Genomic DNA, 278542 nt, shown 5'->3' with positions numbered 1-278542 from the left:
TTTACTAATTAGCTACCTTATGAAAGACCATTTCACAGAAATTAAAGGCATCAGATTAAATTGAGCTCAATGGTTATGTAAACCAGACTTTTCAGATCTTTTAAGTTGTTGCATATGAAACTTTTGTAATGCTCATTATAATCTTGTCTATGCAACTGTGCTTTTAGCCCAGTGCATAAGCACTTAGTCTCATACTGCTCCTTGAGGACTTACAACTTTCAGGAAATGAGCCAAAACATTACATAAACCATTGTAATGGCTCAAGATCTTAAATATGACAGCCTAACATCTGGTAAAGCAGCAGTGTTAGGCCTTCTCAAACACAAGTCTTTAGAAGGGTTTATGGATCTAAATGAATTTGACAAGCTACGAACATTAAAAATGAAGAAATTGTTTCAAGACCACGCAATGTGAACAACAGCCAAGAGAAAGTGCTTTAAACAAAGCCAAATGATACACCAAGTCAAAAGTCAATTACAAGTAAAATAGTCAGTTTTCAATTTCTTTAGTAGTCTGAGGTGGGTTCGTTTCTCTTACAGATTAGAAAGGTGAAAGTTGTAAGCAATTAACTTCTGACTAATTAAAAACGCTCCTGGGTTTGCACTGATCTGTATTAAAAGTTCAGCTTTTGAATATCTTAATGAAGACATTTTAAATTTAGGTATTTTGTCATTCAGCAAAATTAATTTTATCTGATGATGAAATTGTTCAGGTTGGACTGAGGCCAGATTCTTTTGTTCAAGTGAAGCTTTGGGCCAGGAGGAAATAGGGGAAAGGTCTTGAAGTATACCTGACAAGTCTGTATACTTTGTCTGTGTCTCTGTGAGTAAAGTAGTCTTGTGATCAGAAGGTTGTAGGTTCAGTTCCAGCTTCCTTTTGCCACATGTCGATGTGCTACTGGGCAAGGCACTTAACCCCAAGTTGTCTACCAATCTGCGTATCGGTGTATGAATGCGACTCTAGTGTAAAGCGCTTTGAGTGGTCACAAAGACTGGAAAATGCTATACAAGTTCAGTCTATTTACTATTTTAGATGCAATTTACATTTGCAAAGGTCACCTAGAAATATTTGACTGATTTTATACTAAGTCACACTTCTTTTATTACCAATAAAGACCTCATGGTATCCTTAAGGATACAAAGCTCCTTTGATACTTTAGCTTTATGACTGTGGCATTCAGAGGACAAAATAATGAAGCTTAATGTCTTGATTTATTGATTAATTGGCTAAATTGTGCCAACAGTAAAGAAACAACACTAAACTATTACTCATACTTCAAACAATTTGTGTGGTGCTGTGTCCTCCACCACATGTGATCCCAGTTGAAGTCTGTACATATAACAGGAATAGCATCTAAATAATTATCTGCCAACAAAGTTATATCAAATCAGCATCTCAGTTTAACAACATCTCAGAGCTAAATCTGCCCCAAGGGCACAGAAGTTTATGTGGAGTGTTTACTGTCAGAAGAAAGAATTGTCATTCATCCTGAAAAACTTTTACAACTCAACAATGTTTTCACTGAACCCCATGCATTAAACATACAAATGTGCTCTTTGTTTGGGATATTCTTGTTACTCAAATTAGGAATTAACTAGAAAAGGTTTCAGCCTGAACACATCATCTCTAAAGTGACATATTGAGGAGGAAGCATCATGTGGTAGGAGTTTTTTCATCAACAGGGATAGGGGAGCTCATTCAACTTCAGTATATATAGAAAAAATAAACATCACACATGAGAGGGAAGAGACATTTATTGTAGGTTTTTGCTGTCAAACCCATTGAAAGGTAATTATAGTTGTGAACACATTCTCCTGTCCTCAGCACGCCTTGCTTTATTTCAGTAGTATAATACAGATATTTTGTCATCAACTTTTAAAAATCAGCATGGAATGAAACATAGTCACCAGTTACCATACATTTGATCAATTTGTGTTCAGGGTTTACCTCGCCTCCCACTTAATGGCCATTGGCGATAGGCTCCAGATCCCCGCAACTCTGCACACAAACTGGTGTAGCTAAAGGATGGACAATCAATTTTAAAGGGCATACAAAGGATTAGTAAGCCATTGCAAAGTTTGTCAGTTCATTAAACCCTTTAACAACAGAATAATTATTAGTTCTGTTTATATTTTTAAGGAATCATTTGTAATCAAACTAGATGTGTTCAGTGGCATAAAATACTAACAAAGGCACTTTATTTCAATAATGGTTCTTATGGAAATGCTCTCAAAGTGAAGATTTGTCAGTATAATTTACAACTGGACAAATTAGTTCTGACAATGTAATAATTGTTCAACAAGTTCAATTTTCTTTTTAAATGAGACTTAATTTAAAAGTCTTTGTGGATGAATAAGTCTTAGGTTTCAGTTCTCAGTAATTTAAAGAGTTGTATTTTCAGGAATGTGTCTATTTTTACATCAGCTGCTGAGTGCTTGACATGTACATTTTTAACTTAAAAAGAAGGGAGAGTGATAAATTATATGGCACATCTGAGAAGATGCATCATATGAGAAATTATAGTTTCCTTTATGACTTTTTATAGACACAAACTTAATGATTAATAGGCATTAGAGATGCAGATCTTAATCATTTCATTTTAACAGTAGCTTTCTGATGAAAACTGAAAATGCCTGAAATTACTAATACAAACAACATGACAGAATAATTAGTTGCAAGTGGTATTCACCAAATCAGTTCTTGGAAAACCTCTGTTAGCTAAAAGCATGTTGGAGAGCATCTAAGAAGTGTTTTTGCTGTGTTGACACAACCCTGGCCAATATAATCAGTAACAATGCAGCAAGTGGACAGTAATGCTGAAGACAGGAGAGCAAACACTTTTTGCCCAAGAATTTTGAGTGAGATTGGTGTTTATGTGTTTTCATTAAGTGTGTGTGTGTGCGTGTGCGTGTACACGTGAATGACTGAGTGAGACAGAGATGAGGTCAAATCCGAGTCAGCTGGTGCCAAAAACTGGACGGCATGAAGTTTTCCATTTTGTCTGCAAAGAAGCCCAGCGGTGCAAAGAGTGTGCTGAAGAACTGAAAGTAAAGAAAAAGCAACACAAAGCCTTAATTCATCGCACCAAAAAGATCCTCGGATTTTATGTCAAGGAATACCAAAATATATTAAACTTATTATGCATAGATAATCAGGCAAGACTTAGGCTAAAACAGCTCTATTTGTAATGACACTAATGGTCAGACTTCAGAACAGATGAAGTGACAACTACATCTTTATCAACCATTTAAATTCATGCTTCCTGTTCTGTACTTTTAAATAAATAAGTAACGTAACCTAAGTGTTCCTTAACTTTTTTGGTTCTGAAAAAAAAGGCTGAATATGAACAGAGTTAAGGGGTAGGGCCCACATTTTTTAATCAAAGGCAAAGAAATACAAAAAAAAAAAGTCAACATGTGGGGAGCATGTTTCATAATTCAGACTAGGGAAGGGCAAGATAGAAGACCTATATATCATGTTATAATGTCTTTCCCAAGGTATTGTTTTTGACTCATTCATGCATGTTTGAAGAATCCTTGAATCTCCCGTGGCAACCTTTTAGATGTTCCTAAACCCCTGTAAATCCGAGGGGCTCACACAATGTGCTGCCTATTTCCACAGAACTCCACCTTGGAGCTTCAGTCAACAGCTGAGCTTCCACCACACAGAGCACCCCTCCCCAGCACCTCCCCCACTGACTAGTTGGAGCAGCAATTAGCAAACAACTGGTGAAACTGCATCTGCTGAGCTCTTGAGAAAGCTTGCAAAAGGTATCATGGAAAAGCATTGTTGTGATGACGTGTTGAAGGTAGAGTGTCGGAATGCTCTTAAAGAGACAATTTCAAGGCTTCGGATACACCTATGGTGTGAAGTCAAATTTCTAATCAAGTTATGTTTGATATATACACCATTTTCATAGCAGTTGAAGGTAACATATTTGCATGACTGGGCTAAAGAAGGGTACTATGTGTTAAATACATAATAACCCCCTTTAATTCAAAATCCATTCATACTTGTAAAGGGGTCTCTTTATATAAAAGCTGGTTTAGGAATAAAAATGAAAAAGAGAAAAATAAAACTGAGTCCATAAAAGGCCCTGGAAAAGCACTGAACATTTTCTAATAAAATTGCAGTATCTTGAAGAGTTGCTGATGGACGTTGCATTCATGATTAAGCTACGTAAGTTTGATTGATGCGTTTGACACATCAATAATTTAAATAAAACAGTAAATCATCTTGTAAAGCCAATCCAATTTAATAATATAAATTAATTCAACTTATTATGCATGACAGATACCCATAAATAATAAAACCTGCAGACTGTAATACAACTCTGCAGTCATAGCAGCAGCTTTACTAAAATCTGTTTCTCCTCAGAACGCAAAGCTAACCTCTGAATTCCTCAGTTTAACAGTTTCATGCTTTCTAAAAGATCATTACACAAACCAGGCACACTGGGTGTTAAGTAAAACTCTGCCCTCGAGTTTTAACGAAACAAAGCAAAGAGCACGACATGTTCTCTATGGCCTTGTTTCTGTGACGAAGGAAGGCCCAAAGAGTCTATGTAGTCAGACGTAATAAACAAGTCAACCATAAACAAAAGATTACCCCAGGGTACAGAGTGTGGTTAAAAACAGTTAACATTTCTGTAACAAATAACTGTAATAGGAACCCATTCACACATTTATAACCTTTGAAGGTTAGGCTGCCGTGAAGCTTATGGTACTGGCAGACATTGAAGACAGAAGCTGAAAGTCATGTATTTTCAACAAAAAGCCCATAAATTAGCAAAAGATAACTGACTAACTTCTAAATAATTAATTTAAAACATTTAAAATCAATATCAATAGATGTTCGTAATATGACAGAGTTATGCAGTGACAATACTTACTGCTTTGGCAAAAACACCCATGAGCTCAGGAAACTGATGTGTGAGCATGGCCAGCATGGCAGTGAAAGAGCAAAGACCTGCTGTGAAGAGTATGAAGAAGGGAAGCTCTTTCTTTGGGTATACAGACACCTCATGAAAAGCTGGAACAAAAATAAGAGAAAAAGACACCCAGAAAGTTGTTATAAAGGGAAGATAAACCCTTTTAGACCAGGCTGAAGCTGCTGAAACGTACAGGGGAGCAGTTCTCTATCTGCTGTTTCTGTGCATCCTGGGTAGGGGTAAAATAGGTGGCCCTTTTCCAAGGGGTATGGAATTATCCGGAAGGCTGAAATGACAGACACTGGTTATAACAAAGATTTATCCAAGACATTAGGAAAATATGAAAAAAATGTGACAAAGAAAAAAGGACATATTTCATAGAATTAGATAGCAGTAAAACAAGAATACAAAACGTGATACATACTGCCCTCCCAGGTGCAGTGTAGCAGGTTTAAGGCTCCTTCTGCTCTCTTCCAGTGTTGAAGGTGGAAGAAAGCGTATGCTACTGCCTCACTGTCCCCCCTCTTTAAGATGTGCTCTGGAGGCAGAATCAGGCTCTTCATCTCTAACAAGTACTATAAATGGGGAAATAAAAAAAATTATGATAATGTTAAATGTTTGTCTTGCATGGTCTCCAATTCGTTTTGGGGTTTGAGCACAAGTCAGAGTCATATGATGCTTTGCAAAAAAACAATACCTATTGAACATTGCCACATTTTGTCCAAAGCACCAATGTACCTTATTTGTATTTTATGAGATAGACCAACAAAAAGTAATGTGAAGTGGAAATATGAAGTGGAAGGAAAACTATACATCATTTTAAGAAGTTTTACAAGTAAGGAGCTGAAAAGTGTGGCGTATATTTGTATTTGGCCTTTTGTTTTGAGTGCTTCTGGGGAACATCTCTACTAAATTTTAACATATTAAGACTTGAAACTCTGTAAGTTTGTTTTGGTAAAACTGCTTAAGGTCAGTCAGATTGGATACATAATGTCTGTAAATATTAATTCTTAAGAATTGTGACAGATTCATAATTGGATTTAAATCTGTACTTTAACTAGGCTGTCTAAGCAAAATAATATGCTTTGATCTATCCATCGTATTGCAACTCTGGCCATACCTTTGACACAGCCTTAAATCTTTTCCAGCTAACAAAAGATTTAGGTTTTTTTTACCCCATAAGTCTATTTAGCTAAATCCATCTTCTCACTAATTCTACCAATTTTCTCAGAGAAAAAGCCTTCCTACAGCATGATGCCACAATCACCATACATCAAAACATAGACATTTGTTTCAAGAAAACAAAACTGATATAAAAAGGCAGGAGAAAGATAAAGCATTTGGAAACATCACCTATGTATTTTATGTGAACACAGGAAGTGCATGTTTCAACCCAATTGTAAATTAAAGTTGTACAATCTTGTTTTCAAATGAATGCATCAATTTATTTGATGTGGTGTAATATTGTATCTATTTAAAGGGCTTAAACATTTTAAAAATCTGAAATACTTTTGATGTAGTTTCAGTAGTTTATTTTTATTCCACTAATAGTTTCTCAGTCAGTACTTGCCTGAATCAAATTGAGCAACTTGTCCCGCTAAACTCCCTGCAGACTGAAAATATATTTTCATCATGTGAAGTATTTGTGAGGTATTTTTGAGAGCCTTGTTTTGCAATTGTAGAGAGGGGAGAGGTTGGGGTGTTCCCAAGCTCTCTGTTATTGTTTATTTTATGAATGTGTAACATGCCCAGATCAGCCCCCTATTCTTTACCAACTGCAAGTTTGTTCAGTGACTTAGTTTTGAACACTGAGTTGATAACAGCTGACAAAACAGGCAGTCTGCCTGAAATAACAGATGACAAGCTTCTTGAAATACAAGTAAAGGTGTTTTGTTTAATGTTTTTTTTATGTTTTTCTGTCATATATATTAGTTAAATTATGCAATGTTAAGGAAGTCACTATTAGCTGCACAATGATGAACCTGCCACTCTATAATTTACCTCTGTGGTGCCAAGTGTAGCAAGGGAGTCTGCAGAACAAAACCCCTGTGCAAGGCTGGGGGCCCCCTGGGCTGGATTCCCAGGCGGCCAGCATCACAGAGCTCTGGATCTCAGACTGACACTTTGGGAAGGTTGGCCCAGAGTTAATCCTGTCTAATCCCCTCCATGGTCAGAGGCTCAGCCAACCAGCCTGACCATGCTGCTTCACCCTTCGCCCCCTGGATCGCAGCCTGCCCAGTCAGACCAGGCTCATCCTCCTCTTTCTACAACTTCTCTTTTCATTTCTCTCAGTTTGACAGTCACACAAGGTATACAACCTCTCGTGTTCTCTATGCTGTTTTAGTCTTTCACATGGATTTGAAAGAATCAATAAGAATGTGTAGCATGAACATAAGACAGTTTTCAAACATTGCTATGAAATGTTTTTTTGTTGTCTTCATTAAAGCACCGGAAACAAATATGCTCTCCCTCTATTATACATCTGTTTTGTGTTTCAATGACAAATAAAAAAAACCATGGCTTTAAGTAATAATGTTCAAGCATTGCCTAGCATTTGACATGGCAAGCATATACAATTTGAATTACAGCAAAGCCAGACTGCCAAAAAACTATTTGGACTTGCCAAAATATTCCATGACATCAGCATAGCAACTATGCTGATGTCATAAATATCATACATGCCATAAAATCCCATAAATATCATAGAAACAATCTGGGGAAAAAAAATTACCCAAGTACCAAAATTTCACAACAATATCCCATTTATGACATGACCTCATCCTATGTGAATCTTATGCAGGCATTCAGTCTGCACTGACTGTGCATGTTTCTCTGCATGCTGAACTCTTGAACTAATGTCAACCTGGTCTACATTTTGATTCAATCAACTGATTGTACCTTTATCCTAGATAATTAGTTAATCATAAAAGGTGAGTTATTTAGGTGGGTTTGTAAGTAGGATTGGGCGAATCTGGCTTAAATGTAAAGAGCTTTGATCAACATAAACAGAAAAGTGTTGCCTACATTAAATCCATATCTCATTTACAAACATAATACACATACTTAAAATATGAGAAACCCCATAAAAGTCATTAAATTTTCTGAAACTTTGACCCAAATAGCATGTAGTTTTAATTCACCAATAAACATGGTAAGACAGGAAATTGTGTTAAGGCAGATTTTGAAATCTCTTCAATATGAGGAGTTGCTATTCATAAAAAATCGTTCATCAGAAATGTAGGCTGCATTCATCCATTGACAAAAGGTCAAAAAGCATAAAGAAAAATCAATTTAAAAATAAAAATCTATTTTGCATATTTGTGTCTTAAATAACCACTACAAAATAAATTTTGAAACCCACAGACAGAAACAACCCTTTAGAGGAAGGAAGGAGAGGTCAACAAATGCAAAATCTTTCTGTAACATAATCTACTTGAAAAAGAGAAGCAAGTTTTGTTCCCAGCTTTACTTCTGTCTTTATCCATACTGAAGTGTTGTTGATAACAAGCGGAGAGTATACAGCAGACACACAGACCTGCCTCTTCTGTGTTTTAAGATTAACCATTTAGAGAGCCGCTCAGCTGTTCTTCCTCACATGCCATTAGACTTGGTGACACCTTAGTCACACACCCCACCACCACCACCCTGTTCTGAGGTCTGGCTCTTTAGTCCCAGCCGCCTCTTTGATGAAGAGATTGAGTTTCATGTGTTCTCCTTTTATCCTGGGGCACTCATAAGCCCAGAACATGACCCATAAGCCTCTGTCTGATTTTCTTCTGTGGCTCTTTTTGCCTCTGACATACAAGCAACAACGACACCAGCTTTGTAGTTGCTGTATGATTGATGGGCATGCATTTTTGAAACTTGAAATAAAAAAAAAGTAAAACTCATTAGCATACAGCTTTAGCCAATTTTACTACAGGAAGGTAAAATACCAGAAACCTTGTAGATAAATCTGAAACTACATGGCAATATCTATAGCTGCTCCATTTTTGCTGTCAAAATCAAACCTCTTGCATCTTTGTTTCAAACTAACTTAATCCTGTTTCTGTGTCTCAATTTACAAACTGAATAGCCTATTTTGGTGGCAACATGAAAAGTCCATATTTCTAGCTCTGACAAGCAATCTAGATCAGAGAACATTGACCAAAATATAGTGCGATGAAAAACTGCTGTTGAAGTAAACTAGCAAAAAAAAAAAAAAAAAAAAAAAAAAAGGGGGGGGGCGGGGGATTGGATAACCCTGCAAGCTTAAAAATGAATGTGGATTCCCAAATGGAGTTGTAAATGTAAATGTAAAGCAGATCAAGGTAGCAGGGACATGTAGTTGGCTCTGCAACCATTTACAAAACTGTCGAGTTTCCGAAATACCAGTTCATACATTGGCTAAATAGAATCGGCACACAGATGGAAAAAAGAAATGAAGATTAATAGAAGACGACAAGAGGAGGAGAACAAAATAGAAACCGACAAGGGAGAACTTGAGGCAAGATAGAAAACCTGAGAAGAAAAAGGGAAAGCAACTGTGCACGAGGATGACAGCGTTTAGCCACACACCGAATTGTATGTGGCTAAAGATTACGTGTGTGAACTTTTTACTGGCTTTGACACGCCTGAACGAACTCAAACACACTCATCATATATAAACCACTTTGTCCTTCATGAATTTATTCACCACAAGACCTCTTTAAAAACATCTAGTTAGGGCACCAAGCTGATTCTAACCACCAGACGTGTCAACAATCACAACTACAGATGGGCTCTTGGCCAATTTTTTTATCTTTTAGGATACTCTCAAAGGTGAATTTCTTTTTAAGAAATATAATCCAAAAAGAAGTAATGGAATTAAAAATATTTGTTTCTAGTAATCCTGCCATCAGTTGTAATGTATTATATTAGTGTACACCATGCTATACCTAATCAATGAGAACACAGTTATTTAAAAAGATAAAACTTCTATGATGCTTATTAAAAATTTGCATCATTAGGTTTACTAAAACAGCTGTCTTAATTTCCCAGGTCTCTTTAGAAAGGCTGAAAATTAATTAATTTTGTTTCATTGTGAAATCATAAGCACCGTTTGACACCTGGTTACATAAATTCACACCTGGAAATCTATCCAGTATAAACATACTGATGTGTTGAGCAGCCCCACTTGACCATATGAGTGTTGATGCTGTAGCTGGGGGCTGTGCATATCCAACTGCTGGAAATAGGGGAAAGGCATTTACCAGTTTCTTTTCCTTTCAGACATACGGTACATGTGCATGCAAAATGTACCTTTCTTTTCATTTTTGAAAAAAAAAAAGAGAAAAGCCCCTCTAATTTGTTTGCTTTACTTCACAGCAGCTCTGATATTGAAACCAGACCAGGTTGTTATTAAGTCACCTGTGATGCATCCTAAATGGCCACAAAGCTTTTGTAAGCAGTGTTTCCCTGTAAATTAGATCTGAACAGTAAGGACACAAAAATACACTTTGATCAAAATAACAAATGCTAAACTGAAATCATATAAGGCTTTTCTGCTCATACAGTTCACTTGCTTCACATTAGGGCCAGATTCATCTATTCACATGCCGATAAGCAAATTATTAGACAACTTTGAGTTAAGTGTCTTGTACAGGGACACATCAAGAAATCTGAATTCATACCCACAATTTTCAGATTGTGAGATGACTATCATCCCCTCTGAGCCACAGTTGCCACAACAAAAAGGACCCATTCTTTGGTAAATTAGGGCTTTACTCCTACTGTTGGAAAAAAAAAAAAAAACATCAATATCCGTTTATTTGTTAATATAGTTGTTTTAAGTTTAATATAAATTATTTTTGTGGATTATTTTACGCAAGACATGTAATTACGACAAAACAAATGTATTTACATTTGCGTGAGTTTTTCAAGACTCATTGATTTTTAAATCAATTTCAAATGAGTTTTCTAGAAGTGACTAATGTGTGATTAGAGTGTTTTGGATCAGAAACTGAAAGGGGACTACATGTCAGACAGAATAGTTACAAGGCATCTTTTGTAGCTCAAGAGATGAGAACATTTCTACAAAGGGCAGAGTTACAGGTGCACTCATCCATCAGACGTTGCAGACAGCTCAAAACAACACCCTGCCCCCACTTTTCAGTGTTTGCATTTTCATACCATACATTCTTATATGAGAGAGAGGGACCCAGAATTCCGGGTCAAAAAGTAAATGTTGAATGCTCAAATATATCATGATGAAAAGTGTGCTCAGTTTTGGATGAAGATGGGGCAAGGGAAGATAGGAAGATAAGAAAGCAAAATGAGGGTATGTGTTGAGAGGAGAGATGGTGACTCCCACCATCTCTCCTCATCCTCCTTCCCAGGACAGGGGAGGAAGATGAGGATTCTCACTTTAAAACGAAAGTGATGTGAAACACAGGAAGAGTAGCCATTGGATCTCCAAATAAACAAACACAAAGCATGGATCCAAATTATCGTTGTTGTCACTAAGATTCATACAAACTAACACACAGATTCTCTCTCGCTCCTCTTTAGAACACGAGGATGTGTGACTGTGAATGTTTCTGTGATATTTAATCAAAAACATGTAACTGATGTAAGATTTAAAAGAGGCTTTCAGGTAGAATTTCGTGATCCTTCGGTTCAATGTAAAGCCAGCAAAACTAACTACTCTCTTCTGTTATCCTATGATATTTTTTAAACAGTACACTTAAGAAAAGAAAACCATACACCGTTTCAAAGCATTGTTAAGCAAGCATGAAAAAAAAAAAAAAATGAAGAACAGATATGCCAAAGAGTTCAACAAGGCTTGTCTGAACTGAGAATATGCTGAGATTTTAGGTACAATGACCCACACTGACATCTGCTGGTGAGTCAGCAGTATGTCAACATTGTTATCTGCAAACAGTGATCTTGATTGCTTCACTTATTGTTCCATCTGATGATTAAAAAAAATAAATATTGTTATTGAAAATGTTTCAGGTATTTCAAAATATAAAATTGTCAGGGGGTACTTCTTTTTATTTAGGGTTTATAAGTAGGATGAGTTACTAAACTATTAAGTCCAAACCATTATTTTATAGTTAAATATCACATATTACATTGATGTAAAGCTTTCATGAGGTCCATCTTATACTTATTACTGACCTTTGGCACATGTGGATTGAACTCAACAGCTCTGTGTATCGCCTCCACAGCATTCATCTCTGCTGTACTCAGCCCTCGTCTTGATGCTGCTTCTGGAGAAAACCTGAAAAAAAGTCACAGACAGTAGGTTTAAATGATATGGACAGTAGATGATTTACAAGATTAGCAACTACTTAGTTAAGACAAATAGGAACATACTTATCTGAAACTGCCCGTGCTTTCAGCAGTGCAGATGTGTAGCAGATAGTGGCAGATTTTGGCAAACTAATATCTAAAATAAAGCAGAAATAGTTTTGTGGATGTTGTACAATTATTGCGACATCTGAGCTACTTTCTACGACTACTTGCAAAATTTTCAACATTCCGTTTAGTCTTACCATCATATTTTGCGAGGACTGCTTGGACATCAGCGTACGCCTGAAGCTCCAATAGTGCCTCCAAGAGATTTTCATGTATATTTAGCATTCCCAACAATGGGAACTCTTTCATTAACTGAAATGAGATTTTAAATCATATTAGCACTACATATTCTGAAATTTATTTTGTATATATATAAAAAAAATTGGACAGATATGAGTTTGTTTGAGAGAAACTCACATCTCTCATCATTTTTACTGCTTCTTTAATCCGGCCCAGTTTGCGTGCACACATGGCCAGTCTGCGTTTAATGTAAACCAGTAGATTGATATCTTTCCCAGCTGTAGGTTGCAAAGAAGATATATGTAGTATTAAAGAAGTGTTAAAAAATTCGGAACACAAGTAGGATATGTATCAAGTAAACGGAACGAATATAGAAGAAGCTGCTAATTAGCAGAGATCTAAGTTACAGCAATATATAACGGCACAACTCTTTACAGAAATAACGAACCAACTGCAGATTAAAGTCAATACTTTACACATTTGAGATCTGGTGTTGTAAAAGAGCATGCAGAATTTTACATTACACTTAACTACATCCATTACCATATACAATTAGTTTGCTGAGTATCTTCACCAACTTTGTGGACTTGCATTTTAATTGATCAGCTTTTGGATTTCAGGAATCACTGTTCAGTCGTGCCCATCCTTACCAAAACTCAGTGCTTTTCTAAAGAGGCGTTCAGCTTCTGTGATGGTTGTGGCTTCCTCTTCTGCTAGTAGCACGTATGCAGCGGCACATCTGCACATGCACAAAAATGAACAAAAAACACCCAAAACTTTTGAATTTGACAACTAGAAACTACTGTTTTTTGCAGATGTAATCAATGTAAAATGGCATAATTTATAAGAAGGGAAAAAAAAACATATATTAAAGATGATTCATCAGACATGCAAACAAGCTCCTATGACACATCTGTGTGTCTCACAACAACCTTGTACTGTTATTAGTGATAGGTTATCACCAATCAAGTGTTTAAAATGTACACATTTTCTCTTCCATAGCTTTGACAGGTGATTCACAGGTCAAATACTAATGTAAATCCCTAAAAAGTATGGATTTATGTAGTGGTTTTTGAAGTTTAAGTAGCATGATCTGGGACATGATTGGCAGATGTGTAAAAGTAGAACTTACTCATGGTTCATTTCTATGGCCTGGTAAGCAGCTCTGATCCTGGCCTGAGGATTTCTCTCTCTCCATGCCTTCTGCATCACTATGGGGATATAATGAGCTAAGGTTTATTCTCATGGCCCTGAGACCTGCTTTAGAATTATTATTTTTTATAATTTGAGCAGAGAGGGTTATTTAACAATGAGTTAGAAGTAAAGTCTAACAAACCTGCATCCTCTGGCCTTAACTGTTGAGTATCTCCAGTAAAAAAGGTCTGATGATCTTGAGCAGAAAGGTTCATATCGTAGTAGGTCAAAGGTTCCTTCCCTGTCACCCAGGTGTACCTGTAGTATGTATATATTTCATCAGAAATGTAACAAAATAAGTACAATTTCTCACACATTAATAATATATTTAATAAAATGTGGTTTCTGTCATGAATTATATATTTTTAGAAAAATTTTAAAACAGCAGCTAGTTATTGTCATACATACCTGTTGTATTCTGCTCCTCTGAAAAGGTTTAAAGGATTTCTCCAGACCTTGCAATCTACCAAAAGCAGGACAACATGTCAGCACATGGAGTACTAAGATTCCTACTGCTTTTAAATACATGAAGCTCGTATTTACTTACCAGAAACACTGGGTCTGGAATCTGCCTCTCCATTAACTGATGAGAAGAGACCAGTCGATGAGCTGCTCTCCACCCCACCCAGCAGAGGACGCAGGTGGCTCACAGATACTTGCTCAATAAATGACGTGCCATATTTGCGAAAATACCACCACTCAAAAATCTATTCCAAGTAAAAAAAACATTGACGAGAAACAATTACAAAGCAATAGTTATTATAATCGTATGCCATTATAAATGCTAACATTAGAGAGCATGCCAATAATTCTAAATCTTAACAAAGCAAAACAATCAATTAAAAATACTTATGTTTAAATAAATTCAAAAAGACACAAGTAGAAGTTGGTAGATGAGGGGTTAAAGAGAAATAGCAATGTACCAAAATATGTGATAAGAAATTGAACATTTGTGAGTCATTATGTTGACCCGAAAACAAAACTTCATTTTTGGCTTTTCTTAAATAGAGCTTTTTAAACAATTAGAAAATTGTTTAAAAAAATATTGACAAGTGTTTAAAGAGTTAAATTCAGACAGAATAAAATACTTTTATAATTGTTTTGACTAAATGAAACTATCCTAGAACTTTCATTAAGGAATCATGTTTTGAAATTGGAATTTGATTACAGACATGCATCCACAGTAGTTATTAAAAGTCTTGGTCAAGTTAAAAAAAAAGTCGTAAAAATTTAAATGTGGTTCTGTAGATGGGCACACACTCCTTTGTTCACAATTAACCATAACATTCAACACCTGCCAGGATGCAGAAATTTACCATCATTTAAAGTGTTTATGGTCAACCCTAAATAAAGTTCACCTGCTCGGTTTGGTTTTTCTTGATATTTTCTGAAGTTGCATTTTAAAGTCAAAGTCAAGGTCCACTGACAGCTCCCAAAGCACCGCCAGAGTCAATTTGCCCAAAGGTGTCATTGATAAGATATGCACAAAATTATTTTCAAGCTATTAGCACTTTCCACCTGACAAAGGAAGGTGGAAAGACAGTGTGTTCCAGAAAAAAACAAAGTCTTAATCTCTTTAATAGGGTTGTTTCTTTTTATACCCACTAAAGATGTGCAGAACAAAAGCCCTTAGGTTGGCGATGGTGTATCCTTCAGTGAGTGAAAAGTTAGTACCGAGATAGCATAAGTAAAAAGCTTTAATAGTCGAGTTGGAAACTTACAAGGATAAGTCCAGAGATAAGGGAAGAAGTTCCGGTGAGAGCCACGTAGAATTTAGGAGTGAGAGTGTTCAGAAACACTGAAGCTGAAAGACAAACATGAAGTAGAGCAGTCAGATTTGTGCAACCTAAACCACATAAATGTGGTGTTCCGTGCCGTTTCTCAATATGACAATAAATGAAAGTTCAAACATAACTACTTTTTTGCATTTATATGACAATAAAATATCCGCTGTCGCATTTGACGCTATTTAGCTAATTTAACCGACTAATGTAAAGAGCATAATCATAAAATAATGAAATATCCATTAAGAATGGGAAAAATGTTAACTATCACATGATATAATGCAACTAAACAGACAAATTCCGCACAAAAGACCATCTTTGTTCGTGTACAGACCACACAAACAACGAGCTGTCAAAATAACGGCTGCTGAGATAAAAGCTACAAACCCGAAGGCTAACAGCAGCTAGCATCAAACTGCAATAATTTACCTGAAGTAAGAGTTTCCTGCAGTTTCAGCGGACTCCACACGACATATACCATAATCAGCACCATGCCGAACCAAACGAAGCATACGTAAGTCCATGACCAGGAGAGCCAAGACTTCAATTTCTCTAAAAATCCGAGAGATGGGGGATTACTGCCAATGGTGTCCTCCATGTTTCTCCGGATGTCTGTAAACAGTGGCGTCACGTGACCATCGAAGCCAAACTGCTTTTATTTTGTAGTTGCAAAATCAATTTCCGGAAATAAAATAAAATTCTGTAAAACATTTTCAAGTCAATGCCTCTTGTGTGAAGAATTTAATTGAACAAGTTAAAGGGTCATCCAGAAGTTTTGATACACCATGATGGTCATGAATGTAATATCCATTTTGGGCTTCGTGTTTCTTTGTTTTTTTTTAATGAGTTGGAATGATTATAGAACAACCAACTTAAACAAATTTTAAAAACAAGAAATTTGTCACAGAAGTTGGAAATTTCTGTTGATTTTCTTTAATCCACACAATTAAATAACCCCTCTAATATCTGGATAAACTTTGCAGAGGAATCAATGCTTCTGTAGCCATCAACACGATTCTGGAATAAATCTGGATTGATATTTTACCAAGCCAGAATTAGGGCAAAATCTGAAAGTTTTTCTGTAATTTACTGATAAACAGTGAACCAAATATTAATGAGTTTGAATGTATAATTTTACCCTCAGAGAAAACCAACTTCAATGTCTAATTGTCCTCACAATTCTTTTTTTCAGTTCATTGACATTGCTTATTATATGATCACACCAACCCAAAAATGAGGATTTTTTTTTTTATCAAATGATTAATATACTAAAAAAATAAACTAGAAATATTATCACAACTATGGTTGGTTTCACAGATGACATTTACATCATTAGCCTAGTGTTTTTAGACAACTTTTGTAACAACATGAAGCAAAATAACATGTAACTAAAACATTACCTTCTTTTAAACAACCATATATTATCTTTGGTAAAGCCTGAATAATATATTTATAGAAATATATTTACATAATACATTAAATGGAGGAAAGAGTTCATTTTTATTGTATAGAAGAGTCTCTTTTAAAATCAGTTACTTTTTATAGTAAGAACTGACTTACAAAGTATATTATTAACATAGAGTCTGATTTGTAATTTAACTTTATATCAATGCAATATTTAATCATTACACTTTAGTGACTGTTTGAAAGCCAGAAGTTTTAAGAGTAATTCTCAAACCTGATATTCGCTGGACAGTAATCCCTAATACTTGTTGACAACAGTTGTTCATTGTGACTTGCTATACAACTAAAGTCCACAAAGGGGAGCAATTGGACTATGAAACCATTAAACTATAGCGTCTTCAACTGTCTGCAGGTGGAGACAATTCAGTGGTGAATCAATGTTGGTTTTATGCAAGTACTTTAGAAAATAATGTCTACATAAGTGAAAGCTGATTTGTTAATTTCCAAAAATATCTACAATACAATTTGTAAGTTAGTCACACAAAAAGTTTACTAGAAACACAATCTTCATGGATTCATCTTTATTATAAGCCTGAAGCAGCTGTATCTTCTAGTTCCAGAATTTACATAATCAAACATGCATACACTCTTCAGACAAATTGCTACTCTCATTTAGAGATGTGTTGTTGATATCGCATAGTAGCAGTTCTCAACTTAAAGATAGATAGATAGATATACTCACATCACCGAAACATTCAAGAATAAATGTGATTTGTAGGAGTGCATTCTAGTTGGAGGTTACAGTCAGTGAATGACAGAGAACCAGATTTGGTCCTGCTCACTCGTGCCCTTGGGTGTTTTCTGCCTGATGCTGATGGACAAGAACATGCAGGGTTAAAGGCCTGTCATATAAATCAGGTACAATCACTTTAGAGGTGAAAACATGCATGATGCTACTGACAGGGAAGGAATAGTGGGGCAGGAAAAAAAGACGATTCAGAGAGGAAAGGAAAAGGGAGCAAGACGGGTCTGCAAAAGTTATAGCTTGCAATGTCTCGGTGAAAGTATTTTTATGTGAAATCATATTCCTAAATGACTTCTGCTTTGTAACCCAGCCCAGAAATGTAGCTTCAAATTGCATTATATTTTCAGATTTGCACTGCATCACTCATATTGATAAATATCAACACAGGTCCATTACCAGCAGCCTTTAGATGACTGCACATCGAGTTACAAAATTCCTCCCTATAATTTGATCATACTGTACATAACCCTTGAAAAATGTTTATCCATAACCCTTTGTCAAATAGGCCTTTGGTTAACTATTAAATAAATGAAACTGCAAAAGTAATGCATAGTTAACATTGTTATAAACCTGCATACAAGAGCTACTACCTTAGCATATACTGTGGTAGACCCTGTGCACGGTCAGCTAGTGTCCAGCCATGCAGAAGCAATATCCCTCATCATTCTGCACTCACCTGTATACTTAAGGTTCATTTACAATTTCACATCTGGTATCCATCCAGCCATTCTGGACTTCATGTTCTGTTTATGTAGTTTCTTTCTCTTCACTCTCAAAGCTTTTAAGAGTCCTCTAATCATTCATAATTAAACAGGGTTTTCACTTAAATGCACTGCATTTCTTTCTCTCATTATAACTTGAGAGGATGTTTTTTTCCAAGACTTGAAAATACCTGCTTTTCTCTGAATAAAACTGGCCAAAAAATATGTGTTTATGCAGATAGTGCTTATTTTTCAAATGTATTTTATAGTATTTAGGAATACTGACAATGCTTCACATTAGTTCTGCTAAATATCAGTGAAGCATTTTAATGTAACCTAAACAGAAATGTGGATACAATGTGGTTTGAATGACTTGTAAAGTTCAGTTTGAGTTATCTGGTGCGCTGAACAAGTGCATGATTTTTGACTGGCCGTTTGTCAACTGTGCATTTGGTGGTCTCTGCTGATGGAAAAAGTCAAACTTTATGAAACTGCTCCCTGTCTCCCACACTACTTTCTCTCACTGAGTTTATATTACTTGTCTCCATTAAGGGACTCTCCCTCCACAAGTCATTTCTCTCAAAACACTTCATTTTCAGAAAAGGCGTGTTCTTTTTTTTGCATGCTGTTTGACCACATCAGAAGGCAAGCATGCCGCAGAAAAATGACTTCCTTCTTGACAGACTCAGAGTCTAATAAGTAGCATTTCAACATTTTTCTTAATAAATCTATGAGGACAAGCAGATCCCCAGCACTAAAACAAGAACTTAAAAAATCAGCTTAGGTATTATATAGAACCTCTTCTGCTATGCTAAAGCATAAAGACTTTAACACATTTTGTGAAAAATGTAATATATTTCAGACAAGACACTATGGCAGACACCAAACACTGCACATCATCAGAAACACACTCTCCTGGACTTTTGACCAGGAGATAGCAGGATACTGCAAAAGATTTCACTTTTTCAGTGTCCTGTTGTGAGAATGCTTCTCACCAACAGCCCCTGGAAGGCTTATAAGGTAGGAAGGTCAAATGAATGCAGCAAAATATAGGGAAATCCTGCAGGACAAGTAATTTCCATCTTTAGCTGAATCAGGGCTATAGATAACATTTGTTTTCCAGCAAGACAAACACCCGAAGCATCCCGCTAAAGCCTCACTGAAATGGTTTGAAGACAAGTAGTGGCCTAGTCGAACCCCAGGCCTCAATTCAAGAGAAATTTTGCGAATGTCTTGAACAGGGCTGTCCATAGCTGATCCCCAAGCAACCCAACATCAGTAATCAGTTTTCACTTTGATATTAAATAAGAGTTTTAGGGATTTTTTTTCCTTTGTAAAAAAAAGGTTACATTTTGTTGATCATTATTCACTTGTAAAAGGAAATAAAATATGAAAACAGACTGACCCTGTAGAAAATATGAAAACAGACTGACCCTGTAGACCCTGTAAATTTTCTGCTTACATTCAGGTTTAAAATAAACTGTATTTGTTTGGTTTGCATGTGTAGTGAAAGGGCAATACCAAAGATTTCTCATATGAATTTGTGTACAACCAATAACAGGATATAAGAAAGGGAATGCTCTCAATATGTGATAAATGTCACACGGAGGTGTCCGCCATGAGTTGGGGAACGGAGCTCTGGGACCAGTTGGAGAATCTGGACAAACACACTCAGTGGGGGATTGACTTCCTTGAGCGCTATGCAAAGTTTGTTAAGGAGAGGCTGGACATAGAGCAGAACTATGCCAAGCAGCTACGGATCGTCAAGATGGCGGATATCTCGTCAAGATGGCGCTGGTGCAGCTGGCTGCCTGCAGACGCAGCTCCCGTCGTGTGTGTTTGTCTGTGTATATTTGCTGTAACCGATTAAGGATCCGTGCTTGAAGAACCCATGGATCATCAGTTGGGCTTTCCACAATGGCTGGATGTGGTTCTGTCGATGTTCTCCGCGTTCTTCTGCTACTTTTTATACTCTTGGTTGCGGAGAACCTCGCCGAGCGGAGTAGCGGCATTGTTTGCTCGCGTGAACAGCTGATTGCGCTGTGTGGGCCTCTGCTGCTGCCCGGAGATGGGCCTGTGGTTCCGGAGGAGTTACGGAGGAGACGACGGGGCTGCGGGTCTGGAGTTAAATGGAGGTAGAAGAGGAGACGGCGCAGGCCAGCGACACCGGCGATTATCGTGGGGAACGTGAGGTCTTTGGGAAATAGGACAGACGAACTCACGGCGCTGGTTAGGACCCAGAAGGAGTACTGGGAGTGCAGTATATCTGCTTCACGGAAACCTGGCTGCACTCGCTTATGGGGACAGGGACTATTCCAAGAGTCGGAAGAAGAGGGGCAGCGGGATTGCACTTTATGAGAGTGAGAGGTGGTGTAATCCCGGTCATGTTAACGTGAAGGAACAGATTTGTAGCCCGGACATTGAACTTCTGGCTGTGGGAATGAGGCCGTGTTATTTACCGAGGGAGTTTACGTCCGCCATTTTGATCTCTGTTTACATTCCCCCATCAGCTGATGCAGCGGTGGCCTGTGACGTCATCAGCTTTGCCACAGCCAAACTCCAGACTCAACACCCAGATGTTGTTATTGTGTCTTGTCTCTTGTCTTGTCTTGTCTCTATGCTGTAACTGCGAAGTAATTTCCCTGCTGGGATGAATAAAGTACTTCTATTCTATTGTATTCTATTGTATTCTATTGTATTCTATTCTATTCTATTCTATTCTATTCTAAATATCAGTTTGACTGTCACTACAGTATGCACAGCAGCTGTAAAGGCATAGAATTCCAAACGTAGATCTTACTTATCTTATAATTTTGTTTCTAGGTTAAAATTTGTTTGGGATCTAGATTAGTCATAATTGGACTCAAAGACTAGGATGTCTGACAAGTGATTTTTTGTAGCATTATCAAAAAGGTCGAGGAACAAGGAAGTAAACTGAATTTAGCATTTTCTAAACCATAAAGACCAATGCACATTTCGAGAGAAAGTCAATTAGATCATTTTGAACATCTATTTCTTAGCTGGCCACAATGACTTTTAACTGACACACTTAGTTGTAGCTCTCCTCTAATAGGATAAATGTCTTTGTGAAGTTATAAACCTCACAACAGTAACACTAGTTGCTGAATGTAGCGGTGTAGTGATGTGGTAACCCTCATTTTAAAACTATTAATATCTTAATGAATGTATCATTCACAAAGTTTATTAAACTAGAAGGTGAAAGAACACAACGACACTTATGTCTCTGTGGTTTGAGTCCGCCATCATATTCAACACGACTGATTACAGTTAGTGCTGTTGAGAATCACCCAACCTTTATGGGATGGTTTCAAAGATGAGTCACAAACAAACTAATTTTAGAGAGCTTGAAGCTCAAGCTCAACACTGATTATGATATGTGAAAAAAGGTGACACAGATAGAGAAAAAAGCAGAGTCAACTGCTGTCTGCAGTGATTGTTGGATTTTCAGTTTACATGGAAGAAAGAATAACCTTAAATTTAAATGCGAGTCGTGAAAATTTGGAAACTGTGACATGATTTGTACTATTGAGTTGTTATTGAATTTAATATATACAATCACTATATAGTGTGAACTAAAACTAAATCTCTTTTGTCTGATAGTAACACAAAATCTCCAACACAGCACATTTGGGTTTAAAATAAAACCAAACAGTTTTCCTTAATAATTGCTGTAATGTTCATTTAAAACCCACGATAGTGGCATAAGGCCTCGCAAAATGGTTCAGTCAAAATCAAAGGAAGTTCACTAGTTACGTTTTGCTGTGCTTTTATTATCTTGGAACCTACTATCTCTTACATTTACCGTATTTGTGTAAAAGTGGGTCTTTGTCCAAGTTTTTGGACTAAGTGACATTTGTTGCTTGAATTTTAAGTCTGTCTTGTGTTTCATATGTATAGTCAAATAAAATATCATAGAGCTTGATATCAGTATACTCTAAAACTGAAGGGGATTTTTATCCAATTGTTTTGTTTAAGCTGTGACCCAGTTTCTAGGGTTAGTGAAGAGACTAGGGAGCTTCTCCATTCCTCACAGTTAGACATTTGGAACCATTTGACAACCTAATCAGACGTCTCTAAACCTTTCACATATGAAATGGTAAGATAGTTAACTTGTGTACCATGGTATATTTCAAGTAGTTGTTTTAATTGGGTTACATGTGAGAATGAGTTTATTTAGTAAGGTTATTAATAGCCTTTTAGCCTGCTAAACACTCAGCACAAGCTACTTGCAGTTATATTCTACATCTGCAATTTCATGAAAGAAATAGTGAGAAAGTCATTAAGATATTTCATACAGCGTTACAGTTAGGCTCAAAATTATTCAAACACAAGATTTGAAATTACAAAGGTATCTTGCAAGAGGTAATAACAAAAAAAATCTGTCTTTAATTACATTTGAACAAAAAAAAAAAAACTGTTCCCCAGATCCTGACATCACTGTAAATCAACATTCACTGGCCATTGGTGTTTGTACTGGTCAAAAATCGAATCAGATTTTAGAGGGAAAAACACAAATTCAAATTGACAGCAGAAGTGAGGGAGGTTAGCACTCATAATTGTGGGAGTCCTTAAACATGAAACTAAAATCTGGGGCAACCCAAAGATCACGCTCTTCAAGACTTGAGATAAAATCTATGTGAAGAGACTCTGAGCTAATCGAGTTTTCCTTTGCTTGCTCTAATGAAATATTATTGCTATCTTTTCAAAGCCTCTTGCAAGATGATTTAAAATGTGAGCAGCATTTTGAAAAGTTTCCCATTAAATGAGACTGCTTAGGATGTAATATAAATTAATTTCTGTAATTTTTGTAAGAACTGCATATATACCTTTATATATACAAGCACACAACATCCACAATTTTTTGTAACCCATCTTGGCAATAAAACGTATACGTTTTCTTCAAGCACCAAAACAGAGGCTATGCAATGAGAAGCCATTGCCAGTCATCTGTGAAGTAATACATATCTTCCTCAAGCTGACCTTCCAAAAATCTAAAGATAATAAACAGCATGACTGTTCTGGAAGGCTTCAGGAACATGAAAACATATCATGAAGCTGTGACCATGTGGTTTAAAGATTAATAACAATAATGATCTGCCCCATTTAAGCTGCACAAAGCTGTAGCCCATTAAAAAAGTGTTAGAGAGCAGAGCAGAGCATGAAAAAAAAACAGTAAAGAGTATAAAGTCTTTGAAGTGGCTTTTTTTCTTCTCCTGCACATTTTGAGAATCATAGAGGATGTGCATTTCCAAATTCCTTGCCATCTGTGTAAATGTGATACCTCTTCTAAGTACAATGAACTGAAAATGAAAACTGTGTTTCATATAATCCCCAAATCCATCCAACTCTCACATCCTATCATGCAAATTTGGTGCAGTTTGAAGAGAATCCAGTCTCCCAACCACATGCCTGAGCCATGTAAAAGATACAACTATTTATTATGCATGCATTGCAGCAAGCTTATGGTAATGAGGTATTAAATTAGTGCTGGACATTATTGCTGTTCTATATCATTTCTGCTGAAAGAAATTTTACAAAAGTTACAAAAACTGAAAAGGAATCAGAATGTTTTCAATGATTTGTGAGTGAGCTGTACCTGTATTTCTCTTTGATTAGAATAAGTTGCTTATGCTATGGGATCTGTGTGCCACGAGTAGATTTACAAATAGACTGGGAGATGTTCAAAAGCAGTTATTTGCCACATTTTCCCAAAGCATTTTGCTGCTCTATTTGAACAAAGAAATGGATTTCGTACAATTTTGTAATGCTTAAACATTTGTGCAAGTTTTTCATCATAAAATGTAGAAAGAGCAATGACAACATGCATCATTAGGTCTATATTGTCACCCACCAATATTATGCCAATTCATTCTCAACAACAGCCAAATCTGAGTACATTTTGGCCTGTTTAAGATAAACTGATTCGTTTTCAGAGTTCAGCACTTAAAAATTCTGAACTAAGATTCTGAGCTAAGAACTTGTTTATATATTATGTTTTGTCTAGTCAAATGCATATGTTGAAAATAATATAATTCACCAGTTAGCATATTGATTTTGTTATTGTTTGGCCTCTGTTAATGTTTATAAATTCAATTCAAAAATACTTTATTGATCCCAAAGGGAAATGATATGTTGTAACTCTTATTATTCAAGGTTCTTCAAAGAGTTGTAGACGTTGAAGACTGTGGGCATGAAGGACCTACTCCAGCGGTCTGTATTGCAACGAATCTGCTGAAGCCTCTACAACAACACTGTTGTTGTATGACAGTGTCATGAAGAGGATGCTCAAGGTTGTCCACAATTTTCTTGACTTAATTAAAACATTTTATTTGCACCATAACCTTTAGAGGTTCCAGAGTAACCCAAAGAACTGAACATGCCTTCTTTATCAAGTTGTTTAGCTGTTTTAAATCACTGGTTCTGATGCTGTTAACTCACCAAATGATGGAAGAAAAGATCACACTCTCAACAACAGACTTATAGAAGATCTGCAATATTTTGCTGAAGGACCTACCCTTCAACAAGATGTACTGTACAGCCTGTTTGTCCCTTTGTGTACACCATGTTCCAAATTATTATGCAAGTGATATTTTCTCAGATTTTCTTAAATAGTCAATGCAAATGATGGTCAGTCATGAACTATTACAGTATAAATCAAGTTTTACTGAACAAAGATCCCCATGAGAACAATAATTTTTTCAAAAATAAAAAACTCAAAATGAACTGTTCCAAATTATTATGCACAGCAGATTTTCTAAGCATTTTATGGATTATAAAGAACTGCAAACAGTCATTCTTTGAATGGTCAGCATTAAATGGTCACATATATTAAATTCAAAAGCTATTTCAATCAAAAACATCTTAACAGACCAAGTTACATGTTAACATAGGACCCCTTCTTTGATATCACCTGCACAATTCTTCCATCCATTGAACTTGTGAGTTTCTGGATAGTTTCTGCTTGAATTTCTTTGCAGGATGTCAGAATACCTTCCCAAAGCTGCTGTTTTGATATGAACTGCATTTTACCCTCAGATCTTCTGCTTGAGGAAACTCCAAAGGTTCTCAATAGGGTTGAGGTCAGAGGAGGATGATGACCACACCATGAGTTTCTCCCCTTTAATGCCCATAGCAGCAAATGATACAGTGGTATTCCTTGCAGCATGAGATGGTGCATTGTCATGCATGAAGATGATTTTGCTACAGAAGGTACGGCTCTTCCTTTTGAACTATGAAAGAAAGTGATCAGTCAGAAAGTCCATATACTTTGCTGAGGTCATTTTTACACCTTTAGGGACTCTGAAGGGGCCGACCAATGATTCTCTCCCCATGATTTTGGCCCAAAAAATGACTCCACCACCTCCTTGCTGACATCACAACCGTGTTGGGATGTGGTGGCCATCCACCACCAATCCACTACTGCGTCCATCTGGACCATCCAGGGTTGCACAACAGTCATCAGTGGACAAATCTGTTTGAAAATTAATCTTCATGTACGACTGGGCCCACTGCGACCGTTTCTGCTTGTGACCTCTGGTTAGGGGTGGCCGAATAGTAGGTTCATGCACCGGAAGCCTCTGGAGGATCCTCCACCTTGAGGTTCCAGAGGCAACAGCAGCTTCAAATAACTGTTTGCTGCTTTGTAAGGGAATTTTAACAGCTGCTCTCTTAATCCGATTAATTTGTCTAACAGAAACCTTCCTGATTATGCCTTTATCTGTACAAACCCATCTTTGTTCTGAATCTGCCACAAATCTCTTCACAGTACAATACCACTTCAGTTTTCATTAAATATCTAATGTTTTCATACCTCGTCATACGGCACTACACTATCTGATGAGTTTCGTCAGCAGAAAGATCCTTTCTCTTTCCCATATTGCTTGAAACCTGTGGCCTGCTTAATAATGTGGAACATCCTTCTTAAGTAGATTTCCTTTAATTGAGCTCACCAGACAAACTAATCAACCCAGCTCTCTGAAATTAATTATAGTGATTCAAAGAGCCCTGAAACACAATACCATCTATACATTTAATAGCACAACAAAAAATTTAATCTTTATGACACTTAAATCCAATTTACATATGGCTTAGCTGTTGAGTCTCCAGTCCGGTCTCTTGTCCAAATGAACACCGAGGTATTTGTGTTCCTCAACCACTGCTGCTTCTTTTCCTGTGATGAAAATAGGATTTGCCCTAACCCTGTTTCTTTTGAAATCTACAATCATCTTGTTTATTTTGTTCACATTCAAGATAAGATGATTAATAACAACATCACAAAATAACAAATTTGGGCTGAAGAAAGAAACATTTCCAAATTAATTTTTTTTATAATGTAAAGCTTTTGAACCCAATACTTAAGGTAAGTATTGTGTCAGAACAAAGAAAGTACTTTGAACTACATATTTACTTGACTCTGCAGGCTCAGCAGATAGAAAATAACATTAGAACAATGGATCTTGAATACAAACAAAAAATCTCTTTCATAAATTGTACCTCAGTCTGTTTTGTACACTTGTGGTGCTCTTCTTCTCTAAACAAGTAAGAGCATTACTTCAAAATGACATTGATCAAGCAGAAGAAAAAATCCCATGCAACTACTCCTTAAAGTATGTTTCAAAAATATGTACTATATATACTCAAATGAATGCTAGTAAACAAATGCTAGTGGCTAACTTTAGCTAGTTACTACCCATATTTGGTAACTGAATATGAATTTGTCCATATAATTGGATAGTGCTTGATTTCTATTAACTGGTTAAATTAGTCTTGAAAGGTATTTTGATATTTTTGTTGTGAAATGGTGTTATACAATTAAACTAAATTATGCTGAGTAAAATAATAATGTGCTGTATTGAATTTTCTCCCTGGAAAGTTTTCTTACAATGTTGTGAATGGTTTAGTTTTCTTTCATTCCCTTCATTTCAACACTCACCAGACTTTTGCTTGAAAACCAGTTTGGTTGAGAATCAATCAGTCTGCTTTTCCACAAGCCTACAAAATCTAAACATGGAATGTTTAGATTGAAAAATGGAAGCAAACAGAAAAGCAGGCAATTTTTGGGAAGCTTCATAGTGTCGAACTGGGACTTTACACTTGTAGTAGTACAGTGGACATTTTAGAACTCAGGTCTCATGACACCATTGTCACACATTAGAACAAATGGCCTCAGATGAGTTTAAAACTGTTTTTTACCAGGCTAGCAGTATCCATAAAGAAGCAAAAATCTTATTACCTTTTCAAACTACAATACTCTAACAACAAACGACCTTTTTTTTTTCTGTTAAGCAGTGTTTCTGTCTCACACTACTGTCAACATGCAAACCAATTTTCTTCTAAATATGCTTGTGGTGCATTTTCCTATATAGTAGGGCAAGCAGTAACAAACAGATCAACATATAGGAAAGGTTTATGGGTAAAAACCATCTAACTTTTCTATTGATAAAACTGTTACCTTCTTAGACTGTTATGTGAAAAAACACTGATGTGTGATTTCTGCAAGTTTCATGTTTCACCTCCACTTTTTTATGAGACATGCATGCCAAGGGCGTGTTCTTTGGAACAAAGCAACAAAACTTTAGCTCTTTATTTTGTCAATAAGGAGATTGATAACAAAGATCTAAAGTTTTTTCCTTGCCAAAATAAGATATGTAATTTGCAATGCTTTCATCTGCACTCACCTTTTTGTGGCTAATTATTGTGCTTTATGGATCCAGATTTTGCTCAGCATGAAACCACTCCTAGTGTTATTTTACTGCATGATTCTACAAAATGTGAGAAAACACCCACATGCTCTTTAGTGCTGTAACACACTCTTTTTTTTCCCTTTTTATCACCAGTGCAATCAACTACCCTGAAAGATGCAGTTTCCCACATTGCTCACATAATGCAAATCAGTGCAATGCAATATTTTAATTACTAGTGCAGCGCAGCAGAAGTAAAAATGCTGTCACAGCTAATTCACCATAAGATTCTGGTGCAGGTATTGTTGATGTTGTTTTGTTATTTTAAATTATGAAAAGTATAATTTAAAGGAATTCATTTGTATATGATTTGTATGATTTTAGCTCATCAATAAGGAAAATAATATTTGAGTTACAGCTCCATTTATGAGGAAGAATGATAAGGAAGGGTGTTTTCTAACTGCGAAGTACAGCAGTGTAAGTGGATATAGCACATTGTAAGTGGTGACAGTCATTACTCCCTCTGCAGCCAAGATGATTAGGAATGCTACACATAACTAATTTGTCCCAGTAATCTCATTGTATTCTGTTAGATTAAATTTGGAGACTAATAAACATTTTTATGACTAATTAATCTTTAACACCTCGCTAACTCCTCTTTTTCTGATTCTAATTGGTCAAAATAATCATGCAAGAGCAAATTAGCATAGTTAGATGTGCTGTAAAGCCACCACGGGCCTGTGAGGAGATTCAAAAAGCTTTTGTTTTTGATTCAAACACAAAATTAGTCAAGGGGTGGTGAGCGCGTGATGCTGAAGCAAAGTGAAACACAATGCAAAGGAGTGTGTTCTTTTGTTATGGTATTTACAAGGCTGACAGCCATATTCATTCAAAAAGCAAATGTGCACCGCAAGTGTATGAATATAGTTGACTGTGGCTGCCAGACTGTGGCTGCAATGTTCTGAAGATATAAAGTAAAAATGCCATCCACCAACACCCAGAAACAAAATGGCACATGGAAAAGGTGCCATGTTGGAAAAGCTTCCAAAGCAAATCAAGTTTTAGGTTTAAACAGACATATATTGTTTGAGATTTTCTCTTTGAATGCTTATTGGTCAAGGTGAAAAATAAAAATAACTTATAAAGGCTCCATGTCTTCACCTAGCACAGCCTGTCATGAATGCTCAAGGTAGTTGGCATGGCCACTGATGATAGCGGATATCACATTTTGAGCACGAGATTGCTAGACAGTGCTAAGAAACTCCTCCTGGCTCTGATTGGTTGTCTTTAGTCAGGAGCTGTGCATTTTTCAGACTCCAATAGTAGTTCTGAAAGGAGGAGGAAAATATCAGTCTTTTCACAGATTGTGTCATAACATACACAACATGGTGACAGTTTTAACAAATGTATAAAAATGATATTTTATATAAAAGTTCTGTACTCCCCTTTTAAGTATCTTCATATTCACACTAAAAATATACAAACAAGATATTAAATTGTTTTAAAATTTGGAAGACAAAATCACGAGTATCCATTTTTTTCCTTATCTCCAGCGTTTTTCCTCAAATTCCTCAATTTCCACAGGCTCCCCTCAGGGCTGCGTCCTGAGCCCTCTACTGTTCACTCTGATGACACACGACTGCGTCCCCAGGTTCGCCACCAATCACATCGTGAAGTTCGCGGACGACACAATGGTGGGGGGCCTCATCAGAGACGACAACGACCCGGACTACAGAGAGGAGGTGGAGCAGCGGGTGGACTGGTGCAGAGACAACAGCCTGATCCTGAACGTTGACAAGACGAAGGAGATGATCGTCGACTTCAGGAAGAACCGGCCCAGCCACGCTCCACTGCTCATCAACAGCTCGGCTGTGGAGGTGATCAGCAGCACCAAATTCCTGGGGGTGCACATCACAAACGACCTCACCTGGACTGTGAACACCACGTCTCTGGTCAAGAGGGCACAGAAACGCTTGTATTTCCTGCGGAGGATGAGAAGAGCACACCTGCCCCGCCCATCCTCAAGACGTTCTACAGAAGCACCATAGAGAGCATTCTGACCAGCTGCCTCTCTGTGTGGTGTGGAGGCTGCAGCGCCTCCGACTGGAAGAACGTGAGGAGAGTGGTGCGGACAGCAGAGAGGATCATCGGGGCCCCCCTTCCCTCCATTCAGGACATTTCATCCCAGCGCTGCGTGTCCCGAGGCCGAAACATGGTCAGTGACCCCTCACACCCCCACCATGGACTGTTCTCCCTGCTGCCCTCTGGAAAGAAGTTCCGCAGCATCCGGTGGAGGTCCACCAGGTTCCGAAACAGCTTTTTCCCACTTGCCATCAGACTGCTGAACTCTTAACTGGACTGCACTCATAAACTGGTCTCCACTTCATACCTTGCACATATACATAGCTAAGTAACTTCCATTTTACTGTCAGTCCTACACTTTATATTTTATATTCATATTTATATTCATATTTTATACTGTATTTTATTTTATTCTGGAGTAACCTCACAACATTGGAAGCTCAAAACACTGTCCTGAGCCATATGCAACGAAATTTTGTTCTGTATACACCCTGTGCATGCAAAATGACAATAAAGTCAGTCTAAGTCTATGTCTATTATCACATCCGTAAGAAAGAAAAATACAATAATTCAGCAGATGTGTCAGCAAAAAATTTGGCTGACTAATTTTGCTTCACAAGTTCAAGCTACAGATAACATAATTACAGTGAGTGGAACACCACCCTGGTAATTTACTGAGTTTTCTACTATTGCTCATTTCAATGGCCACCTCTGGGGTCATGATCTCTAGGACTGACTTGTCTTTGCTTAGGCCCCTGATGTCTTGATTCTTTATAGGCTTTTGCGTGTCAGTGCAACAGCACTAGAGAGACCTGTTGGAAGGAAATGAAGCAACCACAAAGACGTGTAAGAGCGGATTGAAAACACTAACAGTGTGGTTCGCTGACCTCAGAGGAAGGAAAGAGAAAAAGACACCGAGTGGTAGATGCAGAAGCAAAGACAAAGAAAGAAAGTGACTGTTTTGTAGGTGGTCAGAGGGTCTAAATGTCAAAGGGTGGCAGTTTGGAGCATGAATGTCAAACTGGAGCTGAGACTATAGTTTCTTGCACAAATACAGTTGTGTCTCTCATGCATGCTCAAAGTGCAACACTGAGTGAGAAAACATTATAAAAACACTTGAAAACAGGTAAAATAAAGTTAGACAGTTATGTGATGTGAGTCTAAACCTAACAGTAAAAATCTAACAGCTGCTGCCAAAACATTTGATTCTAAGTAAATCAGATTAGTAGCTTTAAAACAGTTTTGGTAAATGGAGGTTTATCTGTGAGTCAGGGCCATTAGCAGCCCTAGTTTGAGTTGCCTTGGGCTCTGTAATTAACTTCGCTCAAGCGCAGCTAAACATTTTTGACATTTTTCCTTGTCCAAAATTAACTGTCACAGCAGAGGGAGAAAGTAACCATCTTGTCACATTGCGTTTGTTGGTGGGTTGTGGAACGTCGTCCTCCTCAGTTTTGTTCTCTTTCTCATGTTCGCCCCTTCTCTGTCCCAGTAACACAAATGCAAACCCTCTCACAGCTTGCATCTTGTTTCAAGTAACATTTTATGACGAAGAAGATGATGGAAAATTTGAGTGTACATATCAACAGTATTCTTTGGTTTTTGCCTTTCTGTCTGACGTTAGATCACAGCAGCATATTTAATCTACAAATTGAGAAAATCCGACCTTTGTTATAAAACTATTTTTTTTTATTACTGGTGATACACTCAATATGATCTGTAAGAGGTTTTGTGTTAATTAAAAGTTAAGAAGTCATATTTTGAAAATTTAAAATGACCTTTTTGAAGACATTCGGTGTTGAGGAATGGCGTCATGATCTGTTGTATTTTCTAATATTCTGCTAGTTCTATATCCCTCTAGTTCCTTGACTTGAATAATTGAGGGATATTCAAGTCAAGTCCTTGAGAGCTTTTGTGTCAACATTTTGGTGTATCCTGTCTTCAGGACATCAGCATCAATTGACTGGATTGCTATCAGGCTTAAAGCAATCAGGGAATTGCATATGAGGACATTAAGCCATTTGATGCAGATGCTTTTGGAGATGGGAAAGGTACAAGCTAGCAACTCTCAAGGGTTGAACTTGAGTACCCCAGCTCTTAATTTTTCTTTTGCCCCTTTTTTGTCCTCAGTTATTTTGCCCCAGCTTGCTTAGTGTTGCTTCTATCCTGGTTGCATCCTTGCAGTATCCTCTACAAGCAAAAAACACACACCGTATATATTTCTTTGCATTGACTTCCATTTATTTTGCCCCATAAAGAGCAGTCGGTCCAGTATAAGGAAAATGGTCCTTACACTGTATCAGATACACATACACATACACCTCCATGCACGCCAACACGCCTACACACTTAAATTTTACAAAGAAGCATATTTTTCTTATTGGTTAAACAAGGAAACTGAGAAATGAGAGGGTTGATGTGTTTGGAAAGGCCCAGGGTATGGTAAGTATGTTGCCTGCAAAGTGTCAGCTTCCATGCCATCCGGAAACTGCCAGGTATACAGCAAATAATTATTTTTGTATCTGCATAAACACACACTTACTATTTAATGTGCAATATGTCATGAAGAAGTAACTGTAGTTTCAAAATAAATTAGCCAGATGATGCCAAGAAAGAAGTGTTAGAATGTGTGCATTTATGGGAGATAAAAGTAATAATAACCTGAAGTGATACGTTTTAACCCCAATAACAACCCACAGCCTATGTTTTAAAAATAAAAGATCAAAATAGAAATTAAAATTAAGACTATATTAATTTAACATGCATGATGATTATCATTATGAGTTATGTGTGCTATCATTTGTTGTGATTCTTTAAATTAGTTTTCCTTCATTAAAATTGCAGCTTGTAATATGGAGCATAACATTTCTGAGAATGACAGTTAGCAATGTTACTTGCACATCTCTCTTGTTGAGTCTTTAATGTTTGAAGTAGGACACAATAGAAAAAAAATCTGTCACATCTCTTGTCAAGCAGATGGTGAAATGAAAGCAGCCAACAAACTGCAAAGGAAAAAGCAGTTTCTATTTAACCGGCTCAATTGCATAAGAGGGTTTCCAGACTGTTCAAAAGCCCTTTAATGATGGTAGAGTTTAACTTAGACATCACCCACACAAATTACTCATAATTGACTATTTCTGCTAAGTTTCATTTATTGGGAAGGCCAGGTTTTCAGTCATTTCACCTTGTTGGATGGTCACAATGAGTCGGGAGGTTTTGAAAACCACACAACTTAATGTCTGACAAGCACAACTGACATACCACCCAAGGAAAGTCACGTGTCAATACGGTGCAAATTCCCCCGTGATGAACATGCATCAAACCCATCACCACATGTTAGCATTTCAGTCGTTCACAGGCCATTACCCAACTGGTGTAATTATACCACATATTCCATATATTACTTTTAATGAAAGAACGCCAATTATAATCTTTCACTCTGCCTTTCTCTGTGTTAGCTGATGCCTCCATAAAAGTCTGTGATTAAATTAGTCAGGGGAAAGTGCTTAGATTTTATATGACAACCCCTGATGCATCGCTCAGCAACAAATTCCCCGACCAACAGTAAATCTTCTAACAGGCTCTGACTGTGGACAGGTGCGTCTAAATGGCTAAGAAAGACAGGAAGACAAGTCCAGTTCTAAAATTTATGTTCTAACACTTTGTCCATTCCTATTGATAGAAAGCCTGCTTCTCTCCACTATCTGACAGAGTCTTTAAGATGACCATTACTTTCTTTTTGAACCATTTTTCTCTTTATTTTAAACTGTCAAGTTTTAAGAAAAGCAGGACTTGACATGCTGAAACATAACTGCACTCGTCAATATATGACGAGTTGGGAGTGAGAATGTGTTGCTTAATTTATGCCTGCAAAGCTTGCATTGCACGTGAACACATCAGATTTGACATTTTATCTCATCTCTTTTCCTCCGTTTTCCTACAAAATATCTTTGGCAGAGCCTTTGTCAAGTCAACGTAACTCATTACTTCAGAATACGAAGGATTTTATTACCTTTTATGTTTCATCTGTTTGTGTGGCCAATAGGATAACAAAACTTTGTAAAAGGGGGAGAAAGCAACTCGGAAACCCAAAGAAAAAGCTCACCGCAATGTTAAAATGAATACAAAATTTTAATAAAAACATAAACATCATAATACCCCATAACTCAAGCACACAGTTTAAAACATGTTAAAATAATCATAAATCAAGATGTTAATCCTTAAATGTTTTCAAAATTTCAAGTAAAAGTAGGATACCAAGATGTTTCAAAAACATCTTGGTATCCTGAGGAATTTACAGAGGGAAACAAAAACTAAAGAAGTTCAAAACACGGTATAAACAAATTATGCAAAATAAATGGATTAAATATATAACATTCCCAGTGTAACATTTACTCTTATTTTATTAATTTTATTTTAGAAATTCAGGAATTTTTGAAATACAGAGCGCTTGTATTAGGTCACTGAAGGGGGCCAGTGCAGCAATAGGAAGACAGCCCAGCTTTAAACGTGGCAGAATCATTGCTATTATTTTGTACTTTATTTATCAGAAACTAAGGAGTTATACAGTGAACTTTAAGTACACATATTCTGCACACAGAGTATATACCAAATTTTCTAATTTGCTACTCCAGTTCCTGATGGGGGAATCTAGCCATAAAAACATAAAAACAGTATAACATTAGGAAACTTTTAGCAGTAAAGGACCAATATCACATGAATAATTCAATGTGCACATGCACACCAGTGCATTCATCTGAGCCTGAAAAATCTGACTTCATTAAAAGAGGCATAAGTGTTAAAGGTGGGTCAAATCTTGCTCAATTATAGCCAATGCTTTAGAGGTAAAGGTTTCATAGTCTCTAATGAGTTTTATTTCACTGGGCATATTTTGAATGATGGTTCCTATAATGGAGAATGTTGACTGTTTAAATGCAATTCTGCAGTGGAGTATTTTCTAGCTTAAGTATTTAAAGAATAAAATAAACAGAAATCAGTTAAACTTTCAAAATTCGGGCGTGCCGTGGTGGCGTAGGGGTTAGCGCGACCCATATTTGGAGGCCTTGAGTCCTCGACGTGGCCGTCGCGGGTTCGACTCCCAGACCCGACGATATTTGCCGCATGTCTTCTCCTTCCCCCTTTCCTGTCAGCCTGCTGTCATATAAGGGACACTAGAGCCCACAAAAGACCCCCTGGAGGGCTAAAATAAAAAAGAGAGATAAAAAAAAAAAAAAAACTTTCAAAATTCAATTATATTTTTTTCAGACATGAAAAGGACTCGAATAAATTGACTTCTTAACCACAATTTGTAAGACCTTGATCATATTATGGATGCATATTTTATTTGAAAAGCATGTGCCCATACTGTCAGAAGGTATTAGATGTGACTAAAAATTATAGCGATTTTATAAAGTGAAGCTGGTATTGGAGGAAGTCAGTTCCTCTAAGAGCAGGTTACATTTGAGGTTACAGTTGACTTTTTTAACATTTTATAAATATTGTAGTTAATTTTAAGTTCTGTTACTAGAAAAATTCCCAGAGTCACCGTACAAATGTTATTAATATATGCTAACTTTTTCCATTGTTGCTTAATAGGTTTCTTATTTCAAAAACACGTGGAGAAAGCCTTTTTAGAATTTGGAAACATGATTTGAATGAGCCACTTTTACATGTAACCCAAAAATGCAGATGGGGCAACAGCAGTCCGCTTCAGCGTCTCAGCAACTGACAGATTGCAGCTGAGCAGTTTCATGTCAGGCCAATAATGAAAAAATGAGGAACAAGCAACCAAGTATTGACTATTTTAGAATGTCTGTATCAAGTTTTAGGAAATACATTGTTAGTAGATACATATATACTTACATAGGTAGACAGAACATGTTGTTCTCTAATATGGAGATTAGGCATGAATTACTCAATTAAGAACTTCAAAGATGTTAGTTTGGAAAAAAGTAGGATAGAATTTATTCTGAAATAGCAGGGTTTCTTTCATAAAGGTAACAAGGAAGACAATTACATCCAGGATACCACAAGGACAGGCCAGATGTTTTATGGTAGATGCTAAATAAATGTTAATTTGGAGAAGTAGAAAGATGTTGTTTTGGTCTTTTTTGAAATAGAGATGGCAAAACAGGTAGGAAGATCATACAAAGTTCAAATTGACTTCTGAAGGATTCTTCAACTGATTTATGTATTAAGCTGTTAAAATAATTGGTTTAGAACCTTCATTTAATGTTGCTTAATCTGACTTCAAAACAAAGTGCTGTGCATGTGATTGTAGGGGCTCTCCAAAGAAAATCATAACTGAACAGAGCTGGTTAAAACTTTTTGTTTGAAGTAGTTTTGATATCACCAGCATTCATTCTCTGCTGAATACAGTTAAAGGCTTAAAATAAATGTACAGTAAGTACACACTCCTACATATCTTACTAAGGCTGAAAATTCCCTCATTTAAGCTGAGTGACTGCTACAGACTGCACTGACGCAGACCGGACATGGTCACGGTGAAATAAGCCTTGTGTCAAGGCCATTACAGAAATGGCAAAGGAAGAGAATAACACATTACTGATAGTTTATTTATGAATTTTCTCCCACATTTCATGAACAATAGTCATTTTAGACAGCCGGTGTGAATTGTTGGGCTCTCGAAGTTTTACTTGTATTTCACAGCAGAAGGAATTCAGAAGTTGTTCAAGTCATGCTACAGTGTGAATGGTGAGCGCTAGGAAGAAAAAGGTGAGGCAGAAAGAGAGGTCCTTCTGACAAGGGAGGAAACCTTCACTTGTCAATCAAGCCACTTCTCTCTCAATAACTGTTTAATCCTGTGCTGAAAGCTGCTAGGCGCTGGATCCAGAAGCAGACGGGAGGGTAAAGGTTAGGTGAATGAAGAAACCTCCCCCTTGCTCCTAAAGACTTTTTCCATTACTGGTGCATATCTGGCTGAAAGGTAAGGTTTCTAATCATCTCATTGTTTTTTATGAAACCAGACATCTGAGCTTTTAATATCAAAGCTGTAGCTCAGCAAGTCACAGTGATACAGATGAAAGTGATACCGAAGGGGAAATGCAGACGACCGTTATCAACTTTTGCAGATGGCATAAAATGTCTCTGCCTGAGAGCAGATACTTAATACCTTGCTAACCATTTTGAAAACAATACAATGCTTTCTGCTGTGCATGTCTGAAAAAGACAGGCAAAAAAATCAATTTACATTTAAACTATGTGGGTATAAACATGAAATAATGAAATGAGCACAAAGAAGACAATACACTTGTTTTGTACATAAATACATTTGAGCTTATGTAAGCCTTGTCATCTCCATGACAACAGCTTTACTGGTAACATGGAGACAAGTTATTTGTGTACAGCCACGGCAGGATCTTCCAATTGAATTAGGCTGCACCTGTGCACATTATGGATAGGAATAATAGACTGAAAGCAACTGTTACAGTGAGCCTTTTGAAGGCGAGATATGAGCATGAGTTTGATTTTGAGTTGCTTTGTTCACCACTGAGAAAATGCTTTTGCTCATGAGAAGTGATTTAGCAATGTTTTGGGAGTGAAACTTTTATTTTATAATTGATCATCTTAGAACCTTTTTGTCATTGTTAGTTTACAATGTTATGGAAGTTTCTTCCATCACATTTTGTGGTTTAAAAATGTGGTGGCCTACTTATTATTTTAATCAGGTTTATCCTGATTGTCTTGGATCCTTTATGTCAGTGAATTAATTATCATATATATTTTAATTATGCCCATATTCTTATGTTAGCAATCTGCTATTACAAATGCATGAAATTAATAGAGTATGTACTCAAGTTTGCAAAAAATCTGAAAAGTAGCAAATACTATCATGATGCGCATTTAATAGTGAGTTTGTGAAGATAGTTCAATATATAGTGCATCATTATGAGTGCAAATTGCATTGAAAATATTGACACATCTATGGTGTTTAAATTAATATTTTATTATATTTGCCAAGAAATATCCTTAAAAAGTATATATATATATATATATATATATATATATATATATATATATATATATATATATATATATATATACTATATATGCATTATAAAGCTTTATGTATGTATTATAAAGCTTTAGGGACCTAGACATTTATTATAGACACAGTTTAAAACTTTAAGATATATACAGTGGATGAATAGGTATGATCTGATATTAAATCAGATGAATCATTTCTTATTTTAGGTCAATCACTATTGACCTAAAATAGAAAATATTTAGCTCAAACTAAATTCAATAAAGACAAACTGAGTTAACACAAAAAGCAGTTTTCAAATAATAATTTATTGATTAAGAGGAAAAACAATAGCTATTCAAACTGTTTTGACCCTCTGGGAAGAGGCAATTGAGATTATTTTGGTATGAGTTATGTATGTCAGTCCAAGAACACACACAAAAGACTTTGTGACAATCATGCCAATGGACTGAAATGCCTCTACAGTCTGGCTGAAAGAGCAAGATGAAAATGTTAATTTTTGACCCAATCTTCCCTTTTTGGCAATATTAAGGATGCTCTGATTATCATGATGCCTCTATAAATAATCTCATGAGATTTTTCTGCTGTATGTGGTGTGTTAAAGAGTGATCTAGTCGTCTCAAATGGACGTCGGATTTTAAGCATTGTCTTGACCTGATATCAGAGAGTGTGGAGTGTTCTCCGAGGAGAAAAAAGCACACAGCCTGTTCAGTGTGTTGACAATCAGAAAGTGAGGTTATGGAAAAACGGAGGGGAATCAAAAACACAGAAGACAAAACAACTGTAATGGCCAGTGGACAAACTATCGCCATTGCTTCTTTCTCATCAGTCAATTTTATTTATTCTGAACTCATGTTTCATTATGAGATTTCTTTGCTGACATCTGAATTGTTTTTGAGTGAAATCTATTCACTCAGAAGCAAAGTGAAAAGATAATTCAAGTAAACAAATTCAGTCCTGAGGAGTGGACCAAAAATTCCAAGAAAATATTTCAAAAAGCTTGTCACCCAACTCATACAGATTTGTAGGTAATTTTATCAAACAGTATGAAAATAAATGTAAAATTGTGCATTCAAAGTAGTAAAAAAATTCCAAATAAATCTCTTTCATTCTAGTAATTATCTAGTCTGAATTCTTTTGAAATCCTAAAGTATGTAAGGCATTAAAACTGAACATTAACATTTAGTTTTAACTGTATGTCTACATATGTCATTTCCCACTCACAGGAATGTTTACACCACCTTACAAAAACTGGGCAAGGTTGCAAGATAACAAAACCTAAGACTTCAAAAACATTCAAATTTCCATATGTGGGTTTTAAACTTAACCAAGGTCATTTAACAAAAAATTATCAGAAGTTTTCAAAGTGAAATTCTAGTCTTTTCTTGGCCTATCCACCCACCCTCTGTACTTCCCCTCTAGCAAACAATGTGGTATCACAACACTTTCAAAACCAAATGTGATACTGACACAAACAAAACAGCATCTATTGATTTCTCTCCAGAGACAGTTTAGTTATTTTTGGGTGGGGTGTCTATAAAAAAGGTGTTTGGTGAAACTGTCACAACAAAATGTTCTTGACACATAAAGCAAAAAAAAAACAAAAAAAAAGTCAGACTTTGGAGATCAGAGAGGTGTGGCAGTAAAAACTGCGCAACTTAACTGAAAGGGAAAGGAGAGAAGCAAAAATCCGCTTCTAAACTGTGATGTTTTAAAGTAGTTTATTTGAGACCATCTTGATTTACCTTGTATTTCTCATACCAGTCAGTCTTGTGCAATTTAAAGTAAACAATCAACCTAAGAGTGACGCTTTTGGACTGTGGGAGGAAGTCAGGAAACTCCGAAGGAACCCATACGTGCACGGGGAGAAACTCCAAGCAAATTTCATACAGAAAGACTGAAACCCTGGATGTGAACCCAAGACTTTCTTGCTGCATGGTGACAGTGCTACCAACTGTGCTATTGTGCATTTTGTAAAAATATGCTGTTGATTTGATTCCGTTGTCTTCGGTTTTACTTTTCCATGAACTTTGATGGAAAAATAAAATCTCAAACACTGCACAGCAATACAAATGAAAATGAGGTTAAAACAAATTAGACATGCTTGTAAATACTGTAACAATAAAGGCGGACAAAACACTTTTGACTGTGGAGATGAGAAAAACACTTCCTTTTTGTAGATGCCAATCATGCTGAAGGAGGAAAATGAGATCCATGAATTTATGTGACTGAACCGAGTAAGATAAGAGCAAAACCATGTAATGCACTGTGGCAATAGGCTCACATCAGGCCAGGGAAAAGAAATGGTAAAATTGTGCATCTAATAAAAAAGCCATGCTTTTTGTCAAATATTAATGAGTCTATGAAAGGGTTTACTCATAGCAGGCACTGCTCTGAATTTATAAGGGGCCGCAGTACCATGGAACTGTGATAAATAACTTCTGCCTCTCACGACCACACCCTCTGTAACCCTCTGCTTTTAATAGATGGGTACACAGCAAAGGCAGTGATATCTGTGTCCCTCTTTTATGCTCAGGGCATTGTCTGTATGTGTCCCAATGCACATGCACGCTTTGTGTTGGTTCAGCTCTGACTTATTTTTCACTTTTCCCTTTAACTTCCTGTGAGTCACCAGCAGTAGGGGGGTGAGGGAGAATACTTTACAGCTGTAGCTTTATTTTTATGTGAAAACACTGCTTAATGCACACAGAGAACAAAACCAGGAATCTGGTACAATGTTTTGCTTCACTTGTAAATTCCTGTGCTCGTACCTAACTTGCTTTGCAACTCAATTGTAAAGTGCAGTTATAGAGCTGTTACATAACCTTGCTTATTTAAGTATGTCATGAGCCTAGAGTGGCTTATGTAACTTTACAAGATGGTATACATCTGTAGATCCTCTCCTCTTTCCACTTATCTAAAATCCAAGATACATCTTTTGTGCTGTTGGGAACAGCTTTCAGAAAATCAGTGAGAAAGTGCCCTTGATTATATTGCATGAGATTAGTATTGCTAAGGCGCTGGTTTCTCCACAATTAAAGTGATGTGCTGCAGTTGCAAATGCTTCCTGTCACAAGTGAGATTCAGAGAGATGAAAATCAAGATTATTCAGGTTCTTCAGATGTTCATAATTAATGTTTTCAATTCCACAAAGGCAGCAAAAAAAGTATTTTATCTATAGAGAATCATTTTTGACTAATGGAACCGCAAGATGAGATTTAATGAACAGAACAAAAGTAACTTGTAGATGTGTCAAAACACATTAAAATTAAACTTCTGTATAACTTTGCCTCATAAAATTGAGTTTTGTAAAAATAACGTTGGAAAGCTTGAGAAACGGTGATTAGAATGTGTGGTTATATCCACCTTGTATTATCAAAGGACATTCAACATTTGGTAAGAAGTGTCATTGATCTTCCCAAATCAATATTTATTTTAGGAAATAAGTTTTCTATCCCTATAATAGTTAAAAAAAAAAAAACTTGTTGATTTCAACACTAGTGATATTATTCTGTTGATTCTGCAGCTGAGACCACTCAATCAACTTGAAGACATAAGGACTAGAGATGGAGATTAGCCCTGGCTACAATCTTGCATATTTATATTCTGTTCATTAATATGTATTGTCCATTTACAAAAATAAAAAAATAAAAAAATACAAATGGATAGGTTTTATATTACTCTGCTATACAATTTCTTCTGTCACTCTTAAATTATTTTATTTTATTCATTTAGAAGTTTAAAAAGCCTTGAAAACAATTCCAAAAATAACTGCTACATAAAATACGGGTTTTTTTATATTAAAGCTGTTAAACTATAAATATGACTGCTGTGTTTCATTCAATGGAAAAATCAAAATAACACTTGTACAGGAACACAGCCTCATTCATGAAAGAACACCACTATACACTGAAATATGAAAATAGTTGAACCAACGTAATTGAATTGCTTAAGCTGGTATTTGAGAGCATTTAAACAGGAAAGTGGGTGGAGGAAGACATGCTGCAAATGTTATCAGGCCAAACATTTTACCTGCAATGGCCGTGTCAAGGACTAAGGCCTCCATATGTTGGTTGTGCTCTACCCCTACCAGCACAGCACCTCAGTCAGTACAGGATATGTCACTACTGAAGCTTGCATCGTGACATCAGACCTAGGATACTTAATTATTTCAAATAAAGTCAAAGTAAAAAGTTCCTTTAAGTTAAAAATTAATTCAACATAAAAAGTAAGTTGATATTACTAAACAAAAAGAATTTAGTGTGATTAATGTCAAATAGTCCATAACATGAACTACTGCCTAAATACACTTTTTAGAGTATAGCAATACATTTTGAAACAAATTTGGTATACTTCAGAAAAAGCATCCATTAATTTATTATCTTGTTTAGCTAATATGACAGCTGTCATGCTAATTAAAGTCCATTACTGATTGGATGATCAAACTCCCTGTTATGTTTCTTCTCAAGGACTCCCAGCTACTAACAGGAGGGCTGAATGCAGGAAAATTTCTAGAAAAACACATCAAGAAACCTTGCCCAACTAAGTTAATATTGGCCAATTCAGTTAGTCAACAGATGGTTAGCTCCATTATGTGAACAATCAATGTGAAAAGAAAAAGAAATACTTAACACATCTGAAAAATTTTATCCCAAAAAGAAAAGGAAAAAATATATACTTTCACTTGACAGGCCATGATGTCTAATGGCTACTATGTGAATTCAATGTTTCCACAACTGGACTCATGTAAAATCCATTTTTGGATACTGGAGCAAATGTGGCTTGAGGTGTAGCATCAGATTTAATTTTACTCACTGCAGCACATAACATAACAACAGCAAATAAAATTTCTTCAAAAGATCTGAACTATCCTTTTCTTGTAAAGTTTAACCATAATGCTCCAGTAATGGTAGTAATAGAGGAACACTTGATTCAGAATTGACACTTCTACTCCATCTCTATCTCTCTTGTTTTATCCATAATTTAAACACATTATTTTGTGACAATTTTTCCCTTTCAATCTGTGTCTAATTTTTTACTTCCAAAAAGCTTTCAAATGCTGTTCGTCAAATCAGGACACAGTATGGTATTTTAAATATCATGTTATATCAAACTGGCTCGCTGCCTGAGTCACAGGTCGGCTAGGCAACAAATCTAAACTCTCCAGATGGCCGATAGATTTTTGAGCATGAGCTAACAAACCTTTCTGATCATCACTGAATACCAAAATAATTATTTGTAAAGTCTGTCTATTCTTTCTCCTACCCAGATCTTTCTTATCTTTTCAAATTCTTGGCAAAATTAAATTTGAATCAAAGTCTGACAAATTAAAAGTTGGAACTAATTGGGTTATTTGCTTGTTGTAGACAATTATAGACAATCACAATACCAGTTCCAGAACATCATTTGTCCTTGACTTATGAATATGCCTCTAAAAAGAAATCATATCTGATGGTTTTTATAACTCAAAGATATTAGAAAATATGTAACACTCTGTTCTATTGCAAAACCCACATGAAACCAGTTTGTGGTTTAGTGATTAAATGTTGTTTATCAAGTTTCGATGATGTGTATGTGATTTATGTTAAAATTGTGATTATACTGTCATGAGAACAGACACAAAAAAAGCACTTTTGAATCACCTAACTTCTCAAAAGTAGGCATATGCTATGAAAAGCAGCTTTAACAGGATGAGCTGATACCCATTAGCAACAGTTTATAGTTTGTTATGTGAAGTATTTGACAGTTATTAGTGTTATTGGGAAGCATAACCACCTCTTCAAACTTCTTGAAACTTTTCACTTTGCAACTATTCCAAAATAAGCTTCACAATATTCACAACTCTGTACTGACAAAAACAACCTAAAAGCAGTCAATTTAGCATTTGTAATAAATTATTTTCATTTACAGGGTAGGTTTAATCTGACCTTAAGAAACTAGGTCACAGCAGAAGGGGTTCCACAGAGTAACTGAACTGCTTTGATCTTTTTTTGGAGCTATGCATTTAGCATTTCCTTTCAGTAGACCATGTTCAGTATTTACAGCACCTTGCAAAATATTCACACACCATTACATTTTCACATTTTGTCAAAATGTATTATTTATTTTATTACAAAAACATGATGTAACTGTAAAATGAAAAGAAGAAATACATGATCTCAAAATGTGAATACATTTTTTAATGTGTGGTAGGCATTTGCATTCTCTGATTCTATACTTTGTCAAGCCACCTTGCATTTTGCAAGGCATTTTATGGTTAAGTACCTTTCCACATGTAATTAGCTGAAGTGTTATTCTGTGCCAATATATTGTGTCAATAATATTACCCATTTTATTACATTCAAAATGTACTATTCATCTCAAGTGATGGACATAAACCATAAGTCACGCTAAATTGCACAACTGGAAGCATATCTGTATTTACCCCTGTGTGTAAATTTCAAGGTGTTTTTATACTCCTCTCTCTCTTATTGAACAAATTTTCTGGATTTGGATCAGAGCCCTTGTAGTGAAACCAGTGTTTTTAAAACAGATGCTAAATCTAAATTAAGGAAAACGTAACTTGACTGATTTACATCTAAATATACATTCTCTATGTGCTATCCATTTTAAATACTACATTGATGAGGACACAGATGTCTCCCTCTTGTAAATGACTTTAATTCTGATTGAAAAGGCATCTACAATCATAAAAAAGTGATAATTTTGTTTTGTTTTGTTTTGCATTCCAACATTGAATGGAGGGATTGGCAGTTAAATAGCCGACTCTCTTTTCAGAGGACTGAATTATATGACAGGGCGTTAATTACAGTGAATGGAAATCATTTTTATGGCCATTATTGCAGAGGTTGCATTTTACGGTTAACAAATAACCACAAATTATATTAAATTACAATATTTCTGACTCCAAAAGTGGAACAGATGTTAGCACAGGCATGCAAGAAGAGTGGAGGGATTATTAAGGGTTTATGAAAATAGCCAGTCTACTGTATTGCAGTGCGGAGTGCAGATCTCAAATTCAAGAGCAGACAAGAAACATTGCTGAAGTGTGTTTCTCTGACTTCTGTTTTTGCCTTTTTCCCTTCACATTCAAATGACCTCTGAAGGAAACCACTGGGATTTGCCTGGTAGATATTACAGTATTTTGTCTGTGTCTGCTCAGTGCAAGACTCCACTGCTACCCTCCCCCACAATCTGAGCTGACCTTTCATATTTAATATACCATGTTGGGGAAAGGTCACTACTGTTTTGGCTTCTCTCCGCTGGTTTTGTTTTGTGACTGGAAAACGCTCACAGGCTCAACGATATCTAAATATTTTCATGCTGCTGTCAGAAACATGTAAAAAGGGCAGGTAATCACATTACATTTTCAGTGAGAAAATTCAGAGAATTTTGTTCTCACCAGGTTGATCAGGTTGTAACTGCGTGTGCACAACTCCATAATTTTAGGTGACTGTGAATTCCCATGAATTTCCATGAATTCTGTTTCACTGCAATCATCTTTCTGTTCCTCCAACCTCAGGTCATAAGTAGAAAAAGCTTAAAATTGGCATAGGTCTGTGTCATTAAGCGGAAAATGTGATACTTTTTCCTTATCAGGAAGTGCATCACCTCTTCAAAACATTAAATTATCAAGTTATGAATATGAACAGAAATTCTAGATGGTAGATTTTCTTAAATTTATTTTTTAAATCCAGTAATTGCCTGTATGCCATGAGAGGAGCTGAAACACACAGCATTTTTGTGAAACCACATGCATCATTTGCCACAATGAATGAGTTATTTAATTACAAAAAGATCATGTTGTATGGTGGTTCAAACATGACACTCTTCCTCTATGTTGAGAATACTCTTGTGGCAATTTTGACCTTCAACATATTTTACTCATGCACTGGAATTTTAGACTTTATTTCATCACTTTGTCTTTCATTCTGTCATCGTCTGTCTTTGTGTTGGTTCTGTTTTAAGACTTTAGATTGTGAAAGGCTCCAGTTAAGTCGCCTTCCCCTCCCCTTCATTTTGCAATGAGATGGAAACATTAATCAATTAGGTTGGCCCTTAAAGGATCTGAAGGAGATGAAGCTCCCCTCTCTCTGAAAATGAAATGCCACAGACTTTTTAAATCCAGTCAAAGGGCATTTTTCCCCAATCTTGCTCTCTTCTCTTTTTCCCCTCCAACTCCCTTTCATTCCCCACTCTCTGTTTCATTCATCTTCATCCCCATCCCCCCTCTTATTTCTCATGTGCAACATAAGTAGAAGGTCGGGGAATGAGAGGATGATAAAGAGGAGGGTTTATTCAAGAGAGGTATGGAAAAAAGAAGGCGTAATGGATTTGAAAAACATGAGTTAAAATGACCATTTCTGTAATTAAAAGTACTCTAAAACAGGAGAAGTTGGATTGTTTTGTAACAGTAAAACAGAAAATGTCCACTGCTTTATATTTGGTTGCGTTAGAGTGTTAGATTCAAATTACAAAGAGTGGGATTTTGTTGAAATACATGTCACATAAGCAATATATACCATAAAACACAACGTTTATATTTAGCAGGATCATTGGCAACATATGCTTTATAGTCTAAGAAAAATACATTCAAAATCAACAATAAATAATGAATGTGGTTGGTTTTCATTTAGAGAAAATCAACTTCAGCTAATCACAAATATGGAAAAGGGTCATGCAGAGGGTGGAACATAGTCCATGAATGACATTTGTTTCAATGGACGATTGTCCAAAGGAACAAGAGACAACATAGTCTCATTATTGAATGTCAGTTGCCAGAAAAGGTTAGCAAAGGTTCAACAGTAAAAAGCCCTTTGTGGTGTGCCTGCCACAGCCTCACAGACTCTTTCACACACAATTTATTCACACAGGGTTTAATACAAGACTAAACTGGGCTTTAATGAACAGAACTGCAAATTCTGCAAAGTGTTTTTAATTACACAATTGTTGTTATTTTGGAACAACCATAAAGTTTATTTTTGCACCTGTCTGGTAACTCTCTTATTGTTAGCCATTTGAAGTGTTACTCATACAGTTCATGACAGAAGCATGCATACATCGAATTATCCACAGTAATTTCATACTACATTTTGTTCCTTTCAGTGTAGACCATTGAAACAACATGTAGCTCAAATAGCTTTTATATAAATAATGTAGGGCATAAGTTTGAATTTTGCTATAGATTTTCCCAAATCTACATGATAAATGTCCTACGCCCCCCAAAAACTTGCACCTTAGATACCTGCTTTGGTAGACTTCAACAGGATTTTGTCAATATACTGTATTTATACCAGTCAGAGTTTGTTGAAATTAGTTGATTTTCTGGCAAGCACTCAACTTTAGCCATGGTCACTTCATTTTCAAAACAGTTGAAACTGCTTTGTGTCCTTGTGTTGTAACACTTCCAGTCAAGCAGTAGATTTGAAGTGAAACTGAATCATGATCAAGTTCAAGAAGAGTTAACTGCCTTCTTCACTGTTCCATCCACTTGTACAATGAATAACCGCCACTGACTCCCAAAAAAACTCTCAACATGATTTTACCACTGCCTTGCATGACAGCTAGTACAGTGTTCTTAACTTTAAAAGCCTTTCCTTAATACTGTAGTACATAACTTTTACAGAAAATATGTTTTTTACATCTTGATTAAAACTGTTGACATGTTGTGACAGTATGGCATGCAACAGATAATCTGTAAAAAAAAAAAAAAGAAAAAACTCAAGCTCCTCTGTCTCCTCTTTGTGGTCCTACTGTCATCTGTCATTCTGTTTGGTCAGAACCAATCGGAGGAGGGTCTTAGCGCTGTTGATCATGCTTGTGTACACACTGCTCACACGGTACCCATTGCTCTCTGCTAGTCTACAGATAGTTCCCCAAAATGGAGTCTGCCATGAATGCTCAGGTTAGTAAGCATGGCCACCAATGACGACAGTTTTTCTGAAATGGTAAGTTGTTTCTCCGCCATTAGAACATTGAGCAGAGCATACATGAGCATTACTGACAGTGCTAAGACCTACCTCCTGGCTCTGATTGGTTGTTTTTGACTGGGAGCAATGTATTTCTGCAGATAGCAATAGGAGCACTGCGAGGAGGTGGAGGACCTCAATCTTTTCACAAATAATCTGTCTCATATTATCGAGTCACGACACAGAGACATTGTAAAAGTTACATATTGCAGCTTTTTCATCTCCAAACATCGCTTTAGTTTCTGAACCCAAATAAGTCAACCTTTTACTCATCTAACCATGAAGCCTTTCTTCAGAAAGCATTACTTTTGTTCATGTCGGCATCTGCAGATTTCAGACAAGCATCAAGAATGATTTTGAAGCAGTTTTTTTTTTCTTGGTAAATACTAAACTGCTTCACTGTTGACTGTGGTACTGTTGTTTCAGGATCTTTAAGACTATGACAACTGTGTCTGTATATTCCAGTCACACATTGATTCCAAATCCAGATCAAAGCCAGTTTTGGAAGGTTTTATTAAAGCTGCTCTGAAAGCCTTAACCTCAACCTTAGGAAAAAATGTGAATGATGGTCAAAGGCCAGGTCTCTGCTAGGAAACCAAAAAATAAACTCCACACATTCTAACAAGAAGACAGGCCATGTGTGCATTTAGAAGTGTGGAGTCAAGGTACAACTTTCTCAGCATCATTTATTTAAATGATTTTGGGGTAGGATGTATATGTTTGAGCATTTACGATTAATTTTTTTCTTGTGTGGATTATACAAATTCACAATAAATGTTGTAATTGTTACTTCTTGAAGCAATCTATCAATCTCCCCTGTGAAAAGAACCACTTTAATCCATTACTAGTAGACCCAATTTAATTCCTATCAATAATTAGAGTATGTACACATCTGACCAGAACTCTACCTGACTTTTGAAATTAAGAAAATACAGAAATGTCACTTTGCACAACTGTCTTTTAGTTTTATCTATGATGAAAAGCAAGGAAGATTGAAACAACACAAATGTACTGAGACGTAGGTGGTCGAATCTGGAGCAATAATGGTACCTTGATACCCAGAATACTATCTCACTAGCCCCTCATGTCATCATTTGTGTTGTTTTTCCTGACAGTTGTGGCCTATTTAAATTAATTTTGCCATCCTCTGTTTATGATCGTACCTGCGTAGTTTGGAAAAGATAAACAGACATCATTTTACGTACATGGTTATGGAGAAAAAAGCCAAATTACCGACCTGGATGGGCTTATATTCATGTTGCTGGAGCTGAGTGGAAATGTGAAAGTGGAAAATTAATCACCTCTGCACCACTCTGATGCAGCCTAAATTGGTATAAAGTGAAATTCATTGTATGAGAGGCAAAGTCAAAGGCAAAGTCATCCATAGAGGCATTTAAAAAGCCTGTTCACAGGCTTCTCTTTAACAAAGTGATCCACAGAACACAAATGACACAAATCAAAGCAGGGTGAATCTTATTTTAGCATAAACTGTTTCCGAGTGTTTTATTATTTTTATTATTTTTCCTACAAACAGGTTTCTTCTGTGTAACATGAAAAACACGGTGTGCTTTTTTTGTTTAAATTCAGGTCATTAATGAGTCATCTCTCTGCTCAAGTGGACCTATTGAACTATTTCCTGTTTACCATCAGTTCTATGTTTGCAGTGCTCAGGACAGCCTTATATGGAATAACTATCTGTGGATCAAAGCAATGTAGTTGCATTACCAAAGAGAATGCTAAACAAAATAAAGAAATACGCCTTAAAATTTATATTCCAAAAAGTATAACACAAAAATAGACAATACTGACCTTGTTTGAAAAGAGAGAAGTTGATTCATGAAAGTCCTGGTGGGATTTTATAAAACTGAGAGCTTTGAGTTTTTTTTAAACATTAATATTTTATTTAAAGTGCTCAACAACAAACATCTTGTATTTTTGACAAAACCACACCTTGACAGCTTCACTTCCCATAACTAGCAGGGAACTGAAGCTCTTATTATAGTGACATTAAATAGCACTTGCATAACTCATTTGTTGCTTGTTTGTTACAGATGAGAGAGCAACCTAATGTGCTCTTCTTCATACAAAAAACCTCTGAAGTATGGATGAATTCAGTTTATAGTAGAAAGCTTCGCTGATATGGATGCATCTCTTTTTCTTTTTCATATTTTTGATCATTTTGAAGAAGAATTTTTTCTGAAATACTTTGAGTTACCAACTGTCCTAGCTAGTATAGATGCTGCACAGATGGTTCATCCAATCACCTGCCAAGAATTTTTCTAAAAATCTCTTCATTTTTTAAGCTGTTTCTGCAGATGACTTCCCAGATGGTTTGGTGTGTCAAACGATCTGGTTTTTCAGGTTAGTCGCAATCCCAAAAACAGCACAACTATTAGAATGAGAGTGGGGTGGGCTAATGGGTTCACAGCACACTGAACCTGTGCTTCCTGTTTTAAACAGATTATCACTTTGTTTCTTTTTCGATTATTGTTCCAGTACCTTTCCTGCAATTTTATTGCTGGTGACAAATAGGTCCCCTTTTCCCTGTTAATGACTACTCCCAGACTAAGCTCTATTTGTTCCCTGAGATATTGTAGATCATAAATTAACCAAGGTTCTTTATGTTTGTAATTTTACTGAGTTTATATGGAAAATCAGTCATCACTGAGGTACGTTGCTAACTTAGTGAGACCAGAAGGGAGAGCTTGTTGGGGACTTTCATATTTTGCAAAGTCACAACTTTAAACTTCAGTGTAACTTATTGGGATATATTAATATTTATCTATTCTTACAAATAAAACCCTAAAATACCCTATGGATCTGTATTCAGCTCCCTGAGTTAATTCTTTGTAGAAGCTGCTTTTGTTGCAATTAAACCTGAAAGTCTTTTTGGATGTCTTGCTTTGCACATCTAGAGACAAAAATTCCCATGTCAGATTCCTATTCAGATTTAGTTCTGGATTTTAACAGGGGGATATTTAGAAGCTTTTTTTAAGTTCCAAGTGGCCTTTATTGAGCAGTAAATGGACAGAAACTAGTGAGGATAGCGAAAGGGAAGACCAGCAGCAAATGGCCCAAGATCGGAATTAAGCCCTGGACAACAGCATCAAGCACTGCAGCCTCTGTACATGATGCACACACTCTAGCCAACCAGTGCCTCAACTGGGCTATCCTAACATATGCTGTGACTTTAGGGTCAGTATGCTGTAGGATAATTTCTCAGTACATAGCTCCATATCTCTTTCTATTATCTCAGACCAACATCCCACTATCTACAGAAAAACATAAAGCATCTCCCTAACATGATGCAGCCTACTTGTTTTGTAATGGGGATGATGTCTTTCAGTTGATTTTTTAATTTTTTCACCACACAGTATTTCTCATGTGAGCAGAAAACTTTGCAGCGTTCCCTCTATGGTTTCTGGCAAACTGTAAACATCACTTCTTGACACTTTCTTTCATCAATATTTTTCCTAGCTTTCTTGCTACTCTTCCACACAGCTGCCTGATTTAGCACGGCCTCTTGGCTGCTTTTCTGATTATTGCTTTCAATCCCTATTTTAGATGGAGGCCATGGTTTGTTAGCTTTGCTATACTCTTTTCATTTTTGGAATATGGATTGAGTAGCATTCCCTGAGATGTTCAAAGCTTGGGATCATTTTATGACCTAAATCTGCTTTAAACTTTGCCCCTGGCCTGTCTGATGTGTTTCTTGGTCTTCATAATACTTTTTGTTTACTAATGTTTTCCAACAAATTGTTGGGGGATTCACAGAACAACCTAAATTACACACAGTTGGACTCAATTTACTAATTGGGTAACTGGCAATTGTGAATTTTATTTAGAGGTATCAGAATAAAGGGGAATACCAATGCCACTTATTTTCACTTCACATGCAAAACTTTGTGTTGTTTTATCCCAAGGAACCTAGTCAAATCAATTTAAATTTGTGGTTGCAGCAAGATGAAAAGTGAAAACGTTCAAAGGAATATTTGAAAATATTTATATGCTATTGTATATTGATGATACCTTTTAAACTTAAATGACAGGAGCTCCTCAAGGGCAACTCTGTGAAAACGGAAACAATCAAAAAAACCCTGGTCAGAAGGATTTGTTTGCTGTAATGTCAATTAAGATATTTCAAATAAAAACTTATAACTGTATAAATATATTTTTACAAGATAGTTTTTTTTTCAATAATCAGATTGTTCAAGTTTTATATCACTTTATTATCTTTGACAGATTTATATTCCATAGCCTTTCAACAACAGAATTTCTGGTTTAAAAAAATATAAATTTAAGTCTGTGAGGGGAATATTAACACATTTGTGCTGTAATGACAGAACAGGAAACAGGAACGCTTGTACTTGGTGTATGAGTAAATGTAAGGTTTGTTGAAGACACACAATCTTGAATTCAAAGAGTGGTTGCTTCTCAAAAGAATAATTTGCTTTTGTAAAAATAAATATGCTTTTATCTATTCTTACTCTGTGTGCAATTCCCATTAATCATAATTTCTCTACACATGAAAATCATATTTCAGGGTAAAGTAATATAAAGTTTCTTATAAAGTCAGCTCTTGCTGGCATCATCTAATTAGTGGCAGAGTAATAACAGTTAACAGGAAATAATGCTGCATAGTTTCCATTTCTTTTCTAATGACATAGCAGAGACGCTTTCCATTACAATAAAAACAGTTTTTCCTCTAATAACTTTGAACAGATGATAGTATTCATTGAGAGAACTCTAAATAATATAACTTGCATAAGACATTGGAAAATGTTCTATAGACTTATAGACTATAGACTCTGCCTGTCATATTCCTTCTATAGCCATGATAACTGTATTGTTGTCTAATAAGTCATTGCATCTGTGTATCATCTTCTTGCTGCTGACTGTATCTTTTTCCCTGTAACTAGGGCTCTTTTATTTGCAAGTTTTTGATCCACAATTTTCTTTCGACATGGCACAATTTCTTCTGTCACTGGCCAGTGTTCAAAACTCCACAAAACTAAACACATTCCTTTCCAATGAAGCCACAAGTCTACATGTGCCAAATACCCCTGTGTACTGTGTCTTCTGCAGTAACACAGAAGGAGAAAGAGGAAGAGAGGGAGGTTGGTTGGACAAGTGATACTGTGACAGAAAGTGACAGACAGTAAAGAGTCACTCAAACAGCGAATCATAGGCAAAAGAAGAGAGAGAAGAAATCAGTGTCCTTGTGATGGTTAACCTTATGAGCTTGGAGGTACGATAGCCTGAACTGGCAGCTGATGGTGGACCACAACAGCAAGCCCATGGTGCAACCCATCTGTGCTTTGCATTAAAGCAGGTTCACATCCCAAGGCCAAAGCCACCACGCCGTGTAATAGCAACATCCACCGAGGCTGAGTCCTGAGGGGGCCAACGAGTCACCCACTGAGATGACAATGGCAGTTTGGTTAACACATACACACTATCACACAGAGCCAAAGCCAAAGCATGGACCAAAAGCAGAGGAAGAGAAAAACGCACACCCCTACAAACCCGCATGCACACCCACATGCACATGCCCACGCCCACCGCCACACACACAAATTTTGTTATGAGTGTGTAACTAACATGTAGCTCTGCTGTGCAAAAACACTTTAAAGACAAAAATGACTGAGTAAATAACACCAACCTATTCTTAAACCCAGTGTGAGACACTTTTCTCTGGGAGTGAGGTTATATTTTTCCTTTCAATACCTTTCTGCAACTCTGGTTGGACATTGTTCTGTGTGCACTTCCTGTTGTGCTGGCCGCTGTGTGAGTGTGTTTTGTAATCATCCAGGTGTGTAAATGTGATTGTGTGCGCAAGGGTCAAAATTGAAGCAGAGTTGCAAAGCATATTATCTAAGCTATCGCGTCTCTTCTCAGCATGCATTCTGCTGCCTGCTGTCATACATACATACAACAAAAGAACAAGCATAAGGAACATTTACAAAATAGCTGTAAGGCAAAAATGTTTAAAACAATGTATCAAACAGAACTTTGCAAGAGCCTCGTGTTCTCTATTTGTGGTAAACAAAATATGAACATGTAACATAATAGTAGATTTTGATACGACTGCATAACACGTTTTAATATTTTGGTTTGGAAATATACATAATGTTTTTCTTTTGGGATTTTTTTTCTATTTTTAAAGGGTCATGCTTTTTAATAAATATGTAATTTTATTGTTATGAATGTCTATTTAAGCTTACCTTTGTAATATATATATTCAAAAATACATGATTGGTCCTTTTGGTGTACGTCACTACACATGTTTGTATCACAGCTGGTTTGATTTAAAATGCAACATTTGGTCCTTTGTGTCTTTACTTGCATTCTGCAGCACTCGTGGTTTAAACAGAGACATTTTGGAAACATGAGGTTCATCTTGGGTTGAGATGAATTTCAATAATTTGAAATTCTTGGCCTATATGTAAAAGACTATCTTTTGCTGTAAACTAACACTGAACTTACTTGAACACATCTGTATGGTGAAACATGGTAGTGGCAGTGGCATGGGGGTGTACTTTTCTTTAGAAGGGAAGATGGCCACAGATGATGACTAAATTTGTTTCACGTAATTATAATGCACAACACTATGTTGGTATATTGCATAAGAACCTAATAAAATACACTGACAATTGGGTTTAAAAAGTCAGAATGTGAAAGGGGTGTGAATTCTTTTGCATGGCAAAAAGAAAAACAAGCCCAAGTAAAGCTATTGTAAGATTGCAATTTTTAAACTGCTGGATACTGGGTACACATTAAAGTAGAAATATTCAGCTTCATAACATTAGCTTCATCAAAGCACATTTTCATTGTTTGCCTTTTAGATTTAAGTAATTATTGGAGTACAGGTGATAAAGACATTTTAGAGTAAATTATTCAGCATGAAAGAAGCTGAGTAAAAGTCTTTAAATCAGTCTGTTTAGACTGAGACCAGCTATAAATTACATTAAGATAGCTTTTTCCAGGACTTAGCAAACATTGTCCCATCCTAGAAATTGAAAGCCAATTTTTTTGTCCATCCTAAACATTCAATCAATCCGCTCATGCTCATTATGTTTCTTCCCCCCTCTGACCGATAGAGGTCGCAGCCGAGTAGCAGTTGAGTGGAAGGGAACGCATGGATGCGTAAAGAGCATTAGAGCGCTCCCACATGACGAAGCTTCAGAGCGTCTGGAAAGCTGGAAGGGAGAACGGGCGCTTTGGGAGCGACCGCTGACAATTTCATTCCTGCATCTGTACCTGCAGCACCACCCGGCTCGGTTCGGCTCCAACAACTTCACTAACTGTCCTGCTTCTTAGTTTCTGAGACCACTGTGGCGGCGAAGCTCCCATCAATTCCTCCGTCTCCCTAAGTGAACTTTATAGGGATGTTAGATATCGTGCAGCATCATTGTGCTGAATGTCCATATAGTGCTGAAGTATCTGTAGAACGGATATAGAAACTGAACGTCTGGAGAGAATCCTTTTTCTTCCACTTGTCGTACTTTTTGTCCGGTTTGACACAACACAGAAGGGTGAGAGACGGCGTGTGTGTGCGCGTGTGTTTGAGAGTGTGCAGGAGAGAGAGACATTGCACAGTTTTTTTTCCTTTGGAGCTACGCTTTCATGCCGTCAGTTTTGCGCTCTTTGAGATGGACGTAAGATTTTATCCAGCTCCCCCTTCCAGCGTGGGTTCATGTACGTTACCGACTGACTCCGGGCTGGACTATTATCATTCCAACAAGGTAAACAATTAACTCTACTAAAGTCGACTGAGATGTGTCAATTTCAAGTGCAAGCGCGCAAACGTGCATTGGTTACACATGGCTGTGTAATAAGGCACTGGGCATTGAGGTTGGGCTTGCGCTGCACTTTTGTTTCCCTGGGGATAAACATGCCATGAATCCGCAGCTGCAGCAAGCTTTTATTAAACTTTTTTTTTTCCATTTCATATTTGCTGTCATTGAGACCTGCTCTGAGATCGCGCTCATGCATTTTTCTTCATCTGGAGTTTGTTTTAATGTCGTCTTTAGTATATCACTGTTGTGCCATGGAAGCAGAGTTGGAGCGCACCGCTCTCTTTCGGGCACTGCTTCTCTGATGAAACTGAACAAAACATTGAATGTGTGTGAGATTGCGTTTTAACGGATATTATTTAGCTTGAAAACTTCCCTGAATGATTATAAATTATCTCACTCAGTTGCGTAAATTATACTCATATCTGCCACAAACGAGTTCGCAGATGGCAATGATTTGCGCACAGTAATAAACAGTTACCAACATTTCGAAACGTGGTATTTTTTTTGCATCTGAGCCGTATAAAAAGACCCAAGGTTACAGCTGCACGGCTTTTTTAAGCTGAAATCTATTAGCACATTCTTGCATATGATTATTAGAACTTTAGCAGAAAAACAAAAGAGCAGTGGTTAATTTTTTTAAAGAGACGACCCAATTTAAGCGGCCAACACTGAGATTTTTACATCAATATTTTCCTTTTAAATCAAGCTTTTGTATTTATGTTGTCAATAATTTCAAAACGTCTCAAAATAAACAGATTTTACACAAGATATTCAACTTAAGCTCAAGAAAAAAGATTTTTTTTCCTCTATTAATTAAAAAGTTACATAAATTTTTCCTAGGTCCTTTTCTGAATTTTTCTGATTGTAGTTTGTGAAACTAAATAATTTGCTAAGTATTATCCATACGAAAAACAAACATACATGCACACCAAACCCAGAAGTAAAAGTCACCTAAAGGCTCCTTCAATTTTGTGGTCAAGGTAAAACTTGTGCAAACAGCTATTAAAATGTATTCTGGGGAGAGATACCATAGCCATTCATAAGAATGTGCTTGCCCTAGGACCTGTGGGGAAGTCAGCAGGCCGTTAACATTTGCTGACGACAAGGTGATACATGTGAAACATTATAGCACAGTGCAATATTTGGATTGTTAATCCCCCCTGTTCATACACATGGTCACCTGCCTGGATACATACAGTTGCATTCTGTCATCCACACACAAACACTCATGGTGAAGAGGTTTTTGATTACTTTACAAACTATTATGAGCGGATTACTGACACTTCCTTACCATCTATAATGCCAGCCTCAGTCATTAAATAGCAATATAAACCTACCCTTCACTGGGATAAAACATCAAAAATTTATTTTAATACTTGTTACCTGAATGAACGTTTGACTTATTTTTAAATTTCAACATTCAGGCAGGTTTATCCGAGTAAATGTGGAAGACATGCTCTTAAAGTGGTTATGCAAAGTCTAGCAGTAGTTATACAGTGACTTGCAAAGTGTCAATACTTGTGGAACCATTTCACGTTTTGTGACATAGCAACTAGAAAAGTGTATTTTATTGGAATTGTATGTGATAGACCACCATATTATAGTCTACACTCATGAGGGAATGAAAATTATATGTATAATTTTCAGTTTAAAAAAAAAAAAAAAAGAAAAAATCTGAAAAGTGTGGCCTGTTTTTGTATTTACTTTGCGAATATTAGTCTTCAAGCTTTGGCATGAATTCTGTTTTAGATTTGGATCTAGGCCAGGCTATTGAGGGACTGACTGCATGTTTAAGGTCCTGGTCCTGCTCAAAGATAAAACTATGACCCACTCACAGGAAAATCTGTGTCATATAACAGGTTTTCCTCCTGGATTGACTTTTACTTGGCTTTATTTACCTTTCCATCAACTCTCACTAGCTTTCTTGTCCCTGCTGGAGAAAAGCACCTCAAAGTGTGATGTTGTCATCCAACTTGTGTGACAGGGTGGATAGTATGTTCAGGGTGATAATCCATATAAGTTCTTCTTCAAAAACTGAGTTTTCCATTAAAAAAAAGCTTTTTGCTATATATAAACTCATTTGTATATAGCAAATTATTATTAATATTATTGTTTTTAGAAAATGGTCTGTCAGATACATTGCATTTATCGAATTACAGAAGTGAAAAAGTTTGACTTTTAACAATTTGACAGTCTTGTCACTCATCCATAGTGGCTGAATTTGATAGATAGTTCACCTGTGAACAAATTCTCCTTTCTGAGCTTGTTGATCTCTCCAACTCCTCCTGAGTCACCATTGTCTGATTATTGCTCTCCTTGCACTGCCTGCCAATATGATCTATGTTTTGATAGGTTTCAGCTATGCTTTACTCATTCCATGTTTTGGTTGTGTGATTTTTAGAAGCTCAAAGCTTGGAATATTGTTTTATAATCCAAATGTCATTTGCATTTCCTGACATTTCTTATATGTTCACAAAATTTGAAAAACAGTGTATAATTTCCCTTCCAGTTTGTGGTCTAATGCAACAAAATTTACTGCAACATATATTAAAGTTTGTGTTTATAACTTGTGGAACGTTATTAATAGGTGTTCATTATTTTGCCAGATACTGTATATTTATGTTTTCAGTGAAGCCTGGTGCTATGTAAGAAGATTTATACTTTTAACATAGTGAACTGTCCTGGTTGTTATTATACAGCAAGAACAGAGCCCACAGAAAGACATATAGCACTGTCATGACTAAGGCAACACCTGTGACTAAGATGTAAAGTAGCACATTATTGCAACTGTACTCTTGTTATTACACATAACTTATAAAATGATGCAGGAACTTTTTTTTCACTTATGTGGTGAATTTATTTTTAGAGCTACTCTCTTGTTAAGCGTACCTCAGCTACAAGCAGGCTTGTGATGGTTATAAAAATGTGTTTTCATTGTATGTTTTGCTACATTACAACTATTTGTTCACTGATGGATCATATTTTACATCTTCATGGAAGGTGTAAAAACCAATAATAGCCCAGTATGTCAAGGCACAAATCAGGAAGTGTGCATTGTACTAACTGAAATAATCCATGTATCAAAACACAGTCACTTCCTGTTTCTTGTTGCATAAAATCATTTTGTGGAAGACTTGAGTTGTTTGCTGCATAGAAGTACAGTATATATATATATACATTCATGTACTGTTTTTGAGTGTTGAAGGAGTTAATAGGGAACCAATGTAAAGAAAGCTGAAACCAGTTTGAGCTGATTGGCCGCATTCAAGCTGATGGTTGATTGATGTGTGCCAGGAGTATGGATCACTCTGACATAATGATTGAGCACCACAAATGCAAAATGTGCAGTGAATTTTGAATAAGGCTCTGCTCACAATTGGACGTTAAACAATCACAAAAATGAAACCACCCATTAAAAATCACAGTCATGCAATACATTTTACTTCCATCAAAGGTATCATGTTGAGTTGCAGTAAGTGGATTGTTCTTTCAGTTGGTTAACCTAGTTTCTTCAAATAAATAAGGATGGAGAAAATAGGCAACTATATTCTGTGCTAAAAATGTTGAATTGGCAGATGTTTTTTTAAGGTTTTTTTGTTTTGCCTGAGCTGCTTATACCAATATTAATAATAATATAAGAACTACAACATAGAAAATAGGAAAAGTGCTGCAGTTCCCTCAGAGAGGTAGTAGTTTTGAATTCAATAGAAAATTAAGGAACTGAAATATGTTCCTCATTTATCCATCAGAGTATTTATGTACCTAATCTTTATGCTCCTGGTTGATGTCACGCCCTGAGGCGATGACAGTGCTTTGCTTTGTTACCATTCAAATTAGTGAAATAGAACTTTATTAAGAAAAAATGGCTTATTTCAGCCTTTGTGCAATTAATTGGTGTATCTCTGATGTCAGTTAATTTTATATCTGAAATTGTTGCAGGGAAAGAAAGTAATACTTTGTCAATATACAAGTATTTATATAAAAAGATAATACAATCATGGAGAGATCAAGTCTTTTCTCTTCTCATACAAACAACCTATGCATTCACTGTTCAAAGCAATGCAAAAAAAAGACACATGAGAAGAGAATCGATTTGTGTATGGCTAGGAGCCCAACGGCTCTGTTGCTCTTCTCAACTCCATCCTGCTCGCATTGTCCTGCACTTGCACAATCAACCATGAGTCATCTTTACTTTTCACCCAAGATTTCTCCTAATCTTTTTGAAGCCTCTCTGTATCTTTTCCCTCACTGAGTGGGAGGCTTGTTTGCTCAGCACACACTCAGCTGTGTATACCAGCGCTGAAGGCCACTTCTTCGCAAATGCCTGTTTTTAGCGGGAGACTATTTGTCAAATGCATTATGACTTGTGCATACCCTCGGGCAGAATCACTCTGGTGAAATGAAGTTAGATAGATTGCTGTAGATGTTCCACTTTCTCCTCGTCCCTCTCCACTCTAATTGCACAGTGCCCAAGAGAGAGCCTCTCATGTAATTACACTGTAGTTATTCTGTAGGTTTATAATCCAATGGGTTGCAGATGTTTTTCTTTGCATAGCAGCCATCTGTTCCAACTTACTTTATGTTATTTATATACCTTTGCTTGAGTTTTTATTTGAAGGACCACATCAGTGTGTTTATTTTCAGCACTGCACATCATTGCTGAAATGCAGCAAATGAGTTTTAACACTCATCTATAGATTTAACATTTTGCTTTTTCATCAGAACAGAAACAATCTGCTGATGTGTGTCCATTCAAAAGCAGCGCACGTAAAACCCCTTCCAAAGTGGTTTGTTCCATTTCAAATGCTGTCCAAATCATTGTATTAGTCATGGGATACTTCAAAGTATGGCCAGGCAAAAAAATAAGAAAAAAAAATCCATATTAAATTCTGAGAATGTGATTTTTTCTCTCTCTCTCAGAAACATGATCGTAATAGACACAGAAAAAATAAGTTATTTCTGTAGTACCTCATTCTGTACACAGAGAGGAGTTAATTACATGGAGGCAAGCATTCTTGGGTCGACAACATGGACTTTGGGTTTTTTTTTCATTGTGCCCATTCATAACATTCTGCTGACTGGCCAGTCCGAGCTGCAGTATCCCCGCTGTTCTCACTCTGGAAATGTTAACCCATGCATGCCTCCACTGCACACCAAATGCAACCCAAGTGGCTGGAACTGGGGACTCTCTGAGTTTATTGTTCTTATCCAGTTCCAGACAGTTAACTCAGAACAAATAACCTAGAGTGGAGACATGAAATAGACATTTTCTCTTCGTAAAAATAACTATACCAGTGTAACAATCATCTTATTTTTGTTCTCTTACTTTTTTTCATCATACCACTTTCTGGCACAACTCATAATCAAGTCTCCTCACTTCATCCCCTCTCAGTGTCTAACTTCTTTCTCACATTTACCTTCCCAGCAGCAATGTCAAAAGGTTATGCAGGGAAGCTGGATCGCCCAGGGCTGATTGTGTCTCTGAGTTAATGATAAGTAGCTACAGTGCTGTTCTCTGGTGCAGTGGAGCTTGTGGGGTTTTTGTTACAAACCATTACAGTAAAAGTGGTCAAATTTTTTTGAGTTGAAATTTATTCTTAAATACATAATGGAGTTAAAGATGTCAGAGATTATTTACTGAAATCATGCAAAACATGCCTTTTAGTTTATGTTTCTTGCACTACATTGTTACATATAGAAATAATTCCAAATGTTGCCACATCTGTTTTCATTTTGCAGCTGCAACAAGGCGTAGGCCAGTTAGTAGTACATTAAAGTTTTTAAAAGTTGCAGTTTTATTACTGCTAAACTCTTCTGACATTCTTCCTATACTATCCAGTCCTTCTAATGAGATTCTAGAGAAAGCGGGAGTTTTCTTTGGATGTATAGAGCAGAGTAATTCAGGCATGCCCCTCCCCCATTTCTTGCTGCATACTGCTGGACAGCTGGCTAAAAAAGAGGCTAATAATACTCATAGATTAATTTGCTGATTTTTCTGAGGAATGTAACTCCAAATCATTCATGGAAAATTTCACTATTCAGGGATTTTTTTTAAACATTTATGGAAAATGTATCTCGGGAAGCTAAAATACCTAGGTACAATGCTACCTGTCACATTATTAGCTGGTGTTGCAAAAGAACCAACCCAGGAGTGCCATTTATCTTTCTTGGTGCTGAGTGGCTGTATGCCCAAGAGCAGAAATAAGGAGGATTGTCTATGTTTGCTTTTACAGTAGTAGTAATATTAAGGTTTATTTGGTCTGTGAAATAACCTAATATATTAAAATTGGCAGTAATAATCATTTTTAGAGGTGGTCTCAAGGTTTCAACTATTTGCCGGAGACTATGTTCATAAATGTTCGTCAATACCTGCGTATAAAAATAGACCAAATGTTGCCATTTCCATCTGCAGCTGTGACATTTTGCTGACAAATATCAGCTTAGAGAAAAAATAGTGATTAATTCTGTTGTTCATAACAAGAATTAATGGCCGTGGACTTGAGTTTACCATGCAGTTTACAGTGAAAGTAACAAGCTATGCTCTGCTGCAGTCCCATTACTTTGCTCTGCACCTTACTATCGAGACCAGACTCAATGGCTCAGAGCTGGTAAAGGTGGAGGGTCATAAGTCACAAAATGACTGACAATAGAGTCTATGGTTTACCCTCCTTGGTTTGCAATTTAATCACCAAAGTCCTTAGAGACAATTTATTTTTGTTGATGTCTTGTTAAATGAGATACCAAGAATTAAATTATGACAATACATTTTTAAAACTGTTTCTAGCAGAGAGGGTGTGATGTATTGCAGCTGTGACAGTCATCTCTGTTTTCACACTATAATCTGTCACGTGACTGTTATTTACCAGAAATTGCCAGTCTTTTTTTAGACTGAAAATTATTGCAGGTTCCCAGGCTTTGCAGAGAGCACAGCAAACTGTAAGCCACAGTAGAGCATCACCACATCACAAGGTGTCAGAGTAATTCCAAATTTGACATTGATCAAGAGTTGAAGCAGTCCAACCTCGGCCCGGCTCACGCCCCTCATTAAATCACATTAACCCTAATTTTCATCACAGCTCCTTGAAGCCCAAATGTTACTATCGGCTTTTGGCTCCTGGCTGCTCAGCTGGATGTTGGGTGTGTGTTTCACACACTTGTGATTTGTGTGAGGTCAAGTCCAGCGAGCCAAGGCTGTTTAAACTGTCCTCACCTCAGGAGGCCAGTGGTTCCTCAGCAGCATTCGCCTTGACTTGCCGCCTTCTCTCTCCTGTCTGTCTGCCTTCTCCTCTACCACCTCCCTCATGCAGCCCAGTTTCCTTGTGCTGTTTTATATTCACTTCTTGATTGGTTGGGGGATGGGCCGGGGGAATAGTGTTTGAGAGGTTAGTTGGTTAGAGCCGAGAGGGGGAAGTAGATCTGGTGTGTGCATTAAGATAGCGAGAAAAAGAAGGCAAAGGGGTAGACGCCAGAGGGAAACTAAAAAAAAAAAAAAAAAAGAAAAAAAGATTTTTAGGGGTACTTTATTTTTCATTCTGCCATTGAGTCTGTAATGTCATACAGCAATGTGGAAACCAAAATGAGCATTGCCACCAGATGTGTTCCAGTCCAGATAGCAACTTGAAAGACAGGCGTTTATTGTTTTAGTGCATTTGGTGTGGTTCAAACCCAAACTGCATGAAATGCTGATTGATGGATTTCACTGAAGAATGTGTGTGTATGTGTATGAGAGCAAGGGAGAGAAAAAAAGCGAGAGAGCAAGAGATGGAGAGAGAGAGAAATATCTGCTTTATCTGATTTATTTAACCATTTTTCTGCACTGCTCTGCACTGTGTCTGCTGATGAAAAGGGAATACTGACTGTATTTTTTCTCACTGCTACAGTAGCGTTTCAGAGCAGATTCGTCTGCTTTCCATCACTACTGAAATATGAAAAAATACAAGCATTGATTCACTTCTTGTCGACCTGATGGCTTGTCAGATAAACAAATATTTTGTTATGCACAGAGGGTTAATATTATTATTTCTATCGCGCATGTGAACAAAATATAATAGTCCAGCATGCATCTTATGAAATCAGCATGTTCAACATGCAAAGATTTATTGGTAATTGTCTCAGTTTTCACAAGTAGTCAATGTTGTTGTTAATTTTCAAACTATTTTTATGTTGTGTTGTGTAGCTTTATATATTGTTGTTGCTGACATTTAGCTGCATCCACGTGCGTGTGGTTTAGTCTGTAGGTCAGGAAGTGCGCACTTCACTCTTTTTGCAACAGTTTTAGAAGCCTAACTGTTAACTGCATGTTCCTAATCATCATACAGTAACATTTTATTGCTACTGTTATTTTATAATTAAGGTATCAACATGCCAACATGGAGGCAGCAAAGACAAACCATTTTCAGCTGCAGTCCCCAAGCAAGAAAGAAAACTGATCTTCATCAGAATAATTGCTTGGTGTCATTCATAAACAAGTAGACCACAAAGTGATTGTGCTTGATGCTGGAGATTATGAATGCTGTTATTGGCCTTGGTAGATCTGTGTGTAAAGCCAGCTTTGCTACATAAATTAACAGAACCAGTGCATGAGAAAACTAAATTAACATTTCAAATAAGCACAGATGGAGCTTATCTTTTTACACTTCAATAGTTTGTATTTGTGCAAAGAGGAAACACTTTATCCAACATTTTTTCCTTGGTTCATCTCCTTGAGAAACGTATGGGTGATATTTTACGTGTCTGGACTACTTTGTTTTTTTATTTTGTTATTTTTTGAGTAGAGGTTCAATCTAGAACAAGCTTTGGCAAAGAAAAAAATCAGTGGAAGAGAGGCGTTTCTAAAGGGATTTTTGAAAACCTTGACAGGTCAGGTTGTTGACAGGTTGTGCTCTTAAGAAATTAGCTTTTGACGGCATGTAAGAGACAGGATTTGTGAGAACATTAGCAAGGCCTGGTTAAGGACTCAACTATCTGAAAATGATTTATATATAATGATGCACAAACATTAGAACTGTAGAATATACTCTCATTGCCTTGAAAAAGTTTTAATACACTTTGAACTTTTTTACAACACAAACCTCCATGTATTTATTTAGGATTTTGCTCAATTTGAATGAATTAAAGATAAATAAACATTAATTTAACACGTGTCACAGAATCTAAAGTTTGAATTGAGTAACATTTTTTTCTTATAAGACATTGTGAATTTGTTTTCACACAGCATATGCGTGTAGGTCAAAAGGTTAAAATTTATTTAATCCTCTGACCAAAGTACCTTCGTTCACATGTGCCCAGTGTCCCCTACATCACTCAAACAAGCCTTTTGGTTTTCTTTCAGTGATTCAGATTCTGCCACTAATTCATCAGTGTTATAATTTATGAAGTGCTCTCATAATAGTAAATTATATAATAATTTTGATCTTGTCTCCAGATTCTTTGACGTGAGGTGCAGATCTCTGCAGCACCTCCAAAGTTAACATTCGCTTTTTCTCTAATTAAGACTTTGCTCTTCTGGCCTTTATGTTTGGATGGACCATCATGTCTGCAAATTAGCTCTATTCTCTAAGTGTCTTTTAAAGACAGTTCGTAATTGTTACATTGCAGCAAGAAGTGTCTTTGTTCAAATCTCACCTATCGGTATTTCAGCATGGAGTTTGCATCACTTGTACCAGTGATATCTTTCTATATAGTCTGCCTTACCACCACAGTCCAAACACAATGTTACCTTCAGTTTGTGTGTGTGTAAGTGATTGTTTGTCCAGCATGTCTCTGTGTGACATGTCTAGCCTGCACCCCACCTGCTTCCCATTGACCACTGGAACCAGGCAGCAATATTGAAGGATTAAATGGGAGTAGAAAATTGATGGATGATTGCACCGGGTTTTTATTTAGGGGTAAATGAATCAAAAGGGTTAACTCCATAAACATGACAGACTTTCCACATTTTTTGTCATGAACAAATGTGTAAACCTTGTAGCTTTTTTCAGTTTGCAATTTTGCATTCCCATCTATTGGTCAATGAGCAAAAGTTCCCAAGAATGGGTCGAAGTTTGCGGTTGTAATGTGACAACATGGGAAAAACAGAGATATAGATACTTCTGCAAGGCAGTACTGGAGCTGCAACGTTGCAACCTGTTAATTTGTGAGCACATTAATCCTTCTGTTAGGCATGCCGAAAAAGCTGTAATTTAAAACAGGTTGCAGAGGAAACATTTACAAAAGCAATGTTAAAGATTGCAGCTGTTGAGTGTATTATGGAAGGCCCGCAAGCCAGGGCAAACATGAGCAGTTGTCTTAACTTCCTGAGGCATGTCCTGTGCAAACAGCTCTAGAGACGGCTGGTTCAGATCCACATTCAAAGACTGCAGGACCACTGAGTTTATACTCTCCAATGCACATGCCCCCTCGCAGGTAGACACACACACTGTTTTGCATGCAGATGCAAACATGCCTGCACTACTTTACCATAAATAAACACAAGTGCACATGTGAGCACATAGACCACAGAAATGTTATCGTGTTGTGCAGCAGCAACAGCGCAGCCCACAGATTACTGTACCTTAAAGTTTGATGTTCAGTAATTACCCTTTCATTGAAAGTGTAATTGATTAATTCGGAATCACTTTTGGGCTTTAAGGTTTCGTCAGACTGCTTTTAAGAAAAGAGAGCAGTTTTCTTCCGATTTATCTCTGTTTTATGTTTTTTTTCTTCTTTTTTGCGTAAGCTTGGCTTTTTCTCCACATGTTTTTCTTGTAAATATGCCATAACTGAGTTAGTTCAAGGTTGTACAGGGAGTGAAGTTTGCTGGTTGGGTCACCACGGATTGGTGCTCTGTTGTTTGTTTCTGTGCCCTTAGCAAAGTGTGTGTGCATGTGTGTAAGTGTGTATGTGAGACTCCCCTCCCTATCACTACAAACCCACAGTCCCCTTAGGCCCCTCTTTGCCTCAGTCTTGTAAACTACCTCTGGCACATTTGGGCTTTGTTCGCAATATCCTCACTGTAGCTGAGTTTTACTTTCCAAGAATTCTATTCCCATGTAAGTGATGACAAGAAGAAGTGCCTCTATGCATTTAACTGCACTTTGGTTTTTTTAATTTTAATTTTTTATTTATTTATTTGCATATTATTGATATTACACTTGATATTGCAAATATTCATACCACAGTAGCTGTCTTTCTAGGCCTTTGGTATGCTGACTGGTATGTGATATATGGGTGCAGCTGAATTTGAGCGGCTTCACTGTGCAAACACAGCATTGCTGGCACTCCTGGTTTCACTTAATCTTCCACACAAAGGCATTGGCATGTGGCACGGCTCTCAGACTGTTTCAGTGACAGTGAAAGAGAGCAGAGCTGAGCAGCAGGCCGTGTAAGAGCATATGAACAGTGATAGATATTTATGTTTTAAGCCATTTTATGTTTATTATCTCCTAAACTGGATGTTGATTTGCCTTTTCTTAATTTTCTTCAGGTTTTGGAACATCAAAGATATTTATTAGACCTCTGTGAGGCAAACATAAGATCATATGATAGATTTGAACTTTTGCTTGGAATTTTTGTCATGTCAGAACTTTCATTCTGGGCTGAACTGTAAACAGACATCCAAACATACTGTCAGTCATGGATAGGTAATTTATTTTCCCATCCATACCATAATTACCCAGCGGGTAAATGGGAGGGCTCCTCTGAGATTGCAAAGTGTTTTTGCATCAAAAAAAAGAAAAAAAGGTTGTAAAAAGCATCTTTTTATGTTTCATTTTAAACTGGGATATAAATTGCACATTGAAAAAATATTTAATAAAAATTTTAAATAGAATTATTTATGAATGTTTTTTTTTTTAATTTAAATGTTATGTGGAGTTATGTTTTCATGGTAAATTTGAACCTTCTTTGCAACACAAACATCTTTGCAATGTTTCATATCTTTCAAGTGCAGATGCATTGCAGTTTGTTTGTGGTGAATTAATTAGTTTTTCTTTGCAGAAGGAAGGATGAATTTGAAGAAGAAAGTGGTAACCTTTCTAACAGCTTTGCTCATTTTAGTGGTAGCTAATCAGTGGTGGTTTCTTTTTTCAGAGAAAACTTGCCTTTCCAGGTACACATCATCTAATAGTATTTTAATTGACTTTAGAGAAACTGAATCAAGATATGCTGATGAAGTTACAAACTGCCTTAAGCCTCTAACTGTGATTGCCAGATCTCCTTGTTCCTTCTTTTTTGTTTTTGTTTTTTTTTTGTACTTTCTGCTGCTCTGCATAATGACAAGGGTGGAAGAGTGGAAGATTCCAATTACTCAGAGAAAGTCAAGGGGGGCTGTTGAAGTTTGAGAAATACAAGAGGAGCTGGTTGCTGTGCGAAGATTGCGTGCCCATTTGGAATGTAATTAAATTGCTTTGGCTGCTTGCCAGTTAAAAAAAAAACATTTTTTCCCTCTCATCTCAAATGAAAATGTATAGTGTTTTGCTAAAAAATACCTGCGGGGAATAGTAGACTGTTGAATATTTGTAATACAGCTTGCATTGTGCAGCTGAAATGAGTTTTGAGATGAGTTATCCGCTGTGGTTTCCCCTCTGACATTTCAAAGGTATGTAGCTTTTGAACCATGGATTTACTGTAATCTATTTTTTCTATTATCGATGTGTGGTTGAGTTATAAACTGTAGATTGGCTTCTCTGTCATTTTGCTGGATTTGCCATATTACAAACTAAGAGACTGTGCTGGTGGATTCTGACTGTATAATAATATTTATATGCAGTCACATGCAAACCTCCAGTTGTTCCACCCTTTTTGTGTATTAAACTGCAGCAGGAGTTATAGTCATCTTATAGTGTGTATCTTTTTAAAATCTGCTCTGTTGCATCTCACAGTAACCAGTTTATACAGGAAAAAAGAACACATGTACCCAAGTATTGTTACTAACAGGGCAGAGTCAATGTTCTGACAAAAATTACAACCGAGCTTTAAATGAAACACACTAGATTTATTTAAGAATACTATTTGTTTTTCAACAAGGAATTTTATACCAATACAAACTTTTGACTAGTACTAATAATGCAAAAATATTTTTTTTACTTTTGTAAAACTGCTCTTAGTTATGTAGCTATATGTTTTGGCATATTGAAGAAAATGTGAATGTCTTAACACTAGAAAATTTGGCATGTAGGTCACAGCTTTAAATAGTGTCAATGTATTGGAATAAAGAATGTGAAATTCGTGCATGGATTATAGATGTTACTTTTGACTTGACACCGTCTAGTTCAATTTTTTTTTCAGACATTCTAAGACTCAAATGACGATGAAAGTTCAGCGTTTCATAGCGTTCCTATTATGAGCTAATTTTTTCCAGAAAGTCGGTTATGTTGTTCGTCTCTTGTCTAGTTTTAAGTATCCGCCTTTTTGAGGTAAGCGAGTCTTCGCCAGCACAGGCAGAGGATTTACGTAGTGTTATACGAGGTTAAGTAATGGTATAGATGGGTTATTACTATTGCATCCAATCAGTTGTTGCATTGGTTCTTAGGCATAAGAATGCATGCTGTATGATATTTTTGGACATATGAAGAATATTCAAGGAGCCTGGTTTGTCTGGTGATTAAATCATGTATGTGACAGTTGATATTGTGACAGGAGGATAATGATCAACAGAAACAAACTTTTGAGGGTTTCAAGCAAAATTCTTTTAGAACTTCTTGAAACTTTTCAAAAAAACATCCTGAAAAATTTAAGTATTCTGTTTAAGTTTCCACTAAATTGTTTTGTGGCTTTTGCATTGAATTCAGCTCCGTTTTGCTTGACCTATGTACAGTAAGTGAGTCTCAAAAATCAAATAACAAGGGAGACTAAGGAACTGACAGATCTAAAAAGCCCCATAAATGTTATGTTTGTTTTGTGTTTCCTGGGTGGTATCAGACCAATCCAGCTGCCTCTATTCTATCATTGCTGGACCTGCAAATGGATCGAGCTGTCCAGTGGCACCATGCTTACTATAGTTAACCGGTGTTTCCTGGCGTCATAATAGCTTTTTCTTGTACGTGTCCTGTCAAATCAACTCTTATGGGGCTGTTTTAGGGGTACTCAAGCAATCGATATAAGAAACGGCAAATTTTGTGTTTCACCACCTCTTCCTCCTAAGACTCAGTTGAAATATGCCTGCAAGTCCAGTCTCATAATGTTTAACTGTGTTATGACTCTTTAGGAAATCTTTGAAACCAGATCCATGAGGCGAGGCAGAGAGGTGCTGAGATGATGATGAGCTAATTAGTTGGGTCTACAACTGCAGTGCTAATGACTGTTTGTGGGTTTGCGGTCGCTCCAGCCTGCATGTGTGTTCTCATGTTGTACAGATGACTGGTAGAGGCTTAATCCAGTGTATTAGTGCAAACAAGCCTTCTTATTGGGCCTACATTGACAGAAGCAAGAACCACAAAAATGTGAGGTGGCACCATAAGTTATTAATTAGTAAATTCAAATAAGCATTCAAATTATGATGTCTTTAAATGCTGTTTTCCAGTCCACCTTTTAGGTGTTAATCCATACTCAGGAGATTCACGGTTAAGCATTCAAACAATGTGTGTTTTCAGTTGCAGCTCTGTAATTGTGCAAGCAGCTACAAAAATGCAAGAGAGTGTCAAAAGGGAAGAGGAGGTGAAGAGATAGCGTGATAAATCTTTGTCAGAAAGAAAGACTGAAAGATAGAAATTGAGCAATTCTGCAAACCTTAAAGTAGAGATAAAAGCAAATAAAGTTGATGTATACCACAATTTGCACATGCGGATAAACACCCTTGACAAGCATGCACGTGCTGTCATGTTACCAGCTCTCACTTTCATTTGTAGTCATGCACCTGCTGGCAATTACTGTTATCGTCACTAGATTAAAGGGAACATTGTCCCGAAGTGACACCAAAGTTAATTTCTTGATCACACAATAAATAACATATTTCTTTTTGTCAAGATAGATCATTATAAGCCGCTTAGTCATCTAAGCTGGTTATGCAGTTAGGTATATGCTATTATCATTAAGAGATCTGCAACTGAAATAGTTTGTGTGCTTTACTGAATGCTTATATTAACAACCTGGCTAAAGTTTGGAGAAAAGAGGGAGGTCACCCGTGATTTATGCCTAAAAATAAATGTCTTATGTAACTACAGGGGGAACTAAACTAAAGATAGACACCAAAATAACTGGGTGTAGCAAAAGGGAAGAGGAAGATTGGATGATCACCAACAGTTTATAAGCCAGAGTCAAATCAAGGTGAGGTGATGTTTCACCAACTGGACTCCAGCTAATTAATCAATAAAACTTGTGCTGTCATCAGTTAAGATAAATGATTAAACGTTTTCTACTCATGTCAAACAATAGTTAAAGGTAATATGCTTCATTAAGCATGTCAGATATAAAGTTTTTCTTGTTTCATATAGTCTTAATTGTTAAATTTATCAGAATCATCTGATTAAGTATTAGAAAAGGGCAAGAAATATACGTTTAATTTCCTAATCATATCACCCTGTACAACATCATCATAACTACATTATTTTCCACAATTAAATGTGTTACAAAGATACTTTCTAGAAGAGTAGCAAGAAGAAAGTTATTATGGAGGAAAAAAAGGGACAAAGTCTCATTTGTAGGTTGTGACAAGTGAAGTAGAAACCAACTGTGTAGAAGAAATGACTCTGGGCAGATGAGACCAAAATTGAAACTTGTGTAGAATGGAATGTTAGGGGGAACACTAACACTGCTCATCTTTAAATGCACTGCCCCCATGAAACCTGTTATTACAGCATCATGCTATGGGGAGGCTTATATTCAGCAGGGAGAAGTAACTGGTCGGGGTTAATGTGAAGATTGATGGAGCTAAATAAATGGCAAATATGTTCTAGGCAGGGAGACTTGAGTTTTGGGTAAAGAGACACCTTTCTGTTGAACAACTGTTAGAATGGGAGAGTCAAAGTTCATGTGTATGTAATAAAATTTGTTAGCTGTTCACATCTACTCACAATCCTGTCTTGACTAAATTTGAGCTATTCTGCAACTATGAATGCCCAGAGAAATTTGGTTTCTTTATATGCAAAACTGGTAGAGGCATAAAGCACTTAAGCAAGACTTGGAGCTGCGTTTGTAGCCAATAATGTTTAACAAACTATTGACTCAAAACACATCTACCACCATACTTTTCTGATTTTAATTAGCACAAAAATCAACTAAAAATAACATTAAGTTGTTTAGTAATTCATTAATTACATGTCAGTGTGTGTTGACACATTCAAGCTTGTGGTTGTAACATGAATTCTGAATGTTTTTGTAAGGAACTGTTCCTGTGAGAAACTCGGTGTATTTGACCTGATCATCGGATAAAATCAGCAGCATCAAGTCCAGCATGCAGTGGAGATTAATATCATTTATAGTTACATGTTGATAAATGCTTAATGTATACTGCACTCTGTTAAATGACCTAAAAATAGTCGATGTTTTGGATGACTCAGGAACTTCTTAATTAAAAGAGCGGTGTGGTTAAAATGTAGACTGGAGAACATAAACAGTAAACCATCGTTCTGCCCAACTTTAAAGCAAGTCCAGTTTTCCACACTTTATAGTTGCTGTTTTTTTCTCGTTTTGCTCTCACTTACAGGACTCCGCTTCTTCCTGCTCTGGTTTACCACTTTATAAACTGGCTTTAAAATGTGGAGATGTTTGCACTTTAATTGCATTTTGCTGTACTTATCCTTGTTTCTTGAAATCCTGTATAATTAAATGAGATTTTCTGTAGTTACTCAGACTTGTTTTGTGTCCCTGACAACAGTCATCGCTAAGCTGCACAAACAAAGCAGAGCAACAAAGCAACACAAGGGGTAAGCAGGTCTCATGTATGACAGAGGTGATGGATGAGCTAATTGGGGATTAACTGTTATTAGCTGGAAGAGGGGAGACAAGTGCCAAGCCCCCACCTCTTTCTGTGCCAAACATGGTTCAGTTATGTCTTCCTTCCTGCCTCAGCTAAGCCATGTTTTTCACCTGGCATGCTTTTGTTTCCATCTCCATGGGTTCTCCTCCTCTCTGACTCGCTTTCCTTCTTTCCTCCCTTTCTCTGACACTTTCACTCGCTCATTGTGATTCTCATCAGCCTGTATTAGTCGCAAATGCAGAACTAAGTAGCTGTGACAACATTCTCAGATGCTCCAGCTGCCTCAGATTTATTGAGTTATTAAAGTAATGTACTGTGATTAAAAATGCTAATTTTCCCTAAATCACATGCCAGCTTGCATTGTGTTTTTTCAATAGCTGATTTAATTACATGGAAAATGAAACAAGGGCTGATGATTCAATCTTTGCTGCCAAAAGCCTCTTGATACGAGAATGAATTACCTCCAGATACAGAATTATTGTCTGAGCTGCAAAAAGTCTTTCAGTATTGTGCAAGCTGTAGTGAATACAAAGGCTTAAATTTAGCCATCGTTTTGTTCATATCTGATTTCAGGTCACACATTCACAGATTTTGTCTTGGTGCATGCTCACGTGCGAGCTTGAAATGTCCTAAACAGAACAGGAAAGCAGATTTGCTGTTAAATTACTTCAGGCCATGATATGAAAGCAAGGCTTTGAGTTTAAAATCCCCATTTTCTCTTTAAAGCATGCTTTCTTGGTGTAGAGTTGTTATGATTTTGCAGTCAAAGCAAGGATTTTATATTATAAAAAAGGGAAAAAAGTTTTCGTTCCAAATATTATTATGAGTTGTGTCCTCGTCTACTCTAAATAATTTCCTCTCCCTTGAGGGATTTGCTCAGTGTGCTTTGCTTGGCTCATTTTGGCCTCTGATTATGCATTCATGTATTCCTTATACAGTGTGCAAACCTGCAGCTACATTGGACACATCTCTAAGTCGCTTTTGACACCATTGTGCACAATAAACAGCATTTCTTCTTTTTTTTTTTTTTTTTTCTTCTTTTACCTCAAGCGGTTGGTTTCTCCTACTTCAGTTATTTTGCAAAACATGCAGACTCTCCTTTTGAACATTGCAAGGCATGGTTGTTTTTTGCAGCTACTTAGAAAGAAATTGCACTTTAAACAATGAGATGAAACAATTTAATCTCAATAAAAATCTCTTGCTACACATTTTGTTGCTGAGCTGATTCCTGTCCTTTAAATTCTGCTCAAGATGACCAGAAGAGCTTTAGATAACGCTTGGATCATTTCCAAATTACTCACCGTGCACTGTAACAGATCCTCAGCAGTATCAGTGCCACTTTACAGCCCTTTCCTCTAAATAGGACTTATAGGTGAGTGTGCGAAACATCCATGACCATGTCAGGTGCTTTTTTCCCCCCTCTCTCTGGATTTCAGTAGGCTGAGCTTCACTGGTCTTCCAGATGTCCTGGGCATAACAGTTGCATGTCAGCTCTGTAGCAGGGCTCTAAATGGGTCACTCTACTTGATATCACACAGCTACTTCACAATGACACCACTGTTCTCTCGATATTATAGCACACCAGGTGGCTCACTATGAAAGTCTTAGTCCTGGCAAATATGGACTGCCTGTCATTGTGAGTACTGGACAAAAGCAAATAGACATTGCTCTGTTCTTTTAGATTTCTTGTTTGGCTCCAGTAAAAACATTGATCTGAAAATTATTTAAAAAAATAAATAAATACAATCTAATTAGCTCCTGAATATAAAATGCCTCAATATGAATATGTATCTATTACGAGTAGGTAAATTGGTGACACATTCAGATCATGAAATGAGACAATACATAATATTGTCATCCCCAAAATAAAACAAATCAAAAGTGATTAAATGTTTCATGAATTACAATGTGTTTTAATCTGTAATTGGTGTGAGATATTCTAATCCAGGAGCGTCTAACGTTTTTTAGGTTTGACTCTTTGCTTTTGTGAATTTGATTAAATAAAATGCAAAGAAATGCACTATTGTTAGCTTATTTTGCTAACTGAGTTATTGTATATGGCTTTTAGCATATCCCACTGGTTTTCTCACCAGCTACAAGAACATCTTTAAGTTGAGTATGATGTTATTTCCTGATCTGTGTTTTTAATTTAAACAGTCGCTAACACTTTTTGGTACCCTGTTAACTGCTTCAATTTAAAGTTAGAGTCTTAAAATACTCTCCAATAATTTTTGAGTAGTTCCTGTTTAAAGTCAAACTCCTGTTTTGCTTAAGCTAATCATTTGGCTTGTTTATGACAGAGGCTTGTTGGTCCTATATCACAGTTCAATATGTATTTTTTTATTTACCATGTATATATTTTAACATCAAATTTCTTCTAACTGCGGGTCAAAGCAATCCGAGTATCAACAATTATAGTTTTGCCACTGTTTGAGAACCTTCTGTCTATAGAAATCTGTGTTGATGTATCACTAAGGCTATCAGGGATGGTAAGCAATAAGACAAGCCAACCAAAGGGAGAAGTGGGTTGTAACCCCAGTGATTTATGATTTATGGTTTGATTACAGTTCTTGCATCCTGCCGAAGTCTGGCTGCATCAGTCTGCATATTGTGAACTTTTTTTCTCTTCTTCATGGCTTTGGTCACGCAGCAAGCTCCAACTCGATCTGCTTCTCGTCAAAATGAAGCCCACGTTTGCTCGTACAGGGACACACACGGCCGCAGGACGGCGTTCAGGCACACACTCACACAAGTACACTGATTGAGAGATAAAATGGAGAATAGCTCTTTTAGTCAACTGAGCAGTCTCTCTCTTCCTGCAGCCTGGCAACTATTCAATGCAATTTACCCCCTACAGGAAAATAATATTGATATTCACAAACGTACTCAGTAATAGGACAAAAAAAAAAACTAAAGCAGTACACCATGAAGTGTGAAGCAAGCGCAGGTGTCCATCGTCTCATATTCATGATATCACACTCAGCAGAATGAAAATCAGCATATTTATTACTGTACATATGAATGAGAATTCAATGTGTTTTCATCTTGAAAGTCAATATCACTTTTTTGTTGAGAAGCAGCCTTGGAAATTAGACAATGTACCTTTTTTTCTCCTCTGTAGCAGCCTGAATGTTTTCTATTGAGAGCTGAACTCCATTCAAAGGCGAATTCAGACCTTGATGAGAAAGAAACTCTGTAGCTAAGTGTGTTCACTTTATGTGCCATTTGTGGTTTTTACCAAGCATTGATCCATCTGTCTTTGACCATGTTGGAGTATGAATAGGATGAAAGCTCCTGTAAGAGCCTGTCACCGATATTATGTCTTCCTTTGCATTCTCTGAGCTTACATTTGCTCTTCTTATCTAAATTCTCTGACTTCACAATCTGAAATAACTTAAATGGATCATGTGAGCTTATTTAGTTTCTTAAGTTGCTTACAGTTTATTTGACTTGATTTTATAGCTTTCACAATCTAAATCAGCCTGTAAGGATTGTGGTGATGCCAAATGTTAGAGTACCTTTATAAGGTATTCATACCTTTTGGAAGGTTTCACATTTTGTCACCTTACAACCACAGACTGTAGTGTATTTGAATGATGTTACATTGTGAAGCAAAAGAAGATCAGCTGTCACCATTTTTGCTAACATGGATATTATTTTCAGGCTTATAAAAATGTATGGTGAAAAAGTTAAGTTTTGGCTTCATCTGATCAGAAGAACTTCTTCAAAGTTTGTTTGCTGTTTGCTCTAAAGGGGTTGTGATCAATTGCAACATGCTTTCTTCTTACTTTTCTTCACAAATGTTCTCTAGCAAACATCCAAGGCTTTCACAGAACACATGTTTTTATCACTGGAATAAATTACTCACAGGTTAATTTTTCTTTGTTTAGGTAATTTCTGAAGACAACTTGTTGCACTCTTTGTGCTTAGGGTTATGGGAGTAAATGGGGATGAAACTACAACAGTTTTAGGATTAATAGACATAAAAACACTTAAAAAACTAATACTTTGAAGTTCAGGGGATGCGAAAACTATTAAAGGCAATGTTCTGTAGAATCAGAACCTTTAAAATTAAAAATAATCCAAAGCAAAGAGAAAGAGCTACGTAATATTCGTCTTCTGCATGAATCATCACATGCTTTAGTTGGCCTGACAGCAACAAAAAGAGTGGAACTGATTGTCTCTGGCAGCTCGCATAGAGATCTGAAATTAACACCTTCTGAAAGCTGATGTTAAAAACCAGTGAACAGGATTTTTTCTTTTAAAAAAAAAGTCCAACCCCAGTGATCTCAGCGCTCTCAGCAGCTCTGGTGTCGGCAGGTACATTTGAATATGAACGGTCCCCGACTGAAAGGTTATGACCCATAAAGAGTGGGGAACGATCTGAGTGAAGCGTGCAGAGGGGCGAAATGTCAGGCTGAGAATGGCAGGAAATATGTTAGTGACAAGGAAAAAGCTGCCCCTGGTATTCTAGAGCCCCAATGAGTAAAAATAGGGCATTGGGCAAGAAGGCAGGAAACCAGCAGAGCGAGGCCTCTAGTAGGAATTTCTTCTGGGGAGGAGAGATAAGGGACTTAACTCCGTCCTGTCTGGGCAACCGACTTCGACATGCGACATGTGATCACAGAACACTTATACAGAGATGGACAGAGGAAGAGGAGATTGAAGAATTTAATAAATAATTGAGGCAATGAGTGATGCGAGCGCCGCTCAGTGTGTGCCTGTGTTTGTGCAAGTTTTGCGATGACTTGTCAGTTATTTAGCATTGACAGGACATTTTAATTAGGTCAGGACTCGTGATGAAATGCAGGGACCACAGCATGCACGAGGGCTTTGTCACGCAGACACACATTTATGCACGCAGACATACACATACACACACACACACACACCCACAAACTTATGCACATGCTGAAGTAATGGCAAAGTAGTGGAAAGTACCGTGTCTGTGAGTGTGAGGTTCTTCAGGTTAGAGAGTGGAAGTTAGACAATAAACAGTGGCCTTATCAGACTGGAGGCAGAGCTTCCAACATGATCGTTCTGATTCTTACAGAAAAATATGGCCCACTTACTCAAATGAATAAGCAAATTCTATAAACAGGGCCCTCAGCAAAAAGTTAAAGTATTGAGAGCTAAACCTGTGCTTCCTCACTGTCACTTTAGCACACTGATCATGCTAATTTATTGAATTTGAACACAGTTGCATGACATCACTGACACAACATTTATCAGGATTTTTTACAAATCAAATTTTCAGGCATGTAGTGGAACGTGAGATTGATGGCGTGAAGGAGGGAAGCTAACAAGATGATTATCATATCATTGATTACAGTAATTTGTACCTGGGGACGCAGTGGTTCATCAGATGTGGCATTCATTGTCAAGTACACAGTTGACAATGTGGCCACTTCTTATAAACTGAGGGCGGGAAGGGAGTTCCTGATGTGTAGGAGGAGAGTCAGCGTTCACCAACCTCTGCTCAAGAAGCTAAGAATAGAGCACAGCTAAATTAATGAAACAGCAAAAAAAAAAAAAACTTTTTCAGATCAGGACCAATCCTAAAACACATATGTTTTATTATAAATGATTAGACAGTCATGTAGTACTTTTTTAGTCATTACTCAAAATATCTATGTTACAAGTCACAGTCACCAATTCATACTTGCGTTCACACTTTGATTTCCATATTCAAACTTCACTGAGTTCCCCAAGGACAATAAACCATCTCTGTTGATTTTTTTTTCTTTTTTATGATAGTTAAAACAAATAGTATCTTGTAAAGATTATTATTTTTTTTTCACATTTGGATCAAGCAGTTATTATTTATGAACAAAACTATTAGCCAGTAGATATTTGGAGAATGTGTTTCACGTGAAACATTCATGGTAGAACATTGTGTGTTAAACATTTCATGCAAAAACAATGCCTGTAAACTAAAATATCAGAGTATGTAGCAGCACTCGATTCATTTTTAGACAAGCATTACTTTTTAAACAAGATGGAATAGTTAAATCATAATGCATTTTACATGGAGCATTATAAGAAATGGACCACCGACTAAAACAACACAGCCTTCTCAGTAAATAATCATCTAATGCAAATTTGATGATAGTTTACCAGTTTATGAAATTAAAATTATATATTAGCTCTTTGTTTAGCTTTCAGATTGACTCTGTAATAAGAACTTATCTCTGTTTCTCCAAATCGAACTTTATAACGTAAGTGTGACACTGACTACTAATAACAACTAGCAGAGACTCCACTTGAGGAAAATCTGAACTATCCCTTTGTACTATGTGAACATTTTATTTTTTTTAAATATATACTTAAAAATATGCTTTACTTTAATCCCAGCTTTGGCAGGTAAAATCTTCAGGGAGAGCCTGAACTAAAACATTAGATAAAAGGAAAAGCTAAAGAAAGACTTTAAGAATTATATTTCTGTGTGGAATATGATCATTTAGAGTAAAAATTTGGATTTTAAAGGCAAACATCATGACAGTAAGTGTCCTTATGTGTCCTTGTTGTGTCACCTTGCTTTCAAATTGAGGACACTGACTCCCTCCAGCATTACTGCTGTGGGAGACAATAACCTAAATACCTGTCAAATTTCTACCATTCTTCCTCTTTGCTTTTCCTTTCCTTTCTCTTTCTTGGCGATCTCATTTCATCCCTACTTTCTCACTCTTCTCCTTTTCTCCTCATGTGCCCCTTTTACCCGCACTCCCCCATGGTCACTCTCTTAAGTGATTGCTACATTTCATCTCATGGTAAATCGGCCGTCAGCCCAGTAAGCTATCATTATGCAAATGATGGGCAATTCAATTTCAGTTGGTCGGAGGGGGAATTTCTAATTAGGGTGAGCCAGAGCTCTCAAGATTGAGAGAAATATGTAAAGGCAGAGGAAGAGAGACAGTAAGGTGGAGAGGGGCTGTGAATGGATAAGCAGAGGTAAACGAAGAAGAAGAAGAAGAAGAAGAGGCCTAGCGAGAAGCAGCTGGATGAGAAGTACTCATCCACAAAATCAACACCTGCATCACAATTTTACTCTTCAGCTGGTTTTGAGTCTCATATCTGCTTCTCTTCTTTCTTTTTTGCTTATCCAGTTTATTTCAGGTATTGTCTGGATTTAGTTTCTTTTTTTTCAGCAATAGGAATATAAAATATTTCTCAAGATTACAGCAAGGCTTATAAAAATGTCTTATATTTCTCCATGGGATCCTGTGAACCTATATTTAAAGATTAATATGATTTCTTCAGCATCACACTTCACCAGATATTGTGGTGAGGAAAGTTCTAAAATTAACAGAAGAAACATTTCATAGGGGAGAAAAGAGGTGAGCTTAATATAAACTATAACTATGAGTCACCTGGCACTGATGTCACAATAGGTTTCTCATACTTTGTCATCAGTGTGACACACCTAAAATCAAAACTTGGGTCATTTTCTGTTACCTGATATATACTTGGACTTTCCTTGTGGTGAAAAGTCTCGAGTTCTGAGTTTGATTGAAGCATCAAGTTCCCTCTTGACATCTTCCAGACAAAACGCCCACTGATCGCTAGTAATCAGCTAAATCTAAACTAGGGGTGATTTAAGGATTGCAGTCTAAAATACAGTATTTACAAATGCAGGAAAAACAGCCATTAGATACATTAAAGATGCTTTAAAAAAATCACAATTTTACTGAAAATCATCAAGATGATTATAATAACAACGCTGATTAATTTCTCTCTACGCTGATTGAAGCAGTCTGATGATTGTGTTTAATTCTGTCTTAAATGTTGTTTTTTCTTGCACTTTTACAGAGCAAAGACTGATCACTTTAACTGTATCAGTCTTTATGTCTTTAAGTTCCAAGCCTTAAAGAAAGCTGTTAAGCGGAATGTTAAGACCAATATTCCAAAGATTTTTTATGTATTTCTTTTTTTCCTTCTATGTTTTGTTTTTAAGATTTAACTGCAAATGCAATTTGTTTTTCTAATTATGTACATTTATAATTAACCAGTATTTTAAAGTCATCATTACAAAGCCAGACAAAAGGCACATAAGTGTTTTTGTTTCATTAGTATTCAAGACCGACCTATGTTTTCACTTGAGATTCCTCTAATGAGCAATGCCATGAGTACCTGTTAAGTCTTAGCAGTGTCCCGTTCGATAGATTGCCAATTTATACTAAGTTTGAATAAAATAATACAACTAATGATAAGTTCTCAGAGCTATTGTTTCCTTTCTTCGGAGCATTTGCAGTTATTGAGTGGCCAGGGTAGTCAAAGACAACATACAGACATTCAGTGGAAAATCAACAAAGTTGAACAGCATAACCGATGGTTTCTAGATCAAGTTAAGGTAAACTGCAGTTGAAGCTAATCTTTCTGTATAAGTCAAAAAGGAACATAAAGTTATATAAATCACTTTGATTTCTAAATGTTTTTTAATCATCTAAAAAAACTAATTTACTTAAACAAATTATTTACTACAGTAATGTGTTATTTATGTTTGAGTAGAGACCTGGGAGTTGGCCATTCTGGGTGCAAATGGCTTGGGGGAATTGCACAAAGGGGATCGCCCAGATCACCATTATGCACCAAATGCCACTGCATAGTGCACATACTACATCCTGACTGCAATAATTTTAAACTAGCAGTACATCAATAAAAACACAAAAAGTAAAAAGGGGAACATATCTGTCTATAAAAACAAATTAAATAGTTATTTATCATGGACACATTACATGTGATGTGTGTCATCATGTAGTTTTCAGTGCTGATGTAGATAAGTATGAAACTTTAAGACCTTTCAGGGTAAGATTTACTTTCCAGGGTGATATCTTATGTGATCTCAAATCATAAATAACACCGAGCAGGCATTTAGCTCTGTGGCTGAGATTTCAAAAGTGGAAAGATAATGAAGACCAGTAGCAAAATATTTTTATGGCCAATAACCATCATAAATCAGCAAAACCCACAGACAATCAAATGAGGTTTTCTGGTTGACCCAATTTACAAATGAGACACTTTTCTTACTTCATAGTATATGAGCACAGCAACACAAACTTACCTTTACATCAACTTACTGTATTGATCATAAATTGACTACTACTTTAAACGGCTATTGCCGCTGTTTCACAAAGCTAAAGAACAAAAACAGATAAAGTGTTAGTGAGTGTGGCCTCCTGTTCTGGTAATTTTATGATTCTTTTAGATTTTGTAAAAACTGTGACAGTAAAATATCAGCAAACCAATCAGTATTCCTTTATGTTTTGTTGCAGTATTTCATGGCCATTTTAATAAGCAATTGCAAGACTGCTAAGATTTCTTCTGTTATTCAAGCATTACATACGTAGCTGATGTCATTGTCTAACATTCAAAAAAACAATGACTAGCATCAGTTTCAAAGAACGCATGTCCAAATCTTCCAGGTGCCAAATTAAGTCTAATTATTATTTTTTTTACAATAATGACAAAATGTAAGGGCAGTTATTTACACTATTACATTTTTCTACATCTGGCTGTTTATGAAATCCTTTTAAAGGAAATAATATGCTCAGAACTTGTCATCATATTTGTCTGCATGTAACAGGTTATGGGGTACAAAAGCACTGGAAAAACATTCACTAAGTGCTTTTTAGTACCATGCACGATCACTTGAATAACAACACTGTGGGATTAAAAAAATGGACGTAGATACAGAAGCACAACAGTGCCATCAATGGCCAATGTGGGAATTACTATTTTATGTATTACCATAGGCATGTATAATACATGTTATAAACCTTTACAGTCCATTGCATTGTGCAGGTTTATTTTTGATAGAGTGTCTCTTTTCCTCCATACACTGTAACAAAGCACCAGGCTTGTTTATTTCTTTTTTATTGTTTATTCAGCAACCCAGAGGGGTAACTTGTTTCCTACAGGGAGAGGAAGACAGACAAAACAGGGAAAACTGCTGGTCAAACTTTTCCATCATGATTTAGTGAACGTGCTACGAAAATCCTTCCTTACATACTGAGGTAATTTGCATCTCTCTGTGAGTTAAACCTTAGCTGATCATTTTTTACATTACCATTAAATTTTCTCGTTGATTGGTTTTCTGTCATACACATGCATCTGGACATGTGCAGGTGTATGGATGTGTAAGCTATGAAGCAGGCACACATGCACACAGTGAGAACAGAGGATTCGGCTGAGATCAGCAGCTCACCCTCGGCTGTCAAATATTCTGTCAGCACAACCCAAGAATCACAATTGGACTCTTTGGGAGGCATTAATTCAAAGCACCGTAACAATGCTCTCTGAAACCAAATCAACTGCCTGTAGTCAGCATATCAACTCTCAACTCTTTCTCTTTATCTCTCTATCTTTTCCTCTTTTCTGGCCTCCTTCTCCTCCATTGCACCCCCTTTCTGTAATGGCTTTTTAGGACTGTATTTCTCCATCTTTCTCACTATGTAGTTGAATCTTTAGTTATGCCTGCAAAGGGGACTTGCTTTGTTTGCTGTAAAGATACTGATTATATCTGGAACCTGCTGTTTATATTTATTAAAATAAGACACATTTGCAATCAGAGAAACAACTGTTTCATAAAATTTGTATTTATTAAGGAAGACCCTTTATTTCTGGGACTTAAAATGTCAAAGATAATTCTGTTTAAAGCAACACATTAAGGTTTCTCTCATTTGCATGTTGTCTGTAAGAATACATGCAAAAACATAATCATGGTGTTTCATTACAATAATAAATAAAAAACGCACCAATACAATTTGTCATGATTTTAAGAAAAACATTAAAGATTTAGGAGTTATAATCGTTATTTCTGCCAGGTTTGCAGTATGAAATAAAATGCTGAGTTCTTGGATAGCCAATCAAAGGAATTGTAAGAATGAAAAACAAACTGAGATATTTAACAATGACCCCACTGATGATAAATCCAAGACTATTTGACCTCTGCCTTTTGATAAAGGCCTGCAACAGTTTCATCAAATCATCATTGTTATCCTGCAATAAATTCAGCTTCTTTTCTCAGATCAATAACAGTTATGTTATAAGAATTTAGTATTATTTTTATTATCATTACACTAACTCCCATAGATTTCCCCTTGCATAAAAACTTAACATCTGTTAGTTTCACTCTCCTCAATGACACTGATTAATTTAGGGGGGGGGGGGGGAGATCCATCTTATTTTTGTGTCCTTGACTTTCCATGTATGGCTAATGACATAAAAAAAGAAACACAAAATCCTCCGTTTTTTCTCTTAGTTAAAGCTTTTCTCAACCATCTGCTTTCAGCTTGTAACAGACTATATCTTGCCAGAACACAAGAGGAGCCTCTGCTTGTCAGCTGTTGGTACAAGTTGTATTGTTCTGCCATATTTGTTTGGTCTTCAGAAAACAAGCTTGTAAAGATGAGGGGCTTAAAATGATAGAGGGAGATAAAAGAAAATGAAAAGTTTCTTCTCCTTCTGTGTGTCGGGCAAACAAGGGCACTGACTGTACCTTATTAATGCACTCCATCTTTCCTGGTTTTGTGTCAAACTTAATGCAAAGGGCAGGTGTGTGTCTGCAAAAGAGAGAAGGTGACTGAACAGAGAGCAAACACATTTCTACCATCAGGAGTTATTTTAATTCATATTATCCTTGCCAAAGGCTGGACTCTAGAGAAAGGTCTTTTGAGTTTTTCTCTTGCGTTCAGCTTTACTGATGTAGATGAAACCAAATTACTTTATTTCCGATTTAAAAAAAAAAAAAGAAAAAAGATGAATAAATTCCTGGCTTTTATTCAGCATTTCTCTGTGGAGATGTAACATATATCCCACTATCTGTGGACCGCATAATATTTTGGTACATTTTAAAAAGCACTGTTGAATTTTCTATCACACCTGCTTTCCACCACACGCAGTCAAGCTTTGCATTGTTGTTCAGGAGATACCGAATCTGTCACCAAGCAGTGCGACTGGAGACATGAATCCAAGTCAGAAAGAAGCATAAGAAAAATTCTTGGACTGAACCAAAAGCAACACAGTGTTATGAAAGTTTGAGAAAAAACACTAAGTCAAAAAGTAAGGACAGCGAATATCATAAAAAGATACAGTACTTTATGTTCAGTATACTCAGCAGTTTCCTTTTAGGTAAAATCGTCCTGCTTTTGTTATCAGATAAACTGCTATTACTAAAATATCAATGTTTTCATGGTTGATGGAAGTGTGGAAAATCTGCAGCTTTGTACCCCCCTGTAACCTGGGATCTGTGTTGACTAATGGAAGAGAAACTATTGGAGAAATGTAAACACAAGATACAGCAACAAGAGGAAGGGTGGAGTTAGGAGGATCAGAGGATCCGAAAATACAAGCAAACAAAAGAAGACAAGAGAAAGGTTTATATAACAGCAGAGCAAAGATGAATACAATTCAATTTCAGATGAAATGGTTATTATATAATTACTTACCAAAAATGTGTGCATGTGTACTGACTTGTCTGCAGGTGGATTAAAGTTGCTGAAATACTACAGTAGATCTTGCTATAAATAGAATGTATAATACTGATGTTTGTTGGATATTTCCAGCAGTATGACCAGTAGTTTAAGTGTCAGTATTGGCCCGAGGCAGGTGGCCCCTGGCTTCATGTTCTGGTTACGCTTGAGCTGCTTTGGCCACAGTTGACATCTCTTTCACGCATAAAGAGATGTGTTTTCCACAGTGCAGCAGTTCTTTGAAGTAAAGCACTTCATTGAATCTGAATGACAGACAACATACTTCATCATTTTTAATACATTTATATGTCCAAAAAGTAGTTGTTGTGATCTTATACATGTTGCTTAAAAATACGAGCATTTTTATATTTCTGTGTTAGAAGCTTGAGTCATAATTTTTCAATAGTTCATTTTTCTGGCATAATTCAAAATATCCCTTTGAAACAAGCAGCATTTTTGCACTTCACATTCTAGAGGCTCTAATCCACAGAGATTAGCAGAGATAGTGTAGGAAAATTAACATCAAACAGTGTGTGTAAATCCCCCCTAACACTCTGTAAAGAAGAGTTGGTTACATAAAACACAGAAGCCTAAAAAGTATCAAAGGACGTTCTACTAGGATTTAGGTGTAAATACAACCTTCTGAATCCTGATGCCTATACATCTTTTGTGGAATATAATTATTCAGTCAAATGTAAATACCCCAGATGCAAAGCATATTAGAATATCATGCATCATTTCTCGTCAGATTAAACTATATCACACTTATTACTAAATATGTAAGGAGTAGTGATTCATCAGAATGCAATATGTAAACCAATGTAGCAGTATGCATCTGCACCCCTTTGATTAAAGCAACTATAAGTTTGTATAGACCACTGAAAAAGTGATTCACAGTCTGTTATTGACTGTCGGACCACACAGCTAGAATATCGACTGATGCATGTTTGTGATGCTGAGCTCATTACTTAATATCTGCAGATCTCTTAGCAAGAGCATGTTTAGAGGCAGTAACAAGTAAAATAACTTTTATTTCTGTGTGTAATATTTAATGTTATTATGCAGGCATTGTACAGTTCAGGTAGAAATACCATTCTTAGAATGTCTACGGTACATACATATTTGGTGTGCATTCACTGTGTGTGGATACATTGAGAGCATCATATGCCACCGATGAGTGCTATATGGTGGTCATAGTGTTTCCCTATAACTCTGTCTGGAACCTGCATTCCTCTCATTGCCAGCGTGTGATGAGTGCAGCCTTTCAGCTAATCTGGGAAGAATGTTGGCCTCAGTCGCACATGTGTTCCATTAAGACCAGATCTGTGTAAATAATATAACATGCAACAGCTAGCATTACAGCAGGTAACTATAACCCCACAGCTGCGCCTTTTGGCTTTACGGTGCCCTAACAGCCCAGCATATAAAAAGGCAGAGCCCATCTTGATTTTTATTGAGAAAATGTATGGCACCACCCTATGTGCTTTTAGCAAGCAGTTGATTCAAGGAAAATTTGCTGTTAAAGTAATTATGGTTTGTTAGAGAAAAGAGCTTTTCTTTTTGGGTGGCTGTATAAATATTTTTTGTGGAAATGTGATGGAATAAAAACATTTTTAAGTTATCCAACACCCACATGAAGATGGACTGATCAAAACTTTGTGTACAATTTCCAGTCTTCAGTTTTTGTAAAGCTGAAGATTTACAAAAACTGCTTATACCAATTTGTGACAATTCCTATTTCCTATTAAGAACAATAACCAATGAACCATGGAAGTGTTCTACAAACTATGTCTTCCTTTAAAATAGTTTCATACATTTCTGTGTTTTCTCTGGCATCATTCTTAAACACTTAACTGAGAATTACATTTGCTAACTTTGAGTCATCTTTACTGTACAGATTTCACACTAAATAGCGTAGTGGTTCCTGCTACTGTAGCTATTTGGTTTGTTGAGTTCACTGATGGGCGAAAGAAAATTTTCACTTTCTAATAAGCTAAAAATAAAATGATTGTAGTTATCAGCTGATTTCTCTGTACATGTCTACATCTAAACAACATACTGTATGTTGCTTGGAAACTTAATATGAAGACAGTTTTACAGTAAAAGTAAAAAAATAAGTAAATACCTGAAAAACCTAAGGCAAACAAAGCCATTATTCACTCATTTATATTGATAGAGTAATGAAAACAATATGTTTGAAATATGGCCACGCAAAATAAACTCTTGGATAAATAATTTATTTGAAATCTTTCATTTTTTTGCATAAACAAATGAAAGATAATTTTTTTATACAAAATTAAAATCTTTCATTCTTTCATCTTTCATTTTGATGAATTATTCTGTGCATCAGAATAATTGCTGTCATGTAAACTTGCTAAGCCATAAAATATTGTCACATGGCTGGGGTCTGGCAGCAATGTGTATCCCTCCCTCCATTGTTAACAGCCTCTGTGTTCAGACAACTCTGATTGGCTCCTTGTGTTTATTGTCTGATTGACTCGGCCTCTGCTGGGTCGGAGGACGATTGTTTGCTTTCACCATCTGCCTGGGGAAGTCCCTCATCGTCTCATACAGGCCCAGTTACAGTATGTAACACAAAGTTCAGAGGATGCCCGCACCTTCCTGGTGTGGTGCTGCATCTTCCTGTCACAGATCACTAATGCTTGTCAGAAAAGCAGGTCAGTTATTTATTCATGTGCAAATTTACTTCTACACTTAGAGCAACAAGTGAACTCTCAGAGCTACTCTATTTTAGTTAGAGCCATACTGGGGGTGCGCTAGCCTAAGAAAAGAAAGAGGGGTTAGACGGAGCATGAAGTCCAGTGAAGATGGCAAACGACTTAGAGCCGCGGTTTGGCAGAATTATTACAGAAGCAGGAAAAAAGTAAGTCAAAAAACTGAAAGAGAGGTGGCACGGGGCGAGAGCCACTGAAGTGAGGCCTCAAAAACAAAAGAAAGCGTCAGAGAACAAGTGTTCCAAACAGTGCTTCTTGCACTTGTGAACTCTAGTGAGCCAGTGAGGAAATGTAAGGGAGTTTGGCCATTGCTGTTCTGGTTGCCAGGACTCCTAATGAGTCTGTCAGGGCCAGTTAGCACAGCCAGGCCTGCTTGTGTCTCCTCCAGGCCACAGACAGCTGTTATTAGCCCTGTAATGCAGCATGCCACAGGGCTAGATTAGGCTGGCACACTGGAAAAATATCAAACATTCACTCACTGTGGCCTCTGTTGGTTAAAGTGGCTATTCTGTGAGGCGTTCATTTAGTCATTTCTGACAAGGTAACTAACAAGGTTCCAAAAAGAAACAGGGAAGCCAAGAGATCGGCTACAATATACCTTGTTCAAAGCTTTAAATGTGCATCAGATACTTTGAATTTTTTAGTTTCAACATAAGACTAATAATACGTTCAGGGAAAACAGCCATTAGTTCAAAAAACAGCTTTACTTACTACCTTTACTTAATTGCTTGTAGGAACCTTGCAGGGTTGTATTTAATAATGCTGTGTCATCATTATGCAACCCATATCACTGCTGCTTACTCATGTGTTTTTCATTTCATAATGAACATAGGAAATCAAAATAGGGCACAATGCATGCCCTGTGTGTTATAACCTACATAGGGCAATGCTGGAGTGAGCCAATAAAGTTTTATTTTTTCAGAATTCAGCTAACGTATAGTCATCACTTAACAAAGGAACTATTACAAAAACATTTTCATTTAAACATAATGAATAAATTCACAAATAAATAATTAGAATTACATTAAATTAAAATTTAAAAAGGCCTGGCCCTAACTATTTCACAAATCTAAAGATACTTAGAAAAAATGTATGCAACTTTTTTTTATTCTAAACTGAAGCCAGTTAACTAATGTGCAGAGAATAGTAATTATGCACTATACATTATAATCTTACTGGCTGTGTTATGAACTTCTTTCATACATGGTGTGTTACCCAACCCTTTACATACATTACTGTGTGGCTTTGTGGTAGTTGTTTTACATTAGACACTTTAGACACTATCTGCAGTACATCTGTGGTTTTTTGTCATTTTACTTTAAAAGCTGTATCCTGTCATACTTTCTTTTGCACAGTAGAGGTGCTTAAGCGTGTCACGTGATTGATCAGAAGTGAAAGGCAAGGTCAAAATAGTCAGCTCAAAGCTGTTTGTCTCACTTAGCTGTTAAAATATGTGAACACGTTTCATTTATTTGAAACATGCAAATGTGTTCAGTTTCTTTTGGTTTTTGTGCCCAAAAACTGGGTGTGTTATGTGAAGTGAGGTGAATCTTTTAAAAAGGGGAGAGCAGAAGTGATGCATGTATGACTTAAAATAAAAATGAAAACATTGTTCTAAATTGATTACCTGTTTTTTGTTTGTGCATATTATTTCCCAACTTGTTTTGATCACCAGCGGAAAACACATTTTCAGTGTTTGTTTTAACCAAGCAGCAAACAGAAGCTAAAACTGTCCCCTGAGAGGAAAAGAAACATCTAATTTTTGTCAATTAACGTACATAAAAGGACACTGATGTACTGCAAATCAGGTGAAAGCAGTTGAGAAGGAGTGAAGATAATGTGAGAATAACAGAATATCAAGGAGTCTCGGAGGTGCAGTGAGGTGCTCATATTTGAGAGGGAAGTGAGGAGCGAGATAATGACAAAGAAACGTGATAAAGGAGGTGAGATTTGAAGTGAATCCTGGGAGGTGCTCACGCTGTGGCTGTGGTCCTCGCTGTCAACCCTGCTGAGCTAACCACATCTTTTCCTAGCAGGAAACATTGTATTTTGTCCTTTTCTATTTTTTTTCTTCAAAATCATTAGCTTTAAAACAAGAGAGGGCCTTTTGCCCCAATTCTTTAGGCTGAGTTTTATGGCAGAAACTCCACATGTGGAAGTGCAGGGAGGAGCCAGGAGAACTAAAACCCCCTTCACTCTAATTATGGGTTGTGAAATATATAGAAAACATAGTGGAGCCCAGCTACCAAAAACACAACAGCTTAGTGAAATTAGTGCCACTGCATGGGCTAAACGTATGCAGTTATTATGTATGGGAGATCGCCATGATCTGAGTGGATTTAGCATATAGCCAACATGGAGGCTTTTGGACTTGGTGAAAATCTAAGAAGCAAACTCTTCATAAACAACTAATAGGACTGAGCTGTGAGATTTCATCATACCTAGTTTGATAAAAAAAAAAGAAGAAAGAAAACTGACTTTGTAAATAAAAATAGTTTAACAATCATTTTTTAGATTCTGCTTAAAAATTCAGAAAATTTACTAAAATTGTTCTTTTTCTGCTTCTACAGAACAGATACGCTGCTGCAGACAGAGGCGTGAGGCTCTACAGTTCCCTGCCCATGCGCCCAAACCCTGATGGCAAGAGGCTGCCCTCTACTGGGGTATGATTCATCTTTCTCACCCCAACCCACCCCTCCATCACACCTCTGCACCCTCTCCACCCATTGGTCTCATGTTAACATAAATATCACCTAATGCAGCACAATGGTCCTAGCAATTTAAAAGGGTGTGCTGGGTTTAAAAAGTATGAATAAAAGTATTGAAAGTTTTAATTTGGAAATATTCCTCTTAGATGGGAAGTGTCTGAATCACCAGTATTTAAATACCAGCCAGGAAAGAGCAAATTATTGCAGCACAGTGGAAAACATCCAAACAGGACTTTGCAAAAACTTTTCATATTTTGCTATGTTACGCGCATAAAATTAAATACTGTATAGTGGAATTTGATGCGAGAGACCAATATAAAGTAGTGCATACTTATGAATTGTAAGGAAAATTATAGATTTTATACACATAAAATTCTCAACTACCCAGAGCCAATACTTTGTAGAACCACCTTTTGCTGCAATTATAGCGACAAGTCTTTACATGTCTCTGACCTCCAGGCATATATAGAGACATACATTTTAGGCCATTCTTCTTTTCTGGATAGCTCTGGCTCACACAGACTGAACAAAAAGCATTTGTGAAGCATCAATTTTCAAGCATTGTCAAACAGGGATTTTCTTTGCTAGAGACAAGAAAGCTGATCAGAGTTGGTGAGAAGATTGAGTGAGCAAAATACATGGAAATCCTGTAATAAAAATGTGAAGGCTAAAAAAAGACCTTTGTGACAGGAGTAGGGATTTACAGGATAATTACCCTAAACATAAAACCAGAGCTACAACTGAATGGTTTAGAACAAAGCCCAAAATGGCACAATCAAAACTTGAATATTGCTGTCTACTCTTAAGTTTTGTTTCTCTTTTCTTTTGCACAAAATAATTGGTTAAAAAAATCAGTCTGGAGAATCTGGAAGAGACATACCCCAAAATGACAGCTGTAATTTAAACAAGATGTGGTTTACAAAGTATTGACTGAGAAGGGCTGGAAATGGAATACATGGCATATTTCTTTTTGCATAAAAAAAACAATTACACAATTATGCACTACTTAGAGTTGGTTTCTCACATAAAGCCCCAAAAAGTTTGTGGTTGGTTAAAAATGTCCAAGGGGAATGACTACTTAAGGTTTTGGATACTTGGATATTCCTTATCTTGCAGCAGGGTAGTCCCTGTTACTATGCTCACATTCCCCCTGAATGGTCTTCTCTGTGTCATGTTACCACTTCATAACTAGTGTCTAATTAATTCCATATATTTTGTAACATAGTTTCCGTACAGTTTGTGTTGTAACATTTCAAAAAAAGACCTTTTTCGGTAGATGATGAATTGCTTTTAATTATCATCATTCACAACGTAAAAGGATGGAAGAGCTTTCTGAATAAATTTCTGTTACCTCAAACCTGTTTGTGGCGCAAATTCTAAGGAGATGTGAATGTAGACAAAGCATAGTTATTTTTTCATAATTTCTGGTGTTTTGCAAAATATTTGTGTTATAACAGCACTATTTGAACATCAACGTCTCATTTTCAATTATTCTAATACATAAGTGTTCACAAGGATACTAGAAAAAATGATTAAGTTTATTGAAGTTGCTGCACTTGCAACTCTTTGACTTTGACAAAGTGCTGCAGTAGTCAGCCTACTTTGTTTGTGAAACCTCTCTTTCACTTCTTTTAAATATGTAAAAAAAAAAAAAATCTTTTAGCGTTGTAAAAAATCATAATTAGAATCTAGCTCGCCTTGCTTTTATGCATTTATGTAACAAAGGAGAGAAAATGAAAGAACAATAGAGCAAAAAGAGAGAATTTAATTTCCTCCGTTTTTTCATGTTTCACTCCATGCAAGTGCTTTTTGAATTATCTCCTGGGTGCTCCAGGGCTCAGCGAGAGGAAGAGTGGGTGAGTCAAGGGGGGAGGGAATATGAGAGAGAGTGAGAGAGAGAGGGAGAGAGAGTGAGAAGACAGGCAAAGTTAAAATAAAGCAATACAATATTGTTGGTGTGCACCTTTAATTACAACCAAGATTATATTGATGTCTCTGGCCACATGTCCTAAATCATTTATCAAGAGAGAGAGAGAGAGAGATTGCTAACAAAGCATTTCTAAGAAAGCCACCCTCTCACAGGGGCTGGAATCATATGTTATCTAAAGTGAATATTGTTAATGCTTTTCAGTGAAGAGACCTACTTACAAATCATGGGAATGAGCTCCTTGTCAGGGCATGCGTGAGGCAGTGAAGATATAAATCTACCCTGGTCTGATACTCTCTTGTGCAAATTATACTGCATCTAAAACTGAATGTAGGAGCTGTTTGTGAAATGAACTTATTGGTTAAGAAAAAACAAAAAACATTTGTGCAAGGCAACAAACACGTCTAAATTGTCTGCTTTACAGTTCAGAACTTAAAGATTACATCTTTTGTGCAGATTTGCAAAAGGAGACAATGTGTGCTATTTTCTTCCACACCCCCCTTTGGTTATCTGTCATTTCCTTTTGTCTGTTATTACCTGTGTGTAAGAGTCTGTACAGTAGCACACTGTAGCTACAGGGCTGTATGGAGAGGAGGAGAATATAAACCACTTAACATGCAGGAGGAAACCAGACGTTTTTCCATTGCACTTATCAGGTGCTGCGGTAAGAGCAAGTGTCAAGGTGCAGTAGGTCCCTGCCCCCCTTCACCCCACACCGCCCTCCTCACCCTTCCTTTTCTTCCTTCTCCCCCCCTGCACACCCCTTTTATTTTCCCTGATTTCTATCTCTGTGCCCCCTCCCCTCACTTCATCTCCACCACTCACTACATTCAGTTCAGTTAAAAGTGGGCTTGGCACTTCCGCAGCAGCTAACTCCCCACTTACCCCCCTCACCACCAACACCACTTCTTCTCTCTCTGTCAAACTAACCTCTAACTCCTGCTTTTCACCTCTGTGTTTCCTGTCAAGGTGCACTGCCCACCTCCATATAACCCAAAACCCCCCAACCTCCGGTTCTGCCCCCGCAACCTTTGCTTTTCTCTCTTTTAACATCTATTACAGCGCTAAGTGTCTATAGTTTACTTTCTAAAATGTTCAGCCCAGAGGCCATGATCTCCACGGCTCTGCTGTGATCCGTGCAGAAAGGGAGTTGTTCTGCTGTATGAGTGGCTTTGGATTAAATTCTTTATCAGAATAGAAACATTTCAGACTAAGTGTGCAATACTTTGTACACAATGTTTACTAGTTATGGGTCAGTTACCACGTATGAAGGTGTTTCAAGACTTTAAAAGTGAAGTTTCTGTCAAACTATTCCTGTTTAAATTTCTTTAAATGAGATCCCAGAGGAAGAGTAAAGGTGTCTGACTGCCGGATCCAGGAGAGCAACTTTGGGTCTGCCCTACCTGCTTCAGTGACTTCTAAACCTTTATTTTGCTTATAAAAAAGATAAAATCCATTGTTTGGACGTATTTACAGTTTCAAAAGCATAATTTTAAAACTACAATTACCAAGTTACCAGCAACATGACTGATAAGAATTCAACTGTGGAGTCTTGACTGTTCAACAAGCCTGTTATAATAGTTTTATTAAGTAAAAAACATCTACTATATTTAGTGATTTTTTGCTCTTTAAACTTTTTCTTAGTCTATGAAATATTGGTATTATAATGCAGAAATCTGTAAGTGTAAGCACAACAGACTAATATTTTTGAAATAATGACATAAATGTTTGCGCATTTTTCTTTGCAAAGTAATTGAAATTTGGGTAGATTTGGATTTTTTTTAGGCCTCATCAAATATTAAGACCTGGACTTTGATTGAGTAATTTTAACAAATAAATGTGTGTGGCTATAAATCCCCCCATTGTATCTCTGGCTGTATGAAATACAGCCAGAGATTAGACAGCCAGTGGTTTAACTTCCTGTTGGAAGTTAAACCACTTCAGCAATCTTAAGTCTTTTGTGGATCTCATTGACTTTGAAAATCTCATTTTGACTTTCCAGTAGAAGTGCATTCCCACAGCATGATGCTGCCTCTGCCATGGTGTGTTCAGGGCATCACTCAGCATTCTTTCTCTTAGGTTTTCATTTGCTAAAAAAAAAGTAAAACACATACTGCATATTTTCCATTACAGTTTGTAATTTTGTTCTACATTGCTTTGAATTGTCATAGTAATTAAATAAATACATTGTGGAAAGTGGTTGCAATTTGTGTAGCTGGTGACACATCAAGGGATGTTCACACTTCTTGGGCACTGTAGATACAGAGCACATTGATTTGAATACAATAAAAACAATCTACTGTTTAAAAGTATTTCAACTCTGCAGAGATAGGAAGGTATCATAGCACCATATATGGTATGTGCAAGTGTTTGGAATCTTTCTTAATCACAGAAACACAAGAGTTTTAAATGGTAAAGTCTGAACACAAAGTTGGTTTAAACTCCAGATGATGCAATGGGGGTCTGAGGTGATGAAACTAATTATTAAACATGCTTGATGGGGGAGGGAGGGTTTTACTTTACCTGATTGTGAATTCTTTGTAGAAAACCAAATTGTTTGAACTGCTTCTCTAGCTGTTCCTGTTGTTTAGTTCTCCTCCCTTGACTGTAGCACAGAAGGGTGAAGGTTCAGAATCTGCTGGAACACAAAGATGACAGCATCGTTTCAGAACTGTTTTTTTTTTTTTTTACATCTCTCTCTCTCTCCATGCTCCTTTGTCTCTCTACATGTCTTTTTCTCTTTCTCCAAGCTGATTTGGAGCCTTGCATAGTCAATTATGTAGGGAGTCAGAGTCAGAGAGGGGGCTTGAGCTTCCATATTTTGGTGTGATATTAATATTGCATGAGCACTATTCTGTAACGATATCTAAGACAGTGCCTATTAAGGCGGCAGCAGGAGAAGAATGTGACAGACACAAACACACACTCACAAAAAGAGCCCGAGAGCAGGGGTGAATCAGTCAGGATCAGGCGCAGGTTGTTCTAATTAGTGTTTTCCTGATTTAATATGGAGGAGTATTAAGAGCGACTAATTTTCTTGTTTAATATGTCATGTTTGTTTATCCTAACATGACTCACATCATTCTGCAGAGCTATTGTGTTTGATGTTAGTGGGAATTGACTGATGTTCACTGCATCTGTGCTAAAACTGGAATATTTTAACCAGCCCACTGGAAAGAAATTTGAGAAGACAACTGTGCATTGTATAAAAATACTATTAATAATTGTAATATTACATGTTTCGGAGCAGGGAGGATCTGACAGCAGCCTATTTATTTCCAGCTGCTGGATGGGTATCAATGATGCATGCAGTATGTGTCAACAGTGACAGGCTGAGAAGGTCCATAGTGATGACTGAGATACTGAGCGTGGACACTTATTTCTTTTTGGCTGTTAAGTGGCAGTGACATGGTGCAGTTTTTGCAATGACATCTCATTTCATGCCACCAAAAGCTGATATACGCATCTGAGTTTTTAGCTGTAATGGATGTAAATTCTGCAGAGAAATCTGACTTTTAGAAAAGATTTATTTGGCTGCAGATTTTAAATGATTACAGAAGATTTAAACTTTGTGTTTGGAAAGATATATTTTCACACTATTGAAAACACAGCAAACAATTCACCAGTAACTAGTGAACTGTAATGGGATCTTTGCAGATATAACATTGTTTTACAAAAAGTGTTTCATTTATCACAAGCTATTTGAACTCTAAATAAATAAAGCCAAGTATTGCCAGACATTATCATAATAATATTATTATTATTATTATCTAGACAATAGCCATCACCCCAGGGATCTGTTTTGATGCAACCGACTTTAATAATGTACCAACTAGCACATTTAAAATTTGTTAAACTCTTCTTTTCTAACTAAAAGCTTGGCTTTATGTGTCTTAGAGTGACACTAATCTTTGCAAAGTGAGAGAAAAAGAGAAGCAAATTATGGAGTGTTAACAAAACAGCACACTGCCATGACAAAAGCACAAACTAGAGGCTCAAAGTGCTACTTTTAATAAACACCATTTTGTGATCATGGCATTGGCTGCATGTTGAAATTTCAAGAATTGCTACACTTTCTTACTACATAATATTTTTTACATAGACAAATTTCAGATTCAGAGTATATATTGCTTGTTTCTAATAAGCTCTATGTAAAATCTGCCAAACTAGGGACATTGTCACCACCTAAACTTTAGAAGGTACCAGTGGGTTTAAGCCATGCAGTCATTGATTATGATTAATCTTGAATCTGTAAATTGGAAATTTGGAATCTTAAAAAGATGGAATACCTAAAGAGACAAGTTCATTTCCATAGTCATTAATGAATAGTTGCTGCATAAAAGCGAGGTAAAGGAGCAGGAGACATGACAGGTTTCACAGGTACCAGCAGAATTTCACAAAACTTTTTGAAGTTTAATAAAATGAGCTAAAGCTCAGGGATTTTCCTTTATGCATAAATCATCATACACTTTGAAGGTTTTTTTGTTAGGTTGTCTCTTGTTTTCCAAATTTAGTTAATTTCATGTTTTTTGGATTCTTTGTTTTTGTTCTGCTCTGTGGTGTTAGATATGTTTGTAAGCTCTTTACCGAGCTACAATCTTCAGTTCCAGTTCTCTCTACACCTAAGTTTATGTTTTATTTTGAACATTTATTTTTACTTGAAGTCTTTGTTCACCTTGTGTTCCTTTTTTGTGATTCTTTGTCACATTTTGAGTTGAATTTGAATTACTTCTTCTGTTTCTGCTTTTCTACTCCCTCAGTTCAGCTCAATTCCCAAGTTCAGCTTCATCGATTTGCCTTTCCTCACAGATGTCCCTGGTTACTAATTAATCACATGTTCCTTGTTTACTAATCATTTCTCTGTCCTAAACCTATCTCAGGTAGTCAGGTCTTGGCCAGATTCTCCTGTTGCTGCCAACATCTTGTGTTCCTGCTGTTATTAATTAATTAATTTATTTCCTGGGCTTAAGTTTTTGATTTTCCTAATTTTTAATTAAAAAATATATTTTCAATAGCCTGCCTGTTGCTTGTTATCTGCACTGGGATATTGCTCTCCACCCCTTGCTTCATAAATGAGCATACATTTTATTTTTCTTTATTGTCTTTCAAATTTAAAACCACTACCTCTCTTTTTGAATCAAACCTCAAATAAAACTAGAAGTTGGTGCCGGCTAAGAAAAGCCTGATTAGAACAGCTTGACAAATGAGGTGCCTGCATCGTCTTTGGTTCACAACTTCATAGTGTTTTCCTGGGTCATAGTCAATTTTTGAAGTATTATAATATAAGAAGTGAAGTCACTCTGTTCGAACTGATGCACATTTAGCTTTTTAGTTTAATGCAAATCCTTTACATTTTTATCTCCAACAATATTGACAAAGTCTTTACTACTTTACTACTACTACTAGAAATACTCAGGCTGAATGTGAACAGTCTGAACCCATGGACAACACTAGTTGCTGTCCTCCCAGCACCTGCTGGAGTTTAAAGAATTATTTTTTTTTAAATCACAGCTTCCACACCGTATTATACCAATGCCCATGCTGCAAAGTGTCTGGATTAGGACCTACACTCTCCTCTCTCTAAAATGCAACAAATATGTGTAAAACATCAGAGCCATAGCCAATGTGGAGGAAACAGTGTGGGGCGCAGTGGTTGGTGCAGAGGGGCGGCAAACAAGTGAGAAGGGAAACTCAACATCTTAACACTTACCAGCACCCCTCCCTGCTTGATGTATGAGTTTAGTTGTCTTTCTCTGAAATTCAAATGGCAAAAGCAGATGAAAAACAAGAAGAAAAACCTCTGACTTTGGAATAGGACGGTGAGGCTGGAGGGTGGAGGGGCTGAGAAAAAGACCTGCCATCTATGTATTAGTGCTCTGTAAATATTACATGAGCTCCACATTCACTCAGTTGTTTGGCATTACTTCCACTGGATGGGTATATTATTTTAGAAACCATGCCTTGTTTATGGAGAGGTATGACCTACTTCCAGACACTCCTCTCTTTCTCTCTGGTATTTTTTTTCTTGCTTCTTTCTCTCACTCCTTTCCTCTCTAACTCTCTTTTTCCAGTCTCAGCCTGCAAAAAATCTCAACTGCTTGTCCCTGCTGAACAATTACAAGGCAGAGAGACCCAAATGGAGATGTTTGTAGAAAACAACATGTGTATAATTAAGGTTTAATGAGCTCTTGTCAGGGTGGAATGTGCAATTAGATTGGTAATAGAAAATTCTGCCTGAACGCTAGTGGCAGAGGCTGGATGTGAAGTCAGCATGGCAGCGAATGAAAGAACAGCAAATTATTTCGAGGCCCACTGACAGACGAAGACAGCGCTTGGTTGCTGCATTTAGATTTAAATACATGTTGAGTTTTCAAATGCAGAAAGGGAGATTCTTTTTTCTATTTCTTCTGGTGAAGAATCGTGTTCTTTCAAATTACTGTACTTATGCTTACCAGGTTGGGTTTTTGTAGTGAAAACAGACCACGAAGCTTGAAAGCTTTCCTTCACTTCAGTAGGATGAACCAAGACAATGATTGAGATTTGAATAGATAAAATCAAGAATGCAATTTAATTTGAAATATTCTGTATTTCTTGAAAAACGTTTTTCATGAAACTTTTTGACAAGATTACTTTAAGAACATTAAAGTGAACTTTATTTTGAGTGAAGACAAAGTGCTGAAGTTTCTGACCCTGACTATTGAACCAGTTCTATGACTTCTGAAAATGCTTCATATATATATATATATGAAGCATATATATATATATACAGTTTTGGCCTATGTCCAATGGGGACTGTCAATCCTCACATTTTGAAAGAATTGGACAATTTCAATTAACCATAAGAAAAAACATTGATGGATGTCTGGTGCTTGGATGTTTTGGTATTTTATTGCAAGTACAATTAAGGAAAATACTTTAGTTCTACTTTATGTATGTGGTGAGTGTGTGTGTGTAACACTAATGACTACTGCTATACAGTTGTAGCAAAGTATCTCTCTATTTCCACCAACAATATTTTGCTCTGTAAAATTATAAATTGTGAGTATGTTGGAGTAGGTACACACACTTACAGAAAAAAAAAGAATGTTTGGCTTTTTATGAATTAGTTTACTTGTCTCTAAAAGAGAGACCTCTTTGTTGGCTTCCTCAGGGACTGCCCTTGAAAGGCTCCTATTGTGCGCTATAAGCACTATGCTATAATGCAAGTGGATTTAATAGATTTAATGGAACGACCAGACAGAGTTTTCAGGCCCACATGTGATGAGAAGTGTGCTGGTTTAAGTAATCAGGAGGGACCACAACCTAAAGAAAAGTCAGGTACGGGACAGATTTCATTTGCTTCTAACGATAAGCTTTATTTAAAATATTCTTACATTTTTTGTCCATTTTGATTTATTAAAAAATGCTTTGCTGTCTTACTTGTCATATGTTATGTGTTGTTTGAATATCCATATCTATGTTCCACTTGAGCTGCGCTGTAAGTCAAGGTTAGGCAGAGTGAGCAGAGTTGAATGTCAGCAATGTGTGAGCTTTGTTTTCATTGTGTTTACAGGGGCACAATGGTGCGATTATGTGGCCATCTGAAATCCTACACCTACCAAGAGCTTTGGGGGTCAGAGGTGGGGGAAGTGTGTGTGCCTTTAGCCCAATGAACCATGCATTAAAAAAAGCAAAATGATAGTCCAGCATCAAATCAAAACAACTCAGAATCACTGAGTCACTCACAGACACAATGTTCTTTCAGCTTGCTGATGTACATTTTTTTAAATATATGTGCATGTTTTCCCTTTTACCTCTCACCCTTCGCTACCATTGTTGCTTTGTAATCTGACATGCATTATTTTAAGGTGCAGTTTGGAAGAGCGGTCTCCCTCTTAAAGTCCCTCAGCATGATTGACAGGACCATAAAGCTGACCAATAAACCCAAGATTAATGTTATATCTAGAACCTGATAGATGCAATTAAGCCCATCATATGCCAGAGAGGGAACATACTTCCTTTGGGACTCATTCCGTTGCGTGGTTTAACATGATCCTCAACTAAACACCTTAATTCATTTCTTCTCATTGTGGATCTTAAAGTCAAGCACAAATTTAGCTTACACACACACACACGTATATATATGTATATATATATATATATGCATATAAAATTCTAGTTCTTTGTCTTCTATGCCCTTTTGTGTCTCTTTCATGTGTCACTATCGTTCTCTTTCTTCCTCGCTCACTCCATTTTGGTACATTTGTCATGGCGATGCAAAAAGAAATCATAGCTGCTCCAATTCATTTTGTGCTCTTTCAGTCGAGAAAGAAGGGCAATTCTGTTTCCCCTCGCTAGTTTCTGTGTTGAGGTTTAAAGGTAATGAAGACCATATTTCATCTGCATGGAGTTATTTGACCGGGCGTGGCAGACTTGGTCTGTTATGGGAAAATAAATATTATGGAAGGTCTAACTTTGTTATCTTTATCACACTGGAATCAGTGCATTGTGTGTGTGTGTGTATGTGAGGGTTATTATTCAGGATACATGACAGAGACACATTGGCCAGAATGAAACATGTACAAATCCAGATCCTTTAACATATTCTCAAGCTGTAGTTATATAGTATGCAAACATGTATGCATATTAGCAACACATAAAGGGAGCAAATTTATGCCCTCATGCAAACCATATCTGCTTTATTGCTAACCATCCCCCACTCTCTCTGTCCTTTGCTTCAGTCTGTTGGCGTGTGTATGTGTGTTTGTCTCTCTCTGTCTGTGTGCCTGTCTATGAGTCATTGAATGCTCTAATGACCACAGTCCTGACACAGGTATTTTGACTGCTGCCTCTTTCCATCGCCACATTGACTGACATGCGATTAGTTACGGTGGGCTGAAAAAGCCGGGGAGGGGTGGGCTGCTACCATGAAAAAGATTTGAGGAGGAGGTTTAAGTCCTCCTCTCCACGCCTCTCCTGCCTCATCTTTCTTTAAATCTGAAACATCCCTAGCCGCTGTGATTTGGTAGTCAGTTCATATAGCAAAAAACAGCTGGATTCACATCAACCTTATGAGAAAATCCTCTTCTCCAAATCAGTACTGTTAGCAGCACTACAGCACAGAATGCAAAGCAAACTTGTGGTCTGTAAGATCATAGATTTGGTCAAAAATTGATATGAATATGACTTTTGAGTCACTTAGGCATTAACCCAACCCATCCAATCTACTCTAGAGAGATGGCATATTCATCCAGGTGAGTTCCAACATTAAGCCTCCACAGATTAAAGAGGAGCAGTGATATCCAAGTAACACCAAGTATTTTCATTTTTTTTTGTATTGGTTCAAAAGACGCATAAAATGAGTTGCATTTTTTTAAATTTTATTTAGTTTCTTGATAAAATGACACATTCATACAAAACAAATTTAGCATGCCAATAAAAAAACATTTCCAGTATAGTTTTATCTGATCAAATTAAGTGGAATTTAGTCAGCACATACACAGAGGTCCTATAGCAAGTTGTCAGGGTACAACATTTTAAGGAAGGAATGTTAAATAATCAAGACAGTCTGTGGGGGTTTAAAATGTTTTGAGTTATGCTCCCATTTTATGTTCATGTCATGGGTTTTTGAATTTAATTGTTTTGGGATTCATTCCAGGCTCATAAATATAGGGAAAATATTTGGTTTTGTAAAGTCAGTGCTTTGAACACACAGTCACAAAAATGCAGAGAACACATAGTACACAACCAAAAAAGAAAAAAAATCCCTAATGTACATGGTTAGTGTTGCTTCTCTTTAAAATTATATACACTGCTCAGCATTATACAATAAAACTTCATTAGACTTAAAAATGGAAGCAAAGGAAGGCCAATTGAACAAACAAGGCAACATATGAAACTAATTGCTTTTTTGTTGGAAAAAGTCTGAGAGTAGTAAAAATATGCCAAAACCAGTTCATCTTTATTTGAAATTAGACATTGAAGATTACAATTGGAGGTCGGGGAGGATTGTGTTTTTTCTAAAGAGTTTTCAACGGTAGAAGTTTAAAATCCACAGCACATGCTTTAGACCATGTGCTGTGGAGGTGTCAAACTCCAGTCCTCAAGGGCCGCTGTCCTGCAGTTTTTAGATGTGCCACAGGTACAAAACACTGGAATGAAATGGCTTAATGACCTCCTCCTTGTGTAGATCAGTTCTCCAAAGCCTTGCTAATGACCCAATTATTCTATTCAGGTGTGGTGCAGCAGAGGCACATCTAAAAGTTGCAGGACTGTGGCCCTCGAGGACTGGAGTTTGACACCCCTGCTTTAGACATTATATAACAACACAAGTATTGCAACTATGCTATGCACAACAACGATGGCCTTATAAGAGGAAAGCCACTGCTGTCCAAAAAGTACTTTTTGGATAGACATGTGAGTACATGGACAAAGTATTGTTTAGTGGACAAGGGTGTCACTCTAACAAAGTTTTAGTTTAATTTAAAAGTGGTTTAGAAATTAAAGGTAGCATTTCATTACAATATGCTTTTTTCAATTAATAAACAGTGGTGATTATATTGGGGTTTGGCTTGCTTCAAGGTTTCCATCAATGATTATAATATAAATGTTGTTTATACAAGCACAACCACTTGTTCATAACCAAGCTGCATTTTTGAATATTACCAAAGACAAGTCATGTGGAACTTTGTCTTTTCAAGCATTAACAGAAAGTACAGGGAAAGATAAAATATTGTTCTCCTGATTCAATGTTGCAACAAACATTACTCACTACAACATCACTCAGACCAGACAATAAGGGTAAAATTGGAAGATAAATAGATCATTACCTTATCTAAAATAGTGACAATATTATTGGCATAATTAGAAGAGCTAATATATAACAATGTTTTATTATTTTATTTTAAATATTAAACTATTGACATAAAAGATGCATGCTACACTTGTATATCCAGGTGACTTACATTAGGAATTTAAACCTATTTCAAATGTTTCCTGTGCACTGAGTAGAAAAAAAATCACCCAGTGGAGCATATTTTGAAAACAAAAGGTCATTTCCAAAATACTTCTCAGATTGGTTTGAGTTCACTGAGAATTTTTCAGTGAATGGATAAAGGCATAATAATCTGAAAGTGTGTGTCTCAGTGAAAGCATGGAGAGCTCTATATATCTGATATGATCTAGTCAACTGTTCTATAACCTCAGTGACTCTGTGTACTTCCTGTATCAAACTGACATTGGCTTGGCTTGACGGAAAGATATTTGTAGCAGTTCTTTGACTTCATTTTGTTGCTCCTGTTCTCCCTTTACCAAATTTCTTCCTCTCTCTATTTGGGCTTTTGCCACACTAAACCTGTCTGGTGTCAACTTCATCAGCTCCTCAGACCTTCTTTCCACCTTTTTGTTTCCAGGCTGCAATCTATTTCAAAACTCCTCACTGTCTTTCACTCTCCTTCATCTCACCCCTTCTCACCTACTCCGCCTCGACGTCCACCAACTTCACCCCTCCCCCATCTCTGTTTTCCTTTGCTCAATTGTTTTGCTGTAGATTTGACCATGATTAATGACCTCAAACCCTCAGGAAGGCAAACATGGAGAGACACAACATGCTTTCTTTTCTCTTATGAACCTTTCTTTTTTATGTCATAGGTCTGCCTAAATACTCACACTGAACACACTGACTTGGGGGTGAAAGAGCTACATATTAACAGAAAATAGACTTTAAATTTTTTACTCTTCCCCTATTTTAACATTTTTTTCTTATTAATGCCCTAAAATGTCTTTCCATCACATATCTCTTTATAATTAGTTATTTCCCATGTTATTAAATGACCCCAACAGGTTTACATGAGAATTCTGGATCAGACGTGAGCAGTATCAGTAATAGATAAAACCATGTAGATATTCAAGAGAAGTATGCCTTGGGACTGTACACTTGAATAAAGTTCATTTATTAAAAAAAAAATCCAGTTTTTGTTTACATAGAATATAAAACTTTAGTGAACCTATTAATCAGCTTCTCTTATAGGTTGAGACAACTAATAATTGTAAAACAGCTGTTTACTGTGTTGGTTTATTTTCCAGCAGATTGCTAGCTAACAAAGAAAGGGTAAAGTAATCAGACTGTGAATAAATAATGCTGAGCAAAAATCAAAATCTATACAAGTTTTATTTTTAATTTTTAAATGCATTCAAATACCAGTTTTTTTTCCAAAACATGAAAAAAAAAAATGTCATTCCGAAAAGAAAAAGATGAACAAGGAATAAATTAGCTGTATAAACATACCGATGATTAAAGATTTACTTTTCCTGTGAATCACCAAGCTAGTCATTTCTGGATAACCACTCGTTCTGAGAACTTCTTCTCATCTGTTTTACATGAAGTTGACTAACTTCATGTCAACATGACGTTGACCGGAAACCTGACAGCAGCTTTTAGATTCCTGATCACTTTAAAGCTGCAGTCTGTCACTTTTATAAATAAAAAGTATTTTTTACGTAACTAATTTGTTTTCCTGTCCAGGACGACTGGACAATATTGCATGATTCTTCTGCTTCTCTTGGTTTTCCCTTACCCTTGTATGTCTTATTCTGGATCAAAGGCTGGGATTTAACTGGCCAGTCTTGTTGTTTGGAGCCAATATGCTGCTTGCTTACAGATGCGCTTGGGATCATTGTCATCATGTAATACCCATTTCAGGGGCATTTAGGCAACATGGTATCTTCAGGTATGTTAATGTATTAAAAGTAGTCAATGATCACTTTATGTAGTAAATACAAGAGTTTAGCAAGAGAAATGTATCCGTACCATGATGCCATCATTCTTCACCTTGTACAGAGGATGGCAAATTGACACCTCTTTTGTCAGTGTTGTCTTAATGATGGGAATTTGTGGGGTCTTCGTGCTGTTCACATACACATCTTTTAACTTTAAATGATCTAACTTTTACTTCCATTTAACTGTAGATGTGCATTTTCTAACATCCTTTAAACTGGATGTTACAAAGAACATAAGATAGCCGTTGTTGTTGTTGCTGTTTTTAATTTTATTGCCGAGTGCTTTTACACGGACACGCCGACCGGTTAAACTGTAAATAGAGTAAAAACAAACATCAATACTTAGTATTGCAATATTCAATAAACACAAACTTAAACATAGATTTAGGAGCTAGGCTTGACTTGACTAACCGGTTAAAAGACAAAGTTTACTCTTAGAACACTTCGTAAAATAATAAACATCAGCAATCAAATATCACAGTGCAGCAAACACAGCTAGCATTTGGCTAATTAGCTTTAGCAAATTCACCAAGTTCACGCTTAGAACAGATAACAAAAACTCATCTCCCCACAGCTTACAGCATTAATAACTCACCACGTTGGGCAACACTCATGAACGCCAGTAGGATGTTATTTTATGGTAGATTCAGCTTGTTAGCTTCAGCTAATGGCAGTCTCAGTGCATTACTGGCCTACCGTAAGTTTCTTCTCTTGTTTCACCTCCCCTCCCGCACCAATGCAAAGCAACTACAGAGCCCCCTAGCGGAATGGGATGAGTGAATCCAACACAGGAGTTGGACAATTAGTCATCCTGCAATACTAACAATAGCCTCTGTTTGATTATATTAACATACCCTATTAGGATCGCTAAAGCTTGTTTTCTATTGTCAGTTTGATAAGGGGCATAATCACAGGGGGCATTCAGCCATCAATCGTCTGTTGCTGGGTTGCAGACACGTGACCTGGATGACGCGCGAAATTCAGATGGAGGTCCGGAAGTGGATTTCTCCGGTTCAAAACAAAGCAAAATTGATCACAATGAGTACGCTAATGCCCTAAATAGGCTGAAACGGATGAGACATTTTGAAGAAAATACTCTTATATTTGGGATATGAGCCGTATTATCTCTGTAAAAAATACTTCTCATATAATCTTGAGGATTTACCGACATAACTATCTATCTGGTGCTACAGACCTCATACTAGAGGATGAGCGAGAAGAAAGTTTTCAAAAGCCTGGAGAATACAATCATTTAGTTTCAGGTTGGGCCAACCATTTAGGATCAAAAGAAGCATTAAATGGCTGTCGACTTGTTTCTACCGGGTGAGTAGTGAGTTGTGCTATTTTAAGTAATTAGTCTATGATACCAATGCTATCGCTAACAACAAAATAACCCATGTTATTTCTATGAGCTTGGATCTCCCGGTAAATAATTTATTTAGCTTCTGTAAACCCAAATTCATGCTGGAGTTGTATGTTAATGTTGAGTCGTTGTAGGAAGCTGGATTCAGGTTCAATGTAGGTCAACCATTAGCAGCGATCTACATAAACCCTCATGTTCTGTCTGGCCACGAATATATTCGTGAACTATTTTTAGTTCATGGCCAGGCATGGGGGGATAGTCACAGCTCACTGTGACTGTATGGCTGGTAGGTTATAATTTATTTACCTTTTTTGTTTTAGCATGGAAGTCCCACATATATAAACTTTATATATTTTGTCTGGGACTCAGCACTGAGTTAGCGGCTGCTAACTACAGCACTCTGAATACAACCAAGCTAAACATAATCTTAACTTATATATAAATGCTTGTCTTTCTAAGTAACTGTCCAATAAAATATCTGAAAATACAATTTAAACGATGCAATCGTTACCTGTTAGAAGGTGGTCGCTGCAAGTTTTCACACCGCCTGTTTTTAGCTGTAGATTGTTGATCCACTTTTCTCCTCTTTTTTCGGTAAGTTTTTTTGTTAAATTAACTCCCTTGTGACCAACTACCTTCGAATCACGAAAATAACGTTTATCTTTCTCTATTAGAACGGTCAAAGGACACAGACGTTAGGCATTTTGATGCTGGATCAACGGAAATAAGTAGGCTGCATTTACTTCCTTCCCTCTACCTGCATTGGGTGACGTTGGTGCTATTTCATCTGAAACCTGCTATCCATCCAGGATAAGCAGGCATGGACGATAAACCTTTGTGCTGCAAGACAACAATGGGAACAACTCTTCCAACTTGCAGCCTACAAGAAATAGTTGTTTACATTTCAAAGTATGATTGATGATTTTAATTGCATCACAATGTTAGTGACATTTACTTCTTCACTTGACAGCTGTCCAGTTATCAAAAAGCAGTATACTGCATGTTTTACTAATTCCTCTTTATGATTGATATGTATTGGTTCTAAAGAATTGAAGAATCAAGGAGACTAAGGAGACAAGTCAGTCATTTGATTCAGATGTGTTGGAATGGGACACATCTAAAGCATGCAGGACATTGGCCCCTAAGGACCAAACTGCCCTCTTCTGCCAAAACTGCACACTGTTAGAGATTTGTTGACCCAAAAAATCTGTGCTGGATTCCATTGTCTCTTTTATCACAATTAAAGTAAATACCATAAAAAATATTGTGATGACATTTTAAGGTTGGTGTTGGCTATCCCTAGCTCAGATCACCTCTTACATCCCCTTCACAGCATGTGCAAAGAACATTTAGATTAATTGAACCTTTTTTGAACCACATATAGGCAGAAAATAATAATTTTTACCTTTCCACTTGATGTAAAAGCTGTTTGTTATTCTAACTAGTCTTCTCCTCTGTGACTCCCTCCCTTTGTGCTGCAGAAGCACCGCTGCAAACCAGATTAAACTTTGACACCCTGTTTAATTGCTTCATGCTTAGCCTATTTTGCCAATCGAGATCTGGTTCACAGGTGTGAAAATAACCTTTTCTAAGACACCAACATATTTTTCAGATTAGGACATTATGTAAAATCATTTGCCAGGAGTCATAAAGACAGTAATTTTCATTCCCATAGAAGAATACAATGATTAGTCTTTCTAGTAACTAATAGTGCTGTTAAAGAGAAATCACTCCCCTCAGAGTAATAGCTCCATCAGAGGTTGAATGACATTGTTGTGCTTTGAAATGCATCATTTTAACAGTAATTGCCATTTTTACTGAAGCTGTTGGGATTGTGTCATTTTCAAAGTAGACATAAAAATGCAAGACAAATTAAGAAATGAAGACAATGCAGAAAAAAATCATATTTTACCCATGAAAATTTTTGCATGTTCATTTATTACATGAAGGTAATTGTACATAAAAGATTTCCTTCCTGTGTTTTCTGTCCATGCACAAAACTTGACAAATGTCTTTCTGAAGGCACATATCTATCCAGTTATTTTACCCTGCAGTAACACCATTCATCTCAGCCTCTACAAGCTGTCTTGAGGTGTGTTTTGTTTTCTCATAAAGGGCTACAACCAAACAGTATCAGAAGGAGAGGCAGAAAAGGTCTCCAAACGTGTGTGTGCGTGTGTGTGCGTTTAAATGGCTGTTTCTTTCAAGCTGCGGTCTCTGGCTCTGACCCCAGTGTTAATCACTCTACAGCTCGAACAACCATAGGCTCTATCGTCACTGCTGCTGTTACAGCCGTTTTCCTCCCCTCCTTGGTTTCTCTTATTCATGATCTCTGCTAACTCTATTATTTGTTCTCTCCCTCCTCATCCCCCCTTATACCTGCACTGTCTTTACCTACTTCACCTCCCACTTAAATAATAGTTCACCATTAAGAATATATTATTGCCTTTCTCAGATTGTCATCTATTATAGGATTCCTAAGTTTGGAATCGCTAAGATTTGAAATAGACAACTACACTGTCTTTTTTTCTCTGACATTTCTCACCTCTTTGAGTCTGCATGGCATCTCATCAGCTGGGTAGCTGTTTGGAATGGCTGGCAGAAGCAACAGTTTGTGCCTAGCTATCATCTGTGTCATGGATTGGATAAATTGATTAATTTCATGTATTATAATTATGGTCACAAGCTGAATAATTTAACAGTTTCCATCCTTAATGAATACATACAGTGAATTTTGGGATTATTCTTAGATTGTCAGATTATTTTAAGACATTTTATGCGTAAGGCCAACATAAAGTAGTGCATAATTATAGTGTGGGATAAAACAATATGTGGGTTTCACGTTTTTTAATAAATTGATGAAAGTTGTGGTGGGTATTTGCATTTAGCAGCCTCCTGAGTCAATACTTTACATAACCACTTCTTACTGCGGTTCTTTAGGGAGACAGCTGTAGATGTTTTGCTTCTGATTCTAACACATAAATATGTTTTATCTAAACCACTCTGCATATTAGTTGTACACTACACTTTGTGTAGTGTACAACTAATATGCATTGGAATATTTTACTTATGTTTGGTTTAAATTTAATACATTTGCAGTACTATGTTACAAATGCAGAATTTTAGGAAAAAATAACCCGCCCTCCTACTGTTCAGAGATTATTTTAAACATTTGTCTAAAAGGAAAAGAAGGTTCCCAGAAGTTCTAGCAGACTGCCTGGTATCACAAACCATCAGTATATGGGTCAACGACCTGACTGACCTTCTTGTCAAATGCTATTTACATACTTTACATAAGCATTGCCCATAAGTCACTCTATGAGTCTGCAGAGTCTGCGGCTGAGGTAGTGCATATCCGGAAGTCCATATAGTAGCAATGATGGTGCAAATATGATGCTGGATGTAAAAAATACAATCTTTACTTCTTACTAGTTTAATTGTCAATAAGCATGTAGGGATACTTATATCTGCTAAATGCTAATATGGCAGCAAAAGAAGCACACCATAAATTTGCATGATTTAATATGGAACTCCCTTACAAGAATAGGTGACCGAGTTTCTGACTCACTGACTCGACATGCTGCAGCAGTGAGCGTTGAGCTTTCACTGTTGTGATTATCACTCCACTGGCCCTTTGTTGCCTTGTGACACCCTGGGAATCACAGCAGTTAGGTGTGCGAGTATTTATGCAGAAATGCACACACTCAAGCTGTGGGCAAGCAGAGACGAAGAGTGTGAGTTACACAAGCGTTGGCAGGGCCTAATTATACATGGCTCTAATGAACTGTAATTATTGACATCCACCAGAGCATTGGGGTCTATAAGCTGAGGACTTGCAGACATTAGGCTGTGGTGTTACAGTGTTTAGTATTTCCAGTGACTGACTGAAATTTATGTTCTTGAACAATTTTTTTCTTTCTCTTTCAGTTTGATGGTGAAAACATGTACATGAATGAAAACAACCACGAGTTCCTCCCTCCAAACCACGTGAGTTTATATTGCTTTACTCCTACTTAACCTGATAATCAATTTGAACAAATTTCCTATTTTGGATCATCTTGTGGTTAAAAAAACCCCACAACTTCATAGTAAGATGAAGTTTTTAGATAAATATTTAGGTACCTTTAAGAACATGTTGGAAAAAACACAACATGGTGTCAAGTAAAAGATGGTCCATCTTCACCAATTAGTAAGTAGGTGGGGAATAACATTTATTGTCTGGCTCTCATATTATAAACATGTAACTAATGCTCCTAAGAATTTTAACTTATCTCATGTCATAGGTCAAATGAAGCAAGGAGTAGCCAAAATTTTGGTTGAAACACATCAATACATATGATTTTGAAGAATGTAAACATTTAGATAAATGCATATATTTTATTGCTTCATACTCATCACTGCTTTTCAAACAAAAGGAACTTTCACAGAGTTCTTACTAAGAAAAAATATAATAATGTAAATTCTCTATTTTTCCTGTCTTTCAATTATCCTGACCCTATTTTTTACTTTGATTCACAAGCCAGCATGGAAATTGTTCTGGCCTCATTGCAGGAGATTTAGTGAGTTGGAATGGAGGGGGAGTGCAACAGGACGTGGCAACATTTCCAGAAATACTGTAGCACAGCTGGTCATGAACAGCTGGGAAACCATATGGTTGTGTTTGGACAGGAGGATTTGTGGAGTTTGGGAGTAAGCCCATCTGACAAACACAGGGAAGCAGAGAATTTGTCCCTGTCAATTGCAATTATTAGAAGTCAACCTGTAGACCACAGTGGTTGTGTTTCTGTTATGCTTCTTCAATTTTTGTGAATGTCTGAATGCTTTTGTTTGGCTCGCAACTCAGAGTGACATACAACAATGCTAATTCTGTCTGGTTTTCTGACTATGAATTCACTTTCATGACTTTAAGAACATGTGTCTGCTAAAATGATTTTCATTTATTTTTGGCCCTTTCCAAGTAGATGACTGACTTTTCTACGAAAGCATGAAAAAGTTACCGCTTACCACCCATTATATTTCATCTCATTAGATTCCTGATTACCTGATTAAAAGTAGCTTTTTATTAATAATGTGGAATGGCCCGAATAGAACATTTGGGAAAACTGCCATTTAATGTTTATAGTGGCAAGAGAGAAAAAGACGGAGAGTGAAACAACAGGAAAGGCTGTGATGGGATGAAAGACGATTTTGTTTTGGTCCGTGTTATACTTTGTTTACTCAAGATCTTCTCGTATTTGACATGTGCCTTGCTCTTTTCTCTGCTTCACCAAGTTTAGCCTCTTCTTCCGTCTGACAGCTCAAATCAGGGAGGCCTTAAGGGTGGATGCACAATCTCTTACAACAAAACCCAGGAAAATACAAAAATAATCACTGAGCTCCTCCTTCTTTGCTATAATGATGTTACCAAAGTAGTTTAAACTTTTCGAACAAAATAAAAACCCTAGGAATGTTTATTTGCATACTGAAAGTGACAGAGAACTAACAAATCCAAATTCCACAACTACTACTCAGTGCTGTTATTCTGTAAATTTTGTTGAAAAAATAAAAAAAAAAATATATTTCTTGTACAGTTACTTGTAAATATTCAATTTGCTGTGGTGTAAGAGAATAGAGTAGTGTTCAACTAGTTTCTGTCCTTAAACCAGAATGTGCCACAGCATGTCTGCAATGTTATGCTTTGCAACATATTTTCATGACACTTATGTCAAAAAGCTTTACTTTGAATTGTCAAATAATGCAAGAAGGAGTAAAAACACAAATGAATATTCTGGAAATCGTCATGAAAGAGAAAAACTTAATAGTGCAAAGCCCAAAGCTAATTTTATTTTGGAGGAGCCCACCCTTCTTTTGCACTCGTATGCCTTCACAAGTTAGAGTCACCACAATATCTTTAATATAATCTGAATTAGAAAGTGAAATAAATATCTAAATCTTGTATGGTGGCCAGGGAATTATTATAGAGACCTAAATAATTTCCAAAGCTTGCTTATGTCACTGGGTAATCCACTCTGTGTTTGCTTCACCCCACTGCAAAGAATTTTTGAGATAATTATGTAAAAATAAATAAAAAATGTGGTCACCTTAAGTAATTGTTCAGTAATGGTACAAAAAATGTACTTGTATGTTGAACAGAATGCCTGATGATTAAGTTTCAATTAGAGAAAAAAATGTCTTCACAGTGTCTTCACCCACCACAATGCAAATTAAAACGCTTTCATATCTTATATTAAATGAAGGACAGGGCAGCCATATGACTGATGTGATTGGTGTCTGTTTCTCTTAATACAAACCTTTCAAGTTGATTGAAAAGTATATTAGGTCAGGTTATCATTTTTAAATGCCTGGGGGTTTGCCAAATCAAAAATATATTAAGAAGTATATGCTCATATTTTTTAGCTAGTTTTGAGATAAAATGTACTTTTGGTGTTGGAGACAAAGAGACACAAATGCTGCGGGGCTGATTTTTATTTCAAAGTGGATTTTTTTTAACAAATCCACACTGTTGCCACATTATTCTCAATATATTCATTCTTGAATGAAAACAAATCATATTGCCTAAAGCTGATTTTTCTCTGCTCACTGCTTTATTATCTCTCTTTACTTTTTTGTATCTTTTTTTCCACCATCATTTCTGACTCCCCCTCTTTGGCTTCTTCCCTCTCTATATCTCCATTTCTTTCTCATACCGCCCATTGCATTTAAATGTATTTGGGTCAGTGGTTCTGCTCTGAAACTTTATGAAAGTGCTTGTCTGTCTGTATCTAGCTTAGGTTGCTACATGCAATTGTTCTCTTTAATGTCACTCACCTGTTATATAGCTCTTTCTATACATAAAATGACTTGATATAGGTTATAAGCTTGGTGCTGTTGGGTGAATTTGCTGAAGAAACCACATGAAATAACGCTTAGATGGGTATGATCTGCTGATGAGTAACAGGAAAATGGGGTCAGTGCTATTGTCATATCGATGTTCCCATGAGCGTCGTTCTATGACTCTGTAGTCCTCTGTATTGTTTCATTTTCTAACCCCCCCACCGCCCCTGCCTTATTAGAGTGACAAAGTGTTACTGATTCAATGACAAGACCGCGAACCCTGTTCTTGGCATCAACAAGCTCTTTGTCTGCCCCTGTGGTAACTGACTAACCAGCCGAAGCAGCATTGCAAAGCTAGTAACCAGCGATTAGAAGGTCTAGTGCCAATTTCCTCTGTTATGATGACATTAAAACAACAGAAAATAGATCAATACCTTACAGATTTCATATATTTTCGCTCTTTTGATCAGATTGTCAAGAAATTTTTAGTACTAGACACAGACAATCTGGGTTAATAAAGCTGATTTTTCCTGTGCACACTTTACTGCCAGACTCAGAATGAAGAAGACACTTAAATTCCACAATGCATGACAAGCAAATTCTTTAACATCCATCTCTCTGGAAAATATTACAAAGCCATTTCTATTGCTTTCAGGCTCAAGAGAACCATTTTGAAATACATTAACCACAAATGGAGAAATTTGGAACAGTGGTAAACTTGTCTATGATGAGGTGAGGTGTCTATTGACACCTCATCCAGTAATTCACAAAAGAACCTAGAGCAACATATAAGTTGTTTCACGTCTCACTTGCCTCAATTAAGGTTAGGGTTCATGATTTAACAGTAAGAAACAGAGCAAAAAAATCTGTGGGTTCATTGTGAGGCTTCTTAAAAGTTATAGAAGTAACATTTTGGGACACAAAAATTACACCTACAGTCAAACGTGGTGATAGCAGTAGTGTGATGATGTGGGGCTGCTTTGCATTTTCATAACTGATGGAACTATGAATTTCACGCTAACAGAAAATTCAGCAGAAAATGCTTAGCTTTTTGTCTGTGACCCTAAGTTCAAGCACACATGGATTGTGCAGCACGACAAACATCAAATGCAAACAAGTTCCCCTTTAAACCAAAAAAAAAAAAAAAAGAAAGAAATATATTTGCTCAGGTTATCTTTGTCTGATTATAAAACTTGTTTGATGATGTGAAACATTTAAGTGTGACAACAAAGCAAATACATTTGTAAGGGAGCAAACACTTTTTGACAGCAATATAAATTCCTGCTGCTGGTTTTAAGCAGAATAGCACACATCGCTACGATCAAAGATGTGCACTGTGGAGATGCCTTCTCATACCTCCACAGTGCAGCAAAAGAAACTTCATCAGCACTTTACCTTGACAATGCTCTCTTTTGATGTCGTTCTCCCTGACTTATGAATTAATTTAGCAGAACTGCTGTTTGAGAGAAATATGCCACAAAAAAAAGAGGGAGAAACGAATGGTGGAAACCAGGAGATGGGGTGGGGGGATGGTAGAGACGGAGAAACTGCACAGGGGAATAATTCGACTAATGGAGTGACTGTTTGGATATTCAGCAGAAGTAGAAACGGAGATTATGATCTCGCAATTAGCGTAACAAGGTTTTATTGATTGGCTGCTGCTTAGTGTCTTTGCTGCCAAGACGCTGCATGTGGTTTTAACATGCACAGTGTGTTTGTGGTGGGTGTGTGAGTGCGTGCAGCCCAGTCAATACAGTCATACTACAACACTTCCAGAGTCAAATCCAGCTCCGCAGGATCATTGGGCCGTGGCCATTTTATGATCATCAAAACTGAAATATTATGGATTGCTCAGTTAAAGCAGCCCGCTGGATGAGAAGTGACAAAGTGGAGTACATTTACATTTTTCTCTCACTTCTGAGATAATGCATTGCTCTTCTATCCCTTTGCATAAAATGATAAAAGGTCCGTATGATGAGGCATTTTCTATCCACCAATTTTAAAAACAATATTTGTGCTTCATCTGGACATTTTTTGGAAGTCGTTTGAAGAAAAGATTATGGCACTTGTGAGTTGTAATTCCATCTGAAAAGGGTTTTTACAGCTTGTGAGAGAAATAGAACAATTGGTGGAAAGTTTTGTTTTTTAAAATGAAGTAAACACCTGATTATAATTAGATTTCTGACTCAAGCTGAAAGACTGGGCTACTGATTCTGTTCATCTTGCCATTACTGACAGATTTAGTAGTGTGAAACCTCTTGCTAGCAGATTTGAACCGATATATCACATTGTTCATGTGCCCACCTTCTTGAAATTCTGTTTTTATGAATTTAATTATGTCCTGCACTCCCTGGCATCTCTCATCTCTCATATGTTTTTGATGAGCTGTTGTAGAACATGATCTCAGAGTCTTTTATGTTTAACCTTTTGACAAATCTATCACCTCCTCCCTCTGTGCTCTGAATTAAAGAGCCATTCCACCTTTCCTGTTTGGATGAGTAATTCTCTCGTTTGGCCACGGCCCAAAGTTCAGCTAGCAGGTTTGGGAGCTCGATGAAGCCTGATTGGTCAGGTTTAGTCGGGTGTGACTGACAGGAAGCCAGCTGATTGGAGGAGACAGTATCTTTTGACTGTTACGCTGATTAAAGCAGAGCGCTGGCATTTTGTAAACTCCTGCCGTTCGAGGGTCCCTGCGCTCACGCCATGGCCCTGCTGGTCTGAATTACAGCTTAGTCACATTAGTCTGATTTACAGCTTCCTTGTGGTGTTTTACATTATAGGAGGTACTGGAATGGTAAACTCCACCCCTATTCCCTTCCACTTGCCCTCTTCATATTCGTCACTCCAAACTTTCAGTCATCCTCCATCCTTTCTTCCACACCTCCCTTTAACCTCTGTTCACAATCTTCCCCCCTCACTTTAATCCTTCCATTTATTTTCCTACATGTTCCTCCAACCTCCATCAACATCCCTTTACCTTCCTCCTCCGTTACCTCGCTCCCCCCTCTTTCCGCCTTCTTTCACTCCCGCACTACATCTTTTGTGAAAATGAAAACAAAGAGCAGCCTGCCAGAATATTTCTATAGCCTGTTCGCTGACGAAGCGTTGAGCAGAGACAAAGCAAAAAGATGTGCTAGCATATTTGTCGCAGCAGCAGAATGATGGAAAGCTCTTTCCACCGTTGCATTTTAACAGCCATTTGGAAACTCTTCATCTTAAATGCTTCTACCCTGTTTAAAAGTGCCCTTATTGGAACACTCCCCCAATAGAGCAGTGTGTAAATAAATGTAGGTATGTATATTTGTGTAAGGTTAGCTTTGCCGTCTCTACCCCTTGTTGCCTGAGGTGAACAGATAAAACTAATGGCCCCTTAATGTGTTTGTGGAAGCTTTTTGACCCTTTCCATAAACTGACGAGAGACCAACCTTTCACTCTTTTCCAGACGGAATGCCAGAGTTTCATAAAAGAGATAAAATATACTGCACACGTTATATTGAGCAAATTCACTGCATCAGATGGTTTCAATTTCTTTGGAAAAGCAAACCCTCCTAGTTTGTCTTGAATAGTTTTTCCTTAATTGCTGTGGAAAAAACAACCTAGAGGGTATTAGAGCATTACACTCGGCCACACAATGTTTATTTAATTTTAATGCAGTATTTTTAAGGTGTGAAAACTACACAGACTTAACAATTCATGTTGATTTATTTTCTCAGTTTTGATCCAATTCAAATTAGGTTATATAAATTCCCCTAATAAAATAGTTGAACAGCATGAAGCAGAGGTGTTGGGGCTTGGAGCCAATGAATTGTACTGTTTTACACATTAAAAAAATATTTAGAACTTGGTATTAAAGCAGCCCACCATGTAGAGAAGGTGAGGTGTGATGTACCTCATAGGAGTTAGACATCTATTTAATTCTACACCTTAGTTAAAGTACCACATGCTCGCATGTTTCCAAGACAGCCAACATTGGCATGGGGGTTTTCTTTGAATGAGAGTGCTAACACATTATGATGTTCCATCTTTTAATGATGACAGCAATGGTGTGCAGATTTTGAATTTAATTATCTATATCAAAGTTTAATTAGTGTGAATACAATGAAAAGATTGAACAATTAAATGCTGAAATATCAGAGTTAAACAATAACTGTCTTAGACTTGCTTCTAGCTTAAATGCAACAGGGGAAGTAAGGCAAATCTTCAGTTATTTTCATTTGCAAAAAGAGAAGTACATGTACATAGTGCATTTTATATAGCCCCTATACCCACTTGTTTGATGTTCATAAAATGGATTATTTTAGTCTTCACTTACAGAATATGCCTACAACTTTGAACATTTAATTTTCTTTCTATTGTAAAGCAAACAACACATAGGATGAAATAACAGAAACCGTTGGTGTGCATAACTGTCCACCCCTCTAATTCAGTACAGTGTAGAACCACTTTTTGCAGCAATTACAGCTGCAAGCCACTTTGGATGAGTTTCTATGATCTTGTCATGTCTTGACACTGAGATTTTGTCCATTTCTCAAGGCAAAATTGTTTCACCTCCTTCAAGTTAAATGGTTTCAGTTGCTGAACAGCAATCTTCAAGTCTAACCACAGATTCTAAATTGGATTGAGGTCTAGGCTTTGACTGGGCCATTCCAGTGTATTTACACATTTCCCCATTTGTACTTTTAAATAACTTTGTCTCTGACTTGTTTGGAGGTTTCCTTGGTCGTCATGGTATTGTTTGGCTAGCGAGTGTGTTGGAGCCTCTGGGGCCTTTCAAAACAGTTGTATAAATACTGACAGATCATGTGATACTTAGATTACACACATTTCACTAAACATGTGACTTCTCAAGGTAATTGATTGCACCAGACTTTCTAGAGGCTTCACTACAAAGAGGTGTGAATACTTCCTCAAGTGACTGTATATCTGTATGTACGTTAAAAAGAATATGGTGGTAGAGAACCTTTGTTTAGTATCTGAACTCTGGATAGAAAAAATATGATGTTCCATCTTTTAATACACTCCTTCTCATGCATTAATATTAAAATGTTCAAAAAAATGCAATAAATCATCTAATAACAAAGAAATTTGTTAGTTCTGTCTGGTAAAAATATACAGAGCAAAATTATAATAAGGATTTGATTTTGTAGCATTTTTGTGCACACTGTTACAAGAATAAAAAAAACATGCCATCTCACACCTGATTGGAAGATTACAACTCGAATGGCCTGAGATTATCATAACACATTTCTTTTATCATACAGACCCAAAACATTTCAATTGCTGTTACTTGAGCAAGTATTTAAACTTATTTCCACCTATTCAGATAGCATCAGGTGATTTTGCAAGTTGGAAAAGTTTGTTTGTTATTATACAATTATCATACAAATCTGCACCAACTGTTTCAGTACTAAATGTTACTAAAACCAAAAGCAAAACAAAAATTATATTGGAAAAAATGCTAGAGATCTTTAAATAAATTTGTCAACATAAATTCCTAAATGACCTAATGAATGTCACTGCATGGTTTGCAAAATAAAAATAAAAACACCTTTATCCAGATATAAATGTTCCACATCTCTGTTCCGAGCTCAGTGTGGAACCTTTATTGTGACACATGAAGTGCAAGTTGCAGCACAGAACCAGTAAGAGACAGGGATGTTCATTGACACTCGAGAGCTGTCTCCTCCGTTCCCCTCCACTCACAACCAGCCTCTTATTAACAATGGCACCAGGAGTGCGAGGGTCCAGATGTTAGTCTCCTGCTCCCACCAGCTGTGCCAGCCACTGATACACAGCCTCATTGACTCTGAAGCAGGCACACAAGAAGAGCTGACATCACAGCCACACACACACACACGCACACACGCACACACACGCATAACACGCACACACACACACACACACACACACACGCCCATACACCCCGATGCACAGACAGGATGCACTATCTTAAAACTGGATTTTATTTGAGAAAAGTAGGTATGAGAGCGAAAACATTGAGAAGTAATTGCACAAAGACACATTCACCATAAATGCACAGACTGGATCCACTTTCTCCATCCACAAGCTCTTTTACACCCTTTTTCTCCTGGGCTAGAGTTATCAGCAGTGTTATTTGAGGGTGACAGGATCCTAACAATTACTAGAATAATGCATGTTTGTTTGGATGACTGCGCCATCAGCACTCCCTTTGTCATTTTGAACATTGTGACAGTCAGTCGGTACTCATCCACCACTCTTTATTCTGCTGTTTTTGTCCATTTACTTCTTCTTATAACAATAATTACTTTTGTCATTCACACACAGTGGCACAATTGTCCACACACTAATGGTAATTTCTAACGGGGGGCACGGACAGACGACAACTGTGCAGTCGAGCTTACCAGCTGCTGTTTGTTGGCCTTGTTGTACTTCTGTCAACTCATAAATCAGCAATATCAGTAGCTGCTATTTAGCATTGCAGAACAGGCATTGAGCAAGGTTTAAAAGGCTTCCCCCCATTAACAAGGCATGGTTGCTCCCAACAGGAAGAGACAGAGGAGAAACAATACTCTATTTTTGCCAAAGCAACACTGTAATTCTAGATTCACCCTGTCAGGCAATAAGTTTGATTATGGTCCTCATTTGAAATGTTGGATATGTCTCTTTCCCCCACTCCCCCCTTATTTTCTGATCTCTCTTCTCCTCTCTCTCTCTCTGCTCACCCCCTCCTCCTCCTCCTCCTCCTCCTCTTCCTCCACCATACTCAGCAGTATCAGCATTGGCATCACTCTGACTCTGGATCACTATTGGGAAACCTGAGCACCCATGTTTTTACCTTTCTCCCCCAACCACATTGGAGGAGATCATGATTGTCACTGATATCGCTGCATCTGCATGTCCTCACAACCACGACAATCTGAAATCTTGTCTGTTGACACGCTGCCTCATTAAATGTCCATACAAACTTTTACATCAGTTTGGTGGAGAGCCTAATCTTGCTCTAAAAACGTGATAGCAGTGCAGTTGTTGCAGCTGACAGAATTAAGTGCGACTGGCGAGAGGGGGTGGAGGAGAGGCAAACGAAAAGACAAAAAGAGCAAAGAGAGCCTATGACATATTTTCAATATACCCAAGTGGAGTAAAAAGAAAAAAAATAGGAATAAAAGGAAGAGTTTTGTCAGTGAAGGCAGCTAATATTTAGTCACTTGCATCAACTTGCAGATTTAGAGAGAAAGCATGCGTGAAGCAGGGAGTAAGAGGGAGGTTGTGTTTATTATTTGATAAAGCCTCCCTTATAACCTCGGCATGTTGTGCAACAGCTCTGGCTCTCCTTCAACTCTACGGTGTGCCACTTCAAATTAGTCGCTCGTGGAGAGGGCCTGCCCTGTCTTTGCAAAATGCATTAGTACACCACTCAGAACCTCGTACAGCCTAGGGTTAAACACAAATTATATCATTTCTGTCATCCAATCAAATCACACTGACCCTTGGACCTGGGAGATGAGTCAAATGCATAATGAAATATGACATCGCACAAAAGCTCTGATTGTAATCTGTTCTGACACGCGATCAGATGGAGATGACCTCTTGACCCCGACTGACAAGTGAGACGAGTACTGGGAATAGGATACACAGGGGAGAACGAGGAAAGGAAACATGAAAGGAAAGGTGGGGTAGGGAGGTACATGCAATTATAAAGGCTGGTTTTAGTTAATGATTATTAGTTAGTAATCAGCTCAGTATCTGGGGGTGAATGAGGCCATTTTCAGCTTTTGACAGCAATTACACACTCTATTCCCTCCATATTTTCACTCCCGCTGGGCTTTATGTTCTTGAATGAGTACATGCCACCAACCTATCTCCCTTTCTGTTTCACCTTTCTCTTTCCCAATCCACATTTTCACAGGACATCCCTTTCACCAGTGCTCTTTTTTTCAAACCGCAAAATAGTGACAGATAAATAATACAATTTGGCTATTTGAGAGTGAGATTTGTTGACAGGAAGGTATGGTGACAGTTGGGTAATCGGGGTCAGGCTAGATGCTGCGCATGGACCAAAACTGGTTTGGATTTAAAGGGGAAAAAACTGGCCAGTGTTAGGCCAGCTGAGAGAAGAGGAAAAAATTGAGGTGTAGGATGGCTGCAACTGGATCCTCGGCATTCTCCCCCTCCCATTTGTTGGGCTCTATGGTGTGTTGATACCCTCTAACTTGGTATTGTAATAGAGGAAGAGCTATGGCTTTAATTAAGCCTGAGATGATGGACAGAAGAGATGGATAGATAAGGAGAGAGATGATGAAGAAAAGGAGTAACAAAAACAAAACGCAAAGAGCTCATGCTGTTTAAATTTGAAGATCTTTGTCGTCAGACAACAACTATTTGTCTTGCAAGCAAGATCTGTTGTAAACAGGATAATTCACAAATGTAAACTGTAGTCTTGCTTGAGAAGAATGAATGAAATGAATAAAAATGATGAAAGCTTTTATAAATCATTCCAAACATAAATCAACAGTTTTCTTTACAATCACATGGGAAGATGAGATAACAGGTCTTTACTCTGAGTGCAGAGGGCTGCATAGTGGAAATGGAAAAGTGTTGGAACGAAGGGTGTCGAAGGTGATGGAAATGGTGGTGTTGTGAGGGAGAGATTTCTGGCATAAATCACCAGTGTGACAAAGCACTCCAATAGGCAGATAAGTGCACATTAGTTGTAAGACAGATCTGTCATCATATTCCTTCTAGTTGTCTTTTCTACCCCTGGGACGACTCTAAGCTCTTTTTCTCTGTAGAAAATAAGAACCAGGTGTGAATATGGAGCTCTTAAACTCTTTTGCTGACTCATTTTCCACTATATAAAAACATTCAGTGTTCCAATCTTGAGTTAAAATACATTGTGTTACAGAAGAATTCATACCCCTTAAACCTTGTCGACATTGTACCAAGTTTTGACATTTTAGTGCAATACAAAGTAATGCATTGTTTTCAAAGATGTTTAAAAAATATAAATATGAAAAAAGGGGTGTAGTTACTCTGGTATCCCCAAATAAATGTCTGTAAAGCTATTCCCCATCCATTCATTAATGAATAGAGTTCACCTTTGTGTCATCTATTTTCACTATATGTACAGTTGCAGTATACCCCAATAAAGGTTTTTAGGGAACATTAGTGAATAAACCATATTGTGAAGTCTACAGAACATAAAATCTCCAGATAGGCCACATCTAATGTTGTGGAAAATTTTAAGGCAGGATTAGGTGATAAAGCAGCTTTGGACATCTCAACAAATCACTTCTCAATCCTTCACAAAATAATTTGAAGAGTCTGCCACAATTGCAAGTCTACAAAAACATTGGTGTCCACCTAAATCGACAGCCTAAAGGAGAAGAGTATTAGAGGAGCCCACGGTATCTCTAAAGGAGTCGTATTCAAGTGGGATGACATATTAACAGGAGAGCTAATTGTCTAAATTCCACTAATCTGGCCTTTATGAAAGAGTATAAAGAAGAGTGCCATTAATGAATGAAACCCCTTTTTTTACAGGTTTTAGATACAGGTCATAGTTTTGTGCCATGAGCCACATAGACAACACTGCAAACATATGGAAGGAGGGCTCAGAAAATTAACTCTGCTGATAAAATGAAAAACATGAAAAATGAGAAGTACAAAAGCAACATGAGAAATTATCTTTCATTCATCCTGTCATATCTGTTCTGCTTCAAAAATGATTTATTTTGAGCAGCGTTAAATTCCATTAATGTAAAATAATGTGCTACTTAATTTGAAGAAGTTCTGGGTGCCCTAAGCATTTGTGGTTAGTGCACCCTAATGGCTAGCAACGACTCTAGTCATTAACTACTTTTGCAAAGGTAAAAACCTAGGTCACTCATTGCAATCTGCTTTACTGTACTATCTTGGCAAGTTATTTTTTTATTATCGAAATCCCCCAAAAGTGAAGAAAAGAGATTTAAATGACTGATCATTTTGTCTTCCGTCAGACTGGTTTATTGCCTCATATTTACAGTTCACAATGCAACAACAGCAGACCAAGATTATGTTTCTTACTTCCATAAAAAGGCATTCATCTTTTTATCATGCAAATTAATTATATTTGACAGTGGAACATTTTTTTAATGGATATACAATTTAATATGAACTGGATGATGTCCTAAATCCTGATTTCTACAGGCACCACAACAATAATCTAATAATAAGAAGAATATAGAGATAATGAGCCATTAGCCACAGTCAATATCATCTCCAGAAGGCCTTGAGTACTCAGGCAGTGTTACAGAGGGAGTTGGAGATCTGTGCCAAGTAAAAGACAAGCTGGAAAGCTCCCCAATCAATGTTTTTTTCCTCTCTCAGTCCCAGACCAACTGTCTATTCATCTGTTTCTCTCGAAATGAAAGGTGTGCTGGTATGCAACACTTACAGTCGAGAGATCTGTGTCTTAATTAAATCGTTGCAGATTGTGTTTCTCTCGCTGTGCAGACAGCATACTGTGCGTTGGAAACAATGTTCCCTATAGTGTCTTGCAAGGAGCAGATGAGGTTAATAAAAGATGTTTCTGTGTTGGATTAAAATCTGTGTAGTGACGCTTTTAGACAAAGTGTTTGCTTTATAATTAAACTCTGAGGAATATCAAAAGAAAGAAAAACATTTGTTTCCAAAAACATGCCATGTGACACACTATTTGAATTGCCTTTGTGTGGATTTGACTTTTAAAGAAGACTAAAGTATACACAAACAAGCTGTACATGTAGTTTTGTGCTTGCAATTTCATTCTGAACAGTGGCATAATGAATAATTTATCTTGCCACAATCCAACTGGGAATGTCCTTGGTATTTACATTTTATCATCAAGGGCACTAGATGAACCGTCACAGCGATGTAACACATGACACATCAACACTCCTCGTCCTGTTTGCACAATGAAATGCAGCAGACAAGAGACCCACTGAAAATATCGTTCCAGACCTCTGCCATTTATTGATAAAGGATGAGGGAAAAACAACAGTTTGATGAACATGCTTTGTGATGACTCAACATGATTTTCCTTTAGATTACCTGGTGCTCTCACACAGCGAACATATGAGTAAACGATGGCTAAAAGGGGGACACACACGAGGGAGTCAATTCACACAATATAAACAGTGTTTACAGCAGACAATTTAGTTTCCTTCCAACAATTATGAGGGGAATTGAATCTCAGGAAATGTTTGTTTTCTTGTCCATTAGGCCACACAATAACAGCATTCCCAAAGGTTTACAGACACATCTGTCTTTAAAGGGCAGTCCAGTAAATTTATAGAAGCTTGCTTTCAGTCTATTTTAGGACCAAGTAAATCAGATTAAGGGAAGAACAATAAATTCTTGATGTTTTTTATTTGTGTGTGTTATGAAACATTTGGGTAAAAACAAAATTCTCTGCATATTTGTTTAACTGGAATTCAATTATTTATTGCCTGCGATTAAAAGCACTCTCTGGGAAGCTGACTTTAATTTCACAAACACTAAACTGAGATCTGTAGAATAGGGATGGGTGAGTTTAGGGAGATTTTTCCACTTAAAAATATAGAATTTTCATTTGAAAACTGAACTTGCATTTACTCAGATGATCTGAAAGTGTGACATACTGCCAACTCAGAAAAAAAATACTTTGTCTTGGTACTGTACATGGAATGAATATCAGAATGCAAAATGCAAAAAAGACAGAGAACAAAACAGGATAAATTAGGACTCAGTTCCGTTTGCATTTCTGGTATGCATGAATGTGTTTATACTTTACCCTTTCCTTATTCTAACCAGGAAGCCTCTTTGCAGTTTTAAAATTTTTTATGCTACTTGCCAAAAAATATGTTTTTCCCCCATTCATTCTGAAACAATATTGAGCGAAACAAGAAAAAATGTACCCTGTATCCTCTCTCCTTTTCCTATCTCTTCATGGTCCTTATTTTCCAAAAGTATCTGTTTGAGAGATAAATGACCACTCTGCTGCCGAGGATGACAGCCTACACAAAGATGATATTGAATTGATTTCAGAAATGTTGCAGAACTGACTGTTTGATGTATACCGCTAGACATGAATCATAAAAATTCTATTAAAAACCCCTTGAATGGCTGACACCAGAATATTATTTGTGATGATTAATTTGACTCAGTCATTACAATGGGAGTCAAGTTGGATCGTCTCAGACAAAATTGCTTTTCATTCCCCGTTGAATTTCCCTGCTATTTTTCTTTTCTTCCTGCTCTGTGCAGGACTCCGATCTGATTGGACTTATAGTGTTTGAGCAGCAGCTAACACATGCATTGGTTTTCTTTATCACCAAGGTCAGGCGCTCCATGTTTGCATCTAAAATTAGATGTTTGATGTTTGGTTGAAAAGATTTGTTTTATTTCTTTTTTTTTTTTCAAGAAACAAAACACTAAATTAAATTTGTAAATTAAAATAATTTAGTATTACGGTACTTGATGTATCACAATATATGTCTTAAGGATATATATTTGTTGTCTTTTCTCTCTTTGAAACAACTACACCACATTTGGTTAAAAACTTATTCTCCACTTTTTACCATGTGGCATATTTTTCTGTTATAGGGATAGCCATCAAATGTTTCAGATGACCATCTCTTGCTTTAGAAAATTTGAAATCTTCTCTTAAGTTTTGTATGACTCTATTTGATCACATGATTGTTTTCTCCTTCTATTTCTTGCTATGTTTATCCATCCTATCAGAGCTACACAGGCCAGACGGGCAGCGGCGGGGGAGGAGGCGGGGGAGGCGGCAGCTCAAGTGGAAACGGGACTGGGGACGAAGACTATGAGATCCCACCAATCACTCCACCCAACCACCCCGAGCCACCTCTTCTTCACCTGATGGAGCATGACTCTACGGGCTACCTCTGTCATTCGTTGCCACACAATGGGCTCATCAACCCATACTCGTACACTGAGCTGCCAACACTCATGATGTCGAACATGTTGGCACAGGACGGCCACCTTGTCTCCAGTCAAATGCCCTCGGTGAGTAAAACTGCCTTGATTTTGCATCCAATAGTGGGCTTTGGTAGGATCCAGTGCAAAGCTGAATAAGAGTATTACCTACAGATGTTTGAGCCTATTTAATAATTTAAAAAAAACCCTCAAATTTTTAATTTCATTAACTTTTATTTGTAAAAAGCAAATTTACTTTAGAATAAAGTAAATTTAAAGTACATTTACTTTATTCTTTGTAATATGAAGTTCACAGAACACCAGCACCTTCAACATTTAAAAGCAAACAAAAACATGTGAAGTTTTGTAATGATTAATGTGTGAATGATATTGATGTTGATGAATGATTTCTATAGTGAAACAGATCATGTTCCAAAAACGTTAATGTAATTTTCAAGACAAGTAGACGTAGGCCAAGTGGAGGGAACAGATGATTGTTCAGGGGCTGCCTTGTCAGCTGTAATGCATGGAGAAAAGGATTGTGGGTAAATCCATCAGCATCATATCTGCCTCGACGGCATGCATCGGTCAATCTGTCAAGCCTTCAAACATGAATACATGCTGATTACTCCCTCAGCTCCAAACACACACACACAAAAATGCTCGTCTGCAAATTAGCATCTCAAAACCGTAATTGCTTTTGTGGGAACTGCTGCAAGAAGCAGGTTTCTATCAGAGCAGTACAACAATCTGTAGAAGGTTTAAGTATGAAATGTAAAGGCACATGCTGCTGTCTTGTCTTTATTCCTATATTGCAGCATTAAATATGTGATTTATGGTTGAATTTGAAGGTGAATTTGAAGTTCAAGTTATTCAGATTATTCTTTTGTTTGTCACTGTGCAGCAAATAGGTAAGAGTTTGACTAAAAATTGTTCCTCTTAAGTTTGACAGTGTCAGATCTGAATACATCCATTTGGAAGCAGAAGGCATTGATGTTTTTTATTGATTGCAGCACTGAGATCCCAAACAAATTACATGGTAAACCATGTTAACATAAAAAAAATATATTCCTCTTATGTGGAGTCTTAAGGTAAAGGAATGCATGCCCTTGTAATTTACTGGATAATGACAGAAATATCATAAACTGGCACAGAAATAGTTTCTGCCAGCTGTGCCTTTTTCGTAATTTTTATAAATTCCTCTAAGCATTTTGGATAATAGCTGTTTCTCATTGGTTTTTATCATTACAATTATCAGAGATTCCCAGAGTGTTTTGTAAGTTTATGAAGCAGATAAGAGTATCTGTTTTATACAGTATACTGTAGACATACACAGATGCATATCAAGGTCAAGTGTGATGTATCATGTTCATCACAAACAGAGGGGAGAGGGGTAAACAGCAGTTGAAATAGATCTTGATAAAGATCTCAAATGCAAACATCTTATGCATTATATATATTGCAGGAATATTCCCCTGATGTATTAGCTTCACTTGTCATCTATCTTTATATTCATTTCACATTTTGGTCATGACCTTTACTGAGGAGACGTTGCTTGATTGGCCAGTCTTTCACTCCACCATCAGTGTGTGTTTGTTTGTGCTAGAAAGAACCACGCATCAGGTTTTTATGGCGCTGAATACAGACGGCTAAACAATAAAAATGCATGAGATTCCAAATGTGCAGCGAGCACAACATATCGAACAGAAATTTGAACAAATAATCTCCAATTGCAAGGGTTATTTCTTGTGAGTACTGTTTTGATAACCCTGGATCATATAAAGATTATTTTTGGAGACAAGACTGAATGCTTTGCCCAGTTTAAATTAGGTTCTGAAAGTGCCACGTTACTCTTCTAAACAGTGTACATTTTTAGATTTGCAAGTACGAAACTAAAGCAAAGCAGCACATACGGTAATTGTTAGGATGAAAGAAAACAGTATATTTATATTTTCATTTGGCCCTTTCTAAGTTCACCTGAAGAAAGGTTTACAAAAATCTGAAATTATATTCAATTTAATAATAAAGAGGCAGACTCACAAATACTAAAAAATGTCTACACTCCAGCTTTTTGTTTATGCATTCATCTTCAGTCAATTTAATAGATGAACTCTCACCTTAATGTGTCATTTATAGCTTTTGTGTTTATGTTAGCGACGGGATTTGACACCTTTGTTTGTCACACACAGAAACGTCTACCAACTACGTGCCGCCATGATGCGCTTCACCACCCATTTGTTGAGACTGGGATGATATTAAATAAAATTTCCGGTTCGTCCGTAAAACTACGCTTAGGTTAATTACCTAATGCACAGCCGCCCGCAGTGTTCAGTCTTTCTGCTCACCTGTTTAAATACACCTTCAACGCTCTTCCTCACTGTTCGCTCTGAACCGCCACCAGGCAGCAGCTTCGGGAGGAGAAAAGACTACCGTACTCCAGGCATCGTGCCAGTCATTTTAAGGATGCTTATTGGTCCCCCGAAAAACGACAAAGACCCGGACATCACCGATCATTAAAATCCTCCCAGGCCGAACTTGAAAATTGGACCTTATGCTGCTAACACTTAGCTTTCATCAACAACTTAGGCGGAAGTGAGAGCGCTGTGCAACGCAAGTAATAACCCGGCTGGAACATGGTGCGCTAAATAATAAAATATAATTTAATGAAGCTTTGAGGCAGATAAATTTTCCCTGAGGAATTTTAAAAATCGAGGTACTCGAATCACCCGAGGAATCGTTTCAGCCCTAAATTATTTGACAGAGATCCTGTATGTAATTTAATCACAGTATAGATGGAGATGGTTGGCAAATTGCTCAGAGATTTGTGAACCAAGGTTGGTGAAAAAAAAAACATTCTCAAAAAGCTTCAGAGTACATCTCACAGAGCACCGTTCAGTTTGTCGTCTGAAATTTGGGAAGTATCCTACTTGCAAACTGACTTCAGAAAAGTAACACATATCACATATCATCCCCAAGGTGACATATAGAGGGGGCACCATTATTATGTGTGGAGGCTTCTATACTCTCCATATATATATATATATATATATATATATATATATATATATATATATATATATATATATATATATATATATATATATATATATATATATATATATATACAGTATATATGTATAAAACATTTTTATGCATTCATAAAGTAAACTTAAAAAAAATCTCTTCATTTCAACTTTCTCTAAAAGAGGCATAGCGATCCTTTTAGTGCCCTGCTTCAACTTAACCCTGAAAAAAGGAGCATATAAAGCAAACTCTCTCTAAATCAAATACTCTGTCTGGCAAAAACTACCAAACCGTAGCGGAGTTTCATTTGTGCTGAGAACCGAGTGTCTATTAAATTGGTGCCTCACCTTGTCACACTCTGTTGAACAGAGTAATTAAGCAAACTCTGCAGTTCAAACATGAGATGGTATCATTATGAATTCCTCACTTGACATGGGCGGATAAATAGTGTTGGTTAATTCAAATTTTTTTTGCCTGTTTAGGTTGCATAAAAGTACACCATGCAAAATATCTGCTTCTTGTGTTGACATTGTACTTTTATGCGAGTGTCCAAGTATGTTTATTTATACATTTCTTTGTCTTCACTATAAACAATATCTCTGCCGTTGAAATGGATCCACTACATCTGGAGGTCAGGCCTTATATTCAATCTTGAGCACATTGAAAAAAAAAAATCCATTAGGGTTCATCTTTCCTGCATCAGCCATTCTATTGTGGTGCTGCAGTGAGATCTGTTTTCATCAAGCAGATTCAATACGTGAGCTGGGCAATGAAAAGAGTGCAATAGAGTTAGATGAGGAGAGGAGAGGTTGGGGGTGACACGGTGGGATTGGGTGGGGGTGGTTGAGATTGTGGCTAGAAAAGCAAGTACAAATTGTAAAGAAGAATAAAAAAAGGTAACTCTTATTCAAAATGAGCATATAGCTCCAATTTTCTGTACCTCCTGGATTTCATTATTAGATATTTTACAGATAATTCAGTTGAGTGAAATGAGGTTATTCGATCTCAACGAAAAGCTGAAAGCTGCTGTTTTTTTTTCTAAATGTGGCTCCATTTGGATTGTAGTATGCAGATATTTGAAAGTACTCCAATACAAGTGCAACAATATAAACATTTAATAAATAGTCTGATTGTATAAACCCAAGGATTCAGACAAAGTAGCATTTTGCAGTGGTTGATCATAATCACAGGGCTTTTGGTAAGAATTGATAAGTGGCTTTGCTTGATTGGTTATTTTTTTGGGTGCTTTGTTACTGGCAGACTGATACAAAGACACAATTTGTTCCCATTAGTTTCGATGCATTTACAAAAACATGGCAAAGATAAACCATATTGACAGAAGTAAAACAGGAATTTTAGAGCTGCAAGATGATTCTGAAACATTTCTAAGCTTGTCAAGGATGAATTGATGGATGGATGATTCATTTTATAACATTATTTTAGGGACTGGTTTTTAGCTCTGTGAAAACCACTCCTTAAATAAAAAAAGACATTGAAAACAGTTAAAAGAAAACCTAGCACAACTAAAGCTACACATTGAGTAGTCATTTACTGGGGAGCAAAAGACTTTTTCTTAAGACATTTTTATTCTTTTTCTCCATACTTTCTTTTTAATTTTATTGTGTGGTTTGATTGAATATGTTAGTCCTGTTAAGTTTAGTAAGCTGAAAGTGAGGTACTTTTAACTAACCATATTTGAGCCTTCTCTGATATAGAGGTAAATAATCTGTGTGGAGACAAATAGCTTCCCTTAGAAGAACTTAAAAACAACAGGTTGTTATCTGTCTTTCAGATCACTCTGTTGGATTCTTCAAATTCACCCACACTGATGCTTTTGTCCACTTATTTGTGATTCACTATCTAGATAGTGGCAGACTGCACTGAAGCACCAACCAATCATCTGTTGCCTCCGGAAGCAAAGTCATTAGACAATAGCAGACAGAATCCCAGACAAGATTATGTCTGCTGAAGGGCTAATGGGGATGTTTAACTGAAATATGGTTTTATGTTGGTCTGTTTCAGATGTGTTGGCATCAGTTCAGTTAAATTTGCAAAACACAATCATCAATCAAGAGCACTATATGTTAAATAAATCAGGCCGGCACCAAACTCAGTTAAATTTTGTAGAGTTGGACAAAGTACAATTTTAATTGCCATGGTTTCCTAAGAAAATGTTATGTTATATATTACCATCAGCAAAGATAGGCTTGTGATGTTGAATTCCCACTGCATGTAATGTTGAATCAGGCAGTTCCTCAGAGTTGGTTATTAATTTCTAAAGTCATCACATACTTGCTCAGAAGAAGGAGTTACTGCTAATTTAAGAACCGATTGCAGTGTGATGGGTTTCTATAGCTAGGCAATTTTTTACCAAGTGGTACAAACTAAGCATTACAGACTTGTTTTATAGCTAAAATCAAAGTAGAATTTATCTACTTATAGATTTTCAACCCACTCTTAGTATTGTAGAAACATCACTGAATTAGCATGCCGCATTTGCAGGTTTTTTTATTTTTTTGATTAGCCTACCACTGTAGAGGTCTTGACGGGTCAAAGCAGGGGCAGGGTCTGGCTTTTTAGCTAAAGATCCAACCTAAAAATGCATTATAGTGCAGGACAAATGGTCCTGCCACCCAAATTCTCTTTAATCATAATTCTTGTCTAAGCCTTATTACCATATAACTATAAATTAATTTTATTTCATCCATCTGTGTTCTGTATTTGCTTGATCCGACTCAGCTTTGCAGAGTGACTCAGTTATCAGTCACACTTCATCTTAGAAACTAACAAGGCTAATAACCTTAGGGCTGAAAGTTGCCAATTAACCTGTCATGTATGTTTTCAATTGTGTAATAAAACTGGAGTGCCTGCAGAAAATGCATGCATGAAAACATGCAAAAGTACAAAAATGTAAAACTGCAACAACTGCAAAGAACTTGTGACACTTGACCCCAGAGTTCAATGCAACATTAAATCCAATTCAGTAGAGTCAAGAAGAGAAAAAGAAGATGGTATGGTATAGTTGCTGTCAATCACTGATGTCCAACAGTTACTCAGACACAATTTATTAAAATATTAAAAAAGGGAAAACCTGAAAATAGTTTATATCAGCAGCAATATCTGCATCAATATAAAATTAAGCTTATTTATTTATTAATTTGTTTATACTTCAAATTAATGCATTAGGTTTCTTCAAAATGTTGGTTTTGTTGGTCACTTCTTTATAAGAACAAGTTGGCTATTGCTATCTTTTAGTTAGTGCACGAAACCATTAGTTAGTCAGATCTATACAAATATTCGACACAATGTTTGCTAAACTGTTCCTCTTGTGCTTGTAGTGTTCATAGGAAAAATAGATTTTCTTGGTTTAATCCACTCATTCATAGAGGACGTTAATTGAAAGTGTTTTTTTCCTCTAGTCACAACATGAAAGACATAATTAACCACTTTCCTAATTGTGTAAGGAGTACATTTTCAGTGCTCATTGTCATTTCTGCTAGTTATTGTGTTGTGGTCTGAAATTGCTCCTGGACTAACTTGATATCTTTGAGAGAGCCCTTTTTCTCTGATGCTCCACTGCACTTGGCAAAGCCTCTCCCTGCTTCTCTCCATTAATGCCCTGACTGTCATAGCATCTACAAGTTCCAAAACACATTAGAAATTTAATAGCCTTGCTCAGGTTCCATTGATCTTATCAATGCAGCCCCAGAACAGATACACATCTCTGTTGCTACCGGTGAATAATTTTTTGGACTTGCGATCAAAGTGGCCACATTGTAGTCACTTTCAAATACACCTGAACTTGCAGAAAGCAAAACTGTTTATACATTGGCTGAAAAACTTTGTTCTATGTGAGCCTCACACCTGTGTGCCTAAAATATATTTAAGATGAAAAGGCCTATATGGTGTTTTAAAATGCTAGCAGCTGGAATAAATTATCTTTGATGAAGTTTTTTGTGCTTCATTCAGAAGGAGCCATCATCAGACTGGCTTGAGTGTGATGTTTTGAATATGTAACAGATGATGAATGTATAATCAGGAAGGTAATGTTATGCATAATAGCAGAGTAAGAGGAGAAAGAGCTATATGCATGAACAACCCTAGCTCCATCAAAAGTATTATCTCATCATCATCTCAAGTTTTTCTTGAATATAAAATGTAAATTTAGCAGAATATTGGTCAGTGTATTGCTGAAGAGCCGCTGGCTGCATTCATATTCAAATCCATTCTCCTAATTTCTTTTGTTACAACATTTTAGAGTAATAATTTCCAAACAAGCTCCCTATCCTCAGCTACTGAGGTTAATTATCAAGTAGTAATCCCACCCCGACTGTCATGTTAACTTGGACGGAAGCCTGTGTTTTTGTCTCATGCTTTTGTTTTTCCTCACAAGGTATTAAGTGCTCCTGGCAGGTGCTCGCTCCCCAAGCCTGTGTGAATGAAATATGAGCTGCAATGTCAACTGAACTTGTCACAGACAAGCTGGGATGCATAAATGATAAGAGAGTAGAGGTGTGTTTTAATGTGTTCGCTCGCCGACGGATGCTCCCAGCTAGCGTATTATCTCCGACTGTACACCTGCTGGTTTTCTGTGTAAACCTGGAACAAAAGGAGATGCTTTAGTAACGATGCTTTCAAGGAAGAAGAAAATCTCTGTAATTCTAACTTGTTTAAAATATGACATTTTGAAAGTCCTGCCGTTAAATGTGTTTACAGTTCTTGCCAATATGAACTTTAAAATAGTCTTTTAAGACTTTCTGCTCTTTGGAGCTTATACTGTAGCCCCCATTCAGATGAAGAAAACCTATTTCTCCTCTGAAAGACCTTCATTTTCAGGCATTTTTAAAAGGGATTAAAGGGGCTGAAAAAAAAAAATAAAACTTGATGGAACGTCTGTCGCTTTTCACCACAGTTCAACAAGCCCAGTGATAGAATGGGACTTGTATTACTTATTCCAATGTTTATTCGGGCGTAGATGATTTTGAATGATCAATGCTTCTAGTGGAACAAAAATCCCTTTTGCTTGTTTGATGGCCTCTTGAAATCATCAGCCAGGAGAGAGGATGGTTTCTCTTTAAACTGGTTTCCTTCCTTTTTTCCCCCTCCACTTTTTATGTGATTGTTTATTTTCAAATTGTCCCTCAGGTTAATGTTCCATTTTGGTATTTCACACCTCCCTCTCCCATAAATGAACCATCAGCGCTATAAATCACTGGACAAACAGAGACTTGTGCAAATCCTGAAAGGTTCAAAGATTTATGTAACACATTCATGTTTTCCACTTTCTCATTTTAGTACTCCACGGGTAAAGCCGAGCTAATAAAAGGTCCTATTAATATTTCCTGTTGCTTGGCAACGGCAGGCAGCAAGTAATAGCATTCTGCAGAAAAATAGATGACCGATAAGGAAAAATTCAATTCTTTTCTCATCTCCTGGGAGAAAGTGCCTTATTTCTCTGGCAATGTGATATGAAACTGTAGTTGTATATTAAGAAATATTTTAAAAGAAGTAGAGGTTACTTTCCAATTTCACCATTTTAAAGGGATTTTTTATTGCATGCTTGAATGACAACTTGTCTATTTTCTCTACCTTGATAAGGTCAATTAACATTAATATTATCAAAGGATAAGGTGACTTAATTTCTGCCTGTTAATTAAAAAATTTTTAAAAAGTGATGTTATTTCATTTCATTCACTCTGGAGGCGTTTTTAAGAGAACCAGTTTTTTTGCAAATAAAATATTTTATTATAATCTCGCTTTTCACCGTGATCAAAATACGAAGAGTAGCATCTCCCAAGTGGCACTTTGTAATCATATTTCTGAAGCAGAAGAGTAAAATATGAGCTATCATTTCTTTTTTTTTTCCTGTGACTTTATCCACAGTAGATGTAATCAACAGTGGTATTCAAGCAGAGAACAGAAGCTAAAGAAAACACAGCTCCAGTCACAGTAGATAGACAGTGTTATGAGAAGCTGATACAAAGATAAGGAATTTTATATTACACTTAGCCACGCACCCCCGCTGAGATTTATCATGGCATGAAATCGTGTCCATATTGCACCGTGCCCCATCTCAGTCATCCATCAGGTTATTCTGCCTCTGGTGGCAGGAGTGTTCAGCCACAGTGGTGGAGGAGAGCTGTGTCTTCTCGCTCTGGGACGCCTCTCCCTCCCCGCCTCACCTCCTGCTGTGCCACCAGCTACCACTTCAAAACAACGCCGCCACTCTGGTTGGTTAACGTGCACAGGAGTGGCTTGAGGCAGGGTGATTAAAAAGACACTTGGTTTATTTGCTTAGAGTGCGGGCTGAATTTGGGGACCACAGATGTTTTATCGCAGAAGAGCACAGAATGTAGTTTAAAGATGTCTTAAGCGTGAGAAACTATGCCAACATTTTCACAAGATTAAAGAGAAAAGTTCCATTATGACTTCATGTCGACTTTTTGTGTTACCAGCAACTATTCTGAGACCTTAGAAAGTGATCTTAGTGTTTCCTGTTGTTATTATAGATATGGAGAAAAAAATAAATCAAGGAAAACCTGTTAAACAAGTCTGTCTTACAGGTTGGTTCTTTTAATGGTCACAGTAGTCAGTGGTTGATTTATTTGGCATTTTGCTGCTACAATAGTTCAAATCTTGATGATAAGGTGAAGATGGCCCCTGTCAGATGTGTGAAATTCTCAGTGAGTGTGTTTTTTACATACACATATTACTTTGACATGACCTTTAATTGCATGGCATATAGAATACTGTGTGCTGTTTCATAAATATGTGTGCTCTTTGTTGTTTTGTGTTCATTACTTCTGCATTTTTCCTGGTGCCCTGAGCACACACACACGCACGCACACCCCGTGTGTTTGACACGGCAGTCAGGAGTCTCATTAGTGGCAGTGGAGGAGCCTTGCCTTCTGCTGTCATGAGTGTGTGTCCCCGCCGCTCCTCACAACCATCTCCTACATGTCATGTCAGCCAAGGCTCTGATTCTCTGACGCTGTGCTTTGTGAGGTGAGCTCAGAGACACACCCGGGCGGAGAGGGAGCAAGATAGTGGGAGAAAAAGGGACCACAAGAGAGAAAAAGAGAGGGGGTGGAACTGAGGAACAAGAAAGAAAACTAGGGGTGATAGTGGAAGGGATTGGAGGGGGCCGGGGGGATAAAAGTAAAGGAGGTTCTATCTCACATTATTGGTAATGAGGAACATGGAGGATGGTGCCAAGGGGGACATCATGACATTACTATCTGCAAATCAACCTCTGCTTTTTTCACTGCCAAAGATTCACTCTGAAAAATGTTTAAGGGGCTCACAGTTCTCACAAAAAATAGCAACTTCTTTCTTCAAATTATTCCTCCTGTGCTATTATAACACTGTCGCCCGTAATTTTGTTTTTAGACTCAATCCTGTGTTTAAACTGGTTAAATTTTCTATCTGATCTATTTGAAATAGATTATTTTATTTTATTTTTGTGTGAGATATATCACTTTTCCGTTTTAGAATAAATCCTGAACAGTAACAATAACAGTCATTTAATCTGAATGGCTAAAATAATATGGAAGAAAATTATTAAATAAATCTAATTCATAAAATAGCTCTTAAGTTTATGTTTTGCAATATAGGAGTTTCCTTATCTTATATAGAGCACGGCATGTTTGACATTTTTAATAAGGCCAAGTACTTCAGTCAGTGCAAGTAAAATATTGGCAAAATTTAATAACGTTGACTCACAGTTGGGATAATAATTCTACTGTTGTTCACCAAACATAAAACAGAGGGATTTTAAAAGATCTACAGATACCTGAATATATTTAAAGATACTCACTAATAACACATATTTGCTATAACTGTTGTAAGAAATATAAAACATTGTTATAAAAAATACTGATGGCTTTTGAGTGGTCTATTTTGTCAATATGACCACAGCTCAGTTAGTTATCTCATTTATTAGCAATACTTGTACTGAACAGTACTCAAGTGCTAGTCTACTTATAGTACACTATGTATATGTTCCAGGTTTTAGATTTATGTGGGTTATCCAACTCTTCTCTGGACAAAAACAGCTTGTTTTCTGTTACAAAAGACGTATTAAACCAAAAGTAGAACGGAACATCTTCATGTTCTGAGACCATTTTGCGTACTGACTTTGGAATCTTATTATTGTGATTATGATATCTGAATAATTTTGTTTTGTGTAATCCTAACCTTTAAAAGTAAAATTTGTACATTTGTGATTTTTACAAATTACAAATCACAAATAATTTGTGATTTCTACAAATTATTATCTTTTAGAGTAGCTTACATTTAAGTTGCTGCTGTTTTCCATGTAGAATAATTTTGTAATCTCATCTGAGCAGAGAAAGTAGAGAAACATGTGGCTTATAAATGTGACTTGGAATATTATATAGAATTGTTACTGAAATGATCAAAGTAATTTGTTTTGACAACACAAAGAGAGCTCTGTTCAAATAAATACTGTACAATAAAAAAAATTTCAGTGCTTTGCTTAAAACAACATCACTTATACACTTATATTTTTCTGTTTGAAACATCAGGCATCCACTGTTCATCATATCTCCTTACTTAGCAGCATCTGTCTGATGTCACAAGAAGGCCGACACAGCGCTTTGCCTTTGCTTTCATACATAAGCAGTGTATGATTCATGAATCCACTCTCTTATTAATTCTCCTCAGCTTGTGTAAATGACCCTCCAGGGCATCCATAAGCTTGATAAACCAAAGACATGCATGATAGGAGAGAGAAAGAGACACAGAAAGGAAGCGAGAAGGAGGAAGGAGAGGTGGGAGGCTTGAAGGCTCTTTGAGGAACAGAGTTGTTAGTGCTTTGCCCTCGGGGTAAATGAGAAGTAGCTTTGAGGGCTGCAAGGAGCCGGGTCTGTTCCCAACCTAAAGGCGTGTTTACCACCTTGTTGCGCACCGGCTGTGCTTTTGAAGGATCAGTCTCGAACGCGCCTCTAATTAAAGCTGTCATGGCCGGGTGCCTGCAGGGATAATGTTCTATTATTATAGTCATTTGTTTCAATTAAACGCTGGCTGATTTTACAATAGCAGCCGTGAACCTGTGTGAGTGAGCCATCACTCCAAACAAGATGGCTCCAGTCAAGCAGTGAGTAGGAGAGGAAGTCTTTGGAGTCACAGAGGCATCGATCACTGTGCAGCTTATTCAAACAGGGCAGGACGGGACAAGGAAATTTCTGATACTGCTGATTAAAAGAGTCAGCAGGTGATTTCTCTTTGAAAACCAAATTAGACAAATATCAAAGAACATCTGAGGACAAAATGCTTCATCATTTTTATATTTTTATTTATAACTTAAAATTCGAAGGTAAATTCTCTTCATATCTTTAAAGCACTCAATAATTTTTTTATATCTATTGTACTAAGATTTACAGAATCAATAGCATAATGGACTAGTTTTGTGATGATGCCAGTGAAATAAATTTGCATACTCTTATCTGCATTGTCAAAGTGATGGTAAATGGATAATAACATTAGTAGGTAAATCCCAGAGTTCAGTTGCTGTGCTCAACTGTGGAGCATAATTCTCCTTCTTTTCTTATAGCTGTGTATAGGACTTTCTTCCTTTCTTCTTACATCTCAGTGCTGGTGGTCAAATCCCTTTAGCTAAATCAAATGGTGCATGCAATTGGAGTGGCCATGAAACTATTTCGAAGGTAGGGTCAGCAGGAGCAGAGGGGGAACAATGCCTTTGTGATATTCCATCTCTCACATATTGTGCTACACATAATTGGAAAGCCTTTGTTATTTGACTCCCATTTGACTATGATGTACAAGATGTGAATACAGACATGACAGGCGTAACGAAGGCAGAGGAACAAGCTCACACCGAGTTTCCTGGCTTTACATCACACTTTGGCTTTTCCTGGCTGCCTGTCACCAAAAGTAAAACCCAATTGTCCCATTTCTGACTTTGGAAAGGCATATATATGCATATGCATATATATATATATATATATATATATATATATATATATATATATATATATATATATATATATATATATATATATATATATATATATAAACATGACATCAATAGCACTATTGCTATTGATATTGAGAGCAATAGAAGTGGCGGGGTACACCCTGGACAGTTCGCCAGTCTGTCGCATACCTTTCTCTACTTTAGGTTTTATTTTTTTTATTGTGTCTGATATTGGCCAGAAGAAAATATCACATTCTTATTGATTCTGATAAATAATATTAAATGAAAATACACATGTTACAATAAATTGTTCTAAGAGCAAATATATCATAATCCTATTGTTAAAAAAAAAAAAAAAATGCAGTGGCCACTAAATGATCAGATCAGTAAATCTAGTGTTCAAAATCTATTCCTGTCTCATGTACTAAGTAGAAAAATTTTAAGTGTCAGTTAAAACACCATGGAGGCACCAGACAATTTTAAAAGAGGTAATATCTATTTTTACAGAAAAATGTAAACAAAATTAAAAGAAATAAACGTAAGTATGAACACCAGCTTGTCTTATCTGGTTTTAAATATTTAAAACAACTCAAACTGAAAATAATTAAATCCACAGCATCCAAGATCATATTTTCTGGTAATAAACGTGTACACTTTCCCACCAGACCACTAGAAAGTTGATACTGTTTCCAACTCACCCTTTTACCTAGAGTTACGTTATTTCAGGCTTCCTGATGTTTGTCTCATCAATTATGACTTATCAGTCTGCCTCATGTACACTAAGATGGATGTAAACTGGGATTTTGTGAATGTCACATGTTTGCAATAACATCAAATATACCCTGTTATTTGGAATAAATTCATTGCTTGTCTTTATTTGCTAACATACACAGCTGGCTGACTGCTAGCACCATCAGCTCTATAACAGGAGAAAATACCAAACTTGAGTTACCTTAAAACCTTATAACAACTTTGTCTGCTTGTCTTCACTTCTAGTGATAAGAATCCAGCATTTTGGATGTTGCCTAGTCAAATAAGTATCATTTTTTTGTTTGCTAAAAATGCTGCAATTTAGAGGTCACAGCTACCCTCCTGTTTTCGATGTAATGTTACCAGCAGTTAATAAAAAGAGCAAAGACGAATTAAATACAGTTGTTCTTTGTGCACTTTTACCTTGCAATTTGAAAGACACCATTAGGAATTAGCATACAGTACCTATGGCAACCGGCAACCTTTATCAGATTCTTTTATAATATTTGCACAGCCGTCTGCAGCCAGTTTTATTTAGCCTAGGTTTGTTGCTACTGTGTGATAACCTCTTGCTTTTTCTTCCTCATACAGGTGAAAGCACCAATTAAAGCACTCAGCTGCAAAAATAACACTGGAATTATTATAAGAAATAAATTATTATGGTGACAGTACTTTGAGCAAGAGGCAAGAATTCAGTAATATGACTTAAAGTTGGTTTTTGACACTACGATATTTTTAAATAGCTATGCAGTTGTGTTGAAATAACTTATTTACTTATTTTTTAGATTACAACGACTTCATGAAATAGGAATCAAAACATGCAAATTTACCACAACTGAAGCCACACACATAAAATCAATGAAAAGTTGTACTTAATGTAAAAGATGAAGTCGTTTATTTAGTTAAAATCATTTCTGATATTGCATCCACAAGAGAAAAATAACAGATTTTTGTCTATTGTGCCATATGTCTTTTATTGTTGTTTTTTATATTTGTATCCAGATACTAATTCTTTCAACATAAAGCATTGCTCTCCTTTTCCTGAACTGCTTTGCATGTCTCTTTCTTGTTTATATTAAACACGGTCTGACTCAGATTAAAGGGTGACAATTTTGCTAGGAGGCTGTTGCTATGGAAATGCATCTGCCACAGCAATGATAGGCCATTCTTGTTTGATTAATTGTTTTTTCTTTTGTTTGTTTGTTTTTTTTTTTCAGTACTTCTTGGGTAGGGAGAATCCTTCCAAGTCCATGGAAATGAAAAATTAATAGATTGTGTTCCTTCTTTTCTATCCATTTCTTTCGTTCTCCTTGGTTTTTAGAACAACTTATTTTGCCATCACTATTTTCTCACATTTTCAGTAGTGTAGTAATGATGTTTTAGATTAGATTGGAAGTCTGAGATTTCCGTGGATGGGGGAGGTTACAGCTTGGTTATTTGAAATGCAAAAGGAATGTCTTTGTTCAGGGCTGGCTTTTGTGAGCAGCTGCTGAGGCAAATGCAGAATCTAATGTAGTGTGAATATTATGAGTTTTCAAAGCAGGCCAGAGAAGTGCACAACATTACTTTGTAGTCCATTTTTATTCTAGCAATCTTCTGGGACCAATTATGATTAGAGAACCAAGCCTTCATCTCTGAACGTCAGCTCGTGTTTATCAAGACCTCATATGCTCAGGCCCTTTCAATTTGATCTTTTTAGCACTGCACTAATGTGTTATGTATTATTTAACTCATAAATGTTTAAAAGATCTAACAAATGCAAGCTCATCACTTTCTGATCTGTAAATTGCCAAACATTCCCATTTATGCCTGCATTAAAAGCATCCTTTGCACAGTGCTCATGTTATGTCCGCATGAATCTTGAAGAAGAGCTTTTGATCTGGTTATTATTGGCGATTAAAGATAGCCAAGACCAGAACTTTGCGAGAACCTGACTCTGTAATTATTGCAGGGTGTTCTTCATGCAGGGCTCTTTCTCCAGCTGTGAGCACCACTTTTGCTTCTATTTGTGATTCGAGTTATTGCGAAAAAGGTGTTGTTTGACGTGTCACTAAGTAATTTTTTCTTACTTCACTGCACACGGTGAGCATAATGTACCTACAGGGGGCTGATAGGGTTGTTGATCAATATCATTGGCTCAGTGATTGCTTCACCAGGTGCTGAAAGCTCTGGCTTCTCAAGAATTCGTTTTCAGCTGCAGGAACTGAAGTCCTTCTTCATAACCAATTAAGTCTGAGAACTGCTGCATTTATTCCCTCAAGAGGTCATCGGAAATAAGCAGGAATGAAAGTTAAAGAGAATGGCTTCAAAAATTACATTTCATTTTAAGGGATACGTCGTCAAATAGAATAACATTCACAATTCGCTTAGGATACAATTCACTGAGTGACTCATTGTGGTGAGAAAAGAAACTGAATAGCTTAAACTAGACATTAAAAGACTGGAAAACCTATATTTTAATATATGCTTCTATTTACTTCCCATTTTTGTAGTTTCAGCATCATTTAACTTTTACTAAAATGTCAGGTGTTTCCACCCAAGTGGTTACGTTATTTAACCAAAGTTGGTACTAAAGCCTGTTCTTTACTGATCCTATTACAGAATGGCTTTTACTTTCCACATCCAAAGACGTAGCTTGGAGCAGCATCATTACATCACAAAGAAAATGTTTTTGACTCTTGGTAGAGGATTGCAGTGTATGCAGATGGTTACTATATATACATATGTAAATCATAATATCTATCTATTATTATTAATATTGTTACTGCGTATTCTGATCCTGATCTTGATTATCAATTACGATTGAGAAAAAAAAATGTTGAAGCTTTTATTATTTTTTCTTCATCACAATGTCCCACCAGTCCTTTTGAGCTTTAATATCTTGGCCAGAAAACAATGTATTTATATCTAGTGTGAGGATTGAGGGCAAGTGAAGTCTACCCAGCAGGTTAGAATATTATTTGCTGGACGAATTAGCATTCATGGCACTTAAAATATGCCCTACCAAATATTTCATCTAAGCAGTCCATTGGGATTAGGAAATGGCATGCATTGTTATTGTGATATTTTTGCAGGTCTGCTTTTTATGATTATTGAAGGTAGATGTTTAAATGTTTTATTGTCATAAATTTTACTAATCAAAAGCAAAAACAGCTCATATTTAAAGTGTGTATTAATCTCCATGAGCCCACCCTGTAAATCGTGCACCTCTCTGAACGTCTATTGTGGCATATATCCTGTGGCATATATCCTGGGATATTTAAAAATGTGTTTTTTTCCTGGACTGGTTTCAAGTTATACTGACATAGAACCAGTAGAACAGAGCCAGTGTTTACAGTAGTTGAAACAGAACTACTGCCAAGAAAGCACTATTGCCAGAGAAGCTAAGTTTGGTGAAACAAAAACTTATAGTAGCACTGAAATATTTCTGTTTACTGTTGAGAAATATTTTCAGTGATGGGATTTGGCTGTTATTATGTCAGTCAACAAGCTAAAGATGCTAACTGCTCAGTTCTTGATCCCTTTAACGCTACAAAAAAAAAAGATTCTTTCAATACAATCTTCTGACATGTTCTAAAACATACTTATTAACTGATTCAAAAAGAGGAGGAATCAGAATAAAACTTAAAGGAACGTAAAGAAGCTCATTCTAAGCAAGATGGCGGTGGTAGGCTTCAGCTGCAAATCATGAACAAATTGCTGCGATATTAAGTGCAAGGAAGTCTTCTTTTCCACCACTAGCAGGATGACCAATGTTTTCTTTACAAAGTGCTAGTTCAGCAGTGGTTCTGCCTCACCACAGGTCTACCTGAAGTGAGTTTCAACCTGTATAATTGTACGGTTTGGAATGGATTTTCTCATGGCTTTTGGCTTGACTTTCTAAGCTGACACTACCTGACTACTTATAAAAAGAGTTCTGACATCTTTCATTGAATGTCATACAACTCAAATTAACAACATTCCTGTGTTAACTGGACCTAATATCAAATTAGATTTAGACCCTTGGTTGACCGCTTTGATATGTTGATGCAAAACACCAAACTTTTGAAGATCAAATGTAGATGCCACAAAAACAGTAAGATAAAGCAATGTGAGGAACCGAAATAATAGAAAACAGGCACAGAAACCAACAAGTCGAGTGAGAAATCAAAAATAAGTTAGTTTTTTTGGTCTAGCAGGAAGCTTCAGCATTAACGGGTGTGTGTGATGCTGTTTCAATAAGAATTTGTTCTATGTGTTTCTTGAAACTAGATAATTGTTTTATAGAGGATAATAGATACTTTGATACTATGTGACTCATTAGTGCATTCTGTTTCATTCAACGACCCATAGAAAATAACATTTCAGACCCTTGGACAGTGCTAGATCATTTTGCCCCCCAAAATAAGGAAACCTTAAGGAAAAGTTTCAAAATTTTAGAATGTGCTAGTACATATTAAAGGGTTCAAGTCTACATTAGTCCCGTGAGCGTTTCTTTTTTTTCCCCCAAACATTATGCAGACTATATCACATCAAAAATGTCATCTCCACCTAAAAATATTTGCACATTTGGCTAATTGGCAACATTTATTGCTCTGAGCAGAGAAGATAGTAAAGCTGGTGTTCTTCTCTCATCCCAGATGCAGGAGATGGCTTTGCACCACCACCAACAGCAACACCATCACCAGCACCCTGACGGCGCTCATTACGATCCTGCCCGTAACCACCCCATGATAAACAGCTCACCTCCGATACTGCCCAACCCCATGAGCGCACTGTCTCAGCTAAACCCTCAGGTCAGCCGGAGCGCACTGCCTCATGGTTCCCCCTCGCCTCCTGGGAGTAAATCAGCCACACCCTCTCCTTCAAGCTCCAATCAGGAGGAGGAGACAGATCCTCATTCAAAGGTACTGATGTGGCTTCTTTAGTAGAGGCAGGGACTTGTCTGATATGGTTTAATGGCCAGCATAGTAGCATTTTGGAGGAATTCAGAATTATTTTTGAGTTTTTGATAATTTTGCTGGTGCTGGAGTTAAAATTATTACACCACTCTAATGTGTGTAATTGCTTGGTAGTTTAGTACTAAGTTCAGTGTCTTGCCACGTTTGGTTGGTTTTTTTTGAATGTTGAAAACACACTCTTTATAAATCAAAAAGGGAGTGCACAAGTTTAACTTTTATAGGAGGTGTGCAACACAGAAACTTTTGCCCTCTAAGGAAAATAAGACCAATTTAAAATTTGCCAGAAAAAAAACAAGCAAAAAAACAAAACAACATCCAAAGTCAAGACTTCTGGAATCATGCTTTTTTGGCGAAATTAGTATAAAATCTACTTATACAGACACCAGAACAAGTTACATGTTTTACATAAGCCAAACACAGAATGCCAGGAAAAGACAGTCACACAAACTGTGAGGCATAGAGGTGGACATGTCATGGTTTGGGAACGGCAGGATCTGGCGATGTCACCATCATACTATTCTACTTTGCATCAAAGGGTGCTTGAGGAAAACTTAAAAACATTCTGTCAGAAAATTCAAGCTGATGTAGAAGTTAGCTGAGAAATAACAAATGGAAAGTCCCTGACTGAGTCAAAGCTGAGATCTTTAGGACAGCTATGTAGGTAGGGTGTTCTAACTTTTTGCTCAGCTAAAAAATATTTTCTGTAAAGAGTAATACAATGCACAATGTGTTGATCATCTGTGAATATATATTTTTTTCAGAGGTAAAATTGATTAAATATCAATGCATAAACATTTCTCTATGAAGAACTGAATACTCAGTGAGGTTTCCTATTTTTTTTGGTATTTGAATAACATTTTTGTCGGAAAATCATACACATCTTAACAGTTCAGATCTCTGCTGCTTCTTTAGTCATGTTCAGGTTTAAAGTCTGACTCTAAATTCTGCTTTTGTTGAAATGTCTTTTAACAACAGCAGATCTTTAGCCTGATCCTGTTTATGCACTGTGGCCACAATCCATTTTTACTGCTCAGTTTTCATCAGGAGGAATGCAGATGAGTATATAACTGACTTTGCCACCTCATCAATGTTTCAGATTCATCTCTTTTTAGCCGGCAGTTCGTAGTGATACAGTATAAGTAAATGGGGGATGCTTTGGTTTAAAAAATATATTTCTAGGCCTATACATCTCTGCCGGGCTTCACAGGGCGCATGTGAATAAAAATGATTACCATCTCTTCTATCAGTAAGTAATTCCATTTGCTCTCTCCAATTCATTCTGAGACCACATCAAAGCCAGAGCAGATACATCAGACGATTTAAAATTCCCTTCAGCCCAGGCATGAAAAGTCTGAATTTATGACTTGCTGAGCAACTGCAAAATAAAGATTTGAAAAGGTCTGATAAATTCAACTAGCACATGATATTTCTGACAAAGTGCTCTAGGAGAGAAGAAAGACAATTTCTGTCAACTTGTGAAAGTGTTTCTGTCAGTGAAACATTGCTGCAATATCCAAATGTTGGTTATTGAACTGAGCAATCAAATTATAGAGTTAATTAAGTTTACACGCTTCACCAGGACCCAGTGTTACAGGCATTCATCACATTTACAATTATTCATTTGGTGAAGTTTTTTTTTTCTTTGTACATGTAAATTCTAAAACCAACTTCAGTATCAATAAGCCGTTTCTGTGTTGTGTGTGCACTGATTGTCTTCCAGATGACGGGTGAGAAACGGCCATCTTCAGAGATGATGAAGCCCAAGCCCAAGCCCCAAAAGAAGAAGAAGAAGAAGGACCCTAATGAGCCGACCAAGCCGGTGTCAGCCTACGCTTTGTTCTTCAGAGACACCCAGGCAGCCATCAAAGGACAGAATCCAAACGCAACCTTTGGAGATGTTTCCAAGATAGTCGCCTCCATGTGGGATGGACTGGGAGAGGAGCAGAAACAGGTAAACAAAAACACGCATGTTCAGTTGAGTAAATTGGATTCAAAGGTACAATGCTTTGGATGTCTTGTTTCACATTTCACACACACGGAATTTCATACTGTGGTGTGTTCAGGCCACATGATGTTCAGTGATAGTTTTCCACCACACACCATCACTCTTCATACACACATCTTGTCTTGGTAGGATTGTAGGAGGGCAATGAATTTTGTGGTTCTCGATCGTTTTTAAAGCTGTTTAATCACTTCAGATTTTTCTTTGTGCAATAAATTTTAATACTTGTATAATTTTTCTTTCACTATACAACAGTTTGTGGTTGTAAGTTGTAAACTGAAAATGTGAAAACTTTAAAGTGAACTTTTAGATATGGTGAAACAAAAACACTGGTTTATCTAGCAGATAAAATTAGATAAACATTGCAGCTTGTTCCCACAAAATATACATTTTTACTTGTTAACCAGTCACTGCTATCACTGAATCAAAGAGATTCGGCTTACGGCTACAAAGCTTACGGTACACTTTCTTTCTTCTTCATAAGCATCCTTATTAACATGTCTTTGAGCTTCTTATTTGTTTGCTGTGTGATAAACTTATGCAAGAAAATGTAGTTTTGAAGTAGTACAAACAAACAGCATTTGTACAGATTAAAAAGATTTTATAGGCTTTGCATTAAAACAGCTTGGATGACAGCGAGATGTGACACATTTATTTATTTACAGTCACGTTTGAAAAGCTTTTAGTTCTTGTTTCATATGTTTACTTTTGGATTACACATTCACAATCAGTACAGAATTAAATGTGATTATTGAAGGAAGTGAAACATTGTTTTTAGCCATCAGCGGTGTAGATGTAATCAGCTAAATTTGGTTTTATTACACCCCGACCTGTGCGTATGAAACCGCCTTAACATTTACTGCAGTTTATTGATTCCCACAATGGAGCACAGTTTCAATTTCATTCAAACATTCCAGACCAACAGAGCTGAATAGGTTTCTGTGTGTTTTGTGGTAACAAATGATAGTGTGAAATGAACGGAAAATGAGACAGTCTGATGATCGTGCGCAGACTCATATTTTTAGAATATCCAGTCAGAGGCACAGCCTATTGGGTGTCAAATAAAAGCACCTGTCTCCATGACAAAGTGCAGCCCATTCTCTGCAGCGCCCCTCTCCAGCATGTGTCTTTTTCTTTCCCGTCCGAACCTGCTTTATACGCCGGACTTTGGAGGCCGGCTGTCCCTTTTATTTGTAGTTAATTTTTGCCACCTTCACCGGGGCTCTTCACCATGAATCTTCATTTCGCCGCTGACACCCTTGAATGTGAATTCCTCATTTCCTGTCCTTTTATTTATATCTGTTGCCTGGTGATTTGATCATGCTGGGAATACAAGATTAGCAATTGCCTCGTCCTTGGTTTTCCCTCAAGGACATCTGCTCCAGAAATGTTATTGTTTGTGCTTCTTAACCCTATGTCTTCTGGCGATTTTTTTCACAGTTTAAATTTTCTGTTTCCCTCTTACACATTTCACATGCATTTGTCCTTCACAGTGGAACCAGGAAAACAGGAACACAACTAACAAACTAGTAGTACAGCAGCAAAATTGTCCCATTTAGTGTGCCACTCTACAGCTAATTTCTTTATTTCTGCATCACGTGTTTAATCAGACATGTCAACTCACAGGACACATAATTAACTTGAGTTAATGATTCATTATTGAATGAAATGTAGCACTCTGTCTGGGCAATAACCCCGTGATTGCTTTAATTAATACAATAGACTACCACTGTCATTTATCTTGACAACTTCATGAAATAGCTCAACACAAAAGCAGCATGTAATTCTGAAGTGGATGGAAAATTATGCTTTCAATGTGTTATTACTTTAAACTTATTTTCAAATAAAAAGGTAAGAAGTAGGTTGAGCATGTTGTCAGCTCCCATGAGCTAAAACGGTTTAACAGCTACATTTCATCACAACTACAGCTCTGCAAAATATCTCAACCTCAGCCCGATTAGATTTTTATCAACGCAGAGAGCTTTTATCTTTGCTGAAGTAAACAATGTGCATGAGGCTGCCACTACCATATTTCACATTGAGATGGTTATGTTCAATGTGTATTGCAGCATTAAAATTTTTGCTTGTAAGCTAAAAGATTCAGGTTTGGTTTCCTATGAGCAGATAGACTTCTTCCATATGTTGCTGTGTATTCCTCATGTCTTGTTGCAACCTGCAAAATGAACTTTTTAACAATGATTTTTTCGGCTCTTTCGTAAACACAACATTTGTGGAGAGCAAAATTAACATATGCCCTGTTGACAGATTGTCACACCTGAGCAGATGAACTCTGCAGCTCCTCGAGAGTTACCATGGGTGTTGAGTGCTTCATTGCCGTCTTTAACGTTTTCAATTATAAAGAAAAGGATCTAGCATTTTCCTTCCAATTTCCAATATAACATTAGTTTGTGTGCATCTACCAAATGAACGCCAAATAATGTACAGAAGTTAATGGTAGCAAAAAATCCCCCCAAAAATTCAAAGGGTATGAATAACACTTAATAAAGTCCTTAAAATGTCTCCTCAAAGGTCCATAACTACAAAAACATATCTTCTTTGCTGTAACTCTCGTAAATTGCATCTGTAAGGAAAGCTGTTCATGCCAATTTCTCATTCCTGAAAACATTTTCAACATACAGCTTCAATTTTATAGTTAACTGTTCCTGATCTGTTTACATACACACCACTATGCTTTTCCTTCCAACATGCGGTCGTCACATCATCACTGTTGAGGTGTATTCTTTAATGTCTTAGTCAGACCCTCTGGAGCCTTGCAGGAACACCAGAATGTAAACACAACCCTTCCCCTACACACAGGTTTGTTTTAACTAGATCAGAGCTCCTGTTTCCAATTATCTATAGCGCTTCTCAAACATACCATGCAGCAAAAATTCACATAAATGCAATAAAGGAAGCACGTTTTAGACCTTTGAGTTGGACAAGATCAACACTTTTTCACTGTTATCATTTGCTTTTTGCTTGTGATCCCATTTGTTGATCTTCATTATGTTTCTTCTACTTCCCCTGTGTTATCCAACAGTACAGCGTAACAAAGACATGTTTATGTTCATTTTTTTTTCTTTTTCATTATATTTTTTTCTAGTTATGCAGGTTCCAATGACCTGTGCTTTAAAGTGTAAGATCAATGGGTTATTTGGGCTGTGTTATTCCTCAAGCTGCCTACATGTTAATGTTGCCCCAGAAACATAAAAGAACACTTTTTTTGTTTTTGTTATTTGAGATTAAGATCAATTTTCAGTTTTTACAACAGTGAAAAGGGGGGTAATGATAATGGATTTGCGTAGGAGTGAGGGGAAACCTTAGCTTTATTTAATTGAGTCCATGTTTTGGATTTGTGTGCTTTTGAAAGGTCAGAGACCAAAAAAAAGCAAAAAAACAAAAACAGACTGTCAATTAATTTAAGCTGCATGTTTGGATATTAAACTCCTTGTTTAGGCTCAGATTTTGTACACTTTTATTATGTTAGTTTTTCTTTCCTCTCCCCTCTTTACACCTCTAACATTTCTCATCCATTACTACTTAGTATGTCTTTCATTTTATCCTTGGTTGCCACCATCCCCACCCTTACTTCTGTTTCTCACCGATTATTTGGTTTTACGTTCGCAGGGTAATCATTCCCATCGGTGTCAGCAGGGCGCAGGGTTATTGTCTCCTGTAATTAACTGGTTATCAAACAAGAACAATTCATTAAGGTACAATTAGGGGGCTAATTCAGATGGGACACCTCTGTGCTGGGATTACGTTGGAGGCATATGCTATCCCTCCTTGCAGCTTTGTTATTTTTAATTCATACTGACCTGCAGCCTTTGACGGCTTCAACCACTAATGAATCCACTCACTTTGGAATAATTAGACATCCTTAGGCATAGTAATTTGCTTGAAAGTATCTGTCGTTGCATAGATCATTAGCTGTGTTAAATTAATTTGAAATTAAGGCTGCTGGGAGTAGTTTGAGTTAATAAAAGCAAAGACTTTTACTCTATAAGATGCAAAGAGTGACTTAAGAAATGATTTTGAAAACTTTAGGAAAATTGACAGTATTTTCCTATGCTTGCTGCATAATGTATAGACATTTATTGCCTTGCAGAATTTTTTTTCACATTGTGCTGCATTACAACACACTTTAATGTATTGCATGAGGATTTTGCTTGATAAAACAGCACAAATTAGTGCATAGCTGTGAAGCGGAAGGAAAATGATACATGGTTTACAGAAGTTTACAGAAAACAGAAGTGTGGTATGAAGTTCCCTCCCCTCCAGGCTCAGTGCTGTGTAAAACCAGTGCAACATGTCTAAGAGAACTTTCACTAGACTCATATCCTTTGGAGCCCATGAATGAGTTTATTCTAAAATTTTCCCTTTTTTATCTTCTAGCTCTTTTCCATTACATCAGCATAATACTGCCACCACCATGTTCATTATTTGATTAATTCTGATAGGCAGTGTTACTTTGCATGATTATTTTGCAGGTAGGCCAAAAGGTTCATTTTTGATCTCCCCTTAGCATCTTTGTCCACTATGGCTTCTACGTGGCTTATTTGCGTATGGCAACTTTAAAAGAACTCGTACAGCTTTCTTTCAACCATGACTTCTTCTTACCACCAAGGCTACAATTGTGAAGCACACAACAAAATATTTTCCCATCAACAGATTCTCTTACCTAAGCTGTGGATCTCTGCAACCCCTCCAGAGTTAGCTTGCGATTCTTGGCTGACTTTTCGATTACTGCCTATAGTTTACGCTTCATTTCTTTACAACTGAACTGTTCTCTGGAAGGTGTTGGTGTAACATGACAAAATGTGAAAACAGGGGAATTAATACTTTTGGATGCTGCTGTATATCAAGATAATAATGATAATATTGTAAATATGGATGAGTGAGAGGATAAACATCAGCTGTTTGAGCAAGAGATTGTATCCGGCTTCATCCCGCTTTGTTTGCTGTCTTGCTTGTTTGCTTGTTTGTTTATTGAGTGCGTGCGTCAGCGGCTGCCAGCCTATGCTCACTTGGCAACCCATGAATGCTTAATGGTTATTCTACCCCACCTCTCTGAGAAGAGATGACCCTGCCCATGTAGCCACTGACAGTATCTCATAGAAGATCAGTAATTACCCGCTGCATTCACTCACGCAAAGAAGAGTGCCCTCCTTCATATTAAAATGCTGAGATCTGAGTCTTTTCTATTGATTTGAGGGTGGACTTTCTGACACTTTCTTTTGCTGCATGAAAAAGGCAGCAGCAGCTGCACACAGACCGTGAGTGACATGTGATGACATTAACTTGAATTCCCTGTCTCAACGCATCATTTGAGGTTCATTCAGACAGTTCAAGATTGCCTTTTTGCTAAAGCTGTTTTGAGTTCTTTTATTTTTTTTCTCTCTCTCTCACATCTGAGTGATTTGCTGCGACATCAGCTCTGATTAAGAGATGAGCAACAGCCTTAATAGAGAAGAACACTGAAAAAGAAGCGCGCAGAGCGACAAACAGGCTTTCGCTCCTCGTTTAACTTCTATTTTCATGTTATTGTGCAGAATCTTTCTTGACATTTCATTTTGAGCTGAATTGGATTTTCAAGAAGCAAATGGTTCGAATGCATCTGCATCATGCAGATGGGCAAAAATCTCCTTGACCTGATAATTGTGCGGCAAATTTATGTGAAATGTTTTTTTGTTTTTTTTTTTCCATCTCAGCCCTGACTCCCCGAATCTCATCCGCATCAGTCAGTGTGAAACGGAGGGTCATTGCAACCTTTAGTATCGGCTTGTAATCAAACATTGTTGTTGTTGTGTTTGTTCCTGCAGAGCTACAAGAGGAAAACAGAGGCTGCTAAGAAGGAGTACCTGAAAGCCCTGGCCGCCTACAGAGCCAGTCTGGTTTCCAAGGTAACAGTGGGGGTCACATGTTTGATATACATGGGTCAGCTGCAATATAAGGGATGATAAATTAGACAGAATTCCTCTCTCATTCCAAAGAAAAGGTCAACTAACAGCAAAGATGGTTTAGTACTTCTTCATGTAGACATACTGTATATATGCATTATGATTGAGTTGAATAACAATGCATGTTTCAATGTTATCATGTCAATATGTAAATGTATTTATGAGTGGAGGTAAAAGAGAAAGGCTGTGTGTGTGCTCCAAAGAAAACAGGGGAAATTAGGCCTGAAACACACCTCAATTTGTAACCTGGGGAGAAATAAAAAGTAATAGTGCACGTCTGCGTGCCTGCTCATCAGCGTGCATGTGTAAGAGCAGGAGTGGACATTACCTGTCATTTGTCGTCCTCCTGGTGCTTGGTTCCTCCCCGGTGGGCTGCTAATGTGTTGGCTGAGGTTTGCTCACATCCACTGCCCTCTCTTTGAAGCAGTTTAAGTCCAGACCATTACCATTTTTTGACTGATCATGTTTGTGCAAAAAGAGAGAGCTCATGTATGAAGCTTAAAAGCAGTTGTAGCACTGTTTCAACTTCATTTCATATTTGTCCCCACATTGTTCTACATATTGAGATCTAAATTACATTAGCATATGCCAAGCTCCTCCTACTCGCCCTCTCTAGCCCTCCTCCCCCGAATGGGACGCCACACTTCCTCTCATGCTCATGTGCAGAAAACAAGCACCTTGATTAAGGCATGAATAGTTAATTCATCAGCCTCTTCACTGTGCCATACTTTCTACTCAAAAGACTATTCTCATCTCTTGTCTCTAGTGCGATTACACATTCAGGGTATCCTATGCAGAGGCTTGATTGATGCCATATGATGGTAGTTTGAGAGTCAAAAGAAAAAAAAATCTGACAGACAAAAATAAACCTGCAAACCTTCGCTCTCTCGTTCAGGAGGAGCCAATCTGAATGCAGGACTGAGCCTCATCCTTCAAAATGACTCTTATTTTTTTTTTTTAATTACGGATGAAGGAGTCTTTTCAGAGTGAATTGGGGTGGGTGGAATTGGAGGTAATTGGAGGATCATTTGAAGGATTTACATCCTGTGTGTGCACCTGTTGCCCTTTTGTTTTGTGACATTTGTCAGTTTATGTAAGAAGAAAAGAACAAAAAGTTTGATTGCACCTCTAAATACCATTGGCCCTTCCCTTGTGTCTGAAAATTAAAATAAAAAAAAAGTTTAAAAGATAAAATGTCTTTTAGCATAAACCATCTCCACTCCATCTACTGTAATACACCCTCTTTGACTATACACTTAAAAATGAGCTCCAACAAATCAAATCCATCATCTCACTCTTCCCTTTCTCCCTTCACCTCATTTCTTCCTTATTTCATTTTCCACTTGACCCCTGCAAATGTTCCTGTCCCCCTGCTTTATCTGCGCCTTCATATCGTTCCATTGATTATTTGAGGGATTTGGCTGGCTGGATGGGAGCCATTACTAAATAACAGACCACCACACATCATTCTAGTAAGTCTGACAGTTAATGAGAAAGAATCCCTGTGCTTCATACATGCATGTGCATCTTCCCCAGGGAAAGAAAGGGAGACTGAGAGACCTGCTGAGTGAATGTTTATAGATGTAGATGAATGCAGTGGTGGGCGGATGGGTGGGTGGAGTTAATGAATAAATAGAAGATGAAGAAATAACAAGAGTGGACACAAGTTAACATACTCCAAGCTCTTTAATTTAAGGTAAAAATGTCATTATGTGATTAATGAAGGACCCAAACGCAAGGACTGATGGTGACTGAAATAGGTAGAGTTTTAATAATGAGATAACAAAAGAACTTACAGGTGGGATCAAAGGCAGAGCAGGAGACGGAGCTTGGGCGGCATAACAGAATGAACCAGCAACAAGTAATGAAAACCAGTGAGCTTATACATAATGAGGCAAGGAGAAGGGTATTGGATACAGGTGAGCTAATCCAGAAATTTGTAACAGCTGTGGAGAGCAAAACACAAAGACTGAGGGAAGGTGAATAACGCAGAGGTAGCTGAACTAAACACAAAGGAAACTCAGTGTTATCCTCTGCTGTTTACATGTTGATATCTCCTTTGCATCTTATGAATAAACTAAAATTAGACTAATTAAATGCCCTTGAATGAAGGGATGCTCCAATCAGTATTGTGTGCCCAATTTCCCATTTTATTTTTTATTAACTGCAAAATTATGATCTTCTGAAACAGATTTTTGCCAGTTTTATTTTCTCATTAAACACTTTAATGAAAAAGATTTAAGAAATCTATGTCAAAAAAAGTACTCCTCTTTTCTTTTCTCAGTTCTCTGCTCTTTTCAAATAAACGATTAACAGTTTAAATTCTTTATGGCTTACAACACTCCTGTTTAAAGATGTTGTGATGTAACACAGTGGTAAACATCCTTATAGAATTAAATCCAGCTTTTTATAAAGGAAATCAAGAATCCCCAGTTTTAGTCATTAATCTGTTTGAAGCTTGGCACAAAGCTGAGCAAATTCTGTTTACATCACAGCTTTTTTGGCATTTGTTTCTGCATCAGCTACACACACACTAATATACATATATAATAGTTTTTGTATCTTAACTTAGCTGCCGCTAAGTTATGATAACAGATTGCAAATATAATGATAGCATCAAAATAGTCAGGGGGATAAACTTTGTAGTTACACATTTGTAAAGCAGTATCCACAGCAAATTATGTTTAATCAAATAAAGTCTGATTAATCTGTGAAATTCTTTTGCAATGAGATTAATTACTGTGTTTTGGTTTGTCCTGTTTTGCTTTTAGACGTATAACGACCCTGGGGAGAATAAAACTGCCCAAACGAGCCAGGCCTCTCCACATATGATGCCAACCAACTCGCTGTACAGTGTGCCACCTCCCCCACAGCCGTCATCGCCATACCTGGGACCCGGGGCCTTCCCTCTAACCGACCTGCAGAGCTATGCAGGCCACGCCCCACGCCACACTCTGTCACAGACCCTCAGCCAATCCCCAATGCTGCCCAGCATTAGTGCCTCCCCACCTTCCTCCTTCCAGATCAGCCCGCCGCTTCACCCCCACCAGCAGCTCTCCCTGCACCAGAGCTCGCTCCTCAACCAGCCCATCCGAATGCAGCAGGTCCAGTCCCAGCCAATCATCTCTCACCAGATGGGGCTACAGGCCTCTCTTCACTCCCCACCACCAGGACAGCAGGTACAGAAATAAACTGAGACAAATCTGATGATGAGTGTAATGAGATCTCTGCTCAGGGGTTTTGCTTAATTTTTTGTGAATTATCTCCTTTAGGGTTTTTCCCACCTCCAGTCAGAGTACCAGAAGAGCATTGGGGGTTCCCAGTCACCAGGAGCCCCTGGCTCTGGGCCCGGTCCTGGAGTGGCTCAGACCCATGAGTGGGATGGAGAATACTGCAATCGGGAGTGCGGCAACCACTGCAGGTCAGTGTATACACAATAATTGATCAAAGTTATAGTCTTACAACGATCCACTTCACGGACATGTTTTATACTATGGCTTAGCATCGTTTATTAGAAATACTTAAGTTGATTCATGTTTTGTGTCAGATTATTGAACTATAGGACAAGTTGTAAAACCAAGTCTGTTAAAAATACAGATACATTGCAACAAAAAAAACTACAAATTATTGAAAATGTAATACAATAATTCAACTCAAAAAATGAAAACTTTCATATTATAATGACTCATAACACAGTGATTTATTTCACTTGTGTATTTCTCTTAATTTCATAACTATTGCTTACAGCGTAATGAAAACATAATGTTTAGTTTTTCAGAAAATTAGAATGTTCCATAAAAGCAAATAAAAGAGACCTCCAACACTTAGAGCTGTATCCGCCTCAAAAACCCGAATCAAATATTTGAGTAATTTGTAGATTGTAGAAGTAGGTAATGTGCTAATTCAGTCTCCAACAACTGATGACTGGAGTTGAACTACACATGCATGGAACTGACTTTACACTCTCCACAAGGAGAATAAGGTGAAATTCTCAAAGAACCTGGAACTTCACAAAGGATGATGAAGAATTTTTTAATAGAAAGAAGAAAAAAGTATTGTAGAAGGAGGTGCAAACAATCAGGGCTAGCCCCAAGCTGAGGATTGTGAAGCAAATCCTATTCAAGGATTTGGACAGCAGTCAGCATTAGCAGCCACCACACAGACACATCCAAGACGCTGGCTACAAGTGTTGTTTCCCTGTGTCTCGTCTTGAAACCTGAGATCTACCAGGAAAAAAAAGATGACTTCCAGCTTTCCTTTTCTAACAAGATTTATGGAGATGATTTTACTTTCCAACAACTCTTAGCCTGTTCTCTAACTGCCAAAAGTACTAGCACCTGTTGAGCTTTCTATCACTGGGTTTATTGATCCTAGCTATCAAACAGTGCATTAAGTTTAGCTCAATTAGTTCAATTAGTTTAAAAAGTTTTCTCTCCAAAGGAAACCCAGCAGATTGCAGTATAAGTGTGACATGTTTCCCTTTTTGAATTGAATTACTGAAATAAATTAATGATATTGTAACTTATTACGATTTACATTAAGCATACAATTTGCAAACATGTTTGAGGTTGGTCTCGGATTTTATTGTATAAGGGCTGAGAGTTGTAAGACCAAGTGAAGATTTTAAGACAAAAGAAAAACTAAAAACTAATATAAAGAGATATTTATAACCTCAACATTTGTATATTGACAGAGATTGAAGCTCCGCTTCTTCATAGCAGATTTAAAATCCATACTTTTTTATGCTCATGAAATCCGATTTTTTATTTAATTCTAAAGCTTAAACTTAAGCTAAAAGTAAAACAACCAAGTCCATGATAACAAGACAAAAAAGTATTTTTACATTCTTTTGATGTTTTATTTTTGTTAATAAAGTTAGCAAATTTTTGTTTGTTTAATTTCTTTTCTTTCTTTTTTGTTCTTGTGTTACAGTGGAAGCATGATAGGCAGGGACAAGCCCCTCTACCTCACCTGAAACTGAAGATTATCCTCTGCTGACAAATGACGACACCGAGGAGTCTATTCTCATCCCACTCTGTTCTCCTCACCCAGCCCCGACCTCCTTCCTCTCACATCATGTGTACACTTTACATACAGCCACACACAAACACATTCAGATTCCTGAAACTGTTATCATCAACCTGTTTATTTTTCATTGTTAATGTAATTATTATTTCTTGCAGTTTCTAGAGTTTGTGACCAGTTTTTTGACTAGATGACTACTGTCTGTACCACTTATTGTATTAACAGTCTTCTTGCTGTTTAAATTTGCCAAGCACTTATAAAATCCCTCCCCCCTTTTCCTTCTCTTCCTCCTCCTCTTCTTCCTCATTCTCCTCCTTCTCGTCCTCCTCCTCCATGCCTCCTCAGTTATATGCCTGAGCCCTCTCTGATCTGGGCTGTGGAGTGCTCCTCTTGTGTGTCACCATCAAAAAGACCCCTTAGGGATCCCATTCAGCTTTAAGTAGAAAAAAATAAGTGTTCCTCCTTTTTTCCACCCTATTTTTGTAGTTTTCTTTGCTTTTGTTGGTGTTTCTGTCTTATTTATTTCTTGCTGGCTATTTTGTTTCTCTCTCTCTTTTTTTGCATTTTTCCTAGTAAGCCCTGTATCATAGAGAAATATTAACTCCTAGTATGTTGAGCATAGGCCTTGATGTTATGGTAGCTGTGCTTACGGGCCAGAAGATTAAAGGCTTGGTGGGGAATGAGACAGAAAAACAAAGCAAATCTTTTTTATTATTAATAAAGACCTGTAGAGGTCTACTGAGCTGTCACAGTGTGATTGTAAATATCACTTTTGTGGAATCAAATTGGGAATTAAAAGTCCAAATAGATTTGTTCCTCTAAAAGTACATGTATGTTAATGTATGTGTGTGAGTACGTCAGGACGTTAGAATGTACCCCATTCATGGCGTGGTATGAGTGTGTGCGACCAGAGGACTAGTAAGTGTGACTCTCTCTGTGTTTGAGTCTTTCCTGTGAATTTAACAATCCCGTGCAGCTGGATTTCGGAGGAGTATTTCACACTTTCACTCTCGCATTAAATCTGTGCTCACTCGTGTGTTGTTGTTTTATTCAGACAAAATTCAGACCGAATATACAATATATGTCCTGCAGACCATTAAACAGAAAGAGCAAGGTGAGAGACAGAGAGCACAGAGATGGAAAAGAAATGCTGTGAGATAAAATGAGATGTAAAGTTTCAGATAGGAAAGTAGGGGGTGGGATTAATGCCTCAAAATAATCACCCCTCCCTTCTTTTGTTTAGCTGTCTGACCAATGTATCCATGTTGTCTCCTCACCACCCAGGAGGGGGGGGGGGGACCTGCAACGTGAACATACACATCACAAGTAATTTTTATAAGTTTCTGGTTCGTGTTTGGTTGTGTTTTTAACTCTTGTGTGATTAACGGAAAATGCATTTTGCTGACAAAGACATCTCGTTTTTATCTCTTTTTGTGTAGCAGAATTTCAGTTCTAGTTGCTGCAACACAATAACATTTTAAGTTGTGTAAAAAAAATACAAAACAAACAAAAAAAAACTGCCAACTGTAGTTATATTATTTGTAAAACAAGTAATGATAAATATTTGAAATGGTTATTCCTACATTGTTCCTTTTTTTGCTAGTTACCCATCAGCTGTTTGACAGGTTTTCTTATTTATAAAAGAAATGAGATCAATTTTGCTTCTTACAATGGAGGTGTATTTTTATTCTTATTTTATTATTCTCTGCTTTGGTTTGATAAATAATGATGATGACGATCACAAGGATGATTATTTAGTTATTTTTTATATATATTTTGGATGCTGCCTTCTTTTTCTTTCCTTGCCAGCAGCATCACTTTCTGTCATAATGCTTCTTTTATTTCAGACCTGCATAATAAAGAAAAAAGTTCAAAAAGTGAGCTTGACACATGTCATTTCATTTCCCCATGGACATATTTTCATCTTCTGTCGTTTTCTCCAATTAGACGATCACACCTTTTGTTGAAGATTTTATAATAGCTATCATAAAAGCAGAGAAACACCCCCAACTCTCTCTTCTGCACTTTATATCCACACTTTAGAGGGGTCACATGTTTTGTTTCCCGTATTTATATTTAGCCCCAGTGGCATTAGCTAATTAACCATGGATGGCTACAGTGAGCACCAGCCAGCATGGATATTGCCAGTAAACTATCTCAACGAACAGAGGAGCAGATGCAAGGAGACGTTTTGCTTTTGCTTGTGAAAGTAGTGCATCGTAGGCGTCTAGTGTGAGATAAAGAGTACGGGAAAAAAAAATCCAATGCGCATACAAACTCAGGCAACCGTCCAAGTGCTCATTTTACCCCAATTGCAAACACATCTTCTTAGAGACTTCATGAAAGAAGTCTAGAAGAGATTGAAATGAAACTGTCACGATCCTCACATTCAATGTTTTATTCATTTAAAGCCTGCCTGCCGTTTCTTCTACGGTGGCATTGAATTGGCAACTAGATCATTATTGGACAATTGGGAAACCTGCCACTTTGTGATATGACACACATTATACGAAAATCACAGTCATACATTCTTAATGCAGTGTCAGATAAGAGGGAGTTTGGGTGCAGCCACACAGTCTTGGCCCTGTGCCTTTTGTGTACATAAATGAATATCATCCTATATGAAACTAAGTGTGTGTTTTCCTTGCGTAGCGTAATCTCTGTTCCTGAGCTTTGCGCTTACAAAAACAGCATTGTGACAATGAGATCTCCCTTATTTTACAAAAATATAAATCGAGCACACTCTTCCATTAGACGTTTACTGTCTATAGTCATTCTGTCATAAATACTACAAAGGGACAGCATCACTTTGATACTCTTGTCAGCACTTTTTATCCTATTCCTCATCCCCAAGTTGAAGTCAGGAGGCCAACGGTAGTGAAAAAGGGGCAATTTATGGTTGTGGTTTTCAATGTGATCCTGTCAAACACTGACCATTTTAGTTTGCATAACTTTATGTAGATTGATTTAGTGGATTACAATAATAAAAACATGTTCTCTGTCTAAAGGTGCAATACTAAATCTAAAGCACATGCAACACATTTCTATCCAAGTCCATACATTTTTTACACACTGGTTTGGATTTATTATAACATTTATGAATGTGTAGAGCAGCGTTAAGAGCCAAAAACATTGTGTCGCTAGTCTTTAATTAATATTGATGGAAAATGTAAGTGTTCAGGGGTGCATAGCTTGTGGGTGCCATGAGCACTTAAAAGCAGTTAAATGTCATCAGCCAGTTTTTCTAAACAGGTTTTCTATTCCTTTTTAACATATCTAGTCAGTGGGTAGTGGGTGCATACTGTGTTGCGCATGTGCATGTCAGTAGGAAAATGCTGACACACACTTTAACTAGCTAATGACACTAAAGTTTGACTCACTTTCAGCTTCCAATTTGGCACTAAAGAACTTTATCACCGTTTTTAAGGTATCTGCACTGCAATTGGTTGTCCCTAGTTTAAACTGTAAAATATCCCCATTAAACCTGAACTGTGTGGTTCAGACTGCACTATGTAACATCTGTACATGGTGCAAAGGTCATTTACGACAATTTGGGATTCATGGAAGCTTTTACTTCTATTTCTGAAAACTGGAAGACTTGCAAAAAGCACCACATTAGCTCGAGTAGGAGAAACACATTATTTAGACTGGTCAAATCTGGACATTTCTATTACAAGTGTAGTTAATGTATGCAATATCTATCCACTGGGCAGTAAAATAAATCCCTAATGGATTTGTATTGTTTTTGACACACCTCAATATTGTAGATCACTTAAGAAAATTTTATATTTTATATGACCAGAGGAAAAAAAATAGAATACTTTCTCAGATATCGTGGGAAAGTAGTTACATATCTAACCCATATTGCCCCTATGTAAAAACACAAGTAGCCATTATATTGATCTTGTTGTTATAACCTTGTTGGCAATAACTGCCATCAAGCAAAAATACTTTTATATCATTAGGAAAGCTATTCCATTATTCTTGAATTGTTTTAAGCCCACCACATTTGAGGATTTTCAAGAATAAGCAGCCTGTTTCTTGAAAACAGGCTGCCAGATCATACGCTTGAGCTTAAGATCACAAACTGACTGTGACCATCAGCGCAATATTTATACAAGAGAAAAAGACATACCCAGCTATTTTCTGTTAGTAGTAGGAGTAGTATTTCTATTATCTGCAAGACTTTATTATTAGCACAGATAAATGTTGATTTTAGGTGATCAGTGTTTAAATTGTTAAACCTAACTCAACTACATGTTGTGAACTCTAAATGCACCGAAGCTGTCGCATTCACCCAAAATCTTCCAGTTGCAACTTTGATGGCGCAACAGAGAAACAAACGGCAGGAAATGTGGGCGGTTTTGACAAGAAACGAGTTTCGCTTTGTCTTCGGAATCAGTTAAGGTTTCTTTTTTCTGCTGACTGTACAGCACATAATTTATCAATTTCTCATCGAATGATCCAGACGCATTCACTCTGATTGCAATTAATACCTTTTTTGTATGGTATTAACAAATTGATCATAATCATTACAGGATTATGAGATAAAAAAAATAAATAATGACAATGAATTGGTGGAAACCCCCTTTTTAAAAGAACAAACAGTAATTAATTATTTATTGGAGTAGTTTTACAGTCCTTGTGCACATTCACCAAATAATGTAGCAAACAAACAGAACACAATAAAATCTATCCGCAGGGCCGTGCCGTGTGGCAAGCAGCACTGTGGTTTCACACTTGTAGATATTGACGTAATCCAAGGTACCTGCAATGTAAACTTTGAAAACCATTATTTGCTACGTGCGGTGGCCAAACAAAACCAATTTCCTGTTTTAGTGATAGAGCTAACAAATAATGTACAAACTTGTTGCTGCACCTTCATGCAACAGTCAGAACGTAGCTCTTTTTCTTCTCTGCTTATAATTCTCCATGTGAATCATTGTGAAACATCGGGTGATGGAGAATTTCTCTCTATGACTCCATTAAACCAAATTTAAATTTCTCAATATCAAACTATCAACAGTGTAAGATGAGTTCAAAGATTGTATAAAGTGTGTGTTTAGAGTCAGATTTCTGATGCAACATGTGCAAAGATTTCTCAGTACAAATATTGTTAGCCAAACATATCCGAGTTTGGCTATTTTTGTGACATATTTTATAGGATGTTTATATACCATGATGTCAGTTTCCTCTGTAGGAAGACCAAGCTGTAAATAATTTCAATGTTTTTGAATTTTTTGTTGATTGCTAGGTTGTGGATCTGGGCATTAAAACAATGGTGACACAAAGATAAACTTCTTAATCAGAAGTTAGTCCCCCCACCCTCGTTCCTCACATGACCCCTCATATTTGCCTGGCGTCTTTATGGGACATGTGTCCTCATCCCCACTGAAAACCTTTTGACTAAGAGCTAAAATAAAGAAGCCACACTTTTTCTCACACCTCAGCAGTTCTTAAATCTTGACATGAAGTGCAGATGAGTCAAAACGAGAACCACACATATAACCATTTTCTCATAACCCCCTTCACTCGTCTGTGAAAGGCCGGTCTCGTTATGCACTGGATCACCTCAGAGTCGAGCCACAGAAACACGACCAGCCATACGTAGTCATTTTAGATGTTTGTTAAACACCACAGCTGCTCTGTTTGAGCAATATCGCCCACACATGCTGCACCTCAGATCCTCTGATAACTGCGTGATGGAGAGAGTTTGTGAAACAAACGGTTATGTTATTGAAATGAGGTTCTGCTCCAGATGTCTGGGATTTAAAAGTTGTTATGAGATAACATTGTAGTTACTTAGGAAGTTAGGTATTCGTCTCTGTCATGCATATGGCATGTAACAGTGTTTGAATTAGCCTGAAGATCAGATTGGGAACAGATTCAACTGAATGTAGTGCAGCATGTTGGCATGTTGTATAATAGACAGTCCTACCATTTGGCTGGCAAAAAAGGTCCTTGTTCTTAAAAATCAGTACCATAGCAACCAAGCTGTGGAACAAGCTTTGCCAATATACAGCAAACATAACATATCAGTCGCACTCACATTACTTTGAATTCAAGAGCCGCTATTTGAAACAGTGCTGATTAGATGTTCTTCAATATTTTTTTTGAAATATAGAAAACACAGAAAAATGTAATCACTGTCCAGTGTGTGAAAGGTCCACACTTCTAGAAAAATATATGAAAAAGAGCTCGCAATTTGATAAAGTACCAAAATGTCTCACTCATAGCAATGAAAAATTATGTTGTCAAGTGTCTGCTGGCAAGAGCCTGACCTCACTTTTAAAAAGGACAGTATCTGTCAATTGTTTGCGTGTAAAAAATACCTTTGTTGTCCCTTTTTTTATTCTCCTGAAAAGCAGGGAAGATTGTCTTTGCTAAAAATGGCCAGAATGGGAAATCAAGGCAAGGACTGCTCCTAACTGGTATAAGACACACGAGACTACTTGAACGTACAATCAGGGTTTTGACCTCTTGGATCGTCTGCAACAATTTCTTGATTACTGAAACTAAAAGACCATCTCCAGCAAATGAACAATATTGGTAAGTCATACATTGAAGATTGTATGACTTCAATACAATCTGGGGAAAGCTTTCCATACATGACGAGTTAGAGATGAGAGAAACATCTTGTTCCACACTAAGTTTACAGTTGATAATTGAAAATCATCATTGTTAGTGTTTATTTTTACCTTTATTTTCATGTATTAAAACATATTATGCACATTAATCATAATGAGTTTTGCCACTGTTAAGCAAATGTGTAAACAGCATAAAATAACTACTGGTAATTAAAAAACGAGAAAAAATATAGCGTTGTTTTTTTTATAAAAGAATTATGCAGTATTCTCACAAGCCAACTCTGATAGACTCCAACTATATTTTTCTCTGAAAATTGTTTCATATTTTGTTATTGCTTTGAAAAATATGACAAAAATAAAATCTTTCATTTCTGATTTAGGTTTGAGCTCTCCCAAAGTTAAAGTGCAAACAAACAAGATTGTCTTGTTTGGTCATTGTGAGCTCCATTGTTTCTGACACATGGTATGTCATGCTCAAGTAGTTTTCCTTCCTCATCAATTACAGTGTTTATGTACCTGCAGAATCCAGAATGCTTGGTGCATGATTGTAATTTTCATATTTCAAATCCAATAAATTGCTTCATCTTTAAAGCCCCTCATCTTCTATTTAGGTCTTCTTTTTTCCTCCCATGGGACATTTATTTTCGTCAGATGCATCTGCATTCATTAGAATCAAATCTACCTGAGTGTTTTCCCTCTCTTTGGTTTAGTTTTATCCCTGTCTGTGTCTCTTCTAAGTAATGATACTTTCTATCACTCCAAAGTGTTTTCAATCAGTCTCACCGGTTTTAGAGAAATTGACTTCAAAGGCATGGAGCGAGTGAAAAATGAGGATTGAATTCTAACTTGGGATTAAATTTGAAGAAGAAAAAAAAAATCATCCTGGTGAAAGTCATTCACGGAGAGCTCCAGGTGCCTCCATACAAATCCTGATGAAGGTTACACTGTGAAAACTAGGTTGCAAGAGCGAATGTGATGAAAGTGTTTTACTTCTGTTTTGTCAACGTTGTAGTGGATCCCCTCAGAATGTGACAGGCTAGGTGATCATTTGCACCAAGAGCAAATGAGAAGATGAATAAGATTTTTCTTGTTTTGTTTTTATTTAACATTTTTCAATCTATTTTGGTTTGGCCAACATCCGAGAAAATTATTTTTGGAAACATTGTTTTGGCCTTGGTCTCAGTTGTGAGGAAAAGGGTAACGAGTTTAGTAAAGTTACAGTTTGTATTGTTTGTTTGAATTTTAACAAGAAACAAGTAATTTTTTTTTATATTTAAATTGAGATGTAAAGCTTGAAGTTAAATCCAAGTCAACATGGATTCCTCTGAATATAGTGTTTTATGGCATATAAAGTAGGTCTACATACTGGTTCCATTTATGCCAGTTATGAAAATAAATAAAATCTTGGCTTTCTTTTTTCAAATTATTTGTAGCACTGCTCTGCTTTTTGATTTGCCTGTATTGACATAGGCATTTGTTGATTTAAATTCTCAAACAATTTAATAAAATATCATTAAGGTTTTGCAAGGTTTTTAAACAATACGCAAAGTTTATTTTGAATACTGAACAAGAAGATTAAGTTATTCTGAGTTTTTATGCAAGAAGAAGAATCTTTCTTCCATTGATCTCTGAGTGACACATTAATTTGCTATAAACCTTACATTTCTTCTTCAATATATTTCTTTTCACATAGCTTGAGCCCTGGTAAATCCAAACCCGCCCACTGAAATGCATACATAACAGGAACATTACACTATGTCTAGTGACGCGAATTGAATTACTTTTATGTGCCTTGTCAAATTATGCACACTAACCAGAACAGACAACAATAACAGTTAGTTTTTTTTCTTAAACCATTACACTGTCTTTTTGTTACTAGAGCAAATCTAATTTGACAAAATACAGATAGAAATTATAGAAAAGACTACTGATTTCAGTCATAATAACAGATATTCTGCTAATAAGTAATTACTACAGAACTGAGCTCACTTATCCATATGGACTGTTTTAATCTGAAACACTAATTCACATTACTGCTCCATTTTAAATCTTCATTAGTAAGTTTAATTACATTTGTTAATTATGAGCCATGTAATGACTTAAATCCCTTTTTCCCCAACATCCACATACATGCAGCCTGCGGCCTCTGCATTCTCTGCTTGTCAGCTTCAGATAAAAATACAGGAGAGTTTTCAGGGGATGGGGTGGAAGCACATTTTTCATCTATTTCTTTTGAAAATGGATTATCAAATTAAAGGAAACTGCTCAATAACCGCTGCAGAGAGGAATGCTTCCCACTTAATTGAATTAGGGTTTTTCATTTCTGTGATTTCTGTGTTTGTTTTTTGGCAGCTGCCATCTGTTTGCCCAGGACCAGCTCTATTAATAAGCTATTCAGATTGAGAAAAGGGCTTTATTCCAGCAACTGTTTCTCACCTCCTCTCTCTCTCTTTTGCTCTCTGTCTCTCTCCCTTTCTCACTTGCTCACTCACTCAAACGATTGTCATGGAAATCATTAGAGGTGCCAAGCCGCAGACAAAAGAAAGAGCTTTGACACACACCTGAGCCAAAAAGAACAGAATTGTAGTCTAATTATGATGGGAACAATTAAGACTGTGCATATTTATTGACAGGGGACTTCACACAGTAGCATATGCTCATGAATACTAAAAAATAAAAAAAAATCAGTCAGGGAGGGGAAGGATGGCTGATGGTACTGAATTTGATTGCCTATTAAAAACTGTATCAGCATTGCTACTTAATAAAGTAAATCTATGTTTAAAACAAAACTACAGCTTACTTACTTAGGACTGTGAAGAGAATTTGACTAAACATAATTGTAGTAAATTGAAGAAAGAGGGAAAAAAATAGGATTAGCCAAATTAGCCAAACTAAACACAATTTCTTCTCTTTATCCTTTCCTGTCTCCTTTCCGATGTTCCAAGAAGAAGAAAGTCCAATGTAGTCTTTGTTCTGTATTCTGATCACACGTCTCTCTCCCCAAGTAATACAAGTCTACTTTAAAATTCATAACTACATTTGGAAAGAATAAAAGGGTACCCTGATGGAATATTTCCAAGGAGCTTACTTGAGAGGAAATACTATTCGCTTTGGAATATTTAATAACCTTAACCTAGTCTTTAAGACATACAGCAGTAATAACATTTTAAAAAAATAGTGGTGACTGGAAAATAAATAAATAAATCAAACTATGGCTTAGCATGAAATGAGCAGCTATAATTCCTGCCTGCAGGCAGACGATGAGAGAAAAAGTGAGAACGAAAGTAGACAAAAGATGGTGAGAATCCTTGTCAAAGTTAGAGAGTCGGCTCAAGTCGACTCTCATTTTCTGCTTTGCTTTTCCTCTCCCCTCTTCTGCCTAGGAGGGAGTTTGAATTGAATCAAACAACCTAGATTGATTAAGCTTGGAAGAATGACTTTCCAATGACACAGGATTCAGCAGCAGCCTCAGCCCATCCCTTCTGTACAGATTTGACATGGTTCTATTGAGAAAGTGATACAGGAGTGATTGCAGTTTGTTCCTGTGGATTTTGTGTGAGTCTGAAATGTTTTCTCATTGTACTAAGTGTTGTCACTATTGTGCAGTTCCTTAAAGGTCCCATTTGATTCATGTTGAATCCTGCTTCGGCTCGAATGCCTCTCCGGAAAAGGAGCACAATGGATGAGTGTGAGAAAATAGATAACATGCTTCTCCAGTTTTAATATGAATTGCTCAGAGAGAGTCTCGGTATTAATCTCTTGTCCGCTTTCCTTTCTCTTGTTCTTTTGTGTTTGTGGAGAGGGTGTTGGGAAGGCGGGGTACAGTTAGGGATATTGTGGGATGTCCTGCTCGGGATTTGGTCAGAACCAATCAATGCTGTAATGTTCTCAGTCTCTTTTCTCTTTTCAACACCACCACTGTCTTTAAAAATATTCATTGTGGAGACACAGAGACCCCTACTGTCTGTAAAACCTAGCAGCAGCACTTTTCCTCCCATACCTGATACTCTACTGCCACCTGCTAGCTATACATATAATGTGATGCACCAGTTCAGCCTATTGTATAGTCATGATGATATAAAGATATGTAAAGTTTATATCAACTGAAGCATTTTATGAATAAGTGTTTATTAAAAATTTACTCTAAATATGAATGTTTTTTCATCGTGAATTAGACGACTAAATGCTTACAAATTGTGTGCTTTTCTATCATAACAAAACAAAAGGCTTTGTTCCCATGATTTTATAGCTTGTGGAACTGCATTTATGGGGACATAACTTAACTTGTCAACTGCCTGAGATTACTCTGTGGATATATTTTATCCCACTCTTCCTAAATTAAGTTTAAATGGTGACGTTTGCAGTTGATCATTTATGCAGTGTTATAAATATCCTGCCTACAAAAGTATTCTGTCAAGTTTGGTGAAATAGTCACATTCTTTTTAGCCATTGACAGATCTTTGTTCGTGTCTTGCATATTTAAACAGTTGAAAAAGGCTACACATTTATATTAGTTATATTTAATTAATTATAAAATGTTAGTAATGAAAATGAACCACTTAACTGTTTTAGCCAAAATTGTAGATGTGGTAAAATTAATGGTTTTAGAGTAAATCGAGTAAAACAACAACAAAACATAAAAAATCATGGATGTTTCAGAGTATTCATATGTAATTTCCAATCTGTAAACATATTAAACATCTGTGTAATTTTGGGTGAAAAACCCAAGTGTCCACATATGTTACCAAAGTACACACAACCTTTATTTTCTTTTCACACTGCACTTCTGATGTTAAATCAATCTAAAAACCTGTCCAGTTTTTAATAAGTTAGGATTATTAAAATTATTTCAAATACCAAATAAGAAAAAAAAATATGTGAAAGCATCTGAGAGATTCTTTTCACTTTATTTTAATTCAAGCTTTGGAAGCAGCACCTCAAAGAAACTGCTGCCTTGTGTGACATCATGGAAAATTCTGGTAAGAAGTCAGCAAAACAGTTGTGGATCTCCTAGGGCTGGATGATATGATATTCATGATTGATAATTATTGATTCATTTTCTAGTTTAAATATACATGTGTATGTGTGATCTTTTTGGTTTTATCCAGTTTTCATTCTATGTCATTGTTTATTTTTAAGAAGTCATGAGAAACGGTGGCGAAACCTGAATCTGCTACTGTGCAAGTTTCTCAAGCGGTTGTTGCTAGGTAACCAAAGAGCGTGTGAGTTAGTTGATGCCACCCACCTCGCTTAGCTCATGTGAGAGTTTGAGCAACTAAAGTCTTTCTGCTGCCTACATCTACCAGAATGCTGCATGGTTCTGGATTGGAGTTCAGCGATCTCCATTGATCATATTCTAAATGTTGAATGTCAAATATTCCATCAGATTTATTATCTATTAATAGTGATCAAATGTCTATCATAATATATATTGTTATTGATTTATTGTCCAACCCTAGGATCTGTGATTAATCCTTGGGAACAATCTTCAAATCACTGAAGCTTCCACAGTTATACCAGGAGACAGTTCTACATCCCGAGACAAACATGTTTTGGTGTGAAATGTGTGCAATAAGCCCAGAAGAAAAGCAAAAGATATGCAAATACAGCACATTGATCAGATTTTCATGAGTTAATGAGATCAAATATATTTTGTTTATAAATATAATACACAACATTTTATAATGAAATTGTCTAATCTGGTCCTGGGAAAACAAAAAGTGAATCTTAGAAGCGTAAGTATGAAAATAGACCATAAGTGTTGACAGCAGTCATAATATTATGAGAACTTTGAGGGGCATATTCTTTTTCTGAGAACTAGAAACAGTCTCAGGTGTTGCCTCAGTCTCTTTTACAGTAGAGTGTACTTTATACTGCTTATTCTATGTACTCTACACTATATTTGCTCATTAATTTCTTGAGATTTTATTTACATTTATTTACATTTTTGAATGTTTTGGTGGTTCTTTTACAGTGATCTGTTTCACACGTTTATGTCTGTATCTGTTTGAGGATATGTTCAATTTAGGTTTAAGACATGGTAACTACACTACATTCACTCATTCACATTTTCACACATATATTTACACTCTGGTGGTGGCAAGCTACTGGATAAGCAAATGTTGTTATTGAACACATTTATGTAACCATAACGTAATGAAGTTAACAATGCATATCTAATCTCAATGACAATTCCATGAAAACAATGTGTCACACTTTGAAACAATAAATGGGTTGAACAATAAGAGGCATTGCAAGGTCATAAAACACATGAATGCTTTACATTATTGATAAATATCAACGATATTATATTCAGCCTATGAACATATTTTTTAAAATTTCTGTCTACATGTGAAGTTTTTTCATGCAGAGGTTTTATTTAAAGTCTGTCATTGCCAATTAGAAAATATGTTGTCAGTCTTAGTTAGAAATATATGACTAGCTTTCCAGAATTCAACAAAAAAAGATCCCAGCATTTGTGCAATTTCATGCAACATCTTTGCTCCTTCTCCCCCAATGAACATCATATTTTGCTATATTTTTCTTCCCTTCATCTCCGTCCAAAGTACCCTTCCACTCCTGTTAATCAAAATATATTCACATTGTCTCCTCCCTTCATACCAAGTGAATCTGAGGGGCTGATTGGCAATTTCAAGAGCAAAACCATAGTTCAGTGAAAAAGAGCTGGATGCCGTGAGGATGAGTGTGCCCTGCTGTTACTATGACAACATTTCAACAAGAGGGTGGGGGAGAAATGAATAGGGGACATGATCAAATATGAACACTGTATTCTGATTTGTTATCCAGCCTGTGCTGTTATTACTATACTACCCTGCTTGTATTTGCTATTGTGGCACACACAAACGGAAACAGGCGTTTGGTTTTTTTTTTAAGTACACACAAAGGCTGACACAGCATCTGCTCCTTACTGATAACACTGCTTAATGGCAATAAAAAGCACATGAGAGCACAGTCTTTGTTTGCTCCTTTTTACACTGGCTAGCAGCAGGTCTAACTGTTCCAATTACCAACCCTGCTGACTTAAGCATCACATAGTCATAGTCATCATTGCTGTGCTCTGTCCATTCTACAGATCTGTCTGGACTTTAGTGAAATGAACAGAGCACCAGGGACTTAAATAAAAACATCAAGATCTGCTGCTTGAAGCACCACCGAAGAACCTGACTGAAATATTTTGATGTAAAAACTCACTTCTATGGTACATTTAAATGTTTTCTTACCCTTCATATATCTTCACATTTTGGCATAATGAAACCACAAAGTTCAGTGTGTTTTAGGGGATTTTATGTGATAATCTCTTTTTGGTCTGAATGGAGAATGCCGTGCATGTTGGAACACCGCATATCACCCTGAAACAACCAACATGGTGGTGGCAGGATCATGGTATGGGCATACCTTTTAGAGTTAATGGTATGACAAATGGAGCAAAAATACAGTACAATTCTGAAAAAAAACCCTGTTTGAAGCTGCAACAGACTTGAGACTTTAGCGGAGAGTTACCTTCTGGCAGAATAATGACCCTAAACATACAGTAAGATCTGCAATGGAAAGGTTCACATCAAGGCATATTGACTGGTTGGAAAGGCCCAGTCATAGTCCAGACTTAAATCTAGGAGAACAGTTATAGGAACATTAGAAAATTGACATTCCTAGAAGATCTCCATCCAATCTGATTAAGCTTGAGTTGCTTTGTAGCAAAAATCTAGCAGAGAATGAGTCAGTTGTTGAAAGTCTTTGGAGACATAAACCCCACCCCCCAAAAAACACACTTTACACCACTTTTCTTCCACTTCACAGTTATGTGTTACTGTGTGATGGTTCGATAAAATCCAAATAAAACACATTTGAAGATTGTTGATGTAATGTGACAAAATACGCGAGCCAGCAAGTAAAAATTATTTTGTAAGTATCTCCAAAAAGAGTAGAGAAGCCTGTAAATTACAAAGGCAAATGCATCAATAAATAAAAGTTAACAAAGTTTATTACATGTTTATATACAAACAACCTTGCAAGGCACACCTTTGTTTAAATAATATACAATACATTAATTTTCTTGAGCAAACAGGTTTTAGAACATATATTACTATATGTGTTTTTAGTGTTTAGATATTTGATATTAGAGAAGGCCCCAAACTACAAAAAAGTTAACGTTGATGAATAAAATAATCACACACTTTAGGATGTAAACACATTTTTATATCTTTAATTCAAACTAATAAAATAAATTTTGAATATGTGACATAAAATCTGTCTTTCCTGAATATAAATAAAAGTTACTGTTGCATTAATATTAGCTTCTTTTTACCACTGGGATTAAAGGTTGCAATCTCTTTTATTTAAAGAAAAGTCATTCGATTTTCAGCTTGTAACATTACAAAGACATGCTTATTTCTTTTTATAGACCATACCACATTGCTAAAAAAGAGAACTAAATCCAATAGGTTGATGAAAAACTTTGAGCAAACAGCATGTCGGTTTAGCTGTTCTCTGTTCAGCACAGGCTATTGATCATGTTACAATCAGCCACGTCAATCTGTCACTCCTCTGATACTGAAAAATGTTTGTCCAACATCAATCAAGATGTTCATGAAGCAGGGATTGAAAGATGAAAAGATGCTTATGACAAAAGCCTGCTGTGACTCATAAAATCAAACTGAAGAAAAAGATGGTTGTGACTGTAAGCTTAAAAACATTAAGAAACTGGCTGTCACATTCTTACAGTTTCCCATCATGAAGTGGCCTGGCCTATTTAGACAGCTTTGACAGATATAGACCCCTTACATGATTGCTGACCTGAAGAATCTGTAAAAACATCTTTTATCTAACTACAATAATAAAAAAAAGTCCATCAGTGTTCCAGTTTTCTCTTCATTTTTTTTTTTTTTTAAAGACGAGAGAGCCTGACCAAAAACGATAAGGCTTAACGGCTGAAAAATGAGCCTATCAGCTTCACTTCCCCGGCTCTTTTGTTGAAGGTCTTCTGGGGCTGGTGTGTGTTTCACTGAATATTCCTATTTTGATGTTATGGATAGTTGGCCTTTATCATGCCAGGAGGCCAAGTCGCTTGACCTTAGCAGAAAGGAAAGAGTGGATGATGAACACTAAGGTCTTTGGGCAGCAGCGAAGGTCCAGTTTCTAAGAGCAGAGAGAGATGAGAATAAATCAGGGTGTTTGTATATTGATAGCCCTTTATAGGACTTCATGAAATACAATGGTTAGGGTAAGGGTTAGGGTTAGGGTTACATTGATCCTTTATCCATCTACTACCAAAAAACTTGGTACCAAAAAACAAAAATATATGTTTAAAGTCACAGCTAAACTTAAACTCTAGAGACAATGGCTGGATGGATGTCTTGATTCAGTTATAGTGTATGTTTTGAATCACTGTCCAACTGACAACCAAGTTTGAGTTCCATACCAAACTTGATAGATGATATCTAAGACTCCCAGGATCTTTGGATGAAAAACAGGTCTACTGCATTACATATACAGTAGTCCACCATACAAACTTTTAGCCATGGAGTGCTATTCCACGTATTTGTCCCTTGTTTTACTCTACACACATCTACAGAGAATTTTGGCCTAATGTTTAATCTAACTCTAAGTCTCATTTGACAAAAGTTCGCCGCATATGTTAAAGATACAGTATGTTTGTGATGGTAGGACAGGAGAGCTGCTTTTCAAGGCCCCTGGATACAGATCAGATCTTATAGTTGTGATGGTGACTTGATGACTCCAACATGCTCTTTGGAGCAGTTTGTTAAGAGTTTGGAGATGTTTTATCTTCTTTACAATCTCTCCTGATTGAGCAAAGACAAACTTTAATCCTTGTAAACAGTTTTAAACTTTTAGTTGTTACTCTGACTGTAGATATTTTTAAACAAGTAACATTTTTCTTCTTATATACAGCCCCCAAATGCTGGTGAATACATTAGTTGGAGAACTTACATATTTTGAACTGACATATTTTTCTGAGTGATTATGATTAATTTCCAGATATATTTTACTAAAAAAATCTGTCTCTTTTTGTATGTTTTTTTTTTATTAACCTTGTTGCTTCCTTGCACACAAAAGGACAATTCCTTTGATATGTGCAACTTTTCCATGTCTGTGCTAATCAATTCACCAGACTGTCCCCAATCACAGTACTGCTTTCATGTTCGACACATTCAATATATCCTCCCACACACAGACATTTTTTTGTTAGTAATTATTTAATACAACCTATAAAGTGTTTCTTACAATTTCAGCCTCCGGGCCTCCAAAGTCGAGAAACATCATACGGACTCCATCATCTGAGGACATTCGGAGGCGCTCAAAAGGCTGCTGGAGGAGAATATTTTTCCTGACACCCATTTCATCTGTGAATAGCGTGAAGCCGTCGTCAATGTGGACTCCCAGCATGCACTCTTTTCCATTCCAACTACAGGCTGCACACACACAAAAAGATAGTTTAAAACCTGACCAAGTTGAGGGAATGTTAATACTGGACAGAGATTTAAATCTTTCCTGTAGTCTTTTTGGACTGTGACGCCTTAATATGCTGACATGACAAAAGAAGCATTCAAGCTTTTTACTCCCATGAAATCAAAATTTCTCTAAATTTTACTTGATGTAAACGTTAATTTACAGATTAATTCAAAATCCATGTCTTTCTGTACCACCTAATATTACCACCAGATGGCAGTGTAATGATACTACTCTATCTGGTGATTGAATGCAATGTGCTGAGTGTGCATTAGGGCACTGTTCAATAAGTCAGTAACATACTTAGACTAGAGCAGTGAAGATGCTTTATGAAACCTTAACAAAGTAAGAAATACAATTTAACTGTGATATGTTAATGTAAGAACCAAATCAATGAATTTCAAACCCACAGCAGTGTTATATTTTTACTTTAGAAGAGATCAGCGACTGCTCTTTACTTAGCAACTATAAAAACAGACATTGATATGGTATTTTGGATCTTTTCACCTGCTGTGACCTCCTTGATGAGTTCTGCAGCATTGTGGCAACCCTCGACCAACAGATGAGTCCACGTGGACAGCTCCTTGGCAGTGTCCACTCTGAACACATGAGTTTCTACGCCCTGCTTGGTGCCTGAACGCAAGCCGAATGACATCTCAGAGTCCAATAGAGAGGAACTTTTTCCAGGACCAGAGTGGACCAGCCTTTGGGGAGAAAGAAGAAAATATCACCAGAATGTGGCTGAAAAGATTGCAATTAGGAATTATAGGATAGACTGTGGCTAAAGATGAAACTGCTACCTATGTGGAAAACAAGGTGCAGAATCCACAGCAGAGAGAGTGATGGAAACATACATGACTCATAGCTCCTATGAGGACTAATGTTTTCCAACTAAAGCTATGGAAGTTATGACACAAACTGTTCAGTGGTTCAGTTATGGAAAGTGTGAGCATGAGGTCACAAACCAGTGGAGAAAAAAAACAAACTGATCAGGGCGAGGCACAAAGTGTATGTATGACAGTTACTTTTAAAAGTGAGGATTTGGTGTGTGCGATGTATGAAGAGAAGGAAATTCTAAGGTTTCTGCCACATGGGTCAAAATCAGCAAGTCAAGGGTACCAACTGGTCACAAAAAAATACATTTTTAAACACAAACATAATTTTTGTGAAGGATTTATACATTTTTATCAGCTCAATGTTAAACTTAACATACAATATAATGAGAAAAGAAGTGAGATTTTTGTTGAAAAGGGGTCAGTAAATTATAGATCTGAAACATAAAAAAACTTTATTCTCTTAAATTGAATGGGATATTGGTCTTAGCTCAGAAATCTCTGCTGTAAAAGCTGCTGGATGTCTGTGGCTCAATTTACTATGTCATTAAAATGAAAGACATGTGGTTAATAAAAGACAAACACTGCGATGGACCTAACATTTTCTATTTAAATATGTGCTTAAATAGAACATTTAAATTTCAAGCTATGTATTAAAAATATGTCTCTATCTCTACCAAACATCTGCATAAGGGCAACAAATTTGAACCAAGAGCCACCACGATGCACTCTGGGCACCTCTGATGTAAAGAAATTAGAATTTTAACCTGGTTGTGATGAGGGTGTGACTCTTGGTGGGGTTCCTCAGGCTCTCTTTGCTCTCAGGAAAGGAGGAATACAGAAGCAGGTCCTTCTCTGTCAACACTGCAAAGAGAGGTTTCTCTGGACCCTGGGACATCTGCACACACAGACAATTATATCAGACTGAAATTAAATGCCTATCACTCTTTCAGGGTACATACAGCAATCCTTAAGTTAAACTGAACACCTTGATGCATAAATGGGTCCTTTTGGACCCGGTGAGGTCATCTTTTTGCAATATCTTTGTAATGAAAAGATCTGCATCTTAACTCGAGTCGAGCAAATCTCAATCTCGTTGTAATCTGTTGATGACAATGACAAAGAAATCTTATCTTATCTTATCTTATGAAAAGTTTTCATCACTTCATATTCCAGGTATTCCTCAACATGTTATTGTTATAACATGTAAACATGTTATTGATATCATGCAATTAAAATGTTAAATTTACCTTTTATACATTTTAAGAAATAGCATGTTTTATATTACTACCCCATTCTTCCGTGAGTGGGTCCAAAAGGAGCCGCATTCATTTTCTATGGAATTTAATGGGAATCTTTGTTTCTTACCAACTGTGACTGTCAGGAAAACATTTTTTTGTGAACCACACACACTGAATCCTAAGTCTCACCCCTGAATAATAATATTTTACAAAGCAAGAACTTTTACATATAATTATTATCTTTATTTTTACCTCACAAAGGGGTGTGTGTGTGTGTGTGTGTCGATCATCAGTGCTGTGACAGTGTTATTGTCACAAATCAACCTATTAGCCTTCTTTGAAGTTAGCTAATACTAGTTATCTAATCAAGGTGGCTAACATTCCTGCCTATATTTTATTGTGCATAAAATATAGTGCCTGTGCTTGTGTCTCTCTGTGTGTGTCTGACACCCTGGATAAGAAAACCAAGAGAAAATGTGTTGAATGGCATGCGAAACCTGTTGATCAATGTGGTCAATGTTCTTTCTTTTATTGTCTCAAAAAATAAAGGCCCCCGGGGAAGACCCAGGACACGCTGGAGGGACTATGTTTCTCAACTGGCCTAGGAACGAGTTGGGTTTACCCCGGAGGAGTTGGAACAAGTGGCTGGGGAGAGCAAACTGTGGGCCTCCCTTCTTAGGGTGCTGACCCCGCAACCTGACCCTGGATAAATGGAAGAAGATGGGTGGATGGATGGGTGGATAAAAAATGCACATACATACACACCCTCGCATGCATTATACACACAGCACAATAGAATACAGACAGTAATGTTAGCTAGCATGGTTAGCTAGCTAGTTTCAAGAAATGTGCTCTTTCTATCCCACACACCTACACACACACACACACACACACACACACACATAATGGACACTGACATTGTTCCAACATTGCTGCCGTAAAATTGCTGTTGTTGTCATTTCGTTTTAAAAATGTTTTACAAATCATCACAAATGTTCTACAATTTCTTCTAAAAATGCTCAAAAAAGCTAAAATGAAAATATTTCAAACATGAAATAATTCTTGTGTGAAATAAAACACAGCAGAAAGTATCATATTAAGCATTATTTTGAATCAAAATGACAAAGGTAGCATAAAAACACATTGATTTAAACACTTAAACACGGGTCCAAAAAGACCCACTCATGGAAGACTGTATAGTCAATATGTCATGCATCAAAGGGTTAAAACCACTTTTACTACCTTCTATTGTTTTTTTTTAAACATCACATAAATTTGTTGCAGATGTTGATCCGTGTGACCTTCTAACTCATGAATCACTGTTTCCAAGTAACACCCAGAAAGGAAAGGTTTAACCCAAGACAGGCATCTGACTATAAAAGGACAAAATATTTTACAGATTTAAGATTTTGCATCTATTTTTAAATTAAAATATTTTCTGCTATTAATTGCTGTAGTAGCAGGCTAATATTGGTTGCAGTAGTGGTAATTCAGTAGTATTTTACTACTAAATTGCTAGTAGTAAATTACTACTAATAGCAAATTACTAGTAAAAACACAGAAAAATATGTTTTTTTAATTTTAAAACACATATTCTGGTAAATTGTGCAGGCAACCCAAAAGATATGTATCTCTGTAAAAAAAAAGCAGTGCATCAAAATTACTTTGATGGCAGATACGGCACTGAGGGTTAAGCTCACAATATTTGGGGACACCAAGTTCTTTTCTATCAGATCTATTTTGATCTGCAGGAGTATGAGGTCGTGGAGGAGCTGTCAGTGAACCAACCACCTCAGTAAACTCTTTAAATGGTAAATGATGCCATCAACAAGCTGTTTTTTGAAGAAAACTGCTAATCTGGTTATGTAACTAGTTTTGTCTTTACCACATGTGAATGGCGATGCAGTATCAGAGTTGAGGAACATTTCATTATTTACATTATTGTGAATAACGTGAAGGAATTTAATTACTGTTAAAAGGCACTGTATTTATGACATTTGATGAAAACATCAAGTTTTTGAAATTTTCAAACTTATCTTAAAGTTTCAGACTTACTGTATCTAAAAATTTAAGATAAGTCTTACTTTTTTTTGCTAGCTTGTCTCAAATGTGGAGAATCTAAGAGTTTTCCACAACCAACAAGTATATTGAGAAAACTGAAACTAGAGAGCAAAAAGGGTAACTGAGTACAAAAAATACAATTAAAAAATTTAGAAAAGAAGAGCAAGTCCTTTGACTCTTTTCCCATGTACCCCAGTATCCTTCCATACCTGCTCTGTAAGCCAGCCCAAATGTTTGACATCCATGCCAGGTTGCATGCTCTTCATCTCCTCCTTCACTTGTGGTAAAAGGCTGGCAGCAGCAGCTTGGATGGCATTGTACCACGACTGAGCCATGGCTGGGTCTTTTGCCCGCAGGAACATTGAGTTCTTTCTGTTGGATGAAATCACCTCGAAATACCTGGCAAGTGTGATTAAAGGAGGCGGGGGAGGGAGGAAAGAAAATGGAAAAAAGGGTCTGTTAAAAAAATAAGAAAAACCTCAAAGAGAGCAAAGCTTCAGGCTGAAGAGGAAGTTTCACATATTAAAGAGAATATCAAAGTAAGACATAAAAAAAAAATCCCTTTTGCGATAATCTTTCAAAGTAATTTTGTAACTTGTCATTCATCCTCAGCTTGGTTCTGAGAAATATATTAACTGAATTAAACATGACATTTAAGTGATAGATGTCTAACATGTAGTACCTGTTCTCTGTGTCTGGGGGGCACTCTTTCCGCGACACCTGGCACATCCTCAGTGGGATGATGCGAGGCTCTTTCACCTCGATGGGGAAGACCTCATTGCTCCTCTGAGGTGTAGATGGGGGAGAATCCCAAGGGAGGTTTGCTCCAGGGGAACCGGCGCTTTTAAAAAATGCAGACATTTCCTTGATGTATTTCACTGTAAAAGAGCCAGGGAGAGGGAGAATTGGGTAGTGAGCAAGATGAAGCACTGCAAAACGAAACGATAAAGATTTTTTTCCAAAATGGATCCTTCAGGTCTGTTACAAACTAAAAAGTACCACACTTAGGAGCTGTTTTAAATAGTCTCTAAGCCCATTTTTGACAACTCATAGCAGACTCATTGCATGTGTAAAAACAACTTAAACATAATGAAAAGTAGATGGTTTTATCTTAATTTTCTCCTTTCTTATAATTCTGGAGGAGGACATTCCTTGAGCACCAGGTGGAAGCATAACGGGTATGCAATTCACTTTAGTTGTACACCAGCACAATGCCATGGGTCACCAACACAGCTGGTTCTTTTGGGGAAGTCATGGACCATAGGGACAGGAGCAATAACAAGGATCTCAACACTCTACACCCAAGATTATTCACTCCAGTGGACAGGTGCCAAAAGGCTGCAGTCACTTTACACCTTTTTAGAGTCAGTTAAGCTAAAATCCATATGGGAAAACCAAAGCAGAGAAAACCATATGCATAGGGGGAAATACAGATCCATGTGCGGTATAAAGACTTTGATGGCTGACAAATGTCTTCTGTTTTTTGGGGATTTTTTGCATTTTGTGGCCTCATTAAATGCTTTAAATCAGGGTATTCAACACCAATCCTCAAGGCATGGTGTTCAGCAACATTTAGATGTGTCCCTGGTCCAACACACCTGAATTAAATGGCTTCACTAACTCCTCAGTATTCAGTCAAGTTCTAATTATTTAATTCAGGTGTGCTGAAGTAAAGACTGGGGTTGAATAATCCTGGTTTAGGTTGACAAATATAGATGTGGAGGAGGTTTTGCCCTACTGCCTCCATAGATTGTTTTCCAATACCCACATTAGGATAATCTCCCTCAGGACTTTCTGCTGGGCGTCGTGAAGCAGCAAAGCAACCCAATACAACCATAACCATATTTGGGTTTTGTTGTGACACACATCTTCCAAAAAAATCCACTGTTGCCTTTTGTATTTACTCAGGTTCTTCTGGTCTATCTACTGGGAAATGTATATAAATGACAGTCAAAACGAAAAGACCCAACAAATTGTGGGTTAATTAAGTCACCCCTGTATTTGGGGAAAGCAGAACAGGGCAGTAAATGCAACCAAGATTACTTAATTGTTTTTTTTTTCCCCAAGTGTAATAATGCTACTCAACTATTCAGATCAGAAGCTGTGCCTGTTGTTGGTTTGAAACTTTATAATTTATATAAAGATATGCAATCTTTTTTATCACTTATTGTGAGAGTTTTCAACCACCATCTGAACCCAAAGGCAAATTTCCACATTTGTGGTCAGTGAAGTTTATTATTATTGTCAATATTAAAATCTGTTTAAAGATATAAAACGCATATTTATGACAAAAAATAAGAAAACTGTAAGCGGGGAATATATTTTCTTAGCAATATATACTTCACACTGCAGGTACCTGCATAGTAGAACACTTTTTAACACCTCACTGTTGGTTTGAGTTTGTTTTGTGATTTTATCTTCTTGCTTGTGTTCCACAGCTGAACAATCAATTACCCTTTGAGAACAGACACAGCTAGTTCATTGACTTAATCTGATTTCACTAGCACGGACCACATCACAACAATATGAGTCCACTGTCTCAACCAAAGAGAAGAGAGGATAAGAGAGGTCTACTGAATAATTGTTTGACACGGTCAGCAAATGACATGGTAAACCCCTCCAGATGGTGCCGCGAAAGACAGAAAAGTATGAATTACAAATAATAAAAACAATGGATATTATAGGGAACAAGACAAAACTATTGAAAGAACTGAGTGTTGTTAAAACAAATTTAATTGTCACTTGTGGTTTGGGTACAAGCAGTAGAAAAGAGGCCATAAAAGAGAGATGTGTAGAATGAATAGGATGAAAAGGTTTGTAAAAATCAATAAATGAGATGGTTGCAATAAAACAGAGCTCTAAAAAAGAAGCAATTTGGTAAAAAAATAAGATGAATATGGATGAATTTCAAGAGGGTGGGATAAAGAACCCCAGCACAAAGTGTGATACATGGGTAAGCCAGCTGTAATAGCTTGCCAAGCGATTAGAGGGGCAGCGCAGGATGAGCTTTGTCCTCAACTTAAATCCCCTTTCAGGTCATCTTGACATTCTGATGATGCAAATAGATTTCACGAGACCACAGGTTTCAATCATGCCTTATACCTAAAAGTTGTTATGGTTTTGTGACAACCTGATCAGAGGCAAATAATGATGAATCCCCATCCCATGTGACCTTTTAGCTGATTCAAGATTTTCACTTAACTATTAGTCAGTCAATTAAGAGATCAATTGACTGACTGATCAGTCAATTGGTGGACGCATGTTGATTAGTCAATGTGAGTAAGTTAATTGATATATTTACATAATATATGACTACACTCATGAGTCAGTTTTTGGATGATAACATAATTTGAAAAATGCTTCAGGTACCTTTAAATTCTTTAATTCGTAGGTATTTTATGTTTCTCGTGAGACTATATCTCATGATCACTAAGTACAAGCAAATTCAGTTTAGGAGCAATTCTATAGACACACTTTGTTACAATTAGTTCAGCCACACACCCATGCAGATACACCTACACACCACCACCACCATAGTGCAGCTCCAGCTCAGCAGGCTGTGGTATGGGTTCAGCAATTGTAGCCTCTGCTTGAGTAAAAATAGCCCAAAGGACATGGCAAGTCAGGAGGCTGAAGGTAAGGCTCTGGTTTCACTAGGGAAGTGTGAAGTGCTCTTCGTGCACAGTACAAGAGGCAAGCAGTCAGAGGGCAAGCAGAGGAGTCACAGCGCTGGACAAGAGCAGACAGAAGGGGCCTTCCTGTGTTAAAATAGTGTGTGACAAGCCAGTTATACATCTATTTGTTAATCAGTGTACTGTATCTTTTTTTTTTTTTATCTCAAACTCAATTTTGTAATCAATTTTTAAAAAGGCCCATCTCTTTGACTTAGACATACTTATGTGGTTATGTTTGATATCACCCTACATTTAGCTATGATTTGTGGTGTTGGCAGATTTGTGGAGTAACAAATTGCAAGTGTTATTATGTTACTTTTGGAATAAGCAGGTATTCAACGTTAAACGACCTGGATCTCTGTTGGGGACAAAAACATTATCAGGAAATCCTTACAAAATAATCAAACAAAAACATGAAGAGGTTGCTGAAAGCTCTTGGGATCACATCCTTAAATCAACAATGCAGGGGAAAAACGGCTTTTTGCATAATCCAAACAGCTTTCATTTCACCTACTGCTGTATGCCAATTAGCCTACCTCAGCAGTTTGGGAGAACAATTGTGTTCATTCTCGGTTTTAGACTTGCATTCATGTAACTCATCGAAGGTATTCTTCCCACTGGCTGCTCAAACAATGTACTGCACAAATAAATGACTGTGAATTACAATGAGATGGAAAAATTGTGGGAAGAGTTGATCAGTGCAACTGAATAAGAATAGGCATGGCTAGTTTTTGCTTTAAGGTTTATGTCACAGTCTCATACCTAACTAAGTCTTTGGTCAGTCAGCTGTGTGCTGTGACTATTATATTGAAAAATACTGTAAACCTCCTCAGTTCCAAAATTATCTATAAAAATGTTGGGTTGTGAGATGTGATTATGAATTGCTCATAATTTCAGAATCTCTTTAAACAACCTTTCTGCTCTGTTTGATTGTGATATTCTGGTTCAATAAATTGAATAATGTTTTTTTTTCTTTAACAGCTCTTTATGTTTTATTGATAATCCGATTACTTTTATTTCATTGTGCTGCAGTTGCTTATATTTCAGTTGTACAGCAACTGTATTTTTAGATCTGCTCTACGAATGAATAAATGAACTAATTATTCAAAATTATTTAATTTGTAACAGTTCACATGAAGTAATAATATATTTTGGCAATTATCTTAAAATAAAGTTTGTAAATGTATATTAATATTCAAGTCTAGTCACATCAACTCATTCTGAATGGAGTGATATATTGACTTAACTACCATAACATGTCAAAAATGACTAAAAGTTTTCTAATCTTAAACTGACAAGTAAGAACTTATCTAAAAATCTTTTTAAAACTGATCATAGGAATTCAGAAACTGCAACTCCTATCTGATGATATAAGGAATAGACTGAGGAGAAAAAAATTGTAACTGACAGTAACTCCTCCTAAGACAATGCTCAGTATCATTGAGTCTGTGACTCTTCTTTTGGAAATCTATTCTTCCTTAATAATAATGTTCTAGATGCTCATTCTGTCGCTGATCTTAGTTTCTGTCTACCCACTCACAGCTGAGAATTATGTTATAAAAAAGGAAGAAGAAAAAAACATTACTTCCACTAAAATGCACAAAGAATTATTGAAAAAGATTACTCCTTTTCCTCCTTTGGTTGTGGAATAATTTCCTGTCTCGCTGATTTTAAAGGATTTTGTTTATCAATGGTCCACTAAAAAACTTAAACATAAAATTCATACAAAATTGTGATTTTTCAATTTTGAAACTAATCCTTTTAGTGTAGGCTTCTCAAAGAATAAAATAGTAAAAGTTAGCAAATCATAATTCTCTCTATGAGTATTTTCCTTGTCATCATTTTGCAGTAAAATAATAATATTTTCTTTTTATTATTATTTTCATTATCTCAAATTTTTCTTAATTATTTACAAGACTCAATTAAACTGAGCAAAATAAACATTGTAAACAGAACAAGACATCTCTAGACAAATTTCTACTAATTAGGCATGTGCAGACTGGGAGCATGTATCAAGCAGTCAGCAACTAATGTCAACACTTCTTGAAGTAGCTGACAACTTGCATACATAATACTTCATGGAAATGAGCTTCTCTCCATTAGTTCCTGTGCCAGCATACTTATATTCGTACCATGAGAAAGGCAACTGCTTCTTGTTTCTGCACTGAGGTCATTCAATATTTATCTACTCAATCTCATTGCACTAGGCAAAAATATGGAAATAAGAATGAAAAAAGAAATTGGATTGCTTAAATCTTTGCCTAAAGTTGAATATATCACAAAAGATCGTCATAATCATCACCACCTATCAGTTTGTGACTGGTGACATCAATCCTACATCCTCAGATCTGATTAAATGAAGATGGAACGTCTTTGGTCATTGAGCAGGGAGAGGTGCATCCTTTTTGCCCATCCATCGCAAGTTAACATAAGACAAACAATAATTCACTCATGCAATTACAACATTTTTTTTACAAATAAAAATCAAAAAAGTGTGCTCTGCATTTGTATTCATCTCCCTATATAGACCAGTGATATCACCAAAAAAGGTCTTAAATTTGAAACTGGGTTTTTCTGCGTGGATTTTGCACCTTCCCCATACGCATGTACAGTATCTGTAAACTTTGTTCACTCACAGTCCAAAAAAATAGTAACTCACTACACTGACCTTTGGAATAAGTCTGAGCATGCAATGTTATTTGTCCTATTTGCATATTGATAAGGCTTCTGAGTGTGGCCTGCCTCTGGCCAATAACAACTACAGCAGTGGACAACATGGAGTGGATAAACTAGATTTTCCATTGTCAGTCTGCAAATGTTATTATAAGATTTTTTTTTTAATGGCCTCTTTAAACAAGATTTTAACAAAAAGCTGATAATTCAACAGTAAAGTTTGTGTTTTTTTTAAAACATAATTGAGGCATTAGCTTCTCAATAAACAACAGGTGCATGAAATAAAGGCAGATTTGTTTCTTTGACAAATCTTCACCCCTCCCCCCCAAAAAAACATGTTTCATAATGTATTTCACAAGCCTCACTTGCACACTTAGTTGTAAGCATTACAACTTAGTGCAACAACTTTTTGCTATGTTTAAAAAGTTTGCAAAATGCATTTACCACAGAGAAATACAAACAATGAAGAAGAATAAAAAACAGAAGAGAAAACTAACACAATAAGAGTTTCCAGAAACCTATGCATTCTAAAAAGAGCACAAACCAGCTGCCATGAAAAGTGGTTTCGGAAAACACTCAATAATTTGGGCAGACCAAGCCCAAGTCCAGACTGTAGCCTAAAATAGCAGCTTAGCTTTGGACCTAAAATAATATATATATACATATACATAAAAATGTATTCTACCTGAAGAGATGGAGCAAAGTTCTATCAAACTTTCAGGGTCAATTTCCAGAAGCATATAGCTAGCTTTTTAACCACCAACAGTGAGGTGAAAGGTCTGTAAATATCTTAGTCTTTGCTGCAAACACATGTAGAAAAATATTTTAATTTATTTTGAGTTGCTGCAAAGAAGAGAAATTAACATCAATCAAGTAGTCTATAAAAACCTTTGCTACAACAAGTTACCCAAAGTTTCCATCCTCATCCACTTGTTTTAATATGAACTGCTTAAACATCTTTGTCAACCAAATTAAAATAATTTTTGACTCAGGTGAACCACAGTTTATCACTCAAACATAGTTTTCAATTTAGCCTAACTTAGGGAACAATTTTTCAGTTTGTAAACTGTCCACTTTGTGTATTAATGCATTAAGATATATTTGGTGTTTGACTTAAGTTTAAGAAGTTAAAGCTTCAAATAATACATATAGCTAAAATATATATTTAGAATAGAAGCTGAGGATTCAGTATTTTCTTTGTAGCTACTACATTTTACAATGAGAGTGGCAGCAAACCTTAAGTGGCAGTACTTAAACTGCAGTAGATCAGTGAATATCTGCAGTGTGTCTTGACAGACAATGGCAGGCAGGTGCAGATGACCAAATTTTCATCAGGCAAACTAGACTCTCGAGAGGCCATTAAAAATGTGAGCTTAAACTGAGTCAGTGGACGCTAAATGGTGTCACAGTTGTCATTAGTTCCTAAATTGATGGTAAAAAACACAGCAGAAGAAACAAGTGAACATGTCCAATATTTGTAAAAGACAAAAGGTGACATGTATTTCTATCAAGTGTTTGGCATTAAACTAAAAAGAAATTCCTTGAGTTGTTGAAATTCTACATGATATGCATTAAGGTCATATTCAAAAACTTTGAGTTAAGACCTACTATACACAAAAAGAAACAGACAAATGTAATGATTCCAAGATTAAGGTAGTGTAATTCACCCCAAAAAAATTAAGACTGAAAAAAAATTATATATATTAAATCAGAATGTGAAAACTAAGATGGAAAAAGCAGGCATGCAGAATACCCAGCCAAACTCAGCCAGAAATGTTGCAGTGAATACCAGTGGTGACACATTCAATACAGAGCTAAAATTAGCTGAGATGGAACTGTTATTACTTAGCTTATCTGGCAGCCAACGAAACTACTTTTGTACTGTGTGAGAGTCAAGGAGTTTCTTGCCTTCCTATGCAAGGTATGTTACTAATCTTTTCCTGCTCGGTTCTCCACTATTACAGTTAACATCAAAAAAACTATAAAGATTTTTTTTTTTAGCAATGTAAGTTTAAAAACAATTCACCAAATTACCAGATTTTTTTTTTTTTTAGCTTGGTTTATTTTAAAAGCCTGGTTTCTGTTGAACAACCAAAAATACATATATTTTTTCTAATGCAACTAAACATATCAAAATCCATAGTGATTTTTTAAATTAGTCCCCAATCTGCAACACCAAGTACCAAATAGATTAAAACCACTAAAGACCTTAAGCTAAAATCCCTAAAACATGTGCATATTCAGTACTATTACAGCCATTACAGCTATGAAACATTTTGCAAACCAAAACAAATCTTTTTCAATCTCAAGGATGCACTGTTCTTCATTGGCTGCATAATTTCTGCAGTCTTTAAACCCTTTGCTCTCTAACCAGAACAACATCAACTTGTTGGACTATTTCTTTTTCCACATTTTTTATTTCAATGGTCAGAAAGAGGTGCTGGCTTCTTGTACAACAGTCAGCACAATAAAGATGAACACCAGCCGTTTCTGCTCCCACCACTGGTTACTGTGGGAGTGGATGGAATTTCAAAGTCCAGCCAACGATCTCAGAAGCATGTTGTTGGCTCTGTAATGTATGTCAGGAACAGAATGACCCAATGTCACATCTCTAAGGCAAGATGTCTGGGGCCAAAACAAGAACATAAATAACTGTACAAAACAAGAGAATACTTGTTATCAACTGAGGTCAGTAGAGAAACAGCATATATATATTAGCTCTGTAAGCCTAGCAATTATAAGCATGTATTTTGATCATTTTTTACTTTGTATTGGACAGATTGAAAGCCAGTAACAAAAGTATTTATGTGTGTAAATATAAATGTTTGTTTGCTGAGAAAGTCTGATGCAACATGGATATTTAATTAATCTGACACCTTCAATATTAACCTACTTTTGTTGCAGCTACTTTTAGCTGCAATCAGAACTGTAATCAGTTCTTGGTTATGTGTGGTTCAAGCACCACACAAAGCAAAGATATTATGGAATAAGGAACAACAGAAAGCCATTTTGATTACTTAAAAACTTTAGCCTATAGTGGTATATGACAATTTTAATCAGCAGAACTCAGTGTAAATGCAAATAGATTCGCCTTTATTAGCAATGCAAGAAATGAAACTATTATTGGTGCTTATTGCACTGTGTTGAAACATCTACGTTGTGTTAAATCAACATAGCCAAACAGCCATGTATTTTGTCATGATGTGTTGTGAGGTGGTGGTGAGGCAGATGCTTGAAGACCCAGGTAAGATGAATAATAAAGGTTTTTAATGAGGAATAATCCAAGAAAACAGAACACAACAATGATCACACAAGTTCAAATCCCTGGCAGCACTGCTGAGCGGAAGCTGAGGCTCAACATAGGTAGCAACAGAGAACACAAATGGACTGACCAGACACACAGCAGAACAGACGCCAAATGAGATGAGGACCCAGGAACACAGGTGGGGTTAAATACACAGGGAGTAATCAAGGAAACGAGACACAACAGCAAGCAATCAAAGGGTAGGACAGGACAGCAGGGAGACTCAGACAGAAACTCAAAATAAATACACAGAAAAACACAGAACATAGCAGATTTACTGGATATTTGTGATGTGGCATTGCAAAACCAGGAACAAGTCACCACAGCATAAATGGAGAGCGAGGATGAATACCGACTAACTTCTGAAAAAATAGTGATTGCTGTTTTTTGGCAAAATACTAGTTGAAGTTATAAAGAAACCAACCCATGCTTTGAATGCCAGTTTGAGAAATTTTAAAACAGTAAACCTTGTATTTGAATTCAGCTTGTTTTCAGATTAAATCTGAGCTGCTTCAGGAAGGTGGGGGAAACTTTTATTGTTTTTAAAACGTGATTAGGACACATACAGTATAACACGGGTACACAGATCTCTGCACTGCTGTGGCTCTAATGATATGATATGAAACAAGACAGAAACTCACACCATTATTGGTAAATGGGACAAATGCTGAAACTTCTAAAAAATGTATATATCTAAAACAAGACAAACCAGGCAAATTGTTGCTTTTATCTGCCAAATTCTCAATCATACCTGCTCACAGTTAATACCGGGGACTGGGGTTAACAACGTCAATGAACAGCCTTTGTTAACATCCCCAGAGAGCTCATCAGGTAAGGGGACAACCTTTGAGGACTGTTTTCACAAAGCTTGTTTGCAGAATGTTAGCATTCAAATAATCATATCTTCTTCATCTTTATTTTTCTATTTGTTTGGCATCATTAGAAAGTTTGGAATTCACACTTTCAGAATCTGTAAATAACTCAATTAATGCTGCTTATCTGAGAAGTTTGGGCGTTTGGGCATATGCCAGCTGTAGGTATCCCCTTTGTTATTCTTATGAATATATATCTCTTTGGGTGTCTTTCTGCCAGTCATCCAGTGGACATTTCCTCTTTTCTGTATGATTTAGATAAGAACATCATACATCAATCCTGCAGCCCAACTAATTAGAATGAGGGATAAATGCCAACCTTTGAGAGGGGATGAGTTGGGGGGCATTGTGGGGGTGTGGTGTGAGAAAGAGAAAGAGGGCAGAGACCAGTGAATTAGACTTTTAGGCTAATTCATATAGTGCCAAAGCAGAGATTTTATTACTTTGCATAGGGTGTCAGGAGAGTTAATTATCCTAATTCAAGAAAGTGAAAATGAAGGAAACTTGGACAGGATATGCAGAGGACAAGAACAGAGCAGAAAAAAAGATTCAGCTTCAGACAGTTTCACTTTTTTTGCAGCATTCTCTTTCCATTTGGTTCCAAAAATGAAGAAAAACTATTCTCCTTTTGTACATTTGTAAGTATTTTTCAGTGGGACCCAAAAGAAGTAATGCTGATTACAAATTAGGAACATAATTTCCATATCAAATTTAAATTGTATAGAAGAAAGGGAGAACAGTTAACCAGTTAAAAAGTAAAGTTTGAAAAAGTTACAGCAAAGGAAAGCTGCCTTCTATCTCCAGTGCATGCACATGCTGCTGCAGAATACTGAGACAGTTGAGTTGAATGTGAGTCAGAGTGGAAGTAAGCGTTGGCCACCAGTTTATCAGAGGCCCAGGATTGGGGCAGAGGGGTTCACTTGGGGCCTCATTAAGATAACTAACAGCCAAACTCTGTAGAATGGCCCGAGGAGAAAATTGTAATTTAATAAGTTGTGGTATTTTATGGGTTAATCGCTCCACATCTGAATGTGAGCACACTGAGTTTGTTGTTCTACAAAAATAAAGAAACGAAGCTTTGTGTGCATAAGGTTGAACATTTTACAGCAGGAATTCCTATAGTTATTGCTCTTGTCACATCAAACTATGTGATAAATAAAAAACATACAAAAGACCATTTAAAAAAGAGTAATACACTCTCAGTATGCTTGAAGCAAAACACGTTCCCCTGACATGATTTTACCAATTTTAACACAACCAACACAGCTTCATATATTTTTTTAAATAATTTGACAAAGAAAAAAGAAGTTTCCACCAAGAAAATGAGTCTAGACTAGACTAGATGGTCATCGTGGCAGGTGGAAATTACTTCTAGGAAATTGTCAGATTGATTTTTAAAAGCACACACCATATTGTATCCAGGCAACAACCACATATTAAAGTCTATAATATGGTTTACCTATACAAAATTAAAGAGATCCGTATACATTAGTAGAAAACAATATATTCAGATGCCAAACATATTGTAGTGAAAATGTGCAGCATCAAATAACCATCACAAGTTTTATATAACACAAGTTTCCCAAAGCTGATAATTTGTAGTTACATTTTTTGTGAGTTTTGATGGTTTTTCCATGCCCACATTACATATCAATAAATTCATAAAAAATGTAATTCATCAAAAGAAATGAAAGCTCATTCTGTTCTTTAAATATAATCATGACAAGTATAGTAAAAATTGGATTGTTCAAAATGAATTCAAGCCAGTTCGTTCAATGGACTGGTCTACAGGCACTTCTCCAAAATAGACTACAAAACACTTTAAATCACACACACACACACACACACACACCCGCCCACCCCCGCACACTTTAATTTCTCTCCTGTTATGTATGTCAGTCAAAGAGCCGAGGAAAGAGCAAAGAGAATGCAAGGAAAATTATCCAATCGTTAGCGGTTCTCAGGAGACGTGGAAGTGAGGACTGAGGAGAGTTTTAAAGGTAATAATTATATTGTCGCAAAAGGAAGAGCCAGAAAGACTAATTATCATATAAAATATATACATGAATCTGGTTCTGCTTTTCCACAGGAAAGCAGTCATACTGTCATTTTAATGCAAAAGGCAGAATTTACACAGAGCAATTATGTAGAAGGTCTTGTTTTCAGCACTGACTGGATTCATACATTACCATTTTGCTTCCTTATCCACAAAGGAAATAATTTAAAAAACATACAATACTCAGTTTTGCTGCATTTATTTACCAATTAGTCCTTCATGACTTTCTAAGGTCCAACCTTAACACTAAAGCTCCTTGTTAAAATTTTTATAACTATTGAACTTTTTCTAATTTATTCACTTTACAACCACAAACTTCAGTCTATTTTATTTGAAGTTTGTGTAATAGACCAATTTAGGTCAGTACAATATTATGAAGAGGGAGCAAAACAATACATTTAAATGTTTAAAAAAAGAACAGTGTGACAGGTGTTTGTGTTCAGCTGCATTTATTCTGATGATGTTAAATATCCAGTATTACCAAAAGCCTTTAAAAGTCACCCGACAGGTAAACATTCAACACCTGCACACCTCCTGCAGAGGTCAGGAATGAATTAAGTTGTTAAGAAGTTTAAGCATCAAGAACCTGTATATTCTTTGCATCTGTAGATGCAAAGAATATGGCACAATTGCAAGCTTGCCAACTCAAACAATGCCATAAAAAAGTAATTGAAAAAAGCTGTAAATCATGTTTGCAGTTTTAAACAAGAAATATAGTGGACACTCTGCTTAGTTGAGACAAATGATTTAGCTTTCACTACCCCTGCAACAAAAGCTGACACTGGAGATTATTCTAAGAACAGCATTCCAACCATACAGTATGATGATGGCCCCATCATGTTATGGGGATGAACTTCTGGAGCAAGAATGGGGATGAACTTCTGGAGCAAGAACGGGGAAGCTGGACAGAGTTGAACAGTTAGTAACAGGAATCCTGGAAAAATAACCTGTTATCAATTTTAAAAGAATGGGGTTTAGGTTCACCTTTCAGCCAGACAAAACTCAATAACAGGCACAGTACTACAAAAAGAAGGGTGTAGATCAAAGTATATCCTTGGCCCAGACAAGGTGAAGATCTAAATCAAGTTGAAATCTGTGACAAGAGTTAAAGATAAATCTCCACAGATGCTCACATTAATGTGACCTTGAGCTATTTTGTAAAGAAAAAAAGGGAAAGAAATTTAATGTGCACAGCAGGCAGACATGCACCTAAAGACTTTCTGCCATGAATGCAGAAAAAGCTGTATCTACAAAGTGTTGATACAGTAAGGTTTTATGCATGCCATACTTTTAAGATGCTTTATTCATTATCAGTCTAGAAAACCAAGCATCATAATCTTTTCACAAAGTGAGAAAATGCTCAAGACGTCTAAATGCTTTTGTAAGCCACTGTATTACATGGTACAGTCTTTCATATAAATTACATTATATCATTATGTGAGCCTCTGTATATGTAGTGCCATTTACTGTTTAGTTTTTTTTTGTTTTGTTTTTGTCAAGCTTTTCTTTTATACGAAGAAATATTTGAAGTTGTTTTACTGTTCTGCAATCAGCTAGCCTCTCCTGCCTGTATCTGGAGTCTTCCAGAACAGTCTTTAACAAGAAAGGCTATCAGACTTGATTAAATCACACATTCTTTTGAAGAAAATGTACAGAAAAAGTTTTGCATTCCTGAACCTACCAGCAGCAAGAGATAAAGAGACTACAGGGAATCTGGGAATATAATTTCAAACATCAGGGCGATGCTGCTTCTACCTCCCCCCACCAGATCAACAGATAAACCAATTTACACAAACACATACGGTACTCTGCAAATCTAAAAAAAAACAACAAAAACAACTACTTGAGAGTTTCCAGTCAAAAACTGTAAATTAAGAAAATCTCACTTGTGCTGTGTTCTGTTTATCTGACCTCTGACAGGTCAGATAAACAAAAATCCTCTGGATTTGAACCACAACGTGAAGCAAAATGTAAGAGTGCAAATGAATGTGCAACCAAATATGCTAACATACATGAGGACAGTCTCTTTTTTTCAGATGATATGTGTGAACAGAGAGCAGGAGTGAGGCATACATTGCTGCTGTAAGAAAATCTGAATTTGTATAAAATGAACTTTTGACAAAAAATGAATACTACAGACTTAGCCAGCAGCATACTGTATGTGTAGCTTCTAACTCGAGTCCCTGAATTCATTATATTCCATAAATCACTCACTTAGCCATATTTGAATCAGTACATGAAGATAGGGTGAGAATATATCTCTCTGCTGGCCTTACTTTAAAAAGACTCTAAAGTATGTATCTTCTTTTTAAGGGCTATATTCACACATGTCCTTAAAGAGCCTGATTTGTAGATAACAAATAGTAGTTCTGGTAAAAAGTAATTCAAACTCTGTCTACACTCTGAATCTGCCAGAAATATTTAATTGTTCTCTTAACAGAAACAAAGATTTATTATTTAAATTTCTGTATGTTTAAATGTTTATTTTTATAGTTCATTTTAAAGTAGGTATAATGGAATCATCATACTGCTTTCTATTTTACTCTGCCAGGATAAACAATCCCTACCTTGATAGAGAAGGCCTTCACTTTTATTAGATAAAGGATCACGAATCAATACCATTGTGCATTTATTCCATTATCGTACACAGCACATTACACAAAATTCCACTTCATCTGTTATAGAGGCACTAGTTTTCATAATAGAGTCAGGTAATGAATTAGATGAAGACATGAAACTCTATGTAAGGCAGAGAGGTAGAATATGCCTTACTGGTTAGCTGACAAAGCATCCCAGACCAACACAAGTGAAACCATTTATATGCAATCTCACTACAGATGGGGAGCGAACATCATGGGTGCCACAGGACATATTTTCAATTAACGCACATCAACTGGTGCCTCTAACACACATTGGACAAGTCAAGCTGAAATGCACCAAGCCAGGACATGATAGTATACTCCAGCCTCGGAGAGGTTTAATAGAAGAGTGAACTCTTCTCAAGGGAAGAAGTTCAAAAAGGATTGCTCAGTGCCTGGTCTTGGTAAGTTGGATGCCAACCAACGGATACAGTGTTTTTTTGTTGTTTTTTTTATAGAAAACTAAAGGGTTGTACATTTCTTAAAGTGTATCTGACAAAACTAATGTGTGTTGTCCTTAAGGCTCCTGAATGGTGCTCTAACTTGTAATAAGTGCTCACAGTTGGTTGGTTTCAACACATTGTTACTATTTTAGGGATGATTGACGATTATATCTAATATGATATTAAATATAAATTCGCATATTTTATGTCAACAGACATTTCATGTAAAGAGATGCATTTTAATAATTCAGTACAGTACAATACAGTTTCCAAATTGATCATGAGAGGACAATTTAAATAGAACATCCGCAGATGACGTGATAGAAGTTGACCCCAACAAAAATCAATCTTTTGGTTACTGGAAAAACTGCTACAGTTGAATCTGTATGGCTAAAAATTGTCAACTGAAAAAAATAACAATCTTTAATATGTTGACTGCATGTTAAAGACTGAAAATTATTGAGATAAGAAACTAGCTTTAAGGCAGAGCTGACCTCAGCCTTGAAATTTGTATCTTTCTTTAAATCGGTGTGTTTTCAAAAGGTTGCATTCATAATTTGGAACAAACCCCTTTTAGACAATTTTACTATTTAAAGGTGACATTGGGGACAATGTCTTACAAATCACTCCCTCCCCAAATATGCTAAGCAAGAGGAACACTGTGGCCAAAGAGTTTCCTTAGCTAAATCTATCTAATCCTTGTGTGTGTATGTACCCTGAGCCTGAACACAAGGAATTTAATGAACATGACAGCATGTACCAGAAAGTCCACAAAGGTCTTGTCAGGGGAAACTTGCTCTTTCTCACAGTTTACCTATTGCTCTCTCTTGTGCAAATCTCATAGTTGTACAGACACACTATGAATTATGTTTCCCCAAAGGTTCATGTAAATTCTTCTGTAAAGAGCATTGAATTTAGGATAATATCTGCACCATGTGCTAATACGATTCTAAACCCAGCAATAACATCGAAGTCAATGTGTGATTTCCAACAAATGCTTTAACCTTTCTTGTATAGACTTGCAAATGATGCAAAATCTGTCTCTCTTCCAAGTTCCTATAGATAGATATCTTATCTATAGGAGTGAACTTTTTCAAAATTTTACTTCAAGGGTAATTTCTTGCATTATATATTCCAAGTTTCTGTGAGAGACTTGCAACATTAGCAAACACCACAAATTTTGCAATTAGAGAACACATGTTTAGACCAGTATATAATTCAGGAGTCAAGTTGTTGAGAAGCTTAAGGCGGTAACAATATGCCAAACGTTAAATATCTAGTGGGCTACTGTTCAAGTCATCATCTGAAAGTGGAAGGAGTATTGGAGATTTGATCATCAACCTAGACATTCAGGCCAGACAAGCAGCACACTAATCAGAGAAGCAGCCAAAAGGGCAATTTTGGGAGAACATGTTGGAATATTACTAGACTACACACTTGGACCTCGACAAATCTCATATTTATGGAAGACTAGCAAGAAGAAACCCATAAAAATTCAAAAAAGGTCATGTTTGGAAAACTAATACTGACCATCACTAGACAAGGCATTTATGTATACAAATTGAACACAATGTGTTCAATTATCAATTATGCACTACTTGTGTATGCAATACACAAAGTGTGCAATTAAGTCAATTTTAACATGGTAAAATGAGAAACATTTCAAGTAATATGAATATCTTTTTCAAAGTGCTACGATCATACTTACGAAAAACTCATTGTTTTCTGCTGACTCAGTTCTAATGCTTTCTTGACTTGATTTCTGACTCAGCACAACAAGTATGGAAAAGGCCAATGATTTAGAGGGGAAAATAAAATTTGGCATGACTTGTCTCATTTTCTTCCTGGCTGTCCTTTTATATTTGTTATAGTAGCTAAGGTCACTTTACTAAGTAGGTGCTTTTCATTTTGTCCATTAATTTGGCGAGAGAATGCTAAATTATTCATGTGCTACAAAATATTGTGTTCCAGAAGGTGGAAGGATGGGACACATGGACATCAATCAAGCACAAACATTAAAGAGTGCATAGAAAAACTCAACTTGGACCCTGATATTCACACTTACTACAGTCTTCCAGTCCTCTTTTTTTAATTGTATATTTCCTTCTTGGGAATGATATTGAAAACATATACTTTTCAATAACATTTTCTCTGATTTGCTTCTTTTGTGTTCATGTTGTAATAGTAGCTAGCAATGCTGATTACTTATAGACACCCACGTCTTTATACTGCAATTACTTAAGACACACTTACTGCAATTAGGTTATGTGTATTTCACTAATTGTGAAGCTACTAGCACAAATTAGCTAGATTTCTAAATCACTTTAAAAAAGCCAAAGTCACAAAATCCAAATTTTGTTGATCATCACTGATTTGTAAAAGCAGCAAAAAGGGTCAAATATACAAGGAGGTGAATATTTCCTATGGGCATTGTACAAGTATCCCAGAGCTCCCTTCTATGCATTTCATGCACACATGGGCACATGCACAGTTTTATTGCTCTGTTACTGTGGATTTAAGTGTGTGCACAAGACAAACAAGTTTTGTCTTGGCTGGCGAACTGATGGAGTGAACTCCTCAAAAGGTTAGATGAAAAATTGTGAGATGTGAAGCTATTCTCCCTATAGTTTTTCTCATTTTTCTTCAACTGAAGAAAAGGTTTAATGAAGACAAAAAGTTGAACTAGAAGCAAAAGCACACATACATAGCATGGACACAGAACATGTGTCCTCACAGTCATATATATCCACACACACACACACCCAACGCCTACGCACACACACACACACACACACACACACACACACACACACACACACACACACACACACACACACACACACACAGAGTAGGGCAGTACACAATTGCTGGGCGGAAATGGAGGCAGCTGTGCTTTTATGGTTTCATTTTGTCTGTTATATTTATCTGACCCTCCCATGTCCCCTCTCTTACACACACATTGATTATTCCATCTCCATTTTGATAGAAGGTGTGACATTAAGGTCAAAAGGGATGCTAGCTGTTGTTCTTTCGAACCAAAAAAAATGTAAATGGTAAAAAAGTTCACAAACATTCGCATTACACCTGAGAGCTGGTCAGTACTGCCCTTTCCTTGCTCTTCTGGCTGCTAAGCAACCACGAGGCACATTGAAATCACATGATTTAGAAAAACTCAATAGCGCACAATGGTTAAACTACTTCCAGCTGTGTCACATATGTGGAGTTGGGAAACCTGAAACCTCACAAAATATCTCCCTGCAATATTTCAAAGTGATGCAAACAGACAACTCAGACCCTATGAATGTAACACAGTGACAGAATGAAACATCTATTAGGAAAAGATCACAATTCATATAATATGAGAGAGACAGAGAGCTCAACTTCTTTCCACTGCATGAATTGCTGTAAAAGTTGAATTAATATATGTTTATTGCATTTTTTGTCTCCTGCCAAAAGCACCAAACCAGCGAGGCTAATTTATCTTCCTGAAAGCACTTATCAGGCATGTTTAAGTGCTACTGTTCACACTTCCCAGATATTTTAATGTGATGGAAGAAGTTTCACCTTCAACTCAGTCAACGTCCGCCTGTGTTCGGAATTTCACATAGCACTGACAATTGCCTGGAGGGCAGCAGTAGTAGTTGTTTGTTGCTGACACATAAAAAAAGATCTGACCTTTAACACTGCTGCGGTGCCAAGAATGAGTTAGATTCTGAAAATCTTGATAAAATGCCAAAGAGCAAAGTAGAACGCTGAACCTGAACTTTTACATATTTTTGTGATTGTCTAGTAGAGATAAAATAGTTACCAAATCTTCAAAGTTGCACTTGGAAAGGTCAAAGGCCTACAAGGTATAAAGCAAAGAATGTTATTTCTCCAATTCTTATACTATGCCAAAAAAAATAAAATCCACCCAAATCTCAGTTTATCGATAGGCATCAGGTAAACCTGTCATCTCCAGGTCAGACAGACATATCAAAACATCAAAAAAGAAGAAAAAAAATGGATCTGGGTTCAAACACTCATACAGCTTGGAGGCCTCAGTTAGCCTCCAAGCTTCTTTTCTCTCTTCACTCCACTATCAGGTCCTCTGAGGGGGAAGGGAAACCCATGAAATGATTCCTGACACTACGGATCAGAGAGCAGTGCCAGCTGAGACGTCTGATATCAACACTTTTCTGACTGTGAACATGTAACGTAGGAGGATTTCTACTGATTTCTGCTGACAGGAGCTCTAACTGTGTCTTGTCTGCACACTAATGCTGGCCCACAATAAAAGTTCACCAACTGAAAACGCTGTGACATGGTAAGCTGATAGCTCTCCATTCTTACATACTGAATTGAACTAGATTGACATCACTACAGTGTAGCACTGTATAAATTGCACATTTATTGCTACCATAATCACCGTATGCAATATGCGTGTTGCGAGGAACTGCTTGGACTGCAATAAATCTTAGCTAATCGTTTAGGTACCATGCATTCAGATTCTGACTGCCACTAATATATTTCTGGAACCTTTCTGCAGATTCTTTAGAAGGTAAAGAGGTGGAGATGGAAAATTCATTAAGAATGATTAATAATGCTCCGGATAAGGGTCGAGACATTTTACATGCAGTGGAAAATCTCTTGTGGCCTTCATTTAGTATAAATCTAGATGACTTGACCCTGCAGGCTGAAGCTATAGGCTATATAAGTTAGGTCAAGACCAAAGTAGACGTCTAGTGTTCTAGTCATGTAGTCAATGCTTTTCGTCAGGTAGTTACTCTGACCAAAAAACTTTTTTGAGAGTGGAGGGGTTTTAAGACCATAGAAGTGTGCTTTGGCCTTTCAATTAAGCAAAGATAATAATATGGGGATCTTTCTAAAAATGACATAAAGAATTGTCTCTGAAAATTCAGTTTTCTGATGGATAAGGCCCTACTCAAAAATGTGTTGCAGTTATTTCAGAGTACTCTTTTGTCTCTTCTCAGTATGCTTCAAAGCAAAAGAAATGGCAAAGCAAAAAAGAAGCTGAGTCAAAGACTTGTTTACGTAATTTTTTTCTGTCTGTGAATGAAAAACATGTTACCTTCAAGGATGACTTCTTTGCCAGTTTTTTTTAGTGCCTGCACAGCCTCGTCGTGCGTGGCCTCTCGTAAGTCAAAACCATTGACAGACAATATGGCATCCCCGACGTAAAGCGCCTCTGTCTGGTCAGCTGCAAGGCCTTTAAAAATTTTTGAAATGAGGATGGGCATTTTGTTTTCCTTTCCACCTGTGTGAGAAAAGAGAGGACGTATCGTTACTTCATTTTTAAAATAATTCAGGAATACTTCGAGTAACTGCACATTAACTTTGGCACAGTGTAACTAATAAAAACTTGAACAGAATTATTATATTGTATTCAAACCCTTTCAAATTACACGATCTAGTTAAAAAAGTGAATGTACAAATTTTAAAATGTCCTTAGCAATTAACAGTGAAGGTGACAAAATGTCAGAGGGCTTAGTTGTTAAGTCACAAAACAAGGATCATGAGTGCCAAGTTAGAAGCTGAAATTCTAAATTAAGCCCCATCCCACAACTGCTATTACTGTGACTGCTGTACTCCTCATATTTAAGCCTCTAAATTAAGGGTATGTACGTGAACTGCGGTTAAAACCACACAAAGACAGACATTTAGTAGCAATTACTCCCAATGTACTAATTTCAGTAGCTTCCTATCGCACCCTCTCCCTCTTTTTCTCTCTGTCGTTAAGCGAAGGTCAGGTAGTACGTCAGTGTATCTACTTGTTGCTGTGGGCTGCCACTCTTCACAAGAAATGTCACTATTAATGTGAGATGGCAGTCCAGCCTTCCAGCTAGTAAAAAATAATCTAAAAAGGGGGATTAGATTCCATAAATTTTTTAATACATCTTGAAGAGGTTGTGTCTTCAGGGTTATTCCTTTCAATTTATTCCACAGACTGCAGTGCAAAACTTTTAAATCATTCCTTCTGTCTATAGATTTTGCTTCAACAAAGACAAGCTTTCATATATAATAGTGTGAAAAAATGTTTTGATGGAATCGTAAATTCTGATACAAAAAAAAACAACTAAATGAGCATGTTCAGCCATTGAGTCATGACATTAAACACTTGGGTTTTTCAATAAAACAATGGTCCAAAGAACACCACCAAATCTGCCTCTGAATGGCTCAAGGAAGCCAAAATAATGGTTTGATGTAGTCCGGACCTTAATCCAACCTTAAACTGGTCATTCAAACACCTTTAGTGTTGCTGAATAAAATCTGCAAGAGTATAGCCAAGATTTCTCCATGTAAAAGACATGGAGAAATGTTATGACACATGCTTTACAGCAGTTACTGCCACCAACAGCAGTTACTGCCACCAACAGTGGCACAACCAGTTATCAGGGCGAGGGGGCAATTACTTTTACCACCTCGGGCAAAGTTGGTTTGGATCACTTTTCTTCTTTTAAAAGTAACCTAATGATTTCAAAACTGCTTTTCATATTTACTGAGGTTATCTTTGATAATCATAACATAATTGACCATCTTAAACTTGTAGTTGTGAAAAGAAACTAAAACAGTAAAATTGCAAAGGGCAAATACTCATAGCACTGTAATCTTAATAGGCTTCCCGCCAAATCTCTTTATGTTTTCTTATTTTTTCTATTTTTCATACTAGTACCTGATCCTTTTTATTGCTTTGTTCAACCACAATACTTGTGGGCAGTTAATAGTTGGGGAGGGCACAGCTCCTTCACACAAGCTCAAAACCACAATGAATCAGAATCAAAATCAAAAGAGAAAATTCATGTTAAAATTAAATATTGCAAAACATAAAAACTTTCACGCACATCAACAGAATAGGCTGAGGTAAATTTCTTGTAATTTGTTTTTTTCTGGATTAAAGCATGAAGCTGTGCTACAAAAACCGGGAGGCACAAACAAAAACCTAGGGACACCAGGACTAGATAGACAGGTTAAGATAATATCAGAACTAAAAAAGACCAACACTAGATTACGACTAGAGGCACATACTGATGCATGCCATAGAACTGTTGTAGGAAACAAGGAAGACTTGCAAGTATGGATTCACATTCCCCCAGAACAGTTCTTCCCTTTGACTGCTACACCCCAACAGCAAAAGTATGAAACAATACTGTTGGACCAGATGGTCCATGTTTAAAAGAAGCACTTCACAGCTGCAGTGTGGGAACATTTTGGGCTAGTGCCAAATGAGAGGGGAGAGTTACACAGTCCTAAGCCAACTAAAAATAAAGATAAAAAAACCTGCTTTCTTATTCTGCTTAAAAGATATTTCATGGCTTGAAAGTGACTGTATCATCATACCACTTGAAAATTGAAATCATAGCAACAAAACAGGTTGAAATTCACAAAAAATAACTGAAAACACAGTAACGGAAACATCTTGCTAGAATGTTTAAATCTTAAATACAACTAAAAGGTAATTTAACAGATTAAACCCACGACTGCAGCACGTACTTTCGTAATGGCAATGGAAATGTTACATGCAAGGCTTTAAAATTTAAATTGCCTGGCACCCACATTTCTGACCTTTCACCCCAATCAAAGCTGTCTCGGCCAACTGAAATATTAAAATTTGAACACGTTCCTTTCATAAGAAGCTTCACTTACCTTGAAATTACCTTTGACCCTTTTTGCACCACCTATCTTTTCTAAATTACAGAGCCCTATAATCTCCTATCATTACATAGAAACATTTGAGTATCAGAGGACTACTACCACTGCACAAAACCGTAAATATGTAGGGAATTTAAAGTTATTAATACTAATATTATTTAATACTAGCATTAGTCTAGTGTAACCCCCATAAACTATGCTGATCTGTCTGTATGTTTAATGTGTTTGTTTGTTAGTTCTTAGAATGTCCTGTAGAGGGCACTAGACCCACATTTCTCCTGTGTCGGTACGAGAAGAAGAGTAAAGAAGAGGGAAGAAGAAAAAAGAAATGGTAGACTATTCAGACTAAGCACATTTCAGCAGAAGTAGAGAAGTTACTACGCATAAGTGCTGCTGTGATATGAAAGAAATCTGTTTATTTTGAACTGGATAATGTACATTCTGTTCTGAGAGTTCTCCGGTGAGTCTGTTGTTTTATTTTCAGCTGCTTACTTACGCAGAATGGCTACCTAGCTGGAGCTAACGTTGCTCAGTTTTTTTCGAACTGGGAAAAAAAAACAACCCGAGTATAAAGTGTCGCTCTGTAAGTAGCATAGCTCTGTGAAATGAGACTGTTTATGATGAAGTGATGTTTATTAAGTAATTTCTTTATTACTGAGCGTTTTTGGTTTACTTTAAACGCTAATTTGATTTTCACTGAGAAGTAATTGAAAGATTTCTATGATTTCCGTATACCTGCATGATCGGTTAACGCTCTGCATGCAGGTTTTTTTTTTTTTTTTTGGGACGACCGATACCTGAACGAGCCAGTGGTTCCAGAAGCAGGAGGGATCCGCCGCCATCTTTGTGACTCGGACTGAAGCCTGGAAAGACGGAGGGCCTGGTGCTGCTGGAGCTGGATGTTTTGCTTGGACAACAGATAAGCTTATTGAACAAAAAGGGGGCCCCCAAATCTTTTTTTTTTTATTCCACAAACTATTTGCTCATGAACATTTTCATAACGGACAACTTATGTGCACATTGACTGAACTGACTGACTGAACTGTTATATTGAAGGACTAACTGGAATATGTAATTTATTTTGTTGAAATAAGCTTTAAAGCTACTGTTTAAAAAAACTACCCTCAAATTTCTATATATTAATTTGATATTTTTATATAAGGGTGGACAATTTAAGTTTTATACCTTAATTTTATTAAGGTAATTAGTGTTACCTGGATTATTATTTTTTTGTGGGGAAAGAAAAATAAACTTGAGTTGTTAAAACTTTTATGCTTATCATCCTCCTGTTTGACCCTAGAACAAAAGTAACACTTGCATGAGCATTGGTTTAATGGAATTTTCTTTCATTGTTCTCATTGTCTTCTGTGAACAAATGTGCTTATGTGACTCACAGTTTGTAAATATTACATACTAGCAAAATGTAACCTAGACATAATTTGATAATCTCTCATATTTTATATTGGTCAACTGGTTAAATAAGAACACTCAAATGGAAAGAGTGTGCTGCAAAATTTGAAGAAAACAAAATACATTTAAATTAACTATGCATGGATTTTGAACTTTTTATAATGTATCTATCTTTTTAATAAATTTAACTATGAAAATAAGTAGGCATAGTTTTGATTTGCTTTTTTCTGGTTCAAAATGGAAGTAAACTTGGATAAAATGGCTAAGTATAAGTGCAAAAAGGGGGTACAAATAGACTAAGGGGCAAACTGACTCAGAAACAGCAGGTGAACTTTGACATTTATTAAAGCTGACATGACTTTGGTCCATCTTATGCCACTAGAGTGCTAATCACAGCACTTTACCAGTTGCACTTCTCCTTCCCTCTCTGGACAAGTAGGAAAACTGAGTCTTGCTCCTTTGAGTCAGCAAGAAGATAACAGTGTAAGAAGTATCAGAGTGACAAGGCAGTGTCATTTGTGTCAAAATAATTTTACAACAGCTGTAAAATGAATGCAGGTTACAATAAAACAGTAGCTAAGGTAAATAAAGGTGAAAGGCAGCATGAGGTAAATTGTTGTAAAGTATTCTCACAAATTTTACTTTGTTTTGGTCAAAAGGTTTAGACTTTCAAAATAATTGTAATATCAGAGACCTGAATTAATACAGAATGCAGATATCAAAAGTAAGTAATTGCCTCTAAATGTAATAACTGGTAGTGCCACCCTTTGGCAGAGAATCATTTTGTGACATCCTTGATAAGTTGTCAGTGTGCTTTTGGAGAAAAGTTGTTAGGCTGACTCATCCTGGAAAGCTTCAACAGTTTTACGTTGTATTTTCGGCATTTTATTCAAAAGCTCTTCCTGTTCTTTGCTATAGTACTAAAACCTTAAAAATGGCAGTGCACTCCTTCAAGCGTATGAAAATCCATTACTTTATTTGACATTAGTCCTTGAATTAAATCAGGCTATGATGAGTAATATTTCCATGCCCACTTCATGTGCATGTGGCTACTGACATTTTACTCATCTGTACAAAACAAAATGTTGTTAATCAGTTATAGTTTTGATTTAAAAAGAGGGTCAACTACTTTTTTGTATATGGTCAGGTGTGATAACTTTTTTCTATTAGAAAATTTTGTTTGACTATCTGAAACATACAAGTGTGCCAAAGAAATCTGTAAAAAATCTTCTGTTTCAATGGCACTGTTTACACTTTAACCTTTTCCCAGCTTTGTCATTCATTTGTATCCTCTTGTCATGTACTTTGATGTTTTTCTCTAGTCTTAAATATAATTTACTGACATGACTGGTGAATAAACAGCTTTGACATATTTCAGTGAAAATAATCATTATTATGAGCACCACATTTATCCACTTTGCATGTTATTGCTTTCCTTTCTATAACTTTTCATATCAAATACTTCAGCGCCTTCTGGCTGGCGACCTGTCAGTCAGCTGACAGGTGGGTGGCAGTTGTGGAGATAAGGTGGAGTTACTGGAGCTACTCATGACAGGTAATTGAACTGTACTGACATGCACAGTACTGACATGGGCCTAATTAGGTAATTTCGTGCTAACAGCGCGCTTGTTGGGAGAGTACTCCTGTCACAACTGTTGCATAGTCAGCACTTTCAACTTTATTGGACAAGTTTCTTACAGTGCTAATGAAAAGCAAAAAAAAAAAAAAACCCATCAAACAATGGGTTTAAGACAGTATTTCCAAATATTATGAAGCAGCCATTGTTTTCTTCAAGGTCACTAAAACAATGACTAGGATAGTTTTTTTTTATGATGTTTATGACTTTGGCTTAGTTTTTATGTTCTGTTGCATCTTATTTTGGGAAACCCCTAGCCCTGAACATGAGAAGCTTACAGCAACAGAAAAAAATCCCTTTAAAGGTCAGCAGAAACATTTTTTCTCACTAAGAAAAGTGGCCTGATCCAGAGACCAGAAGTCTAGCTTCCCAGCCTCCCCTCTTAAATTTAGACATGCGAGTAAAGGTTGCCTCAGTTCTCTTCTGCAAACTGGGGTGGGCTCCCTAAAATTAACACCAGTGGAGTACTCCACTCCCAGCCACATAGCTTTCATCTCAGGCCAATGACAACTGACTGCTGCGGACTGCTCCACTCAGCTGTTCACAATGTGGTGTCAGCTAACCCACAACAACTTCTGCCCTCTTTCATTTGCATTTCCCTGCTTCAGTCTGACACCTTTCCCGATGTTCTTTCTCATTTCACTTCTTTGGCTTATTCCATGCCCCATCTAATCTGCAGCAGGCTCTTTGCGCAACTTTGCTGCACTTTTTTTTCTTCTTTGCGTTGGAGCAGCCAGCATCACAACAATGTCAAGGCAACAGGCTGCCAGCTCTGACTTCATCTTAATAACATGCTGTCTCATTTTCATAACCACCCATTTCTGAAAAGACGGAAATGACATTTATGTCATTAGGGCCCAGCTTTGTTCCGTTGTTGCTGACAAAAGTAGAGGGGAATAAATGAGCATTTTCACAATAATGAACCATTTCTGCAGCACGACAATAGCGCACGTTTACAACAATCCATCAAGCAGACCCTGTGCCTCAACCCACACTCAGCAGTCAAATGATTACCGGTACCTGTGAGCATAAAGTTTGCAAGAGGAAGAAGTAGTAGCTTACTCCAATGCAAGTTTAAACACATACTGTGTACAGTCAAGATAAAAGTAAAACATTTCTTATCACACATTTACTGCATTGTTAGACTACTGCACACACCACTACTTAAAGTTTCCTGGCACAAACAAATCACAGACAAAGACACTGAATATATTAAACTGTTATTTAGTGCAAAATAACAGTTTTGTGCTAAATAGTACAAAGTTGCAATAAACTTGCAATAAAACACATATATTAAACATCTGGTCCTTTTCTTATTCTTATTGTTTTTGAGAGTGTTATATTTATAAGATGCTAACTTCCAGGAAATACAATTCAAATTAGGTCTGTCACAATAAGTGACAGACCATAAAATGGGACAATTTATTGCTGAACAATGAATTGTCATATAAGTTGTTGTGATAAATGATAATATTGTTGCTTAGAAACCATTTTCAAGTAATGCAATGTTAATAGCATAATAATGCAAGAAGAGATTAACAAAGATCAATTAACTTCAAAAACTAATGAATATTTAACACTAGAACTGGAAGACTTCTTAAATATTCAAAATAAATGGAAAATTGTTGAGCTCGTTTTAATTTTTTATGCTCTTAATTGATTTATTTAGTCTATTATTTGACCATTTACATTGTCTTCCAAAGTTCACTCCTTCATTCTTCTTCTCATAGTGATCTTGTCTCAAAGATAATGCAGATCGAAGAAAAAGGATGATTAAAAGGTTTTTATCGGCAGCATGGCACTACAAGAGACAAGAATGCCAGCTTGACTTGCAAGATGTAGAGAGGTCAGTCTTACCTGACAGAAAAGTTAAAGATGCAACATTGATGTAACCATGATGTGCATCAGTAGTCTGTGCAGCTGCTTCTATCTTTTTGTTCATTTAAAGGAAACAATAATCTGCAAAAGGCCAAGAATGGCTGTCCATTTTTTGTGGAGATAGCTGTTTGTGTCATATTGTTAACCAGAATTTAAAAAAGGTGACACATTTATATGTCAATTTTCTACACAGTAAAGTGATGCAAATGGGAAGAAAAGGGAAATCACTGTGTTCTGTTTACAAAATATGAGAAAGCCACAAGACTTTATGGGTTTCCTTTTTTGCATCTGTTTAAGGGAAATTATTTCCATTTTTAGCATTTACAGTTAATCAAGAGAAGACTTTCAAAACATCAATGGCAAAAATAACGGTGTATTGTTCTAGGTTTTTGCACTGGTTTAAAAAATATATCTCCAGCATCCGTGTTGTGGGAAGGGCCAAAATCTGGAATGCTGCTACCAACTTTCTGTTCTCTTATTTTTCCTTTCGACAGAAGATTCACTTGGGCCAGAGACTCTGTGCTTGACTTTGTCTCTTTTTGAACAAAACTCTCAAAGAAGCTACTTCACCCAATAAATAAACATATTATCTAACGTTGAATGGTATTTAATAGTGCTTTTTTAAGAAGAACCTTGTAGCAGGGCCCTATTGTTAACAAATTAGTGCACCATCTTTCTATTTCCCATTAAAAGTACTTCAAGACTAGTGCTTCTTTATTACAAATTAATTTATCTGAAACTGAGTGTGTAATTATGACTGAATTGTGAATTCTGTGTGCTTAGTTGTCATAAAGACAATGTTAACTACAAACCATTACAAATGCAAAGTGTAAACAGCTTCCCAGCATTTCCCTTGAAGTCTTAGCTGAATTTAACTGCCAATGCCTTTTATTTATCCATTTATTTATTTTGATATGAAATGTTACCCAAGACTACAGTAGCTCAAGGGACAAGTAAGCTTAGGAACTTTAAGGCTACCACACAAGCAGAGGACCCCCAAGAACACCACAGTTATCACTGGGATCAGGTTTGCAAAAGTGTATCTCATCAGCACACACTCATATAAAGAAAATTTTCTTTGAAAATGTTCATCATCTCCTTTGCAAGTATAAAATTCTGACATTCAGAAGACCTTTCTTTTGTAAAAGCGACAAAAAATTATTTTAATTTTCTTAAACATTATTTTCATAATTTTCCAAGTGCCATGAGTGAGTTTGAAAGCAGGAAATGTGAAATAACTTGCGAGTCTTTTGCAATATAGGTTCGGGATGAAGTCAAATAATTGATTACTCGTTTTGTTTACTTATCAGTGTATACTTTGCAGGAATTTGCAGGAACCACAGCCGCCCAGGGATAGCCATAATCCTTGAACACTGAAGAGGGCTGGAAGCTGCCTGTTTTTATAGTTCAAATATTAAATACTTCAATATGCATAAATCAAATTTAGATTAGAATACCTTCAACGTTTTACAAATTGCAGACAGAAAAGCAGGGGGGAAACACTGCTCAAGTATTTGAAAAAACTAGCCTGTTGAGGCAACAAAAAGAGTTCAATCAACTCATTCTGAAAAAATAGACACGCAAAGAAGTATGCTTATAAAAAAAAGAATGTTGCTGAGAGGTGTGTTTAGATTTCGTAGCTGACATCAGCAGCTGATAGATCAGCAGGTTAGAACCTGCACATCCATGCATTTGTTTTACCTCAAAGACTAAGTCATTGGAAAATTAGGGTAAACATGCATCCTCAGATTGTATAGGTTGCGGATCCCTGATCCAGCCAGACGTTCCAGGACCTGCTCCCATGTGACTCTGGGATACTGAAATGGTTCCTCTGTCTAGGTGAGTCACGGCTTAAGAAAAATCACTGCTGTCATATTTCTTCGCACACGAATACTTGCAAATATAGCTTAACTTGTAACGCAAAAGAGTAGCTGTGCTTGAAAACTCCTACAAGTGTGACTTGTGTATGTATTTAGAAGTTAAAGTGAGTTTGAAGGCTGGCTGCTGTGTTCGTCGTCGTTACTGAATGCTCTCAAACTCCAAGTCAAACTTACTGACAGTAATTCACCGCCTATTACGAAGTCTTCTCTTAAAATTACCCTACCTTTGATACTAATTCCAAGTCCTCCCACATCTTGTTTGGTCACTCGAACGGTGCGCTTCACGTTGGTGATGGTTTCAGGGACCGGGGACGAGCTGAGGTTCGGAGGGTCTCCGTTGACAGCACCTGCGGGACTCGGGTTGGGCTTCGCGGGCTCCTCGGCTCCCTCACCGGGGTTTACGGTGAGAGTGTCCTCGGAAAGAGTGGCCAGCACACGGATCCAGCGGTCCACGGTCAATCGAAGTTCCAGCAGTCCCGTTTTCTGCGCCTTCATCGCGGCAGCCATGTTCAACGCATTCCTGGAATAACTCTAGACGGGCTGGCAGTCCTGTAAAGAGGGGGTGGGGGGCTGGGGTAGGGGGCATGTAGACACGCACACCCCACCGTAAAGAAGCACTGATTTCACCTCCTCTTTCTCTATTTGTAAGGAGTAATCTCACACTGCTACAATTGCAAAAAGAGTTAACAAAGTTCGAAGAGCTGTTTGGTTTGTTACCCTCAATTAAATGTGAATCCATTCTGTCGTTAATTTATTTGATCTTAGCCCTTTTCACTGTTTTAGTTAAATGTGTGCCATTTGCGCTCAAAGATGTTGGATTCACATAAAGAGTTATTGGCTTATGGCCCATTAACCAGCCATAAGCTGGGTACAGTCTAGAGAGTGCCACAAGTCTTTGAAAAAGACTTTGCGTAAAAGAAATTGTGTAAACAGGTTTATTGCCTATTTGCATGTTCACCCCACTGTGATGCCTAAACTGTAAGCAACTTTGGTTTACAGCTGGATTGTAAACCAACTGTAATTGTTGTTTTACAGTGCAGCTGGCTACTCATGCTGAAGGTAATTTTTGATTTGAAGGTTTTAATTCAGAGCTTAATTAATTGTTGGTGTTTTATCATCACTAGTTTAAAAATCAAATGACATCAACTGATCAAACCTGAATTGGATTATTCTATATTGAACAGATGTTCTTTAACATACTGTCCTAGATTTACTGATTATTATTCCATCCAAGGGTGAATTTATTGGGATTTTATTCCATGGTCAGCAGTGTTTTCAGTTAGAAAAGCTCATATCATAAAATAATAATAGTAATAATCAATACATAGAGTGAACAGTCGTGTTTAATGTGAATCATCAAGTGCTGCATAAATATATATATATATATATATATATATATATATATATATATATATATATATATATATATATATATATATATATAGGTTGCTTTAGCCTTTTGTGTTAGAGTCACTTTTAATGCTTCCATATTCAATGACATTACGCCAACCAACACTCTTTTATTGGTGTTTTGTGAGTAAGAAGCAGAACAGTTGCTGAGCAGTTGTTTAGTGAAAGGTTGTTTGAACTGTGAAGTATAAAGGATTTGATCACAATCAACAAAATGAGTGGAATCCATGTGGGCAACATGTTTAGTGAACAGCAATAAACAGTCAAGAGTCTATTGTGATTGGTTAAAAAAGGCATACTTATGGAAAACATTTATCATTGAAAATTCCTTAGAAGTTCAAAAACTGTCACAAACAAAGGTTTGTTTTGTGGTTAGTTATTCAAAAACAACATGTAATGAACAACCAAAGATAGGATTCTTTTAGATGTTAAAACTCAGTCTTTAATAAGCCATTACCAAGTCAATTGTCCTGGGTTCTAGAGTCCTACTTCACATTGATAAGTCTTGCAACATTACAGTGATTCAGCAGAGGCCCACTTAATTGTGCACAGTTGAAAACAAACATGAGGCACTGATACAAACTGATGAAGCGACCCACCGTTTCAATACTCTTTTGCATCTGCAAGTGATCTCCTAGCACTTCAGCTGAATTTGTGTACATGTGTGGCAGTCTGAGTTGCATCTGCTTCACAGCAGGTGAAACAGCAATAAGGTTCCAGTAACTAATATTAGAAAGCACACTTCTGGGTGGGCCGGTTTGAAGTCAATTGCTCACTAAAAGAAAACAAGTTTGGCTCACTGACTGAAAATTGCTTTAAACATTTGCAGATGGCTTACAGGAGCCCATCTGTTAGAATAATACCTTCACAATCAGGTTGACCTTTACCATTTTTATTTTATTTATTCAAACTGTACTGTTCCTTAAAGATTTTTGAGACAGACCAGGCTGTACACATTTTTCTCAATCTTTTGTCTCCCTCTAGTGGTTAAAGGGCCATATTATTTGTGCACTTAAGTGTTGGCTTGTGGTGCTTTGAATAGTTGGGTTTCTTTATGGCCAAAAGCAAGAACAAAGGTAACATTAGTTAACAGAATGCTAAATTAATTGAATTTTTGTACAATCCAAGATTTTTGTAATACAATATCATTTTGAAACTTAATGAAAGCAACCAGAAGGACCCTACCAGAGAAAACACTTTTTTGCTGAATATAGCAGTCATTCAGATTAAAAGGGACAAAAGTCTCTATATTTGTCCATTACAATAATGACAGACAAATACAGAAATAGTATTATTTATGATTAAGCCTGTAAATAGTCACGTTAATGCAAATGTCAGTGAGATGTATATATATATGTATATATATATAGTTATATATTATTTAAAGGTGATGAAGCTTGTTAGGACTTAAGCAACTCAAAACAGGAGTTAGATTAAGTGGAATTTACAAAAAAAGTAGTACACAAATTGCAAATATATCTTTATAATAATAATTGATAGAAGTATTTTAGAACTTGCGTCTTTGATTAAATCAAGACTTAATCTTGACTATTATTTGCAGTAATAAGAGTATTTAATAATGTGTTCAACATAGGTTAGACTGCTGCTATGCCCTCTAGTGGCAATATAACATTAAATCAAAAAGTTCCAAACATTTGCTATTATTTTCTGCTTTTTATATACACCATTTAATTGTGGGTTTTTTTCATATTTTTTTTCATCATTTGTATGTACCCCCACAAACCTTAAACACACAATAAATAGATCAGTAGCAAATAAAAAAGGCATTGACACCAGAGCTTGACTTTAACACTGCATCTATTTAATGCTGTTTCACATTCGGACAAACGGTTTGACCATTTGAACTGTTGTCTATATATCTGTCAGTCTATTACTTTGTGATGTGAGTGGTTTGTCTTTCACACTGGCTTGGCTTGAAGTGCTTTAAAAACCTTTATGAAGATTTTTTTTTTTAAATTGTGTACATAAAAAAGTTGCCCTAACATTCAGTCATGCTAGAATGTGTTTTATTTTTCTTTTTTCTTTTTGCTAAAAAGATTGGTGGTCCTCTCAAAAGAAAGCATGGTCCCAATTTTAATTGTTATGTTATTTTAGTTATGCTAAACATCACCTGCCTTAAGTCTTAAGTATTGTGCAGGGATTTAGACCTTAAGGGGTTTTCTTTAGGTGTTTGGCAGTGGTAGTGTAAGGTTATTAGATATACTCCTAAGTGCTTAAGTAGAAGACATCTGGAATTCTGTCTTGCTTCTTGAAGACAATCTATTCTACATATTGTGATTATTCTAGTTCTGACTTTTAAATAGGGAATTCCCAGCCCACTATCAGAGCTAAAAAACATTTTGGATGACAGGGGAAAACATATTTAAGGAAGAGATAAGTTATTTGCTCTTAGTTCTTCTAAATAATCACTTGAAAACATTTAAATTAAAACATTTACTACTGAAAATTTTAACTTGACTTTTAACTTGTGCATGTTGCATAGATGCAACATGCACAAAATTATGGAGAACAACAATGGAAATACAATTAACATAGGACTAAGAAAATGTTTTCTTAATCATTTTAATGTACAATGCTTTTTCAGTTTAATGTTTCGACTGTAGATCAGAGAGCCATAAACAGATGGCACGTGGCAACTTTGATTTAATAAAAAAAATAGTTGATATCACCTTAGTCCTTATGGATTTAAAAATTCATTTAATAAATTAATTAATACATTGGTATATAAAACAAATACATTTATTTTATATATATGTTTCTTATGAAGAATCATTAGAGATAATCTTAGACTTTACATATGCTTTAGTTATCTGTTCACATTTTCTAGCTTATTGAGTCTGAAATAATTAAAGAAAGTCTGAAGTACCTATGTTCTGCATTCAATCATAAATACTTATTTGCGAATAAAACAGAAATATAATGTATTTTTGCAACAATACAAGAAATTAGGACAGTCAATCTGAAAGCACTATGGTTCGGTACAACCCCCCACTTGTTTTTTCCACAGTCTCAGTTCAATCAGCCACATGTATGCATGTCTAAGCTCCCCAAAGACAGTGGACAGTTGGAGTGGCCTGCTGATTAGTTTCAACCTCCCCTCCTGCTTCCCTAAGCCATCCTCCAAACATCTCTGCTCCATCCATCCTTCCCTTATCTGTGAAGGCAACAAGCTCCAGAGGTCTACCATATGGGCTAGTGTCTGAGCGGCTGACTGCCCGCCACCCGTCCTCCCTTTCCCCCTTCCTTCCTCTCCATAGCTTGCTTGCACGCGCGTGTGTGTATGTCAAGCCTGTCCTGACTGTTTAGCTTGCCCCACCTGTTCTTCTGTAACAACAGACCAGACCTCTCATCCTCAAGCCTGCTGGCTAGATGGATGAGCTGATAACGAATAAAAGGAATACAGACTAGTGGAGATGTGATAGCAAGTTTCCGCAAAACTTCAGTCAAAGTTTGACTTTTTTATTCATTTCAAATGAAAGAAATCTATGAAAAAGGAATAAAAGTGACGGCTAGAGGCTGAAGTTTCAAAATGTTGATGTAATTGTAAATCATGTTGAGGGTAATCATTTGAAGCAATAACTGGATGAAACAATTGCAGAATTAATTCTAAAAATATGAATGACAGTGTTCAGCGAACAGACTGCCTCCCGGACACTCGGGGATACTGGACAATAATGAAGGGGAATTTGAAGGGTGATAATGAGAGGTCAAACTGACGAATCAGTCTCAGACGTGTACACCTGTGGCCCACCTTCTGCCATCCAAATCGCCCTGTGACCACGTTTTTAACCGCAGCAGTCTTCGGTTACTCATTATATCCTTCTGAATAATGTAAAGGTAGATATGCATGAGAGATCCAAGCGGCGGAGAGGGGACAGGGATGAGGGTGGAAGGATCTACATAATAGGGCAATCTCTCTCTCCATCTGCTCATGTCTTCATAATCTTCCCCTCCTCCTACTTTATGCTGATCTATCTGCTTGACACAGACGTCCCATCCTCCAACAATTTAGTCCTCTCTAATAATATCGCTCCTGATCTGCAGTCCCACTTGAGGAAAACTGGGCATATGTGTTGACGCGATTGCAGGCGGGTTCATCTTTATCTGTACAATTTCAGTGTCCGTTTGCATGAGCTGACGTGAGCGTTTGCAGCCCCAGGAGAATTAACCAGGCGTCTGCCACCTGACCCCGTTGACTCTGACCGTCCTGCGCTCAGCTGATACGCGTGCCTTGTGGCCCTGACATGAGAAAGACAAAAAAGCATGAGGAGTGGGAGGAGTACAGGGACAGAAAGAACAGCAGGCAATGAATGATTATGATGACTAGGGCCATCTTGCTGGCCTCAGTATTGAACCCCCCCCCATCCTCCACCCTGGCCTTGGCCCTGGCTCTGGCTCCCACATGGACGAGTGATCTGGCTCAGGTCGGAGTGTGTCAGTGTGGGTGAAGTGTCACCACCAGGCAGGGTCTGGTCTGTCAGCTGTCGGGGATGACTGAGAGAGAGAACAGTACGGAAAAGGAGAGATGTGGAGGGGATGGAGGATAGGAGTATCTAATTGAGAAATTTCAGAAATGTGAAAGCTGTAAAAGTAGACAGACAATGAAAAGATGATTGTTGAGAACCTGGAAACTTTCAAAAAACAACAGAAGGGACAGTAAGGAAGGTGCATAGAGAAAAGGGATAATATTAGAAAGAAAGAAACAATGGCTAAAAAGAAACAGGTTTTGCGGAGGTGTCATATCTGCCAGGCCTTATGCAACCTACAGAGCAAACGCAGATGGCATGACTGCTGGGAAAGTAGGGTAAACAGTCCTGGCTAATGACTTGCCCTCTCTTGACTTTGTACGTCGAAGTGAAAGAATAAACAATTGGAGAAAGCATTCCCACATGGGGATTTAAAATCTGTCAGGTCATCCAGTGTGCAGCGATGATGTGAGCACCGTCGTGCAACATAAATGAGTGACACTGGTTCATTTATTCATGGTTTCTTTGCAAGGTATTGTTTGCACTGTCAATGCACACTAAGGCAGTTTTTGCTAAAGGTGAGTTTTACATGTGTGGGGTTAATGTTGGAGCTTTTTCTCTACAGTGTGTCTAAATCAGGGGTCTCAAACTCCAGTCCTCAAGTGCCGCTGTCCTACAGTTTTTAGATGTGCCACAGGTACAAAACACTGGAATGAAATGGCTTAATTCCCTCCTTCTTGTGTAGATCAGTTCTCCCAGCCTTGCTAATGATGTAATTATTCTATTCAGGTATGGTGCAGCAGAGGCACATCTAAAAGTTGGAGGACTGTGACCCTCGAGGACTGGAGTTTGAGACCCCTGGTCTAAATGGTTGAGAAAACATCAAATGATTTGACTCTAGATGCAAATCAATTTAACAAAAAAATCCTTCTCACATTGTGTATTCCCACGCATCTTTCTCAGCTAATATCTAACTTGTTATTAAACAACTGTTACACTCAACCACTGGAATTTGCATTCAAAGAGGCTTTAATTCCTCATGACATAAATTCAACAAGATGTCAGAAACAAGTCACACAGATTTTAGTTGTGAATTGCTCTTAACCACCAAAAAAACAAAGAAAAAAAACGAACCTAAGCCATCCATGGGTTGCTGACTGACACTTAGATGATGCCTTGTGCTCTTGTATCCAGTGAATGAACACTTGGGGTTCTTATGATGACAGAGCATTTATTGATCTTGCACTCTACAACACAATGAGATTTTTAACGTTGCACACCTACAGACTCGAATTGCAGTACAACCACAAGACTCATCAAGTTGTAGCAACAATTGTGGCAATAATCAAAAACAAACAACCATTTAATTCACTTGTTGATTGATTTCATTTATTTGCATGTATCACCCATACTGAAATACTTTCAGGTATTATTTTCCATCCATCCATACATTCTCTGTGCAGGGCCACAAGGGAGTTGGTGCCTATCTCCAGGTGTCATTTGGTTAGAGGCTGCGAACACGCTGAACATGTCGCCAGGCTCTCAGGTCAGTTCATCACACACTCACATGTAATGGCAATTGAGAAAAAACAGTTAACCAAAAGTCATTTTTGAACTTTGAGTATCCAGAGAGAACCCATGCATGCATGGATGGTGAGATTATGCCAACTCCATTCAGAAAGACTGTAATTAAAAATCAAAGAATTAGAATTCATCAAGGCTTCTAATTATTTGATTAGATATTCCTTCAGGACAGGCCTGTAGTCTAATTAACAGATTGTATTGGTCAGGATTTAAGGATAAATATTGCTGAGGTTCATTAGCATAACATTGCATCCCACTGTTCAATACTTTCACTAAGTGAAGCATTTTTATAGTATACAATGATGTGTATTTTCTATTTGGTCCATTACATTAAATGCTTACCTTATTATCAGAATGTTAAAGCCAAATTTGAGACTCATCAAACCAGACATGTTAACAATATTTTTTGGCCAATTTTGTTGGGCCTGTGTGCTCTGAAGACTCAGTTTCCTGTTCTTAGTTGACAGGAGGAACATCCAATGTGATCTTTATAGTCGGTATCCCATCTGCTTCAAGGTTTGACATGTGTGTTCAGAGATAGCATTCCACATACTTTGGTTGTATTTTGTGGTTATTTGAGTTACAGTTGGTCTTCTGTCATCTCAAACCAGTTTGCCCATTCCTGTTTGACTTCAAATACAAACAAGGCATTTTCCTTGAAAAAACTGCCTTGAAACAGAATCTTTTCACTTTTTCATTCAGTCTCTATCAACCAAAGAGATGGCTGTTCATGAAAATCGCAGTAAACAACAGTTACCAACATATTCAAACCAGATTATCTGGTTTTATGTCACTTAAATCACTATTATTTATTATTCCTCTGTTTTGGACTTCAACAAGCCATCCTCATCGCACTTAGATACCCAAATGTCTCCTATGTGATTGACAAAATCAATATTTGTGTCTACCAGCAATAGAACCGGACCTCATAAAGAGGTCTGCAGGTATAGAAAGGTAAATGATAAATGACCTGTACAAGTATAGTGCTTTATCTAGTTCAGAGGACCAGAAAGTGTTTTACACTACATTCAGTCATTAACTCATTCATGCACACATTCACACTGATTATGATAAGCGACTATATTGTAGCCACATCTGCATCAAGAATCAAGAAGTTTCCAAAGTGTCTTGATCTCTTTAGAAGTCTCAAAAACAATTTTCTTACAGACATGCAGGTTGAAAAACCACAATATGGAGAATGAAAGAAGCTGGTAAAGCTTTGACATGGTTAAGGTCTTACACATGAAAAGCTACTTGAGGAGTGATTCCAGCTAATAGTTGAAATTATTAGGTGAAAGAGAATTGGTTTGGTACACATAAGAAATTTTGTGACACCTTGGTGGATTACACATTTTGATTGTCATTCAATCATCTCGTAGGTCAGGTCAGCTTATTTGCTATGTAACAGCCCTGCTGGTGTGATTAAAGAGACTGTGACAAAGACGCTGAAAGGCAACAAAGGGGGGCAATGGCCAGCTGTCACACAGAGGGACCATAATGGCCACTGAAAATCCCACCATCATCTGAGCCTGTTACTTCGTTGACTTTAGCCTCCTGCTAACTGACAAGTCATTTCTTTGTTAACCTGTCAAAGAGCTACTTGACAAAAGGAGTTATGTTGTTACAAATAATTTTTCCAATAAATTACTTAGTATGTTTGCCTATACTTCATTCTTCGTGCTGTTAAGTTAAATTAGAAAAGTCATAGGAACTAAAAAGCAAAACTACATATTTTTTAAAGATTTCCAGTAAAACATTATCAGGGTGAAATGTCTTAACAAAAATATTGCCTGTGTAAGTTATTCACAATTATTTACATGAAAGATGGTTGTCTTCTTTTTGTATTATCTGAAATTTTCTGTAATCCTCCATTAAAAGGACGCACCTGCTAGTTGACATCTCATTGGACACAATCCCTAGTTCCACTTCCTCTGGAAACATACAGTAGTCAAAATGTAAAAATGTCAACCTGATCAATAAAGAAAGTTTAATATATTTCTTAGTATGTAGTTAACATTCCTAAAACAAGGAAACTACTTTTTTTAAACTGACACTGTTTGGGGTATTTTAACAAGAACATGACAACACAAACAATGGCAACAATTGCTTCTTTATCTATTTTATTCAACAATATTTAACTCTTGTGAGCACCATAATAAAAACAGCCATATTAAATGAAGTTTAATTTGTTGAGATAATCTCAGGACCCCCAACTTGGTGTCTGATGACCCACAGTGGGAATTTTAACTCTAGGAAATGACTGGCCAAAGTTAAGCAACCTGGACCTATTAAATGTTACAATCTTTAAAACATTTTTTGACAATCTCTTTAAACATACTTTAGAAACAATTATTTTGAAAGTGCTTGTCATTCTCTGCAAGAACTACAACTTCCACAAGGGTAACTTACAGTATCTTCAATGTATGCTGTAACTTTGTAATTTTTGAATACAGAGTCATCTAAAGCAGGGGTGTCAAACTCTAGGCCTCAAGGGCCAGTGTCCTGCAACTTTTAGATGTGCCTCTGCTGCACCACACTTGAATAGAATAATTAGGTCATTAGCAAGGCTCTGGAGAACTTATCTACACAAGAAGGAGGTAATTAATCCATTTCATTCCAGTGTTTTGTACCTGTGGCACATCTAAAAACTGCAGGACACCGGCCCTTGAGGACTGGAGTTTGACATCTGTGATCTAAAGGGATGAAATGTATGTTTAAGAGTAATGAAGAGAAGAAATATACATGCCAATTGCATACACTCATATTGACTGACACATCTCATTGAACTCTGGATGATTTTCGGGAGGGAGACATACAAAGGCGGTAGCTGATAGCTCCTCATTTCTTCCCTTGCAGGAGTGTTAGGTAATGACTTCTGCCTGCCACGGTGGACCTTAATTTGTTATTGTAGCAGAGCAGCTGTGCGGCATGCTGCAGATAGCAGGTGGCAGCCTGGCAGGAGTGGAGGATGGGGGGAGCTGGAGGGAAGAGGAGGAGGGGGAGGACAGGAGCATGTGGCATATGTGGGTGGCTGTAGGAGGGGAGGATGGAGAGATAGCACTGTGGACGGGTGTTTGTGTGCTTGTGTATCTTGGGTGCTACAGCTCACAGTGTTCTTTGCCAGCATCCAAATATTATGCTTGTAAAGAAGAATAACACGTGAGACTCTGGATGGAATCCAGATCCAGTCCAACTGTGTGGGCTTTAGGGTTCTGGCTCATTGTCAACAGCAACAGATGATACACCACTTTTTTTCTCTTTTGGTTAAACTTAATTATTAAGCAGTTAACAATTTAAAGTGGTAACACAGATTTTTCTGTATGGGTTTGACAACTTTTAAATCATATACAACAATTGCAGTAAAATGGACAGTTTGTTGAGGAATTTTTAGTTATAGTTTTAGACCATGAATATTAAAATCAATATAACAACAAGTTAAGGTTATAAATGACTTTGCTGAAGGCAGTCTGATGAGAGGATTATTGAGTTGCTGCCACGCTGAGGGAATCATGGCAGACACATCATTGGTCTGCTGTATAAGGGCATTATAAGCTCTCATCAAAACCGGTTACAGTTAATTTTTGACCACACAAATATTATCTTTTGCTTTTGAAAATTTTTTTTTATCTACATCTAAAACCTAATCATTAATAGAACTAAAATGTCTCTGTTAGACTGGGGTGGGGCTCTATCTGTTACTTTAAAGAAAAAGTGCATCAGGGACTGTTTATGCCAGGGCAGCCCAGCCAAAGAGAGAAAGCGAGAAGAGAAAAAGCACTGAACAAGAGCTTCACAAACAAACAAAGGCATGGTTGGAATGCAGAGCGCTACAACTTGTGAGTAACGGTTCATTATTTTCTTTGATTTAGAACAAATTGAAGCATTTAGATGACCATTTAATAATTATTTGCTACAGATTTGATGTGTAGAATTTCAATCAATGATTTATGTTCTTAGTCTCAATATTTCCAGGAATCAGGAGCCACCATCTGTGTTTAAGAGATACATTTTCCAGCTTGGTAATGAAAATATAGCACAATTAGAATACATTTCACATTGTGTTCGGAAAGGTCTATTATTTTCAGAAATATCTCCCACAGGGAAATCTATCAAAAAAGAAACAAAAACGTTTAAAATGTTGCATTCATCTCATAACAAGTGAGTATAATGGGCAAAAAAAACTTGATATCCCTTTGTCTGCAAAGATCTTACGCTCATTACGACCTATTAAGTACCAAGAATAAACTATGCATAACACATACTCTATTATAAGTATTATCCCTTATATAGCCCTCACACTACAGCTATTGTGTTCCTATTTGACTGAATAGCAGCTTGTGGTCTATGTGTCTTTTCAATTGAGGATTTGGAGCCCTTAATCCACCAGGCTAAGTTTTTTTTTTCCTTTCCACCATCTGGAGTTTACAGCCTTTCAAGACAAAAACACCAGGCGGTGTGAAACCAGGCTGGAGCTGATGCTCGATGCCAGGGGAATGTTTTTTTTTCTCAGTGTTTGCCTGTTTTCCATCAGGGGTCAATAGTACAGTCCTGGGACACAAGTGAGGTCAGCGAGGCCTGGGGGCTTGAAGTTGGTGTGAGCACATTATTGTCAGCTAAATGTAAGTGTTGATGGGCTAAATATGTTTAGCAAAAATAGATTTTTGGTGTGTACAAATGGGAAGTGCAGCAAAATGTTACAGTCTTTGTTTAACCAGCAATAGGGGATAAATTCAGAATTTAAAAAGTTGTGAATTTTTCAGTTCTAGTGGGGTCAAAGCCTTAAGTGGCCATTGCTGCAGATGAAACCGCTTACTGAACCACTGCTTTACCTTTAGAGAGATGATGATGATGATGATGATGATGATGATGATGACGATGCAATGGCCAGCAGAAAGCAGCAATGTGAGCTGCAATCTAGAACTATAAAGACCAACTCCAGTCTTTGGAAACATTGTTTCCAACTATGAATCACAACAGATCAAATATGCGTATTCTTCTCTTTTACTATAATTTTGATTTCGTCTGAGTAATTCAACGCAGAAAGCCGAATAGACTGCTGGGAAGCATGAATCCTCTGCGCTCACTAGGAGAAAATGTGTTAGAGGGCCTCGCAGCCTCAACATTACTACACAAGTCAATCAGTTCCATTCCCCCTTGATTCAATTAGCTGTACTCAAAAACATGTGGACAATTTGGAAGCCCCAATAATTTTTCCTTTTGCCTTCTTCTTTTCTTTGGGGTGGGTTGTAGACTCGGATTCCAATCTGCTGACATTAAATGGGGAAATAAACGACAAAAGGGCCCCTGCAGGTTTGCATTAGAGTCTTAATTGGTTTTGGCTTGAGAGGGCTGCTATCGTTGCCAGACGTGGGCCTTTTTGTGTTTTGCCATGTGGAAGAATTTCCCCATCAGATGTAGAGAGGTGTTTCAGATCTATTCTGAGTCACTGTTGCACTGTTTTTTGTTTTCACCGGCTGTTTGTAAGGAGGAGTATGTGTTTGTATGCATGTGGACAATGTGCAGATAAGTTGAATTTGTTTTCCCTGTTCGCCTTTATGTATGGCTATGTGTCATGCATGAGTTTGGCCATGTTTTCATAAAATGTGTGCCTTTGGCTGTGAGTTTGTGCGTGTCAGGCTGGGAGCCCAGTCTCCTTCTCACTCCCTCTGGTCTATGCGTGGGTCTTTTCCACCATCACTACCACCTGTTAGTGTTTTACTCAAGCCCCAGGGCTACAATGACTGCAGAACCTTCCAGATTTGCTCATCAAGCTCATCAGATCGGCTCCTCTACCTAAAATCTGGGTCCCATTTTCTACTGTGGGATTGATTTGAGACGAATTTCATTCTGCAGTCTAGCTGAGTCAAGAGTAAGTGTGGATGGACAAGTTGAAGCATATATTTTTATTGAGAACTCAAGTAAAGTTTTGTTCAGTGTGCTGAATGGCTGGATCGGGCTTAGGTTTTGTATATTACGGTTTTAGTTAAAAGTTTTTAAGTCCTTATTTAGACATTCATGTTGTTGTTTGTTCCTTTGTGATTCCAGTAATGCCTTTTGCATTATCAAGTGTAGGAGTGGGGCTATAAAATGAAACTTGCCCTGCCTAAAGCGCAGAGGTGTGACCAAGTCACTGTGTTGCAAGTCTCAAGTAAGTCTCAAGTCTTTTTCCTCAAGTCCGAGTCAAGTCTCAAGTAAAGACAGGCAAAAGTCGAGTCAAGTCTCAAGTCAGGAACCTTTAATTTCAAGTCATTTCGAGTCGTTTTTATTTTATTTATTTTTTTATAATTTGCAATTATACATAAAATTCAAATAATAGACCATTTGTTCGTTTTAAAATATGTATTTATCTCAAATGATAGAACATGTGTAGCTGAACACAAAGTATAAAAAACATTTTTAAATTGGACCACTTTATTGCCCAGTTCTGTTAAACTTGATATTCAATTAAAAAAGACGAAAATGCTGACATTTCCACAGCACAATACAAAGAACCATAACAGCAGTTTTTTCCTCTTTTCTCTGACCTGTCAAAACAATATATTGTCAATATAATTTCCCAACGTAGATGTCTTCAAATACACCAACCATCCTTCGATGATACTAGACCCGGCTCATCATCATGATGGGACAGAGAGACTCTGTTCCCTGTGTTCAGGTCCAGAATCTGCTTTCTGTTCCGGAGCCCCGCTCCCTATCCACCGGCTTCCTGAGCTAACACGGTGCACATTATTTGTGGAGGCATTTGAAGGACCGGATTTATGGTAAATAATCACCAATTTAACCCGGAGTACACATGCTAACACGAAGTTAGCTAAAGTCAACTATCTTACAGCAAAAGAAAAGCGCCACCTACCGATCTTTGTGAAGCTTCAAATGCCGGACAAAGTTGGACGTCGTGGCATCTCCATCCGATATTCTCTTCTTGCATGTTTTACAAGTTGCAGTTCGTTTTTTAGTCGAAAGTTCATAACCTACGTAGTGTTGTTGCGCAACACCCCCCCCCTCCTTTCTGTCTCTACTCTCTCACTCTCGTACTTCCTCTTCTGAGAGGGGAGATGTGCTACCAGCTCTCCATCTAACGGGTTAATTGAGTTTCCTAAATCTGCCGGGATTTACCCTGTCCAGAACTGAAGTAAACTCTGTTTAAGCTGGTTTCGAGAAACGATTCACCTGATTTTTAACGGCCTACATCCAGGTGTCTCACCCTTCTTCCCTCTGTGAATTAGCCAGACTGAGCAGCCTACAGCCAACTAGTTTCACAGAGCACACCTGTTAACGGTCGCTCGTTCTCTTATTTTACAACTTGCATTTGTTATTGAACCAGGTAGGTTTTAGTGACTCGGGCGAGTCCCAAGGATGACGTTTTAAATTTGGGCTACCAGCAACTTAAAAACATTTTAAACTTTTTCCTCTCCAGAATCAAACATCACAGCTATTTTACAACCATCAAAGAACTTTAAGGTGACTCATTAACTGAATGTCCACAACATCTTTTAGATTTTCTTTATGCTAAATATTTTATTAGTAAGGCATTTTTGCAAGGGTCAGTACAGCTTAATTCAGTAGCAGAAATAATCAAATAAGTAAAATCAATCATCTAGTCTGTCTTTCCCTACTGCTGACACTGAAAACTAAAAAAAGGGAACCTTTGAGAGAGACGGACGGAGCCTGGCGCCTCGAACCCCAGACCTGGCACGACGACGAAGAAGGTGCTGCAGCAGGAGGAAGACGCCGATCGATGAAGGCCAGGATCTCCGCAGGTCTGATGATGAAGAAGGTGTTGCAGCAGGAGGAAGATGTTGATCAGCGAAGGCAGGAATCTCTGTAGGTCTGATGAGCCTCCTCTCCGCATGGATGGTGAGGTCACACAGGACTTGGTGCTGGCAGGAAGGAAGGCACCAGTTCTTCTTCTTTGTCTTTGCCTTTGTCTTCATCTTTGTCTTTGGGGTCTGAACCCAGCCGATGAGAGAAGTGCGATTTGAAGCCACAGGTTGTGGGGCTGACGGGTTGGTCCCCATGGCCGGACAGTCTTCGGCTCCGTGGCCCCGGCTCTTCTTCAGCTGCAGAGTTCTTTGTCCATCTCTTGGCTCGAAGCTGCCCGGAGGATCCAACGAACGGTTCCTCTTTTGCACTCACCTTTTATAGGGTTTCTGACTGCTTAGACAGATGATCTCATATCCATCACTGTCTTACAGACATTTCCTGATGTCTGTGCTAATGTCTCAGGGTTGCTCAACCTCCTATGTCCATTGCCTGCACAACCTTTCACCTACTCTCTAAATAAGGCGTTGATCATCTCTGCTCTCCTGTTAGTTCCTTGCCTTTCACCTTTCACCTACTCTCTACCTCCAACATATCAGTGATGTTTAATTGCAGTTACACCTTTTACACCATTTCAAGTTCAATGTCAAAATCACATTTATATCACATTTATTTTCTTTAGCTTCTTTGATTTAGCATTCATTTATAATTTTATAACCATAACTTATATCACATTTATTTTCTTCAGCTTCTCTGATTTATCATTCATTTATGATTTTATAACCATAACTTATTAATTATACTTATTATAATCTTAATGTGAGTTATTACAGATGTTTTTCTGAAAAGAAACCAAGAATAATACATGATTCTAATTATTTGATGCCAAAGTTACAGTTACTTGTTTTTCTTGTAACTGTTCCCACAAATGTTCGTGTAAATATTATTACAAGTAAACCAATATTAATATAAGTATTTTACTTTGAATCTTATCAAATTACCAAAATGTTTAGATTTCATTCTTTAAACTTTCATGATTTAAAATAAGGAATAGTCTCAGCTATTTTTTATAAATCTGCAGGCTGGAACTTACTTCCTCTTTTTCCAGGAAACCTGCTTTTCCTGTTTAATGACTCTTTCTGACTGACTATGATTTCTTATGATTAGATAGAAAAAAGTAGAATTAAAGCAAAGTTTGCATGAGACAAAAACAACACACACAACTAGATTTATTTTATTGACACTTAAGTCTACTGTTGGGCCTAGATGTCACTTGAGTGATTCATTTTAAAGATAACTTTATTTATTATTACTGTTAAACTAACTTTATTGACACTTAAGTCTACTGCTGGGCCCTGATGTCACTTGAGTGATTCATTTTAAAGATAACTTTATTTATTATTACTGTTAAACTAAAATCTCCAGCATGGGGAAGTGGGATGAGCTCGGATTTTCTTGACACCCCCTCCACGAGGTCAGACCTTTCACATGCTGGGAGTCCATCACCCTCCTGCAGTTCGCCGTCCTCATCCCCTGGAAAGAGAAGAGGTTCGTCTGGGATGTGAAGATGCAGATTCTTCATCCTCAGTTGTCACAGAGGGCTCAGTGTAGTCATCAAAACTCCACTTCTCTTGACACCCCCTCCTTGGAGTTTTGATTTCCCCCATGAGGTGATGAATGTCAAAGAAAACTTGGATCGTTCTGATTCTTCTACAGGAACTTTCGCTGGATGAACTGTCGGTTCTTCAGGATGTGGGATGATTCTTTAGGGAAGGGAAGATGGGCTGAGACAGAAGGCCTCAAAAAAAAAAAAAATTCTGACTGTTCAGCAGAGCAAAGCAAAAAGCATAAGCATCATGACACTTTATCCGTAATCATGATCCTTTGCCATTTTAATCCATCAGGTTGTGACAGGAGTTCTTCTTTAGCATAGTCCAATTTCTTCACGGCCCTCCCAGTCCAAAGCCTTGAAGTTGTTCTTTGAACGGCAACCTTCCTGTAATAGTGGCCAGTCTACTGTAGGATGGCATGGTGCTTGATTCTCTGGCCATCGTCTCGTAATGTTCTGGTTCGCTGTAGCTAAGAACTGGCTTGAGCACTGCTTCCTCATGGACCCCTTTCTTCATCAGTAGTACTGTGTTGAAGTTCAGTACTTGCTTTACAAAAACTCGGGCGTTGAATCTCAGCTTGATCCCCGTAGCTGCAGGCCGATCTTGAGCTTTAATCCAAACTCTCTGCCCTGTTTTCAGTGACACTTTGAGCTGCAACTTCCCTTTTTCTTCTCTGAGCAAAAAGGAGAAGTGTCTTCGCCTCCCTGCTTTCTGTGACGTGAACGGAGTTCCTCTGCAGGGGAAGACCTGCTCTTCTAGCAGTTGTCACTGTGTTCATCAGCACCAAGAGGTACTTCTCACCTCTCTTTCCTGTTGTCCCCATTGGTTCTGCTACATCCATGCAGACTGAACCCCATGGGACTGTGCTCTTGATGAACAAACCTTCCATCCGCTGTCCTGGGTGCCCTGGGTAGCTGTGCAGAAAGTTGATGCAGTTCTGTTGAGGTCTCCTCCTTTTCCAAACGATCTGGACGGCCGGCTTCCTCCGGTTTCTTCCCCAGATTTTCCTCCTCGAAGTGATCATCCATCACTCCGTCTCTCCGTCGGTTCGAGTTGTCTATCCCCCAAAGCCTCTCTTTGCGCTCTTGAGCAGGGATGGGTCTAGACTATGTTGGCTACTAGCTTCACTGTCTGGATCCGGTCATTCTATCCTCAGTAGAAGCTTTCCCTCACCTGTACGCTATACAGTTACTGCGAGGGTTGTGACTGATGGCCTTATCAGTCACCACTAACTCTTTTCCCTAAGAGTTAGTAACCCAAGTGAGCTATTCAGAGTCTCACATCTGTTTTCACTGACTTGGCATAGGGCCCTCCTACTTCGTTAGTCGTGCCCCACGTTGGGCGCCACTTGTTGTTGCGCAACACCCCCCCCCTCCTTTCTGTCTCTACTCTCTCACTCTCGTACTTCCTCTTCTGAGAGGGGAGATGTGCTACCAGCTCTCCATCTAACGGGTTAATTGAGTTTCCTAAATCTGCCGGGATTTACCCTGTCCAGAACTGAAGTAAACTCTGTTTAAGCTGGTTTCGAGAAACGATTCACCTGATTTTTAACGGCCTACATCCAGGTGTCTCACCCTTCTTCCCTCTGTGAATTAGCCAGACTGAGCAGCCTACAGCCAACTAGTTTCACAGAGCACACCTGTTAACGGTCGCTCGTTCTCTTATTTTACAACTTGCATTTGTTATTGAACCAGGTAGGTTTTAGTGACTCGGGCGAGTCCCAAGGATGACGTTTTAAATTTGGGCTACCAGCAACTTAAAAACATTTTAAACTTTTTCCTCTCCAGAATCAAACATCACAGCTATTTTACAACCATCAAAGAACTTTAAGGTGACTCATTAACTGAATGTCCACAACATCTTTTAGATTTTCTTTATGCTAAATATTTTATTAGTAAGGCATTTTTGCAAGGGTCAGTACAGCTTAATTCAGTAGCAGAAATAATCAAATAAGTAAAATCAATCATCTAGTCTGTCTTTCCCTACTGCTGACACTGAAAACTAAAAAAAGGGAACCTTTGAGAGAGACGGACGGAGCCTGGCGCCTCGAACCCCAGACCTGGCACGACGACGAAGAAGGTGCTGCAGCAGGAGGAAGACGCCGATCGATGAAGGCCAGGATCTCCGCAGGTCTGATGATGAAGAAGGTGTTGCAGCAGGAGGAAGATGTTGATCAGCGAAGGCAGGAATCTCTGTAGGTCTGATGAGCCTCCTCTCCGCATGGATGGTGAGGTCACACAGGACTTGGTGCTGGCAGGAAGGAAGGCACCAGTTCTTCTTCTTTGTCTTTGCCTTTGTCTTCATCTTTGTCTTTGGGGTCTGAACCCAGCCGATGAGAGAAGTGCGATTTGAAGCCACAGGTTGTGGGGCTGACGGGTTGGTCCCCATGGCCGGACAGTCTTCGGCTCCGTGGCCCCGGCTCTTCTTCAGCTGCAGAGTTCTTTGTCCATCTCTTGGCTCGAAGCTGCCCGGAGGATCCAACGAACGGTTCCTCTTTTGCACTCACCTTTTATAGGGTTTCTGACTGCTTAGACAGATGATCTCATATCCATCACTGTCTTACAGACATTTCCTGATGTCTGTGCTAATGTCTCAGGGTTGCTCAACCTCCTATGTCCATTGCCTGCACAACCTTTCACCTACTCTCTAAATAAGGCGTTGATCATCTCTGCTCTCCTGTTAGTTCCTTGCCTTTCACCTTTCACCTACTCTCTACCTCCAACATATCAGTGATGTTTAATTGCAGTTACACCTTTTACACCATTTCAAGTTCAATGTCAAAATCACATTTATATCACATTTATTTTCTTTAGCTTCTTTGATTTAGCATTCATTTATAATTTTATAACCATAACTTATATCACATTTATTTTCTTCAGCTTCTCTGATTTATCATTCATTTATGATTTTATAACCATAACTTATTAATTATACTTATTATAATCTTAATGTGAGTTATTACAGATGTTTTTCTGAAAAGAAACCAAGAATAATACATGATTCTAATTATTTGATGCCAAAGTTACAGTTACTTGTTTTTCTTGTAACTGTTCCCACAAATGTTCGTGTAAATATTATTACAAGTAAACCAATATTAATATAAGTATTTTACTTTGAATCTTATCAAATTACCAAAATGTTTAGATTTCATTCTTTAAACTTTCATGATTTAAAATAAGGAATAGTCTCAGCTATTTTTTATAAATCTGCAGGCTGGAACTTACTTCCTCTTTTTCCAGGAAACCTGCTTTTCCTGTTTAATGACTCTTTCTGACTGACTATGATTTCTTATGATTAGATAGAAAAAAGTAGAATTAAAGCAAAGTTTGCATGAGACAAAAACAACACACACAACTAGATTTATTTTATTGACACTTAAGTCTACTGTTGGGCCTAGATGTCACTTGAGTGATTCATTTTAAAGATAACTTTATTTATTATTACTGTTAAACTAACTTTATTGACACTTAAGTCTACTGCTGGGCCCTGATGTCACTTGAGTGATTCATTTTAAAGATAACTTTATTTATTATTACTGTTAAACTAAAATCTCCAGCATGGGGAAGTGGGATGAGCTCGGATTTTCTTGACAGTAGCCAAAAGAAATTACTCGCGGAAGCATATTCGAGCGGTTATTTCGTATTTCGTTCCCTGAGCTCTGCAGCTTTGCCGCGTTTTTTTAAACGTCCAAATCCTGTTAATTTGATTGGTTGTGCTGCAGCTACGTACACATACATACATAAGGAGAGAGGAAAACCATAGTGATGGTCTGCGCATATTGATACGGAATGAGTGAAATTAATTAATGACGCCACTTTATAAATAATATGTTTTAAATTTTAAGACTTTGAGTAAAAAATATCAAGTCTTTTCAAGTAAACAGCTTCAAGTCGAGTCAAGTCCCAAGTCAATGGCATGAAAGTCAAAGTCAAGTCCGAGTCTTTGAGCATTTTTTCAAGTCAAGTCTCAAGTCGTGATTTTAACGACTCGAGTCTGACTCGAGTCCAAGTCATGTGACTCGAGTCCCCACCTCTGCTAAAGCGTCAACTAGAGCAAAGATTTTAGTTCCATTTTAAATCACACCTCAATGAATATTGTGAATCTTGAGCAGTAAACACTGGTGGCACTAATGAATTTATGGGAAATTAGAGATACACATTATATTGAATTGCAGCCTTCCTCAATTCATGCAATATTGCAAATCCTGAATGCAACATTTAGTAGGGTACTATATTTCAAGTAACATCCTTGCAAATGCTGCATGCCAATAATATATTTTGCCTAGTGGCTATTTATATTCCTACACTTGATGTATATTTTTAGTGACTAAAGCTTCAGTAAGTGGACTACACATTGTGATGGGGGGAAAAGAAAGAAAAGGGTGTGGAAAATTGCTGTCAATATGCAGCAATAGTATTCATGTAGTAACTTTGCCTGACCTTGTTCAATCCTGTGGTAAAGTAAAAATTTACAGCATAATTCAAGCACTATTTATTGGATCTGGTTTGAATTTGCCCCTTTACCAAATGTGTAATTCTTTTAAAGCTTTGACCTGCCATTATCATATTTAGCCTATTCTAAATTATCCTTAAGAAGTATATTGCATAGCTTTTTAGATATGTTTAGCTTTCCAGCTTTGAGAAGTGTGTAACCTGTAGAATAAGGTTACACAATTTTAAAATAAAGGCAACATGATTTGGAATAGAGAAATTATAAAAATCTTTATTACCCATAGATGATGTTAATAACAGTTAAAAGCAGTGTCCTTACCTATTTCTTTGCCTTAACTCTTGAGATTTCCTTAAGTTAACACTGAATGTTGTGACATTTCACTGTATTTAGGGGAGATTTGTTGCCATGTGCTATTGTCAACAAAAAAAGTTTGTGTGGCTGCACAATTTTTTATGGCAGGTAAATAATTTGTGTATATAATGTGACAAACTTTCATGCCACATTCATTTTTATACATGCTGACTTGTGCAAGAAATATTGCACCACAATGGTGTTGTGTGTACATGAGGCCTTAGGTGTCAAATCAGGTATGAAACATCCTCAATTCACAGACAATTCGTACAAAATTTCCTGTGAAGGCTTGTTTCTTTTGGCATCCAAAGAAAGTCTGATAAAAACATTTCAAAACGTACGATATGTTGAAGATGATGCAATGACCAGATCTCCTGTTGTTCAATACTCGTCCAAAAATACTTCACACAGCAGAATGTATATTTTAAAATAAATAACATTCTCTTTTATGTTGAATATTTTTAAGACTTGCTGTCCAAGTGTCTCTTTCTTATGTAATATAATATGCTCTCCTATGTGTATTACTTTGACAGTATATCAAGCTAAAACTAAGCTTAAATTTGAAAAAGACAGAAGTGACCAAACAGTCAAAGAACCAAACCAATGAAAGAATGAGAGTGAAGGAATTAACTGTCAGTAGAAATGTGAGGCTAAATGAAGCCAGTTTTGCACAGCTGTTTCTTGTTGCTTTGCAGTACTGTGCAGCGCGGCTTCAAGGATAGGATCCAGATGTGATCGGCCCGCAATTGCAAAGTTCAGAAACACCAGTCATGCAGGAGACAGATGACATTAGAGCGTTCCCTGCTCGTCTGCCCCCTGTGAAAGATAACCCAGCTGTGCTTTTCACACTGGTTTGCAGATCTCAGCGTGGCTTCTGAGAGTTGTTAACACTGTCATTTTGTTATGCTGTCTGCCGCTGCCACGACCCATACATTCAGGTGTCTCTGAGTAGCGTAAACATTGCTTTGACACATTTGAATGTTCTGAAAAGGCGGCCTGCAGGATTTGAGAGTGGTTTTGCATATTTGTCATATGGCTTTTAAAGCATTCGACAAAGAGGGATTAAAGCGTCTTTTGTGTGTTCATCTGTTAAAAGTGTTTCATTTCGATCATCATGGAAAAAGAAAGCATGTATATTTGTTGGGATTGGTTGGTGGCAAATCTGTTGGCTGTGTGCAGGCATTTATTTGCTCATGTTGTTTAAGGAAAAATAAAAAGAGTGTTTCAAAGAAACCTGCTCTTTAAATGCCTGTTCCTCTGTTCCTATTTCTCACGCCTTTCACCCCTTTCTCATTTCCCATTTGGCCCAGACAAAGAGGAGTTAGCATTGGTTACCCTTTTCTACACGCTTTCCAGGGTTACTCCAGTGCTTCTTTCTCACCTCCTGTTTCTGTCTCATGTTTCTGCCTCCCTCCATCCATTTTTCTTCTTTGTCCCTAGTACTCCCACTTTATATTTCTCTTCCCTCTCCTTTTCCTTGTCCCTTTATTCATCTTTCCAAATTTATACTTGTCTGTCTTGGCGGCCACACTAGTATTACTGCAGCTGGCCTGTCATCGAGGAGAGGAAAGCCGACTTCCAGCTGTGTATGAGTTATTATTGAAGAGTCAGTGCGAGAAGTCTCAGAGCCATGTCGGACAAGATGTAGACAATATGACACCATTTCAAAAGAGCTATCCTTGTTCAGTTTTCTGCTTCTCTTGTTAATGAGATATATGTAAGAAAAAAACTGAAATTGTCACCAATTTTGAGTTCTTACATACTATATGTAGCTGTTATGGAAAGCACATGCAACAAGCACTCCAGCATTGTGACTGACAGAAAAGTCCTCCACATCATAACAAATACGTAAATGGAGATGATGTCTGGTCTTGTTGATAAATTTGACACCCAAACAACATTTTTTCAGAGACTTCTCACTAAATCCAATACCGCTCTTCTTCCTCTCCTATGTCACTTGTGAGTTTTATGACTTTAGTCAAGTTCACCTCATCTGTCCCCTCTCTTATTTCACCCCTGCTGGGCTTTTGCTGTCAGAGACAAGAAAGTCTGCTCTCTTCTCTTTCCACAAACAAACATGCATTGCGCACACTGCCTGCTCTTGCTCTCAGCATGGATGGTGTTCTAGGTGCTGTTGTTTATGTATCTTGTTCCCAGCTGGTCTCAGCTTGTTGTCTTTACTTGTTTGTCTAAGGAGAGTGCTATAGCAAGATGTCATGCCAGCTGTGAGTATGCAAAGTACAAAAAAAGGCAGGTGCTTCCAAAGTGCTTTGTTGTTCACTTTGAAGGACTGACTGTAACAATAAGCAGGTGAAAGATTTCTTCTTCGACAAGGTTTGTTGTGTCTCCAGATGAAGGAGAGAACAAGTAAAATTGCAAATACCTACACACTTTGCCACCATTTCTCTGTAGCTGCTGTTTAAGGATTGTTCTGTGACATACTGACAAGTCCAAACATCCCTGAGGCCTAACCTTGGGAAATGCCAACACATGTCCCTGAATGTGTGTGTGGGCATGTGGGAGCAAAACCAGCCGTTATCTTCCTTCAGCTTCAATTGAAACCTTCAGAAATCCCCAAAACTCTTTACTTTACACACACACACACACCCCCGCCCACTTACGTATACACACACACATGCATGCAAAACATAAAGCCTGGAGGCTCTATCTCTGCCTGGCCAGGTGTTCCTGAGTCTGCTGCCCGCAGAACCACCTGCAGATCGCAGGTGTGGCTTTTGCCGGGGAAGAGAACAACACAGCTGCTCCTGTAGCCTCAGGCAGAGGAAAAGAGGTGGAAGGTGTGAACAGAATTGACTTATGGAAGCAGGAACCTTTTCAGATCAGGCAAGAGGAAACAGTGTAAAGTGACATGAAAACATAGGTGGTTTTTGACACCTTTCACTGAAGACAACTTTCCTTCTTTCTGTCAGCTGGCAGCTGCTTTATTGAAGCAACTCAGTGTGATGTACAGTATTACCCCAAAGAGGAAGCTTTGTATCCCGAAACATCCATGAATTTAGGTCAATGTATTTTTATTGTGGTTTCAAAAATATCCAAAAACAGAAAAAGACTCAATACATCTATAAAACATAAAGCCAAAGTGCCACAAAAGAGAGAGAAGAGTTCATAAATGAGTTACTCAGCTAAGTAGTGCATGAACACATGTGATTCAAAGTCAAGATGTTCAACAGCTTTTATACATAAGTAATAAAACTTTTACTTTTATTCATTCAGTGAATTTATTTGCACTGAGTAGAGTATTGAATTAGTGACACGTCATAATAATATTACTCAGGTGAAATGATCAAGTACTGTATATTAAAACTCCTCGTAGTTGTCCAAATAGTTGCTCAAGTAAATTTAACTGAGTAAATGTAATTACAGAAAGATTACTAATTACTGTAAATGTAATGACAGAATCTTTCTCTAAGAAAGATTGAAAATGAGTGAACCTTTTCTCAGTTTGACAACAGCTTAATTTAAATGATTGTAACTTTTAAAACCACTAGCAAAGTCACATTTGTTGTTGAACCCAAATGTAAACAAAAATGGAGCGTAACTGTCCCTTAAACAAACCTTGTTGTTATTAAATTAATGGCAGTTCCAGTCACTCCCTAGTTGTGTAATATCTGTGTGTGGGCTTGTCAGCTTCTTACTGAGTATAAACTGTTTTAACACACGACGTCTACCAAACATGGAGCTGTTTATGAGAACTATTTATGTTTATGTGCCGTCAATTGGGTGAAGCTGGCAACGCAGAGCAATCTCTAGTCTGCAGTATCATTTTCCACTTAGCAAAATTGCGGCAATCAAGGGTTTAACTGTGAGCCTTGTGGATGGATATCCTGGACAATGTATCTGCTACATAAGTTAAATGAGGGAGCGGCTGCAGAGACTTTGAAAAGTGAGTGGTTGTTGATAATCGTTTAAGCGGAGTTATTGGTGAGGAGGATTTGGCGTCTGGCTAAGCGCTTGGCTTTCCTGTGTGGAAACTTAAGGAAGATGCAGCCAAGTGAGCGTGTGACCCACCGCTCATAAATTTTAAGCACACATGCAGCCACTTTCTCATGCCGACACACTAACACTTTCTCACTCACTCTCCATCTCACTTTCATACATGCTTTTCCCATTTCTTATATTTGCTCATCTATTCATTTGGCTTGCATATAAAAACCCACTTGTTGCACCCAAAGAGCACCCGTGTGTCTTCCCTCCATGTGCAGAGTGTAATAGGAGATCTGATGGTTTTTCGTGGGTGAGTAGGCGGGTCAGGCTTTACTTAAACTAATGGCTCCCAGCAGTGTTGAATAGCCAGACACACTGGAGCCGAGGCCTGAGGTTTTGGAATGCCACTGCCGGCTCAATGCCTGCCTTTCATCGGCACCGAGTGAAGGAGGAAAAGAGGGAGAGAGTAAGAGACAGGGAAATTGGAAGAAAGGAGGGGGACAGAGAAAGAGGAGGAGAGAGGATTAAATACGGGACTCATTTGTTATGGGTGATATGGGGATGACTGAAAAGGAGGGCACAATAGTAGGAGGACAGAATGGGGTGAGGGCAGGTTGGTAGACTATGGGGGTGAGGCGGGGGTGAGGCGTGTTTCTGCTTGCGAGATGTCGGGGGGGGGGTAAAGTACCAGTCAGTGGTTGTTTTGTGTAAGAGCACCGTGGGACCCCCTGAGCAGCCACTCATTTGTTCCTAATGTCTTTGGGATGAGCTTTGAATGAGTCTTGTGGGAATTTGAGGCTTTGAACTGAAAGCATTTTCCAAACTAATAAAACACTTTCAGCAATGAAAGTGTTGCTGCAAACCTAAACTATGCATCTTGACAGAAATTAACATGATTGAACACATATGAAAGTTTGCAATTGCTTTGATCCTGATGTCTTATTCTGTCAGTTACTGACTACTAAATGGAATTTCAAACAATTATTTAATGATTTAGTTTTGATTCCTTTAGTTAATACCACTAAGCATTGCACTTTATTGCTATGCTAGTCTTAGCAATGCAGAATTATACATTAGTCGAGTGACTACTACCACAAAATTCACACAGAAGCTAAATCAATTCTATCACACTGATCCATGCACTGTTGAATCTGTTATGAACACTAGAAAAGCTCTGGAGAATGTGCAGAGCACTGTGTCTGGACTTTCTCTGCTGTTGTTTGTTTATACATGCGCTTCACAGTGGGAAGCACACTCCTTTGGGAATACATTCCCACAGAAAAAAATACTTGTGGTGCCTTGATAATTCACTATCAGCCAAATTCTACAACATAATACTGTGTCAGTATTTTGGTGATCAGTGGAAAATGTTGCAGTGAAGACATAGACTTCAGCATAAAAATGTATTGCTACATAATGTCATACTAATTCATTGTTATGTAAGGACATGTATTTGACATTCGTGTTCAGTGATTAATAACTCGATAGTTAATTAGGCTCATTTGACCACAAAAGCCAACAACAAAATTTGGTACTGCTTACATGAAGTTGAACAGTGGTTAGATAATGATGTTATGATGCACTTAAACACAAGTTGAAAAAAAAATCAAATTTATGCAGGAAAGCAGTGTTGTATAAAGTACTGAAATCTCAGAGTCAAGTAAAAGTACAAGTACCTCTCCAAAATATGACTTTGGTAAAAGTCCAAGTCACTGACTGAAATGTTACTTGAGTTAAAGTCTTAAAGTATCTGAAACTTCTTGTACTTAAGTATGGAAATTACTGTAAAAATGGATGTACTCAAGTAATGTAATGAAAAGTACAAGTAAAAAGTAAAACAAGGCAAATGCAGGTTGAATGACATTTTTTATATTTTGGTAAACTTGTCAAATACACTTAAAATAATGTACCCAACCAAGTGCAGGCAAAATTAAACCTGCTAATAGATATACCTGCAGGCATCATTTAGTTAAGACAATTAGGTGCTTTACCTATAGCACAAGGTTAACTTAACCTGCTTTACAACTGAACCAGCTTCTTAGTATACCCTCCAGGACAGAAAATACAAAGTTTTTGTAAGCCTTAAGTTTTCCCTTCAAGTAAGGTCAGTGCTGAAAATGAGAAAAATAAATAGTACAGAAAATGCGGCCAACATGAAGAAAAAGAGCTGTTACGATTACTCTACTTCACAAATCAGTGAATCAGTCAATGCTACAGTCAGTAGGTGGTGCACACAACTGGTCATTATGCAAAAGAAAAAAAGAATTGGGAGGGAAATGCAGCTTATTGGCATCTGTAAACCTGGTTTTGAACTTGCATGCCTTTCCTATATTCGTTAAATTTAGTCTAAATTGCTATCGCTATGGCTTCTGTCCCCCTTGAACAGAGGAGTCTAGGTCGCCTGCTACAGTCAACATTAGGCCTAAGCTAAATACACCACGTGTGGAACTGAAACAATGCCAAACAAAGTTCATTTATGGTCAAGATTTCACAATACAGTAGTGTCTAGTGACCAAGCTATAGTTACTGAAACAGGAGGATTATAACCATTTCATAAGACGTTACCTCGATGTGTTTCTTCAAGTTGGACGGGGAATTTTTGTAAGATAGAATTTCCACATCTTCGGGCAGGAATAACATAAACTGCATGCGGTACGACGAATCTTTAACACCCACGAAAGAGTATATTGTGTTTAAATAAGGCCATGGGCTCTCATCACCAGCTGGTGGTTCCCCTGGAGCCGTGTCCGACGTAGTTGCAGTCGTTGTGGTCTCCGTCTCCTCCTCCATGTGGCTGCTGCTGATTGCGAGACTTGCTTTGTGTTTAATGGGAGAAGCGAAACAGGTGTATCCTATTGGTGGTGATGAACAAGCCCAGGCAAGTAGGCTACCGACTTTGTTTGGTAGCCTACTTGCTACTTGCTAATCAGTAGGTGGGGTCAAAACACTTTGTTTCTCTCTCTCGCTTTTTTGTAACGAGTAACTAAACCACACATTGAAAATGTATCGGAGTAAAAGTACGCAATTAAGTTCGGAAATATAGTGAAGTAAAAGTGAAAGTCATCAAAAATGTTCATACTCCAGGAAAGTATGAAGTACTCCAAAATATACTTAAGTAAAGTAGAGAAGTATTTTTACTTCGTTACTATACAACACTGCAGGAAAGTTAATGGTTTCCAGCACATAATAGACATCTAGTTTATATAATTTAAGTCAGTGATATAGTAGGACCATACAGTGTCAATAACATGTTCCTTTACAACTTGGATACATGAAATGATGAAAAGTATGTTGATCTTGGTGATTAGCTGTATCTCTGACCACAGCAAATTACACAAATAACCAAATCACCACTGTCTCCAGTTTTAAGTAGAATACTCAATTATGTCATACTGACATAATTCCTATATCTGTAACACCTATCTGAAGAAATACACTGAAAGCCAAAGATTTGGAAGCAATACATGGACAAACCTCCCACAATCTATAACATTCATAAAAGCATTATTAAGTGAGTTAATATGTGGCCTGTATTAGCCTTGGTTTCAAACTTTTGGCCTGTAGTAGATGACAGTTGTCTATAGCCCGAGAACTGTTCCACTGATTTTCTACAGTCCTATTGAATTTCTTCTTTCCTCTCACTTGGAACTTTTTTATTTTTTTTACTACATATAGATATTTAATTAAGCTGATATCTAAAAGATTACATCTGTGAATTTGGCTGCACAATGGCATAGTTGTTCCCTTACAGCAACAAGGTTCTGGGTTGAAATCACAAATTTCTGCATGGAGTGGGCATGTGTGCATTCTCTCTGGGTACTTCAGCTTCCTCTCTTTTTTCACAGTATGTTTTTTCTGCCTAAATTTTAGTTTTCTGAAACAAATATAGTTACTATCAAGAACATGAAATTCAGACAAAAGTAATTAGCTGAAAACAAGAAAAAAAAATGTCACAGGACCATTTACACTGTTTAAGCATAGTTCCTGAAGTGCTCACTCTGAATTGTTTTGATGCGCGTTTGTGTGTGCGTGGTTCTCTGTTCTGTGTGTCCGTTTTGCCCTGTGATTGGCTGCCAGTATGTCAGAGAATTGACTTGTCTTGCTTATTTATAGCTGGAGATAGGTGCCCACTCATTTCGACCCTCTAGGGAAGAAGGAAAGTTAGAAAATATTTGGATTGTAGAAAAATGTTTATGTTTATCTACAGGCTGCTTTTGCTAAAATCAGATATGTCTTTTAGAAGCTGTACATGGACAAACCTCCCACAGTCTATAACACTCATGAGAGCATTATTAACTGACTTAATAATGCTTTTATTTACTCATGCTTGTATGCTTGTCATACTTAGTTTGGTCAAGTATGACAAGCAGCAGTGTTGGAAAAATATGGTGTTTTTGTATGTATGCATTTGTACAGTAAGAGTACAGTAATAGTAAGGTAAAGTGGTACTACTTTGCAGAAGACTGATGTGTTTGGTTTGGAGTGTGCTCCAAGTATTTACTGAAAGCCACTAAGACTCTTTGCCTACACTAAGGCCCTCCAAAGCCAATATTTTAGACCACAGGAGGACAGAAATCAATAGAAATATTTCTGTTTGGAACTTTGGTTGGTTTGACCCACAAAGTTGGTGGTTAGAGTGTTATTTTATGTCTGTAAAATATATGCAAGAGCTAATAGCAGCATGCTATAAAACAAACACTACAGTAAGCTGAGACTATCAGGAGGCACATCCATATAAATATACATATACACACGCAGTCATAAAGTGAAACACATTGAAAGATTAATTACTAACTAACTGATGTTTTTAAGCATTTATTGTGTTAATTAGGGTGATTTGGAAACATCAACATTTAGGATATTAAATGCCCAAAAACTAACTATTGCCTGCTTAAACGTTACTGTTTTAAAAATATACTTTTTAATCTGAAAAATTATTCTTAGAATGTTAGTTGATGGTTAGTGGTGGTTAGTGATTTAACCATCAGCTAATATGAGAAGGTAGACATACTAATGATTACAGTCTTGTTCAGTAGAAAATGTTTTTTTAACAATAAAGACACTGAATGAAAAGCTTTGCCCCAAAAAGCTTAGGGCCTTATTAAATGCAACTCCACCTAAAGTGCATAAAACATGTAAGTTTGATGTTTTTTTCCCTAACTTTCTTGGGTTTTCGAGATTGTGTTTTTAAAACATGTTTACGGGTGGGATTTTCTGGGAACTTCATTGTTCTTTTTAATTTTCACTTACCAGAACCAACACATCCAGTAAACAGAAGCCGCTATCTGTTTTCACATGACCTATTTTTTGTCAGAAGCTGCACAACGAAAGAAAAAAAGCCCTCACTTCACCCCTAATTATCACCACAAACCATCTTATTTGATCTGAAAGATTCAGAATTTTTACAGTAAACGATCCGCCAGACAGATGTGAACTTGGAAAATGACGTGTCCCTATTAGATAAATGTGCTCTAGGAGATGTAATGGAAAATAGGGTCATGTAAGATCAGAGACAGAAATCTATTGCTGCATCAGATTAGAAAACATCAAGAGTCTGAACACTGATCAAAATGACCCTAAAGTGGGGAAGAAGAAAGAGGACGGGAAATATGTTGGTAATATATCCAGAAAATGGGGGCAGAAATAATAAGGTTTGGTGGGTAAAGTAGCAGCAACAAGGATAATTACCTAAAACAAATAGACTCAAAGTGAAAACATCTGTGCATGTGAGTATTTAAAGGGTCCTTTTGACCCAATATTTTCCGTTGTAATGTGTTGGTTGCTGCAGATACTCTCAGATGACATTACTCATCCCTGTCACTGTACAGTCCAATCTCGTAAGTCATTTACTCTTCTTCTGCTATGGATTCAGGTGAGACAGATATGTCACTTAATTTGTGGTAGCACATGAAACAATTTTGCTTTTAGATTCAACCATCTGCCATAAAGACATTTTAGCCATAGATTGTCAGAGGCTAAAAAAATAGAAAGAAAAGCAGCTAAGTCTCATTTAAACCTTGAATAACTCACAATATCAGGGAAAAGTATTTTTACCAGTTGAACTTTGTGACATTCTCACATTTTAGAATTTAATGTAATTCATTTTAGTCTTTTTTTGTGATAGTCTGACATAAAGGAATATATGATGGTAATGGTTTTCCTCTGAGCTAATTTGTAGAACCAAATTAACTCAGCTGATAACTCTTTTGAGTTATGTCTCTAACAGTATTGTAGAAATGGAGACAAAGACATTTTGCCATTTCTTTTTTGCATAACACCTAAATCTCAGGGATGGTCTTGCTGAAAGGTGAACATTTTGCTGCCTCATTTTCTTACAGGTATACTGTAAGTCCAACTGTCCAACTTGTTTTCTGTTTTGTCAAACTTCCTTGCCCTGCAGATGAAAAACATGTCCATAACATGATGATTCATGGTTTGGGAAGGTGTATTTTCAGTGTGTGTTTTCCACCACACAAAGTTTTATTTTGGTCCATTTTGTTTTGGTGACAACAGATTCTCCCACCTCAGCAGTGAATCTCTGCAGCTAGGGTTACTGATTGCCTCTTGGCTGCTTCTGTTGTTTAATGCTCTCTTTTCCAAGGCTATGTCTTGGTGGGTTTGTGCCATACTCCTTCAATCTTAAGATTGAGTATGGCATCTCATTGAAAAATATACAAGATTTTCCATGTTGCATATATATATGCAACATGGAAAATAATAATAAATAAAACATATTGTAAAACCATATCTTTATATATCTACCTACAGTATATATATGTATATATATACAGATATAGATATGGTTTTACAATATGTTTTATTTATTATTATTTCCTTTGACATATCTGGTGTATTCCTTGGCCTTCATGATGGTGTTTCTTCGTTACTGTTTTCTAAGAAATCACTAGAGTCTTCACAGCTGTATTTATACTGAGATTAAATTACAATTTGTTGCACTCTGCTTGATAATTATGTGACTCTTGAAAGGAATTGGTTGAACTTGATTTTATACTGGTATAAAAATGTGAAGATGGTTCATCTATGCCACAATATACTGTATTTATTTGATTGATTTAAAAAAAAGATTTTCTTCCACTTCAAAATTATGCACTACTTTGTAAAAAACGTAAAAAAGTTAAAAAGGTAATAATGGTTTTGCAAATCACGGCAATAACTGAATAAACCCGTCTTACATTCAAGACATACTGTATATAATACTATAAACCTGGTATTGTTTAATTTAATATTATTTAAGACTGAAAAGTGTTAAACATTAAGAGAACTGACTAGTGGCAAAAAAAGCTGGAAATTCATTCTTTACCTAATAAAGATCTTTGCCATGTTTTTACAGCCTTAAATATTCCATTGAAATTCAATCGCCAAGGTTACCATTTCAAACTTTCAGAGTGATGAAAACAAAATTGTCTCACCATGTGTTAGTCACATTGCCATATGAAAATGAATTCAACAGTACTAAGGAATCCGACAGAGTTTCTGGTGGGTGTATTTATTTATTTTTACTCACTGTATTCAAAGCTACTTGCTATTTTAAACAATAAAAAGAAAGTTTCCAAAAGGTTTACTGCTATCCACTGAGCAATTGACAGTGATACAAGGCAGGCACTAGTTAGACAGTGTGTGTTGGAAAATAGGGCATTAAAGTCAGGGAACATTTTAATGTATAATGTTGCTACTACTACTACTAGTTTGTTTCTCTAAAGACTGGACCAACGTCCTAGACACTATTATTGTGATATTTCTTTAGAGCAGGCATTGAGGTGTTGTGTCCTGTACATTTTAGATGTACAGGACACATATTATTTGACTCAATATACCTGAGTCAAATAATATGAATTATATGAATATTATGTCAAATAATGACCTCTTTGACTGCACACTGAGGAGGTAATTCAGCCAGTTGATTCAGATGTGTGGGACCAGGAACATATTCAATAGTTTCAGGACCCCTGCTGTACACTAACAGACTTCTGTTAATTGAGTTTTCTGTAATTGTGAAGATGTTCTCCATATTATCTCCCTTTAATACATAAAACATACCTAAGACTACATTCGGTCAACCACAATATATACCCTACATTAACACGACCATGATGATTAGATTTTGTTTTCTAGCAATGCCACTATGAGATTCAATCCAATTGAAGTTGTTTGTACCATACTGTCTTAAAATGTTAACTCTTAGATGTTTAACTTAATGAAAGAGCAACGGATGTTCTTGTTCTTTTCAAATAAGTGCCATTCATTTAACAAGCTCAACAGCATGTAAATGAAGAAACAAGATGTAGTAGAGTAGAATTTTAATTTTATCATGTTTGAAAGACTGCTTATTTATTCACTTATCATAAAATCCCCATGTCTTCCACAATAAAAGTCTTCTGTTTACTTTTTATGAAACTGGAAGTTTGGACAGGGAGCGTGTGAACACTCACAGATGCTGCATACTTTCTAGTTCTCGCCCTCTCTCACGCCTTATCTTTCACACACATGCGCACAATGGCAAACAGCTGTATGCGGCTTATGTCTTTACAGTAAAAGAAGTCATTCGGTATGAATGTATGCAGCATGCCTGTATTCACTACCCAATCATATACCTTATTACAAAGGTTTTTGTTTTGTTTTGTTTCGTTTCGTTTTGATTGTGTTCTCCAATTTAATGTATTGTTATTCTTTCCTTACATGGCTGCTACCAAAGCATCCTAGCTAAATGTCTTGATTACAGATGACAGAATGTGATGTTATTAATTCCTCACCATAGAACACATCAGTAATCAGAAATCAACAGCAGAACTGAATTTAAAAGGCCCTGATGTTGTACTACATGTTCTATTTAACTTATGCCACATGTGAAGAAAACCAGCTTTCAAGTTCTAAAGCAGGGCCAGAGAGACACAGCCGGGGTGCCAGAGCAGGTTTGTTCAGCAAAGACAAAAAAAAATATGCTAGACAAGTCATGCCAGGAGATGTCTTCAGCAGCATTTAAAGTGTCACATTAACAATGCTTAGTACTAAATATTGTATTAACAATACAGTTAAACTTATTTTCTATTCATTCATCAAAGTTCAAGTGTAGAGAAGTAGCTAATAAATCAATACCCAAATTGCACCACCCAAATGATTTTGAATTGTACTGAAGAACATAAAGTGCAGACATTACATTTATAATATGTAATATTATTATCTATAAACAAATTACCAAATCAGTAAGATTAAGACAAAGAGTTTTAACATGGAGAATCAAAGAGTATAGTTGGTACAATGTTTGTCATTTCTTGTGTTTGCAAGCCATTTTAAGCTTTCTTTGCCTGCACACAACTTTATTTAGACCTCAGTGTAGGCCAAGTAGACCAAAGCTTCTTATGGCATGCATGAGACGCTTTGGTCATTTAATCAGTCCTAGTATTATTTTACTATTTTTTGAAGTAGAGATGTAAAAAGGAATAAATCTTCTTTTTGTTTTAATTTATTTTTTTAAGCAGGAAATTGTCTTAGATGTCATATTTGTAGCTATGAATGTTTATCATGCGAGTGGTCATCTACATCTGTGTCCATCAAATAAGAACATTCAGTAAATCACATTGGTTGTGTTGCCAAATGAAATAATTTTTAGAAAGCAGCAAATATCACATATTCACCATGAAAGCTATGAGAATTTCCATGCTTCACTCAAATCTGAGAATTTGAAGTATTATGTCCTTCATGAGTATTGCTTATGTTGCTAATTGTAATTTTGTCTTACAAATAGCAGAACTTTAGTGCATAAATCGAAACTGCTCTAACGGTAGATTTGTCTGTCACTGAGGCCTGATTTCCGCCTTCTACATGCTCAAATAGCATGTTGGTTACCGTACATATCTACAGATGCTAGGCCGTCTGTGATTTCCCATCTTTTCACCCTCTTACTTACTCCCCCTCTCAGCCACCTGGCCCTCTCTCTGAGCCTGCTGACTGACCAGATGCACACTGAATGGAGCAGACCTATGAGAAGAGAGGCAGTGATTGTTATTGATGAATATTCTGTCAAATGCAGACTGCTACAAACCTGTGCAAATAAAAAACGAACAATAAATTACTTTGTGATTGATTGAAATCAGTATAAACCAGTAAAACCTGTGCTTTCATAATTGATGTTATCAGTTTTTCTTTCAATAGTATCACAACTTACTTATATTATGCTTCCCCCATGTTATACATACTTGCTTAATTTCATGCATGTAAAAAACCATGAGATACTAATGAGCTTATATTACATAATGTTTTTATTGTCGTCAGATGTTTTCATGAATATAAAGATACATGATCAACAGCATTCAGATCTCCTGTGTAAATGAATTATATTGTAAATTTTGATCAAAGAAATTGTATGACATTGAATTCCCATTTATTTTGGTTTTGGTCAAGGAGTTTGACTAGAACAGAGAAAATTATCTTGAATTTTCTCCAGTTTATGTTAATAGTCATTAAAACAGGTCTTGTGTTGAATAGCAAAAAATGTGCCCAAAAAGTAATGAAAAACTACTAGAATTGCAAAACTATGAATGGTGAAGGGCTCAAATGATCAGTAGGGTTAAATGTCATCCATCCCTCTGTCTGTCCCAACCTTCTTCCTCCCTTTCTCCATCCATCCATAAATTGCCTTTTTTTTCTAGGGTTAACAGGTCTAGAAAAACTCAGATATTCTTTCCTCAGCAAAACTCTCAAGGTCACTCTGGGGCAACTGACCAGAAAGGAAATGTGGCCCCTCAATCAAATCCTGGTTCTGGTTCTCACATCACAGTCAAATCCAAATCCATCTATCCATCTCCCTTTTCATCTTACCGCCACTCTTGAACAAGCAACTAAATACCTGAACTCTTTCACTTGAAGCATTCTCTGACAGCCCACGCTGAGGGGAACATGCAAATATTAAACCTCAACTAAGTATTTTTATGCACAAATGCCCGGAATAAGGACTGCTATAAAAATCTCAAAATTACAGTCTAATAAAAATAAAATACAGAACTTCTGAAGTGGGAAATTTGCAGAAGCATTGGTGTTTTAGAGTCTCCACCAGGGACTATTCTCTTGACCCACATTGTGGACCCACTTGTGCAAAAAGCCAACCATAAATCAGTTGGAGATTTAAGTTTAACTTAGCAAAGACAGAGAGCAGTGAATAGGGAGCAGAATTACTCGTTTGTGCTTGATTGTCCCCCCTTTTGCTCTGGCTGGCGAATCAAAGCTGAGTTGATGCATTACAGAGACAAAAGAGAACGTCATCTTAAGAAAGGGGACTGCATGGGCGGCATAAAAACTCTTTAAAGGGAGATCTGTACTTTTCTCAATAGGACAGAGGGGAGGATAGAAGGGAACAGGACTAGAAAAGACCCGCCCTAACGCATATGCAGATGCATATACACACACACGCCTATGATTGTCTCCCTTTGGCACAGCATCTTGTTTAGGCTTTAGGTGCCAAAGCAATTAGTTATGTTAATTGCGGGGTCCATCGCCGGTGAATGCAGGTTGAATGGGGCCAGTCTGCATTGGAGGATTGGCCAGAATCCATGTGGAGAGTAGGAGGTGGGGCTCAGTGGGAGGCAGTTTGTGACGTCGCTGGAGCACTCAACCCATGAAAGCAGGGGAGAGAATAGCATGTGGGAAAAGTGGGGAGGAGCTTGAGCTGAAAGGCACAGAGTGAGAGGATAGGAAGCTCAGAGCTTGAGTGAGCCAGTGTGAGAGAGGAGGCATATTCAGGGACTCCATCAGAGAGAGTAACTTAGTACAACAGACTGTGTAACAGAAATAGACAGTGACAGAGAGCTTTTCATGAGAAATATCAAAATCTCAAGGACAGAAGGGAAGTAAGCGAGAGTATTTGCATTTGTAGAGTCCTGTGTTTGCTGGTCTACTCGGTTATCCATCTCCATCTGGGTGCCATCTGTGTCTCTGGCTTTGGCCTTCACTACGCTGGAGCTCACATATGTGGGAATGCAAACACATGCCTGACATATGAAGGCGTGGAGTCACAAAAGAGGACAAAAAGCAGAGGACAAGAAAACTCTGCCGCTGCAGCTGACTTTCTTCAAGGACTGAAGAGTGGACTCTACTAGAGTGGAGGTAGGAGCAAGTGATTCCAGTTTACTTTTGTGTTGCTATGGTGTGTATTTATAATATTAATTTGTCTCAGTAGGAAAGTAAGTGAGAGTTTGTTCGCTGGCAAATAGTTCACTTTGTGTGTGGGGGTGTGCGTGTATGTGTGTTCAGTCCTAATTCCCAAAGCTGGTCTGTACTGTACAGATGGCACATCATCCTCTCCTCTTTATCTCTTCATCCTTGTCGACTCAGGTATGAGGGAGGCTTTCTTAACTTATGCACAGCTTTTGCTGCCATATGGTGAATAACATTAATTATTACATAAAATGATCTTTCTGAAGTTCAGAAGACTAATTTTCTGCACTGAACTTGCTGAATATAATACATTTTAATTCAGCAAGATTTCAAGAAAAAAAACAGCTACATTTTAATGCATTGCACAATGAACAATTTACTTTTTGTGTTTTTTTCTCTTATGTTCTATATGTTTATTCTTTCTTTCACTTTTTGAAAATTGAATCAAAACAGTAATTTTGTGATGCCTTATCTGCCTCATCCTCAGCTGTCATTTAACCAGAAAGCAATTAATTCTTCCACATGACAAGCAGAGCAGAAGAAACTAGGTAAAGAAAAGATGTGCATCTGTTGTACAGTATCCCGGGCATATGGGAAGAGGAGGGAAACTGCTCCGTATGACTTTCATACTCGGTCTAAACGTGGCACTGTGACGTTAATGGGATGTGGGAGCAAATGCAAGTGTTGCACCATTGTTTTCTCTCTCAATGTTACCCAGGTACACCTCCATGCTCAAGAAAGCATCTTCCTGTTTTTTTGTTTTTTTTTTTCAGGTCAATCAGACAGGCTTGTTGTGGGAAAGAAACAGACAGAGAAAAGAAAAAGGGACCTGGGCAGTGTCATTCCAGACTTGGCCAGGCCGTCAGGGAGATAGGAGCGACTAACTGTCGGCTGCACAGCCTCAGAGCAGAGACCCCTGTCTGGTCTTCTGGATTTTATCATATTCCTGGCAGCAGGCTCTGTTCTGTAGTGAGTCTGAAAATGCATGGAGGCCATTCCAATTATTTTTATTTTTATTCAGAAACCTTATTTTTACCTGCCTTATTTTTACCTGCCAGGCCACTGTAGTCTCTGTTACAGACTTGCATTGCTTTGAAGTTTCTTATTTAGCCCATGATAAGCTCATGTTTGAGTTAGGTAGCGAGTGTTCCTCCATCTGTGAACCAGGTGTACTGCAGATATTGTGTCTGCTGAGACTACAAGGTTACTTGTCTTATAGCTTTCTTCACCTTTTTTATCTTTTTGACCTCAATCCCTGCTGTGCGTTTCTTTGCTAAATGTGTTGGAATAAATGGAGAATAAGAGCACGATGACCCCTGCCCAGTTGCTCTAAAGAATTTGTGACAGATAGCCCCCCTCCCTCTCAGTTTCATCATGTACTCACACAGAACAGAGCAGCTGCTTGTGGAGTTTGCTGCAGGAAGTGCTCTATTAGTTCCATTGGCAAGGGCGGTGATATGTTGCCCCAGGGCTCAGCAAGAGGTTGTGCATTTGAACGGAACGTGTGTGAAAGCTTACAATGATAAGCTTCCATACATTTATGATTTTAGCATAAATCCTTGTATAAAAGTACTTGAAATGTTTCATCATGGGAACTGGTAAAAAGCGATATGTTTTGGTTAATATAGAGAGGTGCACATGAGTCTGTCAGCGTTAAAATTTCCCTCTTCCTCCTTCCTCTAATATTTAATTATTTTTCTTTATCTAAAGTGTATGATCAGTGGGTTCATCGGATGGGCTTACTGACCCTTCACTTTTCCAAGATATTTGCTCGATGACCCAATGCAAAACTTTTATTTACTGGTCTTGTATGGTTTAAGAAGCCTAAAAGGCTGGGGAATTAGTTCCATTCAATGGTTGATTGATAAGAGGTGTGACAGGGTTCATACTGTCTATAGGAGCTAGCCAGTCATAACTAGACAATCAAAGTCCAAAGTAACTGTCACATTAACATGGTAAGGTTTTTGTATATGGTGCTATGTTTCTGTAATGATGTTAGATCCACTCTTAAAATCCCTACAATGCAAAGAATACAGCCATAATGCAATGGAGTACTAATGAAAATACATATCTAGTCAGCATTTTCCAAATATGTTTGATGAAACAAAACCAATAACATCATTGTTCATGCTCAGAAGAACTAAAAAAGTGTCAGCTGAGTTGCAAGGTGCATCGGTTGAGAAGAAATTGGTGGTGTTGTCTTTAACCATGAATTGCTTGCTGAAGTCATTAATTTCTCCAACCTTCTTTTGACCCATATCATTGTGAGAAAGTCTAAACATAAAAAGTTACATTTCATAGGCTCTTCTTACCTCCTATGATTTACCATTTAAACACAAAACTTTTGTCTTTTCTAAGATTCTGTAAGCAGTGTTTTCACGCTTTAATATATCCCTCTTTTGGTGTGTTTTGAGACATTTATAAAGAAATTGTAGGCAATCCCCCAGCACTATGCAGCAAAGGCACCTAAACTCATTCGAAACAGAAACATACTCATCCTCCACTGTTCTTAGTGTCTCATTCTTCACATTGTTCTGAGCACAGCTGGCCTCTTTGTTTTACTTATCTGTCTCTCTGAGTGGTTGTTGAGCACTGCTCTTCCATACAGCTGGGCTCTGGGCTTACCCACAGCTTTGTTTATGTACTCTGTGAACCAACTGTGCTATTCTGCCTTGCTTTAATTCATTGCATCACCAGAGCTAGACTGTGTTAAATCAGGATCAATTCTTTGTTTAAGTCTGGTACTGTAGACTTACCTTGTTGGAGCATTTGTCCCACTCAAATGAAAATTCTCTCAAGTCTCCAGTGTGGCAGTGGCGCGTGCTGATAGCAACATCTGGTTGGACCTGAGCCCAGTCAGTCAACTGGGCTCTTAAAGCCTGTCACACCTGGTGTAATACAGGCCAGCCCTATTGTTAGCTTTGTTTCCTCGTGTCTGGGGCTTGCACTTTGTTTTATGGACTCCTGCAACAGACTTGATCAGTTGGTGTATTACTATTGCCTTAGAGAAAAAGCAGCAATTATTTGGTAGCAGGTTAGGTTTATGATCTGTGTTTACAAGATTCAGGAGACACTCACCCCAGTCATCCAGAAACACAAAGGCATGTACATAATCAGGAATTTTCCTGATATTTGCTTGATGTATTTGAAATGTGCAGAAGAAAATGGTCAGTAAACCAACATTATTGTAAGATTTAAATATTTTCTAGTTTATCACCTGGATTATAACACATGAAGCAGGAGCTAGCCAGTCATAGACAGCAAGATTTGTTGTCCAGATGGACAGATAATCTGCTGATTTTGAGTAGGTCTGAGAGCTTAGTTGATCAATTTGAAATGTCCTTGTTAGATTGCTGTTTAAATTTGAGCTGAAGTGTTTACACATGACCCAGACAGGCTTTAAAAATTTAAAAATTTGTTACTGAGTGGCAACTGTCCTCCAAAATCAATTGATGGCAAACAAGTCTTGTTAAATGGCACCTATTCTCAGCTCCTTAAGTCTACCAGCTTTACAGGTTCACAATTATTTCTTTATGATTTAGCTCAAATTTGAAACCTTTTCAATTATTCTAAAAATTCTAATAATACAAAAAACTACAGTTGCCATATATTTTGGCTATGCATCAATACTGAATCAAACATACACATTATGCTTGAAAAAAAGCTTTCGATAAGGTATTTTACTACACTAGAATAGATAGTACATTAGGCATGTATTGTACATAATAAAATGAAGGATATTTTGAAAAATGAAAACCTTTATCAATGCTTTCATGAAACCGAAAGTGGAAAAATCGTTTGAACAGCAAAAGTAACAATCTTGATCATCATAGTGTCTGTTTTGAGGACCTACAAATCATATCAGTTTATTGTTATTATCAGATGGTGACTAATTCCGATTGCATTTTTTTTCCAATAGCTGATCTAATCACAAATCCCAAATTATAGATTTTGTAGGTTAGTACATTCAGATGCTGTCCCATCATTCTTAGCCCAGCTACATGACTTCACATCCACGTGGACACTATGCGTCCAACATCTGCCAAACCTCCCGCTCCCTCCAGGATCACATCACCAAACCTCTTTTTATTGCTCATTCTCAGTTTTATGGACAGCGTCTGTCTGCCTTGCCGTCCCCTCTTACGTTTTCTTTTTCAGTTTGCCACTAAGTACATTTCCATCCATGGGTTCTTTTTCCCCCTATGTGGCATGCTGGATTACAGCAGTGTTTTTGTAATTATCTCACTGAGAAAAAAGGTTATGCAAGGGCTTCTCCCAGCATTACTCTGTCACAGGGACATGTGAGGAATTTATTTCAGGGATATTACTTTTTCACATGCATACATGACAGCCCTGTTTTTTTTTAGATCCGTTTATTATCTTCTATAGTTGTCCATTCCTCCCATTTCTGTCACTGTATACACTTCTATTTTGCTTCCCTCTTACTGTCAACCTTGCCACCTCCCCAGTCGCTCGCCTTCCTCACAGAGTGTTGACATTGGGTTTTATCCAAATATGTAGTCTACAGGCCTGGAAGGTGGTAATGAGAGCCAAGAAAAACAGCCTGGCTCTGAGTCTGACAACCAGGCTTGTCTTCCTGATGAAACCAAATGAAAACAGTATTTTTTTTTTGCCTTGTTATTCCCTCCCATCCTCCGTCTTTACCTCACAGTTCAAATCCTCCCTTCGCCAGCTCTGGCGCCTTTAAATTGATGACTAATTTCTTCGTTCCTGTCAGAGCTGGGTTTAAACTCTGTCAAGGTCTTAAAAGGTTTTGCTGTGATACCACAGTAAAACCTTTTAGTTTTTAGGAAACTACACATAACTGTTTTGGAACATACGCAAAAATTCAGGAAAAAAAAAGTTTTCCTGTTTCACTTTATATGTTTCTAATTTAAAAATTGTGTTTGTAAGTTTTAAGTTTGGCTCAACTTTGAATGGCTGAGAAGTCGTGCTGTCCCAAGGGAGACGTAGCTTGAACTCAGTAAAGTAACCAAGGACACACGTTTTAGAGATGTTTTAACACCAAGCTATTTAACCTGTTATTTATCTTCTAGGTTACAACAATTGACATTTGGGGGATCATGCACGCACTGTTGAATTATTTTTAATGGATGTGATTGTGTTGCTGCCTCTTTGTGCGTATGTGTGTGTGTGGGTGAAGGTCAGCAGGGAGCGCAGGATAGAGGAACAGATGTGTGCTGTATTGTGACTGTGTGCGTGGACGGACGGGGACCAGGTGCAGCCTTTGTCTCCCCAGCATTTAAGTCCACTCGCTCGCATTCAGCTGCCTCGTGCCACCCCTCCCCCTCTCTGTGCCCCTCCGCCTTCTTTGCTTCTCTCCGTTGATAGCAAAGCAGAGATGTGTATTTATATGTGTATGGATGGATGTCGTCTGGGGCTGCCTTGGCCTGGAGGAGGAGACTTCAGCAGCCCCTTATGCCTTCCCCCCTCCCTCACAGGTGACTGTTGGAGGTCCCAGCTGGCTTGCTCTTGGCCGATTAGATCCATATGGTACAGGAGGAGGAAAGAAAGCCTGGTTAATGTTCAAATCAATCGCTGCTGTCTGTGCTTTTGGTTGATTTTCTTTTTCATAGCATATTATGCGAGGTCCAAGCATCGAACAAAGAGAAATAAATAACCAGAATTTTAAAGACGAAAATTATTTGATTTTATCAATTCTGTGCAACACATATAGAATATTTCATCAGTTATTCTCAGTATAAATATATGGTTGGTGTTGAATAATATCAGAGAGACAATATGGGTTTTCTTGATAGATTTCATGCTCACTGTAAAGTTTAGTAGCCAGTGTTCTAAAGTCTTCGAGTCTTGCTCTCTTATTTCAAGTTATAATTTGAACAACAGATGCCACTTTCCTGTTGAATCTAGCCATGAGCCAGTCAGCAGTATCAAGATGTTCCACGGTTTCAAAATTGCAAGCATTTTCCATGTGCCCTTATGCAGTTCAAAGTTTTTTAATGCTCAAAAAAGTGCCAGACAAGGAGATTTCTCAAACTGTATGTAGCAGAGTGCTATAGCTCTACTCCTCCCTCTCTTGCTGCTAAATGCTGATGGTCAGCAGCGTGAAGTGGAGATAGATGGGTGGATGGATGGATGGATGGATGGATGGATGGATGGATGGATGGATGGATAGACGGACATTATACTGTGAAAACCTAACACAGGGTCATGCATATTTAGTCATAGCCATTGGTTTAAGTATGGGTATTTCAAGTTTTGCTTAAGACAATTTAGTATTTATAATCAAAAATAAAATATCAAAACACAACCAATGATCAATGTAAAAATACAAGAGAGCACCAATTAGGTTAAAATTATGGCATTTCATTCTCTATAAAGGAGCACAGTCATTTCATTTATCTGAAAAATTCAATTTTCAGAGATGAGTTGAATAGAAGACAATACAAATCTATATTTATGCTGTTTATGTCACTCAAAGATGGAAACATCAAACATTATGACATTTCAGTTAACAATTCGTAGTACCCAGCTTCATGACTTTTCCATGATTGTTCTGTATTTTCTCCATCTTCCCATCAACATCGATTGTCCATGCTGTCACATCATGCTTTTTGTGGGGATGGTATAAATCATAGATTTGTCATGTATTACAACCTGAATTCTAACATGTACAAAAACAAGTAATCTCATGAAGCTATAGTATGTCCGCTTCTAGGTTCAGTATGTGATAGGTAGTCTTATTAGTTATAGCTGCCCCCTTGGGTATAAAGCATTTACTGGTACTTTTGACTAAATGCAGCTACATCCTGATGTCTAAAATTAGGTTGCAACATCCACTAAACTTTCGCAGTCAAACCAATTATATCCCTTATCTAATGGAAGCATGTCCTGAGAAATATTGCTTAACAGTCTTCCAGATTGAAAAATTCTCTCTGAGTACAAATCTAACTTGGATAGCTATTTTTTGCTACCTTTCATTATCCAGTAAACATGCTCTAAAGCTTTTGCTTGGATGATGCTAGCTGTGTACTTTAATGTTTTGTTTATTCAGTTACTTTCTAAGTCACTCCACTAAAAAGTCCCTGATTTTCAAGCCAAACTCCTGATATCAAACTTGATTTTACAGTAATGCCACAAGTTTAAACTTTAACTCATTACTATGGTGTGCATGTGTTTGTGATTGTTAATCTGAAGCCATAAAATATCCTTCCATTCCACATGCTAAAATGTCTTTATTTTTATTCCCAGTGATAAATTAGCCCTGTATGTGTTGCATCTTCTCTCACCTCATCTATTTGACAGGACAGAGATAGCAGAGTGCTCAGCAGGCCAACACCTCACAGCTGCCAGCCTCTGGAGTTTAGTCTTCAGAGTTAAACCCAGAGCAAGATACACACTAGCGCTGAACATATGCATTTATATATGTCCAGGCATGATTTATGTTTATCCACGCATAATGGGTTATGCACCCTCTTATTTGACATGGAATAAGTGAAGGTTTCTGTAGCATTTTCTTCTTGTTTTCTTGATTTCAGCACATTCACTCCATATTGTAGTTCAACAAAGATAATTGCTTTCTCTTTCTCAGTTTTAGCCTCATTTTGAGTCATCGCCTGTGGAAGCAGAGGCAATTAACACCGGCTGAATGTTTTAATGCAGACGAGTGTCACCTGAAGCTGAACAAACAAGGAACACCTGGCTAGCAACAGACATCACCATAGATGTGTTTTTGCTTTTCCATACCTCCAATAGCAGTTGATATAGAAAGAAAATATAATTTATATTTATCTCTAAATAGGCAAGGGAGAGAAGAGCAGCAAGGAGTGGGAGGAGAAAAGGAAAATGTTTTGTTTACAATAGCCATAAATCTTAGTTTCGGTTATATATGCTATGAAATTACTTTAAATTATGTCCCCTTTTTTTTCAAAATGCATTTTATTATGCCCTTGTCCATGTGTGTTTAGCAGTTGTATGTACCTTTCCTTTATTCCATTAGCGCAAGGATGACAGGTGGCATTTAGACCAAACACCCCACATCCTCCTTTGAGCCAATATTCACCTGAGTTAACATTAGACCACTTTACGCACTCGGCGCTTGTGTGTTTTGTGGTTGCAGTGACAGCTGCCTCCCCTCTGAAAGTCCTACGTCCGTATACGACAGACCTCAGGTGCTTGCAATCCAGATGAAGTCATCCAGCTATGTGCGTCGTCTAATTGACAAGCAGAGGCAATTCTCTGTGGGCTGACAGCAATACATGCACACACACCTGAGGTCTCCTGTTTAGGCCATTACCTCTGGCTCACGACAGACACTACCATCTCTTAAGATTGCGTGAACACAGCTGCAACCTCATTTCCTAGCTCCCTTAAAAGATAGGTCACTAAAAACTTGTGTTTATTTTCTTTGGCATTATAAAGGCATGTCCATCAAAAGTTGTTAGCCATTTGTAAGAATATTTAATCTTAATAAAAAATTTGGGTGTTTTTTTCAGAAAAAAATTGCAAATTGCAAAAGATAACTTTTACTGCAAGCTAGGAGATAATATTGGATGTCTGTTGTAGAAAATTGTTTACACGATAACAATGTTGACACTAAGGCCATATGCCCCGTTGATTCTGTTATTGAGATGTCAGTCTAATTTCCTGGCCATACGGACAGAGTGTGCAGGGCTTTGGAACCGGTGTGTGCGTGCGTGCACATGCTTTCTTGCCGCAGGCTGCTTCCTGCGGTGTGCTGGCAAACCGTGCATGTGGTGGATATGGCAATCCAAATGTCTGCGTAGATCCCTCCTTCCTGCCCCCTGTGTCGGTGAACAGGTGGAGCGATGGCAGGCAGGCCAGAGGGCTGAGCTGAGAGAACAAGGAAAGATGGAGGGGAAAGAGAGGTTGAGGAGGACTGGAAAACGAAAGATGAACAGTCAAAGCTGTATGACCCAGACTGTCAGACAGAGAGTTTGCAGATAGGACACAAAAAGATAAACAGGGCTACGAGTAATGTTAAGAGTTTAGCAAGGTTGCATGAAGTATATTCAGAGTATCTCAATTTGAAATTTCGTTGATCCTTCTAGCTAGCAATTTTGCATGATTTTATACCATGTTTATTAAAGGCCTTTAGGTTTTCCTTTTGACAGATAAACCCCTTTCAACTTAACCCTTTATAAACTGGAAAGCTATAGCTCAAGGCTATCAAGAGTTTATAGCTGTGAAAAACTTATAAAGAGTGCTATTGAAGCTGAAGCCCTAAAACCATGAAACCACTTTTTAAAAGCTGCTCTCCTTTGACCTGTGACCCATGAGACCCTGCTTGTCTATTAATTGTCAATTCTTGAAGCAGTTAGAAAAGTCTGATCCACTCTAAAGGGAGACAGGACCCGGGCTTCATGGATCTCTTCGAGACAAAGACAGCTTCTGATCCCACATACCCCCCTCTCCAACCACAACCACGCCCCCTGTTACACTCTCTGCAAAACCCTTATCTGGTGGTCTTATTCACAGTCAATAGCATATTGAGAAGTTGGGTTTAACATTCAAAAGCTTTGCCGATCTTGTTAGTAAAGCGTGAAATGGCTCCGTCCCTTTCTCTCCACATTTCTAGGCTCTTTCTTTAACCCCCCCACACACACTGTTTAGTGGGGTTCTCAATGAGGGGGCATTCTACTCCCACACAATAGACTTCTTCAGCATTTCTTCTGCTATTGATCTGAATGGGTGAGAGTGAGGGGCTAAACTTTAGACATCTGGTTCTTTGATGGGGGCAGGGTGGTTGGTGCCCTGGCAGTATGTGTTGTATGATGTGAAGTGGGTTGAGGTGTGTAGGCGTGCGTGTGCGTGTGTGGATGTGTTGTTCAGTGGTGGAACCTCCAGACCTAAACACTTGAATCCATTGCATTAATATAAATAGTGAGCTAATAGGTGAACTAGACTTTTTGTTTTCTTATTTGCATCAATACTCTTTCCTTTGAGCTGTCCACTGAGACGGTTTTAGCTGAAGTCTGATATTGTAGTTTTCTGAGTGTTCAGTATCCAATTATGTACACTACATCTTTGTATCTACTGGACATATAAGTTAATTTTGAATATCTTGTTGAAAAAATTGTCTTAATTCAAGAGCACATTTTTTAATTAGGCTCTGACCCATAAGTGACCTCTTGCTGTCCTTCCACAGACAGTAGAGAGAAGAAGAGTCCTGCCATGCCCGGTTCGCCTGTGGATGCTAAGACTCATTCCAGATCAGCCCCCAGCAGCAGCGCCAGCTCCACAATGCCACCCCTGCCTTCTGTCAACCCCAGTGGCCCTCGTCCGGCCTCTTTTTCCACCACAGCATGTAAGAAAACTTCCAAAATCTCTATGCATTCTTAGTCAGTTGTCGCTTCAAGTTGGCTTGTCATTTCCCCCTCAAACCTGATTTATATTCTTAAAGTAGAACGGCTAGTCCAGACTTATAAAGAAGCCTTAGTAACACAAATAATTTTAGAGCATCTGGAACCACTTATCGGAGCTTATTTTTACTTCACCTCTCCTCCCAAGTGACAAATGGGAATCATCATTCCCCACCAACGCTGAACGCGGTGCCATCACCACCACAGCGTTACAGCAATGGACCATCTTCTTCTTCATCTTCATCGCTGGCTAATCAACAGCTGCCGGCCACCTGTGGGGCTCGCCAGCTGAGCAAGCTGAAACGTTTCCTGACCACGCTGCAGCAGTTTGGCAACGACATTTCTCCCGAGATCGGAGACAGCGTCAGAAGCCTAGTTCTGGCCCTTGTGGTAAATCCTTTGATGTTAAAGAGAAGGAAAAAGGCAGCATTTTGTAGAAATTCATCTGTTCACTGTTTTCCTATACTTAACTCTGCCTTTCTCCTAGAACTCAACAGTTACCATTGAGGAGTTTCACTCAAGGCTTCAGGAGGCCACCAACTTTCCCTTGCGGCCCTTTGTTATTCCTTTTCTCAAGGTAAACATACCTTCCCCCTCCTGACTTTCTGTCAGATTATTTCCAGGTTTGGTTGCAGGCAGCAGCTTTATTGTCTTTTTCAGTTAAGTAACGTAAAGTCAGCCTATTTTACTCCATGCTGTCAAATTAACTACCTCAAGAAAACCCAGTTTGAAATTGTTCTGAACAATACAAGAAAAAAAAATAACTTCCCAGGATACAGTGTAACAATCAATATCCACCTTTTTGTGTAGTATTGATGACTGTATAAATTTCCTTGTTAATGGTTTAAACCAATCAGGACTTCATCTCTGACTTGACAAGTAGCAGATGAGTTTTTGTCAAACAGCCTCTTGAGGCTCTTTGTACCTAGTGAGTTTGCAACAGTATACCTTTTAAAAGCTCCCCTCAGCAAAGCAGCCCATAAATCTTAAGTCAGTTGTAGCGCTGTTCTTTAAACACTTGAAATCTCTTTTTCTCCACACACATTTCTGACTTACCTTTGGAATCCCTCCATCTGTCTTCCAGAAAGGAGAATTCTCTGTTCTCTGTCTTCTACTAATTTACTACAGAGGGGTTGTCTCCCTCCTAAATGTTATTCCAACTCTTTGAGAGCTTTGCAAGAGATGGGGCTGATGGGGTAAATTCTGTAAACAGGGAAAAGAGAAAGAGGTGGCTCAGGAGGAGACAGGGAAAAGTGGGAATTCGGAAGTGTGAAACATGCCCATAAAGTGTTCCCGTCTCTTTTTATGGTCTGTACTGCGCCATATGGAGCCGCTGTCCCTTTTTAAAAGAGCATTCAGCTTTCAAGGCGCCGCCAAACTAGCATCCGCCTCACTGAACCTCAGAGAGCCCCTACATTCAGCACATGTGTCTGCTTTCTGGGGGCCTCAGGGGAAGAAGGGATGTAGAAAATCCTGATAGATAGGCACAGGGGCTTTGTTGAGGATCTTACAGGTTTGGGGTGCAGGAGATCTCATGAACTTCAACTTCAACAAAGATGTCATATTCAAAGGGAAAGAGGTGCAGTTTAAAAAAAAACTTTAAATACCATTTGGGAGTGCTCTGTGATAGGATGAGGTCAGTCATAAAATGAGAAGGCAATGGTTATTTATTTGGTTGCTCAAGAAGAGGGAGCAGTGGGGGTGAGGAAGTGGTGTAATTGCAAACACACTGGAGTCTGTTCCCAATTAGGGAAATACAGGGAACAAAAGCAAGATGGAAAGATTCAACAGACAGACACAGATAAATATGTACATGTGGATGTAAAAATGGACAGTGCAAGGGAGGATAAAGAACTGGAGCTTGTGCATCAATTGTTTTGAAATGTTTTGAAGCCTTGGTACCATCATACATAGTTTTACCGTAACCAACACAGTCTAAGTGTGCTTATCACTCCTGCTGCGTGGGAGGTTAGCAATCATCATCAGTGGTAGTGCTGCCATTTTTTATTTGAATTAGGAAAGCCACAGGCACTATGGAGGCAGCCACAGAACAACACCCAAAGCCAGCTATACAGCCAAACCTCAAGACGTCGCGCTCCCTGTTCTTTGTTTCCTCTCTCTGGTGCCAATTCTTTACAAAAACTCCTTGGCCAAATTCATGTTATCTTGTTCTGTAAACTGATGCGTTGTAGTGTATCCAGTTATTTTACAGTTATTTTTCTGCTCATAAATTAGTACCATTGATATTTTTCCCACAGTTTCTATTAAAACAAACCCATATGATGTTGTTGTAGTCTCCCGTACACTTTTTGAAATCTGACTCTTTTGGTGATGCAAGAATTTCATCTTGTATGGCTTTGAGTTTGAGTAGATGTGGTTTCCATTAATCAGGCCTTAACTGTGTTACTGTCAAGGCCAGTGGACTAATTTAAAACAATATTATTGTATATTTTATAGGCAAACCTTCCACTGCTGCAGAGGGAGTTGCTCCACTGTGCACGAGCAGCCAAGCAGACCCCAGCTCAGTACTTGTCACAGCATGAGCACCTCCTGCTAAGCACCACCATGACTTCCTCTCCAGACTCCTCTGAGTTGCTGATGGAACCTCCTGAGACAGGGACAAAACGACACAGCCCCAGCAGGTTAAATAACATTAGCATGTATTCTTCTAAAATGAAGCTCTACCTTTAGTAGCATGTAGAGAGATGTGTTTACTTGAGAACCACTTTCTTGGGTTTAGGGCAAAGGAGAACGGCTTCCATGATCGTCCTCCAGTAGCAATGGAGCCTGCAGCAAAACGGATTTGTACCATCAGCCCCGCTCCACGACACAGTCCTGCCCATCCGCTGCCCCTCACTGCCCAGCTTCACCCAACTCCTCCACCCTTGCAACACTATGCCTTGGATGACATAGCAGCTCCACACCTCTTACACCGCGAGCACAGCCAACGTATCCTGGAGATTCGTGAACTTAAGGACAGGCCACGACTCCCTGGTAGGTGATAGACATTGAACTTGTGGTACTTGTCGCGGTGCTTTGAAACATTTCTCCTTGAGAGCATTAAAGGTACAGTGTGTGCCAGCTTTAAAATGCTTTTAAAGTGTGTCAGCTTGTGACTGAATGAAACTCCTTACTGTCTCTCAACAACAGTCTTATATTTCATGAGGATCAGTGGAGACAGACACTGTTGTTGCAGACCAAGCTATGCAATTTTAAGGTTTTTATATGACTGGCTATATAGATATCAATTTGGATAAAAGACAATCAACAACAATAAACCCAATTAAGCCCAAACATTGCTGCAACTGAATATTAATACGTCTGTTCATATGATAAAGTAAACAAGTCACTGAAGGAACAAGAGCATTGGAAAGTTGCTTTTAACAAGTGCACATTCCTTTTTGTCACATTGAACCATATTTTGACTGAAGCACATAGATAAATTGAGTGAATAGATAAAGCTAAATTGACATTTTTCACATTGACATAGTTTTAATTAGTTTACTAAAAATATGAAACATCAATGTTTTGTGTACTTTTTCTACAAATGTGGACACTGCTTCTTTAAATCTATTAGACACTCATGCAGGCATATATTGATTTAATAAATCGCTTTGCTATAATCAGGAAAATGTAGAAAACAGTCCTCCTTCCTTCTGTTTAGCTCCTGCAAGTAGCTAAACATGCATTTTGAAAATCGCCACTAAAACAGAAACACATACATATCATATTGTAATCTGTACTCAGTAATGGGTGGTCTATGTGTTTGTTTAAAATCTTGGTATATCTCTGGAATCCAGATATGTGTATAAACAGAGCTGTACTGTCCAGGCATAGGGAGTTTGGTTCTACTCTGGTGTATATCTGCCCCTCCATTTGGAGCTTGTCAGCACTTAGTGGAAACAGCAGTAGCTCACACACATACATGCAACAGCACATACACACCTATGTATTCAGGGTAGAGGTGCCGTGTTTACGAGGCCTTTAGTCTGTCTGACAGCCTCCTACCCGCCTGCCGCCACTTAACTCACAAGCACACACACACAAGGATAAACACATCAGTCCCCCCCCAGTCGTAGCTTTGAACTGATGAACGCTGATGAGATCCAGAAGTTGGGAAGATTTTTGGGAAGGCAAGAGTGTGTGTGCTTGTGTTTGTGTTTAAGTTTGTGTGTTCATCTTTTGTCTTGTTGCCTTTTTGTTTTTTGAAAAACTCATATTGAAGAGATGGTGATTTCCATCTTTGTATGCTGTGCATGTGTGTTTTAATGCAGTTCCTATGTTTGTGGACATGGGTTCAAGATGTTTTTTGGCTTCTGCAAGAGCTCTGCCCCATGTGTGCAAACTGTTATTTCTCTTCAGTGTATAATTAGATATTGCCTAAGTCGAGCTACGATGGGAAACACATCCCTGTGTGTATGTGGGACACAGGGATCCACAGTGAGTGTCAGAGCGGCTGGTTGTGTTTAGGAGTGGAGCCACTCCACTCAGCCTGAGTGTCTCCCTGTTGGAATGCCGTGAGCTGCAGAAGGGGAGGTACTGTGGGAGTACTGTGTGTGTCTGTTTGTGTGTGTGGTTGACAGCTGACTTCCAGATGTGTGCAGGCTCTGCGTGCTAAGGGTCTGTTTTGCATCATAGGTTTTCCCTTTCACTCCACCTTTGTTGCTCACTGTCCCATGCCTCTTTTTTTTTTTTTTCTCTCAAAGCGGTAACCTCAAATTGTTGCTGTCAGGCTCGATATTTTATGAGCTTCCATTTTGGTTGAATATATGTATATCAATATTTTGGCTTTTGAGCACAGTTGGTACTGGAGAGATTTTTTTTTTTTTGCTCTGACATGTATTCATGATGAACGAACAATCTAAAAGTGTATATTTTTTGTGATATTTCATATCTTTCACTCACTCATTGTCACTTGTGACTAATCCTTCATTCAAAGGAATGTTAATCACATCAGTGCGCTATCTCTCTTGTGTGTGTTCTAATCAGGCACTAACGGAGGCTATCGTGAGGAGCCAGTGGACCACAGACTGACAGACAGAGAGTGGGCTGATGAATGGAGGCATCTGGATCATGTAAGTCTGCAGGCAGGCACCACTGCTGTTAATGGTTTGTGATATAGCAGGAATGTAATTTGTTTTACTAAGGTCCTGAGAAGAAATGTTTCAGTTTTCACAATCTTGACAGTAAAAATAAATTAGAGTGACACTTCCTGATGGACATGAAAGCTACATTAGGTGTAAATATATTTTTCAGCAAAGGCTAATGAATAAAATGTTTAAGGGCTGGCAAGGTGTTTGTTAGCTGTAAATTTAGGTTTTAATTGTTGAAATTACCCTTTATCAAATGCCAGCAGCTCTTTGGTACTGCTAGTATCACCACAGTGGAAGACATTTTGAAGCAGTAGTAGAACGGGAACAGTAGAAATAAAAGATATTCTGTATTTATTTGAACCAATTACATTTTTATTTCATTAAATCTTTAACAGAGTACCTTATCATTTAGTGAATACATCGCTGCAGTGCTTGGAAGTACAAAATGCAAAGTAATGCATGCTGGCATTTGAAGGATACAGTAGATCCTACTGGTTTTCAAACCTAGAACTGAAACACAGTTGAGGTTGAATAAATGTTATTCCCTGATGCAGTTTTTATTTTCAGAGGTAAGTGTAAGCCAAAGTCATCAATACTTGTTGATTCACTCTCATCAACTTCACTTTGTACTGGTAAAATTTTCAAAAGCAAAAATCCCCCCCCAATTTTTTTTTTTTTTTTAACAACTCAACATTCTTTCCTATTGTTTATAAATAGGCTTATATTAGTTATTTGTTCATAGTTACCTGACACTAAAACTTTCTGATTACCAACAAAAGCAGTCCAAGTACCTATGAACTAGGCATTGGACACTGTAAGTCTATTTAGTTTATCAGATCATTAAAGCGATTTTTCTGTTTCTGTGTGTACACATAGACGTTTAAATTACTCTTTAATCACTTACTTTTATGGCTGCAGATTAAATGACCTATTGCAAACCAAACCAAATATAATATACACATTGTAAATAGAAATAACCCTATGTTTTTAGCATTGACAGAATCCTTGATATAATTCTTAAAGAGTGTGGATAAGCTACAGGATGGGATCAGAGCAGAGCTAACGCTCAAGCATCTGATTAGGAAACCTCCTGGACGCTTCCCTGGTGAGACCCACGACACGCAGGAGGGACTATGTTTCTCAGCTGTCGTGGGAACGCCAGAGGAGCTGGCCCAAGTGGGGAGAGGAAAATCTTGGCTTCTCTGCTTGGACTGCTGTCCCTGTGACACCACACATAAGATAATGGATGATAATATATGGATAAATTGAGTCAAGTTTATACAATGTTAATGCTAGCAAGTTGGTTATGAGGGAGTTCACTTATAAACCACTTGGACAAAAGGTCAATTAGCTTTCAATTTTCCATGGAACAAAAGTGTCTACAAATGTTTGTGTTTTTTTATTTCAATATTATATTGGTTAAATATTTGAAAAGGAGTTGTTGTCAAGTAGCATATGAGTTCCTTTTCACTGTCAGAATGGGCATTTAAGAATATTTATTTTGAGAATGTCAATAAGCTATGCCTGAAAACAAACTTGGACTTTGAAAGTATCGCATCTTCTTCATCTTCTAGGTGCTGAACTGTATCGTGGACATGGTGGAAAAAACAAGGAGGTCAGTAAGCGTGCTGAGACGCTGCCAGGAGTCGGATCGAGAGGAACTGAACTACTGGAGACGACGTTCTAGTGAGCAGGAAGATCCTCGCAAAGGAGGTTCGGGCTCCACTCCGTTTTCCAAAACACACAGTCCGCTCTCTGCAGAGTCAGGTAAGGTTCTTTTTGTACTGTATTTCAGGTCAATTGTGTCAGCGTGAGTCATTTGTTCTCTTTTTATGATTGTTGCCTGTTGCTATTTTCCACAAATTTTTCCATTGCTTTTGTGATTAAATAAATGAGTTTCTCTGAACCTTTATACTTTTATTTATTCATGCACACAAATTTTCCCTGTTTTGAGATGTTGCCCTGAAAATTTATTTTTTGTGTAAATATGAAACTAAATAAATTGCTGTTTGTTCACTGCAAGTTTTTGTTTTGAATGTTGAGCTCTTCTTGCTTTGCCTATCAAAGTATTCTCAAACTTTCTGGTGAATAAATCCACAAAAAGTAGCTAAGAATACCAATAAAAGAAATATGAGTTAGCTTGGATCCTTAAAAAATTAAAGTGACTAAAAGAGGAAAATTCTGTTAGAAATTATTACAAGCTTCTTCCAAATGTTTTCAGAAAATTATGACACCTTCTCATTTTGACATTCAAAATTAGAGTTAACATTAAACTATTATGGCAAAACTCATTTCTGCATTATGCTCTTTACATCATCTAGTGGCCATAAATAGAGCTACACCCATGAATTCAGATGTCAGTGTGAGTCCTTCTACAGTTAGGCCCCCAGTCTGCTGTGTACTGGCAGTGTTCTCTCTGTGTGCCAGCCTTGCCATCTCCCTGCTGCTCCATAGTCCCAAACAGGTGCCAGGACTGGCCTCGGCCATATCGGCCACAGAAGGGCCGTCCTGCTGTCCTGCAGGCTCAGAGACCTAGAGCTGGCTGACTCGCCAGCGCGCCATCTGGACCCACAGCCGGAAAGCCTGCCTGCTCACCTGGGCTCGGGCCGTAGTAGAGGGGATGTATGAAGGCTTGTTGGAAGAGAGAGGATGGAAAGGAAGGGAAGAGAAGAAAGAAGTAAGGGGAAAAGGGATGAGAGAAACAAGGGAAAGAGGAAGTCCGCCAGTCAGCAGAGCTGGAGAGAGAGAGAAGTGTGTTGAGATATAGGGAGTGAAATTTGAGGGAACAGTCTGAATATTTACACAGCTTGTTGGTCTGCTTTTTCCTCCAAGCCAAACACATTCCTTTCTAAAGCTGTCAGATCCCGGATCAGTCCAAGAATCTGACAACCAACAATTATGTTGGCTGTGTGTCTTAAATATGCAGACATGTTTGCATCAGTGACTAAATTAACGACTTGATGAAAAAGAAACCATCAGTGTATAGCTCTGAGGACTTTCTTTCTACACACCTTTAACATTGATTGTCCTGTCAGTCAGGTTTTTGTTATCTTAAAAAGTCAATGTATTTTTTATTTTAACAGGTGCTTATTCACTGTTTCTACCTTTCCCACAGACTCCCAGCGGGACTTTGGTCCACGGCCAGGTTCAGCATATGTCACTGACGAGATCTGGAGGAAAGCTGGTAAAAATTTCACTCATAGAAATTATTCAGGCCTCTTTACAAAGATTGCTACTTTTAGAATATATTACAACTTATCTACTAAGAGTCTTAGACCACTGTATGTTGAGCTCATGAAGGGAAGTAAACTCTAAACACTTGTCGTCCTTCATGTACAGAGGAGGCAGTGAATGAAGTGAAGCGTCAGGCCATGGATGAGGTTCAGAAGGCAGTGGCAGAGGCCGAGCAGAAAGCTTTTGAGATGATCGCTGCAGAGAGAGCAAAAATGGAGAAGACTCTAGCCGAGGCGAAGAGGAAGGCTCAAGAGGATGCCATCATGGTCATCAATGAACAGGAGGATTCAAGTGAGGTGAGCAGAGATCAGAGTTATGTTCCTAGAGAGATTCTGCCCTCAGTATCACAGTGTTAAATATTAAACACCAGGCTTGCATGGTTACAGTGAAAGCTATTGTGAATATTATCAGCATTAAAAAAATGTACTGTGCAAAAATAATGTTACCAATTTGGGATTAATCAACTGGAAATTAATGCATCACTTGCTTTCTAAGTAAATATTCTAGATATTCTACTAAAGTAACTGAAAAGTACATAAGTGAAAGCTTTATTAGTCTTAAAGGTGCTGAATATGCAGTCCAAAAATATTCACCTTCCTGGCAGATTTAGATTTAAAGTTAAGCATTTATGGTTATACAATCAAATCCTTATTATGATTGCTTATCAGATTTTTGCATGTATCTACAGGTATTTTTGCTGATTTGCTGATATATATTTAATAATTACCTCCCAGTCTTTGAGATTGGAATGCCTCCTTGTAATCTCTATAATCATTAGTTCCAACCACACACTGGGTTCAAAGCAACCCCAAAATGTTAATGCTACTTCCTGTCCAACCAAGCATGGCGATCAACTTAAAAGATTACTTCAACTCAAAATCCAACAGGAGTTTACAATTTAAATCTAACTGAATGCCTAAATTGATAACTGCAGCTTTGAAACTCATAATTTATCTTTATGAATAAACCATTAGCTAAGTTACTATGAGATGGGAGAGATTTTTTAAATTCTAAGTCAACTAACTTTTTCTATGTTCTCCGTGCGGAGACTGATTGTGAGAATATTAAAAAGGCATAATGAATATCTCAAACACTAACGTTTATATAAAGGACTGCCTTTTATAAATTAGACGGGCTAATTGTGTTCATCCGAAACTTAGATTTATATGTTGTAACTAGAGCGAAGAGTTGGTAGGTGACGCAGTGATGAACTGTCAATCACTCAGAAAGGAATCCTTCCGAGGCAAATGGTGAAGAGCTCAAAATCTTGAATCAGGACAACACAAATTTAGAAAAAAAAGTGTTATTAAATTATGATTTTTACCCCTTTTATTTGCTAGTTTTCCATAGTTTTTTTTCTTCTGAATGCAAAAACTCCCTCATAAACCAGGCAGCCAATGAACTGATTGTCTAGGTTGTGTTTGTTTCTTCTACCCACACACCGTTTCATGAGAAGCTTAGTGAAGAATAAAGTGGAACTGAAAACTGCATTGCATGTCAGCATAGTTTAACACTCATCACAACTTATTTGTTTTGCTTCTTTTCTTGCATTTTTAGTGTTGCTGGAACTGTGGCCGTAAAGCTAGCGAGACGTGCAGCGGCTGCAACGCCGCTCGCTATTGTGGCTCCTTCTGCCAGCACAAAGACTGGGAAAGGCATCACCTCATCTGCAGCCCAGGACTTCAAGCTCAGCCTAAACCAGTCTCTGCCATCACTGCAAACAGGGTCGCTGCCGTGACCACAGCGGCTGCAGCCGTGATGTCTCCTGTCGGCGTAGCCGGGGTCAAAGCTCCCGACAGTATGCCTTCGGCCTCCAGTCCAGGTGGCGAAAAGGCTTCAGTTGCTTCTCGGTCCTCCACTCCCTCCACCCCTGCCTCAGCCTCTGAGACCAATGGACATTAAGGATACAGAGGACTTCAGAGCTTAACACAACGACTGCCCTCTTTGTTGTTGGGGAAGAGTTGAATCAGCAGCATGAGGAAACTATTTGTGGGTTAAGTTAGGATAACAGATTTTTCATCATACTTTGGCAGATATATAAAGACAGATTATGGATGACTGTTGTGAGTGATGCGTCAACTGGGACTTTAGCTTTGGCGAAGAACAAAGAGACTTGTTTAGCATGCAGTCATTGGATGAACAGATCTCCATAACAGATGGAAATGTCTTTCTGGTCCAAAACCCCAAATCCAGGATCTGTGCTGGAAAAAAAATTGATAATTGATCACAAGAGAGGAAGTTTTTAAAGGAAGGCATATAACTCTCCCACCCACTATACAATGTCACTGTTTCTATGTGTAAAACTAAGATGAGAAGGTAGGTAAATGTAAACAGTATAAAAGTACCAGCCCTGAAGAGTCTGTCTTTGTTGTTTAATAAAAAAAATCTGACAGCCAGGCACCTGAATGCGGTCACTGCAGCTCCTCTCTATACGTAAATATTTGCTCACCAACTTGTCAGTTTTTCATACGTGTGAATGAGTCAAATGTCATGTTGTCAGTGAATATTGTAAAGCATACGATTATTTTTGTTAAAGCAATATTAAAATGAAGTGTTCAGGTATTTCAAGCAGTTTTTTTCATCACCAGAGTTTTCTGGAGAAAAGAAAGTCATTTCCATGGCCCATAAATGTCTTTTAGGAATATAAAATTCTAATATTAAACTGGGAAATCACTTTGTGTCATTCCTGATCGTCAGAAACATTTCAGCCATGACTTTCATTATTGTTACACTTTCATTTTGGTACTTGTTCATGTCATCAGGGTCACTGCGAAATCTTTCATCAGTGCATCAGAAGATTAAAATCATTATTGTTATGGATTTTACTTAGCTTAGTTATGACATAACCACAAAGAGAAAAGTGTCACTGATCTGTGTATCACAGTGACAGCTCTGTCTCACAGAAAATCTCAGGAGTATTTGTGTGCAAAAATCATTCTTCTTCTTCCGTTCTCACAGTTGGACTTAATTTTAGTGATAACCTTTGATTTATCATAGGATGCTGTTACACTTGAGCTATCCCTGTTTTTGTTTGTTGTAAGATGACTTTGTAAAGAAGATTATGAGAGAAACCCTTTATTTTGAGCCACAGTTCCCCCCTTCCTTCATTCTATGAACATGTTCTCTTGTTATGATGCATAACTTCATATGATAAACTTATCTTGACATGAAGTATGGAATAAAGAAGTAGAGCTACTTCAGAATTGCTTAATTAATTTGTGTCTGTTTATTCTGAGTAAGGAATGTAATAAAGGTAAACCTAATGAGCTTAAAGCCTGGCCCAGTAATTTAGCTGATAAATATATAGTAGCATATTCTCATGCTATTGTTTTTTGCGGTTGTGTTTTTTGTTTTTTTTAATCTTGCCACGCATTAAATTTATAGTCACGCATTTTTACACAGAGTCTATGCCAGCGCATCGGCAGAAATTGAAACCCCCAATGTCTAGAGATTACATTTTCAATAATTTTTCACAAATTTGTACTGTAAATTGTACTGTGGTGGCAAATTTACACAAATGTGGTTCACTCATAAGAAAAATCTGAGCTGGAAAAAAATGTTAAAGTTCTCTAGGAGAGGCATTTCAGCCAATAAAAAAAGAGTCAGGAATATCCAAATAATCTCCATCATAAATTAATGCTTTTAACATTAAGGTAGCTTTATTCAGTTTTGTTTTAGGATTCTTTGTGAAGCCTCTGGATGTCAAAGTCATAAATGAGAAAAAAATCAAAAGAAAACTTAGACTCAAAATAACTCCTGGAATCACAACTTGGAGCAAAGACCTGCCACAATGGTAACCTCCTGGAAGGAGCCAGTGAGGAATTAAACAAACTGAAGAGCTTAAGTACTGAATAAGAGAAGGAAGTGACAGAGAAACCAGCTAATCTGATGAAAACGGAAAGCAGTTGAGTGAAAGTGCAGGCAGAAGGAAATCAATGGTAGGCAACAACTGTGGAAAGGAGCAAAGTAGCAGATTGATGGAAAGCTCAAAAACTAAGAGAACAGACCACTAAAGAAAAAAATCTCAAAAATTTCTAAGACAAAATGTAACTCTTAGTGACTTTGAATTCCTGGAATTCTAAGATTTTTTTTAGACTTTAACATCAGTAAAATAAAAGTCATTCAAAGAGCACCTTAGGCTTTAAGAGAGCTCTTAACATGACAAACTTTTAAGGGTAAGTGAGATAGTCTTTTAGTGAGCCTTAGAGCATCTTAAGGAGGTAATAAAATAGAAAAGGATGTGCCAACAGCAGACTTTGCTCCTCTATTTTGATTTGTTTTCCATTTTACATACCATAGGTTGTTTTGTCAGGTCAAAAAGAATCAATCTCAGTTCCTAGAAAACTAAGGAACTGAAATCAAATAGTTTACGCAATTCTAACTAACCTAAATAATATAGAAATTTTATTGATTTAAGTAATAAATATGCATCTTGCTTACAATTTGACATTTTTGTTGGTATCAATTTAAAAAAAATATTTTTTCAGAATAAAAAGAATAACATTTAAATTGTGAAGTGTAAAATGTTTCACAAACATTGCATCCTCCGCATTCTTTAAGCAGTATGCAACATTTTCAGTGGTTTTAAAATCTTCTGACAAGAAAGTAAATTTTCAACAATACTTGAACATAAATGTCTTCTTGTATATCCTCTTGTAAAAATAAATTTGTTTGAGCAGATTTCTTAAATTTTTTTTTAAATCTTCTACAATGTGTGAGATGATAGCAGCAGGATTACACACGGGGAGTATTCCAGCGAGAGCTTAAGTCAATCTCTAAATTTTGCAGTCTTTTGTCCTCTTATTGTTGTGAATAATTTAATGACTGCTAATTAAATATGCAAGAGACACTTCTGAATTCCATTAGAACAAAGTGAGGACGTTCTTGGCAAAGCAGTTAACTCCAAGGGGGTAAAGATTATTTCCAGGCAATTACTTATATATTTCCATAAATATTAGTGTAGCTCTTAATTACAATAACACGGTTTGTGGTGAGAAGATGTATTGTTATTTGTTGTACAAAGTGGCAAGTGTCAATGTATGTAACATGGAAAAATACCACAAGGTGGCAGTAAAGGCTATGTGTTGAGGATGAAGGCACATCAAGCTAAGGGTATCCTAATGGAAATTGCCATCAAAGAAAATTAAAGCATTTTCTTTTCAGTGGTTGCAATAATAAACACCATGACAGTGTTACTGTTAACTTTGCCAAACAGACACCTTTCAATTTGAATATAAAAAGTGCAAAACATGCTTCATGACTTCTGAATTACTTTAAAATTTTCAGCCATCATATCAAATGATTTGCTCACAAACATATAAAACAAAATTACATTTCCAAAACATACATGCATTAAATGTCTTAGACCTAAAGGGCACTGACAACAATTCAATTAAGCTTTTACATCCTCCTTCAAATAGAAAATAATTGTCCAAAATGGTAAACTAAATATTTTTTTGGCCTAACAAATTGTCAAAATGATACATTTTAATGGCTTTGGTGGAGTGTTTTGTTGTTTTAGAACAAAATGTGCAAAAACACTCAACTGATTTGAATAGTACATGACTCACATTGTAGTCTACTCCACTGGAGATATTGCATCACAGGATAAAAGTTGCCCTTTAGAACAATTTTCTTTTGATCTGCAATAACATTTTTTCCCTTGTCATGCAAGAAAAATATCTCTTGGGTAATTACTGCTCTACTGGATGTTCAAACAAAGTTAAACTTATTAGTGATAAACTCCAACAAGAACTAGAAAATTTCGGAAGAAATTTAGCCGGGGCCTGCCAAGGCGCGCCCGTGGGGTTTGGGCCCGGCGTCGTCACGCCACAAATCGGCGTCGACGCTAAAGAACGCCGCAACGTAATCAGTGGCACGCGGAGAACCGCAAGAACGTTAAGTGAGGCGGACGTGCACCATTCGGTACGATTTAAAATGTTGTCAAGGCTTTTATTTTGGAAGTTTTGTTAAACTTCATTTCAAAGGGCCAAACTAATACCATGTGTAACAGTGCTTTGGATGAAAAAGTCAAATAAAGCCAAAAAGAGCAATTACATGATGTAAAAATATTCAAGGCTTTTATTTTGAAATTTTCAGTATGCTTCATTTTAAAGTTCCGAACTAATACCACGTGTAACAGTGCTTTGGATGAAAAAGTCAAATAAAGCCAAAAAGAGCAATTACGTCATGTAAAAATATTCAAGGCTTTTATTTTGAAATTTTCAGTATGCTTCATTTCAGAGGGCCAAACTATTCCATTGTGTAACAGTGCTTTGGATAAAAAAGTCAAATAAAGCCAAAAAGAGCAATTACGTCATGTAAAAATATTCAAGGCTTTTATTTTGAAATTTTCAGTATGCTTCATTTTAAAGTTCTGAACTAATACCACGTGTAAGAGTGCTTTGGATGAAAAAGTCATACAAAGCCAAAAACAGCAATTACATGATGTAAAAATATTCAAGGCTTTTATTTTGAAATTATTATTATGCTCCATTTTAAAGTTCCAAACTAATCCCATGTGTAACAGTGCTTTGGATGAAAAAGTCATATACGGCCAAAAAAAGCAATTACATGATGTAAAAATATTCAAGGCTTTTATTTTGAAATTTTCAGTATGCTTCATTTCAGAGGGCCAAACTAATACCACGTGTAACAGTGCTTTGGATGAAAAAGTCACATAAAGCCAAAAACAGCAATTACCTGATGTAAAAATATTCAAGGCTTTTATTTTGAAATTATTATTATGCTCCATTTTAAAGTTCCGAACTAATCCCATGTGTAACATTGCTTTGGATGAAAAAGTCATATACGGCCAAAAAGAGCAATTACGTCATGTAAAATATTCAAGGCTTTTATTTTGAAATTTTCAGTATGCTTAATTTTAAAGTTCCAAACTAATCCCATGTGTAACAGTGCTTTGGATGGAAAAGTCAAATAAAGCCAAAAAGAGCAATTACGTCATGTAAAAATATTCAGGGCTTTTATTTTGAAATTTTCAATATGCTTAATTTTAAAGTTCCAAACTAATCCCATGTGTAACAGTTACTGAGTTAAATCAGTTATATACAGCCCATAGCAGCAATTAGTTCTAAAGGCCAGTTCTCAGTCCTGATCTGTTTCAACTGAGGATAGATAGAACTACAGCGATGCGTTTTTGTAGTCCTAATGAGCAGCCAATAGCCTCTTGAGATCCGTTGCTATGTTAAATAAGTTTCACACCAAGGTGTGAAGTGTTAGTGAAAGAGCCTGAGAGCCTCAGAAAATCCTGTCGCATGACTTTGCTCTGAAGCACCGTGACAGAAAACCGTACGGTCTAGATAAATTTCGAAAACATTTTACCGGAGCAGACAGGCGTATCAATGTCAGGACCGATTTTGATACTAATCGTGCGATATTTGTGGGCGTGATGGCGATTTCAAAAATGATTTGGGCTGAAAAAGTTGTCTTGATCTCCCACTCTAATCAGCGAGAGAAGCACTCTAACTTTAGGAAAAATGAGAAAGTTTGGGTCGCTTAGAGGCAAATTGTGGACAAACCGTAACTGGTATCGACGAGCCGTCTTCACTTTCGAAGAGATCACAGACGTATCTACAAAATGAAATTTGAATGGCATTTCTAGGTGAATTTGTGACGACACAGAAAATCCTCAAAAATAGGGTATTTCTAGGATTTTTCCCATTGACTTATAATGGGTTTTTTTTCGCAGTTCTTTGCGAATTATGTCGCCACGTTAACCCCAAATCCCACCAAAAATAATAGCTCCAATGGCGTGAATTTTCTGCACGTTTTGATACCTCATTTGTAGGTGTGCACCCAGCGGTATGAGCCGCATTAACGGTGACGGAAGAAAAATAAAGAAGAAGAATATTAAAGAGACGCTTCTCTCCGACAATAGTAATAGGTTCCTGCCATTGCTTTGCATGGCAGGCCCCAATAATAATAATAATATTAAAGAGACGCTTCTCTCCGACAATAGTAATAGGTTCCTGCCATTGCTTTGCATGGCAGGCCCCAATTAAAGAGACGCTTCTCTCCGACAATAGTAATAGGTTCCTGCCATTGCTTTGCATGGCAGGCCCCAATTATAATAATACTTAAAGAGACGCTTCTCTCCGACAATAGTAATAGGTTCCTGCCATTGCTTTGCATGGCAGGCCCCAAAAATTTCTGAAGAAATTTAGCCGGGGCCTGCCAAGGCGCACCCGTCGGGCTTGGGCCCGGCGTCGTCACGCCACAAATCGGCGTCGACGCTAAAGAACGCCGCGACGTGATCAGTGGCACGCGGAGAACCGCAAGAACGTTAAGCGAGGCGGACGTGCACCATTCGGTACGATTTAAAATTTTCTCAAGGCTTTTATTTTGGAAGTTTTGTTAAACTTCATTTCAAAGGGCCAAACTAATCCCATGCGTAATAGTCCTTGGGTTAAAATAGTTATATAATGCTCAAAACACAAGTGGCTGGTGTAAAAATATTCAAGGCTTTTATTTTGGAATTTTTGTTAAACTTCAATTCAAAGGTCCAAACTAATTCCATGTATAACAGTCATTGGGTTAAATCAGTTATATAATGCTGAAAACGCAAGTAGTTGATGTAAAAATATTAAAGGCTTTTATTTTGGAATTTTTGTTAAACTTCATTTCAAAGGGCCAAACTAATCCCATGTGTAATAGTCATTGGGTTAAATCAGTTATTTATTGCTCAAAAGAGCAATTATCTGATGTAAAATATGTCAAGGCTTTTATTTTGGAATTTTTGTTAAACTTCAATTCAAAGGTCCAAACTAATTCCATGTATAACAGTCATTGGGTTAAATCAGTTATATAATGCTGAAAACGCAAGTAGTTGATGTAAAAATATTAAAGGCTTTTATTTTGGAATTTTTGTTAAACTTCATTTCAAAGGGCCAAACTAATCCCATGTGTAATAGTCATTGGGTTAAATCAGTTATTTATTGCTCAAAAGAGCAATTATCTGATGTAAAATATGTCAAGGCTTTTATTTTGGAATTTTTGTTAAACTTCAATCCAAAGGTCCAAACTAATTCCATGTATAACAGTCATTGGGTTAAATCAGTTATATAATGCTGAAAACGCAAGTAGTTAGCAAAATGCTAATGTTAGCATCATTGCTGTCACTAGCATGTGGGACATCACTAGGATGTTCTCTATAATGGACTTACTCCATTCAGTATACTAAACATGGCTAATAAGTCCAATAAATAGCTAATAGCTTATTTAAGCTAAAATGCTAATGCTAATGAACTGCCTTGCTGCGCAAGGCAGTTCCCTAACCTGAGAGAAACAGATAATGCAGAATAATATTATTGCACTGCCTGCGGCGGTGCACTAACCTCAGGGGCATGTTGAGGCTTTTATTTTGACATTTTTGTTAAGCTTAATTTCAAAGGTCCAAACTAATCCCATGTGTAATAGTCATTGGGTTAAATCAGTTATTTATTGCTCAAAAGAGCAATTATCTGATCTAAAATATGTCAAGGCTTTTATTTTGAAATTTTCAGTATGCTTCATTTCAAAGGGCCAAACTAATACCATGTGTAACAGTGCTTTGGATGAAAAAGTCAAAGAAACCCAAAAAGAGCAATTACGTCATGTAAAAATATTCAAGGCTTTTATTTTGAAATTTTTGTTAAACTTCATTTCAAAGGGCCAAACTAATCCCCTGCATAATAGTCATTGGGTTAAAATAGTTATATAATGCTCAAAACACAAGTAGTTGATGTAAAAATATTCAAGGCTTTTATTTTGAAATTTTCAGTATGCTTCATTTCAGAGGGCCAAACTAATACCACGTGTAACAGTGCTTTGGATGAAAAAGTCACATAAAGCCAAAAACAGCAATTACCTGATGTAAAAATATTCAAGGCTTTTATTTTGAAATTATTATTATGCTCCATTTTAAAGTTCCGAACTAATCCCATGTGTAACATTGCTTTGGATGAAAAAGTCATATACGGCCAAAAAGAGCAATTACTTCATGTAAAATATTCAAGGCTTTTATTTTGAAATTTTCAGTATGCTTCATTTTAAAGTTCTGAACTAATACCACGTGTAAGAGTGCTTTGGATGAAAAAGTCAAATAAAGCCAAAAAGAGCAATTACGTCATGTAAAAATATTCAAGGCTTTTATTTTGAAATTTTTGTTAAGCTTCATTTTAAAGGGCCAAACTAATACCATGTGTAACAGTGCTTTGGATGAAAAAGTCAAATAAAGCCAAAAAAGAGCAATTACGTCATGTAAAAATATTCAGGGCTTTTATTGTGAAATTTTCAATATGCTTAATTTTAAAGTTCAAAACTAATCCCATGTGTAACAGTTACTGAGTTAAATCAGTTATATACAGCCCATAGCAGCAATTAGTTGTAAAGGCCAGTTCAGTCAACCTCTGTTTCAACTGAGCGGTCCACTATAGATAGAACTACAATGATGCGTATTTGTAGTCCAAATCAGCAGCCAATAGCCTCTTGAGTTCCGTTGCTATGGTAAATAATGGTCTCAGCAGGTGTGAGCTCTGAGCTCTGAGCTCTCAAACACACAATTGTGTGTTTGAGCAAACACGTTTTACTGACAAAAAGCATTGGAAACAAATCCTTCTTGTTCGGGAACCGTAATACATATTCGAAAAGCGTTTTAAGCGTATGACAGTTCAATGTGTCTTCTGCGATAGTCCCGAGATTCATATCTGTACCTCACTCAGAGCATTTACAGTGATGAGAGAAAGAAATGTTGTGCCCAGATCTGAACCTCGATCGGCTGTCACTGTAATTTGAGCAAAAATGAGAAAGTTTGGGTCGCTTAGAGGCAAATTGTGGACAAACCGTAACTGGTATCGACGAGCCGTCTTCACTTTCGAAGAGATCACAGACGTATCTACAAAATGAAATTTGAATGGCATTTCTAGGTGAATTTGTGACGACACAGCAAATCCTCAAAAATAGGGTATTTCTAGGATTTTTCCCATTGAGTTATAATGGGGTTTTTTTCGCAGTTTTTTGCGAATTATGTCGCCACGTTAAGCCCAAATCCCACCAGAAGTAATAGCTCCAATGGCGTGAATTTTCTGCACGTTTTGATACCTCATTTGTAGGTGTGCACCCAGCGGTACGAGCCGCATTAACGGTTACGGAAGAAAAATAAAGATTAAAGAGACGCTTCTCTCCGACAATAGTAATAGGTTCCTGCCATTGCTTTGCATGGCAGGCCCCAATGAAAATAGAGGAGATTATCACTGTGAGAAGGATTGGCCTGCAGAGACGGTGACGGTTGGAGGACATAACACAAAAGTAACTATAGAGATAAGTAACCTTAGCGGTGGAATACTGTTAGCTGTTATAGGAAGTTAGAACAGTGCATTGAGTCACAGCTGTAAAAGTAGAGGAGTTATATATGATCTTCCTTTTTCTTTACCATATGACAACCATGTTGACCTTAGTGTTCATTTAAATTTGCTTTTATATAGATCATAGCATCGATAAAAGTCAGGTGCTGTTAAATAAGAATGAAAAAAATATGTCATCCTGCTTTGCTCATAGGACTTTTTATTTTAACCTTTCCTTTCTACAATTTTCATTGCATGTACAGAACATCCACATAATCACAAAAACCATTGGTTGTGCTTTCTGTTTTTTACTTAATGTCCTGGTTGGTGGTTTCCTGTTTTCTCCTATCACCACCTCATTTTTGATCACCTGAGGGCAGGACTGCCCAGCTGCTGCCTACTGCCTAGAGTACAATGATATAATAGCAATCTCCACAAAAAAAAAGATATGTAAACTGGTGACTCAGCTCCAGATGGTTATGCTATATACAAATAATCAAAGCTCCCCTTTTGTGTACTTTGGTAGATTTCTTTCTACTTATCTTATCTCCCTGAATTTCCAGAACAACATACCTGACCATAAGTTCAAGCCCCATTTGGAGACATACCCAGAATTATGAGCCTTCACAAACTTAAGCTAAAATGATACTTATTTAAATTTTTCTGACTTGGGTTACCTACCATCATCCCACCTTATGTCTCCACTGGTCCACTCCATGAAAGACCTTGTAAGTAAACTATGTCTTCAAAATAAAATATTTCAGAATTATTTTGCATCATCAAGCACAACCTTTAGCATTTCAACAACACATTAAAGTCACCCCTGCTGTCTGTACAAAGAACATGAAGTGATGTTGATCATAAGTGAACAAAAAATGAATTGTGACTCATCTATTCTCTGGGCATAATTGTAGCAGAGGATTGTGAGTCTCCTTTGGCCAATGTGGAATTGCTCTCACTTCTTTGTGGCCTCTCTTTTGTTTGCTTGTTTGCCTTTGCATTGCCAGTTTTGAATTCATTGCTATTGTGCCAAAAGACTGATCACACCGGAAGAGCCGTCAGAAAACAATGTGTTCATCTCAGATTGTGGTGGGCTACATTTAGTTCTTTATACAAAAAATATTCCCACAATTTCATTTTGCATCACGTTTTGCCCTAGCATCTTGTAAAAGAAAGAGCCACTGAAGAGACTTCAGTGTGTCCTTGTTTTCAGGGCTTCTAATAAATTGATGGCTAAAAATATGCA

At 37.2% G+C, this 278542-nt stretch overlaps 4 protein-coding genes across 10 annotated transcripts; 2 read left to right on the top strand and 2 right to left on the bottom strand.

Annotated features, from left to right (window-relative positions):
- Positions 1 to 1736: 1736 nt before the first annotated feature.
- LOC102235740 (suppressor of tumorigenicity 7 protein-like) lies at positions 1737 to 16072 on the bottom strand. Its single transcript, XM_014471092.2, has 15 exons — positions 15898 to 16072; positions 15406 to 15488; positions 14232 to 14391; positions 14093 to 14147; positions 13827 to 13942; positions 13623 to 13701; positions 13141 to 13229; positions 12668 to 12768; positions 12448 to 12562; positions 12269 to 12341; positions 12071 to 12173; positions 5355 to 5505; positions 5124 to 5216; positions 4892 to 5031; positions 1737 to 3041 (listed from the first exon to the last, which is right to left on the bottom strand). Exons 1-15 carry the CDS (start codon positions 16064 to 16066, stop codon positions 2946 to 2948), a joined length of 1623 nt encoding a protein of 540 aa, XP_014326578.1. The 5' UTR covers positions 16067 to 16072; the 3' UTR covers positions 1737 to 2945.
- A 20914-nt stretch (positions 16073 to 36986) lies between these two features.
- On the top strand, positions 36987 to 160054 carry tox2 (TOX high mobility group box family member 2). Of its 5 annotated transcripts, none has more exons than XM_023325588.1 (10): positions 36987 to 37104; positions 90600 to 90692; positions 110711 to 110770; positions 126317 to 126604; positions 144866 to 145132; positions 146895 to 147137; positions 153011 to 153091; positions 155920 to 156327; positions 156421 to 156569; positions 158081 to 160054. In XM_023325588.1, the coding sequence occupies exons 2-10, from the start codon at positions 90651 to 90653 to the stop codon at positions 158121 to 158123; spliced, it is 1581 nt and encodes a 526-aa protein (XP_023181356.1). In that variant the 5' UTR covers positions 36987 to 37104; positions 90600 to 90650; the 3' UTR covers positions 158124 to 160054. The 5 variants fall into 5 exon arrangements, with proteins under 5 accessions (XP_023181356.1, XP_023181353.1, XP_023181354.1 ...); XM_023325585.1 differs by lacking the exon at positions 36987 to 37104 and adding an exon at positions 55301 to 55876; XM_023325586.1 differs by lacking the exon at positions 36987 to 37104 and adding an exon at positions 55302 to 55876 and having other exon boundaries at positions 146907 to 147137.
- A 12690-nt stretch (positions 160055 to 172744) lies between these two features.
- snta1 (syntrophin alpha 1) lies at positions 172745 to 210037 on the bottom strand. Its single transcript, XM_023324830.1, has 8 exons — positions 209723 to 210037; positions 200116 to 200301; positions 180066 to 180261; positions 179593 to 179782; positions 176849 to 176979; positions 175756 to 175952; positions 175024 to 175211; positions 172745 to 173916 (listed from the first exon to the last, which is right to left on the bottom strand). The coding sequence occupies exons 1-8, from the start codon at positions 210003 to 210005 to the stop codon at positions 173824 to 173826; spliced, it is 1464 nt and encodes a 487-aa protein (XP_023180598.1). The 5' UTR covers positions 210006 to 210037; the 3' UTR covers positions 172745 to 173823.
- On the top strand, positions 209421 to 269160 carry cbfa2t2 (CBFA2/RUNX1 translocation partner 2). 3 transcript variants are annotated; one of them, XM_023324828.1, is made up of 12 exons: positions 209421 to 209457; positions 216859 to 216941; positions 257417 to 257575; positions 257779 to 258020; positions 258118 to 258207; positions 260088 to 260272; positions 260371 to 260624; positions 262620 to 262705; positions 264298 to 264490; positions 265839 to 265907; positions 266063 to 266253; positions 267515 to 269160. In XM_023324828.1, the coding sequence occupies exons 1-12, from the start codon at positions 209441 to 209443 to the stop codon at positions 267857 to 267859; spliced, it is 1914 nt and encodes a 637-aa protein (XP_023180596.1). In that variant the 5' UTR covers positions 209421 to 209440; the 3' UTR covers positions 267860 to 269160. The 3 variants fall into 3 exon arrangements, with proteins under 3 accessions (XP_023180596.1, XP_023180597.1, XP_005815876.1); XM_023324829.1 differs by lacking the exons at positions 209421 to 209457; positions 216859 to 216941 and adding an exon at positions 220762 to 220815; XM_005815819.3 differs by lacking the exons at positions 209421 to 209457; positions 216859 to 216941 and adding an exon at positions 246806 to 247215.
- Positions 269161 to 278542: the final 9382 nt, after the last annotated feature.

Source organism: Xiphophorus maculatus, chromosome 20, assembly GCF_002775205.1.
Source record: "Xiphophorus maculatus strain JP 163 A chromosome 20, X_maculatus-5.0-male, whole genome shotgun sequence".
NCBI lineage: Eukaryota > Metazoa > Chordata > Actinopteri > Cyprinodontiformes > Poeciliidae > Xiphophorus > Xiphophorus maculatus.
This window is presented reverse-complemented; position numbering and strand designations above follow the sequence as displayed.

Bases quoted from the DNA above. Each gene is read 5' to 3' on its own strand.
- LOC102235740 (XM_014471092.2), bottom strand. From the start codon at position 16,066: ATGGAGGACACCATTGGCAGTAATCCCCCATCTCTCGGATTTTTAGAG. The intron at 13,702-13,826 runs GTTTGTTAGACT...ATATCCCCATAG, and splicing joins GTTAAGGCCAGAGGATGCAG to TGATGCAGAAGGCATGGAGA. The intron at 12,563-12,667 runs GTGAGTTTCTCT...ATCTCATTTCAG, and splicing joins CAGTAAAAATGATGAGAGAT to TTAATGAAAGAGTTCCCATT.
- cbfa2t2 (XM_023324828.1), top strand. The intron at 216,942-257,416 runs GTCAGTTCATCA...GTCCTTCCACAG, and splicing joins ACATGTCGCCAGGCTCTCAG to ACAGTAGAGAGAAGAAGAGT. The intron at 266,254-267,514 runs GTGAGCAGAGAT...TTGCATTTTTAG, and splicing joins AACAGGAGGATTCAAGTGAG to TGTTGCTGGAACTGTGGCCG.
- tox2 (XM_023325585.1), top strand. From the start codon at position 55,784: ATGGACGTAAGATTTTATCCAGCTCCCCCTTCCAGCGTGGGTTCATGT. The intron at 55,877-90,599 runs GTAAACAATTAA...CTGCTTCTACAG, and splicing joins ACTATTATCATTCCAACAAG to AACAGATACGCTGCTGCAGA. The intron at 156,570-158,080 runs GTCAGTGTATAC...CTTGTGTTACAG, and splicing joins GAGTGCGGCAACCACTGCAG to TGGAAGCATGATAGGCAGGG.
- snta1 (XM_023324830.1), bottom strand. From the start codon at position 210,005: ATGGCTGCCGCGATGAAGGCGCAGAAAACGGGACTGCTGGAACTTCGA. The intron at 179,783-180,065 runs GTACTACATGTT...CACACTTGCCAG, and splicing joins CCCCCAGACACAGAGAACAG to GTATTTCGAGGTGATTTCAT. The intron at 173,917-175,023 runs GTAAGAAACACT...CTCTGCTCTTAG, and splicing joins GAGGCCCGGAGGCTGAAATT to AAACTGGACCTTCGCTGCTG.